The sequence below is a fragment of the Mus musculus genome, chromosome 1 (genome assembly GCF_000001635.26).
Source record: "Mus musculus strain C57BL/6J chromosome 1, GRCm38.p6 C57BL/6J".
Taxonomy (NCBI): Eukaryota; Metazoa; Chordata; class Mammalia; order Rodentia; family Muridae; genus Mus; species Mus musculus.
This window is the reverse complement of record NC_000067.6, coordinates 64,748,091-64,994,010: the sequence shown is the minus strand read 5'-3', so window position 1 is coordinate 64,994,010 and position 245,920 is coordinate 64,748,091. Positions and strand designations below refer to the sequence as shown.

Below are 245,920 nucleotides of genomic sequence, written 5' to 3'. Positions count from 1 at the left end.
CAAAACGTGCGGGCTCTGTACATCAAGAGCACCATGGGCAAGCCCCAGCGTCTGTATTAGGATGCTCCAATAAACCTCACTGCTGCCACTCAAAAAAAAAAAAAAAAAAAAAAAAAAAAAAAAAAAAAAAAAAAAGAAATCACCTTTTACAATAAAAATGAGAAGAAAAAGAAGCCACTAGTCATTTTCAACTGCAAAACACTTAAGAGCTGTACACAGTGATGAATGAAAAGGACCCACAGTAGTATAATTGTTTTATAAACACTGAAACTATAATACAAGTGGAGAAAGGAATATGAAATTAGGAAAGACACTAGAGGGCTTAAACCAGATTTGATCAGCACTTGAAGTGTAAGTACTCAGGTGTAAACGCTGTAACCATAAGAAGAATTTTGTTTTGAGAAGTATGTGTTTATAAAGGGGGGCAAGGGGCTAAAAACAAAAGTCAGAGAAGAGGAAGTACCCACCATCCAAGAAGGATAGATCAGTGTGACGGGCGATGGTACCTCACTCTAGGATTCCTAACGACCCAGAGGGCATCAGCAAGCTGTGAGAGAGTCTGTAGTGCTTATCACAGAGCAAGGATCAAGACAAGCAGATGGCATGACTCATGCCTGAAGTACGGTAATTAGGTTTTGGCCAGCTTTTCCTTTTAGTTAAATGAGAAGGATAGGAATACTGTCTCTTGCCAGGTCATTCTTGTTTGGGAGATTTCAAAAATGTCCTTCTCTTTTCTTTTAAATTAAATTTGTTTTGAACTGATTCATTTAAAATAAACAAAACCAAACCATTGTGGGCCAGAAAGATGGCTCTGTGGATAAAGGCACCTGCTGCTAAGTCTGAAGGCCTAAGTTCAATCCCAGAGAGGAAGGAGGTGTCTTAGTTAAGGTTTTACTGCTGTGAACAGACACTATGGCCAAGGCAACTCTTATAAGGACAATTGTGGCTGGCTTACAGGTTCAGAGGCTTGGTCTACTGTCACTGAGGTGGGAGCATTGCGGTATACAAAGGGAGCTGAGAGTTCTACATCTTCATCTGAAGGCTGCTAGTGGAAAACTGACTTCCAGGAAGCTAGGGTGAAGGTCTTAAGCCTATGACCACAGTTATACACCTATTCCAACAAGGCCACATCTTCTAATAGCACCACACTCTGGACCAAGCATATACAAACCATCACATTTCACTCCCTGACTCACACAGGCTTGTTCAAGCACATATGTCTATGGGGATTAAATCTGGCCATAGCATAATAAAAAGTACATTTAGTCCAACTTCCAAAGTCCCCATAGTCTATAGCAGTCTCAACAATGTTAAAAGTCCAAAGCTCAAAGCCTCTTCTGAGATCCATCCAATCATTTAACTGTAATCCCCAACGCAAGACAGGAAACTAGCTGGGCAAACTCCAAACTCTGTGTCTCCATGTCTAATGTCAAAGCAGTTTTCAGATCTCCTACTCCCTTTTAATCTTTGTTGACTGCAACAAACTACTTTTCCTGGACTGGTTCCCCTCCCTGATAGCAACCTTCCTCAGCAAATATCCTATGGCTCTGGCATCTCAAAAATCCTGGAGTCTCCAAGGTAGCTTCAATGTTGTAGCTCCAGGATTCACACATGATCTTCTAGGCTCCTCCAAAGGGCTAGCGTCACTTCTCCAGCTCTGCCTTCTGTCGCACTCTAAGATCAGGTTGATCCAATCCACTGCCACTGCTGTTCTTTTTTTTTAAATTAATTTATTTATTATATGTAAGTACACTGTAGCTGTCCTCAGATACTCCAGAAGAGGGCATCAGATTTCATTACAGATGGTTGTGAGCCGCCATGTGGTTTCTGGGATTTGAACTCGGGACCTTTGCTCTTAATCACTGAGCCATCTCGCCAGCCCGCCACTGCTGTTTTTGATGATCATCCCATAGTACTGGCATCTCCAATATGCTGGGGTTTGAAGACCCCAGCAACTAGGCTTCACCAATAGCCTCCCATAGGCTCTCTTCATGATGCCAAGCCTCAACACCTTTGCATGACCTCTTCAGTCCTGGGCCATCAACTGCAACTGAGGTTACACTTTCACCAATGGCTTTCCAGGGCCTCTCACAGTGCCAAGCCTCAGCTGTTCTTCATGATGCCTTCATGCCTTCAAAACCAGTACCACCTGGGTGACTGTTACACATTACCAAGTATAGCTGCTGCAGGAGGTACAACCTTGGCTATCTCTAGAACACAGCTTCAGGGCTGGAGAAATGACTCAGTGGTTAAGAGCACTGACTGTGCCAGGCATGGTGGCACACGCCTTTAATCCCAGTACTCAGGAGGCAGAGGCAGGCAGATTTCTGAGTTTGAGGCCAGCCTGGTCTACAAAGTGAGTTCCAGGACAGCCAGGGCTATACAGAGAAACCCTGTCTCGAAAAACCAGGAAAAAAAAAAGCACTGACTGTTCTTCTAAAGGTCCTGAGTTCAAATCCCAGCAACCACATAGTGGCTCACAACCATTCATAATGTGATCTGATGCCCTCTTCTAGGATGTCTGAAGACAGCTACAGTGTACTTAGATATAATAATAAATAAATCTTTGGGCCAGAGTGTGCAGGGCCAGAGAGAAAAAAAGGTGTCTGAAGACAGCTGTAGTGTACTTACATATAATAAATAAATCTTTAAAACACACACACAGCTTCTTTATGCTCTCAGAAAACATTTCCCAGAAGATTTCACCTCAGTGATGCTGCTCTCTTCTTAATCAGCACTAATTTCTTAGCTCCCACTAACCAGCATCAATAGTCCCAGTAGTCCCTTCTATTCTTGACTCTACAGCCCTGTGGCTGAAACTGCCAAGTTCTGCTGCTTGCAGGAGCTAGAAAATACCCTCCCCCCAGCCCCCACCTTATTCTATTACCAGCTTTCTATTTTCCAACTCCTTCACTGCCTAAATTTGGCTGACTTGGAACTAGTTCTGTAGATTGACCTTGAATTGAGAGACCTGCATATCTCTGTCTCCCGTAACACTGGGATTAAAGGCGTGTGCCACCATACCTGGATTTAAGCTTTTCTTCACCTAGAACCTGCTTTGTCCCAGGCTGCCCTTGAACTCAGATATCTGTTTGGGTTTGTCTTCTGGGATTAAAGGTATGTACCACCATGTCTCTAATTTTAGCTGGGTAGGATCTTGCCCCTAAATCCTTTAGTCTGTTATATACTAGAACATAGGATTCTATTCTATTTCACTTCCTGGTGCCTCCTTTAATAGTTGAACTATATATTTTGTATTTTTCCTTTCTAAGCTCGTTATGCTTATTCAAAATGCTGTTCAGGAGACTTAACCAGCAAACAAAGTCTCTGCTAGGCTTTTTGAGACTTCCCTTATCAATGCAATTAACATAAATCTCTTTACCTTAGCCTCAGGTAGACTCCAGACAAGGACAAAAAGCAACCACATTCTTCACCAAAATACCACAAAAACAGTCTCTATGCCACAATCTGAAATTCTTCTCCTCTGAAACCTCTTGGGCCAGGACCACATAGTTCAGATCACTCACAGTAACAAAGTCCTCCATATTCCTACTAGGATGGCCCATTAAGCCCCATTTAAAGCATTCCACTGCTTTCCAAATCCAAAGTCCCAAAATCCACATTCTTCCAAACAAAAGCATGGTTAGGCCTATCACAGCAATACCCCAGTCCCTGATACAAACTTCTATCTTAGTTAGAGGTTTACTGCCGTGAACAGACACCATGACCAAGGCAACTCTTATAAGGACAATATCTAATGGTGGCTAGCTTACAGGTTCAGAGGCTCAGTCTACTATCATCAAGGTGGGAGCATGGCAGCATCCAGGCAGACAAGGTGCAGGAGGAGCTGAGAGTTCTATGTCTTCATCTGAAGGTGGCTAGTGGAAGACTGACTTCCAGGCAGTGAAGGTCTTAAGCCCATGACCACAGTGACACACCTACTCCAACAAGGCCACGTTTCCTAATAGTGCCACTTCCCGGGCCAAGCATATACAAGCCATCACAGGAGGGAAACTGATTCCAGCTAGTTGTCCTCTGACTTACATACACATGCTACGGCATGAACACACACCCACATATGCCCACAAAAATTAACAAACAAATAAGTAAAAAACAATTTAAATGCAGTAATTTTTCAAATATAGCAGTGTACCTATTAATGGACTGATGCAGGTTGTGAAATGCTTAAACCAAATCAAATGCCTGCATCTCCTCAAAGACTTGTCATTCCTGTATGGAAGAACCTTCTGACTCCTTCTTCTAGCTTTATGAAAGATACAGGAGATTGTCGTTCTCTGTGGTCACCCTGCTGAGTACAAGCTCACGGGAGGTAAGCCGGCTTGCGCCTGTTCCTCCGTAACTGCAAACATTAGGCAACTGGTCCCAGCTGTCCCTATCTCCCAGATTGTGACAACTACCATCTTCCTTTCAGCTTCTGTGAAATCCACATGTTTAGATTCTGTGAGCGGGTGAGACTGTGTGGTACGTCTGTCTTTCTGGCTTATTCGATACAACGATCGCTAGCTCTGCCAGAATTTCATTCTCCCTTCGGCTCTGGTGTTTCTTGTGTGTTTGTGGCACACTTTTACAAATCCATCCATCACTTAGTAGGCATGCAGGTTGCTTATAATTTTTTGGCTATTTCTTGAATCGTAAATGGGGTGAATGGGGGTTGAAAAATGTCCCTTTAAATTTTGTTTTTAAAAAGATAACTTTAGGGCTGGAGAGAGGGCTCAGCGGTTAAGAATGCTTGGTGTTCTGCCAGAGACCAGAGTTTGGTTCCTGTAACCAAGTGCCTGTAACTCAAGTTTCAGGCAGTCTGATATATGCCTCTAGCCTCCCATGCATGCATGCGCACGCACGTGCACACACACATAAATAAAAATGAATATGAAACAAGATAACTATTAAGTAGAGGCACAAGCCTGAAGTCTTAGCACTTGGGAGGCAGAGTCAGGAGGACGAGGAGGATCAAGCAACTCAGGGTTACCGTCAGCTACAGAGTCTGGGGTCAGCCTGGGCTGCAGTTCAGGGTCATCCTAGGCTACAGAGTCCAAGGCTAGTCTGGGTTGCATGAGACCCTGTCTCAAACCAAAGCCATAACCTTTAATTTCAAACATTTGTCCTATTATCATTTCATTTAATTCAGCGATTATCTTGCATTAAGTTTCCTTGTTTTCACATTCTTTGTTACCCATTGTCTTTGCCAGGTAACAATCATTTTCATACATCATTGGAATGCCAGATCATTCCAACCTATGTATGCCAGTACAATAAATAAACCCCAAACCCATGCATTTATCAGCACCATTTTATTTTTGGTTTAGCTTATTTGGGCTCTGGTTTTCCAGAACATATTAGAAACTTTAACATGTTTTTTTTCACAGTAGAAAGGTCTCAGTATTTACCACAATGGGCAGTCACTGCCAGTTAAATGTCTTTGTGTTAGCTTGCTCTCTGTTGCTGTGGTCTATGATCTAATACTCTGGTCAAGCCAGCTTAAGGAAGGGAAGGGTTAATTTAGCCACATTGTAGTCCATCACTGAGGTAAGTGGGGCAGGAACTGAAGCAGAGGCTGGCCCTGAAGGAACATGGTTTACTGGCTTACTCAGCCCTCTTTCTTAAACAGCCCAGAACCACCTGCCCAGTGGTGGCTTCACAGGGACCTTCAATGTCAGTCATCAACCAGGAAAACTGCCCACAGACTTGCCTCACAGGCATTTAGACAGAGGCAATTCTTCAGCTGGCATTCCATCTTCCTGGATGACTCTAAACAAAAACTACCCAGCAAAACATGGAAAGAAGGCACTAAAACAAAAAGACAAAATAAACTGACAAAAACAACAACAACAACAAAAACCCACCACAGGATAACTTAGAAGATTTTGGGAATCTCTTCAGAACTGTAATTTCTTCGTCAAGAATTCTGAAGATTGGTGTATCAGGAGCAAGCAGACACTAGTACAATGCCTGAGACATTCTGCACATAGGTCAGATAGGTGGGGGGAATGGCTGTTGCTGTGTGATCTATTTCCACTGCTGTGATAAAACTCCTTGTTTTATGCTGTGATCAAAAGCAATTTAGAAGCCAGGCATGGTGGCACATGCTTCTAATCCTAGCACTCAGAGGTAGAGGCAGGAAGATCTCCATGAGTTCAAGACTAGCTTGGTTCCTTCACATGGCAAGTTGCAGGTCATCCAGAGAGTGTCTGTCTCAAAACAAAACAAACAAACAATGACTTAAGAGAAAGAAAGGCTGTTGTTAATGCTTGCAACTCCAGGCATGGTCTAATATGTAGGGAAAATCAAGGCAGTAGGAACTTGGAACAGATCACAACATCACATCATTGTCAAGAGCAAAGAGAAGTGATTGCACAAATGCTCATCTGCCTGCCTGCACTCAACTGGACTTGAGCAACTCTTACAAAGCTCAGGCCTCCTGAATAGGGAGTGGAGCCACCCACACTGGGCTGGGTTTTCTCAAATCACTTAAATTAATTAGAACAGTCTCCTGCAGGTATGCCCACAAGCCAAAACCAGTTTAGACAATCCTTCATTTGAGAGTCTACCCAGGTGAATCTGGGCCCCAAACCAATCTATTGCTGAGAACAACCAAATGAAAGAATACTACTCAGGTTCCATGCCAGCGGGGAGAGTTTGAAGGACCCTGCGGGTGTCTTTGCTCTGCTGTTGTTCCATTACTATGGTTATTATAGCACAGTAAATCCCAGTATAGTAATAATGAACACTCATGCTATCTGAATGGTTCCCTGGGTGATTTTGAAACCCTGGTTTTCCTATACATATTTAGCATGAGTTAGCATTAGAAAACTTGTTTTTTGTTAAAATTGAGATTTAAATGTTGAGCTGGGGACAACTGACAGGAATTTATGCCAAATCATCCCTTCCAAGAATAGGGACTGTGTTAAATATAGGAAGGAGTTTTGCAGCTTATCTTAGCATCTAGCAAGGTCAGGCTCTACCAGGATACCTGCTTTTATTACTCCTTTAACTATTCTTTCCTATCTTTCTTATCTTTTTCATGTAAGGCTCAGAAACAACGTGCTCAGTTCTATAAGAAATAAAGAAAAATAAAAGAGAGGCAGGAGTTCTTCCAAAAAACCCAAGATCAGTTCCCAGCACCAACATCAGACAATTTACTGTCACCTATGACTCCAGCTCCTGGGCAGTCCAGTGCCTCTGGGCTTGGCAGGAATCTGCACTCATATGCATAGACTTACACATCCATATACGTAGCTAAAAATAAAAATAAATAATCTAGCCATGGTGGCAGACATAGATGGATCTCTGTGTATTCCAAACCAGACAGGGCTAAATGGTGAGACTCTTCCTCAAAATAAAAAGAAACAAAATAATAATTAGTGTTACATATTTTCACTGGAGTTGCGATAAACTAACTTGGAAAGAACTGACATTTCTCAAGTCTGATAACTGCTAGATATTTCAAATGAACGCACACACACATGTGCATTGGAATCGCAGAACCCGATCCGAGGATTAAATTGGAAATCACAAACCTTACTCAATCCTTTCAGCACTTAGTTTATAGATGATGTACATTCAAATCATTTGTAGAACAGAGTGAGTCTCCAGCTTCAACAAGATAACCACCTACAGGGGGCGGCATGCACTTACGTAGAGGATTGCAGGCTGTTTCACAGCATTTCATACAGCATTGTTTAGGTGCTCAGCTCTGCACCACAGAGATTACAGCCTAAATACCCACAGGCACCACGGAAACGTTGACTCATGACAGACATGCAGCATGTCACTTAGCACAGCTGGCTTCCTGACATACTGTCCCCAGGCATCCCAGTAGCCTTCATTCCCAAAATTGTTCACAGGAGAAGAAAGGATTAAGATGAAATCATAAATTCATTCCACAGGTATATGTGTTGAGTCGTTCATATAAGTAAAGAACTACTTCGAGAAAGGGTAATAAGAAAGACCACAGTCTTCCTTGCACAGTTTGCCTTCCAGAGACAGAGACAAAAGGCAAACTCATTAAATAGTATATTATAATTTCAGCTCATGATAAGGAGCATAAAGGCAAAGGAAGGAGAGGAGGCTCAAGATGCTATTTTCAGTAAGGTGTGTGTGTGTGTGTGTGTGTGTGTGTGCGCGTGTGTGGGGGGGAAAGCCCTCCTGCAATAGTGCATTTGAGCACACTTGCATGCTGTGGGAAATTAAAATAATTGGTGGTAGATGTATGAATAAAAGAACACAAAACAAGGAGAGTCCTTTGTGCAGGGTCTATGTACACACAGGGGACATCTGGAGAGCAAAAAGTATCATGGAGATCCACGGAGCAGGAGAAGAAATGGGAGAAGAGGCAGGTCAGCCATGTCTACACAGGGTAGGCACTGGAGGTGAAAGGAATTTGCTCTGCATTCTGCGGAAAGGATGCCTTTTTAGCCGGGATAGAGTGTGCATGGTCTGATGGACGCTTTGCATCTGGCTGCCATGGTGAAAATGGGTGGGAGTGAGGGTCAGAGGGAGAGATGCATCGAAAGCCATTGTGCTGCTTATATAAGAGATATTGCGGCTGAGACCCTGAGACTCTGAGACCCTGAGATGGAGGGTCTGATGTGGAGGAAAGGTAGGAAGTCAAGGAATGACAGATGCTTTGGAAAGACAATGTGAAGAGTTGCTGGTGGGCTGAATTCTGGCATGAAGAGAAGAGAAGAGAAGAGCCACGGGTAGATGGTCTTTCAGACTTGGAGAGTTTGGAGCAAGAGAACCCCTTAATCAGGACAGACTTTTCCCACTCAGTTTCACTGTCTCGGCATAAGCTCTATTTTCTGTTACTATATTCCTCCCATTCCAATCAGTCTTGTTTCCAGGAAAATCTTTAAGATGTATAAAAATTTGTAGTAAGTGCTCATTGGATCCTTTCTCAAGGTTTCAAGCACTAGCTTTCTGTAGCAGTGATTAAAGCAATATTAGTGTTGAAATTAAAAGGCCTTTGAGGCTGGAAAGACGGCTCAGCAGTCAAGAGCACTGGCTGCTCTTTCAGAGTACCCAGGTTCAACTCCCAGCACCCATATAACTCGAAACTCTCAGTAACTCCAGTTCCAGAGGATCTGACACTCTCACACAGACATATATGTAGGTGAAACACCAAGCACATAAAATAAGAATAAATAAGTCAGTAAGAAAGCTGATGGGTCCAGTTGATTTGAACTATAATCAAGTAGAGAGAACAATGCCAAAAGACAGTCGTTCCCAGTAGTTCACACTTGGAGCTGAGGTGACCGTCTAACTAGCAGCAGGTTCTTCTTTGCTTCCCTGGTTGGCTGAGTTTCGTGTTACACCCAAGCCCTGGAGGCATCTTTGATTTAGGATCATAGTACCTTCCCTTAGCGTCTGCCCACAATGCTCCAGGGACCTTACCCCATGTGTGATACTGTGGTCTGCCTTGCATATTGTTTATTTCCAGAAAGTGTCCCATAATCCCCTAGGTGCAATTGATCATTGGGTTTTGTTTGTAGACCTATGAAAAGTCGTTTGTTTGTTTGTTTGTTTGTTTGTTTGTTTATATTGGATATTTTCTTTATTTACATTTCAAATGTTATCCCCTTTCCTGGTTTCCCTCCCTCCCAGAAACACCCATCATATCCTCCCTCTCCCTGCTTCTATGAGGGTGTTCCTCTACCCACCCACCCACACCCACCTTCCTGCCCTCGGTTCCCCTACACTGGGGCATCTAGCGAACCTTCAGAGGACTTGAAAGGTCTTTAAAACAAACGAAATATCTTAATGAGGCCTTCAGTGAGTTGAGGGCTAGGAAATGCTTTCCAAGACTTAGGTTAAAAGTACATTTTTACCAAATGTTCAGGTAGAATCAGCCAATCTGTCCCTGGCTGAGTGGGATCCACCACCATTTTGTGAAAGAGAAACCAGCCACTTCATTCCCAGCACCAACTCATACTAGACAGAACAGGGCTGGTGTCTACAGCTGATTTGCAACATAGATTATTTCATAGTTTATAGGAAAAGAACAGGAAGATTGGGCCAGGTATGAGCAATTTAAACTGTTGAACACACTTATCTATTTTACGTGTAGACATGAACATGTCAGGTCATGCGTGGTGTGAATCAGAAGGCAGCTGTAGAGAGTCAGATCTCTCCTCCCACCATGCGGCTGGCTCCCTGGTCCTAACTCAGGTCTTCAGACTTGGTGTCAGGCACCTTTGTTGGCCGCGCCCTTGCCCTTTTACCAGACCTATGATTTATGTTTTTAAGCATCAAATATGGAGTTTCCCCTAAAAACAAAAAAACATTTTCCTTATGTAAAAAATAATGCAAACTTTATAGTAAAAAATATTTAAACACAAAAACATTTTTCTTTCCTTTGAGGAAGGGTCTCATGTATCCCAGGCTGGTCTCCAGCTTACTACATAGCCAAGGAATACCTTTAAATTTCTTCCTCCTACTTGCTCCAGAGTGCTGGAGTTATAGTCTTGTACCACCACACCCCATTTTCTGCAACACTGGAGATCCAACCCAAGCTAGATAAACGTTCTACCAACTGCACTACATTACCAGCCAAAAAAACTATGAACAAGTACAGCCGCTCAGAGATCACCAGTGCTGTTATCTTTTATTTTACATACCACTATATGTGCGTGTGTGTGTGTGTGTGTGTGTGTGTGTGTGTGTGTGTGTGTAGAAATCATCTTTAGGAATAGTAAGCTAGTTCTATGCATTTATTATTTAAAATAACATGATTTTTAAAAATTTTACAAAATCGATTTAAAAAAAAAAAGTCAAGTTAAAAGCCAGCTGAGGTGGAGGATCTTTGTGAATTGGAGGCCAGTCAGGGCTACACCATGTGACCTTGTCTCAATCTACAGCAAACCCCTGTGAGTTATAATAAAAGGTTGTTCACTATGGGCATAACAATTGCTTTTCATTTTCAGTGTGTCTTATACTTATTATCTCTTGATATGTTTGTATTCGTTATCAATATGCGCTATAGCTAATGTTACTAACATCATGACTGGTATTGTTGCCATAATAAGAACAGAGCAAAGGTTATCTTGTGGGGAGACATAAATCCTAGCTCCACGGTTTCCTCAAGTAGCTACATCCTGGGCCGAATAAGGCCTGAGCCTTTTCTAATTTTAAAAATCCTGTTTGAGTCTTATTTTGGAATACAGATACTTACTGAGATGTATTTGTTAAGATGCAAATTTTTTACTTTCAAATATTTTATCTGCAATAGTCCTATTTTCATGTTCAGGGAAAAAATGGATCATATTCTGAAGAAAATTCAAAGGCTTTGAAGATAGGGCCTATTTACAGAGACCAATTTGTTTCTCTGCATTATTTTAACGTGTACCTCTCCTCGACTCCCTCCAGAAGCCTCCCAGGCTGGGAGGCTGGGGAAGTGGGGGTGGAAGAAGCCCTATTACCATGGAGATGGATGAGAGCAAATGGTCACATCATCAAAAGCAAACTAGAAACGTACAAAGCTTTTGTGATGCTGATCCTTTTTCTTTTTTTAAGTAAGAAGAAGAAGAAGGGAAAAGGCACAAATAAAAGGACAGATCTCTCTCATTAAATCCAACACTAATTTAGTAATCAGTGTAATAAAGCTACCCTTGAAAGCCCGCTGTGGGGAAAACAGTGCAACAAAGACGCACAAAAGGTTGCTGGCTGCCAGGTGTCATTTCCAGGTACTCCAAGGACATTTGCACTCCTGTTCTCTCCGTTCTCTTTTCTTCACCGTCTGGCCGTCTTCACGGTGGATTCGAACTATCCATTTAGTCACCCTTGTGTATTATCCAAATATTTTGAAGGAGGGAAATTGCAGGAAAATAGCTCTTTATTTTGTGATTCTGAAAAGGCAACTACAAAATTAAGAGGTATGAGGGGTCAAGAGTGAGTGCTACTGTGTTTTTCTCTTTATTACCTATCACTTTGGACAATCCAGAAACAGTTTTGGGAGTGGGATAAGAATTGAAGTGGGTAAAAGCCCAAATATACAGTCAGCTATCTCCAAATAAAGCCATCGATTGAACTGCCTGCACATAGTATCTCTATCTATCTATCTATCTATCTATCTATCTATCTATCTATCTATCTGCTATCCTCTTTCTGCCTATCTACTTGTACCTGGAATTTCTGCTACACCAGTCCTTAGTCTTACTTGGTGGAAGCTCACAAAATATTATAAATAGGAAAGTGTGGCAGTATGGTATAACTCAAAGTATATGCCACTTGTGAGGATCCAAGTTCCCACAGACCTGCTCATGCTTGAGAGCACACAAACACACACACATACACACAAAGATGCACATACATGCATGCACATACACACAGACACACACACAGATACATAAACATATACATGCATACACAAATACATACATATACACATAAACATGTGCATCTGAATGCATGCACACATGCTGTGTACACACACATACATACATGTAAGAATGCACACATATGTTCACACATTTGCATATATACACACATGTATACATATATATGTGTGTACATACACATGCACACACATGCATATGCACACATGCACACATTTACATGCACATGCACGCACACACACACATATATAAATACATACAGTCACACATACACATGCATACACATGCACATATTTATTTACATGCATATGCATACACACACACACATATATATATACACACACATATGGTCACATACACACATATACATACTGACATACCATATAAATACACATGTGCACACACTCATACACATGCATGCATATACACACAAATATGTATATACTGTATTAGTTACTTTTCTCAAGCCATGACAAAGAATCTGACAAAAGAAATAATGGTTTATTTTGGCGTGTAGTTTGGTAAAGAGGGCAGGATAAGCAGGAACACAGGCTAGCTTAGCTGGTCATGTCTGATCCACAGCCAGGAAACAGAAAGTGATAAATTATGTCTATGGTCTGAAGTCTACATTACTGATTTGAAGCAAATTACTGAATTCATAATCCATCAAAACATAAAGAGGACTTGTCTGACACTCTTGGAATGATATTCAAACAACATGTCTGATGCTGAACAGCATCAGTCAGTCCCTCCTTAAATGAATTAATTTATGGATATAAATTACCCTTCTTCAGGTATCAGACCCAGTGCCTTTTTTTTTTCTGATCTAAATTCTGCCTGCATCGCTCACACACAGAACGACAATGCTCCTTCCAGAACCCTAGGTTACCAAGAAGCCCAGTGTCGTATGTGGGATACTGTCCTTTCAGCTCCTGGGACAGAAAGTCCCAGAGACACCATAGGCAGTTCAGGCTATTACCATGACTCTTAGCTACTCAGCAGAACTTGATGGTAACACCCAATTGTTGAAGACCCTCAGCTGGGTCATAAGACATGGAGAAATCAAGCTGACCTAGAAGCATCTTTCCTGCTTCCAGGGGAAGGGGGGACCTTCAACATAAGTGTCACTTGCTTTGTTTATGGAAGAAGAAGGAGAGCAAAACACTGTGAAGAAGGCACAGAGGATGAAGAAACTGGTCTCTACTGTAGACTAAGTGAGAAACTTCAGGGACCTGGCAGGCATCACAAGCACAAGCTTTACGTGTTTTTAAAAGAGGAGAATGAAACAAGATGGCTTCAGGATAAGTTAAAAATGCAATGCATGGCAGGTGGTGCTGGAGAGATGGCTCAGTGGTTAGGGGCACTAGCTGTTTTTCCAGAGGACCCAGAGTCAATTCCCAGTCCCCATATGGCAGCTCACAACTGTCTGTAACTCCGGTTCCAGGGGATCCAACACCCTCACATAGACTTGCATGCAGGCAAAACATTAGTGCACATAATGTTTGTTTGTTTTTTTTTTAAATGCAATGCATTGATGCTGTTCAGACACCTATAGGTCCAATAGGTGTGCCAAGAGGCTCGTGTGTGTTTCTGACAGTGCTGAGGCTAGAAGACAAAAGACTGGAAGACCGAGGCTCTGGTATGATGGCATGAGAAGGATCCATTAAGGAAGATGCTTAGGGGCCTGGGGAGGTGGCTTGGTGAAGAAGTGCCTGCCATGCAAGCATGAGAATACGATTTCAGGTCCCCAGAACCAATGTAAAAACGGGGCACAGTGGCTTGTGCCTTAACCCCAGCCCTGGAATGCTCAGAGACAGATGGATTCCTGAAACTTACTGGCTACCCACCTAACCCAATCAGATGAGCCTTAGGTTTGGTGAGAGACCTGCCTCAAAAACAGAGATGAGAACAATGAAGGAAAGACAACCAATATCTACCCCGGCCTCCGAATATGTGGGCACACACGCACATACTTTCATTAGTAAGTATATCCATCATACACATACTACATCATACCACACAAACATGCACACACAGAAAAGGGAAGAGAGAGACAACATGAGAAAGGAAGGAAGGAAAAGGAAGGGAAGGAAGGAAGGAAGGAAGGAAGGAAGGAAGGAAGGAAGGAAGGAAGGAAGGGATACTTGGGGAGATGGTTCCAGTGACTGAAATTCTTGCCTTGTAAGTGTGGAGAGCTGGGTTCATATCTCCAGATCTAATCACAGTTATCCTAACAAGCATACCTGAGATCTCATTATTAGAAAAGGGAGATGGCAAAACCCCAGAGGCTTTCTGGTCAGCCAGCCTAGCTATAAAGATAAGCTCCAGGTTCAGTGGAAACCCTAACTCATGATGATGATAATGATGATAAGGAGGAGGAGGAAGAGGCAAAGGGGGGCTTGGGAGATGGTTCATGATGCAAACATGCCAGTTACCCCAGTGCTGGTGTGAAGACAGGCAAATCCATGAGCTCACTGGCAGTTAATCCATCTGAAATGTGAGCCTCTGCATGCACACACATACACACACACACACACACACACACACACACACACACACACACACACACAGGAAGGTGGGCTTGGCTGAGGGTCTAGCTCAGTATTAGAATTCTTACTCTGGAGACTCATTTTCTGTAGGGCCAAGGTGATTTCATGTTTCCATTTCTTTGTATTTTAGTATTTTTGTATATTAAAATTTTCTGCTGGTGTGATAAAGTACGCTAAAATTATATATTATCACATTCAAGCACAGGGAACCCCCTGGAATCTAGGAAGGTCACCTTCGGCCTTTATGTAGGTAAACAACTTATAAACACCCTTGCTTCCTGAAGGCAGTTCCTTCACTGGGCCAAAGGTTTTCTGAGAACACTTTTTTTTTTTTCCTTTTTAAATCATAAAAGCTTCTTTTTTTGGCTGCCAGATGAAATCAGTTTCCACTAAATTTGCAGAATTCTGAGCTTGGCTGATGCAACTTGGTAATAATAGAGTATTCTAAATCTAGGCGTCCGCGGTGTGTGAAACCTCAGATCTGCAGCTGACTTCTAGCTTCCTTTCTTAAGCGGCACGGCGGACATGAGCATTCAGATTGCCCCTGTAAGGATGTCTGGTCCCACTGATGTGAGCACAGTGATGGCGAGCAGCCTGGGTTGATGGTGGTCACTCCAGGGTATCTCCTAGCAACAGAAGACACACCCAGCCATGCTGCTCCCCCACAGGCACCTACTGAGGCTCATCTGTCTCTCTCCAACCAGTAGAGCAGCCTCTGGTTTCCTTGGGGACCAGAGACTGTAGGAGTAACCCATCCATTACCTCTGTAAGCATGCCTGCAGGGCAACGTTAATCTTTAGCTGCCAAAACTCCATTTTCCTCCCCAGTGGGCCTTGAAAAGGGAGGAAGCATCATTGAAGTGGTGTGTGTGTGTGTGTGTGTGTGTGTGTGTGTGTGTGTGTGTGTGTGTGTGTGTGTATTTGTATGTGTATAGCACATGATATGTTTGTGTGTCCATGTATGTGAAGACATGTGTGCATTTGTTTTTGTATGCAGTCCAGAGTTTCAAGAAGTCAGGGCCTTCCTTGATTGTTCTTCACATTTAAAAAGTTTTCTTTTGAGATAAGGTCTATTTGCCTTGGCTGGCATAGAACCTGCTGTTTAAAACAGGTTGGTTTCAGCCTCACAGAGACAGTCATACCTCTGCCTAACAAGAGGTGGGAGTAGAGATATGTGCTCCATGCACCACCCCCTTTTGGGGACAGGATCTGACTATGTAGCCCTGGCTAGTATGAGAGATTAACCTGCCTCTGCCTCCAGACTTAAGGTGTGTGCCACCCTGCCTGGCGATCCACCTTGTGTTGTGAGGCAGAGTTTCTCGCTGAACCCAGAGTTCACTGGTTCAAGATAGAATGGCTGGCCAGTGAGCTAGTTATAGGGACCCATCTTCTCTGCCCTGAGCAGATACTTGGCACTGGAGATCTGAATTCAGGTGCTTGTCCTTGCACAGTAGAGACAACCAAATGAGCTGTTTCATAATCTTATAATGTGTGTTTCCTGAGGCCGGATGCATGTGCACTACAAAATCTGTGAAGAGAAGTTTACCCATCAGGAAGAGTAAGAACGTGTTTCTAATTCTAGCCCCCAAACTAGAAAATTTCTTAATCTTTAGAAAGATTAAGAAGTCTCAGTCCCTGCATCAAATGGGAAAATAGAGATGTGGGTGTCCCCAAATACAATAGTCATCAGAGCCTCGCAGGCAGCAAGCTTTATTGATAAATTAAAAACAGTCACAAGGGATAAGACGGAGTACTTCAAATCACTGTCTACACCATCACAAATGTTTATTTACTTAATTGCTTACTTATTTATTTTAAGAGTGGGTCTTGTTATGTCAGGGCCTTGCCAGGCTGGTCTTAAACATACTGTGTAGCCTAAGCTGTTGTTGATCTTGCAGCCATCCTGTCTCAGCCTCTCAAATGCTAAGGCTGTAGGTGTGAGTCACTATGCTTAGCTCATAAGCATTTATTAAACACTTGGGTCCCAAATACTGTCTTAAGCATGTAGAAAGAAATAGAACATGAAACCAGACCTAATTGTAACTGAGTAGGGTGGCACATCCCTTCAATTTCAGCACTAGGGAAAGAGAGTCAAGTCAGGAAGATCAGGAGTTCAAAGCCAGCCCCCATTCCATAGCAAGTCTACGCTACCAGGCTTCAAAACAACAAAACAAATATCTGACAGACGAAACCAGATGTAATTATTATTAGAGCAGCTCAGGGTTGTTATCATGATATTTGTAGTCTCATAAGAAGGTACCTATTAACACAAAAGCATTCTGATGATTGTAAAAATGTGAGTACAAAAGTGCCTCGCACTAACTCATCAGCCTCGAGAGGGTAGTAAAGTTATCCCCCATCCCCCCATCCCCCTCCCCCTTTTTTTTTCCTGAAGGTCATGACTGAGCTGAGAGAGCTGAAGTGGAGGCTGCCAGGGCGAAAGGTCTAGGCAGAAAGATGTGCAAAGGCCCTGTGCCAGAAATGAATAGGTTTGTTAATGGCTTTGTAAAAGGCCTTAGTGGGTGGTGCTGACAGCTGAGCAGGAGCTTGGGCTAAGTCTCCTATCTGGTGCTAAGAAATCACAGGAAGGAAGCACAAAATGCTTAATCAGGTTTCTGTTTGGAATGAGCTGCTGTGGTGTTAGAGAACACAGGGGTTGGGGCTGGGAGCTGGGAGCTGGGAGCTGGGAGCTGGGAGCTGGGAGCTGGGAGCTGGGAGCTGGGAGTAGGTGCTGATGGTATTTTGCCCATTGTTACAGGGTGGAGCAGATGGAAGCTTGGGTCAGGTTGAACAGGGGAATGAAAAGAAGTAACAACTCAGCTGGGCAGTAGAGACTCATGCCTTTAATCCTAGCCTTTGGGATGCAGAAGCAAACGGATCTCTTGAGTTTGAGGCCAGCCTGGTCTACAGAGCAAGTTCCAGGACAGCCAGGACTAACATGAGCTCCCTGGTGTGATCCAAGTCTCCAAGAGGGCTGAGCACTTGTGGTGTTTGGTTTGCAGCTAGACAGCTAGCTGATCCGCCACAGCAGTTTGAGCGAAGGCTACCATACTAAACACCGGAATGACTTGCAGTCTCCTACTTTTAAAAGAATGATGGGGCAGGCGATTTTTCTAGCATTGATAAAAAGGAGCAGAAACATCAAGTGGGACACATTCCTCAGGAGTGCGGTTCTGCTCGATGACCACTGAGCGCTGCTGCTGTTTCTAGGGACAAATTCCCCAGAACCGGATGGCCAAGGACCGAAGAGAGGGGCCCTGAGGACAGTGGCCTTGGAATCAGAGAGAGCAAGAAAGACAAACATGTTTTCTAATTCTGAAAATTCGGAGTCCCGAGCAAGCAGGGGTCCACACCAAGTTTTTTGTGAAAGTCGTCTTGCAGAATGGTAACTTCTGGCTTTGGCCACAGCCTCGCTAAAGACAGCCTTGGGACAAAGGGGCCAAGAAGGGGCTCTTTTAGAACCGTTACTGTTCTCCCTCCCCCACAGTCCCATTAGTGGGCCTTATTAAACCAACTCAGACAAAGAGCCAAGGCGCCCTAGTTAATGGAGGGTCTCCCATAATTACTCTGCCCAGCAGCTTCTTTTCGGGTCTGAATGATCTTTAAATAATGTTTCTCTTGCTGTGGTCGTAGACAATGACCTAGCAGTCTGCTTTAAGCGGTGCCAATCCCATTAGCTAAAGAATAGCAGAGCTCTGTGTGTGTTTGCATGCCAAGGTGGGGGGGGGGGAAGAGAGGAGTGGGGGAGACAGGAGGGGAAAGAGAAGGGAAGGAGGGAGGGAGAGAGAGAAAGAGAGAGGGGGCACTTATGGTGAGGGTCAGGTGTAAATGTTTTCCCTTCTACCATGCAGAAGGGAGAGAAACCCACTCTTGGATCCTGTGTCCATTCTGAAAACAGCAAAGGCCTCCCACTAATGTGTAGAAGGAAGAGGCCTCCTTTTATACTATCTATTTCTCTGTAGGGTGTAATCTTAATTTTTCTTTCTAAATTTTAAGTGTTTCAGTGTACCAAATAATGCAATTCAGTACGACATTTTCATCCCTTGTGCTCTGCTTACATCTGCCTACTCCCCAGATACCTTCCTCTGTCTGTTCCCCTTCCTCGTCACAAATCATTGCTCTCTTTATTGTTTTTTCATGTGGTGCACCTATGCGTGTGCATGTGTGTGCATCTGGATCCCACGAATATGAGAAGACATGAAATGTTTGTCCTTCCAGGGTTGTCTAGATTTGAGGTTGAACTAGATTTCTAGTTCTAGCCTTCCCCCACCCCACCCCCCAGGATGTGATTTTAAACATGTCCCTGCCCCATGAGAGCATTACAACCCCAAACCAGTATGAATATAAAGTTATTCCAATCACTTAGAAGAACTAGACAATACTTAAAATGCCAGAGACCCAAGATCTCAAGCCTTCCCCTCTGTGGCCTTCTCTCCTAATTGTCATTCCCTACCCCGCAAGTACTTGATGACATTTAAAGCCAAATTTACCCTGGGAAGAGAATACGGGGAACAGGAAATGGACAACCACAATTCATCCAGCAAGGGAAATCTCCAGGTGAAAGTGCAGCCATCAATGACTTTGGAGGGAAAATGTGTAAAACGGTAGTGAGAAAGAAAAGCAACTGGTTGGAATTGGATTTTGCCTGCCTTTGTCTGAAGGACTTTTTTTTTTTTTAATTCAGAGTTTTCAGGGTGATCTGAATGGTGTTTTTGAACAAACAACCTAAGCCTAAGGAAGTGGTTGTCTCCAGTTACACAAATGTATTAGTAGATAGATCCCTGTCACCACCACCTTTCCCTGCCAACACATGCATCACAGGTCAATTCCAAGGGAAAAAATAGTACAATATACCCAACAGAGTACAAGAGACAGTTTCAGGTTCTGTGTTCTAGAAAGACAACATGGCAACAATGTTCTAGCAGAAAAACTAAGAACTCCACTTTGTGTCTTCAGGCTTGGGCTTCTGCCTTTCACTCATTTTCCTGACTCTATGAGGCTTGTGTATCTCTCTGTGTGACTTAATTTAAATTTAAGTATTAGCTTCTTAAGAGAAGGAATTTGTAAAGTTATTTGAGAGAAGTCAATTTCTCTCTTTCTGTCTGTCTGTCTGTCTGTCTGTCTGTCTTTCCTTTTTTTTTCCTTGAGACAGGGTTTCTCTGTATAGCCCTGGCTGTTCTGGAACTCACTCTGTAGACCAGGCTGGCCTCGAACTCAGAAATTCGCCTGCCTCTGCCTCCCAAGTGCTGGGATTAAAGGCGAGCGCCACCACTGCCTGGCAGATGTCAATTTCTTGTCCTGGGCTATTGATACACTAAACTTGTGGTTCTGTTTTCCAATTCTTCCCTTGGGGTGTCCAGACCCTGCTGCACACCAGGCAAGGAGATGGAGTAGAGCTGGGTTTACCTCGGTCCGTTTCTTCCTTGGGGTGTCCACGCCGGTATGGATGAGTCAGCAGGATCCCTGCACCGCAGGGTATGCTGAGGGAAAAGATCTACTTCAAAGATTTCAGTGTTACAACTCTTTTAGACGGCATTCAATGAAACAGTTTGTGCTCTTTATGTGGGGTGCGCAAGAACTTTATAAACCTTGCAAAGTGGGAAGGGGTTCTCGGGGTGACGTGCAATTGGCTGCAGCTTAAGGGTCTACAGGCATTCCAGGAAGTCAAACCCGTACTTTCTCCCAAGGATTACCTGATAGTCCTCACATAGACCTTGGAGGTCAGGATCCCCAGATAAGGTGGAGAAGAAGAAGCCCTGCTGGGAAGACCAGTCCTCCATTTTGCATTCAGCTCAGGGAGCTGTCAGGACATAGAAGACTACGATCTTTAAATAGCAGGATCTTCCAACACAAAATGTGTGTGATAAGATAACTTCCTGCAGGAAGGCAATTGCAGGTTTGAGTTCTTATGTGTATGTGAGTCCAAGTCTGATGAAAATAAATTAATAACCCCAATAAGGTAAACTTTCATTTGTGCTTTAAGGTAAGGGCCTGGGGGAGGGGATAGGTCATATGAAAGAAAAGATTTCTCATTTAGAGATAGGATTGGACAGTGAGTTAGACTTTAAAATGACAAAAAAGAAACCACCTTTGAAAAGTTTAGAACTCAAATGGAATTCTGGAATCATAATTTTTGACATTAAAATTGAAATTCCTCACTAGATTTCCCTAGGGACCATCAGTGGGCTTGATGTTCATACATTAAAAAAGGAGAATAAACACACTTTCTGATTCTGAACTCATTGGTTCAAATCATAATTCAGAAGTTGTGAGCCCGAGTCTAGTGCGTTTTCTAGACCACAGAATCCTCCTTTGCAGCATTACTTCTTACTGCAGTCCCATTGGTTCTAAAGATGGCATGTTTCCTTTAAAGGCTTGATCCAGTGCCAGTGAGCTGCTCCTCTGGTAAGGGCGTTGGCAGAACTAGCCTGGCATCCTGAGGTTCAGTCTCTAGAAACCAAGTGAAGTTAGGAGAACCAACTCCACAGGGTGGTCCTCCGACCTGTATATGCATGATGTGACACACACACACCCCCACACCCCCACACAGACACACACAGATAATAAATTTAAAAGTGTTGATCATCAGTAGAACCTCCAGATATCCTTGGATTGAGCACCTGAGCTGCTAATTAGGGTCTATGCTTAAGGTACCCACTCTGGCTACTTCTTTCCCAGGCCAACAGATAACCTGGAACACTCCCACCCCGTTCTCACTAGGTATCTAGGGCTTCTGAATTCCCTGCCTTGGAGCTTTGTGGACATGTTCTAAGTGCCTTTTCTTTCAGGGCTTGTCTTCCTGGGGGCTGACTAGATGTCAGTTTGTCCCCATTGTGGTTTGAATGTGTCTCCCCAGAAGCTAACAGGTTGGAAACTTAATTCACAAATTTATATGTTGATAATATTGGTAGGAGAGCCTCTTGGGAGGTAGTGAGGGTGAGGCAGGATCATATTGATGGTTTTATAAGAAAGAGAGGCCCAAACTAGGAAGATTGCTCTCTCCCCATGAGTCATCCTCCTTCCTATTACAATGTAGGAAGAAGGCTGGACCTGGATGCCAAGACCTCCAGAATCTGGAGCAAAACAAACAGCTAAAAGAAACTTCTCATCTTATCAGTTATCCGGCCTCTGGTATTTTGTTACATCACCAGAAAACTGTAATAGGAAAGTCCTCTAAGGCCTGAGGAGTGGATGCAGCTGGAGATGCAGTAGAGAGGTTAGCATCTGGTAGCTAAGGTATTAACAGATATCCTGTTGACAGGGCCTAGGCAGGGAAACTGAGCTCACCTGTCTGTTTTCGCATATTTTGACTGCTATGGAGAACCATCCTGGTGAGATGAACTTCTCACTATCTTTCAAAAAGGTTTTTGAGCTGGGCATGGTGGCGCACACTTTTTAATCCCAGCACTTGGGAGGCAGAGGCAGGCGGATTTCTGAGTTCGAGGCTAGCCTGGTCTACAAAGTGAGTTCCAGGACAGCCAGGGCTATACAGAGAAACCCTGTCTCGAAAAACCAAAAAAAAAAAAAAAAAAAAAAAAAAAAAGGTTTTTGGCAAATTAGTTCTGAGCACATTGTAGTGTTTTGTTTTTTTTGTTTTTTGTTTTTATTTCTGTTTTTTAAGCTTTTTTCTCACCGCAGCAAGCCCAAGCAAAACTTCATTCTTGGTGAAGAGAGTAGTCCTCACTTCAGATTAAAAGTCACCTAGTCTTGCTCTTCTATTTTCTTGCAAGAACAGGCCATTTCTTGGGGGACAAATATTGCCAGAGAGAATACATTGACTCATTTCTACAACAGACTAGAGAGATAATATCTTTACTGTTATTGTTGAAATCATCACACCACCATCATCATCATTATCCCTATTGACTCCATGGGAAACTGAGACAAAGAGAAACCATTTGTGTAAGGCCCCAAACTAATGCTGGAGGCACTGTGTTAACCCCACTGCAATACTGCTTCTGTTCAGTCCCCTCTACTTTTATACCTCAACTCTACTTAGCCTCCAGGGCAGGCTCGAAGCTTTGCTTTGAGACAGAGTCTCTCTGTCGCCAATTTTGGCCTAGAACTCACTATGTAGCTGAAGCTGGAGCTGGCATCTGCTCCACCTCCCAGATGCTGAGATCATAACATATCCTCCCTTGCACGACAGCCTTGCCCCATTAGAGGTTCTGTGTGATTCTCAAACCTTCTGTAGTTTCCTTTGTCAGTGTCACTTCCTGAGATGCATTTCCTGTTTGGACTGCTAGTGATCTCATCTGTTTGTACTTTAGCTCTACAGTGTCCTGGGGAGGGCGGTTTCCCTGGCAAGCACAGTAGACTGTTTAGGTGCTCCAGCAGGGAGGACTCCTTGCTGCTTCTGAGGGTTCGCAGTGAAGTCAACAGACTTCACTCAACAGTCAGCCTCGTCAGAGCATCAACTGCAGAAGTTGCCTTGTCCAAGGCTGTGCCCCTCCTATTATAAAGGGCCACTTCCAGTAATTGAGGGATGTGGGAGAATAATGTCCTGGCCATCTTGGATAGTGCCATGCTAGAGCTAGCCTCTACTGATTTTCAAAGCCTGACTGTGAGTATAAACTTGATGTTCTTTGATGTATATCTAGAAGTACAAATTTGGCTATGTGTTTCTAGAGCTCAGATTATGATATTTCACTAATCAAAAACTGTTTTCTTATGGCTGGCCATTTTGACAACATACAACTGTTCTCTGGTGACTTCAGAATCTTTGCCAAACATCTGAGGACCCCTCCCTGTTTGGAGGTCTTTGTGGGGTTAGCTGAGGCTGTAGTTGGACCTCATGGCTATACCTTTTCCTCTGCTCAGTTAAACTTCTTTCCCTTTCTTTCATGTACACTGATTCCCTATACTCTAAGCTTTCTTTTCCACTTTGTTCTCTGGGATATTCAACTTGTAAGAAAAACTCTTGAGGGTCCTAAAGTTTCTGTACACTGCCCATCTTATGTAAAAACTTTATTGGAGTTCTGGACTTTTCCCAGAAGGAAATCGATAACATATCATTCAAATGGTTCCATCCTACATCAGGATTGTGGCACTTTCTCTTTTGTAGGATTTTAAATACTTCCTCATTCATAGTAATGCATAGTGACCCATGGTGACTCTAGGTCCTCTACCTAGACAAGAGATGTCTCTAGAATATGTTGATTGATTGGTCATGTTCAAATTACATGGTTAGAGACTTTTCTATAAGTTCTATCACTTACTTTTGAGCACTGGTTAAAGAGCTTTGGTAGGCAGAGGTGATGTCGAATCATTGAATATTTTGCTTTGTGGAAAGTTTGTAGGCATGGTGCTCAAAAGACTTTGAAACATTATGACCTAGCTATCAACTAATTAGAGAGGATCCTAGCTATAATTCAAAGGCAGGGACGTAGAGATACCAATCCAGCAAACAGGGTCAGGAATTAATACTCTAGGTGTTAGATCTGAGGAAGTTCCTTAGGGAGTTGGGACAAATAGAAAGTTTGCTGAGAAAAGCTAGTTATCAGCCCTTAGGGGACCATTTCAACATTTAATGGTGGCTACAGCCTTGGTGGGGGGGTGGTGAGTGCCTACTACTGAACAGCACATGCTCTTATACTTTAGAACATTATTGTGCTTGTGATCTTAATCTTTGTCTTAGTTAGGATTACTATGGCTGTGATGAAACATCATGACCAAAAGCAAGTTGGGGAGGAAAGGGTTTATTCAGTTTACACTTCCACAGCACAGTTCATCATTGAAGGAAGTCAGGGCAGGAATCCAAAAGGACAGGAACCTGGAAGCAAGAGCTGGTGCAGAGGCCTTGGAGGAGTGCTGCTAGCTTGCTCCTCATGGCTTGCTCATATAGAACCTAGTGCCGATAGACTAGGGTGGAATCATCCACAATGATCTCTTCCATAGAAGTCACTAATTAAGGAAATGCCCTTCAGCTATGCAGATAGCTCAGTCTTATGGAGGCATTGTCTCATTTGAGGCTCCTTCCTCTCCAGTGACCAGCTTATGTCAAGCTGACATAAAACTAGCCAGCACAATACTTCTCAAATGGCTTTAATTTGAGTAAGGAAAGTAAAGATATATATGCATGTTGAAAGCAAATGGCTTCCATAGGCTCATAGGAAGTGACACTATTAGAATGTGTGGACTTGATGGGGTAGGTGTGGCCTTGTTGGAGGAAGTGGGTCACTGAGGGTCAACTTGAATGGTCTCAGTCTTCCTTCTACTGCCTTCGGATCAAGATGTAAAACTAGCTGCTTCTTCTCCAGCACCATGTTTGCCTGCACACTGCCACGCTTCCTACCATTATGATAGTGGACTAAACCTCTGAACTGTAAGCCAGCCCCAATTAAATGTTTTCTTTTAAAAGAGTTGTCAGGGTCATAGTGTCTTTTCAGAGCAATAGAAACTCTAAGACATACATACATACATACATACACACACACATACATACAGACATGTGTGCATGTGTGTGTGTTTGAGATGGGTTTCTCTGTGTAGCCCTGTCCATCCCGGAACTCACTCTGTGGACCAGGCTGGCCTTGAACTCAGAGATCTATCTGCCTCTGCCTCTCTGCCTCTCTGCCTCTCTGCCTCTCTGCCTCTCTGCCTCTCTACCTCTCTCTGCCTCTCTCTGCCTCTCTCTGCCTCCGCCTCCGCCTCCACCTCCGCCTCTGCCTCTGCCTCTTACTGGGATTAAAGGCGTGCACCATTATCACCTGGCTATGTTATATTGACTTTAATGAGTATTCAATTTATCTTTACTTGGGTATATTTTGTGGATTAGGTTAAACATATTTATTTAGTTTGGGTTTGCAAGTTATAAATAACCTTCATTTACCCCGCCCCCAACATGCCATGGTAGCACATGGTAAAAGGACAACTTTTGAAGTCAGTTCTCTCCTTCAATCTCGCTGGGGTCTTGCCTGTTTCTGCCATGCTATGTTTTTTAGGCTAGCAGGCCTGAAGGTTTCTGGGAGATTCTCATGCTCTGCTTCCCTCCTCACTGTAGAAACACTGGAGTTACAGATCGAATCCCACTAAATCCAACTTTTAAAAGTGGGTTCCAAGGATAAAACTCAGATTGTCAGACTTTTGTGGCAAGAGCTTTTATCCACTAAGCCATCTTACTGGCCTTAAAATATTTTTTTTGATCAGAGTTTCATTTTATATTTTGAAAGACAACATTATGCTATTCTACCCTGGTTTGAACAATACTTTATTAAATAAGGGCTAAAAGTAAAAACAAAATCTAATGAAATCATGTAATAATGATACCATCATCTGGTACTTTGTTTTATTTTAGTTTGCTTGGGAGGGGGGCGTTCTGAAAATCAAAATCAGGGCCTTACACTTGCTAGGCAATCACTCTACCTCTGAGCAACACACCTAATTCTACTATTTTACCTTAATTTAGCCTTACTTACCTTTACTATTTCATCTTAGCTGTTGTTTGAGGGTAAAAAGCAGCACTAGCGGTGAAATCCAAGGCCTTGTGCATATCAAGCACAAGTTGAGTCTTTATCAACCTTTTATTGAGTTGGTTTACTAGGTACCTTGGTAAATGGCATGTAACATTTAAACATAAATATTACAGAGCATCTGCCCTTTGGGAGACACAGAAGGGATATAGTGACACTGTTTGTCAATTACACCCCAGTAAACCTGGAATAAATACATAGAAAATGGCTAGTAACCAGGGGTGTTTTTAAAAAAGTGTATCTGGATTATTGTTGGGAGCCGCGCCCACATTCGCCGTTACAAGATGGCGCTGACAGCTGTGTTCTAAGTGGTAAACAAATAATCTGCGCATGTGCCGAGGGTGGTTCTTCACTCCATGTGCTCTGCCTTCCCCGTGACGTCAACTCGGCCGATGGGCTGCAGCCAATCAGGGAGTGACACGTCCTAGGCGAAGGAGAATTCTCTTTAATAGGGACGGGGTTTCGTTTTCTCTCTCTCTTGCTTCTCGCTCGCTCTTGCTTCTTGCACTCTGGCTCCTGAAGATGTAAGCAATAAAGCCTTGCCGCAGAAGATTCTGGTCTGTGGTGTTCTTCCTGGCCGGTCGTGAGAACGCGTCTAATAACAATTGGTGCCGAATTCCGGGACGAGAAAAAACTCGGGACTGGCGCAAGGAAGATCCCTCATTCCAGAACCAGAACTGCGGGTCGCGGTAATAAAGGTTCCCGTAAAGCAGACTGTTAAGAAGGATTCAACTGTATGAATTCAGAACTTTTCAGCTGGGGAACGAGAGTACCAGTGAGTACAGCTTTACGAGGTAAGTCTGATCTTGAACTTTCTAAGGAAATTCAAGACAGTCTATCAGAAGTAAAGTGGAATATGTTTGGCCTTGAATTTTTTCTGGTGTTAGGAGCCCTTTTGTTCCTTTTCACATGTTATCAAGTGATTAAGATAGGGCTGAAAATTCTAGAGGAAATTCAGGACAAGCTATCAGAAGTAAAGCGGGGAGAGAGAGTAGGAGCAAAGAGAAAATATGGTACACAAAATAAGTATACAGGCCTTTCCAAGGGTCTTGAACCCGAGGAAAAGTTAAGGTTAGGTAGGAATACCTGGAGAGAGATTAGAAGAAAAAGAGGAAAAAGGGAAAAGAAGACAGATCAATTAGCGGAGGTCTCTAGGAAAAGGAGCCTGTGCTCATCGCTGGATGGGCTCGGGGAGCCAGCTCTTAGTAGCTCTGAAGCAGATGAAGAATTCTCCTCTGAGGAAACAGACTGGGAGGAAGAAGCAGCCCATTACCAGCCAGCTAATTGGTCAAGAAAAAAGCCAAAAGCGGCTGGCGAAGGCCAGTTTGCTGATTGGCCTCAGGGCAGTCGGCTTCAAGGTCCGCCCTATGCGGAGTCCCCGCCCTGCGTAGTGCGTCAGCCCTGCGCAGAGAGGCAGTGCGCAGACTCATTCATTCCCAGAGAGGAACAAAGGAAAATACAACAGGCATTTCCAGTCTTTGAAGGAGCCGAGGGTGGGCGTGTCCACGCTCCGGTAGAATACTTACAAATTAAAGAAATTGCCGAGTCGGTCCGTAAATACGGAACCAATGCTAATTTTACCTTGGTGCAGTTAGACAGGCTTGCCGGCATGGCACTAACTCCTGCTGACTGGCAAACGGTTGTAAAAGCCGCTCTCCCTAGTATGGGCAAATATATGGAATGGAGAGCGCTTTGGCACGAAGCTGCACAAGCGCAGGCCCGAGCAAACGCAGCTGCTTTGACTCCAGAGCAGAGAGATTGGACTTTTGACTTGTTAACGGGTCAGGGAGCTTATTCTGCTGATCAGACAAACTACCATTGGGGAGCTTATGCCCAGATTTCTTCCACGGCTATTAGGGCCTGGAAGGCGCTCTCTCGAGCAGGTGAAACCACTGGTCAGTTAACAAAGATAATCCAGGGACCTCAGGAATCCTTCTCAGATTTTGTGGCCAGAATGACAGAGGCAGCAGAGCGTATTTTTGGAGAGTCAGAGCAAGCTGCGCCTCTGATAGAACAGCTAATCTATGAGCAAGCCACAAAGGAGTGCCGAGCGGCCATAGCCCCAAGAAAGAACAAAGGCTTACAAGACTGGCTCAGGGTCTGTCGAGAGCTTGGGGGACCTCTCACCAATGCAGGCTTAGCGGCCGCCATCCTCCAATCTCAGAACCGCTCCATGAGCAGAAATGATCAGAGGACATGTTTTAATTGCGGAAAGCCTGGGCATTTTAAGAAAGATTGCAGAGCTCCAGATAAACAGGGAGGGACTCTCACTCTTTGCTCTAAGTGTGGCAAGGGTTATCATAGAGCTGACCAGTGTCGCTCTGTGAGGGATATAAAGGGCAGAGTCCTTCCCCCACCTGATAGTCAATCAACTGATGTGCCAAAAAACGGGTCATCGGGCCCTCGGTCCCAGGGCCCTCAAAGATATGGGAACCGGTTTGTCAGGACCCAGGAAGCAGTCAGAGAGGCGACCCAGGAAGACCCACAAGGGTGGACCTGCGTGCCGCCTCCGACTTCCTATTAATGCCTCAAATGAGTATTCAGCCGGTGCCAGTGGAGCCTATACCATCCTTGCCCCCGGGAACCATGGGCCTTATTCTCGGCCGGGGTTCACTCACCTTGCAGGGCTTAGTAGTCCACCCTGGAGTTATGGATTGTCAACATTCCCCTGAAATACAGGTCCTGTGCTCAAGCCCTAAAGGCGTTTTTTCTATTAGTAAAGGAGATAGGATAGCTCAGCTGCTGCTCCTCCCTGATAATACCAGGGAAAAATCTGCAGGACCTGAGATAAAGAAAATGGGCTCCTCAGGAAATGATTCTGCCTATTTGGTTGTATCTTTAAATGATAGACCTAAGCTCCGCCTTAAGATTAATGGAAAAGAGTTTGAAGGCATCCTTGATACCGGAGCAGATAAAAGTATAATCTCTACACATTGGTGGCCCAAAGCATGGCCCACCACAGAGTCATCTCATTCATTACAGGGCCTAGGTTATCAATCATGTCCCACTATAAGCTCCATTGCCTTGACGTGGGAATCCTCTGAAGGACAGCAAGGGAAATTCATACCTTATGTGCTCCCACTCCCGGTTAACCTCTGGGGAAGGGATATTATGCAGCATTTGGGCCTTATTTTGTCCAATGAAAACGCCCCATCGGGAGGGTATTCAACTAAAGCAAAAAATATCATGGCAAAGATGGGTTATAAAGAAGGAAAAGGGTTAGGACATCAAGAACAGGGAAGGATAGAGCCCATCTCACCTAATGGAAACCAAGACAGACAGGGTCTGGGTTTTCCTTAGCGGCCATTGGGGCAGCACGACCCATACCATGGAAAACAGGGGACCCAGTGTGGGTTCCTCAATGGCACCTATCCTCTGAAAAACTAGAAGCTGTGATTCAACTGGTAGAGGAACAATTAAAACTAGGCCATATTGAACCCTCTACCTCACCTTGGAATACTCCAATTTTTGTAATTAAGAAAAAGTCAGGAAAGTGGAGACTGCTCCATGACCTCAGAGCCATTAATGAGCAAATGAACTTATTTGGCCCAGTACAGAGGGGTCTCCCTGTACTTTCCGCCTTACCACGTGGCTGGAATTTAATTATTATAGATATTAAAGATTGTTTCTTTTCTATACCTTTGTGTCCAAGAGATAGGCCCAGATTTGCCTTTACCATCCCCTCTATTAATCACATGGAACCTGATAAGAGGTATCAATGGAAGGTCTTACCACAGGGAATGTCCAATAGTCCTACAATGTGCCAACTTTATGTACAAGAAGCTCTTTTGCCAGTGAGGGAACAATTCCCCTCTTTAATTTTGCTCCTTTACATGGATGACATCCTCCTGTGCCATAAAGACCTTACCATGCTACAAAAGGCATATCCTTTTCTACTTAAAACTTTAAGTCAGTGGGGTTTACAGATAGCCACAGAAAAGGTCCAAATTTCTGATACAGGACAATTCTTGGGCTCTGTGGTGTCCCCAGATAAGATTGTGCCCCAAAAGGTAGAGATAAGAAGAGATCACCTCCATACCTTAAATGATTTTCAAAAGCTGTTGGGAGATATTAATTGGCTCAGACCTTTTTTAAAGATTCCTTCCGCTGAGTTAAGGCCTTTGTTTAGTATTTTAGAAGGAGATCCTCATATCTCCTCCCCTAGGACTCTTACTCTAGCTGCTAACCAGGCCTTACAAAAGGTGGAAAAAGCCTTACAGAATGCACAATTACAACGTATTGAGGATTCGCAGCCTTTCAGTTTGTGTGTCTTTAAGACAGCACAATTGCCAACTGCAGTTTTGTGGCAGAATGGGCCATTGTTGTGGATCCATCCAAACGTATCCCCAGCTAAAATAATAGATTGGTATCCTGATGCAATTGCACAGCTTGCCCTTAAAGGCCTAAAAGCAGCAATCACCCACTTTGGGCAAAGTCCATATCTTTTAATTGTACCTTATACCGCTGCACAGGTTCAAACCTTGGCAGCCACATCTAATGATTGGGCAGTTTTAGTTACCTCCTTTTCAGGAAAAATAGATAACCATTATCCAAAACATCCAATCTTACAGTTTGCCCAAAATCAATCTGTTGTGTTTCCACAAATAACAGTAAGAAACCCACTTAAAAATGGGATTGTGGTATATACTGATGGATCAAAAACTGGCATAGGTGCCTATGTGGCTAATGGTAAAGTGGTATCCAAACAGTATAATGAAAATTCACCTCAAGTGGTAGAATGTTTAGTGGTCTTAGAAGTTTTAAAAACCTTTTTAGAACCCCTTAATATTGTGTCAGATTCCTGTTATGTGGTTAATGCAGTAAATCTTTTAGAAGTGGCTGGAGTGATTAAGCCTTCCAGTAGAGTTGCCAATATTTTTCAGCAGATACAATTAGTTTTGTTATCTAGAAGGTTTCCTGTTTATATTACTCATGTTAGAGCCCATTCAGGCCTACCTGGCCCCATGGCTCTGGGAAATGATTTGGCAGATAAGGCCACTAAAGTGATGGCTGCTGCCCTATCATCCCCGGTAGAGGCTGCAAGAAATTTTCATAACAATTTTCATGTGACGGCTGAAACATTACGCAGTCGTTTCTCCTTGACAAGAAAAGAAGCCCGTGACATTGTTACTCAATGTCAAAGCTGCTGTGAGTTCTTGCCAGTTCCTCATGTGGGAATTAACCCACGCGGTATTCGACCTCTACAGGTCTGGCAAATGGATGTTACACATGTTTCTTCCTTTGGAAAACTTCAATATCTCCATGTGTCCATTGACACATGTTCTGGCATCATGTTTGCCTCTCCGTTAACCGGAGAAAAAGCCTCACATGTGATTCAACATTGCCTTGAGGCATGGAGTGCTTGGGGGAAACCCAGACTCCTTAAGACTGATAATGGACCAGCTTATACGTCTCAAAAATTCCAACAGTTCTGCCGTCAGATGGACGTGACCCACCTGACTGGACTTCCATACAACCCTCAAGGACAGGGTATTGTTGAGCGTGCGCATCGCACCCTCAAAGCCTATCTTATAAAACAGAAGAGGGGAACTTTTGAGGAGACTGTACCCCGAGCACCAAGAGTGTCTGTGTCTATGGCACTCTTTACACTCAATTTTTTAAATATTGATGCTCATGGCCATACTGCGGCTGAACGTCATTGTTCAGAGCCAGATAGGCCCAATGAGATGGTTAAATGGAAAAATGTCCTTGATAATAAATGGTATGGCCCGGATCCTATTTTGATAAGATCCAGGGGAGCTATCTGTGTTTTCCCACAGAATGAAGACAACCCATTTTGGTTACCAGAAAGACTCACCCGAAAAATCCAGACTGACCAAGGGAATACTAATGTCCCTCGTCTTGGTGATGTCCAGGGCGTCAATAATAAAGAGAGAGCAGCGTTGGGGGATAATGTCGACATTTCCACTCCCAATGACGGTGATGTATAATGCTCAAGTATTCTCCTGCCTTTTTACCACTAACTGGGAACTGGGTTTGGCCTTGATTCAGACAGCCTTGGCTCTGTCTGGACAGGTCCAGACGACTGACACCATTAACACTTTGTCAGCCTCAGTGACTACAGTCATAGATAAACAGGCCTCAGCTAATGTCAAGATACAGAGAGGTCTCATGCTGGTTAATCAACTCATAGATCTTGTCCAGATACAACTAGATGTATTATGACAAATAACTCAGCAGGGATGTGAACAAAAGTTTCCGGGATTGTGTGTTATTTCCATTCAGTATGTTAAATTTACTAGGGCAGCTAAATTGTCAAAAAGTCTTTTTCAGTATATGTTACAGAATTGGATGGCTGAATTTGAACAGATCCTTCGGGAATTGAGACTTCAGGTCAACTCCACGCGCTTGGACCTGTCGCTGACCAAAGGATTACCCAATTGGATCTCCTCAGCATTTTCTTTCTTTAAAAAATGGGTGGGATTAATATTATTTGGAGATACACTTTGCTGTGGATTAGTGTTGCTTCTTTGATTGGTCTGTAAGCTTAAGGCCCAAACTAGGAGAGACAAGGTGGTTATTGCCCAGGCGCTTGCAGCTCTAGAACATAGTGCTCCCCCTGATATATGGTTATCTATGCTTAGGCAATAGGTCGCTGGCCACTCAGCTCTTATATCTCACGAGGCTAGACTCATTGCACGGGATAGAGTGAGTGTGCTTCAGCAGCCCGAGAGAGTTGCACGGCTAAGCACTGCAATGGAGAGGCTCTGCGGCATATATGAGCCTATTCTAGGGAGACATGTCATCTTTCATGAAGGTTCAGTGTCCTAGTTCCCTTCCCCCAGGCAAAACGACACGGGAGCAGGTCAGGGTTGCTCTGGGTAAAAGCCTGTGAGCCTAAGAGCTAATCCTGTACATGGCTCCTTTACCTACACACTGGGGATTTGACCTCTATCTCCACTCTCATTAATATGGGTGGCCTATTTGCTCTTATTAAAAGAAAAGGGGGAGATGTTGGGAGCCGCGCCCACATTCGCCGTTACAAGATGGCGCTGACAGCTGTGTTCTAAGTGGTAAACAAATAATCTGCGCATGTGCCGAGGGTGGTTCTTCACTCCATGTGCTCTGCCTTCCCCGTGACGTCAACTCGGCCGATGGGCTGCAGCCAATCAGGGAGTGACACGTCCTAGGCGAAGGAGAATTCTCTTTAATAGGGACGGGGTTTCGTTTTCTCTCTCTCTTGCTTCTCGCTCGCTCTTGCTTCTTGCACTCTGGCTCCTGAAGATGTAAGCAATAAAGCCTTGCCGCAGAAGATTCTGGTCTGTGGTGTTCTTCCTGGCCGGTCGTGAGAACGCGTCTAATAACAGATTATGTGAAGAAAGAAGTATATGCTGGAGATACGCCAGGAAAGGCGGTCTATCAGTTACACTTCTACTTATAAATGAGCAAGCACAGGTTCAATCAGTGACATAGAGTAAGGTTAGTTCAGACAGAAGGAGATTTGGGGGGCTCAGGTAAGGCTTTTTTCTTGGCTTCCCACTCTCTTCAACCCCAAGTCTCCATTGAGCTACTCCTACTCCATCCAACATTCCTTCTTCCTTCCTCAGAGAGACATTCTCTATGAGATAGGAAATCCCGCCACCAAAAACCTCCAACCTGCTTCCTTCCAGCCCTGTGAGCCAATAGGCACGATTTGTTACAAAGTTTCAAATAGGAAATTTTTAGGGAATGGCTCTGTTTAGGTCACATACTATTGTGTTTTGAATGGGAAATGGCCCCCTCCCCGTAGGCTCATGTATTTAAACACCTAGTCCACAGTTGAAGGAAGGATGTGAGGTGGGTCCTGCTTGAGGAAGTGGGTCAGTGGAGGTGGGTCTTAAGGTTTCTTGGCCCAGCCCCATTTACTGTCCTCTCTCTCACTTACTGCATATACAATGTGGCTGTCTCTCTCATTCTTCCCTGCCAGTCTAGACTGTATTCCCTTGAACTACAGGACCAAACAAACCCTTTTCCCTCTAAAATTACTTTTTGTCATATATCTGCCCATAGCAAAGTAACTTACACAAATGCCCGTCCTTGGATCAACCACCATGACCGAGAGGAAGATACCATAGAGAGTAGGATGTGCTTAGCATTTCCTACATACTTACATTGTGATTTGGAGGTAGGCACAAGCTTCCTAAGTGAGTATGAGTGCCAACTAAAGGGAAAACGAAGCATCTATCTCCAAGTAAATGGCAGTGGGTAGAGAGGTATGCAGTCTGAACTCTCCCTGCTAGTATATGGAAGGCCACTACAAGTCTTTAAATAAGAAAGTAGCTGTGGACAATGGTTATATTAGATGAACCTAGGCATTTCTATTCTCTATTAAAATGTTTCTGATTGCGGGGCATGGTGGCGCACGCCTTTAATCCCAGCACTTGGGAGGCAGAGACAGGTGGATTTCTGAGTTCAAGGCCAGCCTGGTCTACAAAGTGAGTTCCAGGACAGCCAAGACTATACAGAGAAACACTGTCTTGAAAAACCAAAAAAAAAAAAAAAAAAAAAAAAAAAAAATGTTTCTGATTGCTCAAAGAGAAGCCTTTCTGGATGATAGCATAAAACGTAGGTAAACATAGTGACCCTAATGCAAATTGTAAACTAACCATTCACCTGCAGAGGTTCATAGATGATAATGAATGTCCTATTGTGATGCAGGATGCTCGGATGTAGGGAGGTGGTTCATATGCAGTGGCAAGAAGTCTGTGAGGACTCTTCTGAGAACCTAAAACTTCTCTAAAAACACAGTCTATTAACATAGTGACAAAGGCAGCAGCTGACTGCCTTTTGAGTGCTGATGTGAATGTAACTATTTTGAATTTAAAAGAACAAAATATTCCCAGATGTTGACTAGCCCAGAAGTCAACAGCTTCTCAGATGGAATTATTGGATTCCTGTGTTAGTGATCAGAAGTAAATTCAGTCATTTCACAAACATAGATTTAAAGACAATAAATGTTTGGGTTTGTTTTCTTAAATCTAAGTTGTTACACTCTGAATTTGCTTTCAGTAATGAAGTTCCAGTACAGATGATGCTGGAATCATCTTTTTTTAAACAAGGGTAAAAATCGTAACTACTTTATTGTGTTTCTTGTTTCAGTGTCTTTTAGTCTCCTGACTACGGACTATATTTGGAATTTTATATAGTAAATATTTGGGAAGCTATATGTTATGAATTTGTGTTTTAGTTAGACAAACATATCTCTACTTCTGTCCTAGTCAGAATTTTCATTGCTGTGAAGAGATACCATGACCAAGGCAACTCTTTTTTTTTTTTTTTTTTTTTTTTTTTTTTTGGTTTTTTTCAAGACAGGGTTTCTCTGTATAGCCCTGGCTGTCCTGGAACTCACTTTGTAGACCAGGCTGACCTCGAACTCAGAAATGCTGACCTCGAACTCAGAAATCCGCCTGCCTCTGTCTCCCAAGTACTGGGATTAAAGGTGTGTGCCACCACGCCCGGCCCAAGGCAACTCTCATAAAGACAAACATTTAATTGGGGGCTGGCTTAACAGCTTCAAAAGTTCAGTCCATTATTATTATGGCAGGAACTTTGCAGTGTACAGGCAAGTGCTGGAAGACCCAAGAGTTCGACATCTAGATGCCAAGACAACCAGAAGGAGACAGTCTACTTCAGGCAGCTGGGAGGAGGCTCTGATTCCATACTGGGCAGAGCTTAATATACCTATACCTTAGTATACAGCAATCTCAAAGCCGGCTTAAGTAGCAGTCACTTCCTCCAACAAGAATGTACCTACTCCAATAAGGTCACACCTCTGATAGTGCCATTCCTTATGGCCAAGCATTGAAACATGAGTCTATGGGAGCCAAATCTATTCAACCAATCACAATTTGATTCTGTACTTTTTAAAGATTTGACTTTCAAAAAAAATATTATATATCCTGTTGAGTCCTAATTCTCTCCATTTTTAAACAGAATATGGATACTGGTCATTGACTTACACGCGTTTGTTTGTGCTTTGTTTGCTTTTGTTGTTGTTTTGTTTTGGAACTCACTCTGTAGACAAGGGTGGAGGGGCTCAGACTCACAGAGATCCACCTGCTTCTGCCTCCTGAGTGCTGGGATTAAAGGTTTGTGACACCACTGCTTGGCTTGCTTTTGCTTTTGAGACAAAGCCTGTAGCTCTGGTTGGCCCGGAACTCTCTGTGTAGACCAGGTTGGCTTCAAACTCACACAGGTTCACTTGCCTGTGCCTCCTCAGTGCCAGTGCTGGGATTAAAAGTGTGTGCTACCCCGCCCCCGCCCCTCTCTTACTAAGCTTAATTGAAAAAAAAAAAAAAAAAAAAAACCGACTAAGAAGTATGCTGTGATGGCAAATTAAGACTGAAAACTGAAAGGAAGATTCATCCAACCGGAACTGCACGTCTTTGCAAAGTGGCTGGTTACCAGCAGACCTCAGGAGAGGTGACTTCTTGCCCTTCCCTAAGCCCTAGCTGCTAGACTAGGAATCCACAGCCAGGTTAGAGACATTTCCCCTCAACCACATCCTTTAAAACCGTGAACCTAACTAAAGATGAAAAGCAGTTCGTGCACCTATCCAAAGATGACAAGCAGTTCATTCCTATGTTTGGAAAGCATTATTTCTGAGAAATTCTCTTATTCTTAGCAACTGCTGCTAGCTGGCCCTGCCCTGGTAGGTTCCAAGTGACAGTTTTAACTGCAAACATCCTCGGTCTTGGGAAGAACGTGGAAGGGACCAAGCCTGGGATAAAGGCTGTAAAGCAAACAATAAGATAAGGAGGTCAGGCCCCGCCCGACCGCCTGCTCCTCCCGTAGGAGGGACCGGTCCTCACCGGCTGGAACTCTGTGTAATCGGATCCTGTTGCCGGGCTGCCGCGGGGAAGCTTTTGGGCGTGGGACCGCGAGAAGCCGCTTGTAAACAGAGCCGGGCCGGGATGGTCGGCAGCTGGAGCGCAGTCGCTGGCGGTGAGGAGGGCGGGCTGCCCGGGTCGGGGTCCTGCCGGGGGTCGGCTGCAGGCCGCAGGGGAGAAGGGACCAGAGCCGCGGTGAGCATCCTCCTCACGGCGGCCTTGGGCGGGGAGGGGGACGGGATGACGCATCCCCGGAGCTCCCCGGGGTCGCCGGGGTTCTTCCCACGCACCGCTTTCTGTTGTATTTCGCGCTGGGGATAGCACTTCATTTGTGGGTGGCTAAGTGAGGAGGAAGACATGACCTGGTGTTTATTTTTTGTGAATCAAGTAACGCAAATTAGAAAGTAGTTGAATAAGGTGATCCTGTTTCTGCGTTGTTTTTAGTAACCCCTCCCCAGCGATCATAGAAACCAAACCCCAGTAGAGCTTTTAGCCCCAGAGAAACGCTACGTTTGTTCTTTCTATTGACTGAGCCCATTTTGAATGTATAGTAAATGACAGTACAGGACTAATGATAGATTGGTCTTGTATGAAAAGCTTATTAAGCTAGAAAACAAAAACAAAACAAACAAAACAAGATAAGGAGTCCTCAGGCCCTTAAGCTGGAAAAAAAATTCTGATTTCAGAAGACAAATAGAGGCTGGGCTTATATGTATAGTTTGCAAAGCAAGGCGCCTTTACAGGTTAAAAAGATTGAGATATATTATTGTAAATGTTATTTAGTTCCTCCCCTTTTTTTCTTTGATCCATGGAACTAGAAAGAAACTTCTGGGTTTTTCCTGTAAAATATTTTCAACAAATCATAATAAATTGTGACTTGTACTTATACAGCATTATAGAATAGTACACGTTATAAGTGGTTGCTTAAAACACCAAGTAGTTTTTATTTCATTTACTTAAAGAAATACCATAGCAAAAATGAGGTCTTTAAAAGGTCAATATACATGTGTTACCTTGGTAACATAATCTAACTTCACTAGGAGTCAAGTATTAGGTTAAATTGACACGAAGTGTGTAAATGTCATGTACCAAGAAATAACATCAATAACTTGTGTGTTTGTCTTTATAGTAAGTACTTTAACAATGCTATTGTTCTGGCAAGATCCTGAAAGCTTACTTCAGCTTAAATTCTTGTTTGGTCACTTTCTCATTTCGTCATCCTGGAAAGTTTACTCAATTTAGCTGTTTCCTAATCTGTAGAATGGGAATAATAGCCACCTCATCAAAGATTCAATGAGTTATTAAATATGTATGTTTTTTTTGAGAGAGTCTCTCTATGTAACCCTGTTTAGCCTGGAAATTGCTATGTAGATTAGGCTGGTCTTGAATTCACAGAGATCCACCTGCCTCTGCTGGAATTAAAGGCATGTGCCACTTGATGTTTTTAAAGCCCCTGGAACAGTACCTAGAATAAGTGTTTGATGAGTATATCAAATTAAAATATTCCACTACTGAAAAGCAGATGAATAATTGTCAAGTGTTCGGGAAGGCGTGGAGGGGGGAGTTCTTTTTTTTGTTTGTTTGTTTGTTTGTTTTTGTTTGTTTTGTTTTTTTTTTTTGGTTTTTCGAGACAGGGTTTCTCTGTATAGCCCTGGCTGTCCTGGAACTCACTTTGTAGACCAGGCTGGCCTCAAAGTCAGAAATCCGCCTGCCTCTGCCTCCCAAGTGCTGGGATTAAAGGCGTGTGCCACCACGCCCGGCATGAGGGGGAAGTTCTTGTTGAATGGGTGGACTGCAAGATGAAAGACCAGTGGGGGTTGGGCTGCATGACAATGCTTGGCTTAGTGGTTACCATGGTAAATTTTATGTTTTGAGTATTTTGCCACAATTAAAATGGCTCAGGTATCAGTGTTCACAACATTATATGCTCAGAATTCTTTATTGCCACACAGCAGCCTCACTCACGCTTGCCTTTAGTGCTGTGACAGTACGATGGCTTGTGGTGTTTTATTTGGTAGATTCACGCACTGGAGGTTTATCAGAAAACCTGCAGACACATTGTTAATTTGACACCCAAGACTCTGGGACAGGCATAGCTCCATCACGACCTTCTGCTAACTTTGTTTTTGTGTTTTCCTCTAATCCTCACAACCATCACAGAAGTCATGTCTACCTGACTATGTATGTTATAGTACATGACACACTTGAGATTAGAGTGGAGAGGTTGTCAAGGTGGATCTAATTGAAGAGTTCCCATAAAAGTGTAGAGCTTTCTATGACTGGGAAATCAAGAAGACTCAACATACTGTAGCTGATTTGAAGATGGACGATATCATTGCTGAGGACTCTAGGTAGCCTTGAGGAATTTGGAAGGTGTAAAACTACCAAGAGTGGCCCCCTGGCTGACAACCAACAGGAAGTTACCAAAACCAGGATTTTTGTCAACAATCCAGATGACTTTGAATTTGGACTATTTACCAGAATTTCTAGATAAGAGTCCAGCCCACCTGAGCCAACACCTTAGTGACTATGAGATAAGAAGTATTTTTAAAAAGCAACTTAGTGTAAAAATTTGTTGTGTCATAATAGAAAAGTAAAATAGAATCTAGCAGAAAATGGACAAAAAACTTAAGCACACTATTATTATGGAATATTCTCAAGGCCTCTGTGTTAAAGCCTCGGTCTCTTTAGAGGCATTTTGAAAGGATGGGACTTATGAGCACTAGAAGTCAAGAGGTCAACCCAAGGGGGTTGTGGGGCTCTGGGTCCTTCTGTTCTGTCATTTTGCTTGGTGCCTCATAACTGAAGGGCTTTTGCTCTGCTGCGCACACGGACCCTGGTGTGGCCCTGCCACAGTCCCCAATACAATGGGACCAGCTGGTCATAAAGTGAAAGCTCAGAAACTGTGAGGCAAAATGAACCCTTTGCAAGCTCATTACTGTGGGACTTCCCATATAGCCATAGGAGGGAACTGGAATCAAATAGCTAATATATTAACTTGAGTTCTTTCTGTTAATCAAAGGCGCGAACATGGAAACAACAGGCAAGACTTTTCCAGCTCCCAAAGCACTCTAGCTCTCAAAGAGCTTTAATTGTCACGTCAAGCAGTGTGTCATGGAGCAGACGTTCTCAAATGCCACGAGAGGCAGACAGTGCAGCCTTTCTGAAAAACAGTGACTGAGTGTGTAAAATGTCTCAGCAGTGCTCCTACCCTTTGACTTAGCAATTCTTCCTTTAGAAGTCCAAAGGAACTTGTGAGAACAGTTACGTTCATCATGATGCTGAGTGTGCCTTTGTAAAGAACAGACTGGCAATATTATAGATGCCCAGTAACAGGGGAGCAGTCACATTATGGTGCCATCAAAAGACATGACATAATGCAAATATCAAAAAGATATTTATGAAGGGTTTTAACAGTGGAGAGGTTTCAGGCATTGCTAAGTGGGGGAAAGACAATAGAGAACTGTATTTGCGGTATGCTTTCTTTTCCTCTTTCTTGTCTTTTTCTTCTTTGTTATACAGGGCTTCCCCCCCCCCCACCCCCGTTAGAGGGTAAATAAGAATTGTTTATTTTGCCTTTATTTTCAAAACCTGAACAATGTGTAGTACTTTTTTTTTATAACCATGAAGTTCAATAAATGTTTCAAAGTTGTCTACATTATAGTGAATGCATTTTGAATCTAAAACCCTGCACTAACAATGAGAACAATAAATTCACAACTAATATAGGTACAAAACAGAGAGAAACTTTCTAAAAACATTGAGGTAGAAAACAGAATACTGGGCTGGTGTGATGGCTCAGTGGGTAAGAGTACCCGACTGCTCTTCCAAAGGTCGTGTTCAAGTCCCAGCAACCACATGGTGGCTCACAACCATCCGTAACGAGATCTGACGCCCTCATCTGGTGTGTCTGAAGACAGCTACAGTGTACTTACATATAATAAATAAATAAATCTTAAAAAAAAAAGAAAAGAAAACAGAATATTGCCCACACAAGGTTTCTCAGTAGTGTGATCAGTGCAGACTTCTGTTGGAAGAGCACTCTTATTCCTTTTTTCTTATTCTCTTTTCCTTTCCTTTTATAATTTTAATTAATTTTTGTCTAAGAAATGGTCTCATGATAGAGCCTAGGTAGGCCTGGAACTTGTGTAGCCCAGGTTAGCTTTGGACTAGTAGACTTGTTTACAGCCAGTCTGTCCTGAATTCTCATTTTATCTGAGCTAGTGAGCTTCCTACCTGGGCCTCCGGAGTGCTGTGATTATAGGCATGTGTTGCCGCCACATCTAGCTAAAAGCTCTTGTTTTCTTTAAGATGAATGCGTTTAGATGTTAGGTTAACAACCCTCTTCCCCTCCCCCTTGTTTATGTGTACAGCTAAGAAATAAGGGACTGAGGAATATGTAATTATTTGACAGAAAGGAAAAAGAAGAGCTTGTTATTAGGACCAGAAAAACCAAGCTAGATAGAGGCCAGCACCACTAGCTGTAAGCAGCCAAGGCTTATGAGTATTGAATATTTATTTGCAGATGCAAGGTGATCTCAGTATGTAGCCCTTTCAAAAGATTTGGAATCAGGTCCTGCATTTACATGTTTACAAAGCAGGCTGAGATTGATACTATTAAACTAGTTTCAGAAGGTCTGATTTCAACCTAGAAAAGATTAGTAATATAGGCCTAGTTTTTAGGGTTCTTCTTTTCTAGACAGTTCCCAGGGGCATCAGGCTATGGCTGTTCCTTCTCTTTTCCCAGTGACTGGCCCCCTCTTCTGTTTCATATCACCCTCACCTACGCCCTCAGAGCAGTATCAAAAATGTCTGTCTTCACAGTGGCTCCTGGCCATTTGCTGGCTTGCATCATAGCAAATATTTACTCCTTGGAAGAAAAGTTATAGAAGAATACCTAGCAAGGAATTGCTGACTTTGTTTTCATTTTTCGTTCAGAGCTGGCATGGTATATGGGTTCTAGAAGCCACACTGTATGCTAGCTTCAAGTGATTCAGAGGACTTAGTAACAAGTGCAATGAAGTGGGTGCCAGTAGCAAAGTCCATATACGATTTGCTCCTATCTCATTGGTACGTGTAGGTAAAAACAAATACTAAAGAACCTCACAGCTTACTTTCCTGCAAACTATGCAGTAAAAACATGATTTGGTCAATGCACATCATTAATCTTGTTGGCAGATGAGTTAGGAGTGAAACAAAACTCAAAGTGAACAGAGAGGCAGTGTTATTGATTGATTGATTGATTGATTGTTGAGATAGAGTATCCCTGTGTAGTCCTCTTAGTTCTAGGACTTTCAATGTCCCAGGCTGGGCTTGGATTCACAGAGATCCTCCTGCTTCTGCCTCCCATGTTCTGGCATTGAAGATGTGCACCACTATGCCCAACTGAGAGGCCATTTTATTGAGATGTCAAGCATATTGCTTTTATTAACATTTTTGTTAATTTGAGCTTGGTTTCAAATTGGATTCCCTAGTTATACACAACATTCATGAGTTAGGCAGGGGCTTATTTCTATCTAGCTATCTTGAGTAGAGTAACCAGTTTATAATTCAGTATAAATTAAAGCTGCCTTGTTCTGTATTATCCAGTGTACTTATAGATAATTAGCTAATTGGGAAGTGGTAGACACACACTCTACTATGTGGTCTGTAGGTGTGAAGATAACTTTGAACAAGATACATAGCCTTGTCTTTAGAAAACCTACCGTTTGTTAGGGAAGACAGAGAAGAAAACAGGCCTCTTTAAAGTAGTGTCTGACCTGATTATTGAGGCAATCAGGACTCTGTAGAGGAACATAAGGGCAGGTTCAAATGGGCCTAGGAAGTCAGGGGAAAACGCAGAAGTCAGCACAGACCTGAAGGCTTAGACGAGGCTGCTGTGGGGTGGGGCACTTTGGGAGAAACCATGCTGGTAGAGGTTTAGGATGGTGGCAGTGGGGGAAAAAAAACACAGCTTCCAGGCAAAGAAAATAGGGAGATTCTAATTCCTGTAAATTCTTTATGACCGGAGATAGAATGGGATTGTGGTAGGAGTGTCCAGGGAAATTTAAGAACTAAGGGCTGGAAGGAAAGTAATGTGAGCTCTTCTGAGTAATGTTTATCCAGAAGGCAGCAGGGTTTTGATTTTAGAAAGCCCACTTGGGTGATAGATTTAGAGAAGTCTACCTGGAAGATGGCTTGTGGTGGTGAATGTACTACGGAGGTAGAGATACTACAATGGGAAGATTTTGCAGAGACAAAGGTCATAGGGCTTGCTAATTTGTATTGGTCACTGGTGACTCAGCTAGAAATGCCAGAGTGGATATTCATCTTTATTAGGGGACAATGTACTTAGCTCTGTAGCAAATGCTTGAAGGAGGCAAGCTGGAGGGTAATTTGCGCATTGTAGGAATTAGGGCACATATTAAAGGCAGTTACATATGCCATCTATCTCAGGAGATGGAGAAGTTCTCCATCTGCCATGTGGATTGTAGCTAAGCCATGAACATAGAGAAGATCCTTAGGGAAGATGCTGCGTAAGACTACAGGGTATTTATCATCTGAGCACAGGAGCAGGAGCGAGGAGCAGTCATAGGCAAAGGAGAAAGGGCAGAGGTGGCAGTGGATTCATGAGTGTCACACAGAGTGGCTATTTGTAAGTTGCACTCCTAGTGGTCAGTCACACCTGTTGGAAGATGGTTCCTAGACTTGGCCATCTAGGGTTGGCCAGTGATCTTTGCATGTGAAGTTCCATCTGGTGCAGAACCACACTGCTTCTTGGAGAATGAATGGGGCGGTAAAAAGTAGAGCCTGAAAGTGTCAAGGTCAAAACGTTTCCAGAAACTTAGATTAGAGAGAAAGGAGGGACATGTATCCTAGATCCGGACAAGCTTAGGAAGCATAGAGAGCCTTACCTACAGTTCTTGGTCAGGACAGCTTTTCCTTTTTGTTTTTATTTGAAGAACTTTTTCCATACAGTATATTTTTGATCATATTCTTTCCTCCTAACTGCTCCCAGATCTTCCTTGTCTCTCTGCCCACCCCCATTTCAACCTTGTGCCCTCTTCTCTGTCTCTGTCTCTCTCAATCCCCAAATCAGAAGACAACAAAAAACCTAGTAAGATAAAAATACCAAAACCAGACAAACAGTGCATAGATAGCAAGCACAGTCACTTTACGTTAGCGAGCTACTCCTGAGTGTGGGGCCCGCCCTGGAATGTGGTCGACCGACATGCCCACGGTGCTCCGCTGGAGGAAGCTGACTTTCCCCTTGCCGGCAGCTGCCAGCTGCACATAGCTTTTTGGTTAGAGGTGAGATTTTGTGTCCACTTCCCCTTCTCTGTGCTGGGATTTTTGTCTGGTTTGAACCTGTGAACATCTTGTGCACCTACCACAGTCTCTGTTGTGTCTGGAAATGTTTCCTTGGAGTCATCCACCACTCTGGCTCTTACAGTCATTCCACCTTTTCCCCCACAGATCTCTGACCTGGAGGGGAGGGATTGGATGAAGACATCCCTTCTAGGGATGACTGCTTCAAAATCTCTCCCTCTCTGCCTGTTGTTCAGTGGGTCTCTATTGATTTCACTCTATTACAAATGGAGGCTCTGCTGTGACTGATCTGCACCTGTCTAAGCTGTTCTGTTAAACCCTGCAGAGAGTGCACCACTGAACCCCGCCAGGTCAAGGCCACGGAGAAGCAGGTGCAGAGAAGCCCCTGCTGCCTTTAACTCTGAAGAAGGAATGCTTGAGTACTTTAAGATTGATTTCCTTCCTTCCTTCCTTCCTTCCTTCCTTCCTTCCTTCCTTCCTTCCTTCCTTCCTTCGTTTTTGTTTTTCAAGACAGGGTTTCTCTGTGTAGCCCTGGCTCTCCTGGAACTCACTCTGTAGACCAGGCTGGCCTCGAACTCAGAAATCCGCCTGCCTCTGCCTCCCGAGTGCTGGGATTAAAGGCGTGCGCCACCACTGCCCGACTACATTAGGACTTTCTATCCAAGCTTCCTAAGCAGATCCCATCCTCATTCTTTCTGTAGTTGCTGGGTGTATAAGAGAAGATCAAAGAGAAGGTAGTAATCTTTTCCTTGGTAATAGAGACCTAAGGGATCCTGTAACCTGCTTTGAGGCTCATAAAGAATAGCATTCTGTTGTTTGATTTGCATCCCCAAACCACCTTTGAAAGTATGACAGGGATCTATATGTTGACAAAGTAGCTCAAGTGAGGCTCAAGAAGATTGTCCCCAATCATATTTTGGGGACAGTGCATAGAAAACATACCCAGCACTTCAGCTTTAAATCTTGTAGCCCAAGTAGGTACCCTTCACTGGAGGATTATGTGTGGTGTCTGTCTTTTTGTTGTTTGAGTGTCAGTGTTAAACATAAAACTGACGTATTAGCCGGGCATGGTGGCACACACCTTTAATCCCAGCACTCAGGAGGCAGAGGCAGGCGGATTTCTGAGTTCGAGGCCAGTCTGGTCTACAAAGTTCCAGGACAGCCAGGGCTACACAGAGAAATCCTGTCTTGAAAAAAACCAAACCAACCAACCAACCAACTAAACAAACAAAAAAACTGACCTATTATCTTCTTTGTAGATTTCAAATAAAACTGAAAGTTATCAGGCAATCTTGTTATTTTGCTTGAACTTCATATATGCATAAGGCTAACTTTGAGGCCGCTTTAAATGGAGTCTATTTTTAAAAATGTTTTAATAGTTAAAATATGCTTGAGTTATCTATAGTAGCATCCAGTTTGAAAGTATTTCTTTTAATTCTCTTGGCAGAAACATTTGTTTGCAAATTTAAGCAAACATTTTTACAAGTGTTTCTATTTATTGGCACAATGAAGTATGATTTCTTAGGGAAACAACAAGAGGTTTGGGCAGTTGGGACTAAACATTTTTAAAAGCACTTGTTTAAGTGAAGTCACAGTTATTATGCCCTTACAGACATTCTGAGTAATGTGTCCAAGCTCATAATGAGACTTGAGGCTAGTTCTTTAGTAGAGAACAACTTTTTACTCTGCTTGTTCAGGGATTTCTCATATACTACTCCCTTGGAAAATTTGCAATGACACAGAAAGATTGTAGAAGTGATTCCCATTTAATCAACCATTTCCCTGGGTATAACAGTTATCAATCAGGTAACTCCCGGGTCATGGGATTAACAAGTAATACAAAGTAAATATTAGTTACAGTTGCTAGTATTTGTTACTGAAATTGGAAACATCATTCATATGAAATATTAGTGTGTTATTTAGGGTCATTAATTGGCTTTGAATTGATATGGGACTGTGCATTTAGTGTTGATTTTAATCAGGCCATATTACCCAAGACAAATAACTTGATCTCTTTAAGTTTCCATTTCCTTGCAAAGTGAAAATAATAATGATATCAGCTCCTAAATAACTTGTTAGGAGGATTTAACCACTCAGTATTCACAAGGAGCTTCGCATAATGTCTGCCCTTTAATACGTATTAAGTGAATATGAGCTATTTATAACTTGTCATTGGTCTCAAGAATTAGAAGAACTAGGCTTTACTTTTCAGCGTTTGTTAAGTCCATCTTCCACCTTTAACCTACATCCCTCTGTATTGAAAGGAACTTCTACAGCATAGTTTTAACTTTTTTTTTTTTCCTTTTTTAAAACAGGGTTTCTTTGTGTAGCCTTTGCTGTCTTGGAACAATCTCTGTAGACCAAGCTGTCCTCAAACTTACTGAGACCCACTGCCTGCCTCCTGATATTAAAGGCAGGCCTCACCACTGCCAGGCTCTCTGCAGGACATTTGTAAAGGGTTTAGTACAGTGGTGGGCAGGACATTCTGATGTTGGGCAGCTTTTTAAGTGTTAGCTCTCACAGGTTTATCACTCAGTACCAGATCCGATCAGCCGAATGTCAGTCAGTCGTATCTATAGAGTTGACACACCATTGGGATTTGTTGTTTATTTGTTGGAATCAGGTTCTGTGGAGTCTGTTTGACCTCAAACTTATTACGTATGCTGTGGAGGCTGGACTTAAGCTCCTGTTCCTCTATACCACGGGGCCCACCCTGCAGAATTGTTTTGAGAAAACCCATTTCACATTAATGGTTCATAATGCAGTTAATTTAAGGGGCTAGGGAGATGGCTTATTGGTTACGAGTAGATACTGCTCTTCCTCAGAGTTTAAGTGCTAGTACCCATCTGAGGGATCTGACGCCTCTGGCCTCCACAGGCACCTGCACTCACATTCATGTACCCACACAGAGCCCCCACCCTCCCCGACACTTACCACAACCACACTCACAGTTACAAATAAAAATAAATCTTAAAGAAATAGATAACTCCTACTACTCTTAGTGCTTAAAACTTTTCCTCTGCCCTGTATGACAGGCAGAGGATTTTCTGGCCTCCACATTGTCTGGTTAAGGTCTTTCTGTTGTTTGTCCTTATCTTTTCTTATCTTTGAAGTCAAAGAGTTTTGTCTGCCTTTGCTGGCTGTGCTTGCTTCCTGACTAAATTGGTTCGAGGCAGATTGATAGCCAAGGTCACTGTCAGATTAAGTCCTAGGGAGAAAGGAGGCTTGCGGATGCAGCCTGTCACTGCTGAATATGTAGCACTTCAGATAACGAGCTGTGAAGCAAGCGCCTTTTCTTAGACCTGATCACTGGCCTGGACCTCTTGGGAAAACATTTAACAAAGACCCACTCTTGAATTTTAGCAGATTCATATATATCAGGAAGAAAGAAAAATAATTTAGTTTTCTCATAATATTCTTTCTAAGCACCCTGAAGTTGGTAGCTTGGTAAAGTTTTCTAATTGCATTTTGTATGTTTGTGTGTGTGTGTGTGTTTATATTTGTTTCCTCTCTTTGTACATGTAATTCTCATTTGACTGATCTGTGCCTGGTTACTAAGGACACTGTCTGTTTCCCCCAGTTGTTAAGCCCTTCAAGGGTAGATCTGGGCTTTACACCTCCACGGTCTAAAGTAGCACTCGAGCACTTGACGCATCCTTTTAGATTTTTTGAGAAATGACATAAACATTATCTGCATCTGTGCTTCTTAACTATAAGGTGGTTTGGGGCAGACATAGCAGGATTGCTGTTTTACAGAGAAGGCCCAGAGGTCTTGTATTGACCAGCCTGACTTGCTGGCTGTTATTCAATTGGGAATGTGAGTGTAGCACGGAGCCTTTTCCTGGGGTCCACGGGTTGTGTTGTGCTCATTACTATATTTGTCCCACTGCTCGAGCTGGGTGGCTCAGGGCTTAGCTTCAGACTCCTTACTTATGGTTCTGCTGCTGTGGCACCTATGAGCTTTAAGGTGATTTAAAAGGTTGAATTTGGGTGGCCGACAGGACTTGGTAATTAGACGAGGATTTCAGAACGTCTTTGTCTTCCCCCATGGGACAATAGATGAGTCATGTGCCTCTTTCATCATAGCTGAAACAATCCTTTCACCTCTGTCTGCCGAGATTGTTCTAAGTATTTATTAAAAGGCTCACCAAGCACTTTATAAACCATAGTCTAAACTCTGCGTGTGGAAAATGAGTATTTTCAGTAAAACCAGTAATTTCCCCCACAGGTTAACTGAATTTTGAAGCATTACGCAAGAAAAAAAAATGAAAGAAAGAAACTCCAGCTTCTATTTGGAAATACTTCCAACCCTATTTGTGTTCAGAAGAGTCTACATAGTTCTATGAGCTGATGATAATCTTTAGGTCTGAAGGCACTTCCCTAGCCCTTTTAGGGTATGAGGCACATTTGGGGCTAAACACATTGCCTCTTTGTTCTGTTCGTTGTTGACATATGTCCCACTTTCAGCCCTCTGTGATTCCCTATTATAGTTAGGGGCTGATTTCAGCAGCATGGGCTTTGGCAGTTGTGGGGCTGGGAATTGAACTTAGGGCCTGGTGCATGCTAGGGAAGCATACTTAAGCTGATTGTGTAGCTGGACTCAGTGAGGACCACTTGGGCAGTGCCTGTATCTGCTGAGGAGACCCAGAAGGGGAGGAAGAGGGTATTGGCTGAGACTCAGTGAGCAGAAATAAGAGAGAAGTAAAGAGTGTATTGCCCGTGTATTAGTTATATTGTTGCTGTGACCAAATACTATTAAGTGATAGAAGGAAGGAAGGAGGGAAGGAAGGAAGGAAGGAAGGAAGGAAGGAAGGAAGGACGGACTATTTTAGTTAATTGTTTGAGAGTATGGTCCATTATGAGAGATGTCATATCAGCAGGAGTGCAGAATGGCTGGTCACATTGCACTTTCAGCCAGGAAATAGACATGAAGTCTGACATTCCTTTCCCCTTCTTTGTTTTATTCTCTCTGGGACTCCAGCACCTAGGATGGTGCTGCCCTTATTATGGGTATATTTTCCTACCTCTCTGTAAATGCCATCAGACTTTCCTAAATTCAGTTAAATTGACAGTCAAGATTAACCAAACCAGGGGCTGGAGAGATGCCTCAGTGGGAAAGGTACTTGCAGCCAAATGTCAGCATGATGATGACCTGAATTTTATTCCCAGAACCCACATGGTAGAAGAAGGAAGTGACTCTGGTAAGTTGTCTCCAGACCTCCACACACACTGTTGAGGCATGTGTGGCATGTGTATGAATGCATACACATGTACACACACACACACACACACACACACACACACACACACACAAATACATCTTAAAAGAATCAATAACTCCAGGAAATTTTGGGTGAAGCTTCTAGGGAGGACCAACACTCTCTAGGAGGATGTGGCCTTTGAAAATCATAGCAGCTAAGTAATGAGGAGGCCCCTCGCTTACTGTAGGAGTTCCATGGCCTGTGGCCTTGTGTCAGGTTGGGGAATAAGTAGCAGACCCGGTCTCCTTTCCTCTTCTTCCTCCTCTCTCCTCATCTGCTTCCTCTATTTCACTCATGTTTTTGGGATTTGGGTTTAGAGAATGTATTTAAAGAGACAGTGGTACCCAAGCTGTGTATATAGTCTTGATTCCTATTGCATGTGGGATAGAACCTCCCTTTACTATTCGTCTGCTTTCTCTGACTTATGATTTCATGACTGAAGTTTATTTTTCATATCTGTCAGTATGTCCCAGAATTTCTATAAGCATTTATTACTATACAAATACTTTATATGAACTTAGTTGTAAAAGTAACTTATTTGCCTGAAGTAATTGTCAAGAGGCTTACTGCTGAATAAGCTCACCCTTTCTAGTTCTTTCTGAACTCTGGCTGGCTGGTTCAACTCAGCTGTTCTGGCTCAAACTCCTTCCCAAACTGACTGATTCAAACTGGCTTCTCTTGGCTTCTACCTGAATTGCTCTGCATGGCCTCATACTAATTTGGACAATATGCTCTATCTTTTGGCTCCTTCTTATTCTCCAGCTTTAGTTACCTCTGCTGCCCTGCACTCAACTGCATGAACTCATGAAGGAATTCAATTCCACTGCACCCATCCACCCACCCACTCACTCACTCACTCACCCACCCACTCACCTACTCACCCACCCACTCACCTACTCACTCACCCACCCACCCACCCACTCACTCACTCACTCACTCACTCACCCACCCACTCACCCACTTACCCACCCACTCACCCACCCACCCACCCACTCACTCACTCACTCACCCACCCACCCACCTACTCACTCACCCACTCACTCACTCACCCACCCACCCACCTACTTATTCATCCACTCACCCACCCACCCACTCACTCACTCACCTACCCACACTCACCCACCCACCCACCCATCTACTCACTCACCTACTCAACCACCCACCCACCTACCCACCCACTCACTCACTCACCCACCCACTCACTCACTCACTCACTCACTCACTCACTCACTCACTCAACTGAACAGTCACTAGAGCTCAGAAATCTGCATGCCTCTGTCTTCTGAGTGCTGAGATTAAGGGCATGCACCATCATGCCTGGACCTAAATTTTTCTTGAAACTCTATACAGGCTGGTCTTGAACTCCCAAGAGCTGCTTGCCTCTGGCTCCTGGGATTACAGACGTGTCATCCCAGCCAGGTCACACAGACCTAGAAGGGCTCTGGATGGGATCCCTTGCCAGAGCAGCCATGCTGCTGTTGCTGGATTAAAATTCCTCTACACTTAGTGCTCTTCTCACAGCATAGCAGTCGTTTTTTATTGGAGTTTGGATACAATGAGGCTGTTTCATGCTCACCCAAGCCTTTAAAAATGGGGCTCTGCCTGAGTCAAGCTGTGTGTCTCATCTGAAAGCCTCCCAGTCCCCTGACCTGCTGCTGCTGGCCTGTCTGTTCCATCAGTGCATTTATGTTATCTTTGTGATAGAGCACCATAAAAATTGACACACTTCCTGGTTCAAAAAGGTCCTTTTGCTGGTCACGTTTTCTGGTGGCTCCATTACATTGTGTAACTCAGAAAATTCCCAGTCAGCTCCAGCTTTAACCAAAATAGAGACCATGTGAGAGCCCTGAGTACTGTCCACCACCCTTGTGGTCACCCTGGCTCTCCTTTTACAAATCGATTGGCAGAAGCAGGTTATCTGAGCTGTCTCTGCAGTGCTTTGCTCTTTCCAGTCCAGCACACATTACCTTCTGACGTCACCTGGAGGAAGTTAGCACCTTTGTCAGGCAGCTCAGGAGGTCAGGCATCCATCCATCCTTCTTTGTGTAAGTCTCTAGTGTTATTACTCATACCTGCTAGGGCTGCCAGATTCCACTGGTTAATTATCCTTGCCTAGTGAGATTTCCTGGTAAGAAAATAGCAACACAGTGACTCTCCATCCTGCTACATCTTGATACATGCATAGGATTCTTTGGTTTGAGCTCTTGATTACCACATTGACAAATGGGCCTCAGTTTTTCTTCCTATCTTCAATGGAAAAACTATTTCCGTTTATAGAAAAGGTATTCTGTAATTGGGGCTGGTGAGATGGCTCAGCTGATAAGAGCACTTGCTGGTCTTCCAGAGGACTAGGCTTTGGTTCCCAGCACCTACATGACAGCTCACAACCATCTGTAATTCCAGTTCCAGGCAATCTAGTATCCTTCCCTGCCTCTTTGAGTATCAGATATAAAAATTTAAAAACCTAAAAAAATCCTATAATTCACTGAATTTGAAAGACAAATAAAGTAGTATTAAGTAGTTGATTTTGATTTCTGACCTGGACTTTTTCCAGGGAGAGATTGGGAACCTGTGGTTGATGAAGGGGTAAGGTCCAATGGAAGCTTCATGGAGGCTTGTGTTGTTAAAGGCATGCTGGAACATCTACCTAGTGAATGAGCTACATGCAAAGCAATTTGATATTAGTGACTTTAATGGCTCCAGGTAGCTGAGTAAGGCACCCAGAGCTTAAATGATTTGCCACAGGCCACCCAGCAAGTGTGTGGTTGAGCCAGATTTAGAACAAGAGTTCTAATTAGCTCTTGACTTCCAGCTTTGTGCTAAGTCTCACCACTCTGCACCGTCACACTGGAGTTCACTTGTCAGAGGAAGGGACACTCCATGTTTGACCTATCTGCAAGTGTTTAGTTAATTCAAAACCAAATAAGATAGGTCTGTAAAAAGTATTCAATAGTAGAGACTGAAGTCTACTCAAAGAAAGTAAAGTGCAAGGAAAAGACAAATTCCAAAAAAAGTAACTCTAGAAAAGGGGTCCCCTAAAGATAACAATGTTTTCTATGGGAGGGCAAGGGATTGTGCTGGCCATCAAGTTCCTTAGAGCTTATGATGGAATTGGAGAGAATGGCTGGTCACTTTAACACAATACAGTAAACCACGGTTGTAGTGAGAGCCTGTGTAAATGGGAAAGGTTCTCTAGCATAGACAGAAGCAGGGAGGACTAAAGCAGAAGGTGGTGGTGTGGGTGATGCAGATAGGCCTTGAAGGGCTACATGTATTCAACATGTATCTGAGTGTGTTCGCGTGCACGTGTGTGTGTGTGTGTGAGAGAGAGAGAGAGAGAGAGAGAGAGAGAGAGAGAGAGGGAAGAGAGAGACGTTAATATATTTTTAAAGATTTATCTAAGCCATCTCTCCAGCCCAAGACTTTTATATGCTTGAGCAAAAATGAGCATACATTCCTGAACTCCTAGAGCTTATTTTGATGGTGAGAAGAAAACCTAAATTAAATCAGTAAGGAAATTAAATGAAAATATTAAAATATATCAGCTATTTAAGGAAAAAGGTGATTAAGGTTTATTCAGACATGGTAGGCCCTGGTAATGGTACATACTTCTGGCATGACTTGATGACAGTGGCACTTCCATTTTGTGTTATTCTTTCTCAAAACATGTAGCTTGGGTTTAATCATGAAGAAAATATCAGAACAAACAAACAAAAGCCCACATCAGGGAGGTGAAAGATGGCTCAGTTGGTAAAATGCATGCTGTACAAGTGCAGAGGCCTGAGTCTGGATCCCAAGCATCTCTGTAAGGCCATAGATGTGATCCTTGTAAACACACACACACACACACACATGCACACACGCATGCCTGCTGGGTTTGAAATGGTAGATAACAAAAGGAATACTGGTAATCTTAGGAGCTTCATGTAATGTGATTGGTGTCTCTTCTATAAAGTGAGAATCTTATACTTTATGTTCATTTAATTACATTAATTTTTCTTAGTCTCTGGCATACAAGATGAAATTGGAAAAAAAAAATCCCATTTCAAATTTTAGAATTACTGAAACTAGTTTCAGAATTCAAAAGACTGAGGCTTAACTAGAGACTCAGAAAGAATAAACAAGCCTAAACTCTGTTTGCAGCTAGAAACATTGGAAACATTGTATGACGTTCTATGCAATTCATGGTCAAACATATAGAAGTCGTCAAGTTCATAGTTACCACCTCTTTATAAGAGAAGCTGACCACAGTTTCTATGATCTGTATACACCATTGATGCAGCTAAAGGACAGACTTTGGTCTGGGGGTATGGTTCAGTTGGTGGAGTGTTTGCTTGGCATGTACAAAGCTCTGGGTTTGATCCCCGGCACCACCTACAATCAAGTGTGGTAGTGAATGCCTAAGCTGCAGTGCTTGGGAGGCGAAGGCCAGGGACCCAGCAGTCAGGGCGTTTTCAGTTTTAGAGTGGGGTTGAGTTGAGCTTGGTAAATAGATAAGGAAAGTTTGTGTGTATTAGTTTCACTTACATATATTAAACAGCATAGTGCAGTGCTGTTGATTTAAATATATTGGTTTAATGGCCTAGCAGCTGAAAATTGATTAGTTATAAAGTTTTTGAAAAAAAAAAAAGCATGTTTCTCTGCTTTTTCAGTGATGTATTACTAATTGTTAGTTTTACCTACTTATAAGCAGTAAAGAAGAAAAAAAAATGTTACCTAATTTTATTCTATCTTTTGTTAAAGACACACAGGTATATGTGACTTGTGGGCACCTGAAATGCAGCCAGTGTGACTGAATTGAAATAGCCATATATGGCTGCTGTTTACTGTATTGGATTGTGTCATACTCAAGGTCTGCTCTAATTGTACCTGACTCTGGAGGCCTAGCATTTTCCAGAGAGAGTGGGTTAGTGCTCACGTAGCCTTCTTCCTGTTCAGGTGGCGCCATGAGGTACCTCAGGTCCAGAGGGAAGAAGTGATGACCTAAAGCCTGCTACTTGGGCCATATTTTTGCCATAGGCCTTTGCCTGGATCCCCACTCACTCATGAGCTCATAATCCCCAGGCCTTTAGTTCTAGGCAGGACAGTCTGCTGTACTCTGAGGCAAACATGGCAGCCAGGGAGTGTGGCACTTGACATCGTTTTCCAGGAAACATGGAGAATTCTGAGGGCAAGACTTATCATCAGGCTTTATTTGTTATTACCCAAGGAAGCGCAAACAGCGATGTGAACTTTCAGGGTTAGTCTCCCTCTCCGCTTCTCCCTGCACCTTCACAGCCAGCACACCGTGAGGGATTTTTAAGTGTTGTGAAAGCATTCATGACTTTTAGGCCGATTGCAATTTAGGCCCAGGCACAGAATCCCTGGTGTCTTTTGCTTACTATTTTAGGTCAGCAGATCAGAGTTTTGCCAGTGCAGTCTTTTTACAGCTGCTCTCAAAGGCGTCTCTGTGTGAATAAAAGCTGTTGGCCTTATTTCCCATTATCAGGTGCTCCACGCTGCTCTGCTTAAGTTCTCATACAAAATAAAGAATCATGTGTATTCTTGATACACAATAGGAAGTTTGTATAGGTGGTGTTGTACCCCTGTGTGCATGGCTGCCATAGAAAAGGCATAAAAATGGGAATGTGATTGGGCAGACTTGTGCACTACAGAATGCAGTAAACGCTGTACCAATGTTGTCTTGCTTGTTTTCTCCCAGGAAACTGAGGATTGGCCATACATTGCTTTGGCAAACACCGCCCGCCCTGCTGTCTTCCCTGAGATCTCTAAGAACAAGGCCCGTGCTCCTGTGCTTAGCCTTCTCTAGGCAGCCAGATGAAGATTGCTTCCTCTTGTTTTCACAGTTGTATTGCTGAACCACCTCTCTCTGTTGGCTGAGTGTTCATGACACCTCTTCCTGAAGCAGGTTAGAAGCTTGGACCCTGTGTCATGGAAGCTTTGGAAGTAGATGACATCAGCCCCGCCTTAGAGGTTACTGAGGATTTCTTTAGTACTTTTGACAGTAAGCTGGAAAAGGCTGTCCAACAAGCAGAGGTTTACGGGATCCAAGAAGTCCCTGAACTGGTGGGGCATGAGGTACTTGGTAACATAGCAGATAATGGTGCTTTAAGAAGCGTTGCTTCCCTGGGCAAGGGGACAATGATTTGGGACCACTGTAAGAGCAGGCTTTTAGAAACCAAAGCTCAAAATGTCTTCCCTGCCAAAGAACAGCTTATGGTCCAGAGAGGGACAGCCCCAGATAATCTTTCCTGGATGGCACAAAAGGAAGCGTCAACCTTCAATTTTTTCAACATCTGTCAGCGTCGGAGGGACAGACCTCGTTCTGTGAATGACTTATTGGATGAGACCACAACTTTCAAGCCAGGCCATGCTCGGTCAAGGTCCGATGTTACCCACGTAGACTGGCGGGTAGTCCTTAGCACCATGCCTTTGCAGCAGCAGCAGCAGCAGCAGCAGGCGTCCCTTCAAGGCATTCACTTTCCCGGGCCATCTTTTCTGTTGTCTTCACCCAGCAAGGTTGAAGATGCTCAAGGAAATACAGGTATGGTTTACAATCAGACTTCTAATGAACAGCTGTTGATTTCTTTTCCCCTTATATCTGCTGACTCTCCAGTACCCACATATGGATTTTCTTTCTCCCATACATATCTTTGCTTCAAATCAGCTCTCTTTTCATCTTCTGAAGAAGTATTTAGTGATATTATGACTTCCGTTAAGTCTCCCTTTCTAATCTTTTATGTTAAAATATTCTTACACCTAAAATAGTATTTTCCTCTGAACACTGCTTGATACTGCATATTCGTATCAGATGTTTACCAAATCACACAGTGAGCTTTATTAATCTTGCTCTGTGTGTGTGTGTGTGTGTGTGTGTGTGTGTGTGTGTAGACACACTGTCCTGCAGAACTTTTCATTTGGCTGAAGGCAACAAGCATCAATGAAGCTTCAATAACTTACTCAGAATAAGGGACAGTAAATGTCCCATGGAAATGTTTCTTACTCCATATACACGTGAGAGGCAGTGACACTAAAAGGACACAGGAAAGAGAAGGCACCATGGCCTGGCTGCTCGGAAAAAGCTCATAGGAGACATGAAATGAGTTTGCCCTTAAAGGACATGGAAATTCAGGAAAAAAAAAATCACAGAAGATGATAGTCAAAATCAGCGTGTGAACAAAGGTGAAGTGGGTGAGGTGTAGCCCAGTTGTAGAACCCCTGCTTAGTTAGCACGAAAAGCCCTGAGTTCAATCTCAACCTGAGGGAAAACAGAAATGAGAATGCAGTGGAGAATGAGTGTGACCCGAGGCATGATAGCCTTTGGAATGTAGATTACGGCAGTGCTGGTTTCTGTCCATGACATGCCACATTTCACAAACAGTAGAGTCAGTCACCTTTTAAGACACTTGTTCCCTGCCATACCCACAGCTTGCCACTTCTTGTTTTTCCTTCTAGACCAGTGGTTCTCAACCTTCCTAATGCTATGACCCTTCCATACAGTTCCTTATGTTGTGACCCCTAACCATAAAAAAATTATAGTTGCTACTTCAGAACTGTAATTTTGCTACTGCTATGAACTATAATATTAATATCTGGTATGCAGGATATCTGATACACAACTCCCAAAGGGGTCATGGTCCACAGGTTGAGAATTGTGTTCTAGACTCTTACAGATCTTCCAGAACAACTAGTGGGATTATAATATGGACACAGAAGGGAAGGTGAGTTTCCTTATAAAGCAAGGATGTGATGATGATCAGATACTAGGGAGACATCACCATTACTGGGATCCCTGGGCCTGGAAGAATTGATAGCTTTGTATTGATCTGTTACATTCATGTAATAGGTAAACTCCTTAACTAGCAAATAACTGCAGTAGATGTCTGTTAGAATTCACATGGAATTTTGTCAGTAAGTCACCATAACCATTTGTAGATCTTGGCAGGACCCAGATGAAGAGGTTATCATATTTCCAACTTCATTTTTCCCAGTGCGTTCTGAATATAAATCCAAGAACTGGGCATCCTTGAGTTCTCTAATGCACTGGTCTTTCCCTTTGAGTACCTGAGAAGCCCATGGTTGTTACTCTTTTTTTACTTTTTTTTTTCCAAGACAGGGTTTCTTTGTGTACCTCTGGATGTCCTGGAACTCTCTCTGTATGTCAGGGTAGCCTTGAACTCAGAGAGATCTGCCTGAGTGCTGGGTTTAAAGGCATGCACTACCACTCCTGGCTTGTGATTTAAAATTCTGGATACTAATTTATAGTGAGATCTAAGTAAAAATTTTAAAAGGATATTATAACACTTGAGCTTTGTGGGATTGAAATAACACATCTTAGCCACTGCTTGGTCAGTGCAACAGGAGTAAGCACACTTGGGCAAACATGGTGGTCATCTCACCCCTTCTTTTTCTGACAAGCCCTGGGGAGCAGGCAAGATGTGTCATGATTATCTATCTATCTATCTATCTATCTATTTATTTATTTATTATATGTAAAGTACATTGTAGCTGTCTTCAGACACTCCAGAAGAGGGGGTCAGATCTTGTTACAGATGGTTGTGAGCCACCATGTGGTTGCTGGGATTTGAAATCTGGACCTTTGGAAGAGCAGTCGCTCTAACCCACTGAGCCATCTCACCATCCCGTGTCATGATTATCTTATCAGGTGAATAGCAGGGCACAGCAAGGGCCTGGTGCTGAGGCTGGGAGTAGAAATGCATTCTAGATTTGTGGCTGATTACCCGTTCTGAGCAGTATACTATTCTCATCTAGGTGCATACAGAGAGCTGATAAGAATTGGCCCTATGGATTTATAGGCACAGAAGTCAGCCAGTATGTTTCTGGGGTCAGGGCTGTCTCTCAGGGTAAGTTCCTTGTGGCACAGCCACCCATGGGACAACAGATACTGGGAAGGCAGTGAGGTGTGAGATGACCCTTGAGGCCTTGACATAGATTTCACTTGTCTTATTTTATTTTAGAAGCTTATGAGTGTGTTCTGGAGGCTATTTGCCTCAGACATAGACAGTGCAGGGCTGACTTTCAAAAGGAATATTGACTGATCTAGTGAAAAAAGGATGCTTTGGGGGTCCAGACATGGGATGTAGCTTGAAGTCATTCAATTTCAACATTACAATGTGCATTATCTGAAAATGATTGGCTAATAATGTCAGGCGGCAGGACGGGGGATGGGGGTGAGGGTGGGGGTGGGTTCAGGTCATAAAATGGTAAACAGGAACAGACCTGAGGCACAGTGGCAACAGTTATTCTAAAGAATTTCAGAGTATGTGGTAGAGTCCAAGGTTTGTTAGCTAGCATCTTGGTAACATCCCAGTGTCTGCTGTCCCTGGGCAGCCACTCTGAGGCTTTGACTCCACTGTGAGAATGTCTGACTTTGAGCCCTAGCCCTGATGTCAGTTGTATAAAGAAGGCAGTTCTGCAACTTTACTTGACATTCAGCAGATCAGTTCTCATCCACATTGACAGTCTGTAGATTTTTGAGTGTGGTAACAGGCGTGTAAGTTACCAGCCTGTAGAGCTTGTTTGGGGAATCCTCATCTTTATTACATTTTCTGGATAGGCATACTCAGATGCCATATGGAACATTCCTTATTCCCTTGGCCCAGATGGCTTTATTGAGCCTGATGTCAATGCACACATCTGGGATCCCCATTTCCCTTATAGCAAACTTCCGAATTTCTTTGCGTGCCCGAGAAGCACACTTCTTGAAGCCCACTCCATGGGTGCGCTTGTGAAGGAATGTTGATGGTGTATTCTCGGGTCACCACCTCGTTGATGGCAGAACGGTCCTTCTTCTCACCACCCTTCTTTGCGGTAGCCATTCTGCCCGGCCCAAGTTGGAAAAGCAAGACTAGCTCTTAACGAACACAGATGAGTGTCTGTACTAATGCTCATCTTCTCTGTATCACTGTCATGTTACTTCCTGAGAAACAGGACACTCATAGGCATGAAGGAATTCCCCGGAGGATAGAGGAGGTAGAATCCCGCCATCACAGAATGAAGTCCAGACATACACATCTTAAAGTAAAACATCTAATGACCACATGGGTGTCAGATATGTTTTTAGATACGAATAAAGATTGTACACACACACACTTGTACCTATATCTGTTTTATATATTTTATGTATGTTTAATAGATTATATGCATACACACATGCACCTGTATCTGTTTATTGGTTTTATGTATGTTCAATAGATTGTATGTACACTTGCACATGACAAATGAAGATGCTACTGTCTAGAAAGAATATTCAAATAGGACTCAGGAGTCATTTCCAAGCTCTACTCCTGTCTCACTGTACAAATTTGGAAAAACCTTTTATTGTCTCTTTAAAAACTTAGCAAGACAGATTGAATTATCTCCGCAGTCCTTCCCAGCCCTAAAACTGTATCATTCTAGGATGTGCTTGAATGGTGTGGGAACTAATTGCTATATTCAGATCAATGATTAAGATAATTTAATAACTGAAACAAAAGTATGGTTAGAATTTTTTCACAAGTGAGAGATTTCTGTGTAACTTTTAAGTCTACTGCTACATGAACTGCAGTGGTAACTTTTTAAATGAAAAAAAAATTAAAGGAATCTTTTATATTCGCTGTAGAGTCCCGAATCTCAACCAACTACCAGAGTGGAACTTGCTCTCCTCCCTGACTGTGTCACATTTTCATCTGCTGGGTAAGGGCAGTGGTCAGCTGGGCTTTTGTTTCTGTAGGTGCCGCTCTGGTGACCCGGCATGCTCCTGGCCCTGTGTTTTCTTGTTCTGAGTACTTTAGGAGAAGGTCTCAAGCAGAGATTTTCTTTACGGCTAGACAAACCACCGCAGTCTAGTCCTTTATCCTGAGCTTCATGCCACTGCTTCAGTTCTCTTTCCCCATCTCTCACTTAAAAAAAAAAAAAAAAAAAAGGCAAATTTGGGACTTGAACTAAAATGACTGCTTTTTCAATTATGCCATTTCTTAAAAGCCCTGGAGCCAGGAGAGATGGAAATATTCATGTGGGTTTAGAATAAGTGAGGTCACCAGGACACAGTGTCTTGCTGAATTTGTGATTCACCCTCTCACAGATTAGTCAGTGTAAAAAAGTTGCTAAAATAGGTCACAGGAAGTTGATTGTGTATGGTCAAAATTTCCACTGGTTAATGATCCCTTTTTGGCCATGGCAGCCATAGGAGACCCAGTGCGCTTCACTGACAGCCTGTATTCCAATTCCTAACACTGCTGTAAGAGCCCCCTGAAAATGGAGTGTTTGAGGGTCTTTGTGGGTGTTCTTTTAGTGCACTTTATTCTCTTTTGACTAGAAAAACGGTGCTTATTAATTTTTCAAACTTCTAGGTTATCTTTCTAAAGCATAGGTCTTTGTGCTACTGTGTTCATAGAAAGGAACTCTATAGGGCTGGAGAGATGACTTAGAGGTTAAGAGTACTGGTTGCTCTTGCAGAGGACCTAGGCTTGATTCCCAGCACCCATACAGTGGTTTCCTGTTACGCGTGTTCCAGGAGATCTGTTGCCCTCTCTGACGTCTACAGGGGCCACACTCACACAGTAAACAGACATATTTATAGGCAAGGAATACAATAAAAATAAAAGTATACAATTGAAACAAACTAATCGCGGCTGTCACTTGTGACTCTGTGTGAACTTTATGAAGCATTTGGAATCTTTTCAGCCTTATCACCTTTGTTGTTCCTTGCCGAGATGTTTTGCCATTTTTCAATGGACCTTGTGCTTCCTGGTCCCTGGCTTTTGCCCAAGCTGTGTCTTTATAACGGAGATTCTCCATGTCTTTTTTGCTTTACATAAATCCTTCATTATCTTTCAAGGACCAACTCAAATGCCACATTGTCCCTCAGACTCTTCCAGTTTGTTTTTTCTCCCCCTTTTCCAGTACCCTGTGTTTTTTTTTCTTCCATAAACACTTATTCTGTTGTATATTATAGTTAATTACTTTCTACCAATCCTTTATCTTAGACCAGAAGCCCTTTAAAAATGTGAACCATATTATAGAAAACTTTGTACTGGACCAAGTATGAGCACACGAGTTCCATGTATGTATATGTGAAAGGGAGAATATATGTGAGTGTATGTGAATGTGTATGTGTGTATGAGTGTATGTGTGTGTATGTATCTGTAAATATGTGTGATTATGTGTGAGTGAGTGTGTGTGTGTGTGTGTGTGTGTGTATGTGTGTGAGTGCGAGTGTGTGCGCGCATGTGGAGGCCAGAGAGCCCCATTAGATGTCTTCCTCTCTTACTCTTTCTGAGGTAGGGTTTCATTTTTATCCTGGCTCTTGCTCATTCTGCTGGACTGGCTAGCCAGCAAGCTCGGGGGAACAACCCTTTTATCTCAGCTTCCCCAGAGCTGGGTTTACAGATACCTGCTGCCATACCTGGCTATTTGCATTCGTATAAAGGATTGAAGTCAGGTCTTCATGCTTCTTGTACGAACTTTACCAACTGAGCAATTGCCCTGTCCCTTGTTAGGCTGAAGTCTGTGCATCAGCACTGAGGAAAATCAGGACAGGTCGTGAATTGGTGTGCTCTTCCTTGGGACAGACCGTTTGTTCTTCTCTCTGCATTCCTTAGTTGCCTGTGGGCTTGGGCTTTCTCTGTCCACTTTAGTGTGTCTGTTGTTCTTGTTCAGCTCATGTTTAGGCAGTAATGTTGGCAAGACTTTACAGGTATAGCTTCTGACATTAATACCTTGGAAAAAATACAAGTATATATACAGACTGAACAGGTTGTATTTGTGTATTTAGAAATATATATGTATACACATATGAATGTAACAATAATTAATGAAAAAGAGGCCATAAATTTGAAAGAGAGCAAGGAATGGTATAAGGGAAGGTTTCGAAGGATGAAAGGAAAAGAGGAAGGGATATAATTATAGTCTCCAAAAATAAAAGAAATAATTTTTTTTAAGATTTATTTATTTATTATATATAAGTACATTGTAGCTGTCTTCAGACACTCCAGAAGAGGGAGTCAGATCTCGTTACAGATGGTTGTGAGCCACCATGTGGTTGCTGGGATTTGAACTCCAGATCTTCGGAAGAGCAGTCGGGTTCTCTTACCCACTGAGTCATCTCACCAGCCAGAAATAATTTTTTTTTAAAGATTTATTTATTTATTATATGTAAGTACATTGTAGCTGTCTTCAGACACTCCAGAAGAGGGCATCAGATTTCGTTAAGGATGGTTGTGAGCCACCATGTGGTTGCTGGGATTTGAACTCAGGACCTTTGGAAGAGCAGTCAATGCTCTTAACCACTGAGCCATCTCGTCAGCCCAAGAAATAATTTAAATAAAATCAGAACAGAATAGCTATATTTTCCCTCCTAAAATGGAGGTGCTTCTGTTCCCCTTTCCTTATCTTTAGCTGTGTTAAGTTGAATAAAACATTAATATTTGTAGTAAGAGAGTTAATTTTGTTCTGAGTCCCCTGCTAAGTGTTCATCCATTATCTTATTTCATATTTATAGTAGCTTAATATAATGGGTAATGTTGACCTGATTCTACAAGTTGAAATGGAGACTTAGACAGGTGACCTGCCCCACAGCCATCTAGGTAAGACTGGGACCCAGCTAGGGATAATCCCAGAGAGGACATGTGACTACCCCACTCCACTGCCTCCTATCTCTAAACATGTCTAGGATTCATTCGCTCCACCACAGATACAACTGTTTGATCTAGATTGAAGTTTTAGAGATTAGACTTCTACTCTCAACTTGGCCACTTTGTAACGTAATCCTTGCCAAGTCAGTTTGCTTCCTGGAACCTCTTTGCTGTCTTAAATCAGAATGTTTTCAAAAGCCAGTGAGCGATGGCGTAGCTTGTCAGTGTAAGAACATTAACGTTTTTCCCCCTCCCATTAGTTACTGAGCACTTGGCTAATGCCAGGCATCATGTACAGCAATACTTAGCAAACGTCCCAGAGAGGGGCAGTCCCCAGGGTTTTTTTCTTTTTGCTCTTATCCTCAGTGTATTAATGATGTCTCTTTTCTCTGCTCTATGGTATCACATGGCTCCAGCAGCTCCAGGGCTTGTCTTCTGTGTCAACAGTCAGACTCAGAATCGAGAGACAGCAGTTCTTTTTGGTCTCTTTCTCAGAGGCTCCTAATGGCACCTCAGGCACCTCATGGTGGCATGCCCAGTCTCAAGGCAATTTCTAGTCAAGGACAATAGAGTACTGTTAAGTGTTAAACAAATTATGATTCTTTCCGTGTGCTAGAGAAGAGGCCATGTCCCTGAGCGTATACCTGATCAAAACTTGGGTTCTCCTGGAGAAGCATTGCACAGGTTTTGCCCTCGCTGGAGTTGAGAGAATAGAATTTTTAGGATTCCTTCTGGCTCTTACATTTCTATGATTCGCTAAGTTATGCAAAGATGTGCTAATGGAATGCTGGTTGCCTTAAAGTCTAAGGGAGATCCTTTTAAGTTTATTTTCTTTAGATGATAGAAGCAGAGCAGAAAGCTCACTGTGGCACTTAATGACATAAAAATTTATATTTGGATTGTTTGCTAGGTTAATAAGTTAGGGTTGTGATCTCCTAGTCAAGTTTACATCAGAGAAGAGAAATTGAGCAGGACTTGATTGCCTGTGGCTACTATTGCATACCACAAAAATAACATATTCGGCTCATATTTTTCTTAGAGCCTATGCAAGTGACCTGCCTTTTCTTCTAGGTTTATGCGGGAGAACAAGTGAGATGCCTTTTATTACTTAGGAAGGTTCTTTAGTGTAACTGTAAAGAATAGTATTTGATATTCATAATTATGAAATAGTCATTATTTGAAATTCATAATTTTATATGCATAATGATTTGATGCTGGCACCAAGTAATCTTTTCTGACAGAATAAGTTTATTAAGAAAAGTCTGTGGAGACAACAACAGGATATCCAAGAGGAAATGAGGATCCAGTATTGACAGTGTAGCAGAAGCCAGAGGCCCTGAACCAGACCAATGACTCACTGCAATGAGCATTTGCAAGTAAAGATGTGTGGACAGAAGGGTGTAGTGTGGGGCACACCGCAGCTTCCACTGCTAGGTTTTGTGTGTGTGTTCTTTTTTTTTTTCTTTTCTTTTTTTGATTTTTGAGACAGGTTTTCTCTGTATAGCCCTGGCTGTCCTGGAACTCACTCTGTAGACCAGGCTGGCCTTGAACCCAGAAATCCGCCTGCCTCTGCCTCCCGAGTGCTGGGATTAAAGGTGTGCACCACCACTCCCGGCTTGTGTGTGTTCTTATTATTTATTATTTTATTTTACTTGGGTGGAGAGGTTGAAGGGGAGGAGGGTGGATATGAAGGGATGGGAAGATGAGTGGGATTGGGGTATATGATGTGAAATTCATAAATAATCAATAAAAAGTTAAAAAAAAAGGAACTGAAGAAAAAAAAAAAAACCCAGGAAGAGTGTGTGGGGTAGTGTGCCTGTGTTATGCTGGCAAAAGTGTACTGGCACCATGGAGCATGCGTAGTGTGGCCCTTATGCTACATGGGAGTTCAGGATGAGGGTAATCTCAGTTTCACTTCTCCCCTGTGCTGATATAAAGAGAACTGGGCTTTAAATTAGTTCAGAGTGACTTCTCTGCCCTCTGCCTTGAACACAATAGAAAACTATAACATAAAACGAATTCGAGAGTTGTCAGTTGTGTTTCCTGAGCTAAAATTGCAAGGAAAAGAGTAATGTTAGTGATCTAGGATGCCAGAGAAGTCCTCAGTGGAGTATTTCACCTCAGGTCTGAGGGCCATCCACTAAGCTAAGGTGGTGCGAAACCCCACATAGAGCGGGTGGGTGGCCAGGGAACTGACCTGCACAGGAGAGCCCATGCTACAGAGGGTGTTTAGACCAGGCACACTGACTTAATGTGGTATGTTGCAAATCTCTTTCAAGACACTCAAAAATATCCTGCATGTTGAGATTAGGATCCTTCACAGGAAGTCTGGAAGTTGGCAGGAACTGAGGGTAGGGATAGGACAGCCACCTTTCTAGTAGCCATTTGTGCCCACATAAAGGCCACCAATTAGAAGAGCACTCTTGGCTCTTGTTTGCGTGCTCCACCCTGGGAAGGAGGGGTGGCCTATTGGCAAATTTCGGAGAGGAACTAGGTAAGAGTCTCTCTCACAGTAAGTACCAGTTCTGCTTTCAGCCTGCTCCAGACCTGCTCCTGCACGTCGTGGTCTTTCATGTGAGTCTCCGAAGGGGAGGACTGTGGCTGTGGAGGGCTGCTTGTGATACTACCCTACAATCCTGCCGTTGTGTTTGCTACAAACCTAAGCTGCAGCCTCCAAACCAGCCGATCATTTTATCCGCTTGTGTCTGATGACCTTGCCGGGCTCAGTTGGTTTAAATCTTTGGTGAGGAAGAAGAATGCAGTTTACTGGGTCTCCTCCAGCTTCATTGGCATGCACAATGGGTTGATGGGTAAAAAGAACTAGAGGAGCCAGTTGTGTTCAACACTTCTGGAGGCTATGACAGGAGAAACAAAGTTGGAGGCTAGCCCGGACTTATTAGCTAGACCCTGTCTTAAGAAAGGAAGGAAGAACAGGCGGACTGAGTGGGAGGCCCTGTTAGCCTTTATCATGTGAGGAGATGACTTAAATCAGAGTGACTGTGGCAAGGAAAAGGAAATGAGACATGTGAACAGTAAAGAGGATAAACTTGGGGACAGATGGGTTTCCTTAAAAACCCATAAGGAAAGAAAGGCCCACCGTTTGAGTGCCGCTTTGCTTCCTGTCTTCTCTCAATAACCAGCTCTACCCGGTCCAACATTGACACGACCCCCTTTTCAAAATGTGACAGAACTTCTCAGATCGAGATCTTTCTTCTCTGAATCCATTAGCTGAACTTGTTGAAAGGCTTTGAGTACTTTAGACTAGATAGCATGGACTCTCAGACCCATTTTCTCTTCTCTTCTGTGGGCTATCAACACCAGATCCTAGCAAAGCTTCCCACAGATTCCAGCAAAGTTGTTTGTTGATACAATGTACACTGTACATTGGTAGAGACAGCCCCTGGTATATGGGAGAAAAGACATCAGGATGACTGTCCTTGGAGGAGAGAATTCTTAGCAGGAAATACAGGAAGGTGATGTGATAGAGGAGAGTTGAGAACAGTTCTCTAATTTGAGTGTAAGGTGTAGTCTCACTAAGGAGGTGAAAATGGAGGTAGGGTAGAGAAGGGTGGGTAGTACATAAAGCACTGGAAAGTGTGTGTGGGGGGGTTAGATCGAGTATGAGAAAGGGTGAGAGACCTTACAGACATATCAGGACAGACAATACCCTCAGAACATGGGTTATTAATGTGCGATTGTGAAAATAACATGAATTTGAAAGTTCCCATTTTTGTCATCTGGTGGTGGTGGCACAGGCCTTTAATTCCAGCACTTGGGAGGCAGAGGCAGGTAGAACTCTGAGTTCAAGGCTAGCCTGGTCTACAGTCAAGGTTACATAGACAAACCCTGTCTCAAAAAAAAATTCTGATCATTTAAATAGAGATACATCTATAGTTGAAATGGTATAATGCCTTTAATTTACTTCAGACATTCTAGGAAAATAATGAAATAAAAATCAAGAGTTAAAGAAGTAGAGGTGACAAAACAAATATAGTAGAAACTTGATGGTGTGTGTGTGTGTGTGTGTTGAATGTATATGTATGTGTGCATGTTTTTGGATATACTTTCCTGTGTATATATGGAGACCAGAGACCAACAGCATCATGTGCCTTCCTCTGCCTCTCCCCACCTTGTTTTTTGAGACAGGCTTCTCACTGAATTTGGAGCTCACAGTTTTGGCTAGATTGGCTAGCCTGCAAGCTCCTGGGACCTTCCTCTCACCAGCCCCTAAGTGCAGGGGTTACAGATTTGCACCCCTGCCTGGCTTTTTGCTTGAGTGCTTGGGATCCAAACTCAGGCCCTCATTTGTATTTACCTACTGAGCCATCTCCCTACACAAGTGCTTTTTGAAGCTAAATGAATATCTTCACTTTCTACATGTCTTTAATGGTGTTTGAAAATCTCCATAATGGAATATTGGTGGTTAAGCTTGGGAGCTCAGACTAAGTATGACTTTTAGAATGTGTGAATAGGTTTAACCTGACAAGGAATATGGAAAGGGCTAAGAGAGACCCAGAAAGCTATGGGATAGCCAGGAAGGAGGCAGCCTGGCTCTTGATGAAGATGGATGTCTTAGGATGGAACTGTTTTGGAGAATTGATGAGGAAATAATGATAAAGAGGAACTCTGGTGGGTGAGGTGTCTGGTGGGTGGGGCATGCAGAAGTAAGTCAGGTGCAGGCAGGAAAGTTCTCTCTTCCTCTTTAGTTAGCTGCAGTCATGGTTCTGATACCACTGCTCTGGGGAGGACCAGGAGAAGCGGAAAGGGACCTTCATTAAAGAGGAAGTGAGCCAGTTCTGACAGCCAGCAGAGATGCTGGGCAGCAGGGAGTATAGGTGGTGGATACGCTTGCCTGCTTCTTAGTTTTATGAAGAATTTCTGTGGTTGCTTCATTATGAAAGTTGTTGTGGGTTTTTTTTTTTAAAGATGTTTCTGCCAGCACTTGGGAGGCAGAGGCAGGCGGATTTCTGAGTTAGTTCAAGGCCAGCCTGGTCTACAAAGTGAATTCCAGGACAGCCAGGACTATAAAGAGAAACCCTGTCTGAAAAAACCAAAAAAAAAAAAAAAAAAAGAAAAGAAAAGAAAAAGAAAAAAAAAGATGTTTCTGCATTTTGGGGGAAATGGTATAAATCTTATTATTTATCTATCTGAATCACTTATATTCATTAAGATTGAAATTTTGAGCACTTTAAAATATATGTATAAATTTAATGAGTTAAAATGCTAAGATCTAGGGAAAACTCCAACTATGGCAAAATAATGAGTTTACATATCTGTGTTTGTGTGTGTATATATATATACACACACATATATGTATGTGTATATATGTATATATACATGTTTATATGTATGCATGTGTATATATGCACATACACATCTATATCTTCTCATTTGTCAGTAGCAAAAAATATTTAAAGTAAACTTCAGATCCCATAGAAAGTACTAGTTGCTGGGAATCAGAGAGACATGGTAGTTCTCCAGCCCTATAGTTACAGATGGCTAATCCTTCAAGCACAGATGTAAGAAAAGAGGACATGAGCAGTGCTGGTCTGAGAAAGGGGTAACTCCTGAGAAGCTTGCTGGCCTTTCCTGCTTTCCTGACTTGTTTATTAGTTGTATGGAGACAGGGTTTTTCATGGCAGCCTAGGCTGGTCTCAGACACAGCAATACTCCTGCATCCACTCCGTGCAGGCTCAATCCTGGAGCAGACAGTGTCGGAGCACACTCTAGCTTTCTACCCTGGAGATATCCTAGGGAAAGTTCTTGTTCCTTCCGTCTGACCTGTCATCTACATCTGAGTGTAGACCTCGGAAAGGGGTGAGCATGGTCTGCTGTGCTGCTGGGCCAGCAGCTGCAGTAAAAGGCTCTCAGGAGAGTAAGAAAGGGAGGTGGTAATTTCTGTCTAAAAGCAGGAGAGCTGGGTTCTGCTTCGCTCGGGAACTCAAAGCTGAGCTGCTGGGTCACAGGAGGGCTGAGCAGGGCACAAGCCGAGGTCTGACTGTAAGAAGGCGGCCTGATGGAAATGAGAGGGCAGAGGGGGCAGCAGTGCCACTCAGCCCTGCCTGCCTCCTGCGCTGTCAGCAGAGAGATGTCTGAGAGTAGGCACCCATTATCTCTTTCTACAAAGGGGCTAGCGTGGGCTGTGAAAAATTAACGGCTTTTTAGTTGCCACAGAAACAGTAATGAATTAACGTTAGGACCAGAGACATAAAGCAGCGGAAACAGACTGTTCGCCACCTCTTGTCTCTCCTTTCCTCTGATGGTTTGGTATTTTAAGATGAGAACTAGCTAGTCCGTCTGTCTGTCCATCCGTCCATCCTTCCTTCTGCTCTTCCCTCCCTCCTTACTTCTCTCCTTTTCCCCTTTGCAAGTGTGATCTATCTTCAGGGAATGAGTCAGGTTGTGGCTGTCTGTAGAAGATGTCAGCAGAGAGATTAAGAAGTAGCTTAGACGCCGGGCATGGTGGCGCACGCCTTTGATCCCAGCACTCAGGAGGCAGAGGCAGGTGGATTTCTGAGTTCAAGGCCAGCCTGGTCTACAAAGTGAGTTCCAGGACAGCCAGGGCTACACAGAGAAAGCCTGTCTCGAAAAACAAACAAACAAACAAACAAAAAAAGAAGTAGCTAAGACAAAAAAATTTTACCAGGTCACCTTTTTTTAAACCATTCTCTCCCGTGGATATTCTTTCGTGGCAGACCAAAGTCTCAGGAGACAAGGTATGCCAGCCTGTACTTACAGTCTCTGCATCCAGGAAGCTGGGGCAGAAAGATCTTAGTTTGAGGCTAGCCTTGGCTACCAAAAGAGAGCCTGTCTCAAGAAGTAAATTCCCAGGAAGTCTCTATACTGATAGTCCCTTTTATTAAAGCTCTGCATGGCATTCAGTGAGGGTTACCACAGACTAAAGGTGTTGTGACTGGATAACTGCAAGCGAGGAAAGGGAGAACAGAGGTGGGACGGGAATTACGCCCCTTGTGGGCTAGGTGTTGTGCTAGAAGCTCTATTCTAATTTAACAAGTACTCTTTTTTAGTTTTCATTTTTTATTTATTTAAGACAAATACTTGCTTCGTAGTATAGGCTAGAATGGTTCTCAGTGTGTAGCAGGCTGTCCTTGAACTCATGAGCTCTGTGATCCTCCTGCCTCAGTTTTTCCAGTGCTGACATTACAAGTATACCTATACCTACCTAACAATATTATATTTACTAAGGACCTGTTTTTGTAGTGATAAGGTGTTGTCCTGTGTGCTGTACTGTAGAAAGGAATTGAGATCTTACTCCGTTAGTGAAGACAGGCTTGAAAAAACAAACTTTAAAATACCGTTTGCTTGACCATTAAATAGCTTAGATAACCTAGTCTGATAAAAGCCTGTGGTAGAGGAATATTATTGTAGGGCTGCCTGATACTGACCAGGGCCGTGTGCCTACCGATAAGATGAGGGAAGGCGAGAGGAGTGGGAGGAAAGGTAAGTGTGTAGTCGCTTACTGAAGCAGTGGCACAGAACCTCATAAGCCGAGGGCACAGCACAAGCACCGTGGACTCGAGAGAAAACTGCCGCCTGAGGAGAGACCTCGGAGGTGATGCAGCTGAGCCAAGGGTAGAGATGGTGCTGCACAGAAGGGCCCGCTGCTGTCTTTAGGGCTGATGAACTTGCCTGAGGAACAGGAGTTTCTAAACAGCACAGTTCACACTCTTTCTGTTCTCCCCTTCTGGCTTCCCCAACCTAGGAAAAGATGGGAGTCTAAGCAGGGAAGTAGCTTGTGTGCAGGAGTGCGCTCTTGTGTCCTGGAGCTCTATGGAATTTACATACAAAGGGAGGACCTGGCAATGTGGCTGATGCACAGGACACACGTGCTTTGTTCACAGCTTTCTCGGCATTTCTGTGTGGCACCCAGGCCCCTGCGTCACAGCGGCATCGTGTGCTCCCTATGTACTCTTGCGCTTGTTCATTACCTCGGGGTAAAACATTTCCCAGATATGTCTTGCCAGTTGGGTGCCACGTAGAATGTCACTATTTTGTTTTATCTGAACCAGAAAGATGCCACGCTCCCACCCCAATGTGATTGGTTTTATGTGCCTGTTTTCTCATAATTAATTATTACTTTGACTTTTCTTTTTTTCTTTCCAGAACACAAGCAGACATTCCCAAACATCCTGAAGAAGGGTTATCTGGAGATCAGGAAGAACCATGACAGTTACTGGCAGAGCTGTTATGCAGAACTCTCACCCTACAACTTAAACTTCTACAGCCTTGATAGCAGTGGCAATCAAAACCTGTATGCCACATACCAGCTTTCCCACTTCCAGAGCATCTCTGTTTTAGGCAATCTTGAAGCTAGGATGGTAGACACTGTTCTCTATGACAATTCTCAACTGCAGCTAAAGGCAGAGTCTCCATGGGAGGCATTGGACTGGGGGCAGAAGCTCTGGGAAGTCGTGCATGCTGCTGTACCCAATTACATGGGACGGCAGGGTGAGATGGCAAACTCTCCAGGACTCATCCATCATGGTGACTGTGCACAGAACCACTGTTTACAGAAGAAATCCAGTGGGCTGCTGGCCTCCCCTGTCTTGGATAGCCCCAAACAGTACCAAAATATCCTCAAATCAGGGACACTCTACAGACTGACTGTCCAAAACAACTGGAAGGCCTTTACATTTGTGCTGAGCAAGGCCTATCTTATGGCTTTCCACCCCGGCAAGCTAGACGAAGATCCCCTGTTGAGCTACAATGTGGATGTGTGTCTGGCTGTGCAGATAGACAACCTGGATGGTTGTGACTCTTGCTTTCAAGTCATTTTTCCCCAGGATGTCCTCCGCCTCCGGGCTGAGACCCGACAGAGGGCTCAGGAATGGATGGAGGCTCTGAAGACAGCAGCCAACGCTGCAAGGAGTTCTGAGCAAAACCTGCAAGTCACACTGCGGAACAAGCCCAAGGATCAGCTAGATGGCCGCGAGCTGCGGAAGAACAAACGCCAGTCTGTGACCACCAGCTTCCTGAGCATCCTGACCACGCTGTCTTTGGAGCGAGGACTCACTGCTCAGAGTTTCAAATGTGCAGGTATGAAACATTTCATCTAGCCTGATGCTCATGCTGGAGCTTCCTTCCCCAAGCCCTATGTGGCATTTCACCTTTAACCCTTCTCATTCAACAATGTAGATGTTGGTGTTACAATTGTCTGTATATCAAAAGCATCTCTTCTCTAAGAAGTGTACTTACTGCATTAAAAATATGCTGGGTGCCAGGTCAGCTAGGGCTGTGAAGTGAGATAAAATAAATAAATAAAATAAAATAAAATCTAAGTAGTGCACAGGGGGCTAAGTTAGGTTGGAAGCTAGTGTGGGCTACGTATCAAGTATCAGGTCTGTCAGGGCTACTGTGTTACAGTGTGAGGCCTTTTTTCAAAAATAAACCAAACCGAACAAAATCTATCCATCCTAATGCCCTTTGGTAATGTAAACAGAAGCAGCTATGCTTACCTCAGTGAATCACAATGACTTGGCCAATGCCTGGCCAGGATGGGATTTAGGCCTCCTGAGTCAGCAGGATTCTATCTCCTCTGCCTTCTTGAATAATGATCACTGTAACTGTGCATGTCACAGATTGTTTCATGACAGAACTTTGCATCCCAGCTAACTACTGACATTCCTTAGGCAAGGCAAATGTTGTTCCTAGCTAGCAGCTGAAATTGATCATGACCTTGTCAAATCTTGTTCCAGTAGACTCTATAAAGTCAGTATTGAGGACAGCGTGGGGATGGCCAAAAGAGGGTGAAGAGCAGATGACTGCTGAGATAGGAGGGGAAGAAGCCCAGTGTCCCTGGAACACTGTAAGATTGACAGAGTGGACCTCACTCAGAGCTCTTCAACAGTGCTATTCCTCTTTATCCCCATTCTCCTCGCCTCTCACAAACACTGAAATAGGAAGAGAAAGGTGAGAAAAGACCTCCCCCTAAACCAGATTTGTTCACCTACTAAGCTAAATTAAAGTTACCTCCCTTTCATTTGTGATGATAACTTACCACAAAGACAGACTTAATTGGAAGCCTGATGGAGAAATTTTTAATTCAAGCATTGTAGACTTATAAATATGCGTTTAAAAGTGAAAAGATCTCACCACCAGCCAAGAGTTTATGCTCTGTTCTTGCCCTGCATTGAAAAAAGCAAATGGTGATGGTCAGAATGAAAACCTACATTTTAAATTCACTAGAGTCACGATGGCCACCTTTCTATCGGAAAACAATGGACTTTAAGGAGGGTCTTAGTGACTGTGCATAGGAACTTTGCAGTGAGGATGGCAAAAGGGGAAACTCTGAGCCAGAAATACCAGCACAAGCAGATGTGCCACCTGTAGTTCTAACACTGGGAAGGCTTCGAGGCAGGAGGATTGCCAGTTTGAGACCAGTCTAGGATTGATCATGAAAACCTGTCTCAGAAAACAAAAACACGTTGAGAGCCAGCATAGAAGCCATAGGAGGTAATGTGTGTGTGTCTGTATATATGACAAGAGCAGACCTGTGCTGAACCAGTTAACTACTTTTGGAAGTGTTTTTGATAAGAAAATACTACCTTTAGTAGTTTTGGTTTGTTTAATTTGTCATTTATTTATTTTACTTATTCTTGAAATTGTTAGCATTTCAGTGTTTTTTTGGTGCCTATATTATTATATTTTGGAATTCAGGCATTCAGTAATACTCTACTAATTGCTTACAGGATAGGCATCCTGAATTCATAATATACTTACTTGTGTGACATTAGATTGCTGATAGAGTCCATAAATTCCTTGTAATTGGAAAATAGGAGACTAGCCCAGCCTTGTTCTCAAGTTAGTCACTGGAGTCTCTGCCTTAAGAGACTGTATAGTAAGAGAATGAAGAAAGCCCTGCGTGGGCTGTGAAGGCTGCCACTCAGTTAACACTTCTCACCTGTCTCTCAGTTTGCTTCCTGAAGGAGCATGCATTGCCCATATGTTGCATTGCATTGAGTAAAGGGAGTGTTGGAGAGCAGGCCCAGTGCAACTAAAGCTTGGAGAGAGAAAAACAGGGAAAGGCAAAGCGAGGAGCCGAGGCCCGAAGAAGGAAGCGAAGAAGAGGGAAAGTATTACATAATGGGTGAGAGCAGACCTTTCTGGCAGTGTCTGTCACCCAGTTCCCTGTGACACGACGCATCCCTTGGCTGTCTAAATTTGGAGCTTGATAAATCTGGACTGTTGGGGGTAGCTGAGTACGGAGAGCAGGGAGCTCAGCACAGGGTTACAAGTGGAATTGGGTTGCTCGCTTGCGCAGCTGGTGCTTCATGCTTCGGCTTGGCAGTCCGATGGGGTGCAGGTGCGTTTCTAACTCAGAGAGACCGCTAACTTGTAAGTGTGTAACGTACAGTGTACTGCATTCAAGAGTAAAACCAGTTCACTCCCTTTACAGCATATGTGGTTTGCAGGCATTTTCGTTCCCAGTGCTAAACCAGGAAGATTGTTTTTCTGCCTCAGGTTGGGAATTATTCTGTGTGTCCTGTAGGGGGCAGAGTCTCAAAAGAAAAAGAAAAAGAAAAGAAAAGAAAAAGCTTTGTTATACAAACCTGAATGTTTTTTAAATTAGTGGGAGGCTGTTAGTCGTCCAAGAGGTTGCTATAGCAGATGGCCCTTTTAAGGATCCATGCTTCTCTCAGCATTGGTGATTTAAATCACTTGCTTTGCTTTTTGTAACTGTGTGCTGATGACACAGACCGGGTGGAAAAGCAGCTAGAGAACTAGCATGTCTGCCTTCCAGGCTGCCAGTCAGTTTAGCACATTGGACTTCATGCACTCATTGAGAAGCAAATTCACAGACTTTCATGGCTTTAGTGTATCTCTTTAGACTGTTAAGTTTTTAATGTTTACTTAGTCCCTCCCCCATTAAATATTTTGGATGAATAAGGTTGCACTGAGTAGGCTCTTAATTCTGTTGTCATTTGGTTGCTATTTAGAGGAGCTACAAATATTGGCTTTTACATATATAAAATATGGACCGTTGGTCCTGTTTCACTAAATTCTTTCTCTAAGTGAAGACTTCTTAGGTCTCTTAAGTTTTAAACAGTTCCTACAGAGAAAATGGAGCATGACCATACCAGGATGCCTGAGGTTATGGTTTTGAAGCTATATGGGGAGCCATAACTCCATATTTCTTGGCTCATGCTTAGACTTAGGATAGTTGTGTGTGCTAGCTGCATAGCTTCCTTTCCAGCTCCGTGGCTGCTTAGCAAGCCCTTGCTACAGAAGCCTAACCATGTTCAAGTCTGTCTCCTGGGTACCCCTGAGCTCTCCAGAAAGCTAACCATGTTCACGCCAGTCTCCTGAGGACCCCTGAGCTCTCCAGTCCCACCTCCTGACGGCTGAGAACCCATTCCTGTGCTCGTTTGCTTATTCTCTGCTTGCCAAGTGCATGGCTGTGCCTGAGGTCAGAGTGTTAGAAATGTGGACGTAACCCCTTCCCTCATTAGACTGTAGGCAGCTAGGAATGTTAGATATTAAATAATAACATTGGTAACTGCCAAATAGCAGCCACGACCAGATTCACAGATGTGACAGCCACATTCCAGATCCCCGAGCCGTCAGAGGTAGGTAGAGCCAGGTAGGACTGTAGAAGATCATTTCTGGACTATAAAAAAGGCACTCAATGCAGATGAACTTCATGTTTGACCATGACGTCACAGAAAGTTCTTGAGCAGAGCAATGCATGCTGGGCGAGGTGCTGCAGAAGTGTTATTTGGGGATGCTTTTCTATGGCCTCTGTCAAAAGCGTCTACGATAGAAAATGAGGTGTGCTTCTTTAGTGAAACACAGGCTGGAATTCAGCATTGTATTTGACAATAAGGAACCTGTGATTTAAAAATATTAATGCTTAAAAGGTGATTGTTCAGTTTATTAAAATATCTAGTATATGGCCATAAGTGTTTCTAAATTTGGTTTTCATAACTGCCATGTACATTAGATTAAAACATGCTTGTTTTCTTTAGGAATTTGACATGTGTACCTACTCAGCAGATACATCGTTTTCTTGGTTTTGGGGCACACAGTTAAGTTTCCAGCAATTAAGAAACCTAGCAATTGAGTACAATAGTTTCAAGAGCCTGTGACTATATGGTGTGACAGGGATGCAGTGCTCACCTTCAAAACTGTTCCTCGTGAGACTGTTCTGTAGTCTGGGTGTGATTTGGATGGCCCACTTAGGGCAGTGCTCATGAGTGGGACTGAAGTTGAATGTGGGAAGGGACCAAGAGTGGGCTTAGGGCTGCCTCCGGTGCTTCCCTCTGCCGGTTTTATGGTCTGTTCCCTGGCTGCTGTTTAACCTCTGAGGACTGCTGTTGGTGACTGTGCATCTCTGGCATCAAGAGCTGTTGCTTTCCTTTTTCTTCCCCTGCAGCCCTGGGAGGGGTAAACTCAAAGGGGGGAAAAGTTTTGCTGTGAATTCTTCAGCCATTTAGTGCAAATTCCTGTAATTACCGGCATTGTGTCTCTTCTGAATGGCACATAATACAGCAGAAGCCATTCCTAATTGAGACCTTACAGGAGGTACAAATCCCCTCTTTGTTCAGCCTGACAAATTAGTGCCAGAAAGTGGCAGGGTCCGAATGGGAATCAAAGGCAAGAAGCACAAAGATGGGACTTAAGGCTACAGTAATAACCCTCTCTTGTCCTGAAGGAAAAAAGTAATGACCAATGAAAATGAAGGCTTTTTCCTCCCTCTGTGTGTGTGTGTGTGTGTGTTGTTGTTGTTGTTGTTTGTTGTTGTTATAAATTCCCTTGACAGGACAGCACCTCGGGGCTGCTCTATTTATTTAGTAAAAGTGATTAAATAGTAATACAACAGGGTAGCCCATTGTTTCCCTGGGCACCCCCATCTCACAGACCCCTGTTGCCTTGGCTAATTGATTGACAATGAACCTCTGAAAAAGAAGTTTGTTGTTAGGACCTGGGATGTGGAGCATCCCTGCACCCTGCTGTGTGCGTGCCCCGTTCATTTTTGTGTGAACTGTATTCCAGTTTTCCTTTGCCTCACCTTACTGCTTCTTTCCTTCTCCCTTTGCTCTCTCTGTCTTGGTTACTTCTCTGCTCCCCTTTGCTCCCAGACACAGACAAGCAGGTAAGGAAGAGTTAGACTTTTTTAGTACAGGCTTTGCAGAGATCTATCTTTGGGGTCAGCTCCCCGTTCCTTCTGGGGGTCGATAGAACAAGGGGGAAAAGGGATTGCACGTGCTTTCTGCTGTTTTTAACGTGTGGGAATGGTTGTCTGGAAGTTGTGTTTGCTCTAAGATTCCCCCCCCCCCCAAATTCTTTGCTCAATTGCTTGAAGGGAAAAAAAAATGTCCTTATACCAATAGCATTTACATGTTGGGGGAGGGGGATTTGGAGGCAGAAACAAACCCCTTTTTCAGTGGCTCTCAGTTCCTGAGAAACCAGACTTGATTACTTGAAGATCAGATCTGGCTGTTTGTTGGTGTAACTCAGGACCTTAAGGATGCTGGAAGCTTTGGGAAGACAACCAAAGGCCTCCAGGCAGATAATGAATGCACCCCCACCTTATATATGCTCAACTAGCTAAGCTGAAGATAAATCCCTAATTTAACTCTGTTACAGCTGCAAAAACAAATCATTTTAAGCCCCCAGGAAAGCAAAATATGTTAAACAAACAGTATCGACCTCACTAATACCACATGGCATTTCGTGTGATAAATGAGGGCATATTTCTGGCAAGTGCCTGTTTTATGACATCGTTTAGACATAAAGGATACCTTCATCCTAGCAATACAAGCATCCCTGATAGAAAGTATAGAGAGGTTAATTATTCATTCGGTAGCTACCAGTTTGGAAGTAAGCAACAGTTCTTTCTGCCGTGGGCCTCATTTACTTACTGGCCTTGAAGTAAATCCCGTAGAGTGGTAGTTGTTGAGAAAAAGAAATTGAGTCTGATTGTATGTGTGGATCTCTTGGTTCCCAGGTGCAAAGAGGAGCAGTTACACATTTTACTCTTAGGGAGAAAAGTATAAATATGTTAGGGAAGATTTGATTTTACCCGGTGCGAAAAATTAGGGGGTAATTTGGTGTACCAAAGTGGCAGGTCTTCTAAGGAAATGAACTTGGAAAGGAAGAGGTTTTTGTTTGTGTTTGCTATCCTTTTATTTACTGCTGCTTCAGACTTGTCTCCCTTTTGGTAGGAATGGTAATAAAGATTTATTTGATCAGTGTATGGGAAGGTAGAGAATTAGAGGAAGAAAAACAAGGAAGAAAAATGCAAATATGTATTCTAAGCCATAGAATCAGCTTGAATAAATAAAAAGCACTTAATCTGATGTTTCCTTGTCATGTCATCCAAATTATCTTGTTACTGTTTTGTGTTGTGATTTCTTATACAAAGGAGAGCTCACTAGGGTTTTGTGTGTGTGTATATGCGTGTCCGTGTGTGCACTAAATGGCTAAATTTTATTTCTCTAACCTTGAATATGAACATAAATGTTGCTTGTAGTAAAAAAATCTTCAAGTAGAATTTTAATTTTAATGTTCATGTCAACAAATATTTAGAAGGGAGAGACCATATTTATTTATTTATTAAAAATTTATTAAAAACCTTACATGTATCACACACATTCTCCCAGGATCCATGGGATATGTAAATGTGTAGGCTGTGCCCTCCAAAGTTGTACAGAAAGCCCCTTCCCTCAAATGGTATGTAAAAGTATTGGAGGGAATGCTCAAGAGAGTGAGTGGGAGGCCACTGACTCCCCATTGTGATTTGAAAGCTGAAGAGTTAAAATGGCCTTCCATTTTAACTTCCATTTTAGACTTTGTTTTTAATCTCCTCTGGGAGAGTCTCCTTGGCTTTTATTACACCTAGAATAGATGATACTGCATGCCCATTATGCAGTAGAGACCATGCGAGGCACAAGAGAAGAGAAGAGGTATGGCCTGGAATGCCCAGGATTTACTTGGTTTTTGGTTGAGGACACACAGAGGGAAATGAAGCTACTAGATATGTCTGCTGTGCAGTGCTTGGTGTTTAGGAAGACATCTGGCATCCAGCCTAATTCCCAACACTGTGAAACAGGGTTATCAGAGGCCACAGTTATGCTATTGTGTGAATGACTGGCAGTGTTTTACCCAAGCACTGTTGACTGGTAGGTGCATGTCAGTCTACAAGGTTGTCCAGGAAGATTTCAGAGTTTATTAAGGATAAACATTCAAGTCCTGCCTGGGTTTCCATTCTTCTACTTCGAGTTCGATCCCCCTGGATAAATCACTTCATTTCTCTGTACTTTCACTTTTCTCATCTCAAATGTGAGAACATAATCACATCTACCTTACTACTTTGAGTACAGATAAAATTTGAATTTAAGGGCTTAGGACAGGGCCTGGCACCTAGTAAGGCTCGCTTTTATTAATATTTGCCTACATGTGACAGTTGCCCCGATAGAGATCACATAAATGTACACACCACAGTTACAGCTATTACAAAACTCAGTTGGACCATTAAGATGTAAACTGACAGAGCTGAGCAAGTCAAGCTAGTGAAGTGGCTGAAGACAAATGAGAAGAGACTTAGAGTGATGGGTACCCAGGCTTGTATTCATATTCAGAAAATTGACTGCAGAGATGGAAGGCAGAATAAACCTGACCAGCAGGAGTCCATGTAGGCATACAGATGAGGCAACTTGGAAGCTAGCATTGGGTCTGCTTTGGCTCTACCAAAAGCATTTACAAAACAGTCCCCCCCCCCCCCCCCAATGATTATCTAACTGGTGGGCAGCTCAGCTGGTAAAGCTCGTGACCCACAGGTAAATGGAGAAAACAGACTTCTAACTTCCACATGTGCACTGTAGCTCCAACACCCTTCACATGAGTGGATACGTGCAACATAAACTTTTTTTTTTTAAAGAGAGATATCCTTACTGTCCTCAGTCCTGGCTGGACCACATCTGGAATTTTCAGTTACAGATGTTGCTCTTCAAGAGTAAACACCCAGCCGAGCATGGTAGCGCATGCCTTTAATCCCAGCACTCAGGAGGCAGAGGCAAGCGGATTTCTGATTTCCAGGCCAGCCTGGTCTACAGAGTGAGTTCCAGGACAGCCAGGGATATACAGAGAAACCCTGTCTCAAAAAACCAAAAAAAAAAAAAAAAAAAAAAAGAGTAAACACCCACATCTGTTGATATAGATGGTGAGGATACTAAAATCAGTGTACACATGTGACTAGAAGAGGGAGGACAGAATGTTAGTGTTGCATATTTGAAAGCTGCCACTTATGAAGTAGGCTCACTTAGTATTGTTCCATTTGACTTATGTAACAGAACTACTACAAATGGGCTGGACTTCCTGTGTGGCCAAGGGAGAAAATAAGCAGAGGCCTGTCTAGTGGGATTAGAAAACCTCGACTTTCAGATGTCAAGATACTTAGACTGAAGGCTGGAGAGATGGCTCAGAGGTTAAGGGCACTGGTTGCTTGTCTAGAAGTCCTGAGTTCAATCCCCAGCACCCACACAGCAGCTCACAGTGGTCTTTAGCTCCACTTCCAAGGGGCCTGCTACGCTCATAGGGACGCTGTGGACACCAGTCATACAAGTGGCGACGTGCACCAAGACATCATACGCACAAAACAGAATTAAAATACAAACATTGCTTAACATGATACTTAGACTGTGTGCGTTTGTCTCTCTGTAGCAGATGTAGTAATTCAGGCCTTCTGCAAGTGTTTATTGAGCCCCTACTAAGTTCTGAGCACCATGTTTGATATACAGAAAACAAGACAGCCCCATTTTGTGTAAGTGATTATAACACAATTAAACTGAGATCTTTAGTTCTTTCTATCCCTACCCCTCAATGTTCTTGCTCTATACAGTTTCTTTTATCTCTTAATCTCTCATAATTAGACATAAATAAGATTAATCTCTTCCATTCGCCTATCATCCAATAAATCCTTTTTCCTTTGGTAAAGAGAACTTACACAGTAGGAATATCAATTGGGAAAGACGGATGATGGGAATCCTTTTCCTGGCTCTGATGTCTGTCATTGTATAAATTACTCTACTTTCTATCTTTTAGAGTCTAAGTTTCTAGGTCTAGGAAAAAAAAAACCCTTATGGGTAGCAAGAATATGAACACACACTGAAATAGTAACATGAGTCTATGAAGAACAATGTTATATAATTTGTATTTTAAACTATTTCACATCCTGAAATTCAAGGAGATTTGATCACTTTATGTAAGTAGGCCGTTTGATTTTATAGGATATAAATTTGCCTTTTTGATTTATTCCTAGTATTTTCATCACAGAAGTCACATGTATCTCTTTGATATGTTTCAGAAGAAAAAGATCATTTTGAATTTCAGAAGACAGGGATCTTTTGATAGACCTTCCTGAACTTCATAGGCATCACTGTGCTTTTTTTTAAGCTGTTCATTTCTCTGAGTCTTTGTTGCTATACTTTGGTCTGGAAAGTTCTTGTCGCTTTTTGTAGCTTCCTTTTTGGCTAACATTGTTCTCATCACGTGTTCGTTTCTGCTTAAACTTCTGAAGAAAGTGTTACTGGACGGTTGGATTCCACATTGAGTTAAAAGTTTCTATTTACTGACCTTTCCCTGGGGAAGAAATTGGTGTAGGTGTGGTTTTAGGATAGACTGGGTAGGTTGAGACCCTTCGTAATTCCTACCTAGGATCTTTAAATGTCTGAGCTTCCCATGGACCCTAAGAGTAAGAATTCTTATTTGGGAGGCTTCCTAAGATCTGTCTAAGGCGGAAACATAGTTATATAAAAAGTTGCCTTCTTTTATAGTTTTTGGACTTAGGCTCTTTCTATGTAGTTCAGGCTAGCCTGTAACCTGTAATTCTCCTTCCTTGAGCCTCCTAGGTACCTAAGGATTACCCCTAAACTTGATATTTAATGTATCTATAGATAAGGTAATCTAATAGAGCAATACCAATTTATTTCTTGAATTAATTTTTTTAAAAAATTAATTATTTAATTTTTGGAGGAAACATAGTTGGTCCCAGAAGTTGAACTGTGGGGGATAACTTAAAAGTTAATTTTATAGTAGGAAATAGGACTTTATGCCCACGTGTCTTTCCACATTGATTAATGCTAACACTGAAAATGTTTTAATGAAATCAAATCAATAAAAACCCAAAGAGCACCAAGCTCCTTCTCTTGTTTTGGATGGAAATTAGGGCATGCTAACAAAGCAGTGGACCCTAAGATCAAGGGCGGTGGCTATGGATATAATTCTGTATTGCACCTACTCTGTTGTATCTCAAATGTTCTTTCTCCCAAGTCTTTCTTGGCCATCTCTACTTCTGCTCCTTCCTTTTTCTCATGTTCCAGGTAAAATTAAACATTATTCTCATAAGCCATCCTTGTCTACTTGTTTGGACCTCTGTTATGGCCCGTGACTTGTGTCTCACTTTTTAGAGAAAAGACCTTAGTACTCTAAGATGCCTATCAGAGATCTGTCTACCCCAAGGTCTATCAAAAGATGCCTTAGAATCAGGCGTGTGATGTGATGTGAGAAGGACTGTCTGGACCCATCCTATGACCTATTGAAGTTACAACCCCTGAGGCTTTATTATGACATTTCCAAATTAACTAAATGTATATTGACATGGAGAAAGTACTAACTAACCTAGCTATAAAATGTTCTGTTGTTGTTCATTTGGTTTTTCAAGACAGGGTTTCTCTGTGTATCAGCCCTGGCTGTCCTGGAACTTGCTCTGTAGACCAGGCTGGCCTCTGCCTCCCATGTGCTGGGATCAAAGGTGTATGGCACCTGGTAATAGAATGCTCTTAGTAGGTAAATCAAACCATCCTTTAGTTTTTCCTAGGTTTTATGAACATATTCCTTTAAAGTGTTTCTTCTGTATATGTTAAGCATTTCAACCATGAAGGTATTGATTTCCTGAAAAATCACCAGGTTTTCACATTACCCTTGCACTATGGAAGCATTCATGATATTCCAACAGGGTTCTAGGCTGTGATGAATTTAAAGAAAGTACTGGGATGGGTCTAACTCTTTACCTACATTCTGGCTTCATTTTGTCTGATGAGCATAGTTAGTATTTGAATTTTGAGGCAGCCTTTTTTCTCCCTTAAATGATTTGCCTCCAACTCCAGCATCTGTCACTCAGACTGCCGTCCACACGAGCTCCTAAGTAGCCTTGCATTCTAACTTTCCCGTGTGATATATCAGTTGCCATGAGTGTGAGCATGTTAAAGTTCAGCTTGGCCCTATTTACAGGCAGTCCTATTTACAACTTTCAGTTGCTTTCCACTTGTAAGTCTTGAATTTCAGCATCCCTACTGCATCTTGGCCTGTCCACTGGGTTTCAGACCCTTTGCCTAAGTTCTAGCACTGGATTCATTCTTTTCCTCAACACTTGTACCCGCTCCCAAGTTCTCAAATGGCCAGTTGATTCTCTTTGGAGAGTGCGGCTCCCAGTGCTACCCAAACTCATATTTCAGGTCAGTGTCCTCAAGTCCTCAAGAGCACTTTTTGCAACCCCTCAAACTGCTTAGGACTTTCTAAATCCCCTCACTGTAATGCAAGCTTAGTGCCCCTTGCTCAACTGCTATTCACAATTGAGATTGTAAGATTTTTTTGTGTAATTGTTTGCTTAATGTATGCTTCCTGAATGTGGCTGCAGATATTGCCCTGGCAGTTGCTGTATTCATCATGTTCATTGCCATCTACCTAACTCTGCATCTGGTGCAGTGTAGATGTGCACTGAACGGTTTTGGTGAACTATCTGGACCTTCCTTCAGCACTCCCACATTGGCTTTGCTGCTCTCCCACCATTTCTAGGGATCTCAGACAGGAGTCATCCGCATAACAAATTGACACGTTCACCACTAAATTGTCTAAGTTGTTTAAAATGTTTAGTAGATGATGAGTGTAAAACCTACTCATGCCAAACTTGAGATGATTCTACATCTTGCAGCTTCTAGGCACTTCTGAGTTTTCAATACGTGACTTCAGAGCTTCGCTGTGCTAATATGAGGGATAAGCATGTAACATTTCCAAATGTGCTTAACCTGCCTCCATGGACTAGGGGTTCTCAAACTTGGCTTGCCCCCTTCTGGGAACTGCATTATCAGAACTTACTTGACACGTGTGTACCTATTCTGTTTCAACTCAGTTATTCACTGCAGTTCAAGCATGACACCCAGTCCTTCATAAAACTATTCCATTTCACATGCCAGCTACAGTTGTCCAGGACCACTGGGCTACATTCACGATGACTGGCTCTAAATGCTCAGGGGTTCTCATACTAATTTGCCAGAACAACCAACAGAACTCAGAAAAGAGCTATACTTACAATTAATGGTTTTATTATAAAGAACATGAATCAGGAGCAACCAAATGGACAGACAGACTGTTCTTCTTGGAGAATCAGAGTGCATCACCATCTCATCACATGATCTGTTCAAAGTGAGGAAGCTCCCTGGAACTTCATACCCATGCTGTACAAAATTGCTGTTTGCACAGCAATTCCATGACATAGGTAAAGTAGGTTGATTCATCAGCCACATGTTTGAACTCAATCATTAGCCACTCTTTCTCCCTTGGGGTCAGGCTGACTAGCAGACCCTGCTCTATTCATGTGGTGGATCTTTCTGGTGACCAGCTCTCTTCCTAAAGCCATTGAATGGCTTCATTACTATAAACTCAGGTGTAATTTAATGGGCTCACAAGTAGCAGAGGCATTTGTATCATTTAGGGAAAATTCTGGCTCCCTGCCAGAATCCAGGGATAAAGACCACACATGTTATTGTATAGCAGTACAGGGTAGTATATAACCATTTCGGAAACCAAAATGGCACCTAGCTAGAAGAGGGATACGTGATGTATGTGGTTTCCCCCTAGGAAAACAAGTAGCCCTCAGCATTTACCTGTTCCATTGTTTAAATCAGCCCGCTTTCAACACAGACTGTAGCTGTCTAGGAGAGGAGATTTTGGATGGTATTTTCCTGGGCACTCCTGGGGCCAAATTGCTTCAGAGTCAGGCTAGAACCTATCAGCTTTATTCTGTCCACCTCCTGCCACTCTCCAGAGCACCAGCTGCTCTAATGCAGATACCACTCTCAAGTTTTACCTTAAAATGGTGTGCTTATTTTTTAATATATACAAAATAATGAGCTAAATTGCTTTTCTCTATTACTTTTAACTGAAAAGAAAATGTAATTTGTTGTGTAAAATGTAATATACCACAGAAACTAGGGTTCCAAGATTTTAGATGTGGATTCGAAGCTATTTCCAACAAGACTAGAAATCATATTCACCAAAGCTTATGTCTTCCCCGTTTAATTCATATGGGGCTGAACCAAAAGCCTTGCTGAAAGTTACTGTCCTTTCAAATCACCAGGCCTGTGCCTCTGACTTAGAGGATCGGACTTATCTTGACAGTCTTGATCTCTTTTTCCTATTTCATCAATAAAGATGTCCTTCTCAAGCCCCAGACTCTTAGAGACCACACAGAATAATAGGCACACCTGATGTGTGGCTGGGAGGCATCCAGACTCAGTGGGTACGTAATAAATTAGGGGCACAGAAGCATGGTCTCCTACTGGTAGCCTGCCACTGACTTAGAGCCTCAAGCCAGCCTTTCCAGTTTTGTGAGTCAGCACCATCAACACTTTGTCCTGGGGGGAAGGTTTAGCTACTTTGTCTGTATACAGTTCATGTATTACGAAATTCTAGCCAAACCAAAGTCAAATATCTTAACTCAGCAATACTGTACCACTGTATTTTTGCCCAGAAAATATGGGGAGGTTCTTTGGTGATGTCTTAGATAAAGAGAAGTCTGTAGCCTAACAAAGGATGGGCCACCTTTGGGAAGATGATATTTCTCATCCATTGCTAGGATGAAGGATTTTAGTTTGAATAAAAGGTGCCAGATAATGCCAAAGGTTTCCTGGCATCTCCTGAAGCTACCAATAATCCTACCATCATGCACATGCCAGTTGCTTTCCTCTTTCCTTCCCTACCTTGAGTGGATGCTTTCTGTCCTAGCCATGAACCTTAAGGAGTTTTACAGGGTTCACAAACAGTGTGTCTTCCTTTTTCTTTCAGACATCATAAAGAAGAGACCGTAAAGAAGAGATTGTATTGTTTAGAGATTACATTTATTATTCTTTAATGAACCCCTAAGTTAGATTCATTTGTGCATCTGGCCACAGCTGGAATCCCTGAGATAATACCCTCTTACTGCAGTAGGCAGAATACCAGCTCTCTGAGGTCAAGTGGAACATGCCAGGATCCTTCTTTTAAACTCACTTGTTAGGAGATACCTCAGATGGATGACATTTGCCACCAAAGGAAAGTCTAGTGACCCGAGTTTGATCCCCAGAACCCATGTAAAGGTAGAAGGAGAGAACCAGTTCCCTACAGTTGTCCTTTGACTTCTGCTACTGCACAGTTGTACATGTACCCCCTCCCATCACACACTAATATATAAATATTTAAGAAGTAAACTAATCAGTTAGATACCTCATTTCTCTGTCTGTGAAGAGTTCTGATTAGGGGTTGGGAGAGAATTAGGGATTATTATGCTAAGAAATTCCTTTCAAATGGCAAAGTGGGGACCAGAAAATAGGTATTTTCTACTTATATAGGCAGTTTTTAATTTTCCCTACCCTATTAAATGAAAAGATTAAATAGCCTTGCTTTAATACCAAACATTTAGTTAAAATATTAGCTTTGGAAATGGTCATAGATGTGTTTTAAGAGGAGCAGAAAAACCTAGAAGTCATAAAACAAAGGAATAAAGGAAAGAAGCAAGGCAAGACAGTCTCCAAAACTCATAAGGCATATGGAACTTGGTGCGGGATGAAAATGAGATCCAAGTATGGATTGATAGGAACCTGATGAAAGTCATCTTTTTCCATTTTGAGACTGTCTCTAGTACTCTTTGGGTCCACTCTCATGACTTTAATTTTATCAAATTGTTGTCATTACTGAAATAGCTCAAGTAGGCATTACTCTGAGAGATGCTGTCAGGGAAGAAGAAGGAAGATTGTGTTTTAAAGATACTGTAAAGTTCAAAGAGATGAGACCTCATGCAGTATGAGAGAAGAGAAGCAGTGTTAAGAACAGGGAGAGACGTGAGGGGAAGTCAGAGGGGCTGCCATGCAACACTACATGTGATTAAGCCACAGACTGAATGGGGCTAATGCAAGTAGAGACCTCTAAATCCAAGCTGGAAGAAAAGATAAGGTCCAGAGACAGAGTAGAAACAGCTTGTTTCTCAGAAAAACAAAATGGAGAATATCAACTTTTAAGCTGCTAAAAGGTTGTTGACCTTTGAGACCAATCATAATAGAAATGTAACTAGGAAATCACACAGAGAGAGCTAGTGGTGATTTAGCAGAACATTAAATGCCAGGGGAAGTCTCTGTAGAAAGAACGTAATTGGAGCATACATTGGCAAGATAAAGTGTTTGGAGCAGGGCTGGGACTAAGAGAAGGTGAGCCAGGTTCTTGTTTTAGTATGGGATCTTCCAGAAGACCCACATGATTAAGATAAAGAATACTTTAATATAATATCCTCAACATGGAAAATAATGCTAAAGGTCCTGAATTTAGAGACGGGTCAGCATTACTATTTCTTCTTTGCTTGGGCTAAGCTCATTTCAGAGGAACATTCCAGTGAGGCAACTTATTTAGTACACATCTTTGTCCAGCTCTCAATGTGTAATTCCTAAGCAGCCGAGCCTAGTCTTTGCCTTTTACATACTGAGGTGGGCCTGATCTGGATCACAGGGCTGCAGGCCCAGTGTTACAGTCTTGTCAAAGGAGGAGCTAAGCTATGCTCAAGGAGCAGTAACCCCTGTGGCCAGTGGTCTTCAAATAAGAGTCCTTAGAGGACAAGTGAGTCACCAAAAGGATTAATTTGTGAAGAAAAAGCCCCAAAGTTACAACAGGTTGTCTAAAAGACAAGGGCGCAACACAGACAAGGCCTCTTTTCCTTGGCCCTTCTTTACCGAGCAGTGCGAGTCATTTTCCTTGGGTAAGAAAGCAGAGCTTGTAGATGGGCTTTCTCCATGTCCTGGTAGACGTTACAGCCACCACTGGCACACGAAGTGAGCACAGAGATGTCTGACTTTACTCTCTTGTTTTACTGGCACAGGTTTTAGCAATGATGTGTCTGTCAGTTTAGCCCAGGTGATGCTTTGTTGTAGTGGCCTGGTCTGTGCAATGCCACTTTCTCTCCAAACTACCTGTTTCTGACTCTTAGAGCCCCCAGCAGCAGTCGGGGGCTCAGAACATCATGGTCATTTTGACAGACCCTTGCCCATACTTTCACCCTTCTCTATCTGTTCCTAGGCCAAGGCCCAGTCAAGTTGAAAGGCCCAACAGGTTCTCTCCCTGTCCGCTCTTGTCTTAGCCATGAACCCTCTCAAAGAGGACCCTGCTCGAGACAGCCCTAGCCGACCTTTCTACCATTAGATCACCCTGCCCGAGCAGGCCCTCGTGTGCTTTAGCATTCCAAGTTCTTTGCCAAGCACCTCTCCTTGCAGTGTCACTAGGGTGACTGGAGCATGTGGTTTCCAAGCATGCTCTGGTTTCTGACTTGAGTCGTTACTGACATGACTCTTTCTAAAATCCTTTCCCTCAAAATCCAACAACCAGAAGTAATTGGTAAAGTCAAGTCATTGACTTTAAGAGGAAAACAAGAATGGAAGAATTGCTACATTTGGACTGGTTTAAATACACTAGAAGATGAATTGTAACCTTTCATTATGAAATATACACCCCGCCACTGAAATGTCTCGTAAGAAAAATGAAAAGGAACTTTAGCACTCAAATCCTGTCTTTTGGAAGTGCAGATCTCTCCTAGGTCTTTCTATTTACAACTCAAGGCAGATACTTAGTAGATGAAAAGCAGTCAGACTCCCTAGAATGGCACACAGTATTTGCTTACTCGCCTTAGCAAAAATCAAGATTTATTGCCTTTCAAGATAAATTTTGACTAAATATTGACTTTAGGTTCTCAATCATTGTTTGCCTGAAAGACCAATAAATCCTGACATCTCTCACCATGAGTTGGAATCGACAGTATTTATTAATTTATTTCATGTAGTTTATAATTAAAACAGTTTTTAACTTATAAATTTTAACTTTTATATGGTAGTGTTTATCTGCATGTATGTTAGTGCACCACCTGTTCTCAGGGCCTGTTGTGCTTAGAAGAGGGCATCAGAGGCCCTGGAGTTGGAGTTAGGAATGGTTGTGAATCATCCTGTGGGAGCTGGGAATCAAACCTGAGTCCCTGCAAGGCAAAAATGCTCTTAACTGCTGTTCCATCTTTCTAGCTCATGATTTATAATCTTAATAACAACATTCCACAAGATTGGACAAATACTGTAGAATTTAATAAATTTATATTTTCAGTGAGCAGTAATCAATCATCTGACATGTGATATTCCCTTCATTTCTTAAATACAGTTCTTACACTACTATTAGTACAGTCAACATATTGCACATCAAAACTGATTCAGCTTTGAAATAGTCAATACAAAAACCTACCCCCCAACTAGAAAACTCAAGCCAAATGAAAGCCTCACCTAACGGCTTACAGCATGCTTGAAATTTGTGATCCTATTCAGACAAGAAAAAAAAATCCAGTGGCTGACTTTTTTGGATGCCATAGTTCTGCAGATCAATCAATCAGTCAATACACAACGATAACTTGTAGGTAGCCTGTGTTTTGATGGTTGCTGTCTGCTGGTTCCAGTCTCCTCATCTCTCATATAACAGATACAATGGGCACGAAACTCTTTCAGTGCATCGAGGCACAGTACAAGTACTTTACAAGTAACATTTGTCACATTGCTGTGTTGAATGGAAAATTCCTTGGATCAGTGCATGCATCCCCCGCCCTCCCAAAGGAGTTATTCACTCCTGTTATATTCTTAAGGACATCGCTGTGCTAGCAACAGCTGCAGTCCATTCTGCAAGTGCCAACTCAAGTTAACCTAAGTGTGTCAACCATGGTAGGGACAGTTTCTTTCCAAGCCTAATTTATGCTTTTGAACACGTGTCAGGCCTCAGACTGCACAACAGAACTTTATGAGCCAAGTTCTAGCCAATAAGTAGTGACATTTCCCTGTGTGTAATCTTCCAGTGCTGTAAACTTGTAGATGAACATAAAATGAAATCCACCAGACAAAAATTACTCTGTAATAAACAGAAGAGACTTTAGGATAGGTTTAGAAACAATTGGTAAATATGTTTTAGGGTTGCATTTAAGCCTGTAAAGCCTCTCCCAGCTATAAAGGTAATTTTTTAATAAAATATTTTTCATTATTCATTGACAGTTTTATACATACATATAAGGTATCTTGGTCATAGCCCTCCCACTCACTCTCCTTCTCCCCCCTCCATGGACCTTCCAACTCATTCCCCTCCTGCCTTTATCTTCTCTCCCTTCTCTTCCCTCCTTCCCTCCTTCCCTCCTTCCCTCCTTCCTTTCCTTTGTGGCTCAGTTGAGTCCAGTTTATTAGTACTGTTTGTGCCCATTGGGTACAGAGCCATCCATCCAGCAGAGCCAGCGCCATGAAGAAAATGGACTCTCTTTTTCCCAAGCATCCATCAACTGCCAAAAACCTGTCAGCAATGAATGGTTGGTGCTTTGTGAGTGCCTCCCCTATCCATACTGGAATGCTGACTGGCTTGATACTGTGCAGGTCTTGTTTATGCAAACCCAGCTGCTGCTAGTTTCTGAGTACAATAGCCAGGTCATCTCCAGAAGCCAGCATTCAGAGCACTCCTCCCCATCCTCGGACTCCTGTGTTCTTTCCACCTCTCCTTTCTGTGATGGTTCTTTAGCCTGGGGGTTGGGGTGAGGTATTGATATAGATGGCCCATTTAGGGCCGAATGCTAAGCAGCACTTATTCTCATCGTTTCCATTAGTTTATGAGTCTTTACACTGTGTTCCACTGCAAACAGAAGTTTCTCTGACTAAGGTTGAGAACAGCACTAGTCTGTGAGTATAAACATATTTAGAAGACAGATTGATAACACTAGTAATTACCAAAACAATAATAGGTTTCCTCATAGGTTCCATGACCTCCCTACCCATAGATTTTTGTTTGTTTGTCTTTTGTTTTTTGTTTTGTTTTTTGTTTTTGAGACAGGGTTTCTCTGTATAGCCCTGGCTGTCCTGGAACTCACTCTGTAGACCAGGCTGGCCTTGAACTCAGAAATCCGCCTGCCTCTGCCTCCCAAGTTCTGGGATTAAAGGCGTGCGCCACCACACCCGGCTCTTTTGGGAGGGGGGGGAGGTATTCAGTACCAGGCATAAATTTCCTCTTGTGGCCCTGGCCTGAAATCCAATCAGAAAGTGGGTAATCACCCTTGCCATAAGAGTCAGGCCACTTGTATCTCAGGTATTCCGAGCTTCTGGGCTAATATCCGCTTATCAGTGAGTGCATACCATGTGTGTTCTTTTGTGATTGGGTTACCTCACTCAGGATGATACCCTGCAGATCCATCCATTTGCCTAAGAATTTCATAAATTCATTGTTTTTAATTGCTGAGTAGTACTCCATTGTGTAAATGTACCACATTTTCTGTAAATATTCCTCTGTTGAGGGACATCTGGGCTCTTTCCAGCTTCTGGCTATTATAAATAAGGTTGCTATGAACATATTCGAGCATGTGTCTTTATTACATGTTGGAGCATCTTCTGGATATATGCCCAGGAGTGGTATTGCTGGGTCTTCCAGTAGTACTTTGTCCAATTTTCTGAGGAACTGCCACACTGATTTCCAGAGTGGTTGTACAAGCTTGCAATCCCACCATCAATGGAGGAGTGTTCTTCTTTCTCCACATCCTCACCAGCATTTGCTGTCACCTGAGTTTTTGATCTTAGCCATTCTGACTGGTGTGAGGTGGAGTCTCAGGGTTGTTTTGATTTGCATTTCCCTGATGACTAAGGATGTTGAACATTTTTTTAGGTGTTTCTCAGCCATTCGGTATTTCTCAGGTGAGAATTCTTTGTTTAGCTCTACTCCCCATTTTTAAATAGGGTTACTTGATTTTCTGGAGTCCATCTTCTTGAGTTCTTTATATATATTGGATATTAGTCCCCTATCTGATTTAGGATTGGTAAAGATCCTTTCCCAATCTGTTGGTGGCCTTTTTGTCTTATTGACAGTGTCCTTTGCCTTACAGAAGCTTTGCAATTTTATGAGGTCCCATTTGTTAATTCTTGATCTTACATCACAAGCCATTGGTGTTCTGTTCAGGAATTTTCCCCCTGTACCCATATCTTTGAGGATCTTCCCCACTTTCTCTTCTATTAGATTCAGTGTATCTGGTTTTATGTGAAGGTCCTTGATCCACTTGCACTTGAGCTTTGTACAAGAAGATAAGAATGGATTAATTTGCATTCTTCTAAATGCTAACTGCCAGTTGTACCAGCACCATTTGTTGAAAATTCTGTCTTTTTTCCACTGGATGGTTTTAGCTCCTTTGTCAAAGATCAAGTGACCATAGGTGTGTGGGTTCATTTCTGGGTCTTCAATTCTATTCCATCGGTCTACTTATCTGTCGCTATACCAGTACCATGACGTTTTTATCACAATTACTCTGTAGTAAAGCTTTAGGTCAGGCATGGTGATTCCACCAGAGGTTCTTTTATTGTTGAGAATAGTTTTCGCTATTCTGGGTTTTTTGTTATTCCAGATGAGCTTGGAAATTGCTCTTTCTAAATCTATGAAATTTTGATGGGGATTGCATTAAAGAGGTAGATAGCTTTTGGCAAGATGGCCAGTTTTACTATATTAATCCTGCCAATCTGGTACAAGTCACAAACCGCATGAAACTCTAGAATAAGAAAGACCATAGTGTGGATATTTCTATCCATCTTAGAAGGGGGAAACAAAACACCCATGGAAGGAGTTACAGAGACAATGTGTGGAGTAGAGACTGAAGAAATGACCATCTAGAGACTGACTCACCTGGGGATCCATCCCATTTACTATCACCAAATCCAGACACTGTTGTGGATGCCAACAAGTGCTTGCTGAGAAGAGCCTGATAATAGCTCTCTCCTGAGAGACTCTGCCAGTGCCTCACAAGTACAGAGGTGGATGCTCACAGCCATCCATTGGACTGAGCATAGGATCCCCAATGAAGAAAGGACCCAAGGAGCTGAAGGGGTTTGCAGCCTCATAGGAGGAACAACAATATGAACTAACCAGTACCCCCAGAGCTCCCAGGGACTAAACCACCAACCAAAGAAAACACATGGTGGAACTCATGGCTCCAGCTGCATATGCAGCAGAGGATGGCCTAGTTGGTCATCAATGGAAGGAGAGGCCCTTAGTCCTATATAGGCTCTATGCCGCAGTGTGGGAGAATGCCAGGGCCAGGAAGTGGGAGTGGGTGGGTTAGTGAGCAGAGGGAGGGGGAAGAGGATAGGGGAGGGGATTATTCAGAGGGGAAACCAGGAAAGGGGATAACATTTGAAATGTAAATAAAGAAAATAATCAATTTAAAAACAAAACAGGCCGCTATTGGGCCAGTGAGTACATCTTGCCTTGCAGATCAGTATTGTAGTATGCAGGACTCAGCACTGGGTAAGACTACTGATGGAACACAAATACTCCCACGCCCCAACAGCCTACAGAGTACCTTGTGGCACTGTGAAAGTTAGCCAGAAGGAGGACATTTTCTAGTCAGTCTAGCAACCAAAGTGTGTGATATCTTTAGCTATAGGGCCTTACCATTTAGTTTGTTATGTTGAACAACCAAGGACGTTGGCAGTAACCTGTTTTGTTTTGGAAGCATCTGGGAGCAACCAGCTATAAAGTTTTCATGCCCTAGAAAGAGAATTCACTACTAAAGTATTTAAAACCTTAGGAAGGATATAAATTGAAACCTTTGCAGTCTAAAATGGATCTATAATTTTAACCATCTCTTCATATTAGTAATTATAGTGGCAAAAGATTGAGTTTTCCTTTTGTTCCTTAGTTTTCAGATGCTTATGAATACTGTTTGTCTTATAACAAACCACATGAACATACTCAGTGTTATGTGCCATGGTCTTCATCTAAATGTTCAGTGTCTTAATGTGTTCTATGGTTAAAAAGATTCCCTCCTCTTTGTGGGTTACTGACTTGTTCCAGAGACCCAGAGATAATTTGGATATTTGAGACAGGAAAGGGGTTGAGTCAGTGATTGTATGTAGGTGTTTTCAGATTCCTTTATTCTCTGAACCCTTTTTCATTCTGTAAGTAGGATTGCAAAGGGTCATTTCTACCATGCTAATTGAGCTGTGTTGGGTAGCCACTCCTTTCTGCTGTGCAGGATACAATGCTAAGGCTCATGTTTGTTTTGCTTCAACTTTATTTAATGCCAGCTTTACATTGAAAAGATTGCTCATGCTTATATTAGACAGTCCTTCATTTAAACACTGCCTTTATTTTGGCTAATCCCAGGCTGGATAAACAACATCTCATTTATGCCAAATATAGCAGTTTTTTTTTTTAAGTATATATTCAACACAAACTTCTTCTTGTTGTTTGTTTGTTTTTGGGATAGACTCTTACTGTGTAGCCCTAGCTGTCCTGGAACTCATTATGTAGACCATGCTGAACTCACAGAGATCTGCCTCCCAAGTGCTAGGATTAAAAGCGTGCATTACTACATGTCCAGCTCAACACTGACTCCTAACTAGTAGATGGTTATAGACAGTAAGCTAGGGAAGCCACGTTGTTTATGGCTTTACTCCCAATTCTGGACATTTCTTTCTTCAGCACCTGATGTAGGGTAGGGGTCAGACCCAGGACCTTCACCCATTCTAATCAAGGGCTCAACCACAGAACCACATCACTGGTCTTTACCACCCCTAATACTTGTACAATACCAAGTCATTGGACCTCTGCTTCATTTGGGAAAAAATATAGTCTCAAGAAAGTCCAGGCCTTGAAGCCGCACAGAGCTTTTTAACATAGAGCTTGTTTATGGCAGCTCACTGGATCCTGCCAGGACACTGCAGGGAAAGCAGGATAGAGAGCCTGTTCCACAGCCTGGTCGTGGACATTGCATTCTGTCCAAAGCTATGGAAAAGAGGCTGCTGGGAAACTCTTCAAATTCCCGTCTGCTTTTCCCTTTCTCTCAATCCCTTTTTAAGGCCCGGGTCTTGTATATACATACTCATGTGATCCTCTTGCTTCAGTCACTGGAGTGTTGGGATTACAAACACCATGATGTCTTAGGTAGGCTTTTTTATGTTTTTGTTTTTTTCTGTTTTTACAGAGAAAATGAAAATGTATTCTCTTTGTCTCATTCTTCCCTTCCTGTTTTAGAAGCTAGGGTCTCTAAATGATAGCCCAGGTTAGCCTTGGACTCCTTCCTGATCCTCCTGCCGCTTCCTCCCAAGTGCTGGAATTACACACCACCACCCTCAGGCGTTTTCTCTTCCCTTTTTGCAAAAGCACTTACTTCTCTTTCATCTTCTTGTTCTATTTCTTATTCTTTAGGGCATTTCTACCTGCTAAATATAAAGCAAAATACTGCCATGACCTCATGGAAGTGTATGCATGCTCATGTTGCAGGATAGACAGCGGCTTGGAATAGCTAGCACTTCCTTGGTGACATAGCCTCACCTAGGAATGGGCCCAGCCTCAGCTCTTCTCCTTCCCTGGCAGGCCTCTGGGAGCCCTGGTCTAGGGTAGGCAACATAAGTTGACATCTATTAAGCAAGGAGAAGGCTGTTGGCCGCTGCTCAAGACCTCAGCCTCAATAACTCCATATTGCAGCTGGCCAAGCTAAGTAGGTACATTTGTGAGAAGAAAGATTGTGCTTTGTGGAAAAGGATGCCAGAATTTCTGTTCCAAGCCTAGATAGACTCTTTTGGATGTCTTAGTAAAGACTGTTTGCGAAATGGGCTGTATATGCACCAAACAGGGTTCTGGGTAAATGGTAACATTTGTTTCCAAAGGAGTATTAGGGGGAGCTAAACTCTCAGAGTTGTGTTCATTAAAGATGTGAAGTGGGGTGGGAAGCAGGGGAAAAAGGCCAGTGAGCTCTCTTGTGAAATACTTTTTTGTTCTTATGAATTGAACACTCTGAAAAGTTTCAAAAAGAACCTGGGAGAATGCGTTTGCTTTGATCTGACATGTAGAGTGTCCCCTTCCACAAATGCCCTTGAATTTAGAAAGTTATTGAAAATCTGTTTGAAAGTACATAAAAATATATGTAAATAAGCCCTAATTAGTTATTTCAATTAATTATTGTCTGTCTACTTTTCAGCTCTATTTTCCCCCATAATGTTGCTTTTCAGGGTCCACTTTTGGCACTCTTGAAAAAAATGTTTCTTAACAGTCATTTTTAAGAAAGCACACTTTTCCCCTGTTGAAAACCACACACACACAATGATAAATTAAAATCCCAGATTGTGCCTGTTTGTGAAGAATTGCTTCAGATGTTTTCAGTCCATGACCTGCAGTATGACAGTGAAGGAAATTTCGCTGTCAATCAACAGAGCAGGGTTTCCTTCTTGAAACAAATGATAGGTGCTGCCTGGAAGACAATAACTTTATATCAGGTCAGTAGCCTCTTATCTTCCTCCGGACCACCCTGTCTCTTTCAAAGGAAAGTACATTGAAATCAAGGCTAAAGAGCTTTAATTCTCTCTCAGCTGAGCAGGAGGCTTCCCGGTAGTACTGAGAGCTCTGGGGATCGCTGAGTGTAGAGCTCTTGCAGAGCACGTGACGATCTTCAGTTCCATCCATACTATGGGGATACACACTTCTAGACTGGGCTCAGGGTTCTTTTCCACGGTGAGGTTTAGAAATTTCCATAGTGATGACCAAGAACTGGAACTATTAGTTTTGGAAGACATGACAATATAATTTGCACTGTCATTTAGAGCTTCAAGGGACCTTAGAGGTCTTTGAGAACCCAGGGAACCAGCCCCAGCCTTTATCCATCAGAGTCCCTGGAAAGGAAGGGAAACATGCTCATGAGAAATATGGATTTGGGGGTCCTACTCCATCTATACCAAATCAGAATCGTGTTGGGGTGGGTTCTACATTTGCCACAAACAGCTAGAAAACTTGGATGCTCACTGAATTTGACTGTCCGCCGATCTTAGCTATCCAGTTTATTTTATTATGAGGAAGTAGGCCTAGAGAGTTGGATGGGTCAGGTTCACAGCATGCCCTGGACAAGAGTGCTCCCCCGTGCTCTAGCTCCCAGGGCTCTGGATTAGCACTTCTCTGTGCACCAAGTGTTCAAAGTAGTCTCCAGCATGCAGACAGGTGGGAAACGACTTAGGACTGAGGGGACAGCACGATCCACAGAAAGCAGTGAAGGCTCAAGGACCTTCACTCGGGTAGGAGTTACAGTGTTGCCCACGTCTAAACTAAAACCCCAGAGAGCCTTAGCTGCGTTCTCTCAGCCCTCTTCCTTACCTTCTGTGAGCTCAGAAACCTGTGTGGAGCTCTGAGAGTGCTGAGCTTGTCTCAGTGGCACATGTAGTTGAATATCCACTTAGGGCCTGTGTGCCCAGTTGAAATAATAAACAAGTTTAGACTATATGTTTTCTTATGCATATTTCTGCATGCAAATTTGTTTCTTAAAATGTTGCATATATATGTTATAGGACATTGTAGTAAAGTCATTAAAATTACAGACCGGCAAGCCTATTAATATCTATTAGTATCTAGGAGATGCTTACTAGTATTTAATATACACCAAACAATTGGAATCCCAAACTTACCTAATTAATTTTTACAGTTTTCTGTGGTGGGAATTTGCCTGTAGCGATGATCCTGATTGTGTTGCAAGGTCAGTCACCTCCTAATCCATTAGGAAGATCAAATTCTGTTCTGCTTACTGCTCTAAGGTGTAAGTGGGACTTGGGAGAATGGAGCTGATAAATAAGGCAGACTAAAGTCTCATACAATAGCCAACTCTATTCAGAGCATCAGACAACTTATATGGAAAAACATGGTTTTCCATAGAGGCATAGAAGTAAATGACAATAGCCATTTGTAATGGTAATCTGAAGTAAACCCTTCCTATCCACTACACCTGGGAAGAGTAAACAAACACTGTCTAAGAACAAGTCCAGGGTTATAAAGAAACTCGGGCCACAAGTTTGTGTCTTGGTTTCTTGGAGTTTTCTCAAAGCACTCAGAAGTCTTCTCACACATTCTTGATTGTGCTCTGCCACTATGTGTTTTCAGTGTTTACTCAGTTTGACTGTCTGCTAATTATCAGGAGCAGGAACGGGCTTTAGAATAGGCACCACATTTTAATAGGAATAGGAATGAAAGCAGGCTATTTGAGGAGGCAGGCAACAAGGTTCAAAGGATCAATTTTGGGGAGGGGTATAGGAAATCAGTCCTTTATATGTAGGTGTGTTGTATGTGCCAGAGGGTTCCTAGTTCTGCCCAGGACTATCGTGCCTTGACACAAACATTTATTGGTTGTCTACTATGTGTTAAACTCTCTGTTAAGTGCTGAGGTTAAAAAAATATATCTGAGAAGTTTACAGTCTGCCTTGCTGGAGAGGCCCATAAAAATGCATCACAGTTGAGGAGGCATGTGCTCAATGCCAGGTGAATAAAGTGCAGCAAGAAGCATCCTGGTTTACTCCCCAGGACGCGACAGCATCTCCTCCAGCAGATAGACGCTCCTGTGGCCCTCATCATCTGCCCAGAGTTTCTCATTCCTTGGCCAGCCTCAAAAGTGGGCCCATCATGATTCTGTTGCTACTCAGAAGTTAAGAAAGGATAATAATTTTAAGAACTACAAGAAGTGGGGGGGGGGGAGTGGGGGACTTTTGGGATAGCATTGGAAATGTAAATGAAGAAAATACCTAATTTTAAAAAAAGGAAAAAAAAAAACCTAGGAGAAGATCTACTTATTGGAGTATGCCACTAGGAATTTTATGTTTTAGTCCTCTCTGCTGATAGAAACAGGATTAAGTTCTCAGCACAAGGATGTCCCGTGAAATGGAATGGCGATTAATGGCATCTTATTTGTGATGGAAACTTTTAGCTTTGTGGAATTCTCACAGAATTTATGTGGATCTTTGTAGGTAGGCAGTTTGTATTAAATAAATGTGGTTTTGTAACGGTCGTGGGTTTTTAACACTGATTGCCACATTATCCATCATCGCAGTCATCATCATCACTGGAGGAGTAGCTCAGTTTTATACTTAGGTCATGAACTTGTGTCAGATCTCTCTCTATTTCTGACACCCAGCCGTGAGGAGTGCCACCTCATGGGAAGGAGTTCTACAGTGAGAGATGTAAAGACACCTCAGAATAGCGATGCTGCTTGCATAGTATTCATCAGCCTTGCTGGGTCTCTGAGGGGTAGGATGCTTGTGCCAGGGTTTCTGTGTTAATAACAGGAAACCAAGGCAACCTGGTGTCTTTGGGAGCAGGGCCCTGGTTATTGCCAGGTGCCCTGACAGTGCCTGGACAATGCTTATAGAATCAGGAAACCCCCAGGAGAGGAAAAGGGCACTAACGGTCAGTTCCCTACCAGCAGCCAGTGGCCTTGGTAGCTGGCAAGGCTTGTTGAGGCAGCAAGCACTGAAGGCATTGGGAGAAGCTGCCGTGTCTGCTGTGTTGAGGGTGCAGAGAGCACACTGGGTTTACCCGGTGGATGTGGAAAGCTCTTGGGCTGGAATAAGTAGGTTATGTATCCAAAGGAGAGGCATAGGAAGGAGCGCTGCAAAGGTAGAGCCAGTCAAATCCAGACTCCTTACACTGACATTTTTCAAGCAAAGAAATGCTGTGTGTCGGTTTGCGGTCATGTCGTCACTAGACCAGCTGACACCAGATCCAAGCTCTACCTTTGATTTGCTGAGTAATCTCTCATAACACATTTCACATCGAAAAGTCCTTCCTTTCTTCCTCTCTCTATCCCTACCTTCCTTCCTTTTCTTCCTTTTATTGTTTTAATTTTTGTCTTGGTTTAGTTTTGATTTTCTTTTTGTGGACAAAATGTCAAGTCACATAGGCTAACCTCAAACTTGATATATAGCCAAAATGACCTTTAACTTCTGATCCTCTTCCCTCTGCCTTTGAAATGTCTCTAGATGCGTGTGCCACCATATCACAGTTTTATGCTTTGCTGAGGGTTGAACTTAGGGCTTCTTCTATGCTCGGCAAGTTTGTCACCCGCTGAGCTATATCCCTAGCTCCTGGTCTTGTTTCTTTGAGACCGGAGCTAGCTACGTTGCCCAGGCTGCTTGGAACTCTGGATCTTACCATGTAACTGACACTGGTCTTGAACCCCAGATCTGTGCCCCAGGTTCTGGGACTGCAGGGGTAGACCATATCCCTGGCTCCAGGTTTTTCATCAGTAAAAAGAGGTCTCTTTTCTCAGAGATGTGTGTAAGCCAAACAAACCTATATTAGAAGCTCCTGGCTAAATATGTAGTATGAATTAGTTTCTGAAGAAGAAGGTGATAAAATAAAGGTAGCGTTGTGGAGAAACTGCTCCCTGGGAGCCATGTGCAGAAGAAACTGAATCAGAGAAGACTAAGGACAAGGTTCTAGTTAGGTGACACAGTGTCTGTTCTTCAGGAGGTCAAGACTCTCAGGCTTGGAAGGAGGGGACACATGGGTCCATGTGCTGTCTGCAGCTTTTCTTTGCTACAGGCGCCATTGAACTTAAGGGTTGTAAGCCTCAGCAGTAATAGTCTGTCTTTTGCCTTGAACAGGGTGCCAGCGATCTATTGGTCTCTCTAACGGAAAGGCCAAGGTGTGCAATTATAGCGGGTGGTACTACTGCAGCAGCTGCCATGTGGACGACAGCTTTCTCATCCCAGCACGCATAGTTCACAACTGGGACACCTCAAAATACAAGGTAGGTGCCAACCTTGGGTACACTTAATGGTGGCAATTTGGGTGTTTGTATATTGTCAGGTGGATTTTAAAGATAACAGAGGCAAATTTGATTAGATAGTATTATAAAAACAAAACAAAAATAAAAAACAGGATCTCACGTTGTAGTTCAGATTGGCCCCAAATTTACATTCCCCCTGTCTCTAGTTGACAGAGTTGAGCTGACAAGACACATCCCATCCATCCATCATGCCCAATTGTACCACCAGACTTTATCTAATGCTTCTTACCCATCTCACTGTTTAAAGAGTTTTTTAATTATGATTCTTAATTTCTTTCTCTCTTTCTTTCTCTCTTTCTTTCTTTCTTTCTTTCTTTCTTTCTTTCTTTCTTTCTTTCTTTCTTTCTTTCTTTCTTCCTTCATTTTGGGGGGAGGGGTTTCAAGACAGGGTTTCTCTGTGTAGCCCTGGCTGTCCTGGAACTCACTCTGTAGACCAGGCTGGCCTCGAACTCAGAAATCCGCCTGCCTCTGCCTCCCAAGTGCTGGGATTAAAAGCGTGTGCCACCACTGCCCAGCTGATTCTTAATTTCTTAATTTTAAAATATATGTATATCTTTTGATCTATTTATCTGTCTATATAAGTTTTTGCCTCTAGGTCTTGATAATTAACTATAGGTGTTAAGAGAATTCTGTAAAGTTGGAGGCCTCTCTTGGATTTTTATTAGAAAATGAAGACTGAACATGCCTCTGATCTCTGGAGAAGACATTTGTGACCCAAAGTATTTCTTGTGATCAAATAGCACTGATTCAGGTGAAGGCCAGCCAGTCTTCAAGCACGTTCAGCCCTTGGAACTGGAATTCTAGGAGAAGCCATGAGGACTTCTGAGTAGCAGTCCCCTGAAGGAAGAGTACAGTTAGTGATCCTCAAGCCCTTAGCAGAGCTCCTGTTTATTAAAGAATGGGAGCTCATGGGAAATGTTGGGATAAGCTAAGAGCTTTGCACAATAATGACTAGCAGATAAGGGAGACACCCAACTAATATGAATAGCACAGTTGTTAGCTGTAAAATGTAAGTCAACAGGGGAAGAGGAACACTCAAGACATGTTGGGTCATCCTGATGTAAGAGGGTAGAGAGAAGAGGGGCAGCAAAGGGTAGCAGGAGACCAGCGGTGAATGAGCAGTGAGGTAGAAGGAGCCCAGGCAACCTGACAAGCCATGTGAAGAAAGCGCTTCCAGATGAACTGTGACAGATGCTGATAGGTCACGAAAGATGAGCCCTGAGGACTGACCATTGGCTTCAGTCATGTGGAGGTAATTAGAAACCCTAATGAGAGCAGACTGAATGGAAAGGCAGGAGCTGAGTGAGGTCTGACTGGAGCGGGCTCAGCATAGAATAGGAAGAAAGAAAGAAATGACAAGAATAGGAGAAGTTTTACTCAGAAGGGAAGAAGACTATGGGGAGGGACTCAAAGGGGAGCGGGGTCAGTTGGGTTTGACTTTTTGTTTTAATAGAAAAAAATAATAGCATGTTGGTTTTTTTAAGCTGGTGTGAACTCCCCAGGAAAGAGGAGAGAGTCTGGAATAATGAAGTTGAGAGGGAGAATGGCATCCTGTAGACAGCAGGGGAGTTGGCCAGTGGCTGAACCACAGAATGAGAGAAAGGAGTCTGAGATTGTGGGACGGGTTGGAAGCTCATGGAAGTTCTTTCTGTTTGCACCAGTGGTTTTGGTCAGATTTCTTGGTTTCGATATGTGTGATTTTTAAGAGATTGAGTTTCCATCTGGGTTTCTCTGGAAACTCTCTCCTGCTAATAAGGAAAACTGGCTGATAAGGAAACAGCTCCATCAGCTTACCTGCAGGCTTCTCTGAGCCGCATGGTCCTCAGCCATACTCCTCTTACAGAAGGTTTATTCTTCTGCTCCAGTGTCAGCCTTAGCCCTCTTTTCCCCATCATGGTTTTACCAACTCTGGTGGATTGGTGTTAATTAGACATCTCTCCAAAGAATGCCTCAGCCCTGTCTCGAGTGTTTGGTTAGTGGGAGACAAATTCCTTGAACTCTCCCAAGCTTCAGTTTGCTAATATATAAAATGAGCCCAGCCTGTCTAGGTTCAAGTCTTGGCTTTGTCGCTTACTGGCGTGTGACCTGGGTAAGTTATTTAGGCTCTCAGTGTTTTAGTTTTCTTGTTTAAAAGATGAGGATAATATCACCTTAAATATTCCCACTGGTTGAATGGCTGACATATGTGAAGATAGTAGACTGGTGCCCAGCACACGTAAGCACTGTGCTTTTTTTGTAATGCACACATTTATACTTGAGAGTTGTGTGGAGTAGGTTATTAAAAGAAAAACACAAAAAGGTTGGTGACTTGAGCTCTCTCAGGGACCCCGTCCTCTTGTTTGAGGGCTAGATAGATGGCTCAGTGGTTAAGAATGTTTAATATTCTTGCAGAGGACCTGAGTTCAGTTCGCAGCACCCAAGTCAGACAGTTTACAGCTGCCTGTAACTCTAGCTCCAGGGGACATGACACCTTTTCTGGACCCCTTGGGCACCTACACTCACACGTGTACATTCTTCCACACAGACATTTAATTACAGTGTTGTTGGTGATGGTGGTGGTAGTAGTTTTTAGTTTAGTTTAAAAAGAAAAGCACTACCAATGGGCTGGAGAGATGGCCTAGCTAGACTCACAATCAAAAATGTAAGAAATGGTGTGATCAGTACTTACAGAATGGGAGTTAGTACTCTCATCTCCACCTTATTTATATAATTAATTGCCTGCTATGTGTTTTCTCTGTGAGGGTGGGCTGAGGAGAGAGGTGTGGCTTAGCACAATTGGTGACACACACCAACTATGTAAACAGAAGTGGCTGTGAATGACCGAGAGTGAAGCCTATCCCATGGGCACCTCAGACTCAACACTCCCTACATTCTCCATGGCCTTCATCATACTCACCAAATGCATACTGCCTGCAATTGCAGATGGAGATATTCATAGTCGTACGAATGGCCCCATATCTCCACTGCCAAGCATAGAAGACATCCTTGATTATTCCCTCTACCAGTGTGGGAATGGTACATGTGTCCTGGCAATACAAGAACCAAGACTTAATTTTAACTTGAGGTCATGCTCTCAGCCCCACTACACACATGCTCTGAGGACTACACACATGTTCTCAGGAGCAGTCACACAGAAGTTGGCTGCCTTCTAGTGGTACTTCTTCCCTTACTTCTGGTCCTAATGGTCTTTACCTCAGGTGCATTTCCTACTCAGCCATGTCTTATTTTTTCATCTTACAATAGAGGTAATAGTAATATGCCATAACGCTGCTCTTTACTTGCATTAGTCACAGAAGGGCCTAGCACAGTGTCCAGTGTATTATAAGTGCTCAATTAGTGCCAGACCTCCCCATAACTCTCTTCAGAATTAGTACAGTTCCCTTTGCAATCTCTAGTCCCTCTCTGGTTCCCTTTCCACATCCATTCCCACTAGTCTCTTCCTTCCTAGATAGAAAATCCCTTCTATCCTTTTGAATCCCTATTCTACCAGCCTGGCTCACATCTCTTGGCTTTCTTTTGCCCTCACCTAGCCCAGCAAATCCTAAAACCTGACTTGAACTTTATTTTCTCCCCTAATTCTTTCCTTCCTCTCCTAGACAGTTATCATGGCCTCCTTCTGTATCTTGTACTTGACACTTCCAATATAGACTATAAGTATATTATTCGTGTGTGTATGAGATAAAAACATATGTAGGGAGGCAGGCTGGCTGAGTTCACTTTACATTAATATGCTTGGAGCAGAGCTTTAACAGCTAACACTGAGAGAGGTAGACCTGGCCCTGTGGTTCTCTGAAAGCAGAATGCCTATTAGTCAATGGAGCAAAAGTAAAAAGGAGGCACTGACAGCAAATAGCCAATGCATGCATAGTTCTTGAGGGCCATGGCTGTTCACAGAGAGCTCTAAAGACTGCAGAAACTACCAGTCTAGCTGGTGCTGAAGGCTGGGATCTTTCTGTAAGATGGGCCATCTTGTAGTGGTCCTTAAATAACTAGACTTGATTTGAGGGAATAGGTAGCTCATTAAAGATATTTATTAGGTACACTCACTTCATTCACGCTGCACATGAGGAGTCAGATCTCTGCTTCCCACATTCTCAGTGGACCAGGGACAATTTTACTGCAGGAACACAGCCAGTTGATTTTATCTGGATCATCTGTCACTGGCATTGAGGAACTATATTCCATTTAGTCCAGCATCTGTCTATCTTTGCTCAGATACCAGGAATTAGCTTAATGCTCTTAATTGTGAGGATCAATTTAGACATATCAGTTTCTAAATCCAGACATCGTTCTGTTAGATCTGCCTACTGTCCTTAATAGCAACTACGTGACTGCTTGACTACCCGTTGAAAAAATGGTTTTGCAGAGCAGAGTGAAACTGTCTTCTTTAGCATTTCCTGGCTGCCCTCTGGAGTATCAGTAATTGTAATTACTTTCAAAAGCAGGATTGCATCCATTTCTGGTGTTTGTGCTACGGACTGAACTGGGCTTCATGGTTGGAGGAGTTAAACCTATCCTTAAATTCTATAGCCATTTTCTAATGAAATTCTCTTTGAAGGTAACTTTTCTGCTCCCCATTCAGACCAATCAGACACAATTCAAAATACTCAACTCTCCTACCATTTCCCCATAGTTATGCTTTAAAGAATGTTTTGTGTGGTCCTAGCCTGAATATTCACATTCCATTTAGTTAGGGGTTTTCCATGTTACACAAGCCTATCTCTCCATCTTGAGAGGCATTCAAGACAAACTGTTGCCTCTAGCTGCCTTTCCTCTTTCTTCATTATTGACTCTAACTGTGTTTAAACTTAGAAATAAAACCAAACTGTTAAAATTGTGTCTGAAGTAAGTGTGGTTCAAAGGGAACGTGGGTCCTGCCCTCATGGATACTTTTACTTCAGTGGAGTGGGCAAGATATTAAACAACTACATAAATACAAAACTGACTTTGGACATGAAATACTTCTGCATGTTTGTCATTGTTTTAGAGTAGAGCTCAAATGTGAGCGTACATGCCAGCACAGCCTAATTGCATCATAGTCTGTCTCTGTTTGCAGCCTACCTGCCTTCTGACAGGAAAGAAGGATGGAGGAGGGACAGGGAGCACTTCTTTTATAGAACAGTGAGCAGATAAGTTATGGCAGAGTAATTAAAAACTAAAGGAACTGTGACTACAGACTATAGACTACAGAGCACAGAGCAGTGTCCAGAGTTCTGAGTCCTGGTTCCACTCTGCCATGACATGACCATAAATAAGTCATCTGGGGTCTCTAGACTTGAGTAAATACAGACAATGAATTAATTCACTGTTTTTCAAAGTGGATTCTGTGCAATACTCACAAGTTTGGCACTCGTGAGTAGGGCTCTGTTGGAAGGCTACCATCTTGGTGAGGATTGGAAAGAGCCAATGAGTTTACAGCTTGGTAAGAGGAGACAGTGAAGTCAGAGAAGGTTGTTCTGCTTCCAGTTGATGAGTGGAGCATAGATCAGCCTTTCTCCCATTCTTCTGCCCACAACACGACTGGAACCACACAAAGCCGTCTATACTGAAGTAGACTGGAGAAGGAGATGGGTTAGGCAGGTAATCCTTAAACTGTCCTGTCCATACTGAAATAGGCTTGAGGAGCGGATGTGTTAAGTAGGGAATCCTTTCCCCCTCTCCTCGTCTTCCCCTTCCCTTCTTATTCCTCCTCTCCCCATTCTTCCTCCCCTCCTTGTCATTACTGTTGAGCTCCATTCTTAACCTAACCCAAGCAAGTGTCTAGAGTTTGGATATGAGAACGTGTTTCATTTTGAATCACCGAGAAAGTGCTATGTAGTCTATTTATTTTCCTAACACCGAAGAAATCTTTTCTGTGGGACTAGTAATCCTGGGAATATAGATTGAGAAAAACTGACTAGATTCTTTTTTCCTTTCCTTGTTATGCTAAGATCATGCCCTCCTATGTTTTCTCTGGCCTTTTCCTCCTTTAATAAACCGGGGTCCTTAGCACCCCTGCATCACTCTCAAATTGCACCTGTGGTTGACTGTTTATTTCCTTTGCCCATTACTTCTTTACCCAGCGCTGTTTTGTGGGTGAACATGCCAGGACAGTATTCCAGAATCCTCTCTCAGAATTATGCAAACCCGAGCAACATCCAGTAATTGTACAGTTAAGAGGTAGTTGTTACATTATGACAACATGCATGCTGTGTTCAAATCTGCAACTATTACACTTAGCGTTCAGATTACTTGTGCTCATTTGTCAGTGCATGTGCGCACTCACAGATTTAGTAACCATTAGTTTGTAACTAATTTCATTGGGATTGTGCTGTCCTTTCTAATTCTCCTTATTGTGATGAGGAGGGGACATGTTTCTACTTGGGCTTCTTTCCTCTTAAGTCATGTATACTGCAGGGCTGTGAAGGCAGGGTCAGCTCACACACCTCAAGAGCTCAAGGAATCAGAAACCTAAGCACAGTGCTGATGTTGAGCCCCTGTGACATAAACTGTTCTGTTTATGCAGTACAAGAGCAATGAGACCAGGTATAGTAGTGCATATGTCTAACCCGGTGTTCTAGGCCAGTCTAGGCTAGCCCATAGTTCATACTACAATCCACAAAACCAACAGTGAAAGGAGAAAAGTCAGACCTGAAAGTTGTCCTCTGACCTTCACTGGTAAGATATGGCATGAAAATGTTGTCGTCCCACCCCGCCAATCATCCACAGCTGCATACTCACACAATAATGATAAATAAATAATGCAGAGCACTCTGGCATTTTTGGTTTTCATGTTTTGGTTCGTAAGGGCAGTAGCTCAGCTACTTATTGGGACACACCTGGTGTTAAACTGTGACTCCATGTTTAGATTAGCAGAAGAAGAAACTCCTACCCAAGAACACCATTGACGTCTTCTATTAGGTTACTAAGAGTATAGCTTCTTCCTTAGGCCAATTCTCATTTAGAAGTTCTTCTTTTTGGAAAGAGCTTTTTTATGATAGAGGATTTGAGTGTTAAATCATCTTGCCAATAAAGGGAGGAAAACTTTGAGAGCCCAAGGAATCAGAAGGAGATTAATTATGAAGCTCTGTTTTGCATTTATTTCGTGCCAGATTGCAAGTTTTCCTAAAACCTACCTTACTAGTCTTTGTGAATGGAATGGAAATCAAAGCAATCTGGGCTCTGAAGACTTCAACCATGAGCTCAGCCTTGTTGCCAAAAATGGCTGCAGCAGCCAGGGATGTGTTCACACACCCAAGCAGCCAGGGATGCACTCTGTGGGAGGAGAGCGCACTAATAAATTGGGAAGGCAGTGCCTTGCCTTTACTGAAGCCAGCTCTGTTTCTCTTTTTCCTCATATTAGTTTATGAACGCTGCTATCAGTAGCTGCTGTCCTATTAGTGTCCCTGCTTTTACTGTCTCTGTAAAAGATTTTTTTTCCCCCCCTTTGCTTTCGGGCTTAAGTAGCACCTGAAGAGAGAAGCCTTTTAAGGCCTGGGAGACTGGCCAGTGCCCTTTGTCCTTCTGTTCACCTACTAAAAGGTAGCATTGTTAACCTAATTCAGCAGGGCCCTGACTCAGTATAAACACTGTTCTGTACCCCAGGAAGACTAATTGAATTGCACAATACATCATTTTTTAGCAACAGTTTCAAGTGGATTGTACTTCACTTCCCTGGACACCATCAGGCTTGTTTTCATCATTGAAAATATATAAGTGCAGCTGATAGTTAAACACAGTAAATACAACATGTAACTCAGTATTGTCTTTCTGCATGGAGCTGGAGCCGAGAGGAGCCTGAGGACAGGGCCATAGCTGCTTTGTTCTTCACAGAAAGCCCAGCCTGCTATGCTGTGTGGCATGTGCTCCTGTCTTGGCTTCACAGATGAGAGGAGAGGCTCCTGCACTCTGGTACCTTGTTGTTTCTGATCTGGTAAAGCAGCTAAAGATCTTGGCTAATTCTGGAGCTGCTTGGAGCCTGGATTTTCCGTCTATTAAGCTCCTTTAACTTTGTCGCTCTGCAGGACATCATAGGGATAGACCACACAACAGATATCTCAGAAATAATTGCTTATAAGCATGTGCATGCGCGCGCGCGCGCGCGCGCACACACACACACACACACACACACACTTTAAGAAATGATGCACTTCCATAGCCCTGAAGGAAATGTAAACTTAGATGGGAGCTTTCCACTTTGAGAAGATGGTGATCCTGAACATGCTGATTGTGTGTAAGTAGTAGACTTTTAATAAGTGCATAAGAGCCTCACATCTGATAGTCACACTCCCATAGTGTATGTTGAGGGACTTAGTGGTTTTGTCAGGCTGTGGTTCCCTCCTCACACTTCCCTGGCCACTCTGTCCATCAGATGAGCTTCCACTTATAATTCCAGACCTAGATCAGTGTGGATTGCTTCCCCAGGCCTGCCTGGCTCCTTGCCCCTTCCCCAGGAAAGCTGATTCCCCTCACCGAGCTTCCTGTGAGCCCTCTGTGAGAGCAGGCTGCATGTGGTTTTGTTTTGAGTCGTTATCTTTCCTACTAAATAGCCACATGAGGGTAGGGCTTGTGTTCTCCTCCTTGGTAAGCTGTTGCTGTGGGGCGGAAAGCATCGTGGCTTTGCAGTTTTCTTCTCAATGAACAAATGTTTATGTTAGTGCGGGATCCCAGCCTTGCTTCTGGAGACAGTTATTGGGGACTTGTGGAGAGGCTTACTTTCCATCAGCGGAGGCTGAGCCAGCTCTCTATGACACTGGCAGATTCCATCTGAGACTCAGCAAACAGGCCTGGAGAGTTCAGTCACACACACACACACACACACACACACACACACACACACACACACACACACATACATATATCCGTGTTTACATATTTATACAGTTTTTAAAGACTATGAGGGTTTTCGTTTGGTTGGTTTTGGTTTTGGTTTTTTGTGAGTTGCTTGTTTGTTTGTGTCTTTTTGGCATATTGCTTGAAATAATTACAGAGCTGTAGCAAGTTGAAGAGACAGGGAACATTTGAGTATCTTTCACCAAGTTTCCTTCTTGGTCACATCCACCTTAGTCCATCACAGTAGGATATATAACAGTAAGCATGTCAGAAGCATGATATATAACAGTAAGCATGTCAGAAGCATGACATATCTGTGAGGTCTGTGCCATCGCAGGTAAAGGCTTATTTAATCACTAACATGAACTGTGGAGTTGATGAATTCCTTCCACATTTGCCAGTTGAGCTTCTAGAGGTAAGAAGAGAAGCTATACAGTGTTCAGCTCTTCAGTGGACCTCTTCCCTTAGCAGTGACCAGCAGCACTACGTTCGTTGTCACTGTGTGGTTTCTAGGCAAAGCAGACAGATGTGGAAGGCTGGGTGACTCGCCAGTGCTGACAGCCAGGGCTTGTTTCGCAGGTATCCAAGCAGGCCAAGGAGTTTCTGGAGTATGTGTACGAAGAACCTCTGATCGACATCCAGCAGGAGAACCCCATGCTGTACCTCCATGCTGAGCCACTGGCCACCGTTGTACGGCTTCGACAGCGGTTGAAGTCACTCCGGGCCTATTTGTTCAGCTGCCGGGCAGCAGTGGCGGAGGATCTGCGCCGCAGGTAAGTCATCAAATGCCAGCTCAGGAAGCTGGTCAGGTGCCCCCTGAGCCCCTTTCCAAGGTAGCCCTTCTCCAGTCTTTATGTCTCCCGCCACCACCAGACCACCTCTGTCCGTGGCTCATTTCAATTTCTCCTTTGTCCCCAGTCAGTTGAACCAAGCAAAAGTGAGCACCACTGCTCAGCCTTCCCTGCCAGTGTGTTACCCTAACCCTGTGGGGTTTCACAGACCATGTAGGCAGGGGTTAGTACTTCTCTAGGTTTTACTTGTTGCTTATACGTAAGCAGGAGCAGGCCTGAAATATTTCACAACTGAAAAGTACTTTAATGGGAAAAAATGCAAATGACTATTCAAATCTTTTCTTTTTCTGTACCAAAACATATACTAACTTGATAACTGCTGCAGGAGGAAAGCATGGCACTAAAGCACACAGCCCAGGCGTTTGCCTTTCACCTTGCGCTTGGTGCAGGCTGCTCTCTTCCTGTAACTGAGTCAGTTCATAGTTCACAGAACACACAAAACCAAGCCAAACTCAGATCCTTAAAATGCAGTTCAAATGTGCTCGCTCTTACAAAATTCCTTATTTTACAGTTGTTTATTATGAGCAGTTAAATTCTCACCTTTGGCATATACGAACCAGTTTATACTTGAAGTAATTGTTGGTGGCTTGCATAAGTCCCTGAAATACCTTTTGATTTTTTTTCATTTTAATAGAAATGACCATCAGCATATATTAATCATAGTAAATGTTTCTGGAAGCCCACCTGGATAAGAGCCTTTGGAAAGAATCAAAACAATAGAGTTTACAACTTCAAATTCAGTTAGATCCAAAGAAACTGACATGACCCCAGGCATCTGAAGAAGACATTCTAGAAAGCATTAACTATAGGTAGTGAAAGGTACATGCTATGCAAATGAGCTCTTATGAAATAATAATGAAGAAGCAGATCATGGAGCAGAGTGCTTTCCACCCAGTCACCTAGATGTTTTTCTTGAAAGCAGTAGAGACTTTCCTTCATAGAAGCTAGACAGATTTTAATTTAGAAGCTCAGAACTTTCCTGGGGGCCTAAGGGTGGCTCAGCAGTCAAAAGCACTTACTTGTGTTCCAGAGGGTTTGACTCATCCAACATGGCAGCTGACAACTTTCTGTAACCCCACTTCCAGGCCATCCTATGCCCTCTTCTGATGGGCTGTTCACGCACATGGTGTCCATGCATGCAAAACATCCATACTCATTAATTAAAAAATAAATACATCTCAAAAATTTCTCAGGACTGTCCTTGAAGGACAGTTGAATTCTATGGTTCCAATTCATTTAGCAACTGAATTAGATAGAAGCAGCATTTCTTTTAGCCCTCAAAATATTCTCATTTGCTACTTCAGTACTTCTGGATTTGTTCAGAGCTTGTGTTCCTTGTGCCTGTAGTTGTGGATGATATGAAAAGCTACACATGGGAATCCTATTGGATACCTTTCCATTATAATATTTAGCTTTGGCTAAAGTATCCCAAATACGGCATGCACTTGGAAGTTAAATAGAAGGGCCCTCCTCTTATGGATGCCTGGCATTCTCCACTCCAGCAGGCTCGTGGTTTGCCACCATGTACTATGCCTTATAGCCAGACCAGCAAGAAAGAAGTGGAAGTTTAGGGCAAAGGCCTTAAGAGGCTAGTCCCACAGCCACGGGAAGGAAGACAGCAGTCCTCTTCCCTTTCTTCATTTTTGTCTTACAGACTTGCTCCCAGCCATGACATAAAGCAATGCATAGCATTCTGAGGGCTGGAAGGACAGTCAGGGAAGGAGGAGAAGCACACATGGGTATTCATGCCAGTTGAGACCACTGAACAGTGACTGAAACCAGTCACCTACTAAGAGTGAGGAAGATGCTTTCTAGTTCGTTTCTCCTTGATTCCCTGTTTGTCCCTTATCCACCTGTCCAGGCCTACAAAGAGTTTGAATGGATAAATAAAAAAAAATAACTGGTCAAATGAGTCAAAATATTCAGTCAGGCATGTCTCTTGGGAAGGCCAGGCTACCCTAAGGCATACAGTACTGTTTTTACTTAAGTCTTTTACCTTTCTGCTTGCATCAATCTTGAAGCCTTTTCTTGATAAACTCCAATTTTGCTACATTGAAACATGTGTAGTGCAGTTTCTGAGATAACTGTTAAATCTTTCCTCTCCCAGAACTGCTTAAGAACCTTTATAACCAGTCTAGCCAACATCACTCTTCCCCTCTCCCGTCAAGCCTTTACATTAGGTGAGTTATTAAAGTTCATATAAGGGGTTCAAAGTTTGCCCAGTGTAGCTGAGTGTATTGTTCTACTTTCTCTCATACCCTGTACTTCAAACAAAGACTATTGTTTAACTCAGGTTAGTCACAGTAGTGGGAATGGAACACGTTTGCAAAACTGAAGCATTCACAACAGTGCTGGTCCATAGGCGCTCAGTATAGTATTATTGTTATTAATAGTGCTTTCATATCACATTGTTCTTACATCTGACTTCAAAGACCTTTGATAAAATGTTCTACTTAAAAGCCAGCCCTGATGTTCTCTCTGTCAGAACTAATGCAGTTCTGCTGCTGTCTGAGGAGAGAGGCACACAGGGAAGTGTTGTAGGAAGAAGCTACCTGGTGTCCAAGCACGCCGGACGCATCTGAGTGCAAGCAGTGAGATACTGTGTCCTAGCGGGCCTTACAAGAAGCCCATTCTTCCTTGTTTAGTTTTCATTTTCTTAGATTCTCTACACGTAGGTATGTGAAGATGATGTTGGGGTTAGTGCATGCCTGAATCCCAGGACTTAAGTCGGTGGAAGTAAAAAGATCAGAGTTCAAGGTTATCTTTGGCTATGTTGTATATTCCAGGCCAGTCTGGGCTACCAGAGATTCTGTCACAATAAAGTGCAATAAAAATAAGTAAACTAGTATTTGGTGACTGGGTGATGAGGCACACACTAATAATCCTGCATTTATGAGGCTAAGGGAATAAATAATCTGTAGCACAGAGTCAAAGCCATTCTGTGCTACGTAGAGAGAGTGAGGTCCACCAGGCTGTATTGCAAGACCACGTCTAAACAAACAAACAAACAAACAAACAGAAAAAGCAGGGTGGCCAAATGGGTAGAGGCACTTATTTCTAAGTCTGATAACCTGATTTTGATCCCCAGAACCTACATGGTAAAGCAGAGAACCAGAACCTACAAACTTGTTCTTACACTTCCAGGCTCCCACGGCACAAACGTGTGTGCACAGACACACATATACATGAAGTGAATTAAAAACCAAAAGGAAAAAGATAAGTACACTAGGGATAAATAGTATGCTCACAGCTTTCTTTTTATAAGGGAGGGTATGTGGACAGGGTTGGTCCTTTTATAGTATTTCAAATCTTTGTGACCTTGCTGAAATATGACTGTTTAATGCAATAATCTCTCAGACTTTCTGAGGTGACAATACTTCCTACAGTAACCTGAATATAATTCCAACTCTGTTGTCTTCTGTGTGTGTAAGCACAGCTGTAGTCATGATTATTACCTATGCCACATGCTAAAATTCCCATTTCCAGAGCCACTTTACACCTGTCCTTTCATTTTTATAGAAATGAGATTTTTATAACAAAATGAACCAACAATATCTTTCATGATGCCAAGCTCACTCACAGCATGCATTTTAGGTTCCTTTTTTGAGCAGAGGATAGAGCATCTCAGGGCAGGGGAAAGGCACTGAACCAGTTCGAGGAGATGAGTACCCTTAGACAGAGGGAGGTGCCAATGGGCAACAGGGCAACAACAACAAAAATAGCAGAGGATGCGGTTCCTAACTAGTTACAAAAGGCATTTTCTTCCTGCCTGGTTTTACCTCAGAATGAGAGTGGTCATTAATCACCAGCAAGTAGGCCCAACATGCTGAAGACCTGTCAGCACCATATAAACAGAGTAAAGCAAACTGTTAATATTGCTGTCGCGAGAAAACTGGAAACAGACTGATTAATCGTATTGGCGCTTGACCGCCAGCGAGCCAGCGTGGGTCTCTGCCTTATTAGGGAAGTCACAGTTTGCTTTTAGGCCCTTGTTATTGTGACTGTACGGTTTTCATCCTCACTGGTCTTGTTATTGTTGTTTAATGGATTTCTTGTTCTTGAATCTCTGCTGCAAATCTTGACTGGCAGCACTGATTAGTTTAGAAAGAGTCGGTGTCTTCATGAAGCCTGAAATGTTTACAGTGCTGACAGTTCCCTGTTTCTGACGACTCCCAGATGGTGACCCACCCTGCCGAAGTAGCTAAGGCCTTGTTAACTTTTTTTGTTAGAAGAGTTATTTATCGTGTCCACACATGATGGTGTGTGAAGAACTCTGGGAAATCTCGGCAGTGTCAGGAAGTGTGGGATCAGTAGCCATTAAGGGACATGCTTTTGAGGGACATAAAGAAGAATTGCCTACATGCTCAGCTAAACTCAGGTCTTGGAGGATGGGTGTGAATCAGAAGTACCAAGAGAGGTGCCTCAAAAATAAACTTGACCAACAGACCTGTTCTATTTGGCCTTACAGGGATGGCTCTGCTAAGCTCTGAAATGGCATATTTAAAGAAGGAGTTGCCCATATAATGCACACATGTGCACACATACACAGAGAGATGCACACAGTTGGGCATGGTATTGTGCTTCTGTAGTCCAGAAAATCCTAGGGAAGACGACACACGTCAGAGCCAAGAGAATCCTTGGAAGCTCACAGGCCAGCCAGCCTGGCATATGGCAGAAGAGAATAACAGACAGGAGGCCTCCTCATCCCCCTTCCCCAAAGAGAAAGGGGGAAGAACTTTTTACCCTAGGTTGATACTTCAGGTTTCCTGTGGCCTTTAAAGACACATGCTCCATGATACACATGTCATCCTTACTGTCTGTACTTGGAACTTCACCTGGAAACTTTGCTTTAAGATTCACTAGGAGATGGTTACAGGCTTCCTTTACTTTTTGTTCCTGTCACCCGTTGGGTCTGGCTTCTCATCACCTGTTTTTCTAGTTTGCTAACTGGGACTCCTGTCTGCCCTGGGTCCCCTGACTAGTCCAGATTACAGCCATTCAGCCATAGAGTAGACTGACTAGACTGCAGCATATCATAGCACGCCTGGTTGGCCATCTGATACCTGTGACCTGGCCATAACCTACATGTATAGCTTCATCTTTCACTTGGCACTTGGTGGGTCGTAGACACCCCAGTCAAAATCAAATGTTCATTTCCTTGATAAACCATCCACCGCTCCCACCTACAGGCCACTCTAACTCTAGGTGACCTCAGACGCTTCCTCTTCTTGTCTTCGTTCAGTGATATCTTCCAACAGTGATCATCTGGACCACTCAGTTGATGCTTAGGTGCCTGGGTGACTTACATCTCTTCAGGCTCCTTTCCTATCTTGCTGACTCCTGGAAGGCTCTGAGAGGACAAGATTCTTCTGCTCTGTCTTGGAGACTAAGATAGAAGTGTGCATCAGTTGGTTGTACAACAAGAGCTTATGAATCATTAAAGTTATGTCATCTCATGTTTTTCAGAATTATTTACAATTATTGGGATTTTTATCCATAAGAGGGACTTTCCCAGAAATCTATATTTTTCTTTCTAGCAGTCTTTGAGGCACACAGGTCAAAGGAGGAAAGGACAGAGCCAGAGAGGCTCTCTGACTTGCCAACAGTGAAAGGCTGGTGAGCAGCAGAGTCCAACTGGAGCCATGTTTTCTCATCGTAGATCACTGCTTCTTGCCTAATGAATGATAGTGATGTCTGGAGGTCTCCATACTCTCTTACCATGTGTTTTAGACAAGGCCTTTCTATGTGGCTGGCTCACTGTGTAGACTAGACTGACCTTGAACTGGTAGTCACCCACCTGCCACTGCCTCCCAGATGTTTACAGTCACTCCAGGCTCATGCTCCTGAGAGGACTCTCTTTCATGCCTCCTGAAGACTTGATTGAGGTCCTTTAGAAGAGTGTGAAGAAAGATGAAGAGGTAGATGGGAGGTAAGATGGCTGGCTGGTCCAGGCCTGGGATCGGCAACAGGCAGTCGTTCCTGGGGGGCCAGGCAGGACAACTGGCTTAGTGCCAGCAAATGCTTTTTCTATAGGTCACAGTTTGCCAGACCTTTCTATTTTCCAGACCTAGATACTTAAAATAGAAGTATAGCAGTATCCACAGGGTTGCTTCAAGTGTACCTCTAGCCAAAACAGATACTAAAAACTAATTATTATTTCTCACTACCATTTCATATAAGAATATAGTAATACTAAAAAAACACAAAGGCAAACAGCCTCAGAAGTCAAACACATTTTAAAAAGAAAATCAATTTTAAAAGCTTTCTAGTGTATCTGTCGCCCTCACCCCACCCCATTTTACCTTAGACCACCAAACACATCACCAACTGTTGGACAAGCTTTTCTTAAATCCTATGTTTCTCTTGTGAGCGCTCGAATCTTTGGGTTCTGGGAATTTTGCATGGCTGCTTGAGTATTTCCCATAATCCCGTGTGAGTTGGGTCTTGATATGTCTAGTAAATCTGAATGGCCACTGTGAAGTAAACCTGAACTGTTCTTTCCCGTGCTGCTTGGGGGCAATCTACACTCTCAAGCCTGTGTTCCTGGTGACTCAGCAGTGCTGGGTCATGTGTCAGGAAAGGAAGTTAGGCCTATTGTTTTAAGTTCCCTCTCTGACTGGTTGTTCTGCAGCAGCACACTGACTTGACTTTCGCCTTCTTCCTAATTCTCCTTTTCCTGTTTCACATTTTATTTGAATGGTGAGTATATCCAGGGTGAGTTCCCACTGAAATGTTAGTTTTGCTAAGCAATGGGCTCTTTCTGTCATGAAGATTGCCATTTTTATTAACATTATCCCGTCAAACTCGTATCTTGGCCCCTTACTGTTTTACCCAGAGCTACTCTGCTTTTCTAGTGAGGTCACTGAAGTGTGAAGCTAAGTGCAGCTGGTGAAGGGGTCTTTTCACTTTTAATATCATCTCAAGTTTACCTACGTCCAAACCAAGCTCATAAAATCTCTGTCCCACCTCCTATTGCAGACTACCCGCTTCCTATATCACTTAAGAACACCTCTGTTCCAAGCCATACACCTTCCTCTTGGCAGACTGACAGCTTCAACCTCAAACCATGTCTCCTCTTTCCACTGTCAGTGCTACCACCAAGGTCCAAGGCTCGGTAGTGTTCTTCTGGACTATTGCAGTCACTGGTCCCCTGCGGCAGTCTGTTCTTAGGATTCTGGCTGCAGCTAATGTGCAGATTAGATGATGTCACTTCTGGCCCAACTGATGTAATAACTTTACCTTTCACTCCGAGTCGAAGCCAAAGCTGTGCACAGTCTTATCCCCATTAGTCTCTGTCTCACCTCCCACCACTTCCTGCCTCTGTTCCAGTCACACTGGCCTTTCTGCTGGTCCTTGATCATACTAAGAGGGCTCCTGCCTGAGTTTCTATACCACCTGCTTGTTCTTCTAGGTCTTTATGCAGCCATCTCTTTATAGAACCATGCCCGACTGTATTTTAAATTACAACCAGTATGCAACTTAATATCCCTGCCTCCTCCTCCACCCTTCCCTCCTGTCTTCTTTCATTGCCTATTCATAGATGGCATGGTATGGTGTTTTGTCTGTCTCCCTGTCTTAAAGTACAAAGTTGTCCTTTGTTCCATGTATACTTCTGCTCTTTCCCTCTTACACTGGATCATAGTTTTTTATCTGTATTGCTCACTGCTGTATCCCCAGGGCCTGGAACAGCGCCTGATACAGAGTGGAGACTAATAAATACTTGTTGGATAAGTTCATTAAGCAGATAAACTATTGTTACTAAGATTTTGGCAACTTCATTTGGTCAAACTGGGTTTTGCTTAATACAATATATATGATTCATTGTAGAAAAATAAAATAAAACAGCACCTACTATTCTGAGCTTGTTTTCTAGATTTTTCTCTCTGTAAATGCTTCTTTCTCATTAAAATGGTTGCGGGTGTGTTGTTTGTCATGTAATTATGTCACTTAGTTGTACACCTTGTGGAGACAGGGTCTCAGTCTGAACTCAGATTGGCACTAAAGTCATGACAGTCTTCCTGTTTTGGCCACTCAGACCTGGGAGAAGAGGTCTGAGGTACTGTGCCTACGTGATGTCAGTAAATGTTTAAAAAGATCATGAATTACTGAGCAAAACTGCAATTTTGTTGTGTTGGTAGATGTAAAATAATAATAATATTAAGCAATACACTCAATGAGAGTCATAGCAAATAACGAGATGGTAAAACATCTTCATCCAGAAGCCGGGAAGATGGCTTAGTGAGCAGAGAGCTTGCTCTATGCCACAGGAGGCTGTATGTGGCGCCCCAGCACCCATGGAAGAGCCGACATGACATATGTGTCTGTAACTCCAGTGTTGGAGGGTGAAGGCCGGAGAATCCTGAGGCTCACTGGCCCGCCAGCCCAGCATGCAGAGCTACAGGTTCAGTGAGAGAGCCTGTCTCAAACTAAGGTTGAAATAGTGTCAGCCTTTGGTGCCCAATCACACAAACATGAATGGACACAGACATACACACACACAGACACACACACACACACACACACACACACACACACACACAGATTACTTGCTGTGTCTCTGATCTCAAGAGTATTTTGCCTCAAAAATATGAGGTCTAAGTGTGTAAAATATGGTTAATATTGAATTTTAGAAGAATAAACCTCTTTAGCAGTAGTATTACAGTGAAGTGTGTGTGTGTGTGTGTGTGTGTGTGTGTGTGTGTGTGTGTGTGCGCACGTGCTTGTCCATATTCCCATGCTGCAGTGCCTGTGTGAAGATGTGGTTTCTCCTACTACCTTGTGAGATTTGGGAAGCAGGGGTGAAGCTGCAGTTATCCGCTGGACACAGCACTTCTACCAGGTGAGCCCTCTCACAGGCCCAATATTCCCCCAAAATAAAATCAATAAAGATCAGTCATTTATTAATATTTAACGTGTATTAATAGCACTTCTTTATGCTCGGTAAATGAATATGACTTTTATTTTTGTTTTCTGGAATATTTATTAGCCAGGCTTTTATGGCTAGTTTCAACTTAGTTAATTTAAACTGTCACTAGCTAAAGTTAGGCTATAGTCTTAACAGACCAGCTGCACAAATTTACCAGGGCTCAGAAAATATAACATATAAATGCTATTTTGATAATGTTTGAAAGCAACTGTCCTTAGATTGAATCATAAATGATTTTTCTTTTGAACCAACTCTAGAAATATCATTTGTAAATTATCTGCCTGCCTGCTCTCCTGTCATGCCTCCCTTCCTTCACTTTCTCCAGAGGTCTCATTCAGCCAGAAATATATTAGGTAGCTATCTTATATATAAATACAAACCAATACCATAAATCTAAGATGGAGCTAGAGGCTGCCTGCGACCCTGCCATCCTGCAGTAAGCACATTAGTAAGCTTTGAGGAAGGAGTGCTGTGAAGGCGTATACTAATTGTACTAAACTATACACACACAGCTCTTGACTGAAAAATGCTTTAAAACGTTAGGAAGTGATCTGGTCTCTTTCTAAAATAAAATATATCATTACCTAAAAACAATTTGGAACATTGTATTAAAAGTCCGACATTCTTGTTCTTATTTCAACTACTTTAGGAATTTAAGCTGGGATTTATAAAAGGGATGTGTGATCTGTCACTGTTATGCCAGGCCCCAGAATAATCACAGCCCAAATTACTTCCCAGGCATTGCTACTCCTGTCTTCAGATTGTCACTAAGTAGCTTACACACACTTTCTGAATGACCTGGTAAGGAAACCCTTATTTCTTGTGACTATCTACTCAGATATAATACCTTGTGCAAGCTTGCCACTTTTTCAACCAATGAGATTAGCAAAATGAGGCATCTAGAGAAATGATTGAAGCTCATTTCTTCAGTGTGGGTTCTCATCGAAATACCTGCCTTTGATTTCAAATTGTTTTTCCATTAGCTCGGAGCATGGCTGGATGCATGAGCCCTCTCCATACCCAGCCTAATGTAACTATTTCCTGAGCATCTGCAGCTCAGATCACTAACACCAAATTGCTCTTCCTGGGACGCCTCACAGTGCTTTTTCAGATTTCGATGTGGGTGCAAAGTCACAATGGCTCTTGCAACTCAGTACAAATTACCTACCCTGGATCACATATTTCTGAAAAACGCAGTAGTAATATATGAATAAATGGTTTTCTTTGTAAATTATCCTTTACTCACCTCTACTTATTTTCTTTCAGACCCTTATTATTCAGAATCAATTCCAGAGATCCTCATTCGGCATTATCTTTTTTATTATGCATATGAATATGTATGTTGTAATTTTTTCCTTTAAAGTCTGTTTAAACTGAAATAATTGCATTCAACACCCTTCACTTTAATTGTGTGTGTGTGTGTGTGTGTGTGTGTGTGTGTGTGTATGCCTGTATACATATATGTGTGTATGTGTGCACATGCATATGCAGGCCAGAAGCCAGCCTAGGGTCTTGTTCCTTGGGAACCATGCACCTTGTGTTTTGAAACACAGTCTCTCACTGGCCTGAGGCTCACGATTTGGCTAGGCTAGCTGACAGTGGACTCTAGGGATCTTCCTGTCTCTACCACCCACAGCACTGGAAGTACTTGCAACTGCATCTGACATTAAAAAAAATTTTTTTTTATGTTTTTGATAGTGCCATACATGTATATGCTGAATTTAAGTAATTTTTATCCCATTACATTCTCTCATTGAAAACTCCCTTCTTCTCCAAAAGCCCCCCTTCCACTTTCACGTCTTTGTGTGAGACCCCTGAGTTTAATTGGGGTTGCTTGAAGGAGAATGGGTGGGAAGTTATTTACTAGAACATGGGCAACTTAAGGGTGGCTACACTGCTAAAGAAAGTTTCACCCCTCCCCCAGCTGCTGTTAATTGTTAGGAGTTCTACGCTAGAGAGAGGCTTAGAGTTAAGAGAGCGCACTGCCTCCTTGGGCTCCACTTCTTAACAACCACATCAAGTGCTCCACAACTGCCTAACTGTAGCTCCAGCTCTGGGGGATCCAACTTCTCTCACCTCTGTGGGCCCCTGCATTCATGTACACGCACCTACACGTAATTAAAATTAATTTAAAGAAATCTATAAAAAAATTTTAAAAAGAAGAAGACTCAGAATATACTTTAAACTGACTCCCTCTGGGAGGGATGAGCCATTCTCCCTACTATGATGAAATATTGGCAGAGCCAATGTTATGCCTGTGTTATGTATGTGCAGAACGCAGTATGTGAGTGTGGCCACCACACACTTGCCCATCCTCCAGTTCTTTCGTTCTGTTTGTCCCGTCTTCCTACTTGTGTCCTAAGCCTTGGAGAAGGTGATGCAGGCATCCCACTGAGGGCTGGGGACTTCACTGTCCTTTATTCTCCGCACTTAGTACCAGTTTCTGTGTCAGCTACTTCCATTGCAGTAAGAAGTTCCTCTGACAAAGGCTGTGCTAATCTATGAATACTTAGAAGGCAGTTTGAGCACATGTTGTGTAGCAAACAATAGTAGTGAGTTTCCCCTAGGGTCTATGATCTATCCAGCTTGGTACTAGGGTTGCAGTACCAAACATATATTGTATTCTGTACATACAGTACATCCTGTGGATCAGGCTTTGATTCCAGTCAGAAAGCGGTTAGTTACCCTATAACACTCAGCACCTGGCGTTTTTATGTATGTTGTGGGGATTGAACTCAAGTCCTCATGCTTATGCAGCAAGAACCTTACAAACTAAGCCCTCTCACCAGCCCCAGCCTTCGGGGTTTTTTGTTTGTTTGTTTGTTTGTTTGTTTGTTTGGGTTTTTTTTTGCTATTTTTTTATTAGGTATTTATTTCATTTACATTTCCAATGCTATCCCAAAAGTCCCCCACACGCTCCCCCACCCACCCACTCCCACTTCTTGGCCCTGGCATTCCCCTGTACTGAGGCATATAAAGTTTGCACAACCAAGGGGCCTCTCTTTCCACTGATGGCCAACTAGGCCATCTTCTGATACATATGCAGCTAGAGACACGAGCTCTGGGGGGTACTGGGTAGTTCATATTGTTGTTCCACCGACAGGGTTGCAGATCCCTTTAGCTCCTTGGTTACTTTCTCTAGCTCCTCCATTGGGGGCCCTGTGATCCATCCAATAGCTGACTGTGAGCATCTACTTCTGTGTTTGCTAGGCCCCACCATAGCCTCACAAGAGAGAGCTATATTTGGGTCCTTCCAGCAAAGTCTTGCTAGTGTATGCAATGGTGTCAACGTTTGGAGGCTGATTATGGGATGGATCCCCGGGTATGGCAGTCTCTAGATGGTCCATCCTTTCGTCTCAGCTCCAAACTTTGTCTCTGTAATTCCTTCCATGGGTGCTTTGTTCCCAATTCTAAGAAGGGACAAAGTGTCCACACTTTGGTCTTCATTCTTCTTGAGTTTCATTTGTTTAGCAAATTGTATCTTATATCTTGGGCATTCTGAGTTTCTGGGCTAATATCCACTTATCAGTGAGTACATATTGTATGAGCTCTGTTGTGATTGGGTTACCTCACTCAGGATGATGCCCTCCAGGTCCATCCATTTGCCTAGGAATTTCATAAACTCAATTCTTTTTAATAGCTGAGTAGCACTCCATAGTGTAAATGTACCACATTTTCTGTATCCATTCCTCTGTTGAGGGGCATCTGGGTTCTTTCCAGCTTCTGGCTATTATAAATAAGGCTGCTATGAACATAGTGGAGCATGTGTCCTTCTTACCGATTGGAACATCTTCTGGATATATGCCCAGGAAAGATATTGCGGGATCCTCCGGTAGTACTATGTCCAATTTTCTGAGGAACCGCCAGACTGATTTCCAGAGTGGTTGTACAAGCTTGCAATCCCACCAACAATGGAGGAGTGTTCCTCTTTCTCCACATCCTCACCAGCATCTGCTGTCACCTGAATTTTTGATCTTAGCCATTCTGACTGGTGTTAGGTGGAATCTCAGGGTTGTTTTGATTTGCATTTCCCTGATGATTAAGGATGCTGAACATTTTTTCCAGGTGCTTCTCAGCCATTCGGTATTCCTCAGGTAAGAATTCTTTGTTTAGCTCTGAGCCCCATTTTTTAATGGGGTTATTTGATTTTCTGGAGTCCATCTTCTTGAGTTCTTTCTATATATATTGGATATTAGTCCCCTATCTGATTTAGGATTGGTAAAGATCCTTTCCCAATCTGTTGTTGGCCTTTTTGTCTTATTGACGGTGTCTTTTGCCTTGCAGAAGCTTTGCAATTTTATGATGTCCCATTTGTCGATTCTCGATCTTATAGCACAAGCCATTGCTGTTCTATTCAGGAATTTTTCCCCTGTGCCCATATCTTCGAGGCTTTTCCCTACTTTCTCCTCTATAAGTTTCAGTATGTCTGGTTTTATGTGGAGTTCCTTAATCCACTTATATTTGACCTTAGTACAAGGAGATAGGAATGGATCAATTCGCATTCTTCTACATGCTAACCTCCAGTTGTGCCAGCACCATTTATTGAAAATGCTGTCTTTTTTCCACTGGATGGTTTTAGCTCCCGTGTCAAAGATCAAGTGACCATAGGTGTGTCTTTGGGTTTTTAAATCCAAATTGTGTATTTCTGAGAACTCAGTTTCCTGGAAATGAGATATATATATATATATATATATATATATATATATATATATTAACAATTCTATCAAAATCTTGTGAAGAGACTACTTTTCCCAGAGCCCAACTCAGTCCCTTACTGTCAAGAGTACCAGGGTTTGGTGGGAGTTGAAGTCCTCAGAAATTAGTCAGGTTAAATGGGTTTTGATTTGTTTGACGTAACGGCATAGAACAAAATGAAATGAGTTTCCCCTTGGTGCTTTGCTTTGTTTGTATGTTAAGTCTCTACTGTCCTTGATTTCATTGAAAATTATCTCTGAATGTTTAACCCCAAGTGTCAGCTAATATAAGGGCTCTGAATCATATTTGACCTTTTTCCTTTTCCATTTTCATCTTTTCTCTTAAGTTACTTTCCAAGTTCCAAAGATGATAAATGGAAGCATTGTTAGTAGATCTAGGTGTGTTAGTTGATGGCTGTGGACTTGTAGCAGGCTTCTTCAGTATTCTCTGGTACCAGAGAACCAGTCTGTGCTGTGGTTTCCTTTGATGGATGAGACAAGTGTAGAGCTGACTCTTATCGCTTTTGTCCTTTGACTGAGTGTCAGGCCCAGTTAGATTGAGTTTGCATTGCCATGAGCAGGGCCGTGCGTGTGGTTGGCCTGCTACAGAAATGCTACTGGGCCTGGTGATTAATAGTGTTATCATGCATAGGAAGCCCCAAGCATAGCAGCCTCACCTGAAAACCAAAGAGATCTTCCACAGCAAGGACACTGTTTACACAAGGACTGCTAAGACAGATATCCCTCACTTAGTGTGCAGCTTTGAGTTCCTAATGTGGTGAGATTTGGAAGTTACATAGGAGAAATTAATAAGTAATATCTATTATATAACATTTTAGTTAAAAATGAATGCACTTTAAGAGAGAGAGAGAGAGAGGGAGAGAGAGAGAGAATATGAAAGAGTTTCCAGTTGATCCTCATTCCCTTTCCTGGGGCAGCCCCTGTTACTTACCCCTATGTTTGTGTTCCTGCTTCTGTAGTAGCATTTTTTATTTTAGCATATATGTGCTCAAGTCTCCCCCATTCTTTAGAAAAGGAACCTTTTCTCCGTCCCGTCCTGTATCCTTCTTTAGCAGCGGCCCACTTTCCTTTCTTTTAAAGCTAAGCTCTGAAAAGAGTTGTGTACCACCCTCAGACCCTCTGCAGTCTGGCTGTCTCCCTCCTGCCCAAACCACTATCTGAGGTCAGCACTGAATTCCTGTTTCTAGGGGGCTGCATGCGCCCCCCCCCCCAGCTCCTGGGCTGTGGATTCGTTCTTGCCCCTTGAGAAGCTCCCTCCCTGGGCCTCCCTGAAGCAGTTCTTCTGCTGTCAAAGTGTTCCTTCCCAGGCTTCTCCCTGGAAAGTCCTTTCTGGCACTGTTTCTCAAGGGCCAGCTCTTTTCTGTTTCCCGGGTGTGTTGTCCTGGCCTTCCTTATAATCGTAGCTCCACCTGAAACCCGCAGGCCGGAGACAGGAATTTCCTGAGCTGACTCAGGAGACTCCATCTGGCCATACCATACAGTTCCCATCTTCTTCCACAGCCCAGACACTCTCCCAGTGAGAGGGTTCCTCTTCCTTCCCCTTTCAGCAGACACAGCTTCCAGTTATGTTCCCCACTTAGTGGGGAAATGGAGGCTTCTTTGTGGCTTGCCATGACCTGAAGATTGAGGTGACAGACAGTCTTTCTGGTGGAAGGCCTCTCTTTGTAAGCTTTCATCTTCTTAGAGCTCTTTATTTCTCACCTAGTCCTTCCTGCCTTCACCCCCTTCTCTCCCCGTCAGCTCTCACCATGGCCTTGTATTACTTAGGGCACTTCTGTGACACCCCATTTCTCTTTAAGTAGATTCAGCATGACAGGCAAGACACACACATGTACTGGCTGGCTACATACTAGCTTACATACTAAATCTAAGCTCACATTGCGTGGTGTACCCTTGCCAGGAGAGGCTTACTAGGTACTGGGCATGCTCGAACCTTTGAGTGCCTGCTACTACTGCTCTTTCCACCTGGAATACCATCCAGCCTTCCACCTCCACTTCCTCCCAGTAACTCCCCACTTCCCATTCATGGAGGCCTTTCCTGGCCAGGTAACCTGCCAGCTCCCCTCACCCTGTATGTATATCTGTATGTTTACAAACTGTGCTTTTCCAAATCTTCAGTGCAGGCACACTGACTGCTGCATACTGTGAGCCCAGCATCTGCTTAAGTCAATGAAGTATGTGCTTATTTTGGATTTTGATTTTAGGTTCATAACCATAGTGACAGGTTGTGGGGTATTTGTTAAATTCATGGTAAATTAGGTAATCAGGATTTTCTGACCAATGAATGCAAATAATTACCAATGCTGTATTGAATGTATTAAGTAAAATTAATGCTGGCAAAAGTATTTTTAGGGGACACCAAATTTTGCTTCTCAGACATAAATAGCTCTACCAGCATATTCCCGGAAGAGACTGCCTCCCCTGAGGTGTCTTCCCCTGGGTAGATCTGCCTCGGGCATCTTTCTGCTGATTGAGCAGGCTCTGTCTGTCTAGGTCCTGTATAACCCATGTCCTATTTGGATTTGAAGGAGAAAAGACCCTAGGCATCCCTGCTAGTTCACTCCATTTTCTCAAGGGCCTATATCTGATGTGCAGCTTATATGACCCAAACCACAGTAGAGCAGCTCTTGGGGTCATGTGGATGGAAATGGCCTTGGCTGCCAACCTGATCTTGGTGTTTGTGTCTCACCCTGGCTTTCCTCTGTATAGTCTGACTGGAGGAAATGCTTAGAGAATGTGTTTCTAATTCAGTTTGCTTCCATGGAGAGGTGAGCAAGGGGCAGGGAGCCTTATCTGCCCTGTTGCCTTGCAATGGAAACCCATATGCCTCCTTAGGAGGCATATGAGCACAAGAGCACAGCCCTATCTCTAAATGTCTGTAGGAAAATCCCCCTCTCTTTCATTTACATTAAAAAGCATCTCTAAAGGAGATGCCTTTTACTAGGTCCCACTGGCCCCTCTAGGGAGATTTATTCTCCCTAGAGGGGCCAGTGTTTTTATGGCATCAGTGTTTTTATGTCACTACTTCCTTCCTCTTGGGGAGAAGGGCTGATTGACGTTATCTCTCTTAAAAGTCTGTATTTTAATGGCTACCACTAAATCTTTTGGACATACATCTTCTCCAGACCCAGTAGGCTCACTTCTTTTATCTTTTCTGCATATATTGAATTTTCCAATTTTTATGTCTATCATAACTGACCTCATGTAAATTATGGTGTTCAACACTGGAGCCTGATACAGGGAGACAGCAGATGACAAACTTCTGGAGGAACATAAGAGTCTCCTTTAAAGGGAGAGGGAAAATGAATTCATGCAAAATACATTTACATAGTTTGCAACATTAAATAAAGGCAGAATTACCTTCAGCTGTACAGATAATGCTGAAGGGATAGTAGAGATGACAGAAGCCAGAATTGCTTCTGTGAGAAGAATAATGAACAGGGCTTGGAAGGAAGAAGACCCCAGGAAGGAGAAACTGGAAAGTCTCTTCCTTACTCATCAGCTGTGGTCGTTAAAGCAGCAAACGAAGCACCTGTTCCAAGGCCTGCCTCACTGCAGGTAAAACACAAGGTTTTGCTTGCTTGGATAACTAAGGATTCTACCTGTCTCAAGTTCAAGGGCATGCCAGGATAATTCAGTTTACACCTACTTCCTTTATCCTATCTACTTCTAATCATAGAAACGTTAGGCTTTTAGACCAAAGAGAGTTTTAAATATCAAAACATAACAGATCTGCTCCCTAGTGTTTGTCCTTGCTATAGATCATTCCAGAACCTTTCTTCAGTCCTTCCACACTGAAGAATGGGTCTTTATACCAATGGAAGAGGTTGGGTAGAATGGCAAGATGACTGTCTAGCCCACACACTTGGGTCAGTGTATCTGTTTCTCAGCACTGCTGCCTCTTAACTTATACTTAAGAAACTTCATTATTTACATTTCAAGATGATTCCTTCCTTCCGCTCACTCCCAGCAGCCCCTGTCTTACCTATTAGAATATGATATTTCCTGTTGCTACTCTTGGAATCCCACTAAAAGACCATGTCCTAGATATGTGTTTGAGTCTCAAGAGACCTGGAAATACTTAAGTACACCTAACAAGAAGACCATACTCCATAAATACAGTATTATATTCTGGAAAAGATCCTGGAACAAAGAAGCAACGCTATTGAAATAATTGGTGAAATTGAAATAAAGTCTGTAAATTGTATAGTCCTTAATTGCTTTGCTTTGACCATTGTCCTATGGCTATGTGAGTTGTAAGCACTGGGGGAAGCTGGATCAATGCTACAAGGATATGAACATTTTACAAAGAAAGAGGAAGCATAGATACCAACTTATGTATGAATGTTCTTTTCAAAACATTCAAAGCATGAGAAAAATTGCAGACCATCAAAGTGTACATGTAGGTAGTTCCAGACAGTGGAACATAAAGAGTTAACCTTTATCTGTGCTCATCTCCCTTCCCCTCAGTTTCTGATCTGATTGTTCCATTAGTCTGTGCTAATGTTTAGCGTCTGTCTCTTCTGCATCCCTCGCACTCTGTCTGTCTCTGGATAGTTAGCACATATAGGCATAACTTGGTCATCCTTCCTCCTTGATAGCTTGATCCCATGTTGGCCAGGGCATCACCATCTACTTGCCTACACCGGATACCCAGAGTCATCTTTGACCTCTTCCTCATCTTTCACCCATTTTAAATGTTGTCAGTCCTTAGAGAAAGTCCCTTATAAGTATGTACCTGCAGCTTTCAGTATCTCTTTGTCATTACTCCAGAACGAGCTTCTGATATCTTGTCGGGAACACCTGCCAGATTCTCTCTATTTTTACTGCCCTTAGAGAGAAGGCACAGGAGCCAGTATAGTGAGGTACACCTGTATTGGTTGAATGTTGGATACTGAGGCTGGTCTCCACTTGTGGTCGTGGAGAACAGCTTAACATAGAGAAACCAGTCTCTCTCAAAAAAAAAAAAAAAAAAAAAAAAAAGAAACAAAACAAAAGCAGACTGGGAGATGCCCTGCTTTGGTAAAATGCTACTGTGTACACACAAAGACTTGAGATTAGAGCCCCAGCACCCATGTAAAAAGTTGGTAGCAGACATGCATGTCTGTGATCCTAGCACTGGAGTGTCAGAGACTGGAGAGTCTCTGAGGCTTACTGGCCAGCCAGCTCAACCATATTGCTAAAGTCCAACACCAATAAGAGACCCTGTGTCAAAAACATTGATGGAAAGCAGTCAACCTCTGACCTCCACATGCACGTTCACACAGGTGCTTTGTACTCCTACACATGTGTACACACACACTCACACACACTCACTCACTCATATACACAAAGGTCAGTGATTATTTTGCTGCCCCCCCAAAAATACACCAAAGAGCACAAATAACAGCTAAATTAAATGTTTAGTTCAAATCCACCTCTGCTTCCTGTCCCCAACTTCAAGAAACTGGAAAGAGCATAGTCCTTTGTGCTCAGAAAGTCTTGACCTTGAATCCCAGTTTCATGATCCCCGGCACATTAGTCTTTACCTCTGAGCCCTCCCTCCCCCCCCCCACCTTTTTTTTTTTAAAGAAAATGGAGTCCATATGTAATGCTCAGAACAGCTGGAAGGTAAGGTGACATTATGTATGCTGAATTAAAAGTTTTACTGTTTATTATTGCTGCTTAACACTGGGTGCTTAAAATGAGGAATGGGCTCTTAATCATCTCTATCCTGTGTGTTAATGATGTGAGGATTGGCTGTTTCCCTTGGTTCCTTAAAGTATGGTCCACTTTCCACAGCAGGGACCCTTTTCTGCAAAATCTACTGCAGCATGCAGAGCTGAACACTTTTCCTCTATCCTGTGTGCTGCCCAGGAGTTGCATCCTGCTTCCTGCCACACATCCGCACTAGCCCATTAGAGATGAAGGAGCCTGGCCTCAGGACCCAAGTTCTGTTTCCTAGAATGCAATGAATGCCCTTGTCCCTTGGTCTATGGATGGAACTGTTTTGAAACAGAACTCTTCTATTCCTACAGCTCCAACCTAGAATGACTGTTTGGTCCTCTACTAGTCAAGGCTTTGTCCAGTGATCCATAACTCTTTTATTCAGTAGTGTGGTACTGTACCTGGTATGTAATATGCATTTAATCAGCATTAGATGCATAGAGAACTGAACATATTCATCTCTAGAGTTTGGTAACTAATCTGCCCTTAATTAACGGACTGAGTAATGAATTCCCCAGCAAGTTACATATTAGGCCAGGGTTTCTAACCTTTGGTTTTACTAGTAATAGGATTTTTGCCTTCACTGTTTCCTGCTCTCTACCTATGTGTATGTTCTTTCTCTTCCTAAAACTGCCTCAGTGATTCTGATGCATAGCCAGAATTGGGATCTGCCATTCTAAAAGAATATGTACCACACATCACTCTTAACATCTTCTCTTTCCAGCATCTAGTCTAATTATCAGTTTGTTTCTATCCTTTAGCTGTACTTGGCTCCATGCTTCTTGAACTCAGATACTGAGACTTCCTCGAGTTTGGTGTTTGAAGGATAGTCATAAATGTTAGTTCAATTATTGGGGGTTTCATTTAAAATACAAGTTAGAGCTGGAGCGAAAGCACAGCATTAAAAGCTGAGGCTCACAACCAACCACCAAATTAGTGTGTAGTACCATGTGAGACAGAGAGAAAATACTAACAACTGTGAGTGAGAATTTGGTTTGAATATATAGTGTTTCCTTTTTGTTGTTTATTTATTTTGAGTCAGTGTCATTATCCAGGTTGACATCCAACCCAAGATTCTCCTTTCTTAACTTCCCAAGTACTGGGATTACAGACATATACTACCTTCTACTGTGTGTGTGTGTGTGTGTGTGTGTGTGCGCGTGCATGTACGTGCATGCGTGTACATGTATATGTGCATGTGTGTGCATGTACGTATGCATGTGTATGTATTGTTTATAACTGTCTCTACCTTTCTCTCTTTCTTGAGAGCTGCTTGCCCACAATTGTTTGTTTGTTTGTTTGTTTGTTTGTTCCTATTTACTCACAGTCATCTGTCTAGGTCCTAGAAATTAACAGCAGCTAGTGAAATTTGTTGAAGTGCTTCAATTTACAGTTTTATATTATTGTAACCACTTGTGCCCAAAATCTAAAAGTTAATTTCAATGTGCCCTTAAGAGAATATATCATGAATGTGACATTCAGTGGAACTATCCCTGCCCATAGGTGATTCTAGAGAAACACATAGGTTGCCATTTTAATATTCCTTAACTCTAAAATTAGTTAGATATACAGTTGTAGTGGTTATTTTCCATTGCTGTAACAATAAGGCAACTTATAAAAGAAATTATTTACTTGCACCTATGGTTTCTGATGGTTAGAGTCCGTGATGACAGAGCAAGATCATGGCAGCAGGAATAGCTTACAGGCTTACGCCTTGATCCACAGCAGAAAGTAGCAGAGAAGGCACACTGGGAATAGCATGATTCTTTTAAAATCTCAAGTTCATCTCTCATGAAAACAGGTCCTTCAACAAGGCCACACCCCTACCCCTTCCAAACAATTCTGCCAAATGGAGGCCAATCTTCAAACATGAGCCTATTGGGGAAAATTGGGGACATTTTTATTCAAATCAGCATGTTGCTGTTATACCTACACCGACATCAGTGCTAGCAAGTTTAGTTGTCCTTGTTACACAGTATAGTAGCCGGACAAGCATAGAAGCTGTTTCAGATCTGTGTAAGATGACACAGTTTGTTAGAGACATACCTAGGATGAGAAGCCAGAAGCAGGACAGGCATAGTGGTCTACTCCTGTACTCCGGCATCTGTCGAAGCTGAAGCAGGAGGATTTCGAGTTCAAGGCCACAGTGGGCTACATATCAAAAACTCATCTCCAAAAACCAAAAGAAAACAAAACAAAACAAAAATCAAATGTGGCCTATAATACTATACAATAACATTTCAGATAACATTAGAAATGAAAATTATATTTACTTACAGTTGTTTACCTTCCCAAAAAAAAACATGCCAGAAGAAGGGGAAGTTTTCTCTGAGGGTTGAGTTCTCAGAGGGTTGGGAACATAAGTAGAGGTAAAGGGGGTTCTGAAAGAGACTCAACAGGAAACATGTGTCCTATGGCACCACTGGTCACTGTGTATCTACCTTTGTTTCCAGAATTTTCCCCAGAGAATATCTCCTTCAACAGATCCACCTGTACTCTCTCGCTGACCTGCAGCAGGTATGTGCTCAGAGAGCTTTTCGTTTTCATTTTCTGTCAGAAGTCACTTTGTGGATTGTGGTTTGGGCACTGAATTAATCTGTCATTGCAGTAATTTCTTCACAGTTAACTAATTTCTATTCAGAATGGGGGAGATTCAGTATAAAAAGGTACTATGAGACCATGACAAATACTGGCAAGAATGTGGGGTCCCTGGAGCACTCATACTTTGGTACCGGGGAAGTTAAGTGGAATAGCCACTTTGGACAGAGTTTAGCAGCTCCATGTAACCCAGAGATTCTGCTCCCAACTACGTGCCTGAGAGCTTATGAACGCTTGTCCGTAAATGGTAGGGGTATGCCTTGCGGTTCCAGCCACTTAGGAGACTGAGGCATCGCGGGCTTCATAGCTAGCATAGCAAGACTGGTCCCCAAAGCAAAGAAAACCAAACCTTTGTGAGAATCCCAAGTGCAGCATGAGTCACAGTAGAAAAAATTTGGGGAACAGCCAGATGTCTATAAACTGATAGATGGTTGAATAAGATGTTGTTTGCCATTAGTATATAGCACCTAAGGAGAAAAAGAAGTGCAATAGTGATACACACTAAAACATGGATGAGCCTTTGAATTATCATGCTAAGTTAAGAATCAGATAGGAAAAAATATCTGTCATTACAACTATTTGAATGCCATGTCCACAATGAGCAAATTAACAGCGACAGAAAATTGATGAGTAGTTCCAGGCTCTGGAAAGAATGGCGGTAAGCAGAGACTGCCAATGGATGTGGGATCTCTTCCAGGTCTGAACTAGACAGTGATGCTCCCTTGGGAATATACTGAAGATAAACGGGCTGTTTTCTTTAAAATAATGAATTTTATGTGATGTGAGTATTTCAACTAAAAATTATGTGAAGAAAAAAAAAGACATGGGAAAGGCATTAAGTGAATGCACGAAGCCTTCAGACGCTGAAATCTAACAGTTGGATACAGTTTAATAAAACATAGCAGAGCACAGAAGATAGGCAAAACCAGCCTTTAGGATTTTGTTAGTACATGTACTTTTAATGATTGACAGGTTAGCAGCCAGGAAGAAACCAAGGTCTTGTGTGTTCAGCGCTGAGATCTGAGTCTACTTAGCTTTGGTTAATCATTTAAACCAATCTTACTCACTGCCTAGGAAGCTGTTGGACACTGAATGAAAGCACTGACTTTACTTTCTAAATGAATATTCATTCTTTTAAGAATCAAAAAAGCCAGGTGGTGGTGGCGCACGCCTTTGATCCTGGCACTCGGGAGGCAGAGGCAGGCAGATTGCTGAGTTCGAGGCCAGCCTGGTCTATAGAGTGAGTTCCAGGACAACCAGGGCTACACAGAGAAACCCTGTCTCGAAAAAACAAAAAATAAAACAAAACAAAAACCAAAACAAACCAACAAAAAAAGAATAAAAAAATATTTGTGACAAAGTTAGAAATCTTAAACTGCTGGGTGTCTGTCTTTGTTTCTTCTCTGGTTATTTTGCCCAGAAGTGAGATCAGCTTAAAAACTCACCCCTGTCCCGTGCTCACTTCTCAGACTGCAAATTACTTTTCAAGGTTTCTGGTCTATGCCTTTTTTTTTTAATTTAAAAATTTAAGACTTTTGTGTTCCTTGTCATTTAGAGGTAAGACAGTTGTTTCAAATGGAAGAAAAAGTGTAGCATTTAGTTGGACATGCCTGAAAGACGGCTGGCTTTAATCTATACTCCTTGTCAAATATAGACCTACTTGCTCCTTCAACCTGCCTGCCTAGATAAGTCCTCATGGAAGCTGCTAGCCAGGGTACAGAGGGATGTGTGTCCAATTACAGTCAACCTGGTGACATTCTAGGGAAGAATTGATTGAATTTTCTGATATACTTTTATTTATCTATCTTCTTAGCAGTCTGTGTGATCCATAGTAGCTGGAGGGCCCAGACACTACCATTGAGACATGTGTTTAAAGGCACCAAACATTCTTATAAAGGTGGTTTAAAATAGAGTAGCTCCTCTATAAGAAGGCCCTTCAAAAATGAATTTTCTGTCAGATGAAGAGAGAATGAGAATAATTCCATAGTCATTTTAGGGTGTCAGAGTAGCATATCCATTTAGAATAATAGAGCCTGCTTTTTAAAGCTTCCCCACTGCCTCCCCCACATGCCCCCTTTTTTTTCCTTCTTGTAATAATCAAACCATAAATACCAAGCAGCTTACTTAAGTCAGTGACAGTGTGTTCTTGGTGGGCCAGGCCATTAGTCCTCCAAACTGCATAAGTAGCTTAACCAGTTTTCAGCTGGGCAGTGGGATAGAAGCCATCGCCAGCTTATCAAACTCCCTGTGGGCAGGGGCTAGAGCGTCCCTTAATGCAGCATCTCCCTCTAGCCTGGTTCTTTGTGCCTGGCTTTAGAGCCCAAACTCATCATATTTAGAGGAAGTTTAATTCTATTACTGCTTCAGCCTGATGTAGACTAAATTGAATTTAGCTTTTGATCTGTCTGTATCTTGGCTATCAGCCCTGAAGAGCACCCCTGCCCATCTCCCTTTGGTTTCTGGGCAAATAATAAGTATGTTTTCTAGGTCTGAAGTGTTCCCAAATGTAGGAAAGGGACCTGGGGCAGAAAAACAATACTGTCATTTTTTTCTGAAAGAGTATATCAGGAAAGCAGGAGCCCTTCCTGGCTCCCCGTGAGCTGAGCCATCTTGGTTGCTCCCTTCCAGTCTTTGTCAGCCACAGAAGGGTTACAGTCAGGGATTTTTTTTCTCCCCATCTCGTACTCTTTTGTTGTTGTTGTGGTGGTGGTGGTGGTGGTGGTAGTGGTGGTTGTTCATTTATTTATTTATTCACTTTATATCCCATTTTCCGGACCTTCTCTTCCCCCCCCCCCCCCCAAGAACTTCTGTAAAAGCAGAAGTTTCCGTTTTATACAGTCACCTACAGAAAAGGGGTTTGTCAGGTGTATGTTTTATAGTGGAGAAAAAGAGAAATTCATAAATTATTAAGTAGTCATAGCTCCCAAGCAACAACATATCCCTTTTTACAAATTTCTCTTAAATTTGATTGTTTTAAGAATTTGTGGTGTGATAGGCACAGCAGCTGGTGAGATGGTTGTGAGGATGAGGTGCTTGCTGCCAACCCTGGCGAGCCTGTTGCATCCCTGCGGCCTCCTGGAGTGGACGGAGAGAACTGAATGACACTTATCCGCTGGTGTCCCATCTTGCATGTGCAAACGAGTATGTGCATGTGTGTGAGTGCAGTCTCTCTCTCTCCCCCCCCTCTCTGTCTCTCACACACACACACAATTAATAGACAAAGTGGAAGTTGATATTTAAGCATAGTTTTAAAATAGTGTATGCATTACACAGAGCATTAATGGTATTTAAAGATACTGAAAATATTCTGGTAGCACAAAATCACATCCCCTCAAAAGTTTTGTTTTTATAACAGTACTCAAAATTTCAACAAATAGACGCAATCAACAATGGCTGAAGACTTTTATCTACCTAATACAACTTTTGTTACAGTCGAGAAACTACTGTTTTAATTCTCTGACACCTTTGGGTGTATTCATTCTTACTGTGGTACACTTGGGTATGTGGGAATAAATTACAAGTGCTGACAGTTGCTTACCAGAAAGCAAATCACCTTTACATGCATGGAAAGGTAGCAGTTGTTCAGCACATTATGTGACTGTCAGTTGGCAGCATTTCCTGGAGCATATTAATATTAAGACAGAGCCAAGGATCATTCTGACCTAATGGCAGGGCCAAGGGAGTGGCTACTAGGGCAGGCAAAGGTTCTCCAGCTCCTAGGAGATCTAGGGCACACCAGCTCAACTCACTCATTTCTTAAAACTTGATTCCAAATGAATTTCTGTTCATCCAAAAGGATCTTAGAAAATGATACTCAGGCTGAGGTGGTGGCACATGTCTTTCTTCCCAGCAATCGGGAGCAGAGGCATGTGGATCTCTGCATTCAAGTCCACTTTTGTCTACAGAGCAAATTCCAGGACAGCTAGGGTTACATAGTGAGACCCTGGCTCAAAGAAAAAAAAAAAGATATTATTTAGTCTTTTAAAAGACTTTTTAAAAAAATTTCTGTATACCTGTGTATATCTCTGTGTATATATGTATGTGTTGATACCCACAGAAGCCAGAAAAGAATGTCAGATCCCCTGAGGCTGTAGTCACAGGCAGTTGGTTGTGAGCCATCCAACATCAGTGCTGGGAACCAAACTCAGGTCCTCTGCATAAGCAGCCAGAGTTCTTAGCCACTGAGCATCCTTCCTGCCCCTGCTAGTGAAGTTCTTTGTGGGACACTTGGTCTTGTTTGGGGTGCTTTTTGCTGTTTGTTTCTTTTCTTTTTTTCCATTTTATCTCATTTGTTATATATATATATATATATATATATATATATATATATATAATTATTATTATTATTTACTTATTTATTAGGTATTTTCTTCATTTACATTTCCAATGCTATCCCAAAAGTCCCCCATACCCTCCCCCCCTCCACTCTCCTACCCTCCCACTCCCACTTCTTGGCCCTGGCGTTCCCCTGTACTGGGGCATATAAAGTTTGCAAGTCCAATGGGCCTCTCTTTCCAATGATGCCGACTAGGCCATCTTCTGATACATATGCAGCTAGAGTCAAGAGCTCCAGGGTACTAGTTAGTTCATAGTGTTGTTCCACCTATAGGGCTGCAGACCCCGAGCTCCCATATATTGGGGAGAGGCTTTCTGTTAGGAGGTGCGAATACACGGTGTTACACACTCAAAAGGCTAAAAGGCACAGGCAGCCACGAAGCTTTTGTGAACATGTGGACATGTAAAATGGAAATTTTAATAGGAAAATTTCTTCCAAGAGGTTTTCCTTGTTTTGATACCTTGAGAGGAGGGAATAGAATAGAATTTGTTTTGTTGTTTTATTTCATGTGTATAGGTGTTTCCCTGCATGCATATCTGCACACCATATGATGCCTGGTGCCCACAGAGGCCAAAAGAGGACGTCAGATACCCTGGAACTGTATTTACAAGACAGTTGTGAGCTACCATGTGCATCCTGGAAGTTATACCCAGAACCTCTGAAAGAACAGCAAGTGCGTTTAAATACTGAGCCATCTCTCCAGCCCTTGTTTTGTTATTTTCAATGTATTCAGCATTATCAGGTATCCATGGGAAGACTTTAAGACAGAAATACAATAGAAGAATGTGTCCCAACAATATTGCAGATATAGTACCACATTCCCATTGCCTTGGGTTTCCCCTGTTGCCAGTGAGTAGTAGACAAGCCAGCCCCTTACTTCTACCCCCTTGATTTTTTTAACAGTGATTTTAAAAGTTCCACATTTTACCAGAGACTATGAGCATATGGAAGTTTCTGTGGAGCAGTTCTTAGCTGTTGTGTGGATCCAGTTAGAATCCTGGTTGGAATATGTCACTCCCTAGAGTGTAAATAAGGAATTCTAATGGTCCTTCTGAAAGGCTAGGTCAGAGTGAACTTTTACGTGTGCTACGAAACAAAACCTAAAATATATATGAATCACTGCTTCCTCTGGTGTTACTCACCTTCAGGACACTTGTAAGATAAGCATTCAGTGATTCTAGTCATGTGGGATTCAACAGAAAGGATCCTGGATGCTCCCAGGGGTGGGGCAGTGGGCTAGTGTAGCCCTTCCTCACCCTTCCACCCCCTCACCCACCCCCTCACCCCCTCGAAAACCTCCCCTGTAGGACAGTTTAAGGGTCCTCTTCCTCACTAGCTACTTTCCCTGGATTCCAAATTTTCCAAAATAGACCTTACTTTCAGATTATAGTGAGGAAAATAATAACTATGCTACCACATACACATTCACTTATGGTACTAATACAGTGAAAACAGTATGCTATTTCAGGGAGAAACATTTCACACATTTCAATTGTTTACTTTTTTGTTTTAGTGTTTCAAGACAGGGTTTCTCTCGGTAACCATGCTGTTTTAGAACTCATTCTGGTTGGCTGCCAATAACTCAGCGATTCCCCTGCCTCTGCCTGAGATTAAAGGTGTGTGCCGCCACCACCTGGCTCAATAAATTGCTTTTAATGAAGAAAAGAGATGGAAAAGTTTAGGATTTTAAGTAGAGTTGTGAGTGGGAGGGATGCCAAAGAAGAGGGAGGGCCTGAAGACCTGGAGAGTCATGAAAAGAATGAGCTATAGCCAAATGCAAAATCCCTCTCCAGAGTGTCCTAGAACAGTTGGTCGGTGGGTTGGTCGCTTGTTTCACACAGAAGTAATTAGCATTAACATCTCACACATGTGCATATTCAGTGGTGGGGTGGCTGGATAGATAGGAGGGAAGGGATGCATAGTCCCCCCCCCACCCCGGCCATTTGTGTGTGTGTGTGTGTGTGTGTGTGTGTACATGCTCATATACATGCATACATATTCCAGAAGATTATGTCAGGTGTCTGCCTCTATCCATTTCCACCTGGTTCTCTCACTAACCCTGAACTTTTCAGAGCCAGCATGCTTTTACATGGGTTCTTGGAATCTGAGCTTAGGCCCTCCTCCTGTCACAGCAAGTGCTCTTACTCACTGAGCCATCACTCCAGCTCCCTGATCTCTGCTTTTGACTATCAAGATAATTGTGAGTTGTTTAATGTCGCCCAATTTTTGTTTGTATTTTAGACAGGTCTTGCTGTACCACACAGGCTGACTTCCAGTCCAGTCTTCCTGCTTTAGCCTCCAGAGTGCTGGGATTGCAGGCATGCACTTCCAAGCCTAGCTAATTTTTGCAATCTTTCTGAACACTCACTAAATGTCCCTGGATGGCAAACTTCTCTGCTGAGATTTTGCAGAGTTGCCCTATTCATCACTGTGACATAAATGTCTGTCAGAAATGTTGTACAGGAACAATGTATCTGGTGGTCCACTTCAGAGCTTCTCTAGAGCTATAGCTAGTAAGTTCACAAAAAGGCCATGTCCAAGGCAGTTCAAGGCCAGTCTTTGAAGATATGTTTTGCTGAATTCTTCAAGGATGTTGGTGAATCACTTTGTATGCCCTGCCCCCACCAAGCAAACAGACTCACAGAGTGTTGTTCTCTGTGGGCACTCTTCACAGAGGCAGCAGACAAAGGAAAGGCCTAAGTGGGCACTCAGGGCAGCTGACCTTCTGCCAAAGTACTAACAGGTGATGACCTTTATTCACGTGAGGGTTGATGTCACTGAGTCCACAGCCAGCAGGAACACAGTGCTTCAGTGCCCACAACCAAGTCACCAATCCCCAAGCCTCAGGAGGCTGAGGAACTTGTATTCATAGCCTCAGCAGCCCTGATCCCTGCACCATTGTCCACCCAAGCATTATGGGGCAGAATAACTAATTAGGAGCATTCGGATTTAACAAGCAGAAACACAAAGCCTGACAGCTCGCCTGCGTCACTCCCTAGCCAGTGCTTGGGTCTGCTGTAGCTACTGTGCCTTCAGAAACCCTGGACACATTCTGGGATGTGGCAGGAGTGAGCTATCGTTAAGACATCAGTAAATCTGTTAACCACTCTACAGGTCTGTTCTATACAATTAATGAACTAGGGGGGAAACATAAGGTATTTGGGAAAATGCTTTTTAAGCAAATGAATATTTAGAAAAATGAATGTGCCTGCTTTCCTCAAAGGTTTTTTCTGAGGTGGTGAGAAGGGGTTGAATGTTACTCTTTGAAGGCCCTGTTGCTTGGCAGTCTCAAGGGAGCAGGTGTTTCTTGAGCAGGTGCCAGGCAGTCCATGCCTCCTGATCAGACCCCAGGCTGTTCCTGATCCTGTGTGGAAGTGGAAGGGACCGAATGATAAGTCCCATGTACAAGTCCTAGATCCAGAACAGAAGCCTTCAGTCTGTGCTTCCCACCGACCATAATGACTGCATTTTTTTTAATTTAGTTTGGTTTAGTATAGTTTGGTTCAGTTCAGTTCAGCTTAGTTCAGTTTAGTTCTTGTTTGTTTTTTGTTTGTGTGTGTGTGTGTGTGCGCGCGGCTGAAGGGGATTTGAAGGGGATTTATAAAGGAAGTAAACAACAAGGCAGTGGCACAGATTGTTCTTTATGGTAGCTGGTTAGTCTTAGCATCGTGCCCAACTATAGTGTGGTTCACAGGTGCATTAAAGGATTGGGGGAGAAGAACAGGATTGTAGCAGAAAAAATGTTAACATTCAAGTACAGACTTAATGAAACTTTTTTAAAAACCAGCTCAGAATGATGACCTTCTATGAATTTGGATAGGAAGCCCCATTAAGCAGGTGAAGAGAGCTCAGTTGATGGTCCCCATAAGCCCCTTCGGCACAAGCACCATCTAATGGCTGAGGATGCAGCCACAAAATTGGAAGGTGGCCAGTCAGTATTGAAGTCAGTTGTCTGGGACACTTGGCTCCTACTTATTTTTAGTCATCTCTGTGTTGGTGGTGATTTTTGTGTTGTTTCTTCCCATTTATATAAAATCCATCATAATGTGAACTCATTAAGGACTGTTTCCAAAGAACACTTGTGCTATCCATAGCCTGACTGCCCAGCCTGACACCTCACAGAGAAGGTGTCACCAGGAACGTGAGCCTGTCATGCTATATTCAGCTAGTAGGGCATATTTCTGTGTGTTCATTATCTATTGCTATACAACAGATTAACCCCAAACATATAATTTAACACAAGAGTGAACAGTAATTGTCTCTCATGGTTGTTATGGGCCAGGAATTCCTGAGAAGTTCAGTTGAGCTGAGGTTGCAAGGAGTACACTGGGTGGGGCCTGTGGTCACCAGCTGGAGCAGTGTCAGCTACTCCCACAGCTGGCAGATGAGGGCTGACTGTTAGTGGGAGGCCTCTTGTCTGAGCCCACATGGGCCACGCTACAGGATGTCCAAGGAGTCCTCAGGATGTGATAGCTGCCTTGAGGATGGTTTAAGAGAGCAAGAGATAGGTGATGTAATTCTTTCTGTGTGGCCTGGCCTTAGAAACCCAGGCACTGCCATTTCTGCCATATTCTGATGGCTAAAAAGCATTGCTAAAGCATGTTCCAGTGGTACAGGCCATGAGCAAGGAGTGCCTGAAGACTCCATTTTTCTCTTTCATTTGTGTGTATATGTTCTTGTGTGTTTATGCATGTACACATACAAACCAGAGAACAACTTACAATGTTATTTTTCAAGTAGTGTCCACGTTTATTGGTTTGTTTTCTTTATGTTTTGCTTTCTTGTGTTTTTGATTGGGTCTCTCAGGTGGCCTAGGGTTCACCATGTAGGCTAGCTTGGCTGGTCAGCAAGCCCAGGGACCTGTGTGTGTCTACATCTGCGAGGTGTACAAGTCATACCACCCCACTGTACCCACCGCCTCTCCCACTTTTCACATTGTCAAGGGTATATAAGCGTATTATAAACTACCCTGCTCTGGAATAATACCACCTCACATCTGCACACCCCTTATATCTAATCCCCTAAACAACTCTGTGAGATAGATATGGCTACCTTTAACTTTTAATATACTTACTTGTGTAGCTCATGTCACAGTGCGTGTGGAGGTTGGCCCTCTCCTTTTACTGTGTGGGCTCCATTACCAAAGTCCACCAGGCCTCAGGAAAGCCACCTTACCCACTGGGCTGTCTTGCCAGCTCTGGCCTCTTTTAAAGACGTATTTGTACTTTTTTAATCTGTGTGTGTGTTGTAGTATATGGCACATATGTGAAGGTGCCCATGGATGCCAGTCAGGTATGCTTTCCTCCATTTGTGTCAGTGTGTTAGAGTACCAAATGACTGGGAAACACGCTCAACCTTGTGTAGCAGATTGTGGCAGGTTGTAAGGGCGATGAACACCACCTCCTGTCCCGTGGAGCTTTCTTACCTCTCACTTACCTACTCCCATTGAGAGGTGGGGCTTTTATCCCCTTTCCCTGGATCTGGCTGGGTGGCTGTGACATTGAAAGTTTTTCTGTGTGATTTTTCAAGGCCAAGGTATTAAAAAGGTAATATAGCTTCAAGACTTGGCATGAGCCATCATGTTATAAGGTACCCCAGGGAGGGACCACATGTAGTCCTCATGGCTTACATCCCAGCTGAGCCTGAATTGGTAGCAACCATCTACCACTGGGTATATGAGGGAAAAGTCCAGGCTTGACCTTTGTGTCCTGTTAGCTGAGGGTGGGTATAAATGAGTGCAAGTAGTTTAGAACAGAGTAAGCCGCCTCTGCTGTATCCCGCATGAGCTGCAGACTGTGGGCATAATAACATGACTGTTTTATGCCACTAGATTGAGGGTAATTTGATATGCAGTAGTAGTAATTGGAACCTCCCCATAATTTGGCTGTCAGGGAAGACCTCCTAGGAGCAGATTATAAGTTACATTCAGGGCCTGTAGGTATGAGCCAGGCACGCAGGAATGGAAGAAGACTCTGGTAGGGTAACCTCATAGCACTCTGTGACACGAGTTGTAATATCCCACCACTAAGAGCAGAAAGAAAAGAAAGTATCACTAGCCATGACATTCCTGAAGAATATTCCATTTAGTACATAAGGATTATTTGGGCAATTGTCTCAGCAAAACATTCATGGAATGAGTTCAATGGTAGCATTCCTCTCAAGAATAAGATTCCACTGTGCCCAGAGCTGCAGAAGTGGGGTTTGTAATCTTCACTTTCTCCTTGTTCACCAGAAGCATGAGCCCAGTTTTCTGTGACCAAACCCCTGACTGGGTATTTCCTCCGTTTGCATTCATTCCTTCAGCAAATATGTATTAAGCATGAATAGGCCAGAAACAGTTTGTATGGTTCGTGGAACAACTGAAGGGCTCATTTCTCAGGAAAGGTCTAGTGGCTCTTCCTGGCACAGTCACCTTAGTGGTGTCCATGGGATTTTACCCTTTGGTGCCAAATGCCAACCTCCTAGCACATTTTCACGTCATCTTCAAGGACACCAGAAAAGTACAGAAGGGACTGAAGGCCTCAGGAAGTCTGGCCCTTTCCTCACACTTGCATTGTCCTAAGGAACCAGGAAGTACAGAAGCCCTATAAGCCACTTAGCACACTGTCTTAGCTGACACCATTGTCTCCCTGTGGTCCTGGCTTATAATTCCGTCTGTACTCACAGCTTGCTGTTTTCAGCAGGAGCACATCTGTCTTTGGAAGGGAAACGAGAAGGCTGACAAGGGCAGCTTTTCCCATTGCTGTTTGGTTTTTAACCTCTCATTAAGTCTCAGTAAAGCATGAATGCATTTGCTCCTGGGATCTTAAGTAAGATTAGGGATCAGTTGTGACAGCAGGGGTGATCTTTGTGGCAGAAGGTATAGGCAGCAGTGGTACTACACAAGCTACTGTAACATTCAGCTGGTGAATGGTTTTTTTTTTTTGTTTTGTTTTTTTTGTTTTTTTGTCACAGAAGTCTGTATTCCTGAGAGTTAGTCATTCATGTATTCACCTACACAAAAGAAAGTGGCAAGTGACCTGTGTGTACCAAGCACTCATGACAAATGCCAGGAACTGGGTAGAAAGTCCCCTTAGCACTATCGATGCCATAGGATACCAAATGTGTGTTAACATGATAGCCATTCAGAATAGCAGCCTCACAAGTCTGTCCAACATTGTAAAGGAGAGACATACAGATTTAGAACAGAGCTACATTGGTTGGGATTCCTGCAGAGACTCTGGAAGTGGAGCCTGGCTGAAGTGGCCAGAAGTGAGACTTTGGGTTGGGACAGTGAACCTGAGAGCATCTCTGAGGGAACAGCTATTATTCAATAGCCCCCAGAGTCACCAGCTCTGTCCATTTTCTGAGAGAAGCCGGAAATCCGTATTTTATGTGAAATTTCTCAATATTTAAACACTCTGCAGGCCAAACAAAACACAGCCACCGGTTTTGACCTCTGCTTTATAATAGAGAATGCCTGCCTTTGTTCCTGCAAACTAATGAATGCTCAATTAAGAGAAGGAATTTGGAGGTTAGTGTAAGATTGTGCTCCTCAATGGGCTGCAGACCCCATCCCAAACCCTTGAGATACTAATTGACAGGCTTGCCCAGGCTGACAGCCTGGCTCTGAAGTGGACACACACAAGGAAATAGCAAAGCTATTCCAGGTCACACTGCAAGGTCAGGGCAGCAATGCAAACATTAGGAAGGCTGAAAACACAGGTCAGGTGGCAGTAAGAAAGCCCCACAGTCCAGATAGCTGTAGTTGATAAATCATATTGGAAATGTATCAGCAGCCTCTCTCTCCCTGGTATTGCTCTGTGAGGTAGAAAATTAAATAGAAATCAAACTGTAGTTGGCTGTCAGGAGCTTTTAGGAGACCAGCAAGCCAGTATGAGGTCAACATGGGATGAAGTTTCTGCCTGGAGCAAAAGTCTCCAGGAGGGTAATGATATACACTATTGGGCATCAGAGGGGGCTGGGTACCACAGTGCTTCCTTCCTCATGTTTTGGAGTTCACTGCCCATGTTCAAATGCCTGTTCACCCAGGTACACCTTGGTCAAGGAACTTCCTTTGCGCCAAAGGCATTTTATCTCTGAAATGGAAATGATGTTACTTGCCCTAAAAGGGAGTTGTGAAGCTCAGTGTTAGTTAGAGTCTGCCTGACACACAAGGTGTTGGAAGATGTGCTCTTTATTCATGGTGTACATAACAACACTTGTATGCAGGGAGAGCCCAGCCGTCTCAGTGTCACCGAGACACCCATCTGTAGACACTCAGCCGTCTCAGTGTCACCGAGACACCCATCTGTAGACACTCAGCTGTCTCAGTGTCACCGAGACACCCATCTGTAGACACTCAGCCGTCTCAGTGTCACCGAGACACCCATCTGTAGACACTCAGTTGCAGCCATCACTGCAGAAGCCGTGCTGCTGCATCTCAGTTCTGCCCATCAAACTCAGAGCCCAGGCTCCTCTCAGCTGCCTCACCGTCACCATGGAGTGACACAATGGTAGAAAAACTCTGGTATGCACACCACCCAGCTTTCAGCATAGTCCTAGACCAGACTTCTCTGTGGGCCCACAAGGAAACGAACATGGAGAGCCCCCATCCTTCACGGCAGTCCACTTCCTTTGCACTTCACCAGAGTGATTTTTTTTTACTGTGACCCTGCTATGAGCTTGCCTCCTCTCTACTGTTACAAAAGGGTTCTTCAGAGCTTATGCCACGGGTGAGTTTGTGTCTGCTAAGAAGGGCGCACATCCTCCACACCATTTCTCTGCAGGATGCATACCCTTGGGGAGGGTATGCACAGGTATCTTTTTAATCATCAGAAGAGGCAGTCTTTTATAGAACTGTAGAAGACACATTTTTGTACTCAAGGAAAACCACCAAGACCATACCATTTCTGCTGCTCTCAGAGAAGCCCAGCAGCCTGAGATGTTGGCAGAAACAAAAGGCAACCTTGTTTCTTCCCACCTGCAATTATAGTTTTACTAGCTTGTAAAGTGCACATAGAATTTGTGGCACATTCTTGTCTTGCAGTAGGGGAGTGGCCCTGCTGTGAATGTAATTGGCTTTCTAGCTTCCTTTAACATTGAGGTGGAAAGGAGCTGGCCTGAAGGGCCTTTATGCTTAGAATTTATCCATGCTGAATTGTGTTTAAATTCCATACATATCCCTGAATGCATGGTTCCATTAAGTCTTAGTTAGAAGTGGAAATGAGGCTTATCTCTAGATATAGCCCCTTCCCTGGCATTCTTGTTCCTTTATAACAGCTGAGTCTCTCTCTTCTCTCCCCGACCTGTCTCTTTAACCTAACTTACACTGGTACTAAAGATATATGATAAATGAGTGTGATATCTTTACTCAGTACATCTCATTTGGATCACCTCCTCCCTTTTCCAGCCTCAGTTTTACACAGAATCTCTTCCCAAGCTAAGGATCACTAGACACATCTTGGACAGAAACTTTTCTTATTTTTACTCCCGGTTCCTGCATGTCCTAGTGAAAGGTTGAGCTACACAATCTTTAGAGCCTCTTCCAGCCTAGTTTTAAGCTTCTTGGGAGGTTACTGAAATGGGGAAGCCACCCCACGTGGCATCTGTCTTCCAGGACTTCACAGCCAGCTATAGCAAGGAGCCAAATGAGCTAGACCCCTGAGTGCCAGGAAAACACCTTTGGCTCTAAGGAACAAGACAGTGTGCCACAAGTCAGCTGTTTTAGCTTTTTGTCAGTAAGTAGCTATTTTAAGTATTGTTACAATACAGTCTGAAGAACAGCTTGTAAAAACACATTCTATAGATAATCTTGCATCCTGTAGCTATCAAACAGGCTCTGAGAAATGCATTGCTAAGCAGTCCATTGTTGTAAACATCGTAGAGGATACCTAGGCAAACCTGGTTGATACAGGTCAACCAGCATGTGGCCGCATAGCACCACTAAAAGATGCTGAGGCTGACAGGACACAGCATACTCTTACAGGAAACCTTTTCCTCTCAAAAGTAAAAAGACTATATTCTAATGATTAAAACAGATAGAGTAATAAACAATCAGTAACAGTTGTTTATTATCAATATCAACTACAATGGACCGTCTTTAATGTGTATGCTATACTGTCCTATGTTGCATAAATTGGAGATATCTATGTAACTGTGGTGGTACGTTCTGAGAAATGTACCATTTTCCTCATGCAAGTGCATAGTCCTTGTATAAACTAGGACGGCTAGCTCCCTGGGAGCTAGAGTCTTACAGGGCTGCCATTGTACTTTTCATGCATTGGTGACTGATATGCTTAAATGACACAAGAATGTGACAACTTTATATACTCCTTAAAAATAATTCCTGTTTATGCCCCCTAATCCAATGGCAGTTAAACTAATGTCCAACACTCAAACATAGGCTATTAAAATAATATGACATCTGGTGCAGTTAATTAATGAAGGAGGAATGGGCATTTGCTTTGGGGTTAAAAGCAGAGAGCCAGAGGCTCTTTGTAGCTCTGGTGTGTAAGAGATGGGCCACTTAGGAACTTGTGATACAGGGGACATTAAAGCAATGGGGTAAGATTTTAAGGCTGGAGAACACAGGAGAGCAAGAAGGCTGTGAAGGGACTCCTGAATGGAACAGAGGTCAAGGGGGACAGGGAGGAGGTAGGCAAGGCAGTCGTAGGTAATAAAACTGCTGCTCATAGTTTCTCCTTCCCTGCCTGCGGCCTTCAGGGACAGGTCAATGCTCATGCAGCAAGAGGCAGGAGCCAGAGAAGCCAGGATTCTCTGCCTTCTCACACCATCCCTGAGTTACTAAGCTACAGTCCTGCCAAAGGCACGGGGCCTGTTCCTTTAATTTTCCTTTTATACTTTGTCACAAGAGAACAGAAAGAGACCGTCCCCAAACCCCATGACCCACAAGGACAGTAACAGTTTATCCTTACCAAGTCATGTAATGTCTCCGGTGCTTAAAATCTTTGTGTGAAAAATGAGAAGGCTGTACTAAATAATTAGATTAATAACAGCTCCTCTTTATTATGTGCTCAACAAATGTCATTTACTTTTATGTTAGAGGGCTGACTTTAGGCCAGTCCCTGTTCTAAATCTCCATGGATTATCTCATGTGATCCTCAAAAGTGCCCTCTGAGATAGGTACTATTATTATCCATGTTTTACCAATGAGATGAACTTACTCAAGGCCATCCTGCTGGCATGGAGGAGCTGGAATTCAAACTCACACTCTCCTGCTCTAGCCAACACTTTATGTCATTGTCTGTTTTGTGTGAAATGTTTCAAATGTTTCAAGACATAAAGAATGGCTACTGTCAGCTTCATAATTAACCCCAACAGTCAAAAATTCTTTCGACTACGTTTTAGACCTCTTTCAACCTATGTTGTAGAAATGAGAACCACCACATTGGACTGTTTTCTACTAGCACCAAACCTTTTCCTTTGTAGTAGCAAACTGCCACCAAGATCCTCTTGCTAGAGAAGCAAAGGCCTCCTCCGCCAGGCTGGAGGTCCCTCAGCCTTTTCCTGGGTAAGGACAGGAACAACGGGTCAAAGGGAGATAGAGCTAGGCTTACACACCCCTCACTAGCTAGAGAGTGCCAGGCGCTACCCAGTGTTTAAAGAGACTGAGCACATTGTGATCCTATTGATCAGGACCATGTTCCTGCCCCAGTTCCCCTAAATAGGCCTTAAGCCCCAGTATTATTTATAGGTCAGTTGTAAATAGTGCTGTTGTGGTCAGATATTGTCATTCTGTCTGAACCAATAAAAACCAGCAATTCCAGAACAAAGCACCTGAGTCACTTATGGACTAGATGTGGTTTACAAGGAAAGTAGACTAATTCTATGTATTTAAGAAGCTTCACATTCTTATTTTTCAAAGTTTGGGGTTGTCGCATTCTGTATTTACAACTTGTGTCAGGGTTTCCACTCCTTACTCCCTGTGTATACATTTTTAACTGACTGCTCTTCAATTCCCTCCCCTTCAGTTGGTGGGAGTCATTGACACATGCCTGGAGTTCAGCTAGTGCCCCTCCCACAGAATGTGGTTAGAAAACCCGACTCTTCTAGAATTGCCATCAGCCTAAAGGTTCCTTCTGGAGGGACCAAAAGCAAAATCTCTGATGCAGCTGACATTTTAGGTGTGTATATAATTTACCAAATTGTTGGCCACTTGGCTCTGAGTTGGTGGTCACAAAAGGAATTAGCAGCCCTCCCCTTCTATCCCCAAAATATGAAAAGGGAAGGGTGTTACTTGGCATTGGCTCAGAGTCCTGCTGGCACACAGAGTCAAACAGCAGCACAATGGTACATTTGGCCACAAAAGGCTTTGGGATGGTAAGAGGGGCCAAAATAGTTGTGGCATAAGTTGGCTAGAGTCTTAAGCAAATCTGAGTTTAATTTAACATAGAGATAACACCCCCCAACCCCCACCCAAAACTGTTGCTTCCTCTGTCCCCATGGAATGAGAGATGGTAGCCAGGAGTTAGTTCACAGGGGCATACATGTGCTTTCAAAGTAAGACACAGTGGTCTTTATATAGGCTTTCACATCTGCCTGGGCAAGATGGAATAAGGATAAAAAGACATAGGGGTAGCTAGGGAAAGCTGAAAATGGATCTTGAGGTTTGAATTCCTTCTGTGAGTTTGCTTAAGCCACAGTGCCTGAGCTTAGACTGGAGAGGCAGGCAGTCTGTCTCCTTGGGATAAGGAAGGATTTGGAACGCAGTGAATGTGAGGTCTTGGCCCCACTGTGTTTTCTGGTTTGTTTTGTTAGCAGAAGCAAGTTATTCTAGTTTCTTGCTTCTGGCTTTCCCCCTCAGCACACTTTAAGCAATGAGTCTCCACCCCGTTGATGGCAACGGGGTGGATGGAATGGGATAATGAAAGGGTGGACAGAGACGTCGATTCAGCTTCCTAGGCTGAAGGAACCAGGAAGATTTCAGACCTCAGAGCTAGCTCCTCAGTCCATCAAGGGTAGTGAGGGAAGGGGACCACAGGACTGAAGTCATCTCAGACCAGGACAGAAGTTGAAGTCTCAAAGAAACAACCATGGCCAGTAGTTGTTAGCTGGGAAAACCAGCTTTTGTCACTTGGAAATATCAGGAGAGACGCTATATATAGAGAAAACTGGTGTAGTCACCAACCAAAACTAATCAGGACACTTACAATGGTTGAAATGGTATGTTTTATGTTATATATATTTGCCATTCAGTAAGCAAAAGAACGTCTTCCCTTTAAAAAAACAAAACAAAACAAAACCTAGCAACAGCAAGCACCTCAGAAAACTACCAGCACTCCTTGACTGTGGACTCTAGTTTACAACCTTGAATATTTACTAAGTGCTTGTCACTGTGATGAAGCAAGTTCAAAATATGTGTCAAACAAGACACATGTTCTAGGTGAGCAAGCACTGAAAGAGCCCACCGAGTCACAAGAAGATGTGTTGTAGGAAGGCACACCAGCCCCTCACACCCAACAGGGCCTGTGGTTCACAGGGCAAAAGTGTAGGGGGTACAACTTGGTGGCTCTTTTTATGTTTATGGGCAGAAACAGGGTCTCACTGTGTAGCCTTGGATGTCCAGGAACTCACTATGTAGACCAGGCTGGCCTAGAACTAGCAGAGATCCACCTGACTCTGCCTCTCAAGTGCCAAGACTAAAGGCATGCCAGCCTTAACTTGGTGGTCCTTGGCAAAGCTCCTGTTAGGGCTTCCAAGAATAAAATGTCATCTAAGTGACCCAGTTTTTTAAAAACAATCTCTAAGTGAAAAGGTCAGCCTAGAATTCAAGTCTTTCTCTTGTCATTCCTGGTTACGCTACTGTGAATAATGCTTGGGCAGAAGGAAATGCCCAAAAGATAGAGTAGAATGAGTCACCTCCAGGAAGAAGGCAGAGATGGAAATGAGCTCAAAAGGGGCCATTCGTTCCTTCCAGCTATGCTATTGTTTATTTGTGAGTGGAGCACTGTGATTAAACTTTGTTTTCTCTTTAGTACTACTTGGTCCTGGGTTCAAGTAAATAGTTGGCGTTCAAGTAAATCTTTAAATAACGATGGTGTGTGGGCTTGATTCAGCATGACCACTGAGGGGCACTTTAGCAAGGTTGTCGAGGCCATAGAGTGAGAATGTCAGCTGTGCTCCTCAGCCAACCTATAAGCCTAAATATGTTGCTTAAACTTGCTGCAGCTCAATTTCCTTCCTGTAAATCCCACCTCACTAAGGTGTGAGTTTAAGTGAGGTGCCCATGTGTGTGGTGCTGAGTGTAACGTTTAGCAATACAGAGAATGCCCTTAGTGCTCTTAGTGGAAGTCCCCTCTATGATGTGAAAAACAACCTCTTGGCCAATAGCACTGTAATGTCCCTTTATCATAGCCCATCTGACCATAGTTTCTTTCTCTGCTCATGTTTCTTGTGCTGGCCACCAGTTAGACTATCTGTGAACAGCAAGAACATACTAATGGACACTAGAAATTGAAACATTACACTGGAGATAACTACATGGTTTTATATTTACTCTATACCCCCTTTCCAGCACAATTCCAGTCTTTTCTAGGTTACACCCCACCCCATATTTCTGTCTCTGACATGGGTAATAATTTACTCCACATGACTGATAAGGAAACTAAATAAGTATTGAATTTTTATTGCTATATGTTAGTAAATAGTTAAATGTCATAAAAAATGCTTTCAGATGGCCCAACAGAAGCCATTGGAAGCTGAGTGGAAGGAACAGTTGGCTTCCTGTGGTACACTTTCCCTTTAGAAACACTAGTAGGAAGCAGAGTGTGATGGCCCAATAGGAAATAAGCAAAAAAGCACAGCAGAACTAAAAACCCAACAGAGTGACCTAGACATGATAACCCACACCTGCAATTCCAGGACTCAGGAAACTTAGGCAGGAAGATCAGGTGTTTGGAGAGATCCTGGGAGATGAAAAAGTTCTAGAGCAGCTTGGATTATAAATCAAGACCTCCCCTCAAGAAACCAAGGGCCAGGGGCAACATAGCTCAGTGATCAAGTGCCTGTCTATGACTGCCTAGCATGCTTGATCCTGGGTTTGATCCCTAGCACAGAGATATTCAGTGAGGTGGCACTGCTAACAGCATTGTGCCCTTAAATAAGATCTTTTTCTGTTGTCAGAACTCAGTGTGTTCTTAGTGATAAGTTATTCTATATGTTGATGCATATAAATATGAATATGCGAATCATAGTTCTTATTATTGGGTATTTAAATAAATGATCTCCTTTCCAAAATTTGGAACTTCTTGGTAACTCAATTTTATTTTATTTACATTTTTACTTGATTGTATCTACATATTTTCTAGGATGCCCTATAATGTATTCTCCTGAAATCACCTTAGATAAGAATTATGAACACTATACCAAACTGCAGTTCTTGTTTATTTAGACAAGATTGCTGTCTAACTCACTGGTGTGAGCTGCCCTGCAAAGAAGAAAAAGTAATGGCCTGGGGATGGGTAAAGGTGGGGGAGGCAGGAGGAAGGCAAGAAGTCAGCTTGGCCCCAAATGGCTTTGGAACCCAAGAGAAGGGAGAACTGGCTGCCCAGACGTGTTATTTTTCCTGTGGCTTCCACCCCCACCTCTTCCAGTCTGAGCTATGAGTACAGTTGAATTTTTCACCACAGAACTTGGCTATGCTTCCTAAGGGACTTTCTCCTCCCCCCCCCCATCTTTCCATAAATTATAGGTTTGTACATGAGAGCAGAGCAGATGATTCTCATTATCTTTTGGGTTGGGTTCATGTGTGCATGTGTGTGTTTGAGAAACCTCCTGCTGTCCACTCTTAGCTGTATATCAGAACTCAAAGCTGAACAGCTTTTGTTAACAGGAGAGCCCGATGACCCTCCTTCCTTCTCAACAGGATGATTTTAACTTGACTTATGTCAACTGCAGGAAACAGGAGGCCCAGGCACTATTTACTCACAGCCCTGATGTCAGGTACAGTACCTGACAGACACCCTGTGTTGAAGTCTCTTTGTGAGTGTATCTGCTGATTTTGTCATTTGACATTTCAAAAATACATTTTACTTCCATAAATAACCAGTTCAGTTTACTGAAATAACGGGACAGACGTGAAGAGGTAACTAACCCCAGAATACAGAAACCACTTATAAGTAGTTATATAACTTATTAAAGGCTAGAGCCACTGTGTAATAGTTACTTTTTTTTTTTGCTGCTATGATAAAACACCATGACCAAAAGTGACTTATAGAAAAGGGGAGTTTATTTTAGAGGTCCCTAATGGTGAAGCATGGCAAGGAGGCCCCGGGAACTGAGAGCCCACATGTTTATTCACATATAGGAAGCAGAGAGGGTGAACTAGAAGCAAAGTCAGGCTATAAATCTCAGCTCTCCCCAAGTCACATACTTCTCCCAACAAGGTTTCACTTCTTTAACGTTCCAAACACTACCACCAAACAGATACTGTGTCCAGATATGAAAGCCTATAAAGGTCTTTCTCATTCAAACAGCCACACACTACTAATGGTTAAGTGTAGAGAACTCCTATGCACGGCACGTCTTTTACTTAGGTACCCAGTATAAGTACAACACAATGACAGGTTGGGGGAAAGAATGAACTCTGTTACACTGGAACTTACTCTTCTCTGTTGGAATCCTAAAATATTCAGGCTAAACCTCTCAAAGAAAAGGATCCTCAGGGAATGGCACAAGGAAAATGAGAAAATGTGGCCTATGTGGAACAGACTATAATTTACTTCGGGATCTGATCATTTTGTCATTCACAGACACAATGAGATTAAAGGGAGGGAATTACTTGAAAAAGTACTCGTGACAGGATGAGAGGAAGAAGAAAAGCAGGAAAGGAAAGACAACATATTTAAGGAAGCAGAGTTAATGTTGAGTATTCATTTCAATAGAAAAGTTGAGGGACTTGCAGAAAGAGCAAGCAAGGATGATCACATCATCCACTCCCCAGAAGAAACATAACAATCTGGACTGCAGAAGCAGTCTTGAGAATGAAGGGATAGCTGAAGTGAACAAGATACTGGAAGAAAAGTTAGCCATCAGCATAGAAAGGGGGATAGTGCCAAGAAGCATGCTAGGGAGATGGAGAAACTGGCTGAGGAAGACAGTTTAATAATCCAGGACCTTCTGAATGAGACTGACATCAAGGTAGCCCCCAAAATGGCCTAAAGAGTGCTATAAATTCCCACTATAACCTTGTCTTGGAGTTTAATGAGCCAAATATGTATTTGCCTGCTGTCTCCTGCCCTAACCTTGACCAAGTCCTACTGAATTAATACCCTCTCTTTCTACTGGACTGCCTTGGCAACCCTTTTGTTCTTGCTGTACTAAAAATAGTTCCAGGGACAAAAGGGATGAGATACATGAAAGGCAACAGCTTAGGATATGTTAATATAAGTCTTTCTTGTTCAGGACCAACTAATCCATCTTAGGAGCCCCTAGAACTCATGCTTTTTGATGTTGGCGTTTTATTCAATGATTTATTGATGGCTGACCCTTTTACTGTATTTCATAATATGAATTCAAATTTAACACTTGTAGTCACTCTGAGGATTAAATCCTATGTTAATTCTGTTGTTTACTCTAAATAGACAAAATATCGATTGCATAATTAAAAAGTTAATATACTTAGCCTTGTTTACCTAAGTAGCAACTTAAAGCTAAGATTCTGATCTGTGGTAAAACGTCTTTTTGTGTGACAAATGTGCCTTGTGCTATGCCTTATTTAAAGACAAAACTATATAATTTAGACATGTTTGTCAGATACATGAGGCATGGCAGAAACTTAAAAGCAAAGTGCACTGTAAGTTACTTTAAATGTATGCATAACGTGTTGTTCTGTTTTAATTTGAGCAAAATGCTTATTGTCATTCTAGAGCAGTGCTTTCTAAAAATGTTCTCTACAACTATATGCCTGACAGAGTCTAGCCTAGGCCTAGACCAAACCTGGACATAGTGTTTCCAAAATGTGAAATAAGAAAATAATCTGATTTGTGCCAATGACTGTTAAGAGTCATATATATCCATTGGATTTGCATTGAATTCTATTGTTATTCTTGTTTTAGAGATGAAAATCTTAGCAGGGAGGCTTGCTCTAGATCACCAGTTAGTTCAGAGTTCAAAATTTAGGTTCAGAAAGGCTGTTTTCAACAGCACTCTTACTTTCTAAGTAAGCGGGGGTGCCTCTGGCTCCACAGACCATTAACCATTATGATGTGAGTTGTTACAATCATTTTAGGTATAGATTAAAATATTTTATGGAAAGAAAGGTGTCCTTTCATTTCTCTCCATTCTTCAGGTTAAATCAAGTTTCATTCTGGTGCTAGTAGGATTTGAATCTTTGCTATTTGATGGCCTCCTTTTCAGCAGTTGATGTCAACAGTGGAGCCAGCAAATAGAAAGGGGCTCAGGCAGTTGCAGGATCAGCTTGATTTCATGGCTTTTGACTTATGATATCCATAGAGGACTTTTATTTTAAATAAATGTATTTAAAGTACCCAAATTGTTTAATTTAAACAAAGTATTGAATAAATAGCATATATGGAATGCAGCTGTGACAAATGACCATTTATTTTTATATAATTGAAGTTTTAGAAACACTGTCATTATCCAGCATTTTGAAACTCACTGTAATATGACTTCAGCTTTCAGTGGCTTTTAACCTGTAAGTTTCTTTCTTTTCTCCTGTTGGAATTCCCATGTGCTTCTATCAAAGAAGTTCCCCCAGGCTAGAGAGATAGCTCAGTTGATAAAGTGTATTGCAAGCTTGGGAACTTAGGATAAATCCCTGAATCCAGGCATGGTGGTACAAATGTAGAATTCCCATCCTAGGGAACAGAGACAGAGGATTCTGGTGTGTCCTGGCCAGCCACTGTAGCTGAATCAGTAAGCCCTGGTACTAATATGAAATCTTAATTCAGAAAGAAAGATTGGTGGCACCTGAGGAGTGACACCCAGGATTGTCCTCTGATCACACTCTAGTGCAAACACATTTATGCTCACCTGCACATGTTCTTGCACACACACACACACACACACACACACACACACACACACACACACACACACAAAGATTTCCAGTGCCCCTTTGTAGATCTGGTGTTTTCACCAGATGTTAATAATGTCACACTCATAAAGAGATCAGTTTTAAATACTTCTTTTTCCTGAAATAATTCCATCCCTACATTCTTTGTGGTTTTAGAATCTCCTTTTATAAAGAGATAGTGATAGTAGATGATAGATTTTGGTACATTTTTAGTATCTTTGATGTGGCAAAATAAAAACTTGGAAATTATTTTTTAAGTGAAGCTGATCTAGACTCCATCATGGTCTGTGATCACAGACTACAAGGGCTTTTCCTGTCACTCTGTCCTGACAGTAGAGCCCTTCTCCGTTGCCTAGCAGTCTTATGTATCTCAGGACCGGTGGTATGGACTTATACTAAGCCTTATTTCTAAAGCACATTCAAGCATTTTCTTCAGGGACATTATTTAAAAGGCCTCTGTTTGTGACACTCTTGTGTCTGTTCCCTATGTTTATAGTTTTGCTTTCCAAAATAGCTATTCTGTCCTTCGGTATCCATGAGTGATCATGTCCTACTGTTTCAGACGGGCATCAGCTACCTCGTTCTGGAGCTGTTTCCTTGGCTTCTAGTTTGTTCAATACATATTTGCACATGCCTACCACCAAAGCTCTCAGTTCTTACTATAGAAAGAAATAGAAGGTTTTACTATTCCATACTTATTCTCATCCACCCCTAATGTACAAGATGCCTGTAGACGCCTGAACTCACTGGCTTCTTATCTCCAGATTCTTCGGTGATAAATTAGTTTTCCAGTTCATGTGCGCTCTTGCTAGACCACCATCCAATCCTGCTCTTATGGCTGGGTTCTGAGATCAGAAATCCACCCTTAGCCTCTGATGTTGCAATGTTCAGTTTTAAATAGTCAGAATAGACTCCAGGCGAAAGCTCCCTGGAGTTCTTTCCGTTTTGACTTGTGCCAGCCATGGCTTTGGAAAACAGTTACAAAACAAGACTTGAACTCCACGTTCCTGTCTTAGTCACTTTCCCAGGGAAGAAGAAAGACATAACCTTCTGCCTGGCACAAGGTGGGTACCAAAGCCTGTGGTAGTGAAGGCACAGATGTGGACCCTCTCAAGTTTAGAATGTATACATCATTATGACTAAGTGTGCCAAGCTGGTGTAACAGGTACCAGGACATGGGCATGGATCTGCCTTTTAGTCTTAAAAAAAAATCTATCGGTGGAAAATAATTTTTGTTATTTGATTAGAGCTGTATAGTCAGCCAACTCCTACTGTAATAGCCTAGACCTTCTATAATATTTTAGAGAAATAGGAAAAGAAAACAAGAGTGCATTTCTGACCATGTTTGAGAGCCAGGCTTCTGTCACTAAGTAATGAAGTAGCTCAAGTAGCCTTGCATAAGTGGGAATTTGCGGTTTCTAAAGCTGCCCGTTCCCCCAAACGACTAAAATATGTTATTGGTATTTGACTGTTTCTTATGTTTTGCTCTCCTTAAGTTTCTTTTTAAAGGGGTTTGAGTTTAAAAGCACAACCACTGAAAAATGCAATTTAATCATAGAACTGTGAAAGGCTAAGCCCAGAGTTAACCCCAGGATGCTCTGGGCTTTTTTGTTAAACCAAAGCTTAGAATGAGCCTTAATCCCAGGGCATGCTAGCAAGCAAGAAGGAAGTGGATAGTTAGGCCGGGGACACAGGGGATGGGCCAGTCTGGCTGCCACTTACTTAAGCCCTTCCCATTGGGAGGCCAAGCAGCTGATTTACACTGGAAAGAACAAGAGAAAGGAAAGAGGAGTCAGTAACAGCAGCAAGAGCCTTGGAGGATAGGAGGGCTCCTGGGTGGGAGTACTGTCACCCACACTGCAGTGCATCACAGAGTGGAACCCCAAAGACCTCCTTAGTCCCAGTTCACTTTATGAATAGCTGTGGGGTTTGCCTGACTAGTAAGGTATGTGATGGTAGGGAATTTGGAATTGTGATCTGTTGCTAAAGAGAAAGTAATCTTTTAGGCAGCTGAGCAGGGAGGTTCACAGCCCAGCAGCCATCTCTAGACCTGAAATGGAAAGCTAGTATGATAATGACATGAGGACCCAGGGAATCATCTGCCTTATACTTCAGTCTTATTGGCCAGTACCATAGTCAACAAAGAGATACACACCAATCGCTTCTTTTCTCTTTGTGTAGAGAGCATGGCACATTCTTGAAAGTATATCAGTGTTTACCTTGATTTTTTTTTAATTTAATTAAATAATCATCAGAAATGCTGGTGATTTGGAATGCTTATATAAGATTCCATTGCTACAGTTGGCTTAATTTTCTCTCTCCACCCTCACCCCTTTTTTTTTACTGGCTATTTAAAGATTTCCAGTTCTTTCTTATTATAAAGAATATACTCTGATAAGCATACTTGTGCAAGAACATTATTTTTAATAATAAGATAAAATTAGATTAATTACTGAAGAGATGTGAACTTTTCAAAGTGCCTGGGATATAATTATAAGTCCTTCATGTCACTAGAGCATTAACTATTGTCATTTTTAAAAACATAAATCTGACCATTTCATGGGGAGAATGGCTTCTCATTGTTTGGCTTTGCACACCTATTCTCTGTTACATATAAAGCTAGATTTTATATGTTTATTACTACATCTATTTTAAATATATTTTTTACCTGATAGCTTGTGCCTGTTTGGGAGCAGGCTATATATTTTCAGTTAGCATATACATTAACATGACTATATATATGATATTTTCCCTGTTTTGTTGTTTGCCTTTAGATCCTGTCCCTCTTAGTTTTTTGAGACAGGTTTCTCTGTGTAGCCCCAGCTGTCCTTGGTCCTTTGTAGACCAAGCTGGCCTCAAACTCACAGAGATCCACCTATGTTTGATTCCTGAGTGCTGGGATTAAAGGCATGCACCATCCCTGCCCAACTGCCCTTAGATTTTTTTTTTAATGTGATAGTTTAGATAAACAAGAATTTTGACCTTTACATGTTCATATCCATATATTTTTCTCCTTTTATATTTCTTCTTTGGCTTTAAAACCTATAGAATCCTCCCCCTTTCTCAGAGAAATATCCACCTCCATTTTCTTGTTCTTAGGTAGTTTATCAGGGCCAGGCATGAGCCCAGGGCTGATGTGTACAGGCCTCAGCTCCGCCTCTAAACTGCAGTTTCTAAGAGTTTGTTTTGTATGTTAGTAATTTAGTACATATTTGGAAATCATTTTATTTTTTGGTATGAAACAAGGCTACATCTTCCTCCCCCCCTCCCAAATAGGGTAAATTACTTCAGCGTTGTTTTTAATAATTCATCTTTCCTGTGGTGACTCTTGATGAATGCACCATGTTCTTCATAAGCTCCTTTGAGTATCTGAGCAATCACTTGTGTTCCTTAATAACAACTTCAATGCCAGTGACAGTCATTTAGACCTTGTATTTTTTATTCCTATAGCACATGTATATCCTTATATTCCTGTCTTCAAAAAGGTTGTGCTTGTGCCTCACTTATCACTTATCACTCTCTGAGGAAACTCTGGAGATCGTTATGTCAACCCAATTCTAAATTATTTTTAAGGATTGTACTTTCTTTATGTTGAATTTTTTAACATCTTAAGCAGTTAAAATTGTTTATGTGGGGCTTGAAAAAGCACATGTATAGTTTAAATTCTAGGTGACTATTAAGTTAAGGAATTAACTTAATTTTGTAGTCTTTTTTTTTGTTTTGTTTTGTTTTTTTTTGTTTTTTTTTTGTTTTTCGAGACAGGTTTCTCTGTATAGCCCTGGCTCTCCTGGAACTCACTTTGTAGACCAGGCTGGCCTCGAACTCAGAAATCTGCCTGCCCCTGCCTCCCGAGTGCTGGGATTAAAGGCGTACACCACCACGCCCGGCTTTAATTTTGTAGTCTTAAGACTGAGTGCTAACACCCAAATGCCCCAGATCATCCCAGGCAGTACTTATTGAGTAGGGCGCAGACGCCAGAGCTCTACCAAAGACCTGAACATGCCCCATGTGTTAAATGTTTGTGTGCTTTTTACAGTGCATAACCAACAAGGATGCCAACTATCCCAGTATTAAAATGTCTTTCCAGATCGATTCAGAAGTTGCCCGTGTTGGCCTTTCTGGCTACCCACAAAATTTACCCTATGTTGTCTTGCTGTTCAGAGAGCTGACGAGCACATCTCCCAGGAGTTGTAAGCACGCATCCCCCTGGAAGTCCTCCTGAACTGCCTGTGGTGCTCCCAGGGCAGCAACTTCTCCATCTGCCCTCTATTCATAGTCTTAAACCAGAATGCCCTCTGGTCAGAGACTTGCCATTGGTTTGGATAGGGCTGTAATTTAAATATCTGGGTCCGAGGCCTACCCTAGGAATGTTTCTGCAACATTCTGTTTTAGGGTTTGATGCAAAGGTTGAATGTGCTTAGACAAGCCTAAAATTGAAGTGACGCAAAAGCCATTTCTCTTCCATGACAGGTCATCTCTTTTAGAACTCTGGAAGGCACCAGAGCAAGAAGAGAGAGACTGGGGGTCAAAGTCAAGTATGCTGTAGATACAAGGTGACACTTGAACCAGGTGTGAGGGACTGTGTCTTAAGGAAATAGTTGTAGAAATGAAAACAAAAACAGAAAAACAATAAACAATAAAACAGAACAAAACCAAGCATTGAGGTCAGGCAGGCCTGAACATAACTGCACCTTGACTCATGCTGAAGGTCCCTGATCGCTCCAGTCCGTTCACTTGTCTGTAAAACACAATAATACTGATTTAGAAAAGTTGCATTAAGAACTGGAAATAAATATAGAAAGCATCCAAAAGTTACAATTGATAATAGCAGTGAATGGTAGCTATGATGATCAAACTTGTACAGGGAATAAGAAGCAGACTAGGAAAGAGCAGAAAATGGGCATTGTGAGAGAACACTGTAAAAAAAACATGGGCTCTGCTTAGCTTGAAGGGCAAGCTAAAGAGGACAAACCTCATCCTGCAGGGACTGAAGACACTTGAAGGACTTTTATTAAACAGATGCCAGCTCTAGAAAGACACAATGGTTAGGGCTTGGGCTCTGGGATTCAAACTTTCTACACTTCCAATCTGGGCGAGCTATTAATGGTCCCCATTGGCCTGCCCGTGTTCTAGTTGTATCACATGCATTGTCTGAAGAAGGAAATGAGTTCAGATGAAGGCAGTGACTTGGGGAATTAACAGTTGGTTACTGCGTGAGGATGGTGGTTGAGTATCGTTATTTGTATCATCTGGACCAGTCTGCATTTTATAAGATCAGAGAGGTTAGAGTGACTGGAATGAAGACCGAGGGAGCAAATAGGAAAGTTCTACCTGCATGGTTTAAGGGTTGCCACGCACTCTGGTGGGTCTGTGGCAAAGGGTCACTTAAGATTTGTACATTTGCACTGAGAGGGAGTTTGCCTAGTGTTTACAAGACCCCAGGACCCTTCCCATCACTGTGAAAGGTAACGTATATTCCATATACACACATACTCTATGACTTTCAAAGGAGAGAACTCTGAACTGCTTCCCCTAGTTTATCTTAACTGGTGTGCCACTGCTTGAAATTTCACTTGAGCGCTCATCACTATGGAAATGGGCTGAGAAAACTAAGTGGTATCCCTCTTCACTTGCTGATGGAGGGCCAGGAGCTAAAACCTCTGCAGACAGCCATCCCAGATTCTCGTGGTCTGGTTTCCCCCCTCTTTAGAACTGTTAGTCTTTCTTCTAGCCTGAGGCGACAAGGTATTTAAGGGGTATGATCTAGAGGACACTAGGGGTTACCCTCAACCTGCTAGGAAATTGCCTGGGTCCTGGTTTCCTTTCCTAGGACTCTTTCCCCTTTAGATTTTACTGAGCCTCTCTGGACATAGCTCTCTTGGGCTTGGTATTCAAAATGCCTTTCTCTTTGAACCTAATCTTATCTTTAATTGTCCTCCTGTTGTAAAACTATAGTTTCCATTTCTTTCTTGAGGCCAAGGCTAGGGTGGGTCACTTAATATGCTGACTTTTTCTTGGATTGACAGTGAACTAGGAGTAAAATCGTTGAGTTGGAAAAATACTTCCTCTGTGCAGTAGCCTCAGGAGTGTGAAATGAGACCTTAGAACACGTGGGGAACTTAAACCAAAATCTAACAATACTGTTTTTCTGCTTTCTAAAGCTATCTGTTAATATAAACAAACAACAAAACCAATCAAACCATCAGGCAAAACTACTACAGTTCACCTAGCCAACCATGTTATCAAAGCTGAAAAAGGTACAGGCAGAGGATGAAGCCAGGGAGAGCCAGTTAGAGGATGTCTGCTTTAATGGGGCTGCAAAGAAAAACCTCAGCCACCGCGAGCTAGATCATAGTTGGGAGAGCGTACCGAAAACGTTCCAGTGAATTCTTAGAAAACACAGTATTCATCCCAACTGATTGCCTACTAACTCCCTGTCTAGTATTGAAAAAGATAAGATTAAATGTGCAGAATTAAGTGATAATTATGTAAACAAAAACCAACCTTGAATTACCTGGCATTAGATATGGCTGTTGACTCTGCGCCTATCTTATAAATCATTCTAATTGAGTGGGCAGTGTTACCTTCCAAACCTGAAAAACTAAGTAGGGAACATTCTGAGGAGGCTGCCAGGTCTCCCTGGATACAAGCATCAAGTCTGCCTTGGGCAAGACAGGTTCACTGATTGTGTGAAAGTAAATGTTTTTAGGAACAAATATAAACATAGGCTATACAGACCAAAACTGAGGCAAGTTTTCTATATTCTAATAATAACTACAAATATACATATCCAAATTGTATATATTACTGAACTAGACTCTGAACCACAAAATTATATTTTAAAATCCAGCTTTTCTTATACCCCCTCCTCCCAAAAGAGCTTTTGTTAACTACTGGCAATCTGTGTCTTCCTGGGCAATTCTATACTTTTTACAAAGGTCAGTTTTTAAAAGTGGAATCACAGTGAGCTGCCTTCCTGAGGCTTCCGTCTTCCACTCAGCAGCCCAGCTGTGGCCACCTGAGCATCTGTGGGCGTTTGGGCACATATGCACATTCAGTACTAATAAAGGTTTGCCTCCTTCTCCTAATTGGCTGCATGCTAGGTCAGTTCAGTTAACTTAACCTGCATCCACTTACTGTCATTGCTGTAAGGATACATGCTGGTATGAGCACTCCACATTTTCTAGAACTCTATGCTAACTTCACAGTTTCATTTTTTCATTGTGAAGTGGAACATCTTTTTATATCATCGCTGTTACCTGTTAAACTTATATTTAATTAAATTATTGGTCTATTTCTTGTTAATTAGGAAGAGAACTTTGTATATTGTGGAAATTGGCGTGTTTCATATAAATAAATATTTTCCTGGGTTTTGTCATTTTATTTTGTAAATAATAAACTAATATGTTTTTATATATTAAGATTCACCACTTTTGTAGCTTTTCAAAGTAAAAAGTATTTATTTTACATGAATATTTTCTTGAATACACTTTTTAATTTTTACAATACTTTTATGGCTTTCTTTTGTATTTAAATCTTCAGTTTTTCAGGAACTACAATTTTTATGAGTTTAGTAATTCAGCTTTATTTTTGCTGTTGATCACTACCCAGCTGCCACAACATCATGTATTGGTTAATTTACCTGTCCCCACTTTATTGTGCACTGAATTTCCATATCTGAATCCCTATTTTGGGTCTTCAGAGACCTAGGTACAGACACCATCAGCAAGCCAGACACTCCTGGAAAAACAGGATGTGTAGGAATCCTCACTTTGGTGAGTAGTGTTTACTGCCCACTGGCACCTTGAGGCAGAGACTTAGAAATCACCAGCGGCCTCAGACAACAGCATGAACACTCAGAGCATCAGTTCAGTTTATATGTGGGGCTTGTCTCTCTTCATCAGTGACCTGGAGATTTATTAGATCACAGCCTTCTAGCCAGGAACTCACTTTAATTTCTCATTTAATCTCTGGCATTGCTGGCCCATAAAAGCAGCTGAGTAATAATAATGTTAAGTAATAATAATGTTAAGTGCTTACATTGTACTTTTCATTCCCAAAGTGCTATCTAAACATTGACTAATTAGATGCCTTGATGGACGGCGCTTGCAGAGGCGACCGGGATCTGGTTGCACACCTGTGAGGGACCGCTCCTGAAAAGCCCTGCTTCTCTCTTTGAATGGCACTCAGCAAGCAGGAGAATAAAAAAGCTGCTGACATTATTTCACTTCTGTTGAAAATGTCCTAGGGTATCTTCTAATTAGCCTGGTTAAACTCACCTTTTATCTGTCTCCCCAGATATTCCCTTTCTACGTTCCTGGGGCTATTCAACTGGCCTCTTTTGATGTTTCCCCCCATGGTTAATCACAAAATCATAGACTCTTCAAATGAAGGGGGATCCTTGTTGATCATTTAGTTTTGAATGATTTAGCACAATCACTCTGTTTTGTACAAGAGGAAACTGAGGCATGGAAAAGTACACACCCTAAGGAAAGGCTTTTAGCTCTGCAGGGACATCCTGGGAACAGAAACCAAGATTGCTACGTCCCATTCTGAGTCTGTGTACCCTTTCTTCTTTCTCTCTGCAAGTGCCTGTGTTTCTTTTCTGTTTTCTTGACATTTCTGCTCAGTCTTTGCTCTCCCTCTCGCTGCCCATTCCTTCTTTGCTTTCCACTTGTGGGTCTCTCCTGACTCTTGCAGTCCTTCTTTATGTGATCTCTCTCTCTCTCTTTCTCTCACTCCCTCCCCCTTTCAGTGCAGTCTCTTAAAACCTCATGTTGTCCTCTACTGAAAGTACTCTGGAAACTCATAAGTCTCCAATTTCCCTATATCCATACCTACATAGAATTGCCTTTTTTCTCTCTCCAGTTGTATTTGTCTCTCCTGGAGTTCAACCAGTAATGTGTGAGATTATCTCTATATTGAAAATCCTTCAAAAGCTGTGACCATTTAAGAGAATTTTTGTGCTGTTGTTCCCTTAACCAAAGGTAGGTCTAGTATAGATCAAAACTATTAATACAGCCCAGCAGGCCTTGGTGGCACACGTTTAATTACAGCAGAGGCAGGTGGACTTCCTTGAGCTCAAGGCTAGTCTAGTTTATATAGTGAGTTCCAGGCCAGTGGACTAGATATAATGATGATGATGATAGATATAATAATGATGATGATGATGATTATAATGATGATGATGATAGATATAATAATGATGATGATGATGATGATAATAATAATAATAATAATAATAACATACTTACATGCATGCATACATGCATACATACATGCATACATACAGGCAAGCAAGCTGGGTCTCCTAGATTACATTTCCTGCTTTTACGTGGAAGGCAAGTAGGAACACAGTGACCTCAGAATGCCTGCCTGGTCACAGCCTGGCCTGGCCTCTGACCCCTTCCCAGTTGTGAAGCACACTGAAGAGAGGAAGACAGGACTGACACTGGGAAGCTGAGTGATTGTTTCCCTCTTTGGGTCATAATTTTTTGTTTATTAAATAATAAGAAAGGTGAGTTTAAATGATTATTTGGGTCTTTTTCTCACTATTTAAGGCAATAAACTACCTCAGACATATAAGTAACTCAGCAGAGAGCAGATTCTGCTGGTCATCCTGGAGAATTTCCTAGAACTGTCTAGGTTTAAATACTTACAGCTATTTCCTGCACATCTAATATGGAGACTACTTAGCCTTCTAGGGCTTAGGTATTGGAGCTGCATAACTGTCCTTATTCTGCAAGAGCTTCGTTCATACTCATGGGTGTATGGATTGACAGTCTTGGACACATACAGAAAACTGTGTGAAATAGACCCTGTCCCATTATTAGTAATTTTTTATTCTGGGTTTATCTTGACTATGGGAGAAAATGGGATTAAAATCCCTTTGTCTTTTATTCTTTAAGACTCCAGCAGGAAACAAAATGAGGGGAATGATTATGAACACTCACAAATCTACCCAATGACATAAGCCACATCAAGTTATCACATAGTTTCCAAAGTCTTAATAGAAACTGTCACACTTAGGAGAGGATCAGATAAGAACTCTTTGGTGGTATCATAATCCTCCCTCAGTACAATGACTGATAAGCCAACTCAGCCCTGTTGTGCAGTCCCGCGGTGGAGTAAGGAAGGTGGCGCTGGTTAGAGAAAAGAGTTTTGTTCGTGGACACACCACCAGCTCCAAGCCAGAAGGAGGAGCTCAAAAGTGAAGTAGAAAAGAGAAGAGAGGTTTGTCCCAACTTCATGAAGTAGCAATCCCTATACACTTTGGTGGTGTGCATCTCTGCCCGTGAGGAGCTGTGAGTAGCATTTAGAATGAGAGTACAGAATGCTCCTATTGTGGGTCAGGTTTTTAAGCTTGAGCAGGATCTAGGTGGTGTTTTGTGTTTTGTTTTGAAACAGGGTCTCACTCTGTAGCTCACGCTGGCCTCCTGCATTCTTGCCTACCTCCTCAGCCTCCAGTGTTGGAACTATAGACATTGACACTAACTTAGCTGATGTAGGTCACTAGACCCCTCTCTGTGTGCCTATAAATGCCGAGAAATGGCACTACAAAGTACAATTGTCATAGGTTATGTAGCCAAGAAAATGCAAATTGAATTATATGAGAAGCTGTGTTACAGCACATGACAGGATAGGATCTTGATTTCATTGAGCCTGCCTATTCCTGGTGGATCTGCTCAACATGAACTGGATCTTCTAAGTAGGCTTTTATGGTGGAATCATTTTTATCCAGGGCAGACGACCTCTTTATCACAAAATTCCCAGCAGTTGTCCAGAATCTAGATGTTGTATAACGGCCAAGGAATGCTTGTTTTAATATGGGGGGTCATGTGATGAATCAGAAGGAAAACATTAGTAGATGCATAAAATACATTGAAAGCGCCTTTTTCCTGTGTGACTTCTTGTCATTCTCTTATCCTGGTCTATGTTACTAGTTTCATCCCCCATCCCTGTAGATCATGAACTTCATAATGGTGCCGTGAAGGTAAACAACATAAAAGAGTGGTGTGTGCCCCCTCTTCCAATCCCACAGATCGCTATTGGCTGCAGACCTTGAACATGACACTGCAATTTCCTGGTGCCACACATGAGTAATAAGCAGCTGTTTCTGAAACTGTGGTCTGCAGAAGGCAGTACTGGGTTATTTTTTAACTTAATTGTAATTTTTGATTGGTCTGCAAGAAAGTAAATCAAATAAAGGCTGTTGTCTTAGTCTGCAGAAAGCCTTAGGCCTCAAATTCCAATGCTGACCATTGTGACCAGAATAGAAGAGGGGAAATGTGTGTATCCCAAACTGGAAGTTCAGCCAGGCAGCTTTTATGGGCTGCGTTTGCACCCAGAGAGTTAAGCATACTTGGTATTCTTCTCAGATGACTGAATCATGTAAAGTGAGATTTGACAGTCTCTCCAGTTATGAGAATATTTGAGATGATTTAAGTGAATTTTTAAAAGGGAAGTCTAGTTGTCAGCTTGATATTACATTTTGTTCTTGTCCAACAGCACAATAAAATGATATAATTTTAAATCCCAGATGGAGTCATCTATTCTTTAAACACCCAGTCAGTGTGCACTCCCCAAGTAAACAGGTCGATTGGTACCTTTTTCAGTACAAGAAATTAAGTCTAATGGAAAACAGAAATAAACTTTGACTGTAGTTTGGATGTCTGCCTTTTCTCAAGGAAAATTTGGGTACGTGGAGAAAGTGGATGAGGTTGACTACAGAGGGCAAGGAGGCGGGTGGAAGAGCTACATATGTTTCCTGCTAATTGCTTTGTCCTGAGATTATTCACGTAGACATGCAGTTTGCAGGAAATAAATGGAAAGATAACTAAGCCTCATCCCACAGGTCCACTGTCCTTGTTACAGAGCCAGTTGGCCGTCTGGTTGTAAATGCACCTGATGCTGGAGATGAAGTGTCTTTCCGACTCTTGGTGGGTTGTTACAGTTAGATTTATCTGTGACTAACTTACTTGCAAATTAGAAAGGAGTAAGAGACAACTGCTGGCTATTACTAAAATGTGATTTAATCAAGTTTGAGATATGCCAAGTGTCTCTCCAAGTCTTTAGCCTTGGCCAGAGTGAGATGTTCACCCGTACTCTGTTCTCTGATGGACCTGAACAATATCAGCGGCAGAGGATGCATCTACTGCCCTTCTTCCTGATTGCATCCGAACAGAAGAACAATGTGTTACCTTTTGAAAGCTGACATGTGACTGTCATACCTTTCTTTCATACCCTTGCTATAGACCTAAAGTATTTGTTAGAAAAGTAATTTAAATTACTGAAGATTTTATTTAAATTGAGAGAAGGTAGCAGTCACTGACCAAGTACCATCAGACACAGTGCTTCCTGTGCCCAGCATACAAAGCCTGATCCTTTCTTCAGTCCTATATGTAAATATTAGCTAGTTTTAGTTGAGGAAACTAGAGCTCAGAGGGCTTAGTAACTTGCCAGTCTCCCAGCTGGAAGGTAGCTAGCTATCGTTTGAGCTCAGAACAGCCTCACAGTACGCCACTGCCTCCCAAAGCTAGAGACAATGAGGTGTGATCCTTAACAGGAGCTGTGTGCTCTCAGCTTCTCTGGAAACCCTTTAATGAATCCAACTGCTCTGCGTTGAAAAGATACATCTAAGCAAACCTGCGCCATCTATTTCCTCTTTTTAACTATCTTTGACCAATTTTATTAAGAAAATGCTTTTGTGCTCACATCAGTAACTGTAATACTAGGAGGCTGAAGCAGGAATATTGTGAGTTTAAGACCAGGCTAGTCTTAGAGAGATGGCTCAGCAATTAAGAGCACTGACTGCTTGCTCTTCCAGAGGTTCTGAGTTCAATTCCCAGCAACCACCTGGTGGCTTACAACCATCTGTAATGAGTATCCAATGCCCTCTTTTGGTGTGTCTGAAGAGAGCGACAGTGTACTCACATACATAAAATAAATAAACAAATCTTAGAGAGAGAGAGAGAGAGAGAGAGAGAGAGAGAGAGAGAGAGAGAGAGAGAGAGACCAAGCTAGCCTGTTACATGGCAAGATCAAAACAACAACCAAAACAGAACACTTTTTACAAGTCAGGTATGGCATGCTCCCAGTTACAATAAACAGCTGTAAACTGTAGCCTGGGTAGAACATTCGTCTTTGTGTTGAACTTTATGGAGGACTGTTGTCACTCAGGGAGGCACACTAGTTCAGGTGACAGCAGAACTCAGTTCTCCCATCTGACTTTCCTCAGGTTGTGTACTTTTTGGACAGAATACCCTCCCTTGTCTAACTGTGCCTTGCACATTCTGTCTGGGGTGGGGTGGGGTCCTGAAAGCTGTGTACTGGTCTTCACTCTCAGCAGAACACTGAGGGAATAGACTACACTTTAGTCCCATTTGCGGCACCATCCTCCTAGTGCTTTCAGAATTGGGTCCCAACTTAAGCCACACCCAGATGACTAGGAGATGGAATTCAGAGGTATGTGGCCCTGAGGTGGTAGAGGGAAGCTGTGGATGGGCAGCAGATTTTGAGCCATTATCCACAGAAAGGCGTGTCTTATATTTTAAAAGGAACCATACAGAACAGCACACATGGAGCACACTTTTTATACTTAGTGCAGCCTCTAGACTAGACCATAATAGCCAAGAAATCCTCTTCCCAGGGCTGCCTGCCATTGCAGTCAAGGGCAGAATAGATCCTCGTACCTGGAAATATACAAGTATAAAGTTTTTCCTTTCCATAATATTAACGGGATGTTTATAAATTCTAAAATTAACCTGAGAATATTACCTCACTTTCTGGAAAAAGTCTTTAAGCAACTTTAGCCGTTAGGAACATGGCTACAAAACTGAGATGACAAAAGAACAGCCAATCAAGCACAAGGTAAGACCAAGTCCAGCGTGACTGAAAGAGTTTGTGACCTCCATACAACCCCACATTCAACTGCAGGCAGCAACGAGACACAGGAAGGCATCGTCACTCGGCTAACAGGAACTTGGGTGCCTGGCAGGGAGGGAGGATTTCAGTGAGGCTCACTGCTTGCCACTGAGCAGCTTATTCTCTGAAGCTGTCCCATGTGGAGGTGCCAGGTTAGAGGTAAGAGTGGGCAGATGTTCTCACGTTTGTATGCTACATATGTAAATGCTCAACACACCACAAGCAAGAAGGTCAGGTCAATAGCAGTAAAGAAACGAACAGCCTTGAGTTTCAGGTTGCTTTAGACAGTGTGAAAGTAGAGAGTCTGTGACCGTTGTAACAAAAAATGAGGTTTTGGTTGAAGTCAGAACAGATCAGAGAGCCGCAGAACCTACATGAAATCTAAATGAGTTGTAAGATGCAAAGCCCCGTCCTCGTAGAGGAAATTACCTAGAAGGACAGGAACAAGAGCAAGTACATCCTGTGTCAGGCAGAGGGCTCACAACTGAAGATGCCCAGACTGAGCATGGCAGTTGGGTTGGTGTGTGGACTCCTGTTTGGAGGCTTGCCAAGCAGGGGAGACATAAGTCTAGTTATACACAGTTCTCATGTACCCAGCATCAGGGATATGGTAATGTAGTAAGATTCTGTTAAATCAGGGAAGGGTTTTTGTTAAGGATAAAATGAGAATTCACTGAAGACTTGAGAGGTGATAAGTAATGAAAATGGCTTCAAAACCGTCTAATGCGTATGTTTAGCAGATTAAAGGAGAAAGATGGGCTTCTGGGATTAAAGCTCAGGTTATTTTGTAGATTAAGAGAGAGTGCTAAGAATCTGGAGACTCTGCCGGGCGGTGATGGCCAACGCCTTTAATCCCAGCACTCGGGAGGCAGAGGCAGGCAGATTTCTGAGTTCGAGGCCAGCCTGGTCTACAAAGTGAGTTCCAGGACAGCCAGGGCTACACAGAGAAACCCTGTCTCGAAAACAAACAAACTAACAAACAAAGAATCTGGAGACCCCACTTAAAAAAACTCAGCATGAACCTCAAAACAGTATGCTGAATGAGAGAAGACACACACACATCCATACATGTAGACATTCACACTCAAACACACGTGCACACAAATACATTGTATATGGTTCTGTCTCTATGAAATAGCCTTATAGGGACAGATGGTACATTACTGGTTTCTAGAACTTGGGGAGAATAAGGTAAAAAGCTAGTGGAGCCCTAACTACTATATATGGGAGCTAGAAGGGGAGCTGGGGAAGTTCTAAAAGTATATGGAGTAAGGCATATCACTCTATAAATAAGCCAAGGTTTAAATTTGAGTGGCTGAAGTGTGTGGTGGTGACTTATATCTTAATAAAGCTGTTATTTCAAAAAAATGGGAGAGGTAATCAGTAAGATATGATGAACAACAGATAGTGTATCAATGTTTGATGGAAATAAATCAATCAAAGCAACTGCATAATTTCCAGCTTGGCTGCCAATGAAACAGCAAGAATTGCCACTAATACTATTATTACTTTAAATTTATGCTTTCAGAATACCCCAAAGAATCATATAAATATGACTATCATCAATGAAAATTTGGTAGCATGATTCTCTGCCACTGGACACAAATATCCTAATCTAGCAATAGCTAAAATAATAATAAAAAATTTAATGTTGATATAGCCTAAAGGTGAAAGGAAGTGACTTCAGAGAGGATAAACTGATTCTTATTAGTAATAAAAAGTGAACCGTCAGTAACATGGAGGTGTGTTGGGGGGGCGGGGGGGAGAATGTGCTGTGACAGGAGACTATTAATTTCCAAAAGGTCATTAGTTTCCCCAAATAGGGATAAGTCACTATCCATATCACTGTCCATACCAACTTGATGAAATGTTTTAGGAGCCTTCAGAATGTTCATACTTTTGTCCTGATAAATTCTAGATAGAGAAAAACCTAGGTCATGATGCTCAATCTCCTTTAGATCCAGGTCTTCTCATCACCTGTACTCACCTGGTTTTCAGACCATCCTAAATCCTCAGCCCGTTCTTTAAATGAGTCATTAGTCGTGACTGATTAAGTAAGAGAAAGGAAGCCAAACTCAAGAGAATTGCTATCACAGTGTAGAAGAGCTTGGTGGTTGGATATTTCCTAGACAGCGTGTATCAGATGTTGGTGTTAGGTGCGTGCCTTCCTGGGGTTGTTGGAGTTAACGGTCCCTGAGAGAACAGAACTGAAACAGGTCTAGTGTACCTACAGCTTTCTGTAGGTTATGGAGGGAAGTGATGTGACTGCATGCTGGCCTAGCTCAGAAAACAGCCACTGTAATCTCTACCTCCCTGTTAGGAAAAGATCTATCTCTGAAAAGCAGTAAACTTGATTTTATATTCACTTTTTGTATTTCAGTGCAAAATAATATACATTCCCTACTATCAAAGTCAAAGACCCACAGTAATACAGAGCAGCAGCTGATCTATCTGACTTGTTCCTCCCGCCCAAGTTAACAGTTGCTGAAGTTGTTAGCATCATGGTCTTGTTCCTAAGGCTTAAAATGCTTCTCCACTTCCATCTCTAGTGTAGCCTCATTTTTTTTCAATAAAGGACAGATTACTTTTCTCGAAGTCTTACTGTGTCTCTGTTAGGTGTTAGTTGGAGGTAAAATTGTCATTTTAAACTAGGCACTTATTTGAAAAAAAAAGGGGGGGTACCCAGGTAGCTATTGTTATTTATGGCAGTCCCTAAGTTAATTTCACCTTTTTTCCTGATATCAAAGTCAGCCCATATAAGCAGACATTAACGGTACAGAAATAAAAGGCAGACTCACTGTTATTGCTGTGTGAGGTGCTGAAGTCTTTGAAGCCCATGAGCAGTAGTTAAGTGCATTAGTAATGTAGTTAATAAGTGACTGCCATGAGTTCCAAACTCATCAATATTTGCAGGCCAGCACATACGGTGACGGGAGGGGGGCAGGGGGGGGCATTAGAGGCAGATCCGTGGCTCGTGCTGGGATCAGCAGTCTCGTGGATGGCCCATGCCTTGTGAGGAGCACACAGTGAGTGAGGCTCATCACCATGCTGGAATTCAGGCTGGTTTTGTGAGGTCATCTGTCTTTTCAGAAGTAGACAGATATTTTTTGGTTTGTATTGTTCTTAATGTAAAAACCCCATTTTTAAATTTTGCTCATTAAAAAAAAAAGAAATGTAAAATTAAATACTGAAAGTGACCCTCAGAATCCCAGGTTACACCCTTTTTAAGTTATTATGTTTACCAGCAACATGAGAAACCCAGTTTTCCTTATTTGTTGTCTGTTCCTAGGGGAGAGAGTGGGAGGGAGTGGAGATGAAATCATATTAATTAATTAGAAATCTGTGCTGCTGACTTATTCACATAAGCATCATGCCTATATTTCCCTTCATGTCTTAAAAACCTGCCTGCCTCCCTTCTCTTCTGCCACCCCCCAACCCTGAACTTGTCTCCTCAAGTGGGGTTCATGCTCCTCACCACACTGCAAAACCAGAGGAACACGAAAGAAGCTCGCTCGGCATCTTCATTCTCAAGCCCCAGTGGATAAGCCCACTCTTTTGGAGCAAAGCACTGGGCCTAGTCCCCCTTGAGCTGCTGGGAAGTTATAATTAGCGGTTTTCCTGTTGGGAAAGGAGAGGAGCCCTTTCCCTCCCTTCCCACATCTGCAAGGCTTTGTGTTGTCAATGTTCGACCTCCTGGTCTTGTTTCTGTTTCCTCAGGTGATAGAGGGAAAGCTGGCTCCATTCTTGGGAAAGGTCATTAAATTCGCCACCGCGCATGTCTACAGCTGCAGTCTCTGTAGCCAGAAAGGGTTCATCTGTGAGATCTGTAACAACGGCGAGATCCTCTACCCCTTCGAGGACATTTCAACAAGCAGGTACAGAATACTTCCTTCTACGGAAATGTTTTTGAGAGTCGTGTGTGCTTTTATCTGGCTAGATCAGGATAATTCTAAGTATTGTCTCTCACTCACTGAAAGTCAAGTTTTCCCTTGTTTCTGTACAGCAGTTTTCTCCCCTTGCTTGCCATTTAGTTGCGATCCTCACTCTGTCTTTATGAAGAAGGAGGTAGCATTGCTGCAAAGAAATGCTGTCTCAGCTGTGGAGCAGAAACTGAAGGAAAGGCCATCCAGTGACTGTCCCATCTGGGGATCCATCCCATATACAACCACCAAACCCAGACACTTTTGTGGATGCCAACAAGAGCTTTCTGACAGGAGCCTGTTATAGCTGTCTCCTGAGAAGCTCTGCCAGTGCCTGACAAATACAGAGGTGGATGCACACAGCCATCCATTGGACTGAGCACAGGTTCCCCAAAGGAGGAGCTAGAGAAAGTACCCAAGGAGCTGAAGGGGTTTGCAGCTCCATAGGAGGAACAACAATATGAACTAACCAGTACCCCCAGAGCTCCCAGGTACTAAACCACCAACTAAAGAGTACACATGGTGGGACTCAAGGCTCCAATTGCATATGTAACAGAGGATGGCCTTGTGGGACATCAATGAGAGGAGAGGCCCTTGGTCTTGTGAAAGATCGATGCCCCAGTGTAGGGGAAAGCCAGGACAGGGAGGTGGGAGTGGGTGGGTTAGTGAAGGGAGGGGGGAATGGGATAGGGGGTTTTCAGAGGGGAAATGAGGAAAGGGGATTACATTTGAAATGTAAATAAAGAAAATATCTAATAAAGCATTTTATCAAAGAAAAAAAGAAGAAGAAGGTGCTTCACCGAACGGTCACAACAGATGATAAAACCTGCAGTTCTCCTTAAAGAAGTTAGGGGTAAACAATACCTCTGGTATTGGAGAGGTGAACATGTTTTCATAACAAGGAACAGTGATCCATTTTAACAGCCCTAAAGTTCAGGCATCCCTGGCAGCAGACACCCTCACCATTACAGGCCACGCTGAGACAAACAGCTGACAGCAATGCTTCCCAGCATCTGAAACCAGTTCAGTGCAGACGGTGTGAGTAGTTCAAAGAGACCGAGAGAAGCTCTGCCCAAACAACCCATGGATGGAAAAGCACCTCTTAGTCCTGCAGAGGAAGATGATGATGAAGTTCCAGATCTGGTAGAGAATTTTGATGAGACTTCTAAGAATGGGCAAACTGAATCAAAGCAACTTCTGAAGAAGGCGACACTTGCAGGAGTTACAAGGAGCTGCTATTTTATATCATGAATGCTTTAATTATTTTAATTTTTTATGGATCTGATAAAGTCTAGAAATATTTTTAAGCCCAAGCACCGCCCCCCAGACACTGCAGTGCTTTTGGGTTTTTGCTTATACCTAATTCATTCTTGCAGCAAATTAAGCTGAAGAAGCCTGGGAATAAAGTTTGGAAAAGGTTAATTAAAAAATTAAAATTAAGTAAAAATACGTTATATTTTCAGAAAGGAAGGAAGGAAGATGCTGTCTCTCTCTAGTTTACTAGGTAACGGAGTGTCTGCTCAGATTCTGTCTTAGAATGGAGAGCGGCCAGGAAAATGCCCACCCAGCTTTCCAGAGCAACAGGGGAAAGAAGTGGGAAATGCCCCCCTTAGAGGAAGGCCAGGCCTAGACTGACTGGTAGACCTGCAACTCAACGCCCTGGTGGGGAGCACACTCCCCACAGACAGCAGCAGAGGTGAAAGTTTTCAGGCCCTAAGAGAGAAAAGTAGGAGTTCATGTGGGATTCATTTTCTAACCAAAGTAATGTTTGGGCATCAACAGATCCCCTGTTGATAGATGATTTTTCCCTCTAACTTGGATCATAATTTCTACTATGACTTCTCCAAAATCACAAAATAATACATATCACTTTTCCTTCCATCCCTGAATCATAATAGAAATACTGTGTGTATGTGTGTGTGCACTGGCTTCTTTGGCCACGAATGTCATGGCTCATTTCCGCCCTGCAGAGCTCACTTACACTGTGGTTCAGAGCAGAAGGTGAGGCCAATAGCCAGGAGAGGCTCAGCATGCAGAACAGTGAGCGTTGGCTCAGCCCTCTTGGCCACTCTTTAAACCCAACGGCTATTTGTAAACATTGAAGAACTTGGGTTAGCCTGTGCATAGAAGGACAAGGAGATACACGAGTTCAGATTCCAGTTTCCTGAGAATGGGTCCTTTGTTCTACTGTATAGATTAGATGACTTTTGGGGATATACACTCTAACCTAAGAACTTCTGTACAAAGTTCACAGCATAAATATTTATAAAATCATAAAAAAGAAACTTAATGTTTATCAACTGATAAAGAAACAAAAATTGGTGTGCGCCCCCAGTGAACTACTGGTTAGCCGTGAAAAGGGATGTAGAATTGTTCCATGTTAACAGATGCTGGATGCGAAGACATGTTATATGATTCTCTTTTTATGGAATGCCCCAAATCAGCAGGTCCTGGGGCTTGAGGGCTTGCGGGAAGGGGTAAAGGCAGACTTGTAATGAACACAGGGGATTTTGATGATGCAAATGTGTAGGGTCTGGATTACAGTGATGGTCACATAATCTTGTGGCTGCTAAAACTTTGGAACTAGAGGCCTTGAGGGCCAAGTTTTCTGGCACATATTGTGATAAAAATGAATAATAAAAACTAAGGGACTTCTGCTGAATAAGCCAGTATGTCATATCACAAAACAAATCTCAATTTGGAAATATATCATATGTATTTTCTAGTACATAGAATTTAAAATCTACACTAGGAAGGGACCTGGCAACCCATGAAAGGTTTGGAGCCTGAGCAGTACACTTCTGAATCACCCCCAGGTTAAAGGGGCAGTCACAAGAGAAATGTTGAAGTATTTTTACATGAATGAAGGTGAAATCACAGAGATGTGGGATAAGGCTAAGGCAGTGCTGGCCAGTGGGCTTGTCCAGCCTGTGCCTGGGGCCCACAGGCCACACAAAGCTACATGAAGCCAAGGGCAGCTATGAATGCAGCCCAGGGCAACATTGTGAACTTGAAGCATTGTGAGATCGATTTCTTTTTGTAACTGAGGTGTATGGTTCTCGAGCATGAACCTAGCAGATGACAGTGTCGCATCTCAGTGTCAAGATTAGGTACACGGGGCTTCACGGGACGTGGAGCTCAAAACGTCTATGTTTGGAAAAAAGGAAAGGAATCTCAGTCAGGAATCTAAACATATACGTTGAGGAGCTAACGAACAAACAACCCAAACCAGCAGGAGATAGAATATAGATTGGAATTCACAGAAATTCAAATAGACGTAATAAGCAAGAAAATGACTGATTTTAAAGCCTACCAAATAAAGGCCACATGGCTTCATATGTGAATCTTATTGAATAATTAGAAAAATAATACTATTGCTTCACACAAAAACAAAGAAGCTGATTCTAAAAAATAAAAAAAAAAATGACTTGAAGACACACACACACACATACACACATATCTTTAACACATACTGATAGAACTTCATGGAGAAATAAATGAGTCTACAGTAACAGAGATGTCACCTCTCTGTAAAGGACAGCTCCACCACGCAGAGTCTCCGAGCAAGTGTCTTCTTAAACCAAACAGCACTGCCTGTATCAGGGACTAACTGTCATCTTCAGAACACTAGCCAGACAACATAAGAATGCATGTTCTGCTCAAGTGTGTGTGGAGCATTCACAAGAGCTGACATTCTCAGGCATAGGACACACCTGAACAAATCCTACCCACTAGAAACCATTGAAAGTACATTTTCAGATCATGTATTCAACAAGACATTAGTAATGGGGTAAGGGGAACGGCTTTGTAGGCAAGAGTGCTTGCTGTGCAAGCTACAGGACGTGACTTTGAATCTCCAGTACCCACATAAAGCTGAACCTGGCCTTGCTGACCTGTAACCCTGGTGCCTGGCCTTGGAGGAGCTAAACGAATGCTGAGAATTCATTGGCTAGACAGCCTAGCTGAAATGGTGAGCTTCAGGTTCAGTGAGAGATCTGTCTTAAAACAATAGTGGCGAAAGAAAGAGGAAGACATCCATCGTCCTCCACTGGTTTCTGCATGCATACTTATAGATACATGCACCCCCACACACATGTGCACACATACCACACACACACACAATTGGAATTAACAACAGAAAGGTGAGAAAAATCCAAGCACATTTGGCAATTAAACAAAAAAACTTACAAATAACACGAGTTGAATATGTTCATCCATATGAAAGCATACATATGAATGTTTATACAAACTTTACTCCTAATTATCCAAAACTGTAAGCACCCATGAACCTAGCAGCAGGTGAGTTGATAAACAAAATGTAATATATCCATACAATGGAATAGTAGTTCCCAATAGAAGGAATAAGCGTGTGGGCTACAAAATTCTGTGACATTGTAGAGAATGGGAAATGGTAGAGATGGTAAAGATCACTCGTTGGTGGTCAGAGTTCTCGACTTGGGAAGAGTAGCTAGGTAAAGCAGGTTGTTGGCACTCTTCTGTGTGATGCTGTAATTATGTGAACATGACATTATCATACACATTTGTCTAACCCATGGGCCATGGATAAAATGTCAGTATTGAGCTGTTCATTGCAACAATGCTACACTGCCTCAGTACTGTCATATAATAAGGAAGATGGATGCTGGTGCCAGTGGTTCAGACTAAGGAAGCTCTGCTCACTGTGACTGTGACTCTGGAACGGTTGACTCCAAGATCAAAGTGGGATAGTTTTAAGCAGACTTTATTAGAACAGAAAATTGCAAAGGTAGTACAGAGTTCCATAGGCTGCACACCCCACCACACAGTTCCGGCTTCCTCAACCTCACATGAGGACATTGCATCAGCTTGGATATAGAGCAGTGATTCATCAGTAGCTAAGGTCCATGGGTTTGGGTTTTGGAGTTTTTTCCATATTTCCTTAGTTTTTGCTTCATCCATTTTCTATTCTAGAATAGTACTTTACATTGAATAATTTTCATTTTTCAGAACTTTATTGTTATAGACTCAGCTATGACAGTTTCAAACACTTTACCTATTTTGATGATCTTAACAGTTTAGTTTTGAAAGACACGGTTGGGGGTGTCTGGGTTTGTTTTTTGTTTTTTGTTTCTTTTCAAGATTAGACTAAAGGCAAGCATGATTGAGCATATCTGTAATCCCAGAAATTCAGGAGCCAAGGCAGAAGGACTCACAAATTCAAGACATCCCTGAGCAATATAACAAGTTCCAACCAGCCTGGGCAACGATAAGCAAGAACCAATCTCTAAAAACAGCAACAGCAAAATTAGCCTAGGCTTTATGCTTTTGGGCTGGGGAGGGAAGAACATGTAGGTAAGCTAGCATTTTTATCACATGTGACAAGCACGGCACCTTCCTGGCTTACCACTGCAGGGTTGGTGGCACACTCCTTTGCTGTAAAGTTACTCTTCTTCTCCCTCTCATGTAGTTATCTTTGAAAGGAGTCACATGGATCTCTCTATTGAGAGGTTCCACCTGCCTGGGAGCAGAGCATGCCCAGAATTGTTTGCAGTCCTGCTGGGGAGGTCTGTCCTTTTCTCTCATTCTTTTTTATTATTTTTTTTAACTTGTTTGCTATTCTTGTCAGTGTAGAGTCATGCGTGGTTATTTTGTACCTTGGGGTGTACAGTGTTGATTATTGTTCAAGCTTTCCAGCTTTGCACTTAAGCTCTGCATTGGCTCCAGGTTCCTTTGAGATAGCTCAACCATTGTGCGTTTTGTTTGCTAGCTTGCTGTTCATCATTTTTTCCTTCCTGGCTGTACCAGATGATTCAGGCTCCTGCTTTACATCTCTTACCCTCCCCCATGTCCAATGAGGCCTTCCCCTTTCATTAAGAATAACCACAGAGATGACGATCTGAGCATGAGGCATTATACATTTTTAAATGCCACGTGTCCTTAGACTCATGCTCTTGACATGAATTCCATACAGAATCTGCTGTAAAATTTGGTTTACGTCTAAAATCTATTACCTTCGAGGATATTATATGAAAGACTATATTCAAAGATAATATGACTGTCAAGGCTCTGAATTCTCACCAAAATGGCCTCATTATCCCATGTGAGAGGCTTCTATCCAGTGGTACTAAATCTGTAGCTATTTAGAATCCTCATTCCCTGCTGGTCACCGGCAGCTCTCGCAGCTTGCAGAGTGTGAGATCAAAAGGAACCTTGAGCATCTTTCCTAGAATCCAGGTTGATGCTTCTCAGGGAACTTCCTCTTAGTGTGCCATTTCCAGTTAAACCCTAAGAGCAGTTTATACAAGTCTTTAGGAAAAGACAAAAGAAAAATCAAAATTTAGCAGAGAAAACTTTGAGTGAGAAATACATGCCCATTTGTGGAATGTGATAAATAAATGTGATAAGTAATTTGAATAATGAGATCAATATGTCACTGAGATTTTGTAAATGAAGGAATATGACACATGAGATTCACCTCAAAATAATCTCCCTATGGAGTGAAGGGATAGACATAAGTGAGAGAAAATGCCATGTCAGCAAAGTTGAAGCTCGGTCATAGATACACAGGGATATATTGTGCCGTGCTCTGTATTTCTGAATATATTTGAAATTTTCCACATCTATATTTTAAGATCTTGGAAATGAGATACTTAGTGAATTTGTAGAGCCTAGTTTTATTTTCCCAGTATTATAGTTTAATTTTACAAAAAATTTCAGGGGTAAGCAGCTGGCTCAGTGAGTAAAATACCTGACATGAAAGTACGATGTCCTGAGTTTGAAGCCTAGGAAGCCATGTGAGAGCTGACTTCGGTACACATACAGCTAGAGCCTCAGGTTTCTATGGGATGGAGTGTGGAGAAAGATGAACCCCCAGAACCCTGCCGCAGCAAACAGCCAATACAAGATCCATTTCAAGCCGGGTGAAATGTGAGGACCTATACCTGACTACCACATATGAGCCATCTCACACACACACACACACACACACACACACACACACACACACACACACACACACAACTCTCACAATATTAGAACTACTTTCTCAAGAAACGATTTCTTAAGAGCATTACCAGTATACAGAAAGCCAGCTAGAGATACAGTGAATATGCATGACCCTTGATATAATATAGTTTTTTGGGACAGAAGAGCCATGAGAAAGTTATATTAAAGCATGGTCAGAGCTAAGTAGACCTAGACCTCATCTGCGTGAGTGGAGATAAACCATTCTGTGGTTTCTGTGAAACCTTGTGCTGCTCTAATGCACTGACTTTGGTAAATGGGTTTTAGAATATACTGTATTTATATTGCTTTTTTCAATTATGACCATATAGCAAACATTGGTCAACTTGGACTTTCTTTTTCTTAAATCATTATCTAAGAGGATGCTTCCTGACTAATCTGAAAATATGCCCTTAGTGTAGGGTTTCGGGGTGTAGGGCATCTCCCCTAGAACATGTAGAGAGCATGCTGGAATCATGGGACTGGCATTAACTAGCACTCGTTCTAGCAGTTTACTCATGGCAGTTCTTTCTTCTGCCTGTCCTATAAGTGCTACCTACCTCTGTTTTAAACTCTATTTAGTTTGTGAACATGTGTGTATATGTGTGGGCACTTGTGTCTTAAAACATATGTAGCAGTCAGAGAACAGACAGCTTGTGGGAGTTCTCTCTTTCTATCACTTGGGTTCTGGGAATCAAACTCAAGTTATCAAGGCTTGGTGCTAAGTGACTTTATGCATTAAGCCATCTCCTGGCCCACCTCTGCTTTAATGATAAGAAAACCTAAGTTCAGAGAAAACAGTTTACTTGCCCTAACAGATAAGGCAAAACACTTAACAATATATGTGACTCAACATCCACGCTGTTCATTACACACTACTGCTTCTTCTGTAAGACTTCTTTGAAGACTGGCTGTAGTCTTCAAAGAAGTCTGCAGGGTACACCCTAAGAGTAATTATAAAGATATCTAGATCTGCCTTTAAAGGTACCTCCGTAAAGATGTGCTTCTCAATTGTCCCTTTATTTGCCCCAGGAGTTTAGACACCTGGAGCAGTAAGCCATGGCAGATGGGACGGGGCAGATACACATTTCTGTTGTTAAGTGGAGGAGTGGCTATTGTGACAGGGATAAGAGAAGGTTGATACCGTGCATCCCTGGGCAGTGGGGTTATCCATGGAAGCTAAGAGTACCTTGCCTTAACTCCAGATTGCTACACTATCCCAAGCTTCTCAGACACAAATGAAACACCTACACCCCCTTAACTAAGAACCTCTTAATGTCCAGACTTCAAGATTTGAATACAATAGAAAGACCATTCGGTAACTAAGCCTCATTTACCTGTGAGAGGATACAAGGGAAGCAAGGCTTTAGGATTAACAAACATTCCGTTAAGACAATGGCAAAACCCCACATCCTAGAGAAATAGAAACAACACACTCCTTAGAAAATATGAAGTAAACGCTCCATCCCTAAAGAATTACAAGTCAGAAGATTAACAGATACTGCACGAAGACTTAAGGAGAAACAATGAGTATGCAAGCAAAGAAGCCACATAAGTCCACGGTGGCATAGAACTTAGATTTTTTTTTCTTTTAAATCTTTAAATTTTCTCCTATATAGCTTTCTTTCCATCATCTCCACACCAAGGCAGGATGACCTTCTGTCCTGTGCCATTCGGCTTGGCTAAATTTTTTTTTCAGATGACAGGAAAGTTGTCTCCACTGGTATTTAAGTAGAGAAAGCATGGCACTCCAAGACTCTTTGACCAGTGTACCCTTCTGAGCTACATCCAGATGTGGATAAGAAGATTCTATGCTTAGAAACAACCTTGAGTTTAGCATCCTCATTGTGTATGCATTCCATAGTGTTGATTGTCCTGTTACTTCATGAATGCTGACATGTTTCAAATGAACCAACTAGTTAAGAGGATCTGAAGGGTTTCCCAGTCTATAGCAGCATTACAGAAGTGTGACACAGACCAGCTCAGATACAAGGCCAGCAACATTGGTCTGTCCAACTCGCCTTTGGAAAGGCATGAGGGTGACATTCTTCCTGTGTGTCCTCAGGGCATCTGCAACTCTGGCGTTATTCTTCTAAAAGGGTTTGTTGTTTTAAGTTAAGTTTTGAATATAAGACTTAGTCCCAGCACTAAAAAGGAAGAGACTGGTGATCTCTAAGTTTGGAGCCAGTCTGGTCTACACAGTGAGTTCCAGGCCAGTCAGAGCTTCCTAGTGAGACTGCATCTCATAAAAAACAAACAAACAAACAAATAATAATAATAATAACAACAACAACAATAGTAAAAGAAACAGATGGATTGAACATTCTTGCCAGTTTCTCTTTGTGTTACGTGTAGTTGGTTTCTCCTCCAAGAAGTAAGGATGGCTCACTTGAAGTTACTTACATTGAATTCTCACCAGTTGTACTAACACACACTCTCACTACATGCCGTCTTCACACTGTAGAAGAACTTTCCATGTTACCTTGAGAATGAACATTGTCCTCACCGAAATGCCCATGCAAGTGAGGCTCCACACAGAACTCATCATTTCTGTACTGAGATGTATTGTCAGGTTAGTTCATATAAGAAAGTTCCCAAGGAACTTAAACCTGAAGTCTGTCACTTTTTCCTATCTGGTCAGACTCAAAATCATCATTTCCACTAAAGGGTGTGAAGAATCTTCCTAGTATATGTGACCTATTGAAAATGCTGCTGTCAGTTTCGATTGGCCTGCCCGCCCCTATGGACTGGAACTTGTTGAGGCATAGATACTGTTCTTTCCATTGGAGCTTTTTGCCCTTCTTTATCCCTCACGTACACATGGAGTCCCAAGTACCCAACTGCAGGCAAACCTGAACAAAGGGTTGTTATCAAAAGTGACAAGGAAGCTGGGTTGTATATAAAGTGCTGAATTCCTTCCTCCCATGGAAGAAGCTTAAATACAGAGGTTGTTTGTTTGTTTGTTTTAGCACTGCCTGAGCAGTGGCATTAAAGTCAGTGCATTCTGATCACATGTGATGGTGCATACCTTTAGTCCCAGCAGAGGCAAATGGATCCATGTGAGTTTGAGGCCAGCCTAGTCTACATTCTGAGTTCCAGACCAGCCAAGGCTACATAGTGAGACCCCGTGTTTAAAAAAAAAAAAAAAAAAAAAAAAAGCTGATTATTTTCTGTTGTTCTATTTGCATTTTTACTTGCCCACCAACAGGGCATATGGAGAGCATCTATGGAGAGTAAATGTCCAATAAAGCTGTCACATATGTGCCAAAATAATAAACTGCACATTTGCCAGCAACCTGGCAAAAAGTTTTCCATTTACCTAGTTCAGTTCATTATATTTTTAAGAGAATTGCGTGTTAAATGTTTGGTCTGCATTGTGGGGTGGGGAAGGGGGCAGGGTACAGGTGAACTGAGCTTGAGAGAAGAAAGAAGTGCTATCCAGAAGCTTCGAGTGTTCCACCCACCGTAGCTTCCTATTTATTCAGCCTTCATTTCTGAGAGCCCTTGCTCAAACAGACTGAATTCCTGGATTATGGCCTCATGTGGACTTAAATACACACACATTACATACCCTGTTCTCACTAATCAGCCTGACACATTCCTTTGTTGGTAAATGGTTCCAAAGCAAACACTGTCAGTGCACCTAATTACCAGGTTTGTGGGCTGTGCTTGGCAGTCCTGTTACATCCTGTTCAACAACAGAGGGCAACAGCCTTGGCTGGGCCAGGCTTAAGGAGGGAAGAACTTACCCCCAATGTCTATAGTCTTTTTTAATGATATTTCCTTTCTGTGGCTTTTCTTGGGAAGCAGCCCACTTAAGGAGTATTGTAATAAGGTGTGTGATCTTAGAAAGAGCCAAAGGAAGCCTGGGCTCCCCTTCCTAGGTGCCATTCCTGCGAAACCACCCGCTTCTGTCTGCTGGCTGCTTTCTGACTAGGACTAAAATGCTGGGCACTTTGTTGGTAGCCCTCTAACAGACCCTTGCCAGGATTTAGAATCTTCAATGTCTATAGATGGAAGGGTCTCTGAAGAGGTCTCTGAGAGGAGAACAGACCAGAAAGCTGGTGAATGACGGGAGAGAGTAATGAGAACCAATATGCAGTTCTTCTCTTCTTTAGTCTCCTGGCTGCCCACCCATCCTTGTGTTGATGTACTTGCTGTGTCCATGAATGGTTGACTTGATTTGAAGGAAAGAAAACAAACTTTTCAGCACAGTGCTGGGTGGCTTGGCAGCGGCATCAGGCAGACTTTTATTTTCTTTTGCTAAAACAAAAAACAAACAAAAAGAAAACCTATATTCAAATAATAACTTAGCATATAACATTGCACCATGGCTGGCTCCATATTCTCATGTCTAAACACTTCAGAATGTCTGCTAACAGACAAAACCTGCATGAAATACTTGGGCTGACCCTACCCTGTATGGCCTTAACCTCTTGATTAATAAAGCACATTTATAACTACAGTCCTCATGGTTGTCTCAGTAGATTGCTGTCAAGACATGTTCCCTTACTGAGTTTCTAGTTAGGTATCTAGGTTGCATGGCCTTGTCTGTACACATTCCGGATGACCTAATTATCTGTTGCTTACAGAAGAAAGTGACCATCATTGATTAAAATCCTGTTTTTATTTCTAATTGTAAAAAGAAATGGTACTCACTGTAGAAGACACAAAAAATATAAAGAAATTTCCATATGTTATTATTTTTCTACACATATTATTTTTATATTTATATATGAACATATATAAAATAAAGTCATGTTGAAATGCAGTCCTATATCTTTCATTGAGCACATACCTCTGGCTCCAAATATAATCATATTTAATCTATAAATGTTTATTGGTGAGTTCTTTAATTGCTTTTAAAAATCACAATATGGGCTGGAGAGATGGCTTAGCCGTTAAGAACATTGACTACTCTTCCAGAGGACCTGGCTCAATTCCCAGCTCACACATGGTGGTTCACAGCTGTCTGTAACAGCAGTTCCAGGAAACCCAACACTCTCACACAGACAAACATGCAGGTGAAATACCAATGCACATGAAATAAAAATAAATAAATCATTAAATCAAAATATATTGGGTGAAAAAATTTTCAATTAGATAGATAGATAGATAGATAGATAGATAGATAGATAGATAGAAGTATTAGGGTCCATCTAATTAGTAGAGACAGGCTAGTTCATGGAAAGACCAATGGGAAAGGGATGTACAAGAATATACATCATTAACTGTGCCACTTGGTTGCTACATGACCCTTGACATGCCACCACCCCTCTGGACATCTCAGGGAGATAGTACCAATTAACAAAAGGTATGAGTGGGAGGTTTTTCTAGTCCTGAGATTTAGCATCTTAATATGCATATTGAATATGATGTTTTATATATTGTTCTGTATAATATCCAAGCTGACTGATTTTGACACACTCATTACTCTCAAGGAGCTTAAGAGTCAAACTCAAACTGGGATTCTGCCTATCACTTTGTAAGATCCATTTAAAAAGTGAATTTGTTCTATTCACCATACTGCCCCGTCCAGAGCTGGGCAGAGTAACTAACTTCTCAATGAGTAATTCATGACTGAGCAATGAGTGAAGCACTGAGTCTCTTTATTTTAACTTATTCACATTACACTTAAGTGGTTTTGAAGTTTTAAATCACAGACCTTTAAAATTAACTTTCAAACGATTTTAGGAAGTTTTTATTTAACTAGACATTACCATTATATGTGACTGTTTTTGAGTATTGACTAACATCCTGTCATATATTAGGGACAGATGTGTTTTACTGGGGCAATGAAGCCTCTAAAATCAAAGAGAGAAGATATTAAATGTTTGAGCTTGGCTAAACTACTCAGAGAACTTAATTTCAGAACATCTTTTATGTTACTTCTGTTACTTCTTAGTGTATACTTTTTCTTCCCCCTGGGACTGTAAATAAGTAACCTGAATACACAATGGGAAGACAGGAAGTGTTTGCCTTTCCATACAAAAAAGGTTGACTGTGTAGACTGAGCAGTTTGTTCTGAAATTAACTATCTTGTGTTCTTACAAAAGGTGCAAAAGTAGCTTTGTTTTGTAATGTATGTTTGTATGTTGTGATTATTTTCTATACAATGAATTTTGAGAATAGACATGGTAGTGTCATTAAAGTTGTCATTTAAAAAATCTTTTTACTTTAACGCCTCTTCTAACACGCTATCATATTACCATATCTCCATTAAGTACCTTCAGGACTGACTATTGAACCACTCAACAGTGCTGCAGCAGTAAACACTCTTATTCTTTAGCCAACACTAGTAGTTATCTCTTCCATCCCTGATGCTCTCAAAAAACTTAATATGCACAGAAAGACTTAGATACTGTACATTCTCATTTTATATAAATGTTGCTATTTGGACCAAAGTGTACCAGAGCATAGAGCTCAAGAGAGCCATGGAGAACCAGTAGTCACCTGCCAAGGATGCGCATGCCCAACAGAGGCTAGAAACACATCCAGCACCACACCTAACAACTCAGGAGCTTTAGGCCACTGACTCTCGTGGCCTTATCTATCTTACCGTTGCCAGAGCACCAGCCCTGATATTTGGAAGAACCACAAGACCAACTTATGGAATGGGAGACTGCCACCCTAAACTAGTCTCATCTTTGGTGTGGTTGCCAGTAATTTTTGTTCCCACAACCAATGGAAAGAATCATGTAGCCCTTTAATGAGAAAACAAGAAAAGATAGCAAGATAGATAGATAGATAGATAGATAGATAGATAGATAGATAGATAGATAGATAAGGAAGGAAGGAAGGAAGGAAGGAAGGAAGGAAGGAAGAAAATCGGGAATTTGTGAATCATCTTACAATAAAACAGTAACATAGTAGACAAATGTGAATAATGATCCTGAAGCTGGTCCAGACCCAGCCTTGGAAACATACAAAGCCACTGAGCTTGCATAGATTTAATGTAAACTGAAGTTCTAGCCTGGGAAGACGATGAAGTGGGATGCAGCCATTCTGTTAGAAGGGAGTTCACATCTACTTTCTTTTCTAGGAAGCAGATCATTAGTGGTAGGTAAAAAGGAAATTTAAATGAAAAGACTCAGCTAGAAAGCAGCTTATGTCACCATCAGCGATTGGACAGAAAAGTCTTCAAACTATAGAATACAAAGACATAAAGAGATTTCTCTGGCAGAGAAGATACTGTCTTCAAGTGCCAACCCAGGGCTTCTGAATCACAGATGATGTGACTGTCTAAACTTCCAACGAGGGAGGTGACATTTTTCTCCACTACTGTCCAAGCTTATTTACAGTAGACTACTAAGAGAGGCCTGTGCATATTAAGGGATCTTTTGCACCTAAGAAGTACCCATGTCCCCTCTCAGGCCAACTCCCCTGCAAAGAAAGTTTCTCATTTCAGTTTCCCTCTCCCAGGCCAGCAGTTTTGGCTCAGGCCACCACCTGAGCCGTCAAGAGGAAGCCAGACCAGTGATTGGCACAGCTGTTACTGCAGCCTGAACTGAAGAGTTCCCTAGGGATTCCTTTGTCTAGCATCACTAGCTTAGAAAAACCATGAGTAAATTATGTAATGTTGTCTTGTTAAAAGAATGGGATCAGTGGCCGGAGATAAATAAGGAATAAAAGTAATAACTGATTTGTTCCTTCTAAACTCATATCAGTAACCAAGATTGTATTCCTAAACAACTTTTGCTGCTAATAAAACTAGGCTTGTTTTCCTAACCTCCTATGCATTTTCTAACATACTCACCATGCTCAAACTTTCTCTTGCTTTGGCTCTGCTAAGTTATGAGCTCAGCTGTGCTGAGTGAGTCCTGGTCAGTCCTAGATGAATTACTTCCTTTTAAAGGCATTTTTCATAAATACTTAGTAGTTAAAAGTTTAATTTTAAATTAAGATAAAACCAGTGAGTCAACAGAAGTGTGGGGGAGCCAAGAGCATCTTTTGTCATCTGTATCACCTTAACTGCATTCTACACTCAGCTTGCTCTGTCCCAACCAGGCCTTTCCAGGTGTCCATAACCTCCAGGCATTTGAACCACTCAGAAATCTGTACAGAGAGCCACTGCTCCTGTGTCTAGTCTGCAGTAGCCACAGCCATAGTGTATCCCAGTTCTGGCAACAGTGGTAGAGGTGTTACATCCTCCTATAGTGCCTGTATTTTTTCTAGCAGCATATATATTGTCCTGAAATAATCCCAAGAAAAGGTGAGCATTTTTTTTTTCTTGAGAATTATAGTGACGGCCAGGTAAACCTTAAGATGCAGATTTAGTGTCAGAAATATTAGCTTTCGCCTTTCCCCAGATTCTCTTGCATTTACATTCAATTTGTTGTGCTTTTAACCATGCCCTAGAGCTGGCTGACTTCTCTTCCAGGCCACAGATTAGCAGGAAGGACTTATTAAGCATTTACACAAAGGATGATGGTGAGTTAATGTCCCCAGTAGGGTAGCAAAATTAACAAATGAATTAATTAACCCTTGTTTGCATTCTATTTTGAATCCAGATTGTAAGTAAAGCTTTTGTAATAGGTATTAGCCAAGCTTAGCTGACAAACTCAAAGTCCAGCACCAAAGAAAGCCTAATGCTTTGTGGGTTCCAATCAGGGAAGCTCTTCCTTAATTAACTCTGGCTTAAAGGACAGATAAAAGCATCATTACAGGACATGCCAATTGTCTTTCCAAGAGTTGAGGTGTGTGTTAAATAACCTGAAGAACTACGTTGTATTTGACTACTAACTGGAGAAAGGCCAGAATTCAAATCACAGCACCAGAATCAAGTCCAAAGCTTAGGACCACAAAAGCCACCAGTTAGTATTTTGTATTATATCCATTAACTTAGAGACAGACTTAATAATCATGGGAAAACAAATAATGCCTAACTCAAAGCACAATTATTTATGGATTTTAAAAAGCTAATTTATGTACATTCACACACCACCAGCAGCACCATCACCACTACCACCCCATAAACAAAAGGCCAAGTAGATGCTGCCTACTTTAAATTTCAAAAGGAAGGGTTGGGGGATGGGTGGGATCACAATGAGCAACTGCGACTGTGTTGTGGTCAAATATAATGATATATAATGATGCTCTCTGCATTTGTACTTGTGCACATTATGTCCTCTCTGCAAGGCCTTTGCTTCACTAACCAAGACGTCCACATCCCTTGTTCTCTTCCTCCTGGTCCTGCTGATAAAATCGAGGGGTGTTTGGACTGTCAGATTAGCCTAGAGTCAAGTCCCCTGATGGCAGTGCCTAGGCCACTGCTTGCCTTACCCCATTCATCAGAGCCCACTCATAGTCAGTTTCTTATTAACATTATTTGTCATCTTCTCGTTATTTTAGTCTTTCACTTCCCCCAAAGAGTGGTCCTACTCAGTGTTCTTATTCATTACATTGTATTTCATTCATTTCACCTTAAGACCTCTAATAACAAATTCTGTGTATTTTACTGAGCAACAAGGACGTACATAGATGCCTAAAATAGGTACATATACAGATATACAGGCCTATTCATACACGATACTGGCCAATTTCCTGTTTAAGGGAATTGTAGGATTTGGGGGGGAGGGGCGTTGTTTGTTTGTTTCACTTGTATGTCCAATGACAGGAGAAAACAGCAAGCCAGACTCCAGTAGCTACCTCACTTAGCTAAAAGATTTAAATAATCTTCCTGCTTTATTGGAAAAGCTAGTGATCGCTCATGACTATCTAGGGTACCTTACCCAGCAGCCATCCCCTAAATGGCACACGTATGCTCATAGTGGATACTTCTCTCTGCTGCTCATCCTGTTCGATATGGTCTCTCGAGGGTGGAAATCAACCACAGGCTCTACACTTCTCCGAAGGCCCATCCTTTGCTTGTCAGAAACCCAGCAAACTGAAGCCTGAGTTTTAATCCAAATGAATTGTCCAAGGCTAATGCCTGAGCCAAAAATAAAGATGCAGAAGGAAGAGAACTTAACAAGAATGAGCAGACGCATTGCAGTGACCTCTACGAGGGCAGTGTCCTTTAGCAGTTTCCTGCGACCTCCCTATGTGCAGTCTGAGTCTGGAAGGGGGCAAACGAATCCATCAAGCCTGTGTCTAATTGGTCTCACATCATCAGCATTCCAGAACAGGAAACAATCTGTAGCCAGGAATTCTTGCTTCTTTGCCATAAGATTTGAGAAGTAAACCTTTACCCTTGGATGGATGTAGCTCGGCTAGTTTGTAGCGGGTTCTGGTTCTTGGATTCAATAGCCATAATAAAACTATCTATACTAACTTATGTAACCTACCTTAACTAACACAAATAAACCACACTCAAAGGACTGTAACGCCCCTTTACTGGGCTGAGCCTTTCTGGAGAGGAAGCAGCTAGTGCTCCTTGGCACTCATTCCCCACAGAGCATGGGAAAGGAGAGTGCAGGTACCCAGCTCGATTCCACTGCCCACACCTCCCTCGAGTCCACATGTTAGAAGACACTGGTGATACCGGCTAGCCCAAGGAGTGAAGAGAATAAGGTCAAAAGACAAAGTACCTTGCCACTGTCCTGTGGCATGTTTATGCCAAGCTGAGCTGAGAAACCATCTCCTTACTCTGATGTTCTCACTTCTGCAGCAGCATCCTCATGGTCGCTCTCTCAACATCCTCGAGAACACTCTACTGATGTGCTTTCCCAGTGGGAATTGCTTTTCCTAGTTCATAAAAGGAGTTTAGTGTATAAAGTACATGCAAAAACAAATTGCCTTTTATTTGCCTCGTGGTCTGGGTAGAGTATGAAAGAATAGAAAGGCCACAGAGAAATTGCCCAGCAAATCTGATCCAAAAAGCTACTAAGTGCAACTGAGAGCTAGCCAGCCAGGATAGCTCTGGGATGAGTTGAAAAGGCACTGAGCTGGTAAAAAGTTGAGTTACCAAATGATGCACAGTGGTCTATCATGGGTGTTTATATTAAGCTTGATTTGATTTTATTTATGGAAATAGAATCTCAGCCTTACCACCTTCCTGCCTCAACCTCCCTGAGTGCTAAGACTGTACTACATCTGACCTTTGATCTTTCTCTTTTCCAGTGCTGAGAATCCAACCTAGGGTCTTGTTGGACATGCAGTCTACATGACTTACATCCAAACCTCCTTACATCTTAAATGATGTTCTAAATAATGTCGGAAACAACAGGATAGTACTAGTTTGTTCAAGGTTTTATTGTTGTTGTTGGGTTTTTCGAGACAGGGTTTCTCTGTGTAGCCCTGGCTGTCCTGGAACTCACTCTGTAGACCAGGCTGGCCTCAAACTCAGAAATCTGCCTGCCTCTGCCTCCCAAGTGCTGGGATAAAAGTTTAAAGGCAGTGCGCCACCACTGCCCGGCTTGTTCAGGTATTTTTTATAACATGCTTTACTGAAAATAAGTTGTTTTGAGAATGACACGGGTAAGAGCACTGAGCTGGACCTTGTTGGTTGGCGAAAATGTAAGCCAGCAGGTGGGAAGGGTACCAGCCAGTTAACTCACTGGGCACTCCTGTGATTTCCTTTCAAGGTATTTAGGTCAGTGATTCTCAGCAGATAATATTTTGACCCCACAGATATTGTCAGTATCTGTAGCCATTGCTGATTGTCACAGCTCAGATTGGGGGAAGGTTGCTCTGGCTACTGGGTAGAGGCTAAGCACCCTATAGTGACAGGACAGCCCCTTGCACTGAAGAAAATCCCACCTAAAATGTCAGTGGTGCTGAGGTTGAGACTCATAGCTTATGAAGCAGTGTACATATAAGAAAGAAATGGGGAAATCCATGGTGTGCCTTTAGTCAGTAGCAAACACTCTGCCTGAAGTTGCATCCTATAAAGAAACTTTGGCTTTGGTGGCTTGCTGCTTGGCGAGGGGACTCAGACATATAGAAACTGGCCTTCATTTGATATGCTGCCTGTTGCAGGTTTTAGTCAGAGGTGATTACGATGACAGATTTGCCTTGTATAAAGACAGACTTCTGAAAACTTGGGAAGGGTGAATCTTCCTGTCTTTTTCTTTTAGGTGGAGCGGTGAGTATCTGTAAAGGTGCACATGTGTACTTGGTACATGGGAAGGTCAGAGGTCAATCTCGGGATCATTCCTCAGAGTCATCCACTTTGGTTTTTAAGGCGTGGTCTCTCACCAGTTTGTCTAGACTAGCTGGCCAGTGAGCTGCAGGGATCCTCTAGTCTCTGTCTCCCCTGGGCTGGGGTGACAGGCTTATATTGCCATATGGGGCTAGGAATGAAACTCTGGTCCGTCCTCAGCACAAAGGGAGGGGCTGCAAGCACTTTAGTTCATGTAAGATGGTCAAGGAACAGTTAAGCCCTAGGAGCCAACCATCTTTCCAAGTAAGGCCCCTCTGTAATAGAGCCCTGTTCCCAAGGAAGAGCAGAGCCCTGTTCCCAAGGAAGAGCAGAGCCCTGTTCCCAAGGAAGAGCAGAGCCCTGTTCCCAAGGAAGAGCAGAGCCCTGTTCCCAAGGAAGAGCAGAGCCCTGTTCCCAAGGAAGAGCAGAGCCCTGTTCCCAAGGAAGAGCAGAGCCCTGTTCCCAAGGGAGAGCAGAGCCCTGTTCCCAAGGAAGAGCAGAGCCCTGTTCCCAAGGGAGAGCAGAGCCCTGTTCCCAAGGAAGAGCAGAGCCCTGTTCCCAAGGAAGAGCAGAGCCCTGTTCCCAAGGAAGAGCAGAGCCCTGTTCCCAAGGAAGAGCAGAGCCCTGTTCCCAAGGGAGAGCAGAGCCCTGTTCCCAAGGGAGAGCAGAGCCCTGTTCCCAAGGGAGAGCAGAGCCCTGTTCCCAAGGGAGAGCAGAGCCCTGTTCCCAAGGGAGAGCAGAGCCCTGTTCCCAAGGGAGAGCAGAGCCCTGTTCCCAAGGGAGAGCAGAGCCCTGTTCCCAAGGAAGAGCAGAGCCCTGTTCCCAAGGAAGAGCAGAGCCCTGTTCCCAAGGGAGAGCAGAGCCCTGTTCCCAAGGAAGAGCAGAGCCCTGTTCCCAAGGGAGAGCAGAGCCCTGTTCCCAAGGAAGAGCAGAGCCCTGTTCCCAAGGAAGAGCAGAGCCCTGTTCCCAAGGGAGAGCAGAGCCCTGTTCCCAAGGGAGAGCAGAGCCCTGTTCCCAAGGGAGAGCAGAGCCCTGTTCCCAAGGGAGAGCAGAGCCCTGTTCCCAAGGGAGAGCAGAGCCCTGTTCCCAAGGAAGAGCAGAGCCCTGTTCCCAAGGAAGAGCAGAGCCCTGTTCCCAAGGGAGAGCAGAGCCCTGTTCCCAAGGAAGAGCAGAGCCCTGTTCCCAAGGGAGAGCAGAGCCCTGTTCCCAAGGAAGAGCAGAGCCCTGTTCCCAAGGGAGAGCAGAGCCCTGTTCCCAAGGGAGAGCAGAGCCCTGTTCCCAAGGAAGAGCAGAGCCCTGTTCCCAAGGGAGAGCAGAGCCCTGTTCCCAAGGAAGAGCAGAGCCCTGTTCCCAAGGGAGAGCAGAGCCCTGTTCCCAAGGAAGAGCAGAGCCCTGTTCCCAAGGGAGAGCAGAGCCCTGTTCCCAAGGGAGAGCAGAGCCCTGTTCCCAAGGAAGAGCAGAGCCCTGTTCCCAAGGGAGAGCAGAACCCTGTTCCCAAGGGAGAGCAGAGCCCTGTTCCCAAGGGAGAGCAGAGCCCTGTTCCCAAGGAAGAGCAGAGCCCTGTTCCCAAGGGAGAGCAGAGCCCTGTTCCCAAGGAAGAGCAGAGCCCTGTTCCCAAGGGAGAGCAGAGCCCTGTTCCCAAGGGAGAGCAGAGCCCTGTTCCCAGGAAGAGCAGAGCCCTGTTCCCAAGGGAGAGCAGAGCCCTGTTCCCAAGGAAGAGCAGAGCCCTGTTCCCAAGGAAGAGCAGAGCCCTGTTCCCAAGGAAGAGCAGAGCCCTGTTCCCAAGGGAGAGCAGAGCCCTGTTCCCAAGGAAGAGCAGAGCCCTGTTCCCAAGGGAGAGCAGAGCCCTGTTCCCAAGGGAGAGCAGAGCCCTGTTCCCAGGAAGAGCAGAGCCCTGTTCCCAAGGAAGAGCAGAGCCCTGTTCCCAAGGGAGAGCAGAGCCCTGTTCCCAAGGGAGAGCAGAGCCCTGTTCCCAAGGGAGAGCAGAGCCCTGTTCCCAAGGAAGAGCAGAGCCCTGTTCCCAAGGAAGAGCAGAGCCCTGTTCCCAAGGGAGAGCAGAGCCCTGTTCCCAAGGGAGAGCAGAGCCCTGTTCCCAAGGAAGAGCAGAGCCCTGTTCCCAAGGAAGAGCAGAGCCCTGTTCCCAAGGGAGAGCAGAGCCCTGTTCCCAAGGGAGAGCAGAGCCCTGTTCCCAAGGGAGAGCAGAGCCCTGTTCCCAGGAAGAGCAGAGCCCTGTTCCCAAGGGAGAGCAGAGCCCTGTTCCCAGGAAGAGCAGAGCCCTGTTCCCAAGGGAGAGCAGAGCCCTGTTCCCAAGGGAGAGCAGAGCCCTGTTCCCAAGGAAGAGCAGAGCCCTGTTCCCAAGGGAGAGCAGAGCCCTGTTCCCAGGAAGAGCAGAGCCCTGTTGCTCTGCAGATACTGTGCTTTCTCTGAACCTCACACTTCTGCTACAGACTTTTATTAATGCCATATAAAAGCAGATTTGTCTTTTTCTTCCCTTTTCTGCCGTTTTTTCAAGGTTTTTCTTGTTTGTTTATTTGAGATAGGGTCCCACTGTGACTCTAGCTAGCCTAGAATTCCCTATATAAACCAGGCTGGCTTCAAACTCACAGAGATCCACCTGCCTCTGCCTTCCAAGTGCTAGGATTAAAGGCATATGCCACCATGCCTGGCCTGCCTTATTCTCTAGAATGAAAATCAGGGAGCGTGGTGAAAGGGAGCTGAGGAGTGATTGTGTTTTAGAATGTTATTGATCCATGCATCTGTACCACCGCTGAAAAATGACTCCAGGGCTACAAATTGTTAGAAAATGAGACTTTGTTCTGTTTTGCGCTCCTTAATTTCTTTATCTCACACTTGTTTCAGTTACTGACCTTTGGCTAGACCAAGCAGGTGCACTGGCCCTCCATCACTCTATAGGTGGTTTTTGCACCAGAAATGCCTGATAAGACTCAATCTTTTCCTTCACTGCAGGCCTGGTATCAGCAGAGATAAGGGAGTGGCACTGGGGAACTGGGTGTTTCCTCCTTATCAGTTGTTGCCCTCGGACCACAGCCCTAGGTGTATAAATCCATGACCAGCCCTGAGGAAATTCACTTGATAAAGCTACCATTAGTGTCATTTAACGATAGCTTACAAAGGTGTGACCCAGTGGGGACAAAGCCACTACCCAAAGTGGATAGTTAACCCAGACAGAGGCACTGGGAGACCTGGCTCTGACCTTCATCCTGACTGGCAGGAGTGGATGTTTAGGGAAAGGGAGGGCATCGAGGTGGCCCAGCTGTGTCCAGGAAGGAGCATTAAAGTCACCTGTAAGGGATGTATCGCTTCTGCTTGCATGGTCCTTCCATCTGTATTTGCTCATTGTAGTCTCACAGCAAACATGAGGAGGAAGTTGTGGTCAGCAGCACTAGAAAAAAGGCAACTGACTCATCCAGGAAGCAACAGTCCACCCAGGGCATCCCAGCTATAGAGAGAGACATTAGTGACTTGACACTGCTTGTGGAGTATGTATTTGCTCAGATGGCCATCAGTGGAGCCTAGGCTCGTGCCAGTAGCCCTGAGTCCCAGTGACAGCTCTGTCTCCAGCTCTCTGTGTGCCTAGGAAATGATCACTAGCCCTTTGGGAAACTTAGTGTTCTGCTCAGAAAAAGAGAGGCCTGTTGGGGCTATCTGGACCACACACTGACATCAGTGAAGTCAGGCTGTAGAGGCCTCCCAGAAATGCCTGAGGGGCACAGCTTGTCCTGGGCCAGAAACTGCTAGACACTTTACCCATGATCTCATTCAAGGCTTGCAGCATCCCAGTGAGATGGCTTCTCATGTTATCTCCCCTAAGCGTATGAAGAAACTGACGCTCACCAGGTGAGGTCACTTGCTCCAGGGCATCATCTAGTCTGCATGGGTAGCATACCAGATACCACAGGCTGGGTGGCTTAAAGATGTGTTTCTCACAGCTCTCGGGGGGATGGAAGGCTCAGAGGAGAGTGCTAGCAGGATTTGCTTCTGATGAGGATTTTCTTTTCTTTCTTTCTTTTTTTGTTTGTTTTTTTGTTTTTTGTTTTAAAGATGTATTTATTATAAACGGTAGCTGTCTTCAGATGCAACAGAAGAGGGCATCAGATCTCATTATGGAAGGTTGTGAGCCACCATGTGGTTGCTGGGATTTGAACTAGAGGCCTTCGGAAGAACAGTCAGTGCTCTTAACTGCTGAGCCATCTCTTGCGCCCTGATGAGGGTTTTCTTACTAGGTCACTAATGGCTTTGAATAGTGCACAAGGAGGAAGAGAGACGCTAAGACATTGAGAAGCTCTGTTTCCTGCGTTAAGGACACTAAGCCAATTGGACCAAAGACATACCCTTACCTTAATTAGTACTACCTACATACTCTGTCACCAATAGGAGTTACCTTGGGGGGAACTGATCTTCTTTATGGGAACCCCAGGGGGACACATCAAGGATAGGAGAACAATTTGTGGTTCCTCATCTATTGTCTTGAGAACCACTGTCCTCAGTTGAGCTAGGAGCAGGTACTGCTGGGGGCAGGAAGCCTCTGTAGGCCATCTCTTTATTAGACATTCCCAACAACTCCAAGTCACTGCCCTCTCCACAGGTATGGGTGGGTCAGTGGGAAAACCCTCCTTAGGCCAAGCCATTGAGTCCTGCTTGGTGGTGCTGTAAGTAAGATATTGGCACATTAGGGTATAGTATCCTGAGGTAACCCGTATCCAAGATTGAAAAGTCCAGGACATCCTGAAGACAGATGCATGTAACACCTCCAGGGCTAAAGAAGATCAGGTAGTCGGCCCCCTGGGCTCCTGGGATGAGGTGAAAGTTCCCTTCCACAGCTCCTGTGTGGCGGAAGAGAGCAGGGCTGGGGCAGCCGGGCTCATTAGTCATTGCTAAGGACTCCTCAGGGAAAACAAGCTGCACAGGCAGGCAGACTCCAGCAGGCCAGACAAGCAGCTAGTCAGCCACCTGGAATGGCTCCCCTCCATGACTTACCAGAGCTGCCCTGTTGGTGAGAAAATGGTTCCTTTCCACTGTTTGACTCGTCCTTGTTCACACTTAGGTCATACCGTAGGTAGGCCTTTAAAGGTGGGAGGATTTTCCTCATTTTAAAAAGTGCACAGCATAACAAGCCCCAGGACATCATGCAGAGAATGAAGATGTCCATCAGACCTTCCTGAACTAAGACATAAAAGCAGTAAGTTAGGAGGGCTGAAGTAGAGCACTCCCTGGCATACAGCGCAGGGCTGCCAAGGCCTGCTAAGGGTTCCGGCTGCCAAGGCACTAGGTTACATTCTTGGCTGCTCACCCTAGAGTTTTTACTCCATTCTCTGTGGTGGAGAGGAAACTGGCACACAAAGCCTCATGTGCCTGTTGTCACTGTTAACAGAGTCACTGGGTCAGTGTTGACTCCCCTCCCCCAAGCCAGTGTCTCATGAGGCCAGTTCCAATCACAGGGAGATTGTGTCACTGGTGAAATCTAACATGGAGCCTTTTGAAAACAGATGCAGCCCCTGTCTCTCGTTATAACTCCTCCCAAGGACAGGGATGTCCCGCACAGCCTGTTGTGCTCTGTAGTCTTGTAATCACTTCTGTGCTTGGCTTTTGCAGATGTGAAAGCTGTGGAGCTGTCTTCCATTCTGAGTGCAAAGAAAAGTCTGTCCCCTGCCCACGGTGTGTCCGACGGGAACTGCAGAAGAAGCAGAAGTCCTTCTGGCGGCAGCTGAACGTGGACGAGAGCCTGGAGGAGGCATGCGCCATGTTCGAGCTGTCCTACCAAAGCACCTGACTGTAGGCCAGGATGCACTCTCCACCGCCCAAGGGGCTGCCCGTGCCCATGCAGATGAGGCTGTTCCTTCTTCAGCTAGATGTAGATAGATAAGTTATTTATTTATATTATATACACCTATACGTCCTGTACGTATGATGCTTTGTATAACTCATTGTCCAAGAAGTTCACAAAGATCTTGTGGATGAACTCCTACAGATAGCTGAGTTACCCTTGGCCATGACATTTGCTGCTTGCTCCCAGCAAATGTGATTGACACACATTGCTCTGTAGTTCAGACCCCTTCATACACACTGGCTCTCAGGGCCAGTTGACTGCACAAGTATTGGAGGAAACACCTCTCACAGCAAAGCTTTGCATTGCTACTGACATTTAGCCTTTGCTGGGGAAACTGAGGTAGAGCCATTGTCATCTGCTTCACAAGGACATCCCTAAAACACAAGAATGTTTCTGGATACTTCCAGGCCCAGAGTCTTTGGCAGAGATGGGAAGAGTGAAGCAGAGCCACATAGCAGAAAGCGAGAGGCCCCTTCCTTCAACAGAGAGCATCAGGAACTGAGCTGCGTTGGGTGTGAACTCAGTCCCTGAGAGAGAGTACAGAAAGCGAGGACCTCAGTGGCCAGTCACTTCATGTCGTTGTCTGTTGGCTGGTACGAAGCCCAGCACCTTCCTGATGATCAGAGTCTACAATGCCTGCCAGAGAGTGCACATGGGTGCCCTAAGAACAGTTCCAAGCGTGGAATGGAGGACACTGGTCATGTTTTTCACGGTGCTGCCCAGGAGGAAGTGTCCCAGGATTGCACTCAAGCGCATCAGTGCATAGTCTGCTAGGTAGAGTTTACTGCACGCATCTTGGAGGACCGGATGTTTCCTTCCCCAGAGCCCTCCATCGGCAGGACCCACCTGTCGTTTGAATGTTTTATTTCTCCTTGTCCTTCACAGCACTTTTGACCTTTATTCAGTCCGCGTAACTACTCTTGCTTTTGTATCCTGGATGTTTTGTTTGTTTGGGATGGGGACATATTTTAAGACAGGGTCCTGCTATATATCCCTGGCTGGCCTCTAACCTGTGACCCTGCTGCCTCATCCTCCAAATGCTGGGACTATAGGTATGCACCATCATACCTGGCTTTACTTGTTTTTAATTATTTTTAAAAAATATTTAAAAGTAAAAATTATGTAATTATTAAAAGTTATTAAGAAGTAACATTTTGAAAAATACAAACCTAAACTATTAAGAAAATACCAAACATAAATAGAATTAATGAATTAATATTATCGAAATAAGTAGATATATACATATATAATTGCCACCTTACAGTAACACAAAGAGTAACTAGCGTGGTAGGAATGGGAAGTGGATCACTTCGCTCTTTGGAGGGTAGTGTACTCCCACTGTGATCCCCTTCCTTGTAAGAGCCTGCATAGTTGTCACTGTGACCAAGATGGCTGCTAGGAAGGCACTGAGACCCTGGCGGCCAGCATTCCTTCTTCCTTAACTCTTTCCAAGGCAGGAGAATGGACTCACCAGGAAGTACTTGTTTGTGTCTTTCACCTGGAGCTGGTGTTGCCCACTGCCGCCCATGCTTCTGTCCTTTGGGATTTTCACTGCTGTTCAGATCAGGGGAAACACTGGCTCACAGAGAACGCAGGGGTTCAACTCCAAGTTGCTCCCACAGGCACCAGCTCTCGATGCTTCAGTCTAGTGGGAGACATTCAGCTGACTTGTGCAGTTAGAGGCAAGCATTTCACCTCTTGGCCCACACCATTTCCTTTGGCCCCAGACCATGCAGTTGAACGCCACACGTGTGTTCATTTCCTAGCTACCCGGAAGCTATAGCCAAGGCATGAAACTTGGTAAAAGGCCAGGGCCCTATTTACCAGACACCTCACGGTGCCTTTTATAAACTCTTGGGAAGGCAGGTTGACCTCACTGGAATGAGTGGTAGGGAATGTTGCGCATAAAGGACAAAGGTGGGAAGTCTCAAACACTTGGCAAAACAGACAAACAGATTTGAGTCTCTCTCTTCCTCCTCTTGTTCATGAAATACAGTATTTATATTTTCCAGCCTCAGAGAACAGAACATGATCTTTCACTGGAGAATTCTAGACCTGCTTATTATGAAACAGATGTGCTCCCGTGGCACAGTGCCTTCTCCCTCCACCCCCAGTCCCTGTCACCGTAGCTTACTCTTGACCTTTGCTGAAACTAATGTATCTGTGATTCTGACTGTCAGAGACGCCATTCCCAGCACACTGAGCACAGAGACTTGAAGAACAGAGCCCCCGACCCCAGGTTGGCCCCATGTCCTGCCCCAACTCACAGGTGCCCAAGATTAGACCTAATAAAAGCCGAGGGTGAAATCTGGATCCCTGTTTAGCACACCTGAGTTGTCTGTCCCCACTGCCCCTTAGAGGGCCTTGCTGTGTGTGAGCGGACCTTGGACACTCCTAAGACCTTTCCCTGGACATTGCTTCGTGTTTATTTTTTAAAGGGAAAGATAAGCATGCTGTCACTCATGATCTGGAATTGGAGCCATGTCCTGCTACTTCTGTTTTCACTATGGTCCATGCCCGCTCAGGACTCACAACAGCGTTCTCTGCCACCACCACCGGAATCTGATAGGACACCGTGGAGCCAGATCAGGAGTTGGATCTGCCATGAAAATTCAAAATTGCTATTTTCAGCCCAGAATGTCTCAGAGTGCATGAAGGCCCTTACTGTTTTCAGGTCTAACAAATGACTTGGTGCAGTGTTAGGTAGTTGTTCCACTGCTTAGAAACCATCGAAACAAAAGCAAGCCTGTGCATTTCCACCTCCTTTTTTTTCATCTCAGTAAATACCATACACGTAAAGCATAATGGAAAACGGTCCATTAATCTCCTGGAGCTGCTTGCAAAGCCCAGGGAACGGCTTTTCACTAAACAGCCATTCCCTGGTGTAGCACAAGAATTCCCTCCTGCTAGTGCCAGAAACTCATGTGTGACACCATCCAGCCCGGGGGAAGTGTTGGCACCCAACCCCACCGTTAAGAAACCAGTTCCTAAAATAGACCTGCATTTGCACCGCAGTAGGAAGGCTGCAGGGTGCTCCAAAGGCAGTCAGCTCTGATGGGAGAGGAGTTCTTTCCAGGGCTGCCTGTTCCCAAAGTTGGACACAGCCTTATATGAAAACCATGCAAACTCTGTCTTCCCCCTGACTTCATGTGCTGAATAACAGCCATCTTTTGGGAGTTTTTACATTTGATGAGCTGAAAGGTTAACTGCTTCTTGATTCTTCTATAATAGGCCTCTACCAAAAAAAAAAAAAGGAGTGTGTGATTACAGTGCCTCGGGATTCGAAGGTTCCAATACAGTCTGAAATAGCCCCGTGCTGTGATTCCCCTCAGCTGCCCCAAAACAAAGGTGTCTGTGTCACTCTGTCACTGTGGCTGAGTTGCAGCACACCCTCGGTGAGGTCTGGCCTGTCTCTGCTTGTCATGTGTGCACACTGCACATGAGCACTGACAGATTGCTTTCTGCAACTCCTCCAGGAAGCTTGGCTTGCAGCCCTGCAAGTTCATTCTCCATCCGTGGCCCAGAGATCTCCAGACACAAACTACCTATGATAGCAGGAGCACAGTGATACAGGACCACAGTAATGCCACACACCCTGAGCACCAAGAGCAAAGCCCGCTGCCAGCAAGGAAGTAGAGAAAAGTTCTGCTGCTAGTTCAGGGGAGCTCTGCCCTCTCACCCTGCAGATCAGCTCTGGGTCTTCTCCCAAGCTTTGCTGAAATAGTCAGATTAGAAATTAGGCTTTGACCCTTAGTTGGAATACTGCCTGTTCCCAACACAGACTATTTTATTTTGTTTGATTTGGTTTTTCTTATGGTAAATAGGGAAGTGTGCAATATTGTTTTGGGAGTTTTCTACATGACTTTTCATCTTCTGAAATAATGTGGAGATGTCAGGAATTTGAGACAAAGGGGAAAGAAGCTAGCCCTTTCTTCCTTGGCCACTTCTCCCTGGAGCCTCTGGCCCTTGTCATCCATTCCTTGGTACTGACTCAGTAGTGGTGGTGGGCATTAGGAACGTGGCTCACTGCTCTGCCTGTCCCACTCGCCTGACCCCAGCATACTACAAGCTACGTGAGTAAACCCCTCAGCTAATCTAACCAATGCTGATCTCTGTCACAGGGACAGTTTCTTAACAGTTAAGTTTTAGCACCCAGTAGTCTCTCTGTAGGCACTTCTGTCCTTTAGATTCAAAACTCTCTGACTTGAGGTTGTTTGTTTGTTTGTTTGTTTGTTTTCTGGTATGTTTTAGTGGGTGCGGGGCTAAAACAAAAAAATCTACATCACTGTAAAACTCTGGGTGAAAGGGAAAATGTAGCTGAGCCTCTCCAGCATTTGCCAGTGTGTTTTATGTAAGATGGGTTCCTGGTGACCATGGCATGTAGCACTGTCTCCATAGAGTAGGCTCTGATGTGATGGGAGGCACTAGTGAGAGGGACCCAGGCTGCTCTGCTAGGGCTCTGCTCTGAGGGAAAAGAGACGCTGGCTGCTGTCGTTTTAGAAAGCTCCCTAGTGAAGCCACTTGTTTCCCAGGCCAGATGAACAAGACACCTAGGACAGCTCTTCCACAGTTGGGCCCATCTGGCCAGCCTTGGAAGCTGTAACCCAGCCCTGTCCCCTCCCATGATTGCCTTGCCTGCTTGCTTCCTCAGCCCTGGGCCAGGTTTGAGGCTCATGTTAATAAACCACCTAGAGACCAACTGGCCAGCGGCCCTTCCTTCCCACCGGTTCATCTCCCTGTAGGAGTGCCTTATAGTCTAGTCTAGTCTCTGACCCACTTGAAGCCTGCAGGACCCTTCAACCAACTATGGATCCCTTCGCGCTTCCCTGCTGGCTCTTGTTCAGTACACAGCCCACCTGGAGCCTGTGTATTCCGAGATGCACGTCCACCTTTGCTTAACCTGGTGCCTTAACTTCACAAGTAAAGGGATTCACATTGCAAACGCATTATCTGAGTGAAACATCAGTTTCTTCGGTGCCATTGGCACTTTTACCAGGAAATACAATAGGCATAATCATACAATGTTTTGACTTTATTTTATGATGTTTCTCAGCCACTCTTTGTTTGCTTGCTTTCATTAACCAAACTCAGGGGAATGTCATGTCACCACAGTCAATGGGGAAAGAAAGAAAACTAGCTATGCAGAAGTGAATGACAAAGTCTGTGAACTTAGTCTTTACTAGGTTCAGAAGTGACATCAACAGGAGGATTTTTTTCCTTTATTGTATAAAGATTCTCTTTACTTGCCACCTGTGTTCCACGTAGAAGGTGGGAAGCCTCGGGGATGTGTGTGGATGACAGTGTCCCTATTTTCGCCGGGGCAGTCCACCAAGCCACCGGATCAGGCCCTCATTGCAGTGAGCTCTGCCTCTGGTTACCTGTCCGGCTCTTACTGTAAACAGTCCTTACCTGTCTCCAAGGAATGATAAAGGGAGGAGGACGCCAAGACTGCAGGTGAAGAGCAAGAGTGTGTGACGTGGATGGTCCTGTATAGCTCGTTCTCGGGCTCCTAGCTCAGATCCGAGTCATTCCCCTTCCTTCTGCTCATGCGGTACAGAAGCAATCAGGATGTGCCTTTGAGCTGTTCCTTCTCTCTGTTAGTTATTCGCAATAGCTAATGTGCTAGTTTACGTGGTCCCTGTTGTCTGGATCTGATTGCCTTTTTTGGTTAATTTATCCATATTTTTGTTTACATTATTTTTAAAGCTAGTAACTGTAATAGTATAAAATTGAAGTTGTGCTGTTGACAGGACATCTCTCTCTCTCTTTTTTTTTTACATTTATCTGTCACAATAATTTAAGTGCACCTGTTCCTAATGTATAAAGTTCTCTCCCTCTCAATAAATGACAATGGAAGTACTTTCTCTCATATCAGCTTTATTTAAGAAAAAAATCTTCAGGAAATGGGGAAGTGAGCCCTTGGCAAAATCAAGATTTGAGGTCTATTGAGAGTGGGCTATTTACTTTTGTAGAAGAAGGGGGATTAAGACCTTTTTGTTTGATGTGTGTGAGAGGTTTGCTGTGTGTTTGTATACTACACTCATGCTTGTTGCCCAAGGAGTTCAACAGAGGGCATTGGATTCCCCTAGAACTGGTTTTATAGATGGTTGTGAGCCACCATACGGGTTCTGAGATCTAAACCCAGGTCCTCTGGAAGAGCTGCAAGCATCCTTAGCTGCTGAGCCATCTCTCCAGCCCTGCTGTGCTTTAAATATCTCTTACATCTGGATTTATAACCTTATAGTGTTCTCAGCCTTTTCTGCATTTACAGAAAATATTACCGGAGTTTGCTTTCTGTTGATGTGATAAACACTGTGGTAGAAGCCTCTTAGGGAGGAAAGAGTTTTCAGGCCAACCTAATCTAGACGTGACGTAGGTAGCCCCTCAGTTAACACTCCCACCCCAAGTGACTCTTGGTTGTGTCAAATTGACAAGAAAGGCTAAGGAGGACAAAGGTGTAACGTGTGGAAGAAGCAGTGTCTCTTCTGGGCTTTCTTTGCTGAATCAAGGCAGTTCTGAGACCAGTGCCCTGAGGTGGTCTGAGGTGGTCTGCTGAGTGTCTGTCCTCTCCCTGTCTTCCCCCAGCAATCCCAGCCATTCTCACAGCCCTCTCCTGCCCCCACATAGGAGGCAGTGCCAGTCGGTCAGCATGAGGAAAAGGCTGTGGCAGAGGGCCATACTCTGGGAAAAGAAAAGAAAGATGTGGCCATGGTGGTACAAACCTTTAATCCCAGCACTCAGGCACCAGGCAAATGATTCCTGTGAGTTCAAGGCCAGCCTGGACTATATAACCAGTTCTACGACAGCCAGGACTACAGAGTCTGACACAAAATAAGAGAAAGAAAATAAGGAGCAGGTGTAGAGCAGCCTCAGAGAGTTGAGAATTTATTAAAAATAGGCACCTGCCTTCTGCCTGGGCTGGCCCTTGCCCCTCGGCCAGAAAGGCCCAAGGGTATGACAACTGTCTTCTTGGAGCCTTGCCAAAGCACCATCGCCACTCACTTTCCCAAAGAAGGACATTGAAAAGAGACTAGCAAAGGCATTTCTGGCTAAACATTTGCCAAGGGTGAACCCTGAGCCTTACTCCCTAGACACACCCAAACTAGGCCCTGCCCTGCCTGTCCACACAGGAAAGCAGCCCAGCCCACACTCTGCCCCAGGACTAGCTGGACTTCATCCTCACCCCAAAGCTGCTATGATGCGTAACAGGGGGGGACGAGTTAATGTTTCACCTTGGAGAACCAGACACATAATGAAGCCAGAGCCCACATTCAGCAGGTCACAGTTGGAGTATACGATGTCTGGGGAACAGCCAGGGAACTGCTTGGGCACTTTCAGAGGGAAGGTGCCGATGCTATCAGAGGCTAGGAGAAAACCGACATCTTGGCCATCTCCTCCACACTCTAAGGGCATGATTCGGTTCTCCTTTGACACTGACTCAACATATGGCTTCAGTCAGTGCTTCCCATATTAAAACACAAATAAGAGCAGAAGGTCAAGTCCTGTCACAGACAATTGTGTCAAAATCTCTCTGGATGGGGCCTGAGGAATAGTAGTATTTTAAGGCTGTGTGATTGTGAGCTAGGGATATAACCCCAGTGAGGGAATACATGCCCTGGATTTGATCCCCAATACCACAAAAGGTAAAGAAAGGCCCCTTGGGTAGAATGGATGTGGTCTGAAAGTAACAGAGGCCTGTGATCTCAGCTACTTAGGAGACTGAGGTAGGAGGATTCCAGATTCAAGGTCTGTGTGAGTTCAAGGCCAGGTGGGGCAACCTAATGTGATTCTGTCTCAAATTTTTAAATGAGGGGCTAGGGACCCAGCTCAGTGGAAACGCATTGCTCACTCATATGTGCAAGGCCCTATGTTCAATCCCCAATATGAGGAGGGAAAGGAGACTAGTCTAGGTGAAGAAGTTACCTTGAAATAAACATTAGCTTAGTATAGGGGTGGTCTACAGAGGGAGTGTGGGCTACAGGACTTTGTTACTTTCCAACAGACAAAACTTTGGAACGCACTGCTTACCAGCCTCGATTTTCATAAGAGCTAACCTTTACACCCCCATTGTTTCCATTATTTCCTTCCAGGCTGTGGTTAGATTCTACCTACCTGTGTCGTATATGTCCTCTGTAGAGGTCACGAATAGCTCTCTCATGGCTGCAGGGGCTGCGCTAGCCACAAAGAGAGCATCTTATTCTCTTTCTCGGTGTGCACTCACCGAGGTGCACACCTGTGAGCGCCGATTCCTAGTTCAGTCCTGAGCTTAACCGTCGTCCGTGTAAACAGGCATGTTTAAGATGGAGAATCACCTGGTGTTTGGAGGGGGAGGTGTTTTTGGTTTTCCCAGAATGTTATGGTTCAAGAAATATGGATCTTAACCTGGGTTCAGATTCCACGTCTGTGATTCTGTGGGAGCACCAGGATTTCAAAAGACCAAGTCATTCCACTTCAGACCCCTGTTGGATTTTTCAACGGCCAACTGCAGATGCATAGAGAATGTAAAAGAGTGGTAACCATCTCTCCACAGTGTGAGCTCAGACAGACCGCATTGCTGGAACATCCAGAGTTTTCTCCTGATAGAAGAGTCCAGAGTATCTCCCCCAAGAGGTGATCTCGGCCCGCTCAGGGAATACCAACTGCAACCCCCTCTTGTCTCCAACTCCCTGGGAAGCAAGGGGCAAGGGTAAGAACACAAGCAAGAATAGACTTGGCCCTTCCAGTCCTCTCCTGTAGCCTCTCAAAGCAGCATCATTAGAAACTATATTCTTTTTGTTGTTGTTGTTTTGTTTTGTTTTGTTTTGTTTTTCTGAGACAGGGTTTCTCTGTGTAGCTCTGGCTGTCCTGGAACTCACTCTGTAGATCAGGCTGGCCTCGAACTCAGAAATCCACCTGCCTCTGCCTCCCAAGTGCTGGGATTAAAGGCGTGCGCCACCACTGCCCAGCTAGAAACTATATTCTTTATCATGAAAATAAAAAGGTTTACATTTCTTTTCATCATTGCATTAAATTCTGATAAAGATAGAGGACTCTTCCAGGACAACGCCAGTATCTGGTATGTAATACTCAGGAAGCATTAGACAAAACACAACAGAAAAACAGAGCTCACTTCCCCCTCGATTGTATATATTCCCTCATAGCCCGACAAAAAGATCCAGCCAGGCAACCAAATGCTTCTCACACTTGAGCATATAGGAGTTCTGACTTATGTGCAGTGACATCCGCTTTACCTGGGCAATAGGGAAATTCATTATTCCCCCACCTTTATTCTGTATCTCTCCATTAAGAGCTATTGCTTTTAAACAAAATCAGCCAGAGTTCATGAGTTCAGACACTATTTCAGATTCTGCCATGCAACCCCCAGGCAGCTGTTGTGTTGGTCCGGGGAAAATTCCTCCAGCCTTTGTCCCAGTATGGTCTGTTGTTCCGAGGCTGAAGAGCTATTAGCACAGTAATTTTTCCAAATGAACATTGAGCTAAATTATCTTGAAGGTATAAAGGAACATCTCTCAGTGTGTTATGGAAAATTGCCTCCCAAATTATAAGACATACAAAGCACATATTAATTCTGGGCCCAAGGACATCCAAATTGCCTTAGATTTGTGCTGCATTGTGGTAACACATTCTTAATAATGCCAGGCTCTGAGGATATCACAAGGTACATGCTGTTATGAAAATAAACCAGAATTTCTCTCCATTAGGATCGCTCCACACACACCCAGGCCTGGCTAGAGGCATTGTGCTCTGAAACTCAAGTCTTTTGAAGAGGAAATAAATTTAATTGCAGAGGCAGAGAGTAAATTTGAATTCTAAACTGGGTCGACCTCCCCAAATGGCTTTCTCACTGCTGCCCATGAGCGAAGCTCCTAGGAAGTGCTGATGGTAGTGCCCAGCAGAGATGCCTGGCTTTAGACATCTCAGAAGCAAGTCCTATGCCAGAACATTGGAGACCACAAGAAAAGAAGAGAGAGACATGGCTCTGGAAGACAGTGCCCAGTACCACCAGTGAACTTGTATCAGCATACAGCTGGAAACAGGGAGAAAGCCTTGGAAAAGAGCCCTTCCCAAATCACCATCACACTTCTTCCTCAATTAGGTCACACACTAGTCATCAAGCGTGTGTTAAGTGGTGATTTTCCATTGTTTTTAAAACTTCCCAGTGCTGGGGATAAGTCCTGGGTACCCACTCATACCAGGCAAAAGCGCCACAACTGAACTAGCGTGCAGCTCTTTCCTCCCTTTAAAACGATCAAATATTCCAGAGAGAATCCCACTCGCGGCATTTTATCCCTGAGTGCCTTAGAATACATCAAAGAAATATGTCACTGTCACATAGGCAGCTTCAGTGTTATCTCACAGTTAACAAACTTAATGTTAATTCCTGGTTAATATCAATCAAACATGCTTATCAAGTCAAATTTTAAAAAATGTCTTTTAAGCAAGAAAAAGTATGGGGCTAGAGAGATGGCTTAATAGGTAAGAACACTTGTCGTATAACCATGAGGACCTGAGTTCGAATCCCAACACCCAGTTAAACATCCAGGCCGGGCCTTGTACTCCTGTCATCCCAGTGCTAGAGAGAAGCGGAGATGAGAAACCCACTGAGACTTGCCAGCCACCATCCTAGCAGAAAACATAAATAAACAAAAACAAAAAACCCTAGCAAGCTCTGAGTTCAGGAAGAGATCTTGCCTCAGGGAGTAAGGAAGAAAGGGACAGAGAAAAACACCCAGATACCCTCCTCAGGCCTCAGTGCACATGCATGGGTAAGCACACCTGTGCACACACATGCACACACCACACATATGCACACAAACAAACAGAAAAAGGAAGCAAAATAAAAGAGCATTTCTGACCCATGTAGAGCAGAAAGCTGTAGCCTCACCCCCCACTCCCACTCTATAACCATTCCCGACTCCTGACTGTTCCCCAAGGATCCCTCTTTTCAGGATGGGACCTAGGCCCCAGCTTGGCCTGCGGGGGCGGGGGGGGGGGTGCGCTGATCTTGTGGGAAGTAAGGCAGACACAGCACACAGCACAGGGAGAGCCTCTCAGGAGGTGAGCCCAGAGTTACTTCTCACTGGGACCACACTGGTTTCTTTTTCTTCCTTTGTTTCTATCAACCATGCTGCAAATGGCTTCTCCCTTTAAGTTATGGAGAGCGCATCTCTGGCCCTCTGCCTTCCCGTGCTTTTTCCTTCTCCTTCCCTCTGTTTTTGTGCCTTTGTGGTCTCACTGGGCCCACACATCTAATAGCCACTACAGTGTGAGCCTTGCCAGGCCCCATTCCCACTGGATTCTCAGAAAATGAAATCAGGGCAGGAAGAAACATGCTTTGCTCGAGAAGCAGGCTCTTAGCAACCTGTAGAACTGACCCTGTGGTAAAATACCTGAACACATTGACACAGTCTGCCCAGGGGTTGGGATGGGATCCTACAGAGCCCAGCAGGACGGAGAACTAAGGCTCAAAAGCTTCTGTCTGTTTCACCTAAGGCATTGGCGCAAGAGCCAACACCCTAGTCCTCATGGGCAAAAGTCTTCTATATGCTATTTCCAACCAAGACACGGGATATAAATGTTCTTTCTTCAGTTCTCCTTCTGGGCGAGGATTTTATCTCAAAATATACAGATTCTCATATAACCCACACTGACCTTAAACTTCCTATGTCTCCAAGGATGGCCTCCATACATGTTTGATCCTCCCAAGTCTGGGATTGCAAGCGTGAGCCATCATGCCTGCCTTATTCGGTGCTGGGAAATGAACCCAGGCCTTTGTGCACACTATGATAGCACTCCAGCATCCCAGAACTGGGCATCCTAGTCCCTAAGTGTTAGAAATATTAAAGGAAGCTTAAAGAACACAAAAAAATCTGTGCAGGAAGGTATTCATCAGTATCAGAGGCTGAGATGTTTTTAAGAATATGACATTGCTTGCCATGTGGTTAGACGCACAACTGATTTTCCTCATCAGATATAAATGGTGGTTTGATTAAGGTTATTCTTTAAAATGGACAGGAGCCTATGATTATCTATCATTATGGTCAAAATGTTTTAACTTTAATTTGCTTTTAATAAAACTCCTTATCTCAGGTAACAAAAAGACAGAGGTAAAAGAAGGGTTGGAATTTCTTGCTGGGATGTGAAGCCTGAGCAGTGGTCACTCTCAGAGGTCGCTGGACCAGCAGCCTGAGTCATCTGGGAATGGTTAGGAAGCCCATTCCCAAGCCTCGTGTGGACGTACTCTTTGATACTGCAGGTATGAGCCCAGGGCTATGGGATCTGTGTGCTGGCGCCCATCCATCCAACCATCAGCCTGACTCTGACATAGAATGACTCTGAACCCCACTGTGGTGGTGCGTTTTAGTTGTCACTTTGATTGGATTGGGAAATGGCTACAAGATTAGTAAAGGATACTTCTGGACGTGTCTCTGATGGGGTTTCCAGAGACTAGTGACTAAGGGAGATGTATTGTGGCACCATCCCATAGGCTGAGGGCCTACATGAAGCAAAAGTAGAATCAGGAGGAAGCCTGCTAGCTGGGCACTCCTTCCCACTTCCCATGACTCAAGCGCCCAACTCCCATGGAGCTTCCTGTATGCCCTGTATTCTGTTAGATGCTAAGGATCTGACAATGCAAACATATAGCCCGTCCATCCATTACAGTACAAAACAGACCACAGCAGGCAATGCTGTCTGTGCCCTGGCTGTGTGAGCAGCATCCTTTGGGAGCTGAAAGACAAGCTCAGAATCCAGCTCTTATGTTGGTTTCTGCACTTTGATGCTGGGTGACTTTGGCAAATTCCTTAACCTCAGGGTGGTCAGGAGGCCTCATCTTCCCCAGGTCACCTCTTCTATGGGCATAGTGGGAGTTAGGGGCTGTCCTGGGGTTTAGGTTAAGATGACTCCAACCAAAGCACGTAGCCCTGGCCTGACACACCGGAAAGGCGCAGCAGCTGTGCAAGGGCTGCAGAGAGAAAGCCAGAAAGAGCGTTTTCTCCAGCCAGGAACCGCTTCCCAGGAGGTCCCATTGGAAGCTTACATGAGAAGGCAAAAAACTCGCTGTATGTGTGAAGTAAGGTGGATGGGGAGCCTCCTCAGGCCTCAGTGAACATGCATGGGTAACCACACCTGTGCACACACATGAACACACCGCACATATGCACACAAACAAACAGAAAAAGGAAGCAAAATAAAAGAGCATTTCTGACCCATGTAGAGCAGAAAGCTGTAGCCTCACCCCCCACTCCCACTCTATAACCATTCCCGACTCCTGACTCTCCTGACTGTTCCCCAAGGATCCCTCTTTTCAGGATGGGACCTAGGCCCCAGCTTGGCCTGCGGGGGCGGGGGGGGGGGCGCTGATCTTGTGGGAAGTAAGGCAGACACAGCACAGGGAGAGCCTCTCAGGAGGTGAGCCCAGAGTTACTTCTCACTGGGACCACACTGATTTGTCTTTCTCTTTCTTTCTTTCTTTCTTTCTTTCTTTCTTTCTTTCTTTCTTTCTTTCTTTCTTCCTTCCTTCCTTCCTTCCTTCCTTCCTTCCTTTCTTTCTTTCTTTCTTTCTTTCTTTCTTTCTTTCTTTCTTTTTGTTTTTGTTTTAGCTATTTTCTTTATTTACATTTCAAATGTTATCACCTTTCCTAGTTTTCCCTCTGAAAATCCCCTCCCCATCCCCTGCTCCCCAACCCACTCACTCTCACTTCCTGGACCTGGCATTCTCCCACACTGGGGCCTAGAGCCTTCACAGGACCAAGGCCTCTCCTCCCATTGATGACCGACTAGGCCATCCTCTGCTACATATATAGCTAGAGCCACAAGTTCTACCATGTGTTTTCTTTGATTGGTGCTATAGTTCCAAAGAGCTCTGGGGGTACTGGTTAGTTCATATTGATGTTCCTCCTATGGGGCTTTAAACCCCTTCAGCTCCCTAGGTATTTCTCTAGCTCCTTCACTGGGGACCTTGTGCTCCGTCCAATGGATGATTGTGAGCATCCACCTTTGTATTTGCCAGGCACTGGCAGAGCCTCACAGGAAACAGCTAGGTGTCCTTCTTGAATCCCCACAAATTCACTGGCCTGTTACGTGTCCTCATTTAACATTCTGCCAATCCCTCTTTGTTGTTGTTGCTGTTTGAGACAGGGTCTGTCTGAGTAGCCCTGGCTAACCTGGAACTCACTATGTAGACCAGGCTGGCCTCAAACTCAGCCACCTGTCTCTACATCCTGAGTGCTGGGTTTAAAGGTGTGCACCATGGTGCCTAGCCTACCCAATTTCTCTTTAAGAACATTGTAGAGGCCAGCAGCACCTTCTATACTCCTGTGTTTGGGGTATAATGACCCTTTCACAAGGGTCGCCTAAGACCATCAGAAAACAGGTATTTACATTATGATTCGTAACAGTAGCAAAATCAGAGTTATGATGTAGCAAGGAAAATAATTTTATGGGTGGGTGTCACCACAACATGCAGAACTGTATTAAAGAGTCGCAGCATTAGGAAGGTTGAGAATCTCTGCCCTAAGGAAATGGCTAAATTTCTCCCCTTTCTGGCTGCCTGCCCCCTTACAAATGTGGCTGAAATAGGGGCCTCAGTGCCCATGGGCTGGCCTGAGACCTGAGAGCTTGGACAAGCTTGACAATAAGGTCCCCTGTGTCAGAGCTGAAGGTGGCGGTCTCCTGTGTCTCCCTCTTGCCCGCTCCCACCTCACTGCAAAGCAGAAGAAGCCGACTGCTGCGAAGCTTTCTCCAACCCTTTCATAAGTCCTTTCTCCTTGGTTTTGATTATTAATTTAGAAAGTCCAGCTCAAACCACGTCCCAGCTCCGCCATTCGCATCTCTACTAGGAACCCTGGCCTCCCCTCCTCCCCCGCAACCTCCTCCTCTCCTTTTATTTCTACAACTCCCTGATTGGAAAGGAGCGGGCCCCCTTCTTCCTTCCCAACTACACAATTGTCACCGCCAATTAGTGCATTGTTAGAACACACAATGCGTTACTGTAGCCAGTGGAATGGGGCGCCTTTATGCTTCTCCAACCGGCCGTGGGGGCAGTCAAGTTTCATTTAGAGACTTAAAACACAACTCCACAAGAAAAATAAATGCTATCAGGAAAGCAAAAAGGGGGGTACGTGAAAATAAACCAAAGCGTGTGGAGGGAGAGGAAGGCAAAGATGTTGAAGGAAACATGATGGTAAGCAAACTCGGGGAAAGGGGAAAGAGGAAAGAAGCAGTCCGCCATTCAGAAATTAGGCCGAACTCCTGAAAAGCCTCAAGGGGTTGCTACATGCAGAAGTTCCTCTCAGAACACAAAAAGGGCTCGGGCTTAACAGTAATTAGTGGTGGATTGTGCTTGAACACTGGGTGTCTTTAGAGGGTTTTTCCAGCTCCCCCCTACCCCCTCCACCCTGTCCTTACCAATAAAGGGGATGGGAACACAGAAGTCGACCTGGGGTAGGGAAGTGGCCTTCAAACCACATTGCCCCAGTCTGGGGTGGGGGTAAATTGGTCTTTCTCTTTGGCAGGTAAATTGGATTTTATTCTCTAAAGCTTGAAAATAATTATAGGGGTGGGTTTTTTTTTTTTTTTTCCTGTAAGAATGTGCCATATGGATGCATTTTCCAGGCAGTTTTATTTCAAGTACCTTTTGAGCAGCTTGGCCCTTTTTGCAGCCCAGTGGATGCTCCTAGAGGCCCAGGCATCCCACCCAGAGCTCACAGGTTGTGGGCTTTCTCTGTTAGCCAAGCCTCTGAGTCCAGGAGAACTTTTGGTGACAGAAATCTCATAGTCCGGAAGAAGTGAGCTCAAGGCTCAGTCAGAGGGCAAAGGTCTAAATGCCATCCTTACAAAGTCCTGCCCTTCCTCTTAACCCACTCCTCAAATAATCGGATATGCCCCCTGATTATGAGGACTCATGGTATAAGGAACAGTCTGGCAAAGGCTCCCAGAGTAAAGCTGGTCGGTCATACCCAGCCCACTCTACTCAGTCTCTTACCTGCCTATCAAGTCCCTCAATTTCTAGAAAGGCTCCCCAATCAGAATTACCAAACAAGGCTAGTTATGGAGAGAGAGAGGACGGTAGATTGCTTTGTTTTTCTTATAATTTTGAAATAGCCAATTTGTAATTTGTGACTACTTCACTCCTTTGTGTCTTAATTTCCTTTCAAGTGCACTCGTTGTTGCTGCTGCTGCTGCTGCTGTTATTGTTGGAAACAAGGTCTGTGTAGTCCAGGCTGGTATCAAACTTACCATGCAGCTGAGCATGATCTTGAACTTCTGTTCTCCTGCCTCTATCTTCCAAGTACTGGGAATACAGGCTGTGCCACCACACCACCAGTTTCCTTTGAGTTCATTAAATATGCTTCCTTCCCCTTTTCCTCTCTTGGGATCAAGCCAGACTCATTTGGGAAAACAAACAAGTTAGAGTGCTCATCTGCTCCATGCCATCCTTAAAAAACAAAAGCTGCATCTTAGAAACCAGACTGTTGAAATTTACTCCCCATACCTTCCCATCCCTTTTACATTTTTCCGTCCACTGATGTAGAACAGTCAACTGTTCTACATCGACTGAAGCAAGGCGAAATGCAGGGACCATCCTAGACTATAGAGATCAGGATTCTAATCTACCTGCAAGGATAGTCAGCAGTGGGTGGATGGCTAGAGAGCGGCATGTCTGTAAGAGATGGCATGTCTACTAGAGATGGTGTGTCTACACATATGTGAGAAGTGCAAGGCGCTCAGCTTCAACTGTTGCCAAGAAGCTTTGAGGACAGTGTGGGGAGGAGTTCCTGGTCCTGATACCAGAGGTGCTGCGGAAGTTGCCCTCACTGATGGTGGCTGGTTTATACCCTCCATCCTGTTTATAGAAGCATCCTGAACCTTTCCGTGTTACTTGCTGGTTCCATGGCCATCATCAGTCCCCAAAAGGACATGTTCTTACTCAGCCAGAAATTGAAAGTGGAACACTCTGGAAATTGCCCATGCAATGTCCCCTACACATAGGAAATGCAAATCTGAAGGGGATGGTGAACAAAGGATGCTGTAGCCTCTTTCACACGTGGTATTCACAGACCTGACCAAGAGGACTTTTACCAAACTGTTCTAGATTGGGTTAGAGAAAACGCCTGTCCCAGTGGGAGATGGAGCATGGAGATTCCAGAGGAGCTTCTGGTAGAGGCAGGGTAACCTCCCCAGTCTGCTTTCACCTAGACCAGGCTTCTGTCTGGGGGGAGGAACAAGAATTCAAAGACTCTAGAATCTACAGAGCAAGAGGTAGAAGAGTTTGCACTGAAAGATAACCTTGATTCAGACATACCACCCAGAAGTGTTCATTGTCAAGGTCACCATCCACAGAGCTGCAGTTCCCACTGCTCATCCTCTCCTCACGCTTTCCAGACTCTGTGTGTGTGTGCGCACAAGCATGGTACACACGTGTGTGCACGCACACCCAACTGTATGTGTGTATGAATGTGTGTATGTGCTCGTGTAAGTGTGTGGGTGTCTATGTGTGTGCCTGTGTGTGAATGTATGCATGTGTGCCTATGTGTGTGTCCAACTGTATGTGTATGTAGGTGTGTGTGCTCATGTATATGTGTAGGTATCTGTGTGTATGTGCATATGTGCCTATGTGTGAATGTGTGTCTGTGTGTGTGTGTTTGTGCCCATGTGTGAGTGTCTGTGTATGTGTATGCCCATATGTGTGTGTATGTGTGAGTGTGTATATGTACCCATGTATTTGTGTGCCTATGTGTATGTCTGTGTCTGTGTGTGTCTGTATGTACGTCTGTGTGTATGTATCTATATCTATGTCACTATGTATGTCTATATCTGTATGTGTCTGTGTGTGTGTGTATGTATGTATGTATGTATGTGTGTGTGTCTGTGTGTGTGCTTGTCTTTGTGTCTGTATATATGTGTGTCTCTGTGTCTCTATGTATATCTGTGTGTGTGTGTGTGTACATTTGAGGAGCCATGAGAAGGTGAGAGGCTGATGTCAGTTGTATTCTTCAATTGCTCTCTACCTTATTTTTTGATGTTTTGCAATTTTTGAAATTAAAATAATAATGACTTAATCTCCCCTCTTCCCTTTCCTCCCTCCAGCCCTCCCCGTGTACCCCATTCTCCTTCACAAATCCAGGGCCTCTATTTCTTTCATGGTTGGTATGTCTATATGTGTGTGTATATGTCTAAGTACCTAAATACGACCTGCCTGCCCCACTGATGTGCATGCACTGGTCGTCCAGCCTTTCTTTTACTGGTTATGCTGGGGTTTGAACTCATGTTCTCCAGTTTGCACAGTAAGCACTTTACACACTGACCCCTCTCCCAGCCTCCAGACCATTTCTTCTTCTGCCTTCCTTTAGCACTGCCCTCAGCATGGTCTCAGTTACATGCAAGTCGCATTGTGCGTCTCGAGTTTGAAGATCTCCTGACTCTACTCACCTTAGACACAAATCAAGTCCAGAGCAAGGTTAAACACTCCAAATGATATAGTCTTATGTCCCTTTTAACTGCATCTCCTGCCAGCAGGAAAGCCTGCTACCTGGGCCTGAAACGTATGTTCCCGCTGGATTTTATGCCCACTGCCATCATCTTGAAAGTCTTAATACTTTTTTAAGATATAAAAGCCCCTAAGCTTCATTTCACATAGGGCCTATGCTGTGGTCTTAGTGTGCCTTCTAAGATGCATGCATTGTAGACAGCCCCCAATGCTACAGTGATACCAGGTGACATGTCCACAGGTGGTTAGGACAGAAGGATGCTGCCTTTGTGAAGAGATTCACATGGACTATATAAGGGCTTGAGGCTTGGAATGAAAATCTTCTCAGACTCACATGTGTGCACACTGTCTTCCCATTCCGCCTTCTGGAGTAGGACTTTGAGACTTCTCAGAAACCAGTGAAGGCTAGATTGGTTTCTTATAAAATTACTTGGTGTGTAGTATTCAGAGATAGCAACACAGACTAAGACACTTCCAAAAGGTAGTGTCTCATCCTGCCCCTCTCCTTTTACTTTATATCATGATACCCTGCAATTCTCCAATACCTTTTATAGTTCCCTCTATTTAGAATATACACCTATCACCTTGTTTGTTGCTTCTTGGCAAAGGTCCACCTTTTTAGCTTATTTCAGCCTATTATTTATTTGTTGCCTCAATTTAGAAGTCATGAACTTCACAAGGGCAGAAATTGTGTCTTGTACCGCCCTGAGGTTTCTCAGGCTTGTTGGAATAATTTTAAACCAAACGGTGTATTTGAGAAGGTTTACTGAAAATGTCATTAATCTCTCACTCCCATGACCACATCTATGCTATATGTACAGATTTATTGTGACTATATTTCTACTCTAGTCTACTCCGGTTCCTTGGAGCCATGGTGGCGCTCACTACAGTCTAGGACCAGTTAAACACGGGCTGCTAGGACGCTTGTCTTATGACACTCTCTAATTGAGCATTTTAGAATGAGGGAAATCTCTTACATGTCCAAGCATGGTCACTGGACACATGCGTTGCTGAACACTTCAAATACAGCTAATGCAACTGATGAACTGAGTGTTTATTTTGACTTCATTCTAATTACAAGCCATCCACTACTTAATGATGGAGACATTCTCAGAGAGGCTAGTTAGGCAATTTCATCCCTGGGTGAAATCACAGCATAAACTTACGCAAGCTGAGACAGCCATGATGTCATCAGGTGATATAATCTCATATATGTAGTCACCACTGAGTCAAGCATCATGACACGGCACACACTTATAAATGGAAATATCCTCTCGTGATTACCAGCTCCCACACTGGAGCTACCGATCCTTGCCACAGGCCAAGGAGCGAGTGAGCTCATAGACCTTGCTGCTTCCAAAAGACTTCTTTGCTGATAGGGACAGGAGGCAGGGAAGGGAGAGAGAAGATGATGTAATGCTATATTAGTTAAGAATGTTTTTTTTTAAATAAATCTTTAAAAAAATAACCCCAAAAACCCCACCCTAAATTAAATGTAAGTGAAAAAAAGAGAAGACTCCACACACCAGAAACCTTCCAGCAGCTTCCGAGGGATGTCGGTGAGCACGAGAAGCATCGCTTCCATCCCCCGTGATGAGTACCAGCTGTGGACCCATCTACACTTACCTGTGAGTGGGGAAAGCTGAAAGGAAGGGAATCCCTGCTGGAGTCATATACTTATGTTATGGTTACTGTTTGGTGTGGATGTGAAATGTCCTCACAGGCTTCTATGTTGGAACACTTGGTCCCCAGGTGATGGGGCTGTTTGGGAAGTTGAGGCCTTGCTGGAGGAAGTGGGCTGCTGGGGGCATTTATAGCTCAGCCCTGGTTCTAGCCTGAGGTTCGTGTGAGAAAGCTGCCTCATGGTCCTGCTATCACAGTTGCTATTAACTCTATGAACGTGTGAACGCCTTCGTGTCTTCCCTACAATGTAACCATAAGTCAAAAATAAGTTCTTCCCTTAAGTTGCTCCAACCAGGCACTTGGTCATAGCAAGGGGAATTAATAAGGGCAAAAAAACCAATAATCTATTTCCCTTTCACCCGACATTTTCAAAGGTTTCCTGCTAAAGTTCATCACAGACCCTGTGTATCAAAACCATTGTCTGGACACAGCACCAGGGAGAGCCATGAGGTGTTGGGTAGTTAAGGACAGTGAACTGGGGAAAGAAAGGAGATTCCACTCTCGGGGTACATAGTTTCATTCCTCAAGGACATCGATAGCTGATATCCATAAAAGCAGGAGATCATTTGAGGACAATTTCAAAGTTGAGGGCAGGCGGGTCAGCTGATACCACAACAAACTTAGAGAACTGTGCACACAAAGCACAGAACAGGAATGGAGCCTCCTTCAGCCTTCTTGCCTTTAAAATGAGCCATCGAGTGGCAAAAAGGAGAAAATCTCTATAGCATTTGAATTGTACGTCCGTACGCTATCTTGTTTTATTTTATTTTTTTCATATGCTATTTTAAATTGTTATCGTCGAAAGGATAGACTTGTTTCGGGACTGCAAGAATATGTGGCTACTGCTCACCAGCAGCTGCCACCCTGCGAGTTAAAGTCAGCTCCAGCTGCTGTGCTGAGTCCCACTGGCCTCGTCTGAAAAACTAAAAACACAGTCATGGTAACGTGGGGTGGTGAGGATTCATGCAGGCTGCACATCTGAGCACCTAGCAAAGACTTAGTGAACACATCCCATTGTGTGACCATCAAACAGAAAGTCTCTCCCATCCCCTGGCCAGGCCAAGAAAGCAGAGGTACTATGGCCCATACCAAATCACTACCAACTCACAGCCATTTTGAGAATTCTAGGAGAGAAGCAGCCAGAAGGATGGCCACTCTCCCTGTGGACCTGGCTTGATCACCAAATGAATTCCAGCCCCAGAAGAAATATAAGCCTGGCGACCTGCCCCACCCTGCACTTCACACAAAAGCCACTTACGCTGTTTGCTCAAATCAAGACCCTTCTTTTGAGGTGGAGCAGGGGATTACTCCTTCTAATGGTCTGCAAACAGGTTCTCAACTGTTAACCCTTCCAGCCTCTGGGGACATGGAACAAATGAGCCAAGTCACTGACTAGAAGCAATCTTAAGTACCAGGCACTCAAACTCAGGTCTGAGACCTCCTGGAAGAATGGGGTAGGTTTAGTGGCATCCTGGCGGGGTGATGCTTAACTCACTCGGGGTTGAACACTCAGCATCTACTTTCCTAAGGCGCTCATGGCTCCCTCCTGGTGGTCCCAGACTCCTGGCAGGCCTTCAAGTTGAAGCCAGTAGCCAGCGAACTCATAAGTACACCAGACGTTGTCCACAGAGTAAATGACAGGTAAGAGTGAGCCGTAGGAAGTCCTTTCCTGTCACTCTGCATTCTAAAGCCCCTACTGGTACTGGGTGTGAGCATGGGTAAGCGACTTCTCCATGCTTCTGTTTCTTCATCTATCCAGTGCAGATAACAAGTTTCCACCTTGTAGACCTCTGGCGCCAATTTGAGATGGTGTTCTGAAGAGCATGCCAGGACACAGTAGTTGCTGTCATTATTTTAATCACACTTTAATGCAGGTACTATACTTAATAAGGTTCAAGTCTATTTTCAGGGATAATGCTCTGGAGTATCTTTTCCTTTCTACGTATTTTCTCATCCTGGAGGCATCAAAAGCATAAGAAATGACAGTTTCTATTCACTTTCACAAGAGACCCTCGTCCCTAAGGTACTGGTGATCTCATCCAAGGGATCGGCACTGCCTCTACATGCTTCAAGTAGGCTCAGTCCAGGGGACAGAACGGTCACAGATAAAGTACAGAAGAAGGCATCTGGAGACTAAACAATGTCCTCAGATACCAAGCAAAGAGAGAGTCTGGGATGCAGGATGCAGAGATTGAACCTGGGACCAGGTAGAGTGGAGGACAGCAGCCTCGTTCAAAATAAACCACTTAGAAAATAATGCTGTCGCTTCAGTATTCTTTTATCCATTAGTGATATCTACTGAATCTTTCTGAATGTTTGGACACAGAAAAACAATTAATACTTAACATATCAGGAAACTGTAGAAAGTTGCAAGTGACGGCCTTTAATCTGATTGCTTACTATAGAGGTGTATGCTGTCACAAGTGGGTAACAGAATAGAACATTCCAGGAGGTGCTGATACGGAAGGGTGTATATGCTTTGCGAATGATCTCTAAAAGGTTGTTGCATGAAATAACTCAGTTAACTCAAATATAAAATTTAGACATATAAATTAAAGATATATTTTACTGTTTTGGGTTGTTTTTTTTTTTTAACACTTGATCACTGGGCTACATTTCAGCTCTTTCATTACATTTTCATTTGGGGACAGGATGTTACTGAGTAGCGTTGAACTTACTATATACCTGTGACCACTTTGAACCAACTCTTCTGCCTCAGACTCCCAAATGTCTGGGATTACAGGCCGCTGCCATTGAGACAGTTGCTTCTTTGCTTCTGTACTTTTTCTATAGCTATGTGCTATCTTTGTTTTCCTCCTTCACATTACAATTAATTTACATTAGTGACATGTAAAATGTGCACTGTTGGATCAGTTCCAAAGACCATGTGAATTCATGTGACCCTCACTACTTTCAAGACAGAGACACTTTCTAAATATGGCCCTTCCCAAGTATCCTCCTACCTCCTTCCAGGCAGCCTCTCCTCCATCCTTGCTCTCTTCCATCCCTCCAGACCCTCAAGCAAACACCAACTTGGTTTCTAGTTTTTCTCAGTCTAAAGCTTAAACAACAGACTCGCACAGTACATGCGCTCGTCCCTGGGTTCATTCATTTTGTCGTCCACACTGTCTCAGTGAGCAAGAGCCCATTCCATGGATTGTGCAGTGTACACCAGACTGGCTTTAGGCTTTAGTTAAACTCTAAGTCTTTTTGAGGTCTCATGCACACTGTCTCTTCAGTAATATCTAGGAGTGAAACTCCTGGATTGAGGCATTAAGTGATGTTCTTGCTGTCACTCGGAACCTCCCAGTCCACTGAAATAATGAAGTGAAGGCAAGAAGAGCTGGAGGAAAGCAAAGCTACGGTGAGGAGGAGGCAGAATCTTGGAACATAAAACACCAGGGATGAGACTGGAAAGACCTCACCACTACCCAGGCTCTTCTGAACAACGTTGTGTACATCAGTCGCTTGAGGTTTCCATTTTCTTCATCAATAAAAGACAAGCAATAATGTTGAAGACATGGAGAAAATAGCTGACATTTTCAAATAGATGCACCAAGAATGATGAGAGCCAGGGAGATGGTCCAGTCACTAAAGTGCTTGCCAGACAAACACAAGGGTTTGGATTCTCAGTAAGCACATTATAAGTCATTCACACCCATAATGACAACACTAGAGAGGCAGAGAGGCCAGGATCTCTGGAGCTTTCCAGAAAGCTCCAGGTTCAGTAAAACTCTGTCTTAATAAATAAATAAGTAAATAAATAGGTAAAGAGCCACTGAGGAAGACACTTGACCTTTGACATTGACCTCTGACTCCAAGTGCACACGCATGAACACACACATACACACAGAGAATGAGGTGGGCCACTGACATGTGTCAGTCTTGTCTTGAATTTGACTTTGAGAAGCAGGGTAGAGCATCCACATTGCTGGAAATTAAATAAAAAAAAAAAAAAAATAAAAAAAAAGACAAGGTTTAGCATGGCTTCATGGCTGTGGTTAGGGAAGGAAGAACAGACTCATCATCTGGACCCAGAATGGTCTGTTTAGTTTTGAGCTCACACTTTTATGGAGTTGAACTTCCTGTCTTTTTGTATCTGATCCAAAGAGCAGGACATTAGGACCTACACAAAGGCTGGCAGCATCTTACTGCTCAGGTGGGATGAACTGGGGTGCACGAGAAAGCAGGATAGCCCGAAGGTCTAGGGTGGGGGCAGGGGTGGCTTTCTGTAATTTTATAGGGAAGGTTTGTGGGTGGGATCTTATCCCTGAGCCTGCTCATCATGTATACGGGGCTGTAAATCCTCCTGTAGTTAGGAGAGCTTGGCTGTTGTTTTGTGTCTCTTCAAGTGCCCTATAAATATTCAGGGTCCAGTGAATGCTGAGCGAAGGAAGAGGCCATCCTTCTATGGGGCTAAGAAGCTGGAGAGAGAAGAGGCCAAGGCCTGGCTTCTGCAGACAGTGCAGGAAGGCTGCATTACCCAAATGACCTAATGATGGGGTCGTTATTTCCGGAGACTTACGTTTTCCTGCTGCCAATTCTAATAAAAGCCTCAAAGTTCCAGTCCCTCCCCTGAAACCTTTCCGTTGTTTATAGGCAGGAATACTTTCCCTCTGTGTCCCTGCCTCTGGCAAGAGTTTAGACATCGTTGAGGCAGCAAATGCATGGCTTGAAGAAGAATCTCAGAGAGAAAGGAGACTGAGAGGGAAACTGTGAGCGTTATTCCTTTACAGGTAACACCCCTCAGAGCCAAAGAGTTTCTGTTGTTCTGATAACAATAATTTTGTCCAGACCTATTAGCTTTTATTTTCTCAGAATAACAGCATTTTGTTGTTCTTTCCTCACAAAATCAGGATCTTGGAAGAGCGAAGCAACAGCACAAAGGGAAGTAGGGGGAAGCATGAAAATGAGGACTTGCACAGAGCTGCCTGCTGGGTATGTGTCAGTGCGCATGCTCATGTATGCTTGTGTGTGTGTGTGTGTGTGTGTGTGTGTCTGTGTGTGACAGAACTAGATACTCAGTGTTTCAACTAAGCCAACTTGCAGGTAAGCTGTGATGATCAGCCTGTCTCTGCCCCTCAATGCTGAGGTTACAGAAATGTGTGGCTATGCCTGGCTTTTACATCGGTACCGGGATTTGAACTTGGGTCTTCTTGCTTTCATAGCAAGCATTCTTACCTACTAGCCATCTCCTGATCCCCGCTGCCTAGTTCTTTGTGACTGCTGAAGAATGACTTCGGACAATTGTACCAAAGGAACAAAAGCCACTTGCTGCCATCTTGATTTTTTTAAGAAATAAAAATGATTTATTGCAAGCTTGTACAACCACTCTGGAAATCAGTCTGGCAGTTCCTCAGAAAATTGGACATAGTACTACCGGAGGATCCAGCAATACCTCTCTGGGCATATATCCAGAAGATGTTCCAGCCAGTAAGAAGGACACATGCTCCACTATGTTCATAGCAGCCTTATTTATAATAGCCAGAAGCTGGAAAGAACCCAGATGCCCCTCAACAGAGGAATGGATACAGAAAATATGGTACATTTACACTATGGAGTGCTACTCAGCTATTAAAAAGAATTGAATTTATGAAATTCCTAGGCAAATGGATGGACCTGGAGGGCATCATCCTGAGTGAGGTAACCCAATCACAAAAGAGCTCATACAATATGTACTCACTGATAAGTGGATATTAGCCCAGAAACTCAGAATGCCCAAGATATAAGATACAATTTGCTAAACAAATGAAACTCAAGAAGAATGAAGACCAAAGTGTGGACACTTTGTCCCTTCTTAGAATTGGGAACAAAGCACCCATGGAAGGAGTTACAGAGACAAAGTTTGGAGCTGTGACGAAAGGATGGACCATCTAGAGACTGCCATATCCAGGGATCCATCCCATAATCAGCTTCCAAACGCTGACACCATTGCATACACTAGCAAGATTTTGCTGAAAGGACCCAGATATAACTGTCTCTTGTGAGACTATGCCGGGGCCTAGCAAACACAGAAGTGGATGCTCATAGTCAGCTATTGGATGGATCACAGGGCCCCCAATGGAGGAGCTAGAGAAAGTACCCAAGGAGCTAAAGGGATCTGCAACCCTATAGGTGGAACAACATTATGAACTAACCAGTACCCCAGAGCTCTTGACTCTAGCTGCATATGTATCAAAAGATGGCCTAGTCAGCCATCACTGGAAAGAGAGGCCCATTGGACTTGCAAACTTTATATGCCCCTGTACAGGGGAACGCCAGGGCCAAAAAGTGGGAGTGGGTGGGTAGGGGAGTTGGTGGGGAGGGTATGGGGGACTTTTGGGATAGCATTGGAAATGTAAATGAGGAAAATACCTAATAAAAATATTTTTAAAAAATGATCACCAATTGCCTAAAGAGGAAATCCGGATTCGAGTCTTTGTCTGCCACTAGTCAGAGTAGATGGGGCAATCCAACTCCCATCCAGGCATTTTGGAGAGCTTCATTCAACAGTGTGTTTTTCTATCGCATTGTCTTTATTGAGAACTAGCAACAAGGTACTCTGAGGATGGTTCGATATGGAGAAAGGTAGCTTAGGGGCCACTGCAATCAGCTACTCTTTGTCTCTTCTCATCATCCCTCCCAAGCTCCTTCCTTCTAGCCACCTAGTTGGGTTGAACAGCAAGTGTGCTCACGTACACCAACATCAGTTTCTTCCTGGCCCCAGGTATTTCCATGGAAGCAGATATGTTCCCTTCCCTGAAGCGTCAAATGTTCAACACAGGCCTCAGGATGGACAGGGAGTGGACACTAAATGATATAGGTCTCCAGCCAAAATGCAGACCTCACACACCTGTGGGCATGTAGAGAATTGGAAGAGTTATTCAATCACATTTCTCCATGTAAAATGGGGGACTATAAGTTCTTTGGGGGATTCTTCTAAGGACTAATGAATTTTCGTAAGGACTAATTAATTATATAGCCTATGTTTAGTACCACAAAATAGGTGTTCAAATGGCTATCTGAGCCAGGTGGTGGTGGAGCACACCTTTAATCCTAGCACTTGGGAGGCAGAGGCAAGTGGATTTTTGAGTTTGAGGCCAGCCTGGTCTACAGAATGAGTCCAGGACAGCCAGGACTATACAGAGAAACCTTGTCTCAAAAAGCAAACAAACAAAAAACAAATGGCTATCTGAATTGGAGAAAGTATAGAATGATGAATGATTCTTTAAAGGAACGATGAAAACAAGAGAAATATTCATCATAGGCAGAAAAAGAGACATGAACTTATGGACCCTGTCCATTTGCCTGACATAGTACTTGGCACACAGTTGGCACTTGATAAATTATCATCCAATGATCCTTCCACATGGAACTGGAATTATACCATATAGAAGGCACCGGCTGGAAAAATTTTAAATCCCGCCCTTTCATTTAATTAACAATAGGTGTTAGACGTTAGCTGGGAACGATGAGGAAAGAACACTCAGTCTTTGCTGGAAGCCACCCCCAGGTTTTGGAATTGTGTTTAAAGGCGTATGGCGTACAAGTGGTGTGGGTAAACTGGATAAGGAAGAGAAAATGGAGCATGGGGGCCAGCCAGGGGCTCTTGCTATGGCCCAGATGGAAGCATGAACACGGCCATGGATTCTGGAGTCAAAAGGTGGAAGGAGGAAGAAGATCTCAAGATAAATACCAGGTTTTGTAACTGGGTTTGTCATCCATGCGCCTGGCCAGAGGAGAGCCTCTGTTGCTTAACTGAGGATAAGATAGGATGCCGAAGGGAAGGAAGCTTCCATCTTCCCAGAGGGGATGTGTGGTCAGTTGACAGACAGTGCCATTAACGGGACTCCCAGTGCTCTGGCGTCTGCAAAGACATTAGCAACGCCTCAGGAATGGGGAAACTCTTTAACTACTCCTTCTCTGTGTCGCCAGAAATGATCCTACTCAACAGGAAGACGAGGAAGTGTTTTGGCCTTCACATATAGAAAGCAACTTCCCAGTAAAACACAGGATACTACAGACTGAGACCTAAAGCCTAGAAGCCTCCTTGAAAGGGTAGGAATTGGGATGAACTCGGAGGGGTGTAATGAGTGCCAAACATGCACCATTCACTACATACTAAGTTTTAATCTGGGTCTCCTTATTGTCCCAGATTATACACTTATTTCTTTTTCTTCACACCTATTATGTTGGGAAAGTTTTAATCTATTTGTTCACTTAACAGGTACCCACTGAGTGCAACTGTTTTGGAGGTATGAACATAATCAGGACAAAGTTCTAGCTCTTCACCTTAGCAATAGTAATTAAAAAGCCAAATATTATTACAGTCTTTGACTGAGCAATTTAACTTCCAGTGCATTCTAAGGGCTGGTGAGGTAGCTCAGTTGGTCAAGTGCTTGCCTCCACACACAGGTCTTTGGAGTCAATTCTCAGCAATATACAAATAGGCATGGTGGTACATGCCTGCAATCCAGGACTGAGAAGTTGAGGACGGAGAATCAGAAGTGTAAGATCATTCCTAGCCTAGAGGGTAAAGGCCAAACTGGGTTAGAGACCCTGTCCCTCTCAAAAGGGGCTGAGGTGGGGAGATAGCTCAATCAGTAAAGTGTCTGCCATACACACATGTAAAAGCTAGGCAAGGTTACACTGTACAAGCCTGGTGCTGGGAGGCAGACAGGTGGGCACTTAGAGCTTGATGGGTAGCTAGTCTAGCCAATATGAGATATGGCTCAGTAGTTAAGAACATATATTGTTTTTTTTTTCCCAGAGGACCCAAGTTCAGTTCCCATCACCCACATCAGACTACTCATAAATGCTAATAACTCCAGCTCCAGGGATTCAACACTTCTGGCCTCTACAGGCTCCTACATGCACAAACATATATCCACATCCAAATCCACATAATTAAAGCTCTAACTGATAAAATATTCTACATCTCTAGAACACCATTTGCAGAAGGTGTATTGGAATTCCAATACTGTATTAGAAGGTAGAAAAGATTTCTAAGAAAGACTATTTAATAGAAAAATAAAAGTAAACACACACACACATACACATACTACAACATTCACTTGAAGTGCATATCTATAATTATCTATATATGCAAAGTCACTTTAGATTCCATAGATGAATTATACAACAGGCAGCTACTGGATGTTTACTGTGTGGGTAGTCTAACTTAAAATCTGCTGTATGTATAAAATAAACAGTGGATTTTGAAGAGCCATTCAAATAAAGGAATGTAAAACACTGATATTTTGATCATATGTTGAAATAATTTTTTGGATAATAAAATATTGTGAGATTGAGCTTACCTTTAAAATACTTTTAAAAATTATGACAACAGGAAAATGTAAAATCTCATATGAGGCTCATGAATGTTCCCGTGGGACAGTACTACTGTCAGTACTGACAGTACTACTGTAGAGGAGGGTGGGCAGAGCCAAACTGGCCTGGGCCCAGATTCTGCACATGAAGTGTTTATTATTGGAATTCAGACCTATACTCTCCTCAGTGTTGCCTATGATGCTGGCAAAGACTCTTTTATCCTAACTGCATCATCTCCTGGGAGACCTCAGCCCCACTGTGGTGACCTTGAACTTTTCTCTCTGTCCTTAGAGGTTCCAGTTTGAGCAAGACTCATGCTCTGTTTAGTGAAAAGGCCCATCTCAAATACCAGATCACCCCAGCAGCAGCAAGAATTCTCTGAGGTCAGTGTCTTACTTTTATACAGCTGTGATAAAACACCATGCCCGTAAAAGAAAGCATTTAATTGGGGGCCTAAGGTTTCTGGGGGTTACAATCCAAGATGGCTGAGCAAGGACAGCTGCAGGTACAGCTAAGTGCTTACACCTTCATTGGCAACTTAGAGATAGGAAGAGTCACTGGGAATGGCCTGCCACCCCAGGACACACCTCTTTTAACAAGGAAACACCCCCAATCCTTCCTAAACCGTTCCACCAACTGGGGATCAAATATTTAAAGCTTTGAGTCTGTGGAGGTGGGTATTTCCTTCAAACGACCACAGTCAGTCTATAAAAACTCTCCCTTACTCCTGATGCTTTTTCTTAGTAACTTCCCCACCACTGTGCTCCACTCTCTTCCTCTGTTATAGTCTACTTTGCCCTTCTTAGTGTTGGGATTGGAACTGTCCCTCTTCCCAAGACAGTGACCCAAGACAGGTGGTGATGGCTACCTCTTCATGAAGCCTCTCTTCCCATCTCCAATAAGTGTGGCAGGTAAACATTCTCTTTCACTCTGCTTTCTCCTCCTCCTCCTCCTCCTTCTTCTTCTTTTTTTTTTTTTTTTTGGTTTTTCTTTTTTTGAGACAGGGTTTCTCTGTGTAGCCCTGGCAGTCCTGGAACTCACTTTGTAGACCAGGCTGGCCTCGAACTAAGAAATCTGCCTGCCTCTGCCTCCCGAGTGCTGGGATTAAAGGCGTGCGCCACCACGCCTGGCTACTTCGAATCACAATTCTAGAAAACAAATCTGTAGAAATCACTACCTACCACAACTAACTTTAGTGTTTGTGATTAAGGCCAATTCTTATATTTTTGTCAGTAGGGAAAAATGACTTAAAGAACTTTAAAAACTTGGTGTTAAGAGCAACACAATTTAACAAGGGCAAGAGGAGGGAAAGGGTGCAAGTAGATAGTTGAAGAGATGGGAAGGCTGGGTGTGCTGGGTCACATTTGTAATCCAGCTCTTGGGTGACAAAGGTTCAAGACCAGCCTGGGCTACTTATCAAGATTGTGTCTTAGGGGTGGAGGTAGGGAGGAAAGAAGGCAGAGATGGAGAGAGGAAGAGAAAAGGAAGAAAACTAAAGAAAAAAAGTTGGGCATGGTGTCTCATCTCAACATTGAAGACTGAAATCTGAACACTGTTACAAGCTCATGTTCAGCCTGATCTACAGGATGAAAATCTATCTTAAAACAACCAAACAGAGGCTGGAGAGATAGCTCAGCAGTTAAGAATAAGTACTGTTCTTTCAGAGGATCCAAGATCTATTTCTAGCACACACACCAGGTAGCTTACTACTGCCTGTAACTTCAGCTCCAGTGGGGAGTTTATGTTTCTGGCTTCCACATACCTACACACAAACACAACATACATAGTTAAAAATAAATAATCAAAAACAAGCAAATTTTAAAAAAGGGTTGAGAAAAAGTACCAAGCCACGTTAGACATCTGGACTGTCCCATGGACAACGATAATAACCTGTAGTTATCACAAGCATGTAGGTATTCACCACTATGGTGGTATGAATGGGTATGAATGAGAATGATACCCCAGAGGCTCATATAATTGCATGCTTAGTCACTAGGGATTGGAACTGTTTAAGAAGGATTAGTAGATGTGGCCTTCTTGAAGGACATGTGACACTGGCTATGGGATTTGAGCTTTCAAAAGCCCACACCAGGCCCAGTAACTAACTCTCTCTCTCTCTCTCTCTCTCTCTCTCTCTCTCTCTCTCTCTGACGCTCTCTCTCTGACGCTCTCTCTGACTCTCTCTCTCTGATTCTCTCTCCCTCTCTCTCTGACTCTCTCTCTCTCTCTCTCTGACTCTCACTCTCACTCTCACTCTCACTCTCTCTCTGCCTGCTGCCTGCTGCCTGCAGATCAGGTTGTAAGGGTTTCAGATACTCCTCCAGCACCCTACCTGTCTGCTTCCCACAAGGGATGTTCATGGACTAACCCTCTAAAAGAAAGTGTAATCAAGCCCCCAGTAAAATGTTTTCTTTTTAAAGAGTTGTCCTTGGTTGTGATGTCTCTTCTTAGCAACAGATCAGTAATGAAGACAACCAGAGTGTACAAAGAGCATCTGTCCCTTTGTATCAGGACCCCTACAAACACCAGAAAGTAAGGACATTCAAGTCCCTTAGATATATATGTTTGTGTATAACCTGTGCTATAACCTCTTAAATTCTTTAAATTGCCTCTTAAACAAACAATTAAAAGAAATCCTCTCTGGGTGATTTATAATGCCTAGAACAAGGCTAGTTTTATGTAAATGCTTGTTATGTGCTATTATTTGCCCTTGTTTGATTGAATAATGGATAGAGAACCTGCAGGTGTGGAGGGCCTGGCTGTAGGGCATTGTAATTAATTTAATCCATTAAATGTTGGCTTGTTTAAACGTGACATCCTCATTTGACAGTGAGAAAACTGAAGCCTGGAGATATCGACCCAGTCACTGACCTATACAAGTCCAAGATCTCAGCCACACCGGACCCTCTCTACAGGGCAGCTGCCCTGCCCAGAGAACCAGGTTACCTCAGCTATCTGGATTCCCCTTAACTGTAATTCCTGCTATCTTCTTATAGGCATCTCAAGATTGACCTTTTGGGTGGGAATGCCAACTGAACTTATGTCTGAGTACTAGGATAGAATAGCTTTGCTGGCAGGAAGTGGTTTTCTGTTATAACACCTTGGTGGGCACAACAGCCAATGAAGTGTAGCTATGAGGCAAACAAAAAGACAAGGTCTCATCAGTTTTCAATTCAGGGGAGGAATCTGCCAGAGTTTGAGGCCAGGGCCTTACACAAGCTAAGTAGGCACTGCCACTGAGCTATTCCAGACAACTGTTCTTAGTCATTGCCAGTATAGGGAGAAAGAACCAGGGTATAAGTAAATGTGATTGTCTTTGACTATCATGTTCTTGCACAGTCAACAGCATCATACACCTATAAAAACTGAAGACAATAATTGTAATGGTAATTACAACTTGCCAGGGGAGGTAAGCTTAGTTGTGGAATGTCAAATCATGTCCAGGCAGGGTCAGTTGAGGAATAAGAGCTTGGTGTCTGTCCTTCCCGTTCTACCTTTGTAAGACTGTCCTGGTTTTGGTCTCTTTGCTTCATCCCTGGATCAGTATAGATCAGCCAAACTCCCCAGCCAAACCCGTCCCCAGCACAGTGCTTTGTGCACACTGCCTCTGGCTCAAACTCCTGAACGAAATTCCAGATCATTATCATGGCCTCCAAGGTCCCCTAGGGTTGCCTCATCTACCCTTCTTATCTTATCACTGAGTCACTCTCTAAGCCGGCTTCTGTGTCTCCAGTTAAAGTGGTCCTCCTGGCCCCTAGTTTGTCTTGCTTCTTGCAGGCTCAGCCACTGCTAGGAGAGTCACCTGTGTGACAGTCCTTACCTGGCTTCCATTGCATTCTGGTATACCTAATTCCTCTCTCAACACCAGTGAAATCTTCATAAAGACTTTTGATACTCTTCAGCCCCAAATTCTCCTTTACCTTACCTAAATTGTTTATCTTGCTCCTCTCTGATCATAGGGTAGTTAGTGTCTTAGGGTTTCATTGTTGTGAAGAGACATCATGACCAAGGTAACTCTTTTTTTTTTTTTAATTTATTATTATATGTAAGTACACTGTAGCGGTCTTCAGACACTCCAGAAGAGGGAGTCAGATCTCGTTATGGATGGTTGTGAGCCACCATGTGGTTGCTGGGATTTGAACTCTGGACCTTCGGAAGAGCAGTCGGGTGCTCTTACCCACTGAGCCATCTCACCAGCCCCCAAGGTAACTCTTATAAAGGACAACTTTAATTGGGGCTGGCTTACAGGTTCAGAGAGATTCAGTCCATTATTATCATGGTGGGAGTATGGCATCATGCAGGCAGATATGGTGCTGGAGGAGCTAAGAGTTCTACATTTTGATCCAAAGGCAGCCAGGAGAGGACTTTCCCTCACTGGGTGGAACTTGAATAAGGACCTCGAAGTCCACCCCTACAGTGACACGCTTCCTCCAATGAGACCACACCTCCTAATAGTGCCACTTCCTATGGGTCACGCATATTCCAACCACCAGAAGTAGCTTCAGTTGTTAGATGTTGTAAGTAGCCATCATGTAAACCTCACCTAGAATAGACTGGACAGGAGAGGAACACTTTCTTTCTTTTTTTTTTTTTTTTTTTTAAACAGAAATATTCTTTTTTTTTTTTTTAATTTATTTATCACATGTAAGTACACTGTAGCTGTCTTCAGACACTCCAGAAGAGGGAGTCAGATCTCATTACGGGTGGTTGTGAGCCACCATGTGGTTGCTGGGATTTGAACTTTGGACCTTCGGAAAAGCAGTCGGGTGCTCTTACCCACTGAGCCATCTCACCAGCCCGAGGAACACTTTCTTATATCTTTTTATACTTTCAGTAACACAAAGATGAGCACTTCGCATATAATAATGCACACAGTTTGGGAAAGACTGTCCAAGAGGAAACCCACTACCTTGATGTAAGCCATGGTGATCTTATGTCTTTATACTCCTAGATCTGCCCTCTGCTATGAATACTTGTTACAATAGTAATCACTAATAGCGTCTTAGAATATTGCATAAATACACAATGGTTTGCTCCATCCCTCTTTCCTAGAATGTCCCACCACTTGCTTATCTGTTCTCTGTGGTAACCATTTAAGCTACTGCCATTTTATTTATTTTTTTAAACTGGGTGGTATAAGTGGGCTTCAGATGAGCTCTATAGCTAAAGATGGCCTTGAGCTTTTGAAAAGTTCCATTACATTGTGATTTCTTTTTATGTCCATGCTACAGCACAAATATGGAGGTTGGAGGACAAGTTACAGGAGTCAGTCTATTCCTCTCATCATGTCCATTCCAGGGATTGAACTTGGGACACTGGGCTTGGAAGCAGGTGTCTTAATCCACTTGATCGACTTAATATCATTGGGCCACATTTGAACTTCAGATTCTCTTACTTCTACTTCCAAAGTGCTGAGACGATATGTGTGTGCTACTATATGTACTTGTGATGGACAGTTTTAACTATTAAGATAGCTTCCTCGTATACTCTTGTGGCTATTTCTGCCAAGTTATGTGTTAGATAGCTTCCTCATATACTCTTGTGGCTATTTCTGCAAGTTATATGTTATTAAGGAATGTGATAATTTGAATAAGAATGAGCCCACCTCCACCCCCAATACAATCATATAGTTGAATGCCTAGTCATGAGGGAATAGCACTACTTGGGAAGAATTAGGAGGTGTGGCCGTGTTGGAAGAAATGTGTCATTGAAGGTGGCTTTGAGGTTTCAAAAGCTCAAGCCAGGCCCAGTATTAGTCTCTATTGGCCTACAGATCAGTGTGCAGCTCTTAGCTACTTCTTCAGCACCATGTGCCCAGTAGCCATGTTTCCTGCCATGATGATAATAGGCTAAACCTCTGAAACTGTAAGCAAGCTCTCGGTTAGATGCTTTCTTTTGTAAGAGTTGCCTTGGTCATGGTGTCTCTTCCCAGTAATAGAACACTGACTAAGACAAGAGCAAACTGTTAGAAAAAAGAAAAAAAAGACACATTCATTTGGACTTTCAAATGTGTATTCAAATTGTCCTTCTTGGGGAGGCAGAACATCAACACTCTTACTTGTAAACAGTCAACGATAAGCAATTATGCTTCATGTTTTCAGCATGTTTTTTTGTTCCAAATACACTTGATCAAACCATTCTCTTGTTTTTAGATATTTAGGATTTGTGTCTATTCAATTAAAAATCTGCCTCAATAGCCCTAGAGACTGAGAACTTGATCTTTCTATTTGTAGATCCCATAACTGTATCAAGGACCACTAACCCAAACTTGAGTACATCTAAAACCATGTGTAAATACACCATTGTTTATGAGTAAAATCAGGTCATTAACAAGAAGAATTGGTGCTCTCCAGTATAAACAAAACAGATTTGAATGGTAGAAAACTAAATTATTTTCTGTTTCTCTTGCCAGCTATATGATATGACAGGCATGCCATTTAATCTCAGTAAACTATAATTGTTCCCTCTATAAAAGATGTAATGCCATATATTTTGCCATGTATGACAATGGATGGAAAAATCTACCTCCCCTCCATGATAGCCAGCTCAGAAACCATGTCTCATTCATTGTTTTATCACCAGCATCCAGAAGGTAGGTCCCTAGAAGGCAGCAAACATGTCCAAATCCTTTCCAGCTTTGCTTATTCCAAGAGACAAGCTGCCAGGAAGCTGCCTTATCTGAACAAATTTCAGAGTCATTCTCCATCCTGTTCACTCAGGTATCCTTCACTCTACAGAGAGAATTTTTAATCTCTAGGGGCGGTGGGAGGATGAGAGCTCATTTTGTATCTGGGCTTAAAGTCTTCCTCTCAGGGTTGACAAATCTTCAAAGGCATTTATCTCACAGTTCTCTCCACCTGTGCCGTTTATTTGGATGGAACTTCCTTTTTTAAATCATGGATTGGAATGCTTATGTGGACCAGGCTGCTCTGAAACTAGAGATTCACTTGCTTCCCAAGTGTTTTGATTAAAGGCACATGCTACCATCCCTAGTTGGGTATAACATTTTATACCCAGATTAAAATAGCCCTCTGAGTTCTTGCCTACATTTCCCACCCCTCTCTCAACTTTTGCAGTGAACATCTAAGCCCGGAACGAACTTTCTGATGCCTCATGTTCACAGTTTGCAAGCCAGTTCTGTAATTCTATGATAATAGACAAGGAAGTTAAAAGTCTATAGAATAAATTGAGCATGGGAGTGGATTTAAGCTCATTCCCATATAGAGACTATTTGGCCTATTCTCCAAGTTCTCACAACGGACATTTGCAAAGTGTTTTTGTTTCAAGTTACTCATATCATTGTCTTTGTCATTGTCGTCGTCATCATCATCATAGTAGGCAACGACAGCAGCTCTGAAGATATGAAACCATCATTATTGCTGAACAGCAAATAGCCTCAAAACTCAAGTGTTTAAAACCACCATCCCCTCCTCCTCCGTTCCTGCATCTGCAAGTGACGAAGTCTGGCCAGGCAGACCTATTGCTCTTGGCTCGTTCTGCTCATGCCTCTCTGGGTCAGCTTTGCTCTAGGCTGGGTGGGGCTTCTGCAGTTTCCTTGGGGAAGCTTTGCCTTCACACATCTCTCATCCCTTCCTGGAACCTTGGTTTCTTCTGGACATGACACATTCATCTCATGGAAAGAACAGAGATAGATACACGGAAGAAAGCCAATCATAGCATGTTTTCTAGCCTGTACTTGTAGCATGTCTGTTAAAATCCTACTGGCCAAAGCAGGTGTTGCCATGAGAGCTAATGGGTGAGGAGTATTCTCGACTCTTGTTGAAAGTGTGACACCTTCTATGGGCTTACTGACATAAAGAGGAATGAAAAATGCAGGTACTGGTGCACTCTGCTGCAGCCTCCAGGCAGCAAGCCTTCTTGGTATCAGCTACTTTTTGTGCCCATCCCTTGAGATACAGGCCTTTCAAAGCCTGGTGTTCTCTCTGTTTAGGGTTCTAAGCATGCAGGACAAACCAGACCAGGCAGAGAAGTGGCTACCCTCGCCAGTGACTTCAGCACAAAGGCTACACTTTGGCCTGCCTCCTAGGGTAAACAGAGAAGGCTGGCAAGCCAGCACTGGCTCACGCCTCCTGGCTCTGGCTCCCTCCCCAGCTACCCCCACCCTAACAGCTTCTTAGAGTGTTAGCCACTGCTCTAGTGAGAGAAGAGTAATTGAGGGTGTAATTAAAAAAAAAAGAAGAAGAAGAAGGAGGAGGAGGAGAAGGAGAAGGAGAAGGAGAAGGAGAAGGAGAAGGAGAAGGAGAAGGAGAAGGAGAAGGAGAAGGAGAAGGAGAAGGAGAAGGAGAAGGAGAAGGAGAAGGAGAAGAAGAAGAAGACATTAGAGAGCAATAGACCAGATACCCCAGCTCAGGGCAGCTCTAAACCAAAAGACTAAGGCAGAACCAACAAAGCAGGGCAAGGGGGCCTGGCTAACAGAAGAATGGGTAAATTTGGCCTGTGAGAGAGCAAAACCAGAAGAAAAACGAAAATAGCTTAAGGGAGGCCGAAGTCGCAGCACGTAAGAGTCCCTGGGCTCAATCTTCAGCACTGCCGAATGAGAAAATAAATAAAAGGCATACATACAAAAATCTCACAGGAAACACAGGAAAGCCACAGCCTGACATTTTCGGAAGTGCTCAAGACAGAAGACTTTGGCAAATGACATTAAGTTTTCAATGAAAACTTTGCAGGGAGATTTCTTTCACACACCCTACCACTTCTGCTGCCAGAACAAACATGCTGGAAGGCTGATCGCACACGACACGGAATCCAAACACACCAAACAAACTCAGGAAACCAGAGAGAAGAGAAGCGTCTCTAATGCACCTCTGTGACTCTCAGCTTTCTACCTGAGCTGGCTTGCGAGCTGAGGGAAGAAGGCTGCTTTTATGGTGATACAAACAGTAATGTGTCCTTCTTGAAATGCTGCAAATTGTTAGATAATGACAACTGGCCACCAAAGCAAACTAATGAAGGCCACAAGCCCACATTAGTGTGAAAGGAAGACAGGAGAGCCCTAGCTGCCCAGTGATGACTAACCCCACTGGAAAGAGGGGGTGTTGAGGAGCTCCTCTCGCCCAGTTCTTCTTGCTGTCTTCTTGGTCCCATTTCCTTTCAGTAAAATAATGGGATAAGACCCTAAGTCCATTCCAGTATCCAGAGGTAATCCTGTGTTTTTTTTTTTTTTTTCTGGACACAGTATCCCAGCCCATTGCCCTGGACTCTGAAGGAATGAAATCCACGTGGCATTATCTTTGTCCAACTATGTAACAGCAGAGGCAAGTTGGCACCGGCACATAAAACCACAATGGAGTTAGAGCAGGCCGGATCCTTGCAAGTTAAGCACTGCCAGCTACTCACGACTTGCCCTCCAGCAGGTTACTTAATCTCTTCATACAGGGGTTTCCTCATCTGTCACGTGGGGAAAATGGGAGAGGCTGTTATTACTGGGGGTTGTGGGGATGAGGGAGATAATGCACTGAGGATTTAGTGGGGGGCTTGGTGCATAAAAGGGTCTCAGAGCTCTGCTGCAGTCTGCAAACGTCACTTCGGCAGCACACGGCAGGTTTGGGTGTTTTTTTTTGTATTTTGTTTTTTGTTTTTTCTTTAAGAGGTGAGAAGAAGAAAAGCTGTTTATAAAGGAAGGATCGTGCTTAAAACAACCACCTTTTCCATCCTGTTGACTTGCTGATAGGAAGTAAGATTTCTGCCTGTAAGAGGAGAAATAGCACCCTGGGTTGGGGTTTAAGTATAGCTTGGGTTTCTCCTTAGTCATTTTGTTTTGGTTGACTTCTGTTTGTACATTTGGCTGGGTTCATCCTACATAGCCTTACCTTGAGCCAGCATATAACAATGGCTCTCAGTTTTAGACGCACGTTAGAATTGGGGGATTTAACACAGAGATGGTGTCACAGCCCTGTAATCCTAGTACTCCAGAGGCTGAGGCAGAAGAATTGCAAATTCAAATTTGAGGCCAGCCTGGGCTACATAGTGAATTCCAAGTTAACTTATTTAAAGGTGAATTCCTGCCTCAATGAAACAAAACAGAATTGAGGGGACTTAAAAAAAAAAGTCCTGATGCCCACGTGCTAATGTTATTAGAACTGGGTGTGTGTGTGCACGTGTGTGCGTGTGTGTGTGTGTGTGTGTGTGTGTGTGTGTGTGTGTGTGTGTGTGCATACATACACAGCACCCAAGTAACTGAGGCAAACCTGATTTCTGCTTCCATGGTTGCTAGTAAAGTCCTGATTGTTGAGTTGGATAGTGGTTACACAGCTACCTTCCGTCTGTAAAACTTCATCGAGATGCATACTTAGGATTTATGCACGTTTCTACATGTATAATATACTTCCATAAAAAAAAAAAAAAAAAAAAAAAAAAAAAAAAACAGACACAAATCCTTTGGTTGAAGTTGCACCGAAGACCAATTAAATCTAAATCTTTCGGGGTGGGAACCTGGCTGGCAACACTGTTTTGTGAAACTGCTCAGGTATTTGCACTTGCAGCTGAGCTGGCGGAGCTGCAACTCCTCTTCCTCAGCCCAGAGGCCCCAGCTTAGGTCTCAGAGCTAGCCTCTGGCCTCACAGGGATAGCCCAGGACCAGAGACAGAAGGACGGGCCTGAGGTTTGTTTAGCAGGTCCAAGTTCCAAAGGTGACCGGGAGGCACATTGAGGGTAGGCTAAGCATAGGAATCTGGGCTCAGGATCTGACGCTGTCACTCACAGCTAACCATTTGGGTCACCTCACAGAATTCTTCCTGTTACCTAGGGCTCAACACTTAGCTTGGCAGAGATCTCCCTTCCACATTATCAAAGGTGCATAAACAAGGCATTGCTTTAGAAAGCTGCCGAGTTAAAAGGAGCCTCAAAGGGCAGCAAGCACGGGCCCTGCACAGGTCGGCACCAGGTCCTCTGAGTGTCTATCAGTGCTTCTAAAAGCTCCTAATGCTGTCTCCCTCTAATACACTTCCTTGTGGTGACCCTAGCCATACATTTGTTTTTGTTGCTACTTCATAACTGTAATTTTGCTACTGTTATGAATCATAATGTAAACGTGTGTGTTTTCCAATGGTCTTAGGCAACCCCTGTGAAAGGGTCATTTGAGCCCCAAAGGGGTCACGGCCCATAGGTTGAGAACCTCTGGTGTGTACGTCTCTTCCAGTTTAGTGTTTTTATGGGATTCCTGGGGGTGCAAAGGAGTGGTCTGTGTCTCTTGTGCCTTCTCCTGAGCTTTTTTCCTTCTGTCTGTTTTGTCCAATTCTGATATGTCAGGTTTTGCTTTATCATATATTACATTACATTATAAGCCCTTTGAAGCCTCTTTGTTTGTTTTCTAATGATAGACAGAAAGGGAGTAAATGCAGATGGTAGGGTGGGAGGTGCTAAGGAACTGAGAGGAATAGAGGGAGAGGAAGTAGTAAGTAAGATAGCTTACATGAGAAAAATACTATCTTCAATTAAAAAAGAAAGAGAGGAGCTACAAAGAAGTCAGGGCTGCGGGCTGGGTACGGTGGACACACCTTTAATCCCAGCACTTGGGAAGCAGAGACAAGTGGGTCCCTGTGAGTTTAAGGCCAGTTCACACTGCTTCCCCAAAGACACTCCCTCCCCCAAAAAGGTCAAAGGTCAGGCCTCTGGCCTAGAGGAGCCACTCGAGTTCAAGCTTTCTGTTGCAAACAGTGACTTGCTTTTTGCACCGTTGTTTGTAAATGCTCAGACTCAGGCACATATAGGTAGGGAAATGGTTGCTATGTAGCTGCTCTTTCTTGTATTCAGCCACTGTGACGTTCCTTGCGCGGTGCTTATCAAAGTGACCCAACTGGCATCTTCTAATAGAAAGATCTTAAATTCTCTTGTCTGTACCTTCTGCTTACCCTTACCAAGATCGCAGGAATCCTTGAAAGCCCTAAGAGTAAAATAGCAGCAGCAGCAGCAGCAGCAGCAACAACAACAACAAAATCTTCTCCCTTCCTCAAGCGCTGCTGTAGCTGGGACTTGGTGTGTTCTTCCGAGGGTTCCTATCAAAAGACAGATGCCTGCGGCTGTGGTGTTGAGATGCTTTGAGAGGTCTGGCCTGGCGGGAGTCATACAGTCTGTCTTTAAGGGAAGCCAATACATTTCTCATGGGTGCACTCTCTTGTGGTTAAGTTGTTATAAGCCAACCTGGAATGTTCCCTAAATCTCTCTTGAGCCCTTGTTGACCAGTGTGCTCCACTCACGGGAGCTGCTGACTTCTGCGCATGCTCCTGCATTGCGCAATTGTCTGACGTGAAGCCCTTGTCAGAACTCAGACGCTGATGGCTAGCTTTGGACTTCTTTCAGACTTACAAGCTAAAAAAATTAAACAAACCAAAACAACTCTCTTCTTCTAAAGAGAATTTTAATAGCAACATATTTGTTTTGTTTTTTTAGAGCAAGGGTTTCTCTGTGTAGCCTTTCATGTCCTGGAACTCACTCTGTAGACCAAGGCTGGCCTCGAACCCACAGAGATCTGCCTGTCTCTGCCTCCCGAGTGCAGAGACTAAAGCTGTGTGCCACCACACCTGGCTGAGAATTTTAATAGCAACTTAAATGGACTAAGACACATGCTCTCGAATCTTCATTTGATGACTACAATTATACCTGTTTCTGTAACTATAATAAAACATCTGAGGAATCTACCTTATCAAGGGAAAGGACTTATTTTGGTTTATAGTTTTACAAGTTCTACAAAGTGATGGATTGCTTATGTTAGAGTCAAAAACCTTCTTCAAAGAATAACTGGCTATCTTTTTAAAACAAGAAGGGCAGGCCACCTCTGTTTCAGTTTAGTAAGACAGGCTCCTTGAGACAATCACATAGTTATATCTGAAAACTTAAGTACACTGCGAGCCTGAAGTTGAATCCCTATTTAATAACTCATCAAGGATTTGAGGAAATTTTAAAATAAAATTTAAAACTTTACCAGTGAAGAGACAATCCATACCTGCAATTTCCCGAAGTTAAACCTCTTCCCTCTCTGCAAGGTTCGGTCTGGACTGCTTTGCAGGAAGGAGAAAGCCAGTGATATCAAAGGCCGTACCACCAAAGCACCAACGAGGTGGGGGAAGGCTAGGGCATGCAGGCTCAGAGCTGGAATCATTCTAAGATGGTAGGATCCTCAGAGCATTGTCCTAAGATTCTTCAAGTTATTTCTTTGTGCCCTTCAGAGCTTGCTTGAGGATTCCCCCCACCCCCAGAAATTTAAACATCTTTTAAAATTAAACAAGTAAATAAATTTTGAGATACAGTGTTATTATATACCCCTGGTTGGCCTGGAACTCATTCCATAGGTCACACTGGCAAACTCACGGAGGTCTTCTTGTCGCTGCCTTCTGAGTGCTGGAAGTAAAGACATGTGCCACCATGCCCTGGTAAGATATCTTTTTAGCTACAACACCAGAATTGCAAGCAGTACACACACACACACACACACACACACACACACACACACACACACGTTTATGTCAAAATTATTTTGAATAACTGACAAGGACTTTATTAATAGTAAGAACCTCAAAAAAATAGTAAAAAAAAAACAAAACTCTTTCCTGAAAAAAAAAGATAGTATAAAAAAAGAAGAAGAAATAGGGCTAGAGAGATAAAATCAGTGGTTAAGAACATGGGTCCTCCCAAAAGACCTGGGTTCAATTCCCAGTACCTCATAATTATCTGTAACTCCAGTACTAAAGAATCTAACACCCTTTACTGTCCCCCATGAGCACCAGGAATGTGCATGGTACACAGACATGCATGTGGGCCCAAAACGCACATAAAATAAAACTTTAAAAAATTTAAATGAAGAGATAATCCACAACTGCAAAAGGGATATTCACAGAATGCATATCTAATAAAGGACGTATATGCAAATACACAAAGAATTCCAACAGCATAACTGAGAAGATGGCAAATAAACACATGAAAATATGCTCTGCATCACCTGTCAGGGGGAACTTGCAAACCCAAACAATGGGATACCATTACAGCTAAAATCCCAAGCAAAACACTGACAACCCCAGTTGCTGCTAAGGACGTGGTATGCAGGAGCTGTCATTTATCACTGCAGCAGCACATGCTGGTGAGATGCTTCGGTAGGTGCCTAGGCAGCTTACGGAAGTAACCACACTCCTTTAATGTGTGACCCAGTGGTCACTGGATGGAGAATGTGTCCACACAGACACAAGGGTGTTTCTAGCATCTTTACTCTTAACTGCTAAACTTGGAAGCAACCACGCAATGAACACTAATAGTAACTATAGGCTTTAGTTTAGTAATGAAATACCAATATTGGTTTATTAATTGTAACTGAAGTACCGAAGTAATTAATGTAAGGTATCAATCATGGAAACAGCAGAAGCAAGAGGAGGAGTAGAAGAAGACCCCTGTCTTGGCTGCTTCATTCTTGCTAAATAGAAAACTGATTTATTCAAGAGAAAGACGAAGAACACTTTCTTGTTGACATGTTACCCTGACCAATCATCTGCACTGCTCAGTTGAACAGGAACAGATCGTTACAGTGCCTTTGGGTAATAAGCTATGGCATTCTGTAGACAAATAAGGACCAAACATTTGAAGGGAATAAGCCTTCAAAGCATCCCTTAGCTCAAATACGAATAGCAAGGATAGAAGGGGGCACAATGTGGTTAGGACGTAGGCTCTCCTTTTAGCTTCAATCACTAAGTATCAGAGGGTAGTCAGGGAGACAGCTTCTTCCTGAGAAAAGAGCCACATTTGTTTCTTATTTTGCCCAAATAACCTAATAAGCAGCCAAATAGTTCACCCTATAGTCACAATTTCTGCTTTTATTATCTTTCAAGGAGGTTTCTGTGGAGCCTTGTGCTATCACACATTACTACCGACAAGAGTTTGCCAACTCGGGCTGGTGAGATGGCTCAGTGGGTAAGAGCACCCGACTGCTCTTCCGAAGGTCCAGAGTTCAAATCCCAGCAACCACATGGTGGCTCACAACCATCTGTAACAAGATCTGACTCCCTCTTCTAGAGTGTCTGAAGACAGCTACAGTGTACTTACATATAATAATAAATAAATATTAAAAAAAAAAAGAGTTTGCCAACTCTTGTCAGTGAAAAACCACCATCCCTCATATACAACAGCCCTGCCCTTCAGTAGTCACGGAGGTAAAGTATTCTGGGGTCAGAGACAAGATGCATGGTCTCTCTGCTTGAGACTAGAAAAATCCTACAGCAGCAGGACACAGAACGGAGTGTTAGAATGATGAGTGGTAGAACCCCAGGGGTCTGAGAATTACGCTGTAGCTATTCCTGGTGGTGCAAGTTTGCAACTAACCGCAGCTACTCAGGCTGAGGCAGGAGAAGTGCAAGCTCAAGGTCGGCTTGGGCAATGTAGAGAGACCATGCCTCAAAAATGAGCAGTAGAAAGCAGGACTAGAGAGGTAGCTCAGAGACACATAGCTTGCCTAGCATGCACAGGCCCTAGTTCAGTACCCAGCACCAGGAAACAACCACAAAATGAGAAAGGAAGAAGTAGACCACAGGTGGAATTGTTGGCTTGGGAAGGCATGAGAAGACTCCAGGTCAACTCAGAAAGAATGCTATTTCTTAGCCCTAATAAGCCCAGCTTTTCCTCTGTGTGGAGAAAAGGATGGAGGTGAGTTCCAATTATCCAAGACTCATGTGACAAGTGCCTGTGTATTGCTCTCAGGGATAACACTCTTTCGTCCTCTGTACACTTGTTCTTGCCACTTGGTGTGAAGCTGTCCCAGCAAAATTTCCAACAATGAAGCCTTGAGATTGGCCACTGAAACAGGCCCGCTGAGGCAGGCGCAAAGTGGGCTTATAGGCTAGGCCTGGGAGGCAGAGTACTCCAGCCTGGCCCTTACCAGTCCCAGCAGAATCCATTATTTGGTAACAGGAAGCCTAGATGAGTTGCTGTTTTGGAAACAATAAATCTCTGTTCTTCTCACCTGTACTCTTCAGCTACAGTCTGGCTCCTCCCAGGAATTCATGGGGCAGGTGCTTCTAAATGATTGGCAACTAGGATCCACAGAATGGCAAAGGCTAAAGGGTACCACAGGGTGCTCTGATATGATCTCTACCCCTTGCTTGACTGAGAAAAATGAGCCCCAGGGAGGTTGACTGCTCTGTTCAAGGGCACACAGCTGGCTCACTGTGAATCCAGGTTGCCCCTGGTTTTTAACCCCAAGGGTCTTCCTACTGTGATAGGCTCCAACCCCAGCCCTACAACAAGACCCCCATCACCTCTTGCAGGATTTAGCACCCATTTTTAAAAAAAGAACCTTAGAACTAAAACTGTGACTAATTAGAACCAAGTGTTTCCTCACCTTGAAGTCACCAGCTAAAACCCACCGCTCCATGTCCCAGCGCGCCCGAGGCCTTCTGGGTGACAAGCTCAAAGGAGGATTATTGTCTCAACTCAGTCCTCTGTGTCTAGGTCCCCAGAAAATGGAAATGGCTTTACTTGGGGAAGAACAAGAGGACAAGATGAGATAAAAAGGAGGCACGTTTAAAATGGATGAAAGGAAACCTGGCTTCCCCCCACTGCACACAATTGACCTGGGGAACCCCACTGCAGCAGGATATTAAGATCAATGGCGAAGATTTGTGTTTTAAAAGATTAGACATTTCACATGCATATCATCAACAGGGATATTCAACAGGATGAAAGTGCCAGGGATAAAAGTTCTGGAGCTTCAGTGCCTCAGTTGATCACCAACTGGGCCAGGTAAAAAGAAAAAAAAGGTCTCTGGACCATCTAAGACTTCACAGGGAGGCAGATTTGGGGTATTCCAATTACCGCCACGCCACGGTGCGACAAAGCACTCCAGGCCAGTGTCGTAAAACAACATGCATTTAATTACGCCCCAGACACAGCAGCCCAGGGATCTGAAGAAGGTGTAGCAATGCCTCTCATCTCTGCTCAACAATATCTGAAGCCTCTACTGGGAAGACTTGCCTGGCTGGGGTGGTTTGAAGTGGGCACTGGAATCTTCTGGGAGCGCCTTTACCCACGTTACCAGAACACCCGACCTGTGATGGACAGAAGTTCACACTCGCCTAGAATGGTCAACTGTCGCACCTACAGTGGCTTCCTGGAGGGAGCTGGAGAAGCAAACCTCCTGGCAGGAGCATTTGCTCTCTAGAAAACTGTTCTATGAGAAGCCACATAGTCATGAATTGTCTGTGGAAATTCTACTACATCACTTCCAAACTTTCTAGAAGCAGAATCCATCACACACACACACACACACACACACACACACACACACACACACACTATTGTGGCAGAAGGGACCTGGAGCTCCCTCCTTCCTCCCTGTGGAATGACAATATCACACTGTAGAGGTGCAAGGGTGGTGGGACAGTGGATTCTTTACAATATCTTTGGAAAA

The 245,920-nt window shown here is 43.3% G+C and overlaps 1 protein-coding gene, 2 long non-coding RNA genes and 3 pseudogenes across 5 annotated transcripts; 2 read left to right on the top strand and 4 right to left on the bottom strand.

The window, feature by feature from the left end:
- The window catches only part of Rpl10a-ps1 (ribosomal protein L10A, pseudogene 1), a 713-nt pseudogene extending 621 nt beyond the window's left edge, over positions 1 to 92 (top strand).
- Gm51627 (predicted gene, 51627) lies at positions 26,410 to 37,432 on the bottom strand. Its single transcript, NR_165472.1, has 3 exons — positions 37,184 to 37,432; positions 32,191 to 33,690; positions 26,410 to 27,086 (listed from the first exon to the last, which is right to left on the bottom strand). It is a non-coding gene; the product is annotated as a predicted gene, 51627 (long non-coding RNA).
- Positions 37,187 to 204,891, top strand: Plekhm3 (pleckstrin homology domain containing, family M, member 3). Of its 3 annotated transcripts, none has more exons than NM_001039493.1 (8): positions 37,187 to 37,316; positions 55,472 to 56,314; positions 71,529 to 72,461; positions 101,114 to 101,259; positions 110,689 to 110,882; positions 132,761 to 132,824; positions 173,918 to 174,075; positions 198,797 to 204,890. In NM_001039493.1, the coding sequence occupies exons 2-8, from the start codon at positions 55,702 to 55,704 to the stop codon at positions 198,972 to 198,974; spliced, it is 2,286 nt and encodes a 761-aa protein (NP_001034582.1). In that variant the 5' UTR covers positions 37,187 to 37,316; positions 55,472 to 55,701; the 3' UTR covers positions 198,975 to 204,890. The 3 variants fall into 3 exon arrangements, with proteins under 3 accessions (NP_001034582.1, XP_006496045.1, XP_006496046.1); XM_006495982.2 differs by having other exon boundaries at positions 37,223 to 37,396; XM_006495983.4 differs by lacking the exons at positions 37,187 to 37,316; positions 55,472 to 56,314 and adding an exon at positions 65,244 to 65,978 and having other exon boundaries at positions 198,797 to 204,891.
- On the bottom strand, positions 59,232 to 59,610 carry Rpl31-ps24 (ribosomal protein L31, pseudogene 24; annotated as a pseudogene).
- Gm51628 lies at positions 97,283 to 107,157 on the bottom strand. Its single transcript, XR_003947840.1, has 3 exons — positions 106,638 to 107,157; positions 104,195 to 104,324; positions 97,283 to 97,366 (listed from the first exon to the last, which is right to left on the bottom strand). It is a non-coding gene; the product is annotated as a predicted gene, 51628 (long non-coding RNA).
- Positions 193,888 to 194,883, bottom strand: Gm18633 (predicted gene, 18633; annotated as a pseudogene).
- Positions 204,892 to 245,920: the final 41,029 nt, after the last annotated feature.

Coding starts and splice junctions, on each gene's coding strand:
- Plekhm3 (NM_001039493.1), top strand. CDS start 55,702: ATGGAAGCTTTGGAAGTAGATGACATCAGCCCCGCCTTAGAGGTTACT. Junction 110,883..132,760: donor GCGGAGGATCTGCGCCGCAG/GTAAGTCATCAA, acceptor CTTTGTTTCCAG/AATTTTCCCCAGAGAATATC. Junction 132,825..173,917: donor CTCTCGCTGACCTGCAGCAG/GTATGTGCTCAG, acceptor CTGTTTCCTCAG/GTGATAGAGGGAAAGCTGGC.